The sequence below is a fragment of the Thalassophryne amazonica genome, chromosome 11 (genome assembly GCF_902500255.1).
Source record: "Thalassophryne amazonica chromosome 11, fThaAma1.1, whole genome shotgun sequence".
Taxonomy (NCBI): Eukaryota; Metazoa; Chordata; class Actinopteri; order Batrachoidiformes; family Batrachoididae; genus Thalassophryne; species Thalassophryne amazonica.
In genome coordinates this window covers 26,171,589-26,459,946 of record NC_047113.1, presented here as the reverse complement: position 1 = coordinate 26,459,946, position 288,358 = coordinate 26,171,589, and the positions used below count along the sequence as shown (strand labels likewise).

Genomic DNA, 288,358 nt, shown 5'->3' with positions numbered 1-288,358 from the left:
GTGATGAAAAGAAACCTGGGGTTGTTCTTATTTTCTTCAATTAGTGATGAGTAGAAAGATGTCCTAGCTTTACGGAGGGCTTTTTTATAGAGCAACAGACTCTTTTTCCAGGCTAAGTGAAGATCTTCTAAATTAGTGAGACGCCATTTCCTCTCCAACTTACGGGTTATCTGCTTTAAGCTACGAGTTTGTGAGTTATACCACGGAGTCAGGCACTTCTGATTTAAAGCTCTCTTTTTCAGAGGAGCTACAGCATCCAAAGTTGTCTTCAATGAGGATGTAAAACTATTGACGTGATACTCTATCTCACTTACAGAGTTTAGGTAGCTACTTTGCACTGTGTTGGTATATGGCATTAGAGAACATAAAGAAGGAATCATATCCTTAAACCTAGTTACAGCGCTTTCTGAAAGACTTCTAGTGTAATGAAACTTATTCCCCACTGCTGGGTAGTCCATCAGAGTAAATGTAAATGTTATTAAGAAATGATCAGACAGAAGGGAGTTTTCAGGGAATACTGTTAAGTCTTCTATTTCCATACCATACGTCAGAACAAGATCTAAGATATGATTAAAGTGGTGGGTGTGTTATATGGCTGGGGGGGCCTGGCTGCCTTTTTGTTTCTGTCCTTTGCTTCTCCTTCCAGGTGGTTTGCATTTGGAACTGAGTGGCTGTGTTGCTGAGTTTATCAGGACCTCACCCTGATCACCTGAGGCTGATCACCTGCGGCTCATCAGGACTCACAGCTGTGGTGCATCTGCATGGATTGGAACATGGTGGCATTTAAGACTGGAGTGCACAGTGTGTATTTGCCAGAGACTCGACCTTGTGACCAGACGGGTGAGATCGTCGTCTCGGGAGCCATCTCATCATCAATGGATGCAGAAAACGTCCAGGTTTGATGCACGGTCTGTGAAAGAGGAGGGGGTGAGGTCTCACGCTCGTCAGCACACTTCCTGAGGTACGTTAGATTTTGTGACTAACATTTATACAGTCAGTAAATGTGGTGTCCCTCACACCTTTATGATATTGAGCTGTATGTTAGTCATGTATCGACTTCCACTGCTGTGGAGTTTTGTGAACTGGATGTTCCATGCCTGCAGGTTGGGAAGTTGATTAGCAATCAAGCCAGGAAGTGTTTGCTGTTTGTACACCTTTAAGTGTTCTCTCTATGTGTAGAGTGTGGACTCACATAATGGTTCCTTCTTTCACAGACTCGGTTTGTTGCGGCCACCTGGGGGGTGTCGGTGGGGTCCCAGAGTCCGAACAGCTTCTGGCTCCGGACCGTTAGCGCTGCTGGGAGCGCACCACGCCAGACCGCACTTTGTTTTTTATGTATCACTGTTATGTATTAAATTCAGTTAGCCTTTGTACCGTGCTCTGCTTATTTCATACTGGGTCTTTCAAACGCTGGTCGGTTCTCCGAGCTGCGTCCGACACATAACAGGGTGGACTCATTTACATTTTGAGCAAAGCCAATAGAGTCTAATAATAGATTAAATGCAGTGTTGAGGCTGTCATTCTCAGCATCTGTGTGGATGTTAAAATCGCCCACTATAATTATCTTATCTGAGCTAAGCACTAAGTCAGACAAAAGGTCTGAAAATTCACAGAGAAACTCACAGTAACGACCAGGTGGACGATAGATAATAACAAATAAAACTGGTTTTTGGGACTTCCAATTTGGATGGACAAGACTAAGAGTCAAGCTTTCAAATGAATTAAAGCTCTGTCTGGGTTTTTGATTAATTAATAAGCTGGAATGGAAGATTGCTGCTAATCCTCCGCCTCGGCCCGTGTTACGAGCATTCTGACAGTTAATGTGACTCGGGGGTGTTGACTCATTTAAACTAACATATTCATCCTGCTTTAACCAGGTTTCTGTAAGGCAGAATAAATCAATATGTTGATCAATTATTATATCATTTACTAACAGGGACTTAGAAGAGAGAGACCTAATGTTTAATAGACCACATTTAACTGTTTTAGTCTGTGGTGCAGTTGAAGGTGCTATATTATTTTTTCTTTTTGAATTTTTATGCTTAAATAGATTTTTGCTGGTTATTGGTGGTCTGGGAGCAGACACCGTCTCTACGGGGATGGGGTAATGAGGGGATGGCAGGGGGAGAGAAGCTGCAGAGAGGTGTGTAAGACTACAACTCTGCTTCCTGGTCCCAACCCTGGATAGTCACGGTTTGGAGGATTTAAGAAAATTGGCCAGATTTCTAGAAATGAGAGCTGCTCCATCCAAAGTGGGATGGATGCCGTCTCTCCTAACAAGACCAGGTTTTCCCCAGAAGCTTTGCCAATTATCTATGAAGCATGTGCCAATTATCATATGTGCATGTGTATCGCATATGTGCATGTGATCATGTCTGTGCAGTGCACAGACATGATCACATGGGGGCTGGACAGGCGGGTCAGAGCACACACAGCACAGCGAGGTGCATGTCAGCTGCTGACCAAAGACTCACTGACAGCTCACATAACACAGACACAGAGTGAAATGTTGGTGTGTGCGCTGAAATGACAGGGGGTGTGGCCACTGACAGGAGCAACTGTGGAGATCTCTGGTTCTGGATGTCCCAGCTGGACAACATGTACCGTGTTTGGACAGACATGAACTAACAACTGTCCGCTGTGATGTGTGTGTGTCTGCTTGCTGTCCTCACATTGACATACATAAAAACATATATTGCTGTTGCAATGGGCTGCAGCGAGTGAGTGCACGGTGTGCACATTGACAGGCTGCACCAGGTGAAATGGACCATCAGATCATAACACGCAGTGGGCGATCTGAATGTCACGTCACCCACGTGAGCTCTGTTCCACATAATGTGGTGTCTGTCCTGCGGTGCACCGTCCACAAGACGTGTGCTGGGCCAGATGCGTGCGGGGCCGACTGGACATGCTGGGCCAGCAGATGTGGACATGATAAGAGCACCCTGCTTCATCATTCATGTCATTTCATGACTGTACATCTGTGACCATGGGTCATCTACAGAGGAACAGACGAATCATACTTGTATTGTCCACTTGATAAGAAGGATTCAATAAAATGCGATGTTTTTATATGGGGTGTAGGTTTATTTTTTTAAATACATACATGTCCTTCTTGATATCAGGCATTTTCCCGCACCTTTTACAGGACAGCGATGGTAGCTCACTGGCAAAGTTTCTGGCTGGCAATCAGAGCTTTAAGAAATTGCAGGTTTGAATCCTGTGGTGGCATGTATTTTTCTTTTTCTTTTTTTCACCACAGCTGCGCGATGTGGTTACACATACTCCAGCAGCTGGCAGTGTTTCCACTGTGATGGTGTTGTGGACGCCGTCGCCGCAGCATCGTTCACGCCTGCCCGTTGGCTCAATGTTTTTGTGGTTCGCTCATACGAGCTGTTCCGCCATGATTCGCCCTGATTTGTACTTATTTGTACTACGTCTGAAGGGGCCCTTAGATAAAAAACCTGACTGAAGCCCTTTCAAAGAATGTCTGCATTCATACACAGAAATCTTGTCTTATTGAAGTAGAAACCCAGGTATTGGAATGTATATCTGCACCCGGGCCTGCACCTACACCTACACCCAGCTTCTTTCCATCTGCAGCTAGACTAATAAATAATGCCAGAGATCCCCACTTACCTTGCACCCCTCCCCGACTACAGATTGGTTATCGCTACTCTGAAAGGTATTGTATACCTGTACTTCAATCTCCTGTTTTTGTACAGTCTTATTTCATTCCATTATATTTATTAAGCACTGAATATCGTTTTGCCTATTTGACTCTTTTACTTCTTGCAGAAGTGTTTTTCTTTTCTTATTGTTTATGTTCCAATAACACCAGATCAAATTCCTTGTATGTGCAAACATACTTTGCAATAACTTTGATTCTGAGTCTGAAAAAAAAGGCAAACTGTACAAGTTAAGAGACTGAGAATCAAAACATTATACATTAAACAACCATATAGCAAGACAAGTAGCACCAGGACCCTAAAGATTTGGACTGTCCTTCTCCTGGAAAGATATCAACATCACCAAATGCCTCTGTCCAGTGACCTCATGCGTCCATAATCTCTTTGCAAATGCCTCTTGATCTCAAAGACCGAGGACCCAGAGAAGTGTATGTCACTGCTGAGATAAGAAAATGTCTCTATAAATTGAACACTTTCACCATGTACAGATACACATCTGATAGCTAAGACCAGGAATTCGTTCAAAACCTGGATGTTCATCTTGATCCAGGACAATTTCAAATCAAGACAATTCGATTCCTTGCTCCGCTTCGAAAGTGCTGCAGAGTATCCATGTGTTCAACAAGGTCAACAGTGTCATCTGTGGCATCAAGGTCAGTAAACCTATCTTTGTGAAAAAAAAGTACCCAAGTCACTGGTTTCCACAACTCTACCAAACACCCAGTCCAGGCAAGCACTGAACAGTGTAGGAGCCAGAACACAACCCTGATGAATGCCAGTTTTCACTAGGAAAAACTCAAGAGTCTCACAGCGCTCACAATATCTGAGTATAGGCCAGCTATATGTCCATTAATGTCTTGGGGATTCTCAGAATTCTCAGGATGTCCCAGAAAGCAGTCTGATCAACTGAATCAAACGCTTTTCAAAAATCAACATCGGCTACAAAAAGCACTGCTAATATTCATGCTTACGTTCTGTGAATACTGGCAAGGCTAGAATACGGTTAATAGTTGACTCCTTCAGCGTGAAGCCAGACTGTTATGATCGCTGGGCAACAAGATGCTGGAACTGAATTCTAATAATAAAATGATTTACCCTTAAACTGTAGGAAAATGATGCTGTCAGAATTATCTGATTAGTTGGCTCAAAGAAGGTTAGTAGACTATTCGGGTACTAGTTACTCAGTCAGCTGTTGTAGCTAGTCGTCCCAGCCTTAGTATTTATTGATTTATTTTTTATTATTGCATGGTCATCAGCAACTGCCTTTGTGTAGGAGGGGTGGCTGGATTATAAAGAAATCAATTTTGTTTTTATTAAAAATGATTATTGGAACTAATTGTTTAGATGCTTTAATGAGATTTTAAAAATCCCACATATTTATTTTTTGTTGGAATGGGAATGTCTGGACATCAGAAGATTTGCTTTTCTGTTGACCCAACTAATGGACAAATGACTACACTTGATTCTGGAGTGCTGTCTACATACATATATTTGGGTATGTACATTTTTGGATTGCCATTGCACCTATTTAAAATGAACATGGCATTTTATAATGAAGGAGCACACAATGGGCCTCATGTTTCAAAGTTGCGCACTTGTGGCGTAAATTTACGGTGTAAACTTGAAATACACCAAAGTTGCCGTGACATGTATCAAGCAGTGCGCACCTGCCCATTTCTGGCGTACGCCTGACGTGACCTTGATAAATGCGGCGGGTGGAAACGATCGTAATTATAATAAACACGCCCATAAATATTCAGACTCCACTTCAGACACACCCTCATTTTACGACATGGAAGCCAGGAAAACGGCAAAGAAAAAGAACTCCACCAATCACGACGCGTGCCAATAGAGCATCAAAAGCAGCCGTCACATCAGTTGTTTTGTAGTATGATCAATAAAGTGTTACAGAGGTCCCTCGTTTATCGCGGGAGTTACATTCTAAAAAATAGCCCGTAATACGCGAAACCGTGACATAGTCAGCATCATTTTTTACAATTATTATAGACGTTTCAAAGCTGTAAAACCCCTGTAAACACACTTTATACACCTTCACAATCAGGCATGAACATTCTCTCACTTTTCTCTCGTGTGTAAACACTCTCAAAGTCCAAACCTTAGTAGGAAAAACTGTTTTCAGGCCCAAACATTTGTTTGAGAAACAAAAATAGAACGTATTCCTATAAATAATTATGATGGCATTTAGAACTAACGAATTCAATTTTAAACGATCAACGAACGAGGTCGGAAACATAAGAAATTATTAATAGTGACTCGCCAGTATGTCACAGATTGGGCTTCTTCGTCGTGCGGGCGCCGTTGCGCCTTTTTCCACCACACCTCACTGCAGCAGGTGTGTGTTTCCGAGTGACAAACAGTTATGAGTAGTTTCTCTTCTAGGCGAGAAGATTTTTATAAACAGATACGTAGAACACAGAACACTGTAAAAGAAAGGCATGCAAAATTGGACTAAATACCCAGTGACACTCCGAGGCCACAAAAAGTGAACGGCGTTATAGCGAGGGACCACTGTATTCTCTTTTCACATGTCAATAATTCTTGACATGTGGATATTTGCTCTCTCAGTTAATAACACACGCCTAATCTGTCAGATTTCTTTATTTTTAAAATGTACCTCTTTATTTATTGTATTGTGACAAACGAATGGAGGCGACAAAACCTGGTTGCAGCACGGGCGAATTAAGGGAATGACAAAACTACAGTTGTTTTTATCAGTTTCATTGTCTAAAACGATCACACCACATAAAGTTAAGCTCAGCGCTGCTCTGGCTCCAGGCTCGACATCTGGAGAAAAAGGCGAGCAGCGCTTTCTTTGCAGTCAGCGCTGTAGCCACGGATCATGCTCCATAACAATCCCGCAAAAGCGGGATTTGTATTAATTATTATGTAGTATAATCAGGAAAGTGTTATTTATGTAACATATGCATTGATTTGTATAATGGCACTGTTTATCATGTTGATCATCTTCATTTTTATGTGGATTCCAGCGCTGGTTCATTTTGGTGTATATTTACACCACCTCTCCACCTGGTGTATATTTTCAGCGCAGCGTACGCCAACAAAAACGTTGATAAATGCCAAGTAGTGCAGCCGTTTTGGCGTACACCCCATATACGCTCAAATATCGCTGTACGCAACTTTGATACATGAGGCCCAATATGAGGTTTGATTCTACCCCTGTTTTTATAGATGACTCTGTATTCAAATATAGTCCCACCTGTTGCCTATGTGGTGTGGTGTTCTCTGACCACAGGGTGTATAGTCTGTAGTGCTGTAGCATAGTGCAGTTAGTTGCTTGCTTGCTTTGCTTGCTTGCTTCTCGCTTCCAGCTGCAGTCACCATCTAGCTCTTTGGAGTGAAAAGGAGGTTGTGTGCGTAAGGCCTCCCTGGTGGTTTTATGGATCTATGCAGCAAGACTCTAACAGTCCCTCCACGTTGGTGCACCACGGGCAACTGGGTACCTTGCGGCCCCAGGCTGAACTGTGAGGATCTCGGAGCAGGTTGAAGCCGCAGAGGTACAGTGTGCAGGCCCACTGGTGTGTGGACACGCCCTGGCACTTATCATTCCTACCACCTGCTGGCTTGTATGTTGGGCCTCTTTAGGCAAAGGGTAAGAGAAGGTAACTCCAAAATCAAATCCAGCTACTGCCTTGTAGCTCATGGCCTTCTAGGTGAATGGTAAGGGAGTCAACGCCAAAAGAAAATCTGGAGCCCCATCAGGCGACCTGGTGCTATCATGCATCATCCCAGCAGCTCCTGCAGCTCACCTGGTGCCAGGAGTACCGGGCCTTTCCACTTGGATCACACCAGCAAAGCCGAGAGGGAAGACCTGCTGACTGGGCAACACAGGACTTCAAATCCATGCCCAGGCTTGTGCCCTGGAGAGGACACTCCACCTTCGTCCGTCATAAGATGAAGACACAACACAGGAAGCAGCAGTCGCAGTTATAAGCTCAAACCTGATTGGCGTAAAGTTGAGCGCGAGGGGCTGCTTTCAATGGTGGGGGGATCCTAGGAACCAACTGGACAGCTACCGCCTGTCTTAAGCTGAGCAGCCCTTGGCCAATAAGGTGCTGTCCTGCCATGATGTGCCTGCTCCATGGGGTGAGTGAAGCTTAGGAATGTACATTCCAACAAGCCAGTCATTAAACACATCACCAGACAATACAACTCTCAAAACAAAGATCTCACTGCTCCATTTTGCCAGCTGGAATGTAAGGACATTGCAACCCGGCCTTACACAGGACATCACCACTATCTCTGATGTCAGGAAAACTGCCATTATTGACAGAGAGCTGAACCAGCTGAACATCGATATAGCTGCACTTCAGGAAACTCGAACTGCAGACAGTGGATGCCTGAAAGAAGAAAACTACACGTTCTTTTGGCAAGGTAAACCTGAGTAAGATGTTCCTGAGCATGGGGTGGGATTCGCTGTCAAAAACTCCCTCATGCCTATGCTTGAGTCCCCATCTCAAGGAAAAGAGAGACTATTTCTCCTATGTATGAACACTTCCAAGGGTTTTGCAAACTTCCTCTTCATATATGCACCTATACTCACATCTACATCAGATGATAAAGACAAATTTTATGATTCCTTGGAAACTGCCATACAAAGTGTTCCACAGAGTGAGTCATTGTTTGTACTGGGGGACTTCAATGCAAGAGTTGGGAGCGTCCACAACTCTTGGCCAACCTGTATTGGGCACCATGGAACTGACAAGATGAATGAAAATGGTCAACGCCTTCTAGAGTTATGCTGCCACCAGGACCTGTGTGTCACCAACACCTTCTTTCAACAGAAACCACACCACCATGTGTCCTGGCGACATCCACGATCTGGCCATTAGCACCAACTAGACCTCATCTTGACTCGCAGGAAAGATCTGTACTAAGTAAAGCTCACCAGAACCTTTCACAGTGCAGACTGTGACACCGACCACTCCCTCATCTGTGCCAGAGTCAGAATCCACCCCAAGAAGCCCCACAGGTCAAGACCCAAGCCAGTACCCAAGCTGAACACCTTTAAGACCAAAGACCCAGAGAAAGTTGAAGAGTTCCAGATGGGGCTTAGCTGCATCCAGCAACAACCCACCAGCACCACCTCAGAGGGCCTATGGCACCATATCAAGACCACCACATACCAAACTGCACTGACAGTGTTTGGGAAGAGAGAAAGGTCCAACACAGACTGGTTTGACAACCACTGGAAAGGAAATGGAACCATCAGTGATATCCAAGAGAAGAGCACTTGCAGTCTACAAAAACTCTCCAACAGCCAAGAACCTAGAGAGGCTGAAAGAGGAAAAAAGGGTCACACAACACAAAGCCAAGCAGTATGCCAACATGGCTTCAAGTCTGTGAAGACATCCAGAGCACATCAGACATAGGCAATATCAGAAGAATGTTTGAAGGCATCAAGAAGGCACTCAGTCATGCTTCTGCCAAAACAGCGCCGCTGAAATCCAAGTCTGGGGAGATCATTACAGAACCCAAGAAGAAAATGGAACGCTGGGTAGGACACTACCTCAAAGTGTATGGTAAGACAAACCTAGTCACTGAGAGAGCCATGAACTCAATTCCACAACTGCCAACAATGGAGAACCTTGACAGAAAACCAAGTGAGGAGGAACGTCAGAGAGCAATCAGGCAACTAGCTAGCGGCAAAGCAACTGGCAGCGATGGTATACCACCTGAGATCAAGTGCGGATCTTCAGCCCTCTGAGGACCTCTGACAGATCTCCTAAAAACCTGCTGGAAAGAATGTTCAGTACCACAGGAAATGTGTGACTCCAACTGCATAAACCTGTATAAGAACAAGGGCGACTGTGGCTGCTGTGACCACTATCGCATTTGCGTGTTTGGCACTATCTCGCCTCCAGAAAGTAGCTTCAAGGAACTACCCAGAATCACAGTGTGGTTTCAGGGCAGGCCGCTCAACAGTAAAAATGATTTTCTCTCTAAAACAAGTGCAAGATAAGTGCCGTGAGCAGCACAGACCCCTATACACTGCCTTCATTGATCTCACAAAGGCATTTGACATGGTCAGCAGAGACGGCCTCTTCAAAATCCCACACAGGATAGGCTGTCCACCAACTCTCCTGAGCATCCTCACATCCTTTCATGAAAACCAGAAATGTACAATCATCACAGATGGCGATAAGTCAGAGCCCTTCACATCACAAGTGGAGTCAAACAAGGGTGTGTTCTAGCTCCAACACTCTTCAGTATCTTTTTCTCCTGTTGTCTTACACTATGCCTTCCACGATCACCCTGGGGGCATCTGTCTGCACACCAGGTCAGACGGTAAGCTATTCAACCTTGCTAGATTGAGAGCCAAGACCAAGGTACGCTGTGTGTTGATCCATGAGATGCTGTTTGCTGATGATGCAGCGACCCACAATGAACAGGATCTTCAGATTCTTATGGATCAGTTCTCAAAAGCCTGTAAAGAGCTTGGGCTGATCATCAATGTCAAAAAGACAAAAGTTCTCTGCCAAGGAGTAGAGACACCACCGTCTATCCTCATCAATGGATCACCCCTAGAAGCTGTCGACAGCTTCACCTACCTTGGTTCAACAGTCACAGCCACCATCTCCCTTGAACCTGGACTAAATACTTGCATTGCAAAAGCTACTGCCACCATGGCAAGGCTCACCAAAAGAGTGTGGACAAACAAAAAACTGACCATCAACACAAAAGTTTGCGTCTTTGAATCATGCGTGGTGAGCACACTCCTGTATGGGAGAGAGTCCTGGACAATCTATGCCAGTCAGGAACAACGCTTGAACAGCTTCCACCTCCGCTGTCTTAGACGCATTTTTGGCATCACATGGCAGGACAAGATTACCAACAATGAAGTGCTGAGACGGACCAAGCTGAACAGCATCCGGATGTTGCTCACCAAGCACAGATTACGATGGCTTGGGCATATGAACAGGATACAAGATGGCCGCATTCCAAAGGACCTTCTCTATGGCGAACTAGCCCGAGGTAACAGAAAGCTTGGGCAACCTTATGTTAGGTCCAAGGATGTCTGCAAAAAAGACATGAAGTCTACCAGCATCGATCCTGAAAACTGGGAAAAGCTTGCCCCCAATCGCACCATCTGGAGGCAAACTATCAATGATGGCGTCAAGTTGGCAGAGCAACAAAGGAGAGCTAACAATGAGGAGAGACGGAGGAGGCGAAAGGAGACTCCCATCACCTAGGCACACACCATCGTCTCACGAGACGGAAGGAGCCTACTGCCTATGTGGAGATTAAAAAAACATGCTGGTGACACGTAACAGGTTATTAAAAAATGTGGCTGTAAGAAATTATTCAATAGATCCAAAGATTTTACAGCTTAAAGGAGCTTAGACTGAAGCTTATTAAACCTTCAGCTATTATATTCTATTTAGAATCAAACATAACAATAAAACTGATAAATAAAATCCCTTCTGCAGTCAAAAGTTTGTTACATGTTTTTCATGTATTCCTTTGATTGTATTTATTTGGAGATGTGTTTGCAGATCCAAACTTTCTTTGATCTCGCACACAAACTCTCTGCACAGCCCATTTTCATGGAAAAGGATAAAGTTTTTGTGTGTGTGCGTGTGTTTAGCAAGTTGTATAACTTGTCTGTGCACTGCTGACCTTTTTCCACACTTAACCGTTAAGCGTATGTGAGGTCTGACCTTTCCTTTAATAAACGGAGTAGCCTCCTGTATAGTGACACAAAGACAAATGACTGCAAACAACACGGAGGGAGCAGCACAACCTCATCACAGACCCACAAAATGCACCAAACACATAAAACACTACAGAACTAGAGCAAACATCTAGTTTCCAATTCCACAAATCTTTACCTGGGAAAAAAGTTTCAAAGTCAAAGTCCTGTTAGAAGTGGCTTTTCATAAGCTAAAATATAATATAAAATATAATATATAATGTTGGCCACGTGTGCATGCACGTGTGTTTGTGTGCGTGCGTGTATGTTCGCTCCACTCAAAATAATGGCTCATTGGATGAACTCAATTCAATTATGTGCAGGATATCCATCTAATTTATATATGTAGCTCCAACTCAAATAAATCATATCTATGCAAGATAATTTAATTTAATTTAGTTGGGACTACATATATTTATTAGATGGAATACAATCCAATGAGTCAGTTTTTTGAGTGATATGCACAGCCACAGTAAATAAGCAATCAACACCAAACTTGGTATGGTGACTGGGGGCACCAAGGGGGAGGTCGCTGGGGCCCTTAGGTTAAAAGCATATGTGCGCAAATGCACATGCACGTGCGCGCGCACGCACACACACACACATACACACCCTGTGTGTGTGTGTGTGTGTGTGTTATCTGTGTCTGAGTTACCCGTTCTACGCACGGGTAGTAAAGAATAATTTTAGCCATGTCATTGTATATTTCATGTCACTTTAGTTAAGAAACAGAATAAGAAAGAACATTATTAATCCCGAAGGAAATTATTTAAGTTATTGTAAGTTGCACTGCAGTGTGTGTATGTTGTCTTCATTAATTTTCATGAAGCAATTTGTGACATTCATGAGACTCAAGTGAATGATGATAAAACGGTGATTGGCGTGGGCTGCCTTGGTCCCTGCCTTGTTTGTCCTTTGTGTGTTGTCAGTTTTCCCTCCAGGTGGCGCGCAAGTGGAGCTGAGGAACCTGAATCTGCTGTCTTTTGGTGTTTTCAGACCCCTTCCTGTGTGGGCTTCCACGCCTCAATGCGTGTTATTCTTGCATTCTACCATGCCAGTTTGGGGATGATCAGCTGTGCCTGCTGTCACCTGCAGCCTGACTTCAGAGCTCCTCAGTCTGCTTCTGCCAGCTAAGTTTGCTGCTCATCTGCACTCCTGAGATTCCGTTCTCAAGGAGCACCTCCCTAGAAGATTCATCTGCATATTCATCTGAGCAACTGCCAGCTAAAATGGAACTGATTCATTCTGTGCTGCTGCTGCATTCCTATCAGCACCTTTTTCCTCCTGCCTGGTTCTGACTGCGCTGCAATTCCCGGCTTCCACCACCTGGAGCGAGCCCTGTCTCCACTCTCCAGGCCTTCTGACTCCTTGAACAATTTCTGTTGCACATTTATTGTAAATAAATCTTCATTTGCTCATTCCAACTCTCTTCATTGGTCCTTGCATTTGGGTTCATTACCATTCTGGTTCAGTTCCCCTGACCCCCAACCATAACAGTGATAGCATGTCATGTCACTGCCATGCTCTGGAATGCCATACACAGCAGGTACATTTTAATTGAAAAAACTTGCACCTTAACTCACATGCAGCGCGTGCTACCCTGTTGGGATTGTAATTAACGTGCACCCTAGTCAGCTGAGACTCCATATTAAGTAAAGTGTGATGCTTGCTATCTGACCTTAGTACCACATGAACTGTGAAGAGCTCCAGTGAGCGGGTCGTGATAAAATATATAAGGCTGTCCATGTGTGTATGTGTGTGTGTGTGTGTGTATATGCTTTCAACCTAAGAGCCCCAGTGACACCCCCCCCCCCCCCCCCCCCCCTTTGGTGCCACCAGTCACCATAGCATGTTTGGTGTTGATTGCTTAATTATTGTGGCTGTGCATAGTGGAGCAGGTCGTGATCAGTGCTTAATTTGTAAAGTGGGAGGTCCCGGAGCGCAGTAGGTTGGGTGGCTTCGGTGCAAAAAAAAAGAAGGGCGGGGGAGGGGAGGGGGACTTGCAAACAATGCTGTGCGCCACACTTAAAATAAACTGCACACAATCCCGTCGCCAGATCTCAGTCTTAAGGGGGGCTTATGAAATCCACCAGGTGGGCACCACTATTAATACGAGGTCTATCAGAAAAGTATCCTACCTTTTTATTTTTTTAAAAAACTATATGGATTTGAATGACGTGCGATTACACCAATCATGCTTGAACCCTCGTGCGCATGCGTGAGTTTTTTCACGCGTGTCGGTGACGTCATTTCCCTGTGGGCAGGCCTTGAGTGAGATGTGGTCCCGCCCTCTCGGCTGAATTCCTTTGTTTCACACGCTGCTCGAGACGGCGCGCGTTGCTTTATCAAAATTTTTCTGGACCTGTGCACGCACACACACACACAAGTACAAATAACGTATTAGGTCACACGCAGCATCTCTAACTAAACAAACAAAAAAACACCACGGCGGGTGCATTTCAAAGCAACCAACAGAGGGGTCGCAGTCGCAATAGTACCAATTGCAACACACACACACTTGTGGTGTATGCTGGTCCTTCAAGGAGGGGAAGCTCAATTTTGGCCTACGTCATAAAATGTGTCGGTTTATTTATACGTAAATTCTACCCTCCGTTCCTTTTCAAGAAACAGTACGTTTTATTTGTACTTCCAGTCAGCCAGCTCTCCCCACCTTTTGCACCAAATTAATCTGAGGAGTTGATCGGCCCTGCTGTTTTTATTCGTAAGGAAGACTATCAAATGGCTTCGTCAAAATCCGGTCCACAACATTCAAATTGTCTGCCATTATGTGCAGCTTGCTACCTAGCTAGCTCGCTAGCTGGGACTGGCGCGAGGCTCGTGTGAAGTTTGTCCGCCTGTGAGTGCTTTGTGATGGTGGAGGAGCGCAGCAGCACCCGCTGCTCGGTAGGGACAGAAACTGCGAAAGAAGTCAGAGTGATAGAAGTCAATCTCCAAACACAAGCAGCTACAAAAAACACCAGAAATAGAAGCTCGATTTGTCGCTAGTCGTTTTTAACAAAGAAAATGCCGCTAAGAGGATTAGGAAAGTCTCCGGTTCAACTCAGAACAGAATGAAAATTAAAAAATGCTCCCACGGATGTTTACACCAAAAGATCGCTGATTCGCTCATTTCGCTGTCAATCAAAAAGGGATTCAGCCTCAGACAGATCATCCAATCATCATGCAAAAGCTGAGCGTCCGGGGCAGCCCACTGCCCCATAGACCCCCAGACACGCTGAGCGTCTGATGGGCGGGACAAAGCCCAGCATTTATCCAATGACTCGTCTTGTTTCGCTACACTCTTTGCTTCGCTAAAGCACTGTGAAGCTGCGGGTTTGAGTGAGAAGAAAGCCGCGTCGTTACCAGTGATAAGAAGCTGATTCTGAACAAAAGATGAGCGCGTTGTAGCGCATATTTAGTCAGTGACATGTACACACAACAGTATATATTTAATCACTTATTTTTTGACAATTTAGGAGACGCTGAGCTTCCCTTGCAGTCTTAGAGCAATCGCCTCTGACACACACACACACAATAAAAATTTGGACCTACTTTGAGTAGTGCCAGCGCTGTCCTCTCTTTCGTCCACCCTGTGTCAGTGCAGGCTCCACGGAGATAGAAATGGGTCCAGGGTTTTCTTTGCCAACGACATCATGTGTTGGTTCATCCGAAGTTACCGATGTTGGGGTTTTAAACCAGTTACGTATATCCACATTTAGGAAAGCACAAAAACTAGCTGCAGTCTGCTGGCAAAAACTCACACTTCGTTTCCCCCTATAAACGCGGTAACTGATTGTTGCTGGGCAACACTGACGTGATTACATACGTAGACAAACTTTCCAACAAACTCACACGGTTTTAATATATTTAATGTCTTAGTGATTATGCAAAACTGGCCGTTTTAACCCAAAGCAAGTACAATAAAATGAAATTAGGATTTTATTTATCTATTTATTTATTTGAGATCTGTGACTGTGATCTGGCTTGGGTGGGCGGGCCGGGGCGGGCCCAAGCATATCGGCATATCAGTGGGCGGGCACTGCCCCCTAGGGCCCGCCCATAGTGACGGGTGTGACTGCACACCCACATAAACACGCACACACACCTTCACAAATGACACTAACACCCTACCTTTTCCTCAAAAATTACTACATTTATGTTTGCTGTCTGTCTAACTCAGCCACATGGGGTGTGCAGCCAGTACATTCTGGGTGCCGGTCCCAAGCCCGGATAAATGAGGAGGGTTGCATCAGGAAGGGCATCCGGCGTAAAACAAGCCAACCGAACTATGCAGACTCAGAATCGAATTCCCATACCGGATCGGTCGCAGCCCGGGTTAACAACGTCCACCACCGGTGCTATTGCCCAATAGGGTGCCGGTGGAAATTGGGCTACTGCTGGGCAAAGACGACGAAGAAGAGGAGGAAAACGTTGCAACGAACAGCGGGAGAAGAAGAAGAAAACTAGAAGGGTGGAAATGAGAGTGGGGACTTTGAATGTTGGTAGTATGACTGGTAAAGGGAGAGAGCTGGCTGATATGATGGAGAGGAGAAAGGTAGACATATTGTGTGTGCAAGAGAACAAGTGGAAGGGAAGTAAGAGCAGGAGCATCGGCAGTGGGTACAAGTTGTTGTACCATGGTGAGGTTAGGAAGAGAAATGGTGGGGTCATTTTAAAGGAAGAGTATGTTAAAAGTGTGTTGGAGGTTAAGCGAGTGTCTGACAGGGTGATGAGTGTGAAGTTGGAAATTGAAGGGGTGATGATGAATATCATCAGTGCATATGCCCCACAGGTAGGTTGTGAGATGAAGGAGAAAGAAGATTTCTGGAGTGTGTTAGATGAGGTGGTGGAGAGTGTGCCCAAGCATGAAAGAGTGGTGATAGGAGCAGACTTCAATGGGCATGTTGGTGAAGGGAACAGAGGTGATGAGGAAGTAATGGGTAGATATGGTATCAAGGATAGGAATGGGGAAGGACAGATGGTAGTTGATTTTGCAAAAAGGATGGAAATGGCTGTGGTGAATACCTACTTTAAGAAAAGGGAGGAGCACAGGGTAACATATAAGAGTGGAGGAAGGTGCACACAGGTTGACTACATTCTTTATAGGAGATGCAAGCTAAAAGAAATCACAGACTGTAAGGTGGTGGCAGGAGAGAGTGTCACTAGACAGCATAGGATGGTTGTTTGTAGGATGACTTTAGAGGTAAAGAAGAAGAAGAGAGTGAGAGCTCAACAAAGGATCAGATGGTGGAAGCTGAAGGAGGAAGACTGTTGTGTGAAATTTAGCGAGCAGGTGAGAGAAGCAATTTTGGACAACTGGAAGAGTACTGCAGATGTGGTGAGGGAGACAGCTAGGGCAGTACTGGGTATGACATCTGGACAGTGGAAGGAAGACAAGGAGACTTGGTGGTGGAATGAAGAGGTCCAGGAAAGCATAAGGAGAAAGAGGTTGGCGAAAAAGTTTTGGGATAGTCGGAGAGATGAAGAAAGTAGACAGGAGTACAAGGAAATGCGGCGTAAGGCGAGAAGAGAAGTGCCAAAAGCAAAGGAAAAGGCATATTGCAAGCTGTACAAGAACGTGAATAGTAAGGAAGGAGAAAAGGATTTTGGACAACTGGAAAACTACTGCAGATATGGTGAGGGAGACAGCTAAGAAGGTACTGCATGTGACATCTTGACAGCAGAAGGAAGACAAGAAGACTTGGTGGTGGAACAATGGTGTCCAGGAAAGCATAAGGAGAAAGAGGTTGGCAAAAAATGATTGGGATAGAGATGAAGAAAGCAGAGGAGTACAAGAAGATGTGGTGTTAGGCAAAAAGAGAAGTGGAAAAAGCTAAGGAAAAGGCATCTTGTGAGCTGTACAAGAAGCTGAATAGTAAGGAAGGAGAAAAGGACTTGTACCGATTGGCCAGACAAAGGGACAGAGCTGGAAAGGATGTGCAGCAGGTTAGGGTGGTAAAAGATGCACATGGTAATGTGCTGACAAGTGAGGAGTGTGTGCTGAGAAGGTGGAGGGAATATTTCGAAGAGCTGATGAATAAAGAAAATGAGCGAGAGAAAAGGCTGGATGATGTGGTGAGAGTAAATCAGGAAGTAAAAGAGATTAGCAAGGAAGAAGTGAGGGCTGCTATGAAGAGGATGAAGAGTGGAAAGCAGTTGGTCCAGATGACATTCCAATGGAGGCATGGAAATGTCTAGGAGAGATGGCAGTAGAGTTTCTAACCAGATTGTTTAATAAAATCTTGGAAAGTGAGAGGATGCCTGAGGAGTGGAGACGAAGTGTGCTGGTTCCTATTTTCAAGAACAAGGGTGATGTGCAGAGCTGCAGTAACTACAGAGGCATAAAGCTGATCAACCACAGCATGAAGTTATGGGAAAGAGTAGTAGAAGCTAGGCTTAGAAAACAGGTGAAGATCTGTGAGCAGCAATATGGTTTCATGCCGAGAAATAGCACTACAGATGCAATGTTTGCTCTGAGAATACTGTTGGAAAAGTACAGAGAAGGACAGAAAGAGTTACATTGTGGGTTTGTGGACTTAGAAAAAGCTTATGATAGGGTGCCAAGAGAAGAGTTGTGGCATTGTATGAGGAAGTCTGGAGTGGCAGAGAAGTATGTTAGGGTAGTGCAGGACATGTACAAGAATAGTGTGACAGCGGTGAGATGCGCAGTCGGAATGACAGACTCATTCAAGGTGGAGGTGGGATTACACCAAGGATCAGCTCTGAGTCCTTTCTTGTTTGCAGTGGTGATGGACAGGTTGACAGATGAGATCAGACAGGAGTCCCCATGGACTATGATGTTTGCAGATGACATTGTGATCTGTAGTGAGAGTAGAGAGCAAGTTGAGTCTAGTCTGGAGAAGTGGAGATATGCTTTGGAGAGAAGGGGAATGAAAGTCAGCAAGACTGAGTACATGTGTGTGAATGAGAGGGAGCCCAGTGGAATAGTGCAGTTACAAGGAGTAGAAGTGGTGAAAGTAGATGAGTTTAAATATTTGGGGTCAACTGTTCAAAGTAATGGAGAGTGTGGTAGAGAGGTGAAGAAGAGAATGCAGGCAGGGTGGAGTGGGTGGAGAAAGGTGGCAGGAGTGATTTGTGACCGAAGAATATCAGCAAGAGTGAAGGGGAAAGTTTACAAAACAGTAGTGAGACCAGCTATGTTGTATGGTTTAGAGACAGTGGCACTAACAAAAAGACAGGAGGCAGAGCTGGAGGTAGCAGAGCTGAAGATGTTGAGATTCTCTTTGGGAGTGACAAGAATGGACAAGATTAGGAATGAACATATCAGAGGGACAGCTCAGGTGGGACGGTTTGGAGACAAAGTCAGAGAGGCCAGATTGAGATGGTTTGGACATGTGCAGAGGAGGGACCCAGGGTATATAGGGAGAAGGATGCTGAGGATGGAGCCACCAGGCAGGAGGAGAAGAGGGAGGCCAAAGAGGAGGTTCATGGATGTGCTGAGAGAGGACATGCAGGTGGTTGGTGTGACAGAGGAAGATACAGAGGACAGGGTGAGATGGAAACGATTGATCTGCTGTGGCGACCCCTAACGGGAACAGCCGAAAGACAAAGAAGAAGAAGATGTTTGCTGTCTGTCTCTGTACTTTTCTGTCACTTTTGCGCTCTTTTTCATACTTTTCCCTCGTTTCAAAAGTCACCGAACCGAACGCACTTTACCGTAATATATGCAACATATAGCATACTGTTGGAAACCACGGGTTCTTGGCTTGCTGTCAGTGTTGAAATTTTTCAGATTGAGGGCTTACATGAGAACTTACGGTAATGAGAGTCGGCGGCGCACTAGTGTGAAACTTCTGTGTTTTTCCTCTGCGTTATGACATCACAGGCTACGTTTACCATAATACACCATATATCATTGGAAAGCCCTTGGTGTTAGCTTTACAATGCACTTTGAATCATTCGGATTGGACAAACTATGGCGGAGTTACGGTAAACAAATATGCATATGGAAAATATGGCGTGGGCCCCATCGCCGTAGATAAAGGGATAAATAGCTGGCGGAGCCAACGTCCGAGGTTCCGGAGCGCGCTCCGGCTTGCTCCCCCTCAAATTAAGCCCTGGTCATGATGTATGTATATAAAAGGCAACCTATGTATGTATGTATGTACGTGGCACGGTTTGTGTTCATTTGTACATTAAATGTGGTTTTCAAAGGATACCATCCTACATAACATTGTTAAATATGAAGAAATCTGATTGTTTTTTTTTGTTTGTTTTTTTTTGACAGAGTTATGAATTTTTGAAAATTCATTCAATGTTAAAGATAGGGATTTTTCCAATTCTCCAAAATTTTTCCTGACTTTGCCCTTTGACCTATGACCTTGAAAACTGAATCAGTTCTTGCCTATCAGGATATGAAACTTCAGTAAAAATCTCATAAAGATATATGAAAAATTGTGGGCTCCAGGTTGTTCACAAACAAACAGACAGGCAGACAAACAAACCGGGGTGATAACATAACTTCCTCCAACTTTGTTGGTTGAGGTAAAAATACAGATTTCATTTTACTAATCACTTCCCATGTAGAAAAGCATGTTTGCAGGTATAATAGGTGCAACCATGGCTACACAATGTGTATTCATGCATGCAGACAAATGCAGATAAAGCTTCACGCACAAACGCACACACCTGTGGTGTCTGTCCACGCTCTGTCACGGCAAATGCTTTGCATCTCAACAATCAAAGTTAGCGGCTCAGACAAAAACTAAACACACCTGACCCCATTCTATCACACACACTTGCACACACATGCAGACACGTGCACTGTGCTGTGACAGGCAGAACAGTTCCCACATTTAACAGTAAGGAACGAGGCTGAGGAGGATGTTGACAGAGTTTGTCATTTTGAATAAATGCTGATCGAGACAAAAGACTGTTATTATTATTGCTCATTTCAGCATTTATTCCTATAGCTGGGATAAGTGCACATGTGGTTTTGTCTCCAGCTCCACATTTAAATCCATTAACACAGCACATCTCATTTATTAAAGATAAAGAATGAACAGCCCCTGATGCCCTACATGTACTTTTTTGTGCTTGTGCTTGACACTGTTTAGTAGATCAGTGTGTTCATGAATGGCAAAAAAAAAAAAAAAATGCAGATTAGAATGAACAAAATCACATCTTAGAGTGCACATAATAAGCAAAATCCAAATAATAAAAAAAATTCACTTGTCTTACGCAGGTCTCCCATTTTGCCCATTTCTGGCACCTGATTGTTTACTTTAGTGGCTCAAAACACAATCGGATATTCAATTGGGGTATTGTGTGTAATCTGTGTTAATAGTGGCATTGCAGATTGTTGTGGCCAATCGTGTTTTTGTTTTTTTTTTTTGGAAAATGACACATCATGATCCACATAAGTAAATAATTACATGGAATCTGTGAAGATGGGGATCATTATTTTACTTTAATGTTACAGATGCTTTAGTTTGTTCTGGGTCACCTCCCTGACTAAAGCTCTTCTCTCCCGATCACTCAGTTTAGACGGGCAGCCAGCTCTAGGAAAAGTCCTCGTGGATGTGAACTTCTTCCATTTATGGATGATGGAGGCCACTGTGCTCAGTGGGCCCTTCAAACCAGCAGAAATGTTTTGCCCTTCCCCAGATTTGTGCCTTGAGACAAGCCTGTCTCTGAGTTCCATAGACAATTCCTTTGACTTCATGCTTGTTTTGTGTTGACATGTTCTGTCAACTGTGGGACCTTATATGTAGACAGGTGTGTGCCTTTCCAAATCATGTCCAGTCAACTGAATTGACATCAGGTGCACTCCAATTAAGCTGCAGAAACATTTCAAGGATGATCAGTGGAGATCAGTGAATTATACTCAGGTAAAATGAAATTAGCACTTTGAAATTCATGTGAATGATATTCTTACACTCTTTATTAAACGCCTTAGTTATTATCTGAAGGGGACGTATTCATTCAGATCTGCAGATAGACTTCATGGCAAACCAGAGCCATGAGTATACAAAAGACTACAGGGAGTGTGCACTCACGCTCCATCTACATGGTCCAAAGGCGTACAACTACCTCAGAGAGACTAAACATTTTCCCCTCCCACATCCACATACATTACAAAGGTAGTCTTAATGTTGTCCAGTTGAAATTTTGGGTCTTTCTGATGCAAACACATTCAGTAGCTAGTTCTCTCTCTTTTTTATTTTACAGGTGGCTCCGTTCGGTGGATGACAAACCTTGACAATAAAAGCATTTATAAGTTTGACATTATGTTATTCAATAATATATGACTAACACGTTTTGTTTGACAAAATTCATGTAAGACATGCAACACATGCTTATTATAATGTCGTCTTTAGGTTGAGTTCCTTATTGTTTTGTTATTGAATACTTATTATTATTATTAACATCTACAGTTACAAAACTGCAAGGGTTGTAAAACTGAACCCTTTCACTTTTACTATATGTACAATGTTTTGGGCATGAAATGTTAAATCTTAATTCAATTTTAATTGTTGTTTGCCCTCTAATTTTTGCCATCTGACTTCTTAATCTTTTCATAAAAACTGAGTTGAACTTGAACATACTTACTGTTTTAGCTTTGTGCAAATAATACTCATTCATTAAGGATTATCAATACAAACTCAGAAAAAAAGACTAAAGTTAATATCCAATTTACACCACTTAATAGTAATACTAATGCAACACTTAACCGATATTAAATCATTAAAATTTAAAAATTTAAAAAGGAGACCTGTGGCCATAATTATGGAGGTCAGTGGGCTTATTGAAGCTTCCTGTCCAGAAAATAAGTATCCTCTGTTTTGGTGATTTTTAAAAGTGCATCGTGAAAAAATGCCTAATTTAGTCACAATTTACTCCAAGAAGGAAAGCGTCAGAAACAAATTCAAGGTGATTTTCTAAAACCTCAAATGACTCCCTTTCCCAGTGGGTGTCTTCAAAGTTGAGTTATTTTGCTTCCTTCAGGCTGAAAACTTGGGTTGAAGATGTGTAATTTTTGCAAAAAATGTTCCCATGCTTGATGACATTATAATGATATCATAAGGGGCTTGAGGACCTTTCTCAATCACCCTACTACACACAATAATCGATTATCTTTCAGATGCAAGGTTGAAAAGGTTGTATTGATGATGGTTCCTGAGTATTAATCATTACATTATAGGTCATTTTGCTATCATCCTCCCCTCTGTGTATGTATCCTGTATCTAACAGTGATTGGGGAAAATACAGCACCCTGGTAAAGTTTTTTGAATTGATTATCTTTCTTCATTGTTTAACTATGTAATTGTCTCAGAAAGGGGGTCAGGGGCCTTGCCAGGGCCCAAATTATTATTATTAATCATTTACACCATTCTAGCTGTTATATCCATCCCTCCACCCATCCATTTTCTATACCCACTTACTCCAGTTAAGGGTCACTGGGAGCTGTGGGGAGGTGTGTGTGTGGGGGGGGGGGGGGGGGGGAGCCTATCGCAGCAGTCATAGGGCGTGATGCAGGGTATACCCTGGAATGGGTGCCACATAGAGACAGACAAGCCTATTCACACATGCACGCACGCACCTGCGCTCAATTTAGAATCTCGCTTTCAATGTCTATGGAAGTGGGAAGAACCCACTCAAACACGGGGGAGAACATGCAAACGCCACACAGAAAGGACCAGGTGGGAAGTGATTCCACAACCTTCTTGCTGTGAGGCAACAGTGCTAACCACTAAGCCACTGCTTCTTCTTGACTTGTTCCTAGTTGTTTCAGAAAATGGGCAGTTCAATTTAACTTCAGTAAAGTCAACAGTAAAGTGTCTCGACCTCCCACAATTTATAGTATTCACAACTGGCCCCATATGCATGTTTCAAAAACTGGGTCTCAAGCAAAATGCGCTTAGTTTATTTCGTGTCACTGCTTTTTAGAGTTTTTTCTAGTGACAACGTGCACATGAATGAATGTGGGGTTGAGAGGCTTTATCGGGCTGGCTGTAGTGTCTGGGCACCTACAGTATAGAGAGAGCTGTGAAATCTGTACCAAATCACATGAAACAGAATAAATCTCCTCTGATGGAGCTCCATGAGATGCAGATATGCAGTGGGGTTATGAAAAATAGGACTGCTTCTCAGATGATATGCCAATGTTCCACAGAGAGGAAAAAAATGGGAGAAATGATGGAGAACATTTGAAGAAAAGCACAGTGTCACCTCTCACTGCCTGACAGATTCTATTTCTGACTGAAATTGTTTATGGACCAGAATAAATAGGTCATTTGTCAATCAGCTTGGTAACAAACCAGTGTCCAGAGAAAGGACCAAAACAGATGTATCACCCAGTGAGTGGCACTCATCTGTAGGCAAACGTGTTGGTGGTGGTAGAGGTCAGACAGGAACAGCCAGACTAGTTTGAGTTGATAGAAAGGTGCCAGTAATTCAAATAGCCACAGGCTACAACTTAAGTAAGAGATGAGTTAACCCACTAACCTATGTCCCTGGGCAAACGATATGTTTAACATTGACACTTTTCTGCAGAAGGCTTTTACAAAGTACAGTTCAGTGATTTTAACCTTTGACCTTTTCACCCCAAAATCAAGAGGCTTCTTGGAATCATTTTGCTTAACACACATACTAAGTTTGATGGCATTTGGCCCAGTATAACTGAAGTGAAATGTCATATGACTGACTGACTGATTCCCTGCACATAATTTAAGAAGGTCGTAGGATCTCTTCCCACCAGGTCTTTTGCGGGGGGTGGTTGTATGATCTTCCCGTGTTTGTGTGGGCTCCCTTTGGGTGCTCTGACTTCCTCCCACATCCAAAGACATGCAAACTAGGTAAAAAAGCAAGGGAGCAGCCGAAGAGACTTACTTGCTGTTTAACAGTGGAGCAGCACTGTAAACCTTGAATAAAGTGTTGTATGTTAAAATATAGGCAGATTGTAGAAACGGACAGCTTTAACTGTAATGACTGTTTTCATATTCAATTAATTTGTTGATTATTTTCTCGATTAATTGATTAGTTGCTTGGTCCATAAAATGTCAGAAAGTGGTGAAAAATGTCGATCAGTGTCTCTCAAACCCCAAGACACATCTTAAAATTTCTTGTTTATCCATGTTTGTTAGAGAGGAGAAAAGAAATTAGTAATGAAACCAGAAAACACTCACATGCTTTGTTCCACTGGCTGCCACGCCTTGTGCGCTGGACGCTGCGTATATAAAATAATTATTTTGTAGCAGATTAGTCATTTTCTGTCCAAATCAGCTGTTGAAAACACCTCTAATCGCTACCGGAATCACAGAGGAGCACTAAAGCTGCTGCTTTTCTCGCGCATGCGTTTAATGAGGTGGAGAATGCGCATTTGAGCCATCTAAAAAGGTCATTATTTGTCATGTTTACATTGTAACGGCTTGGTAAAACAGTTGCATGTTCTTTCCTTCTTGTGAGCAGCTGTAAAAGTATGTTTATGATAGATTTAACATCTTGTTATAATCATTCAGACGAGCTGCCCTCTGATGCAGTGCGCTGACACAATCACTCGCACTCGACTTGTTTGCGTAATGTTCACGTGAAGTTCATGTAATGAATGCGTAATGGAGATTTTGAACATTTAAAAATTTTCTTTGCACACTTGCTCAAAGCTGCACACAATTTAAACGAGTTTTCGAGTTTGAGATGACTTTGTTCTCCTGCATGGCGGAGTGTGCGCATGTGCACAGATCAAAGTCGTGCAAGTGTCAGGGGGCCTTTAGTCTTTCCCCAAAAGGATTACTCACAAACAAAGCAATCGGCAAAGGTGTGAGCAGTCGTATTGCAAATGAACTGCATTCAAAGCACTTTTCCATCAGAAGCTCTCTACATTGACACACACACACACACACACACACACACACACACACACACACACACACACACACACACACACACACACACACACACACACACACACACACACACACACAGAGAACCACATCGCGCAGCTGCTGTGAAGAAACAATAAATAAAAATTTTTAAAAAATACATGTGACGGTTTCGTGCATGCGGGAACACAGTTCGAGCAGCGCAACGTGTAACCACATTGTGCAGCTCAATTCAATTTTCAGTTTATAAAAACGCCAAATCACGACAACATCGCACCAACGTACTTCACGCAAAACACAAAACAATTCAAAAACAATTTAAAATGAATTAAAAACAACTAATTTAAAAACACAATTAAAAAGCAAAAATTAAAAGGATAAGATTTAAAAACAGTTTTAAAAAGTAGAATAACACACTATATTAACCAAAGCACTGATAGAAAAAATGTGTCTTCACTCTTGACTTGAAGGTCTCCATAGTATTGGACTGTCTTATCGACACTGGGAGACCATTCCACAATACTGGGGCACAATAAGAAAAGGCCCTTTGACCAACAGACTTTTCTTTACCCTCGGGACACAAAGTAGTCCTGCTTCAGATTAGCGCAAAGCCCAGGACGGCACATAGGGTTTAATCAGATCAGCCAAGTAGGTCAGTGCCAGTCCATGAACAACTAGGCTAATAACAGAACCTTAAAGTCTGATCTCACAGAGACAGGTAGCCATTGGAAGGATGCCAGAACAGATGTAATATGGTCCAACTTTCTGCTCAGTGTCAAAAGGCTGGCAGCAGCATTCTGAACTAATTGGAGACCCCTGATACTGGACTGCGGCAACTCTGAAAATAGGACATTACAGTAATCCAATCTGGAGGAAAGAAAGGCATGAATCAAGGTCTCAGCATCAGCCATGGACAAAATGGAATGAATCCTCACTATATTTTGCAAATGGAAGAAAGCACCTCTCGTAACATCCCTAATATGAATACCAAAGGACAACACAGGATAAAAAATCACCCCAAGGTTCCTCACCCTGTCTGTATGATGCACGACACAGGAAACTAAGCCAAGTGCTAGCTGATCAAATTGATGCCAATATCTTGCTGGAGCAATAAACATCATTTCAGTCTTATCAGAATTTACAAGTAGGAAGTTACTAGACATCCAGCCTCTCACTGATGCAAGGCAATCTTCTAGTGTTTTTATAGAATTGAGATTACCAGCACTTATCGGCATATACAATTAAGTATCATCAGCATATCAATGAAAGACAATCCCAAAACGCCACAGTATATGACCAAGGGGTGCTATATAAAGGGAGAAAAGCAGGGGGCCCAAGACAGATTCCTGTGGAACCCCAAATTTCATATCACTAAGTTTAGAAGTTGTGTTATCATATAAAACACAAAGAGAGCGACTGGATAGGTATGAAGTCAACCGTGCAAGGGCACTTCCAGTAATCCCAAAATAATGCTCCAGCCTATCAAGTAAAACATGATGATCCACGGTATTGAATGCAGCACTAAGATCTAACAGCACTAAAACCCAAGTGGTGCCTCTATCCTTTGCAAGCAGGAGAACGTTCACCACTTTAGTAAGAGCTGTCTTTGTGGAGTGGTATTTTCTAAAAGCAGACTGCAGTGTCTCAAAAAGATTATTCTCGGTAAGGTCATCCACAAGCTGCCGTGAGACCACTTTTAACAGAATTTTAGCGCAAAATGATAGATTTGATATCAACCCATAATTTTTCAGTTCACTAGGGTCAAGATTAGTTTTCTTAAGTAACGGTTTAATCACTGCAGTTTTAAAACATTTAGGAACAGATCCAGAAGTTAATGAAAGATTAGCAATTTCCAGCACTGTCGGCCCAAGAATAGGCCACAGGTCCATAAACAGTTTTGTTGGGATGGGGCCAAGTAAACAGGTTGTACTTTTTGTAGACATTACAAGTTTCGCCAGTACATCTAGCGAGATACCATAAAACTCTGCAAATCTTGGTGGCACCCCGGCAACGAGCTGTGAACTTGGGTGGCAGACCCCGGTGAGTCGTGGGTCCAACTGGCAGCCTCCGATGAGCCACAAGCCTGGATAGCAGACACAGAGGAGCCACGGGCCTTGTCCACATCTGCTGGCGGCGTGTCTTGTGGACGGCGCGCCACAGGACAGACACCACATCATGTGGAACAGAACTCACGTGGGTGATGTGACATTCAGATTGCCACAGCGTGTTATGATCTGATGATCTGTTTCACCTGGGGTAGCCTATCAATGTGCGCGGCGTGCGCACACTCACCGCAGCCCATTGCAACAGCGACATATGTTTTTATGTATGTCCACGTGAAGACAGCAAGCAGACACATGTGCGTCACAATGAGCAGTTGTTAGTTCATGTCCATCCAAACACGGTACGTGTTTCCCAGCCATGACGTCCAGAACGACAGATCTCCACGGCCGCTTATGTTGTCGGCTACACTCCCTGTCAGTTTAGCGCACACACCAGCGTGTCACTGTGTCTGTTTGCAAAGCCACACTCGTGGGCACAAATTTCACATCCAGCTCAACAGTGATCTTCTGCTGACTGCTTTTGTATTAACAGTGCAAATAGCCACACATTTTTAAGTGCCATGCGAGCGGTGTTACGAGGTCTGTGAGAAAAGTATCGGACCTTTTTATTTTTTTCAAAAACCATATGGATGGATGGAAGGGTTAATAAACACTGGTCTCAAGGTTATGACCAGAGGATCCTTGGTTAGATTCGCCATCACACTGGAAAATCACAAATCCCTTGGGCAAGATCCTTGATCCCCAAGTGACTTTTGGTATGCAGTTTGAACGCCATGCAAGTCAGGATTCTAAGGGCCCCTTCACACATAGGGCAAATTTGGTCGAATTGCGCATGAAGCAGGAATCATATGCAATAGGTGTAAAATCGTAGCTGCCTCTAACGCCTCATACACCTGTTGCTACAACTATTTGTGCACACCAGTGGCTAAAAGACAGTGTGCTCTGTGCAAGCCCATCGAACCCTCTCTCAGCAGGCGTCGGCCAAATTCCAGGTGACACGCACAAACATCTAGGAGGTCTGTGAGAAAAGTATCGGACCTTTTTATTTTTTTTAAAAACCATATGGATTTGAATCACGTGTGATTGCATCAGCCAAGCTTGAACCTTGGTGCGCATGCGTGAGTTTTTTCACACCTGTCAGTTGCGTCATTCGCCTGTGAGCAGGCTTTGTGTGAGTAGTGGTCCACCCCTCTCGTCGGATTTTTATTGCGAATAAATGTCTGAATGATTTGGAGCTTTACTGCATCAATTTTTTTCCAGAAACTGTGAGAGATCTCCAGGTGGACACCGTTCGGAAAATTAATATGGCTTTCAGGGACGATTTTATGGGGATTATACAGATTAAGGAGTATAACTGCCGCTTTAAGGACGGCCCACAACTGCTGAGAGCACGCCGCGCTCTGAGCACCGATTGACATGCTCAGACCCCACTGAAACAACCAGATCATTTCCAACGTGAAGGCTTTGTTGATCCGGGACCTCGTCTGGCTTTCACAAAAAGGCAGGAGACGTGGACATCAGCACTTTTTCGGCACATTCCACTGTTACAGGAGTTTTTTTCATGGAAAGAAAAGCGGAGGGACGCGCCACGGACCCGGTCATTACGCGGGACAAAACCACCTCGGTGTTGGTCTCACAGGACGGCTTTCAGGTGAATTTCAGACGGCTGTCGGTTGCTTTTCAGTCGTGTGATTATCCGATTGTGATTGTGCATGAGCTGGACATGCCCCAACATGTCCTGGAAGGCTTCATCACGGCGTTGCTTTGCGCCATGCGGCTCCACCGTGACGCGCGGAACTCCTCCGCACGTCTGTCTTAATGTGCTGAAAAAGTGCTGATGTCCACGTCTTTTCACAATTCCTGTGCTAGTCAGACGACATACCGGATCAAGACAGCGTCCAGTTTAGAAATGAACGGCACATTCCACTGTTACAGGAGTTTTTGTCATGGAAAGAGGAGCGCGGTGGAGCCACATGGCGCAAAGCCTGAAAGCCATCCTGTGAGACCAACACCGAGGTGGTTTTGTCCCGCGCAATGAACGGCTCCGTGGCGCATCCCTCCGCTTTTCTTTCCATGAAAAAAACTCCTGTAACAGTGGAATATGCCGAAAAAGTGCTGATGTCCACATCTCCTGCCTTTTTGTGAAAGTCAGACGAGGTCCCGGATCAACAAAGCCTTCACGTTGGAAATGATCTGGTTGTGTCAGCGGGGTCTGAGCATGTCGATCGGCGCTGGGAGCGCGCCGTGCTCTCAGCAGTTGTGGGCCATCCTTAAAGCGGCAGTAACACTCCTTAATCTGTATAATCCCCATAAAATCGTCCCTGAAAGCCATATTAATTTTCCGAACGGTGTCCACCTGGAGGTCTCTTACAGTTTCTGGAAAAAAATTGATGCAGCAAAGCTCCAAATCGTTCAGACATTTATTCGCAATAAAAATCCGACGAGAGGGGTGGACCACTACTCACACAAAGTCTGCTCACAGGCGAATGACGCAACCGACAGGCGTGAAAAAACTCACGCATGCGCACGAAGGTTCAAGCTTGGCTGATCAATCAATCAATCAATCAATTTTTTTTTTATATAGCGCCAAATCACAACAAACAGTTGCCCCAAGGCGCCTCACATTGTAAGGCAAGGCCATACAATAATTATGTAAAACCCCAACGGTCAAAACGACCCCCTGTGAGCAAGCACTTGGCTACAGTGGGAAGGAAAAACTCCCTTTTAACAGGAAGAAACCTCCAGCAGAACCAGGCTCAGGGAGGGGCAGTCTTCTGCTGGGACTGGTTGGGGCTGAGGGAGAGAACCAGGAAAAAGACATGCTGTGGAGGGGAGCAGAGATCGATCACTAATGATTAAATGCAGAGTGGTGCATACAGAGCAAAAAGAAAAAGAAACAGTGCAGAAAAAGAAACAGTGCAATGCAATCACACGTGATTCAAATCCATATGGTTTTTGAAAAAAATAAAAAGGTCCGATACTTTTCTCACAGACTTCGTAGATGTTTGTGCGTGTCACCTGGAATTTGGCCGACGTCTGCTGAGAGAGGGTTCGATGGGCTTGCACAGGGCACACTGTCTTTTAGCCACTGGTGTGCACAAATAGTTGTAGCAACAGGTTAGAGGCAGCTACGATTTTACACCTATTGCATATGATTCCTGCTTCATGCGCAATTCGACCAAAGTTGCCCTATGTGTGAAGGGGCCCTTAGAATCCTGACTTGCATGGCGTTCAAACTCAAAAGTCACTTGGGGATCAAGGATCTTGCCCAAGGGATTTGTGATTTTCCAGTGTGATGGCGAATCTAACCAAGGATCCTCTGGTCATAACCTTGAGACCAGTGTTTATTAACCCTTCCATACATATCCCCCCCCCCCCCCCAACACAACCTGAGAAATAAATCATAATGTATGGATATGTGATGTTGGTGAAATAAGCACTGGGTACAGAACCCCCCCCCCCCCGCCCAAACAAAACAAAACAAAACACAAAAGATCTTTTTCATCAATTTTGCCCCCACGTGCTCCACATCTTTTTTTTTCAGAGTTACCGCTATTTCAGTGTTTTATTTTATTTTAAATGTATAACAATATGAAGCACATGGTCCCATTTTCGATGGGAAGAAAAAGTCTGTCGCCTCGTGGCGCGCGCGCGCGCGTTCCCGTGTTGAGGACCGGAGACGCGCCGTCACCTGTCTGAACTCTGCACATTGATTCTGACCGCTCGGTTGGTTTATTTATTTATTTGTTTGTTTTCTGCCGGGGTGTCTCTTCAGTCTGATGTTCGGACGCCCTCCGCGCTGCTGAGCGGCGCCACGATGCGGTGCCACAAGTTCTGGGAACCGCGTTCGGTCGGATTTTACATTTGGACCGTCATCCTCATCAAAGGTACCGGACACAAAGTCGATCTGCACCTTCACACGCTTTGATTTCTTCTCTACGCGTGTGCGCGCGCATGTGCGAGCGACAGACGGGACTCCGCAGTGCCATTTCTGAGTCCTTTTCGACCCTTTGTTAAATGATTTGTGATTAACAACTTTCATTATTATTTTTTGTTTTTAATCATTCCATTTTATGAGGTCGTCTAAAAGAACAGTGTAACTCTAATGTTGATTTGCTCCTTAAAGTGCTCAAATATTATGTAGAATGATTATTTCTGTCGCAGTTTCACAATAAAACAAATGCTTCACAATACCAGTTTGAATATAAAAAAATGACTTGCATTCTTGCATCATCTAAATCCTGGAAAAATTAAGAATTCCTCAAAAAGTTTCATCAGCACTTTTACATCATATTAGATTTTTAATTTTAATAAATGTATTTCTTTTTTTAGTTTTTTTTTATTATTGTGGGCACTGACACTGTTAATGAGAGTTTGCTCATTCAAATGTTGGGCTGCAACTAATGATTATTTTCCTCACTGATTTATCAGTTATTCTGCTTGATTAACTGATTACTTCTTATGTCCATAGAATGTCAGAAAATGATAAAAAAAAAAAAAAAAAAAAATGTTGATCAGAGCCCAAGATGATGCTGAGTTTTGCCCAAAGCCCAGAGATATTCAGTTTACTGACATATAGGATTAAAGAAACAAGAAAAATAAACCAGAAAGTATTCACATTTAAGAAACTGAAATCATAGAATTAGATTTTTTTTTAAAATATTTCTAATTATCAAAATACTTGATTATTAATCAATTAATTGCTAAAGCTGTATTCAAATATGATGAGATTGGCATCCTTTAATTCTTTGCTCACCCCAAATCCCATCATCATCATCATTTTGGATGTTTGCCACATTGTGAGCAGCTGATTTTGTGTGTGTGTGTGTGTGTGTGTCCTCACACTGATCGTGTTGTGTCAGTAGATGGTGATTGGCGTACCTGAATTAGGATGATTGATGTGTTAAACCATGACAGGAGGTCTTGTCTGTCAAGGGCAGAGGAATGCACCAGACTGGCCCCGTGTGCGTTTGACATTACAGAACATTATCAGTGATTGGGCTGTTAATGTAGAAAACACAAATCCTCCTTTTTTACATCAGGTTTTCACTGTGGAATACCAGGTACAATGTTTTTTTTTTCCGGGAATGGATATCTGTTAATCTCTCCATTTTTTAGGATTGTGGCATATGTGACGTTTGATGTAAAGGTGAATGGGCTTTCCTGTGAGGAGATTTAAAGAAATGTCACCTCTGGTAGGCCTACATGCACATGCAGTTTATAAGCAGCTTTGTTCTTTTCGGTCAAAGGGAAACACAAAGCATCAGGGGACAGAAATATTTTCTGAAAAGTATTCGTAGACAGCTTTTAGAGGTCAGCGTCCTCATGCCTGGTTTCCACATACTGTTTGAAGAATGGAATGTTCAGCGTGTTGCCATCATGTGATCTCAGTGCCGAACAGAGCCACCCACCCAAAAAAAAAAAAAAATTCGGAATGCATGTGAGCCACGGATTAATTGCAAAAATTTACATAAGTGTGATTTTGTGTCATGATGGGAAAGAAAGAAAACAGTCAAATGAAGATAAAAATTTGTAATATACCGTGACTTTTATAAGAAAGCTGAAGTTGCAAGAAATGGTTTCCATTGGTAAGTGAAAAAGGTAAAATGCTCCACCAGGAGAGCCTACCCTCTCCTCCAGACCCCCCCCCAACACACACACACACACACACACACACACACACACACACACACACACACACACACACACACACACACACACACACACACACACACACTGTACTGCCACCTCTAGCACCATCATGCTCTAAATTTCTGGGGTGAGCCCCAGCACGCTGGCATAGTCTGTAATCCAGTTTGTCCTTGTCGCGTGATTAAGTGCACAAAGATGGACAATGTTGAAGACTGTCACCACACACCCCAGCAGTATATGCAGTTGCTGCTCTCCCAACCAGCAATAGAGGAATTTTCTGTCATCTGCTCAAAGAAAAGAAAAGGAAAATCCGGTTTACTGTCTGTCACATACACTAACATTTGAATGCAGTATCACATGTACTTTCTGGAATCATCTGTGTTGAATGGATAAAGAATATAACTGCTTGTATCAGTTATCAAGCCATAACAATGATGTTGTAGGGTGGAAGTGGAACCAGAAGTTAGGTTGACCAATTTTTTTTTAAATAACAATTGAACTCACTAGAGAAATCCCAAAAGATTTGAATTAGTGACTTTGCTCAAGGGTACGTTAGTAGTGATAATATAAGTAAGACATAGGCTCTTCTTCCAGCATCCCCACTTGTGCTTTCCCATCTGGTCAAAGGAGTGAACATTGGGTTCTCCAGTCACACGGCTGCTTTGCTTTAACGTCTTCCATATAGAATTGTTCATAAAAGTGTTCCACATACAGAGAAATATGTTGTATAGCAAATTAAACAAAAACATCCTGTAGACTGCTTACTACTCTTTCACTTTTGGGATACAAAGTTGACCTGCTTTTTTGCCTCCATTTGAACCCACCAGAGGAATTGCAGAAGAGCCTAATTACTCACCTTACTCAAGGGTGCCTTAGTGATGGTAATGCAAGTAAGACAAGTGCCCTACTTTCACCTTCCCCTAGCCTCGGTCCCACGGAATAATAAAGGCTGAAGAAGGAGCCACGCATGAGTGTGGGGTGATTATTTGAAGAACGACCCACGTTTTCATCTATCACGTATCCACTATGAAGGTGCCACTATGTGCCTCTCTGTACCCCGCATGTGCCGCGTAGCAGCTTCTAGTGAGCCACGACTGACCTGTCATTACAGCCTCAAATAGCTCGCATCAGCCACACTAAGCCATGTAGTGCCATGATAGCGCCATGATAGCGCCATGATAACGCAATGATAATGCCATGTTGGCGCACGTTTAGGCATGAGTTTGGTCCAAACCTCCAGCCCTCCCACACCTGGTCCCTTTAAAGTGTGGGTGTTGTGTGGGCCGCTGAAGAGGAGGTACTGCTGGCCCACCACCACCAGATGGCGCCCTGCTTGGAGTGCGGGCTTCAAGCACGAGAGGGCGCCGGAGCCACTGGGAGTGACAGCTGTCGCTCTTCATCAGCACCAGCTGTCACTCATTCAACCCATCACCATAAAGGCCGGACTGCAACTCCACCTCCTCGCCGAGAAATCATCTACCATACAGGTCATTTTCTCTGCTGACTTAAAACATTGAGTAATAATCTGAACTTCTTTGCAGCCGTTTTCCTGTGGTGATTGCCTTATCTGTGGGAATTGGCGTTTGGTGTGATCAGCGACGGCTTCGCTTCACACCCCAACCAGATAAGTGATTAGACAGGAGCTGCACGAGTGTGTGATTGGAGGTGGAGGTGCTCCCTCCTAACTGAACACAGACTGTGGGATTACTGAGTGTGCGTACTCACACTCATCAAACTGTTTCTGTTCTCTGCCAGCAGTACTGGGTCTGACTGCTGAAGACAGTGGCCACCTGGGGCGCAGGGCTTGGTGGCTCCGGTGTTCTTCAGATCCGTTGGTGGTGGAAGCTGTGTGGGTTCCGGCTCTTCTATCACCAGACGTCTTCTATCTTCGAGCCTGCCACACGCCACCTTGTGTATGATTGACATTCCGCACTATTGTTATTGTCTGTACTTTGTTGTGCACTTCACAACATTAAATTGTTACTTTTTGGCTTATCCATTGTCCGTTCATTAACGCCCCCTGTTGTGGGTCCGTGTCACGACACTTTCACAACAGTGGGTTTTCAATTCACAGATTCACAGCAGCATTAAAGATGTCCCTTCTTTTTTTTGTTTTAAACACAGTCCAAAAATAGACGCTCCATCACAGTTCCGCAGTTGTGAGCTGTGCGCCAGGCTACAGTCCACCTGTAATGCACCAGACCAGCTAGTCCTGAACCACGGGTTCCTGGAGAGCCGCTTCTGTGCTCCCCGCTGGCTCCGCGGCTCTGGCTTTTTTTTTTTCGGCTTTAAACACACAAAACTTTATGTTTGTCTGTTTATTTCTGCAAAATCGCTCTTTTGCGCATGCTCTGCTGTTGTCCTTTCATGGACAGCCGCCTCTATGCTCTTTCTGGCTTCTGTTCCATCCGTGACTTGCTGGCTTTATTTTTTCCCTGGCTTTAAGCACAATCATTTTTACAACGTGAATCCACTTTAACTTTGTGTTCGTCCGTTTATTTCTGCAAAAGCGCTCTTTTGCGCGCACGCTGCTGTTGTCCTTTCATGGACAGCCGCCTCTCTGCTCTTTCTGGCTTCCGTTCCATCTGTGGCTTGCTGGCTTTATTTTTTCCCTGGCTTTAAACACAATCATTTTTACAACGTGATTCCACTTTTGACTTTGTGTTCTTTTACATACTTTTACATACAACAGACATGAACATACAGACATACTTTTACAGCAAGGAACTGTTTTATCAAGCTATAAAAAACATTAAAAATAATTACCTTAAGCTGTTCAAAATACATCCCACATGGAGCAGGAAAGAGACGGAAAAAAAGCGTCCAGATGAAACAGTCCTCTATGATGCCAGATGTGATTAGAAGTGTTTTCAACATCCAAGGTTTGGCAGAAAATGATTAATCCACTACAAAATATATAGAGTCCAGCACACAGAGCAGATGCAATTGTGTGCGCAAGAGGAGGAGCAGCTCCAAAAATAGCCTCTCAGGTCCTGCGAAGGTGCCAGGCGCACGGATAATGGACTTTTTGCAGACTCGTAAGCACCACGCACATGCCTCTAAGCCGTCGCAGTAACTCGAACACAAACTGCGCCACGCTGTTGTTGCTAAATTTTGAACATCTTGAAATTAGTGCCACGCTCAGAGAGGAGCCTCGTTAATGGAAGATAATGCCTCTAAGAGCCACTCTGAGCCACTTTAATGCCACGATAGGTCACAAAACAAAAAAAACAGGGTGCGTGTCTCTTTCTTCACTCCTTCTTCACTCGGTGGGACAGAGGCTTTACATTTACATGGGTTGTCAATGAATTGGACATTTGGCTCTACAGTCACACTGCATTTGCATTTCTATCACCACTTCCACATGGAATTCTTCATAAAAGTGCAACAGATACAGAAAAATGTAACAGCATAAACAGAAATATATCATCAATGTGTTGAGAAGAGTTCGGTAGCCTGCTGACTTCTTTTTGTGAAGTACGAAACATTTCAAGAAGATATATATATATATATATATATATATATATATATATATATATATATATATATATATATATATATATATATATATATATATCAAAGAAACAAATTTTTATATACTTGCTTACTAGTAAATTAGTTTCCAATTAATCTACTACACATATTCCCATTAAAGCTTCAATTTGGATTGATTCTATCATTGGCATATTTTCTCTCTTCCAGTGTTGTTAATGTGCAGGTCCACAAGTTTGTGTTCTGCACATTTCAAAAGTGTGGTTGGATATGGATATGGCTGTCACACTCATTACTGCAACACGGTGATGTTTTAGCCTCTGGATTAGGATTAAAACGCAGGGCCATGAGCTCTCTACCCGAGATTATAAATTTCTCTTGTATGAATTCTTCCACCTGAAAGTCCATTAACACACAACGTCATGTGCTGTGATCCCTGCTTGAAACTGCAATCAGTCATATGATGCTGGGAGTGTTAATGGCTGCAGGGACCTCAGAACTAGGAAACTTCTTTACATACAGATATACACAGACTAACACACAGTTTAGCAACAAAATTGACAAACAGGACATGGTAGAAAACAGCTGCTGTTTTAAAATGTCCTCATGTAAATTTAATACTTTTTTCAGTATTAATCTCCTTTACTGTCCCTCATCTGTTCCTGTCACACACAAGGGTGCAATTTAGAACTAGAAATTGGGGGGGGGAAGAAAGTGCGAGGCCCGCAGGGCCGAAGCCCATAGGCCCAGGGTCTGCTTTAGGCCCCCAGAAGCTCAGATGAGCTCAGATGAATTCTGAGCATCCAGAACAGTAATTTTAATGTTTTGAGAAGACCATAGAGTGGACACTATTTGACTTACACAGTTTGAAACTGTGGATATAAGTACTTTATTCTGAGAATAGCCAGCATTGATTGGTGTAAATAAGGTATCACCACATGTGTAGAACTCAAAAAGAATGATAGGTTGAGTTTTCATTAAAAAAAATAACTGCAATGTGGTAAAATGTATTCATAAATATGAAAGAACAGGCTCTTAATAATTATTAACTATCGCATACTGTATTTTTTTTCTCAAGATTTGTTTTTGCATGAGTTTGAAAAAACAACAGATCATAAGTTTCGGATAAATTACTTATCATGAATTTAATTTTCAAAGTGGCACCAATGATAACACTCATACTGAATATACACTCAACAAAAATATAAATGCAACACTTTTGGTTTTGCTCCCATTTTGTATGAGATGAACTCAAAGATCTAAAACGTTTTCCACATACACAATATCACCATTTCCCTCAAATATTGTTCACAAACCAGTCTAAATTGTGATAGTGAGCACTTCTCCTTTGCTGAGATAATCCATCCCACCTCACAGGTGTGCCATATCAAGATGCTGATTAGACACCATGATTAGTGCACAGGTGTGCCTTAGACTGTCCACAATAAAAGGCCACTCTGAAAGGTGCAGTTCTGTTTTATTGGGGGGGGGGATAGCAGTCAGTATCTGGTGTGACCACCATTTGCCTCATGCAGTGCGACACATCTCCTTTGTATAGAGTTGATCAGGTTGTCAATTGTGGCCTGTGGAATGTTGGTCCACTCCTCTTCAATGGCTGTGCGAAGTTGCTGGATATTGGCAGGAACTGGTACACGCTGTCGTATACGCCGGTCCAGAGCATCCCAAACATGCTCAATGGGTGACATGTCCGGTGAATATGCCGGCCATGCAAGAACAGGGACATTTTCAGCTTCCAAGAACTGTGTACAGATCCTTGCAACATGGGGCCGTGCATTATCCTGCTGCAACATGAGGTGATGTTCTTGGATGTATGGCACAACAATGGGCCTCAGGATCTTGTCACGGTATGTTTGTGCATTCAAAATGCCATCAATAAAATGCACCTGTGTTCTTCGTCCATAACAGACGCCTGCCCATACCATAACCCCACCGCCACCATGGGCCACTCGATCCACAACATTGACATCAGAAAACTGCTCACCCACACGCCGCCACACACGCTGTCTGCCATCTGCCCTGGACAGTGTGAACCGGGATTCATCCGTGAAGAGAACACCTCTCCAACGTGCCAAACGCCAGCGAATGTGAGCATTTGCCCACTCAAGTCGGTTACGACGACGAACTGGAGTCAGGTCGAGACCCTGATGAGGATGACGAGCATGCAGATGAGCTTCTCTGAGACGGTTTCTGACAGTTTGTGCAGAAATTCTTTGGTTATGCAAACTGATTGTTTCAGCAGCTGTCTGAGTGGCTGGTCTCAGACAATCTTGGAGGTGAACATGCTGGATGTGGAGGTCCTGGGCTGGTGTGGTTACACGTGGTCTGCGGTTGTGAGGCTGGTTGGATGTACTGCCAAATTCTCTGAAACGCCTTTGGAGACGGCTTATGGTAGAGAAATGAACATTCAATACACGAGCAACAGCTCTGGTTGACATTCCTGCTGTCAGCATGCCAATTGCACGCTCCCTCAAATCTTGCGACATCTGTGGCATTGTGCTGTGTGATAGAACTGCACCTTTCAGAGTGGCCTTTTATTGTGGGCAGTCTAAGGCACACCTGTGCACTAATCATGGTGTCTAATCAGCATCTTGATATGGCACACCTGTGAGGTGGGATGGATTATCTCAGCAAAGGAGAAGTGCTCACAAGTTTTAGATCTTTGAGTTCATCTCATACAAAATGGGAGCAAAACCAAAAGTGTTGCGTTTATATTTTTGTTGAGTGTAATTTCGCTTGCATAGACTGATTTTGGAGATCAAGCAATAATTGCAGATGGGCTTTCTGAGGTCCCAGATAGCTTTTCTGATTTCCTTTTCTAACTTTCAGAATTTAGTAAATTAGCATATGGTCCATTGATACTTATGTGTAGACACTAGTCCCTAGAGGCAACTATTTTTGGTTTCAAATCTGGGCAAATGCAGTCCCAGAAATTCATGTAGTACTAATTTGTAAGGTTGTATGGACGCGCGATCGGATTGTTTGAGTTTTAGCACATATCTGCTGCAGTGTTTCCCTACAGTATTATAAGCCTGGCAGACCGCCAGGCTAACAAAAACTCCCACCAGGCCAGAAATAGTTTGTTAATAATGTTAAAGTAAAATACTGACAAATTAATTTGGATGTCAGTAGTCATTTATGTGCATCCACTGCACATATTACGCCACATTTACTGTGGAGTAAATGTTATTTTTATAGTGAATTGACAACACTTGTTTTTTTTATTATTATAGTTATTTTTATCTTACTGATGGTCAACTGGCTGCAGTCACAGACTACTAGTTTTCTATACAGACCTGGAATAGTCAATATCAAGCCTATATCTGGGCTTCCCCATGTTAACAGTGGCAGCAATGAGTTTGGCTACGTCACAATGAACCCATAAATGATCAAGAGGTAGAGCATGTGTGGCTCCATTGTCTGATGAAAGAAGCCTCAACATGCCCCCTATGTTCAGGTCCAAACCAGCTAAGCTAACAGGCTAAACTCAGTTTGAATTCTTATTAAATCATATTTTTGGGGACTGCATGGTAGTTGTCATAACTATTTGCTTTGGTGTGGGCATAAAGAAAAATTATGAGCCACTTATTTTCTCAGTAATTCTGCATTAAATTGACCTTACTGAACAGGCTACTGATAGCTACAGAAAGTGCTACAGCCATTAGTTTACAAGATTAAATAAGATGAGAGTTTCAATAGTGCCAGTATTGCAGCAGGTGCTTGCAATAAAATGTTCAAAAATGCACACAGCCCTAGTATTTTCTTTTGCACATTATTACCTTTTCTTTGTCTTTATCCTATCTGATGATTCTCAAATTGACATCACAACCTACATACTTGTTTGATAGTATTGCTAATCCCAAGAACCTTAACCATTTTCATATTGATGGCTTCAATGACTGGTCTGGTTTTAAAGCTGGAAACCCAAAGAGACCCAGTAGGGGACAGACAACAGAAACATTGACATTCCTTTGGGCTTTTCCATTTGCTGGGATCCTCAACACTGAGGCACCTCAATGCTGGATCGTCACACCACATAGCCAAAACATTGAAGGTGATGGTCCCACATTACACCAGTGATATGCCTCACCTGAGTCTCCCTGAGTAACTACTCATTTGACACAAAGTCATCCCAGTGGTACCCAAGGAGTCACCAAAGAGACCCTATACCAAAGACACCCAGTAATCACTTGAGGCCACTGCATAGTGCCCAAGTCTTGCAACCATACAGTAAGACAGAAACTACCAGGACATTGAAATCCCAAATCTTTGTCTGGTTCCAGGACAATTACAAACCCAGACAGACATGTCATTAAGGACACATTTTCTTCAAGCTGTTTGTGAGTTTTAATGACTTTATTAAATGTATTTATTTAATTTTTTGCATCCATAATTGGGCTTTCGTGACATCAGTGAGCCACCTACAGGTCGGAGAATCACATGAGGAAATAGACTGAGACAAAGCAGATTTTAAAACACTGATTTTGTGTTTAACATTCAATTATAGTTCAACTGGGAATCAGAATCTTTTTTTTTTTTTACCCACCATTACTCTTCATTACTGCATTTATACATTATTTGAAGTTGTGAGCAGGCCGAACATCTCATGCATTATTGTCTATTTTAGTGTTATCAGGCAACAACTTCAGAATTTTTATTTATTTATTTTTTTTACTTTTGTATTGGCAGTTGGAATAGAAGACATAGCACCAGAGCACAATGAACACTTAGAATGAGATGTCAAACTCTAAAGGGGTATTATTTGAAAATGAGGACAAAGTATTTAAGTATTTATGAACATAGTGTTCAACATGCAGCCTCACTGTGTATTAACAGGCAGAAGTACAAAATTTTAATGAACAAATTTATAACTGTCACCTCAGTATTATTGTTAATATTTAATGAGAAGGCCATTAATGTCACTGTGTGTATTTGTTTTCAACTTGGAAAAAATAATTAGAATTCTACCTAAGCAATTATAATTACCTAGAATTATAAACCTAGACAGTTTTTGTGCAAGAAAAGTGATCTTCTGCTTCAGGACACGCACAGATTTTTTTATCTGCCTCACTGTATTGCCGCCTCCCTCTCATTGAAAATAGTCTTTCTTTCTCCATCATTCTACAGTATGCCTCTAATCAACCATCACTGCACACTCAGTGTGTTGGAACAGTTACATAAAACCAGCCACTTGTGATAAATTAGAGGTTTAAAACTGCAGAACATCTGGATCCTTTAGTGCGGACCTTTCCCGACTGACTCATTCTCCTTTCAAGTGCATGAAAGTGATATGAGATTCTTGTACTTGCGACCCTAATTTAAGCCATTCCACATTCATAAATGGAGCTATTTGTAAAGCATACATTATCAAAACACTAAAGTTATAATCAGGTCCCAAAATAATTTTGTCTCTGTACACCACCTGAATGGAACTGAAGTGGAACAGCAAAGGTGTGCTTGTATTGTAGACTTTTAACTTTAATTCAAGGGGTTTAACAAAATTATTGCTTTAACCATTTAGGAATTATGGCCATTTGCATATGGAGCCCATAAGGAATTGGACAAACTATATGAGGATTATTTTTAACTCAGCCACATGGGGTGTGCAGCCAGTACATTCTGAGTGCCGGTCCCAAGCCCGGATAAATGAGGAGGGTTGCGTCAGGAAGGGCATCCGGCGTAAAACAAGCCAACCGAACTATGCAGACTCAGAATCGAATTCCCATACCGGATCGGTCGCGGCCCGGGTTAACAAGGTCCACCACCGGTGCTATTGCCCAACAGGGTGCCGGTGGAAACTGGGCTACTGCTGGGCGAAGACGACAAAGAAGAGGAGGAAAACGTTGCCACGAACAGCGGGAGAAGAAGAAAACTAGAAGGGTGGAAATGAGAGTGGGGACTTTGAATGTTGGTAGTATGACTGGTAAAGGGAGAGAGCTGGCTGATATGATGGAGAGGAGAAAGGTAGACATATTGTGTGTGCAAGAGACCAAGTGGAAGGGAAGTAAGAGCAGGAGCATCGGCGGTGGGTACGAGTTGTTGTACCATGGTGAGGACCGGAAGAGAAATGGTGTTGGGGTCATTTTAAAGGAAGAGTATGTTAAAAGTGTGTTGGAGGTTAAGCGAGTGTCTGACAGGGTGATGAGTGTGAAGTTGGAAATTGAAGGGGTGATGATGAATATCATCAGTGCATATGCCCCACAGGTTGGTTGTGAGATGAAGGAGAAAGAAGATTTCTGGAGTGTGTTAGATGAGGTGGTGGAGAGTGTGCCCAAGCATGAAAGAGTGGTGATAGGAGCAGACTTCAGTGGGCATGTTGGTGAAGGGAACAGAGGTGATGAGGAAGTAATGGGTAGATATGGTATCAAGGATAGGAATGGGGAAGGACAGATGATAGTTGATTTTGCAAAAAGGATGGAAATGGCTGTGGTGAATACCTACTTTAAGAAAAGGGAGGAGCACAGGGTAACATATAAGAGTGGAGGAAGGTGCACACAGGTGGACTACATTCTTTATAGGAGATGCAAGCTAAAAGAAATCACAGACTGTAAAGTGGTAGCAGGAGAGAGTGTCACTAGACAGCACAGGATGGTTGTTTGTAGGATGACTTTAGAGGTAAAGAAGAGAGTGAGAGCTCAACAAAGGATCAGATGGTGGAAGCTGAAGGAGGAAGACTGTTGTGTGAAATTTACCGAGCAGGTGAGAGAAGCACTGGTTGGAGGGGAAGCAATTTTGGACAACTGGAAAAGTACTGCAGATGTGGTGAGGGAGACAGCTAGGACAGTACTGGGTATGACATCTGGACAGTGGAAAGAAGACAAGGAGACTTGGTGGTGGAATGAAGAGGTCCAGGAAAGCATAAGGAGAAAGAGGTTGGTGAAAAAGTTTTGGGATAATTGGAGAGATGAAGAAAGTAGACAGGAGTACAAGGAGATGCAGCGTAAGGCAAAAAGAGAAGTGGCAAAAGCAAAGGAAAAGGCATATTGCGAGCTGTACAAGAAGTTGAATAGTAAGGAAGGAGAAAAGGACTTGTACCGATTGGCCAGACAAAGGGACAGAGCTGGAAAGGATGTGCAGCAGGTTAGGGTGGTAAAAGATGCACATGGTAATGTGCTGACAAGTGAGGAGTGTGTGCTGAGAAGGTGGAGGGAATATTTTGAAGAGTTGATGAATAAAGAAAATGAGCGAGAGAAAAGGCTGGATGATGTGGTGAGAGTAAATCAGGAAGTACAAGAGATTAGCAAGGAAGAAGTGAGGGCTGCTATGAAGAGGATGAAGAGTGGAAAGGCAGTTGGTCCAGATGACATTCCAGTGGAGGCATGGAAATGTCTAGGAGAGATGGCAGTAGAGTTTCTAACCAGATTGTTTAATAAAATCTTGGAAAGTGAGAGGATACCTGAGGAGTGGAGACGAAGTGTGCTGGTTCCTATTTTCAAGAACAAGGGTGATGTGCAGAGCTGCAGTAACTACAGAGGCATAAAGCTGATCAGCCACAGCATGAAGTTATGGGAAAGAGTAGTAGAAGCTAGGCTTAGAAAACAGGTGAAGATCTGTGAGCAGCAATATGGTTTCATGCCGAGAAAGAGCACTACAGATGCAATGTTTGCTCTGAGAATACTGTTGGAAAAGTACAGAGAAGGACAGAAAGAGTTACATTGTGGGTTTGTGGACTTAGAAAAAGCTTATGATAGGGTGCCAAGAGAAGAGTTGTGGCATTGTATGAGGAAGTCTGGAGTGGCAGAGAAGTATGTTAGGGTAGTGCAGGACATGTACAAGAATAGTGTGACAGCGGTGAGATGCGCAGTCGGAATGACAGACTCATTCAAGGTGGAGGTGGGATTACACCAAGGATCAGCTCTGAGTCCTTTCTTGTTTGCAGTGGTGATGGACAGGTTGACGGATGAGATCAGACAGGAGTCCCCATGGACTATGATGTTTGCAGATGACATTGTGATCTGTAGTGAGAGTAGAGAGCAAGTTGAGTCTAGTCTGGAGAAGTGGAGATATGCTTTGGAGAGAAAGGGAATGAAAGTCAGTAGAAGCAAGACTGAGTACATGTGTGTGAATGAGAGGGAGCCCAGTGGAATAGTGCAGTTACAAGGAGTAGAAGTGGTGAAAGTAGATGAGTTTAAATATTTGGGGTCAACTGTTCAAAGTAATGGAGAGTGTGGTAGAGAGGTGAAGAAGAGAGTGCAAGCAGGGTGGAGTGGGTGGAGAAAGGTGGCAGGAGTGATTTGTGACCGAAGAATATCAGCAAGAGTGAAGGGGAAAGTTTACAAAACAGTAGTGAGACCAGCTATGTTGTATGGTTTAGAGACAGTGGCACTAACAAAAAGACAGGAGGCAGAGCTGGAGGTGGCAGAGCTGAAGATGTTGAGATTCTCTTTGGGAGTGACAAGAATGGACAAGATTAGGAATGAACATATCAGAGGGACAGCTCAGGTGGGACGGTTTGGAGACAAAGTCAGAGAGGCGACATTGAGATGGTTTGGACATGTGCAGAGGAGGGACCCAGGGTATATAGGGAGAAGGATGCTGAGGATGGAGCCACCAGGCAGGAGGAGAAGAGGGAGACCAAGAGGAGGTTCATGGATGTGCTGAGAGAGGACATGCAGGTGGTTGGTGTGACAGAGGAAGATACAGAGGACAGGGTGAGATGGAAACGATTGATCTGCTGTGGCGACCCCTAACGAGAACAGCCGAAAGACAAAGAAGAAGAAGATATGAGGATTATTTTTAACACAATCACTCTGACAGCCAGTTACAACTCAGGGGATGGATACATGAACTTTTACAAACAACTGAATATGTCTTGGACTTCATTTATGGACATCACCATTGGCTGAACCAACCAGTAACATCTACTGCTTACATCACAAAGGTTTTGGGAGGGGTAGAGCAGATCATCTAGTCAACTGGCTACCTGCTTCAGAAACACAATCATAACTACACCACAGCCATAGCCTGGATGATAACAAAGGCACTTAAAGGTCTGAGGTGATAGTAGTGATAAATATTCAGTTTCAGTTAACAAGAACACAGTTATCAAAATCACTTTCCTAATGTGGCATTATTAAAGACAAGGCTACAGGAGTCCATTTTCAATAATCTATTTTCAACTAGAAACACCAAAGCAATCCTCATACAAGATGGCTGACAAAATAATATGAAAATGGACTTTTTTTTCTTTCCTCTCTATGATTTAAGGATGACTGTGTTGGTAAACTAACCAGTTAACTAACACTGTGCCGTCATCGCACATCAAAACAGCCTTAATTCAACACACCCACTTTAATAGAGTGTACAAGCTTCGCTACAGCTGATGGTTCCAAGTGATTGGTGTTAAAATGTGCAGAAAACACCTTAAGGTAAATTGTATGTGGGAAGGAATTGTAAACGGTAATGTAGCAGACATATAGTACGCCTGGAAAGTATTCACAGCGCTTCACTTTTTCCACATTTTGTTATGTCACAGCCTCATTCCAAAATGGATGAAATTCACTTTTTTTCTCAAAATTCGACACACAATACCCCATGACAATCTGAAAAAAGTTTTTTGTTTTAGATTTTTTTGGCCAAAACACACACACGCACACACACACAAAAAACCCCACTAGGAAATCACATGTATATAAGTATTGACAGCCTTTGCCATTAAGATCAAAATTGATCTCAGATGCATCCTGTTTGTTATGGTCGTGACCCAAAAACCGGATTGGACTCTAAAGCAGGAGGCTGAACAGATGAATGAAACCAGATTTATTGTACTAGAAAGAGTGCAAGGGAAAATGCCGGAGAATTGTGAATGATGAGGAGGAGTTCTGGAAAGGGGAGACCCAGCCCGCGCTGCGTTGGAAACAGGAAGCCGCAGCCTGACAAGACCAGGTGCGTAGGTGTGAGATCCAAACCAGGAGCGGAGATGAGGTGAAGATGAGTCCGGGACCAGGTGGCTCCCTGTGGAGCTGACGGAGGGAAGAGTCACTGTGGAGGAGGAGAGAGAGATTGAGTGCAGGTGTTGGAACACCCGAGCCGCAGAGCAGCGAACGGTTCTCGGTTCACTCAGTAACAAAATAGCAGAAGGTTGCAGGGCATCAAAACACAGCAAAAATGCAAGTTACAAACAGCGAGTCAAAAACACTGCAGTGGAACGCAGACAGAAAAGCTCTATACAGAAACAGAGTAGCCACGTTACCAGGCTGTGAACACTGAGCTTCTGGCACCAATGAGGTGTTGAACCAGGGTTTAAATACAGGGGGGTTCCATCCCTTAGTTATGCTGCTATAGACATAGACTGCTGGGGGGTTCCCATGATGCACTGTTTCTTTCTCTTTTTGCTCTGTATGCACCACTCTGCATTTAATCATTAGTGATCGATCTCTGCTCCCCTCCACAGCATGTCTTTTTCCTGGTTCTCTCCCTCAGCCCCAACCAGTCCCAGCAGAAGACTGCCCCTCCCTGAGCCTGGTTCTGCTGGAGGTTTCTTCCTGTTAAAAGGGAGTTTTTCCTTCCCACTGTAGCCAAGTGCTTGCTCACAGGGGGTCGTTTTGGCCGTTGGGGTTTTACATAATTATTGTATGGCCTTGCCTTACAATATAAAGCGCCTTGGGGCAACTGTTTGTTGTGATTTGGCGCTATATAAAAAATTGATTGATTGATTGATTGATTGATTACTGACAGGTGTGTTCATCAGCTGCACAAGGCATGCCACCTGGAAGACAGAGAAGGGAGAGAGAGAGGCCAGATGAACAGGAACCAAGGCAGCACACAACACTGTTTCCATTACCGCATGTGCATGAATAGATGTACAGTCATGAATACTTTGATGTTGTGTTGATAACCGGGACATTAAATAACATGTGACATGTAGAAACATCTCAAGGATAACACTGGTCAGCACGATTTTTCTTGCATGGAATTTTTCAATGGATTTTGGGTAATTTGAGGGTGTCAAATCCAAATCTGGTGTTAGTTTTTGCAAAACACACATTTTTGAGATATGAAAACATATTTTTCATATGTTTCAAGCATTGAAGCAAAAGCTGCAGTCTCTCACACCTCTAAGGCACCATAAACAATATTATGGCTCTTGTTCCCTTTTCACAAATCTGGTTTAAAACCTATGCTTTTGAAGCTGTTTTGTGTATGATTAGTCACGTCAAACTCGTGAGTGAATAAGCAACTTTTGTGTAATCCATCAATACAAAACATGCAGATTGCAAAAAATGTCATGCGATAGAGGAAATATGAGCTCAGATTTGGATTCAGCACCCCAAAATTACCCTAAATCAGTTCTCAAAGTCCATGCAAGAAAAAAAAATGTTGACCAGTGTAGTTAGCGGTTGCTGATTATATTGCTAATTATTCCTCTCACTTGACAAGTTAGCAGGTGCATTTCCAGAAAAGGTCTTACAGCTGACATACATTTTAGGAAAAGCAGAAAAATCCCGATGGCCGACAGACAATGAAACAGACGCTGCTACATCTGATAATGAAGCTTCTGAGCTTTTATTTGAAAGTGGTGATTCGGATTTACAGAAGGTGAACAGAGAGGAGATGACACACTTCACCGTGAAACTCTTAGTTTTTTCAGGGTTTTCGTTTTTTCAGAATTTGTCGGATTTTGGAACCTAACGTGGTGACACTGCTGTTTGTGTTGCAGGATGCTATTTTACCGCCACAAAGAACACGGAGTGTACATGCAGTGTCTCCACAATGCTGTTTTTACAGGCTGCCTGAACATTCAGATGTATTTCTTACATTGGAAAAAGTTGGACCATGTTATTTTCAGGAGATAATGGACTTTCTACCTAACATGCCAGAATCATGAGAGAACTTTGTGAGGAGATGACGGCAGACCTCCCATGGAACATTATTCTCCAGCCGGTGATTGCACGTGATCCTTGCTTGAGGACTTGGACCTGGACTTGAACATTGTTCTCTGGCTGGCGATCATGCATGATCCATGCGTGAGGACTTAGATCAGAGCTGGACATTATTCCCGGCTGACAATCGAGTGCAATCCGCGCCTGAGGACTTCTGTGGTGGAGTGCACTTGACATATTTAATCTTGGAAATGATTCTACAAGTGGGTGAGTGCCAAGATATCAAAGGAGTGGCTTTAGGACAACGCTGTGAATGTCCTTGAGTGGCCCAGCCAGAGCCCAGACCTGAATCCATTTAAACATCTCTGGGGAGATCTGAAAATGGCTGTGCACGATGTTCCCCATCCAACCTGATGGAGCTTAAGAGGTGCTGCAAAGAGGAATGGTCAAAACTGCCCAAAGATAGGTGCGCCAAGTTTGTGGCATCATATTCAAGAACACTGGAGGCTGTAATTGCTGCCAAAGGTGCATCAACAAAGTTTTGAACAAAGGGTCTGAATACTTATGTACATGTGATTTTTTTTATTTAGTTTTTTTTTTTTTTTTATAAATTTGCAAAATTAAAAAAAATAATCATTATGGTGTGTTGTGAGTAGAATTTGAGGGAAAAAATTAATTTGCTCCATTTTGGAATAAGGCCTAATAATAGTGCAACCGGAAAGTATTCACAGCGATTCACTTTTTCCAGATTTTGTTATGTTACAGCCTTATTCCAAAATGGAGTAAATTAGATGTCCTGGGGGAGCACAGGCCTGATTTCCTCTTCATGTATCTCTTCTTGCGGCAGCTCCCTCCTCAGGTGCGTGCACCTTTGGCCAACACAACCATTACTGACTGCTGCGCTCTGCTGGAGGAAGCGGATAGTTTTTTTGTTTTTTTTCTGGCTAGCCAACACCACCAACTGCCGCACTCACCTCTGCCCACACTGCCACTACAGCCCAAGCCCACACTTTTCATGCTGCTATCCCACTCCCAGGTGATGCAGCACTCATGGCAACTGCAACTGTTTCACCTTGGCAGCATTCTAAGCCCGGCCTATGTTTCTACCATGCTAAATTTGGATCCAGAACCAAGTGTTACCGATCACCTTGCACCTTCAGCTTCAGGGAAATGTGTAGGCCGGCGCTTAGTACTGGCCATGATCCAGGACATCCAGGACACCACCTCTGGGCATCATGTGACACCAGTGCTCAGAGGAGCATTCCTGCCCGCTTCGAAACTGGACATGTTAATGGATGGGCTTGCGCCCCCAGCTCCATATTCACTTATGGCACCGGACTTGTTGACTTGTGTTTTTGGTGGCTGGGATTTCATCACAGCTAAAATCGCTGTCCCCCTCCTGGGATTGGACTTTCTGTGTGCTTGGGGTGTAGACCACCACATCGCCACCTCGGGCCCGCCCATCTACTCCTAGGCAAGGCATCTCGACCCGGCCAAGCTCGTCATTACCAGAGCTGAGTTCGACAACATGGAATACCTTGGCATTATCTGTCGCTCCAACAGCCCATGGGCGTCACCCCTCCACATGGTTCCCAAGCCAGGTAGCGGGTGGTGCCCCTGTGGTGGTTATCACTGACTTAATGACATTACGATGCCAGACCACTATTCAGTGCCCCGCATCCCAGCATTTTTCAGTACACTTGGTGGGTAAGGTCATCATTTCCAAGATGGACCTTACTTGTGGATACTACCAAGTGCCTGTCCACCCGCGGGACATCTCCAAAACAGCAGTGATCACCCTTGTGGTCTGTTTGAGGTCCCGAGAATGCAGCCTTAAAAATGCCACCTCATGTACTCTGTACTATGTGACCTGTCTTTCATGTTTGTATACCTGGATGACAACCCGTGGCCAGTATCTCCCAAACGGGAACCCCTGTCCCACCTGTGGATACCTTTCTGATGCCTCAGCCTGCATGGGCTGATCATCAATCCAGCTAAGTACCAGTTTGGTTTGACCACCATTGACTTTCTGGGACACTGAGTCACCAAGGACGGGGCTGTGTCACTCCCGTCTAAGGTGGACACCAGTTATAGAAAGTAGTTGTGTATGTGCACATTGCCGCATGTGGGATTAGTAATGGAATATCTTAAACAATAATACCAGAAGTAACATTCATCAAGTTACTGTTATATCAGTTTTAACCCATTTTTTGAAGAAGGTCCAGGGTCACTTCCAACCTAGTCCTTCTGTGTGGATTTTAGATGTTTGATGAACTGGTGACACTAATTGAGCTTATGTGTGAATGAGATTGTGAATGAGCTTGTTTGTCTACATGTTGGCCCTGCAGTAGAGTGGTAGCCTGTCTAAGATGTACCCAACTTTTTGTCCAATGACCACTGGAATAGGCTCCAGGCCCCTGTGACCCTTAACTGGAATAAGTGTGTTTTAAAAAATGGATGGATGGATTTATTTTTTAATCAACAGCGATGATAAACTAAATTTAAAAATACTACATTAAAAAAGATAATCAAAAACCACAGTGGTGTTTAGAAGTCATCATTTGAGTTTACACGCTTGATGGGTTTTTATTTGTATGATTATTTACCTGTAGTGTATAATTTACATTCAAACATGATGCATGCATTTAATTTACAGTATACTGGTTATGTGCAAATACAACCCCTGGCAAAAATTATGGAATCACCGGCCTCGGAGGATGTTCATTCAGTTGTTTAATTTTGTAGAAAAAAAGATCACAGACATGACACAAAACTAAAGTCATTTCAAATGGCAACTTCTGGCTTTAAGAAACACTATAAGAAATCAGGAAAAAAATTGTGCCAGTCAGTAACGGTTACTTTTTAGACCAAGCAGAAGGAAAAAATATGGAATCACTCAATTCTGAGGAAAAAATTATGGAATCATGAAATAGAAAAGAACGCTCCAACCCTCACTAGTATTTTGTTGCACTACCTCTGGCTTTTATAACAGCTTGCAGTCTCTGAGGCATGGACTTAATGAGTGACAAACAGTACTCTTCATCAATCTGGCTCCAACTTTCTCTGATTGCTGTTGCCAGATCAGCTTGCAGGTTGGAGCCTTGTCATGGACCATTTTCTTCAACTTCCACCAAAGATTTTCAACTGGATTAAGATCCGGACTATTTGCAGGCCATGACATTGACCCTATGTGTCTTTTTACAAGGAATGTTTTCGCAGTTTTGCTCTATGGCAAGATGCATTATCATCTTGAAAAATGATTTCATCATCCCCAAACATCCTTTCAATGATGGGATAAGAAAAGTGTCCAAAATTTCAACGTAAACTTGTGCATTTATTGATGATGTAATGACAGCCATCTCCCCCAGTGCCTTTACCTGACATGCAGCCCCATATCATCAATGACTGTGGAAATTTACATGTTCTCTTCAGGCAGTCATCTTTATAAATCTCATTGGAACGCACCAAACAAAAGTTCCAGCATCATCACCTTGCCCAATGCAGATTCGAGATTCATCACTGAATATGACTTTCATCCAGTCATCCGCAGTCCACGATTGCTTTTCCTTACCCATTGTAACCTTGTTTTTTTCTGTCTAGGTGTTAATGATGGCTTTCATTTAGCTTTTCTGTATGTAAATCCCATTTCCTTTAGGCGGTTTATTACAGTTCGGTCACAGACGTTGACTCCAGTTTCCTCTCATTCGTTCCTCATTTGTTTTGTTGTGCATTTTCGATTTTTGAGACATATTGCTTTAAGTTTTCTGTCTTGACGCTTTGATGTCTTCCTTGGTCTACCAGTATGTTTGCCTTTAACAACCTTCCCATGTTGTTTGTATTTGGTCCAGAGTTTAGACACAGCTGACTGTGAACAACCAACATCTTTTGCAACATTGCGTGATGATTTACCCTCTTTTAAGAGTTTGATAATCCTCTCCTTTGTTTCAATTGACATCTCTCGTGTTGGAGCCATGTTCATGTCAGTTCCACTTGGTGCAACAGCTCTCCAAGTGTGATCACTCCTTTTTAGATGCAGACTAACGAGCAGATTCTGATTTGATGCAGGTGTTAGTTTTGGGGACGAAAATTTACAGGGTGATTCCATAATTTATTCCTCAGAATTGAGTGAGTCCATATTTTTTTCCCTCTGCTTGGTCTAAAAAGGTAACCGTTACTGACTGGCACAATTTTTTTTCCTGATTTCTTATAGTGTTTCTTAAAGCCAGAAAGTTGCCATTTGAAATGACTTTAGTTTTGTGTCATGTCTGTGATCTGCTTTTTTCTACAAAATTAAACAACTGAATGAACATCCTCCGAGGCCGGTGATTCCATAATTATTGCCAGGGGTTGTAGTACAACACATCATATGGATTTTTTTTTTTCAACAGCTTGAAAAGTAGTTGGCCAGTATATTAGCTGGCATCCTGTCCAGGGTGTACTCTGCCTTTTGACCTATAGGCTCCAGCACCCCCCCCCCCCCCCCGACTCTTGACTGAAGTAAGCAGGTATAATAAAATTAATGAATGAAAAGTACATAATTCATAATGCTGACAATGTATTTCAAGCAGATGTACTCACAATTTTGACTGATATTATAATGTAATTGGCTAATGTAATGTAATAAAATGGTTTAATTTAAAGATCTCCTTGGTTTAAGCTTCTCTTTTGGATTAATAAGACTGATTTATGTTTGCTTTGTGTATTCAGATGTGATTATCTGATGAAACAAGAGCTTTGGAATGTACTCATGCATAGTGCCCCTGCTGTTCTGTCATTAATATGTAAATTATAATTTAGCAAATGGGGAAGGGTCTTCGTTCAAATTCTTCGCAGTGAGGCGTGTTTCAGTCATATCTTTCTATCATTTTTTACCCTCATTGAGTATGTACAGTGCTGTATGTGCATGACAAAGGTCATTATAGGCCGTGTGGAGATGTGAGCTCCATGTGACATGACTCAAAACACTTTTGAGCTGTACCTATTGTACCACAAACTATGTTCGCAAAATATATGAATATATGATGCACCCATTCTGTCCACAGCTGTGTACTTTTCATACATATTTGTGTCCTTTTTCTGAAAGTAATACTGATACTATGCAAAAGGAGCAGTACTTATGGAAATTATAACAGCAGTGTCGCTGACGTTTTAGTGAGATTCAACCCTAAAGCACAATGGCACCAAGAAAATTGATAACCATGTTTGAAAATTTTGACAGCAGTTTTACATCTGTCATCCTGAGGTACTTAATGGCCACATGGTCCACCTCCATCTACACTGCTGCCTACACTTTTGTCTATTTTGCCGTTGTGAAATTATTACAACTTCAACAGCTGCACGTTTGATGTTGTCAGAAATGTTGAAGACTGTCTGCAGTACCATCTAGTGGATGTTTTGCTTAACATCTGTGCCATCATGAAATACGTATGGGAACTACAGTAGTGTTCAGAATAATAGTAGTGCTATATAACTAAAAAGATTATTCCAGGTTTTGAGTATATTTCTTATTGTTACATGGGAAACAAGGTACCAATAGATTCAGTAGATTCTCACAAATCCAACAAGACCAAGCATTCATGATATACACACTCTTAAGGCTATGAAATTGGGCTATTAGTAAAAAAAAGTAGAAAAGGGGGTGTTCACAATAATAGTAGCATCTGCTGTTGATGCTACAAACTCAAAACTATTATGTTCAAACTGCTTTTTTAGCAATTCTGTGAATCACTAAACTAGTATTTAGTTGTATAACCACAGTTTTTCATGATTTCTTCACATCTGCGAGGCATTAATGTTGGTTTGGGACCAAGATTTTGCTCATTTACTAGTGTGCTTGGGGTCAATGTCTTGTTGAAACACCCATTTCAAGGGCATGTCCTCTTCAGCGTAAGGCAACATGACCTCTTCAAGTATTTTGACATATCCAAACTGATCCATGATACCTGGTATGCGATATATAGGCCCAACACCATAGTAGGAGAAACATGCCCATATCATGAATGCTTGGTCTTGTTGGATTTGTGAGAATCTACTGAATCCATTGGTACCTTGTTTCCCATGTAACAATAAGAAATATACTCAAAACCTGGATTAATCTTTTTAGTCACATAGCACTACTATTATTCTGAACACTACTGTATGTGGGCAATGAGGTTACACCTCTTGGAATGCACACATAGATTTATAGACATAAATTGTACATTAAATGAGACTAAATGCTTACACAAACTGCTTTTCAGAAATTTGTCAGTTTTATCGTTAATATACAGTAATGTTGTTTTGTCATTTGTAAATACATTGAAGTTTTTATTACTGATATTATGTTTTCTCACCTTGTAGATTATTTGACACAGTGTTTCTCTCTACTGCCAGCTGATGTTTTAGATAACATCTATAAATGTATACATGTTGTCTGGTCTTTCTTGAAGTTTGTGCGCCCTGTGTGATGGCCTCCAGGTGAAAGCATTTCTGAGATTTAAGTTTGAGCATTTTTCTTCCCCGCATGTGTATTTGCATCACAATCGCTGTATTTTGAGCTGTTGACTGTGTGAAGTCCATCGGGGAGTTCTGGTCTGTTCGCTCTGTCTTTGTACAGCACTATTCACATCCAGGTTCATAGAGTAACTCTGATCTCAAGGTCTGAGAATGTTCTGAGATCAGAAACCTATTATATTCCAAAATGTGTAACAGAATTGATTTATCACAATCATTTTAAACCGTTTGGTACCATCATATGGATCTACGTTTGCCAGATTAAATGAATGAATAATGTGATTTTTATATGGTTACATTCATGGGGCATGGTGGCTGGGTGGTTAGAGTGTTGACCTATTCAGGATGGCTGCTCAATCTGATGTCCCCTCATACTCACCCAGCAGTAAAGGGGTACTTCACAGATTCTAGTGCGGTTGTAAGGTGGTGAGGAAATTAGTTTGTAACTCTGCTTCTTGGAGGTGAGTAAAAGTTCAACCAGATATTTGTTCCATTCACCCACTTAACCAGTTGATTTTGATTAGTTCAACTTTTCAAGTGTACAGGTAGAAACAATACATGGTAGGAATTTTACTCACTGAAGCTGGGTTTACCCACCTCTGTGTTTTGTCAAACTGTGGCCCAGAGTTTGTGCTATTCTACTGCTGTAATTATTGGTTGGATGTGTGTGGCAGATAGTAAACTGTATCTTTTAACATTTTCAATGAGGCGACAATGGAAAATCCCATGACTGCTGCCTGTGAGAGCAGCAGCCCACACCATACCATCAAGTCACATCAGATCAAGTCACTTCTGGGAGCATGTGCTGGTGTCATGCTTCACCACATCCAAAACAACTCAGAAGATTGCCTTTGCATGGGCATCCCCTTGGCCATCTAGAGCTACTGGGGTCCTCAACACACAATACATGAAGAAATGCGCCACATGTTTAAAATGCCGAAGCCTCACAATGCATGTGACGTACTGTCTAAAGTTAAATATTAAACCGTGTGCTAAATCAACATGTGAATCCATTCTAATTTTGCTGTGGTAACGCCGTGCAAACTGGAGGATCCAAAACAACAAAAAACAAAATGATTCATGAAAGGAAAGGTTCTTTGAAGTAACTGTCATTCTCTTTGTTTTACCACTGTAAACAATACTATATCAAAGTGATGTCAAGCCTGGGAGAATGTGCTGGTGCTACATTTTGCTGTATCCATAACACCACGGAACTGTCTTGGGTCCAAGAAGGCAAACCCCCAAGCAGACAATCTATCTGCCACAGCCAGGTGAAACATGGGCATACCAGTGGATTCCTCCAGCTACTGGGGTTCTTAACACAGAGGCACCTAAACGATGGCTCATGCACAGAGAAATGTGAAATGTGGCCAAAATATTAAAGCTGACTCTCCCTCACAATGCAAGTAATACTTCTCATCTGAGTCTCTCTCAATGACCACAGAACATTGGTACAAAGTCATTCCAGCGGTACCAAAGATCCTCTAAAGAGACCTAGTGCCAAAGACATCCAGTCGTCACCTTAGGTCCCTGGTTAGTATCTAAGTCTCACAACCACACTGTAAGACAGGAAGCACCAGGACCTGAAAGACATGGACCTTCATTCTCCTGCAAAGATATCAGCATCACCAAACACTTCCTTCCAGTGACCTCATGACTCCATAAGCTTTTCTTGGGCACTTTTCGATCTCCAAAGCTGAGGACCCAGAGACATGGATGTCGAGAGTTCAATACTTTCACCACATACAAATACAGTTCTGAAGACTGAGTCCAGTAAGATGTTAAAAGGCTGGACCATAGTCTTGATCCAGGACAATCGCAATAAACCTTTCCTCACCTGAAAACGTAAAATAATTTAATTTTGCTTCAGCCATTTTGTTCAGGGTCTACAGAAGGTCACCTGTAGTTGCAATCTCTGTTCTAGATGATGTTTGCCTCACAGCCTGGAGAAGATCGCATGGGTCTGCCTTTCCCTCTCTCTTTCTGCCTGCCACTTCAGCAGGCTCATTCAGAGTACTACATCACTCTGTTCTGGAGTCAGACCCATTCACACTGCTACTAAACACTCATAAATGCTTAAAAAAAAATACCCATCCCATCAGCCTGAAAGCTCTTTTTACTTTTTATGTGGTCAAACAGACAAAGCAGCATACCGTTATAAAAAAAAAACAAACATGGAAAGGCTATTATGTTTTTTCTAGGATCTACAAGCCCACCCCCCTTCCCCAATGGAGCAAATGGGCTTTTTTGTGAGAGATTTTCCACTTTTCATCCAATGACAGATATTTATGGACCTTTCTGCATAGAGTGATACCAGAAAACATCTAACTGGAAAGTTAATAGGTATTGGCAAGTTAAAAGACATTTTGGCATCATCACTGAATTAATAATCTAAGTGGGTGTATTTGTAAGTTTGACCTTCTACTGATTTTAAAAACCCAAAATATAAGCATCCTTGTGTTAGCATCCTTCTCCCCCCCCCCCCCCCCCCCCCCACACTGGCGCGCGCGCGCGCGCGTTCCCGTGTTGAGGACCGGAGACGCGCCGTCACCTGTCTGAACTCTGCACATTGATTCTGACCGCTCGGTTGGTTTATTTATTTATTTGTTTGTTTTCTGCCGGGGTGTCTCTTCAGTCTGATGTTCGGACGCCCTCCGCGCTGCTGAGCGGCGCCACGATGCGGTGCCACAAGTTCTGGGAACCGCGTTCGGTCGGATTTTACATTTGGACCGTCATCCTCATCAAAGGTACCGGACACAAAGTCGATCTGCACCTTCACACGCTTTGATTTCTTCTCTACGCGTGTGCGCGCGCATGTGCGAGCGACAGACGGGACTCCGCAGTGCCATTTCTGAGTCCTTTTCGACCCTTTGTTAAATGATTTGTGATTAACAACTTTCATTATTATTTTTGTTTTTAATCATTCCATTTTATGAGGTCGTCTAAAAGAACAGTGTAACTCTAATGTTGATTTGCTCCTTAAAGTGCTCAAATATTATGTAGAATGATTATTTCTGTCGCAGTTTCACAATAAAACAAATGCTTCACAATACCAGTTTGAATATAAAAAAATGACTTGCATTCTTGCATCATCTAAATCCTGGAAAAATTAAGAATTCCTCAAAAAGTTTCATCAGCACTTTTACATCATATTAGATTTTTAATTTTAATAAATGTATTTCTTTTTTTAGTTTTTTTTATTATTGTGGGCACTGACACTGTTAATGAGAGTTTGCTCATTCAAATGTTGGGCTGCAACTAATGATTATTTTCCTCACTGATTTATCAGTTATTCTGCTTGATTAACTGATTACTTCTTATGTCCATAGAATGTCAGAAAATGATAAAAAAAAAAAAAAAAAAAATGTTGATCAGAGCCCAAGATGATGCTGAGTTTTGCCCAAAGCCCAGAGATATTCAGTTTACTGACATATAGGATTAAAGAAAAAGAAAAATAAACCAGAAAGTATTCACATTTAAGAAACTGAAATCATAGAATTAGATTTTTTTTAAATATTTCTAATTATCAAAATACTTGATTATTAATCAATTAATTGCTAAAGCTGTATTCAAATATGATGAGATTGGCATCCTTTAATTCTTTGCTCACCCCAAATCCCATCATCATCATCATTTTGGGTGTTTGCCACATTGTGAGCAGCTGATTTGTGTGTGTGTGTGTGTGTGTGTCCTCACACTGATCATGTTGTGTCAGTAGATGGTGATTGGCGTACCTGAATTAGGATGATTGATGTGTTAAACCATGACAGGAGGTCTTGTCTGTCAAGGGCAGAGGAATGCACCAGACTGGCCCCGTGTGCGTTTGACATTACAGAACATTATCAGTGATTGGGCTGTTAATGTAGAAAACACAAATCCTCCTTTTTTACATCAGGTTTTCACTGTGGAATACCAGGTACAATGTTTTTTTTTCCGGGAATGGATATCTGTTAATCTCTCCATTTTTTAGGATTGTGGCATATGTGACGTTTGATGTAAAGGTGAATGGGCTTTCCTGTGAGGAGATTTAAAGAAATGTCACCTCTGGTAGGCCTACATGCACATGCAGTTTATAAGCAGCTTTGTTCTTTTCGGTCAAAGGGAAACACAAAGCATCAGGGGACAGAAATATTTCTGAAAAGTATTCGTAGACAGCTTTTAGAGGTCAGCGTCCTCATGCCTGGTTTCCACATACTGTTTGAAGAATGGAATGTCAGCGTGTTGCCATCATGTGATCTCAGTGCCGAACAGAGCCACCCACCCAAAAAAAAAAAAAAATTCGGAATGCATGTGAGCCACGGATTAATTGCAAAAATTTACATAAGTGTGATTTTGTGTCATGATGGGAAAGAAAGAAAACAGTCAAATGAAGATAAAAATTTGTAATATACCGTGACTTTTATAAGAAAGCTGAAGTTGCAAGAAATGGTTTCCATTGGTAAGTGAAAAAGGTAAAATGCTCCACCAGGAGAGCCTACCCTCTCCTCCAGACCCCCCCCACACACACACACACACACACACACACACACACACACACACACACACACACACACACACACACACACACACACACACACACACACACACACACACACTGTACTGCCACCTCTAGCACCATCATGCTCTAAATTTCTGGGGTGAGCCCCAGCACGCTGGCATAGTCTGTAATCCAGTTTGTCCTTGTCGCGTGATTAAGTGCACAAAGATGGACAATGTTGAAGACTGTCACCACACACCCCAGCAGTATATGCAGTTGCTGCTCTCCCAACCAGCAATAGAGGAATTTTCTGTCATCTGCTCAAAGAAAAGAAAAGGAAAATCCGGTTTACTGTCTGTCACATACACTAACATTTGAATGCAGTATCACATGTACTTTCTGGAATCATCTGTGTTGAATGGATAAAGAATATAACTGCTTGTATCAGTTATCAAGCCATAACAATGATGTTGTAGGGTGGAAGTGGAACCAGAAGTTAGGTTGACCAATTTTTTTTAAATAACAATTGAACTCACTAGAGAAATCCCAAAAGATTTGAATTAGTGACTTTGCTCAAGGGTACGTTAGTAGTGATAATAAGTAAGACATAGGCTCTTCTTCCAGCATCCCCACTTGTGCTTTCCCATCTGGTCAAAGGAGTGAACATTGGGTTCTCCAGTCACACGGCTGCTTTGCTTTAACGTCTTCCATATAGAATTGTTCATAAAAGTGTTCCACATACAGAGAAATATGTTGTATAGCAAATTAAACAAAAACATCCTGTAGACTGCTTACTACTCTTTCACTTTTGGGATACAAAGTTGACCTGCTTTTTTGCCTCCATTTGAACCCACCAGAGGAATTGCAGAAGAGCCTAATTACTCACCTTACTCAAGGGTGCCTTAGTGATGGTAATGCAAGTAAGACAAGTGCCCTACTTTCACCTTCCCCTAGCCTCGGTCCCACGGAATAATAAAGGCTGAAGAAGGAGCCACGCATGAGTGTGGGGTGATTATTTGAAGAACGACCCACGTTTTCATCTATCACGTATCCACTATGAAGGTGCCACTATGTGCCTCTCTGTACCCCGCATGTGCCGCGTAGCAGCTTCTAGTGAGCCACGACTGACCTGTCATTACAGCCTCAAATAGCTCGCATCAGCCACACTAAGCCATGTAGTGCCATGATAGCGCCATGATAGCGCCATGATAACGCAATGATAATGCCATGTTGGCGCACGTTTAGGCATGAGTTTGGTCCAAACCTCCAGCCCTCCCACACCTGGTCCCTTTAAAGTGGGGTGTTGTGTGGGCCGCTGAAGAGGAGGTACTGCTGGCCCACCACCACCAGATGGCGCCCTGCTTGGAGTGCGGGCTTCAAGCACGAGAGGGCGCCGGAGCCACTGGGAGTGACAGCTGTCGCTCTTCATCAGCACCAGCTGTCACTCATTCAACCCATCACCATAAAGGCCGGACTGCAACTCCACCTCCTCGCCGAGAAATCATCTACCATACAGGTCATTTTCTCTGCTGACTTAAAACATTGAGTAATAATCTGAACTTCTTTGCAGCCGTTTTCCTGTGGTGATTGCCTTATCTGTGGGAATTGGCGTTTGGTGTGATCAGCGACGGCTTCGCTTCACACCCCAACCAGATAAGTGATTAGACAGGAGCTGCACGAGTGTGTGATTGGAGGTGGAGGTGCTCCCTCCTAACTGAACACAGACTGTGGGATTACTGAGTGTGCGTACTCACACTCATCAAACTGTTTCTGTTCTCTGCCAGCAGTACTGGGTCTGACTGCTGAAGACAGTGGCCACCTGGGGCGCAGGGCTTGGTGGCTCCGGTGTTCTTCAGATCCGTTGGTGGTGGAAGCTGTGTGGGTTCCGGCTCTTCTATCACCAGACGTCTTCTATCTTCGAGCCTGCCACACGCCACCTTGTGTATGATTGACATTCCGCACTATTGTTATTGTCTGTACTTTGTTGTGCACTTCACAACATTAAATTGTTACTTTTTGGCTTATCCATTGTCCGTTCATTAACGCCCCCTGTTGTGGGTCCGTGTCACGACACTTTCACAACAGTGGGTTTTCAATTCACAGATTCACAGCAGCATTAAAGATGTCCCTTCTTTTTTTGTTTTAAACACAGTCCAAAAATAGACGCTCCATCACAGTTCCGCAGTTGTGAGCTGTGCGCCAGGCTACAGTCCACCTGTAATGCACCAGACCAGCTAGTCCTGAACCACGGGTTCCTGGAGAGCCGCTTCTGTGCTCCCCGCTGGCTCCGCGGCTCTGGCTTTTTTTTTTCGGCTTTAAACACACAAAACTTTATGTTTGTGTCTGTTTATTTCTGCAAAATCGCTCTTTTGCGCATGCTCTGCTGTTGTCCTTTCATGGACAGCCGCCTCTATGCTCTTTCTGGCTTCTGTTCCATCCGTGACTTGCTGGCTTTATTTTTTCCCTGGCTTTAAGCACAATCATTTTTACAACGTGAATCCACTTTAACTTTGTGTTCGTCCGTTTATTTCTGCAAAAGCGCTCTTTTGCGTCGCACGCTGCTGTTGTCCTTTCATGGACAGCCGCCTCTCTGCTCTTTCTGGCTTCCGTTCCATCTGTGGCTTGCTGGCTTTATTTTTTCCCTGGCTTTAAACACCATCATTTTTACAACGTGATTCCACTTTTGACTTTGTGTTCTTTTACATACTTTTACATACAACAGACATGAACATACAGACATACTTTTACAGCAAGGAAACTGTTTTATCAAGCTATAAAAAACATAAAAATAATTACCTTAAGCTGTTCAAAATACATCCCACATGGAGCAGGAAAGAGACGGAAAAAAAGCGTCCAGATGAACAGTCCTCTATGAATGCCAGATGTGATTAGAAGTGTTTTTCAACATCCAAGGTTTGGCAGAAAATGATTAATCCACTACAAAATATATAGAGTCCAGCACACAGAGCAGATGCAATTGTGTGCGCAAGAGGAGGAGCAGCTCCAAAAATAGCCTCTCAGGTCCTGCGAATGTGCCAGGCGCACGGATAATGGACTTTTTTGCAGACTCGTAAGCACCACGCACATGCCTCTAAGCCGTCGCAGTAACTCGAACACAAACTGCGCCACGCTGTTGTTGCTAAATTTTGAACATCTTGAAATTAGTGCCACGCTCAGAGAGGAGCCTCGTTAATGGAAGATAATGCCTCTAAGAGCCACTCTGAGCCACTTTAATGCCACGATAGGTCACAAAACAAAAAAACAGGGTGCGTGTCTCTTTCTTCACTCCTTTCTTCACTCGGTGGGACAGAGGCTTTGACATTTACATGGGTTGTCAATGAATTGGACATTTGGCTCTACAGTCACACTGCATTTGGCATTTCTATCACCACTTCCACATGGAATTCTTCATAAAAGTGCAACAGATACAGAAAAATGTAACAGCATAACAGAAATATATCATCAATGTGTTGAGAAGAGTTCGGTAGCCTGCTGACTTCTTTTTGTGAAGTACGAAACATTTCAAGAAGATATATATATATATATATATATATATATATATATATATATATATATATATCTATATATATATCTATTATATATATATCAAAGAAACAAATTTTTATATACTTGCTTACTAGTAAATTAGTTTCCAATTAATCTACTACACATATTCCCATTAAAGCTTCAATTTGGATTGATTCTATCATTGGCATATTTCTCTCTTCCAGTGTTGTTAATGTTGCAGGTCCACAAGTTTGTGTTCTGCACATTTTCAAAAGTGTGGTTGGATATGGATATGGCTGTCACACTCATTACTGCAACACGGTGATGTTTTAGCCTCTGGATTAGGATTAAACGCAGGGCCATGAGCTCTCTACCCGAGATTATAAATTTCTCTTGTATGAATTCTTCCACCTGAAAGTCCATTAACACACAACGTCATGTGCTGTGATCCCTGCTTGAAACTGCAATCAGTCATATGATGCTGGGAGTGTTAATGGCTGCAGGACCTCAGAACTAGGAAACTTCTTTACATACAGATATACACAGACTAACACACAGTTTAGCAAACAAAATTGACAAACAGGACATGGTAGAAAACAGCTGCTGTTTTAAAATGTCCTCATGTAAATTTAATACTTTTTTCAGTATTAATCTCTTTACTGTCCCTCATCTGTTCCTGTCACACACAAGGGTGCAAATTTAGAACTAGAAATTGGGGGGGGAAGAAAGTGCGAGGCCCGCAGGGCCGAAGCCCATAGGCCCAGGGTCTGCTTTAGGCCCCCAGAAGCTCAGATGAGCTCAGATGAATTCTGAGCATCCAGAACAGTAATTTTAATGTTTTGAGAAGACCATAGATGTGGACACTATTTGACTTACACAGTTTGAAACTGTGGATATAAGTACTTTATTCTGAGAATAGCCAGCATTGATTGGTGTAAATAAGGTATCACCACATGTGTAGAACTCAAAAAGAATGATAGGTTGAGTTTTCATTAAAAAAAATAACTGCAATGTGTAAAATGTATTCATAATATGAAAGAACAGGCTCTTTAATAATTATTAACTATCGCATACTGTATTTTTTTTCTCAAGATTTGTTTTTTGCATGAGTTTGAAAAAACAACAGATCATAAGTTTCGGATAAATTACTTATCATGAATTTAATTTTCAAAGTGGCACCAATGATAACACTCATACTAATATACACTCAACAAAAATATAAATGCAACACTTTTGGTTTTTGCTCCCATTTTGTATGAGATGAACTCAAAGATCTAATAACGTTTTCCACATACACATATCACCATTTCCTCAAATATGTTCACAAACCAGTCTAAATTGTGATAGTGAGCACTTCTCCTTTGCTGAGATAATCCATCCCACCTCACAGGTGTGCCATATCAAGATGCTGATTAGACACCATGATTAGTGCACAGGTGTGCCTTAGACTGTCCACAATAAAAGGCCACTCTGAAAGGTGCAGTTCTGTTTTATTGGGGGGGGGGATAGCAGTCAGTATCTGGTGTGACCACCATTTGCCTCATGCAGTGCGACACATCTCCTTTGTATAGAGTTGATCAGGTTGTCAATTGTGGCCTGTGGAATGTTGGTCCACTCCTCTTCAATGGCTGTGCGAAGTTGCTGGATATTGGCAGGACTGGTACACGCTGTCGTATACGCCGGTCCAGAGCATCCCAAACATGCTCAATGGGTGACATGTCCGGGTGAATATGCCGGCCATGCAAGAACAGGGACATTTCAGCTTCCAAGAACTGTGTACAGATCCTTGCAACATGGGGCCGTGCATTATCCTGCTGCAACATGAGGTGATGTTCTGGAGTATGGCACAACAATGGGCCTCAGGATCTTGTCACGGTATGTTTGTGCATTCAAAATGCCATCAATAAAATGCCCCTGTGTTCTTCGTCCATAACAGACGCCTGCCCATACCATAAACCCACCGCCACCATGGGCCACTCGATCCACAACATTGACATCAGAAAACTGCTCACCCACACGCCGCCACACACGCTGTCTGCCATCTGCCCTGGACAGTGTGAACCGGGATTCATCCGTGAAGAGAACACCTCTCCAACGTGCCAAACGCCAGCGAATGTGAGCATTTGCCCACTCAAGTCGGTTACGACGACGAACTGGAGTCAGGTCGAGACCCTGATGAGGATGACGAGCATGCAGATGAGCTTCTCTGAGACGGTTTCTGACAGTTTGTGCAGAAATTCTTTGGTTATGCAAACTGATTGTTTCAGCAGCTGTCTGAGTGGCTGGTCTCAGACAATCTTGGAGGTGAACATGCTGGATGTGGAGGTCCTGGGCTGGTGTGGTTACACGTGGTCTGCGGTTGTGAGGCTGGTTGGATGTACTGCCAAATTCTCTGAAACGCCTTTGGAGACGGCTATGGTAGAGAAATGAACATTCAATACACGAGCAACAGCTCTGGTTGACATTCCTGCTGTCAGCATGCCAATTGCACGCTCCCTCAAATCTTGCGACATCTGTGGCATTGTGCTGTGTGATAGAACTGCACCTTTCAGAGTGGCCTTTTATTGTGGGCAGTCTAAGGCACACCTGTGCACTAATCATGGTGTCTAATCAGCATCTTGATATGGCCACCTGTGAGGTGGGATGGATTATCTCAGCAAAGGAGAAGTGCTCACAAGTTTTAGATCTTTGAGTTCATCTCATACAAAATGGGAGCAAAACCAAAAGTGTTGCGTTTATATTTTGTTGAGTGTAATTTCGCTTGCATAGACTGATTTTGGAGATCAAGCAATAATTGCAGATGGGCTTTCTGAGGTCCCAGATAGCTTTTCTGATTTCCTTTTCTAACTTTCAGAATTTAGTAAATTAGCATATGGTCCATTGATACTTATGTGTAGACACTAGTCCCTAGAGGCAACTATTTTTGGTTTCAAATCTGGGCAAATGCAGTCCCCAGAAATTCATGTAGTACTAATTTGTAAGGTTGTATGGACGCGCGATCGGATTGTTTGAGTTTTAGCACATATCTGCTGCAGTGTTTCCCTACAGTATTATAAGCCTGGCAGACCGCCAGGCTAACAAAAACTCCCACCAGGCCAGAAATAGTTTGTTAATAATGTTAAAGTAAAATACTGACAAATTAATTTGGATGTCAGTAGTCATTTAGTGCATCCACTGCACATATTACGCCACATTTACTGTGGAGTAAATGTTATTTTTATAGTGAATTGACAACACTTGTTTTTTTTTTATTATTATAGTTATTTTTATCTTACTGATGGTCAACTGGCTGCAGTCACAGACTACTAGTTTTCTATACAGACCTGGAATAGTCAATATCAAGCCTATATCTGGGCTTCCCCATGTTAACAGTGGCAGCAATGAGTTTGGCTACGTCACAATGAACCCATAAATGATCAAGAGGTAGAGCATGTGTGGCTCCATTGTCTGATGAAAGAAGCCTCAACATGCCCCCTATGTTCAGGTCCAAACCAGCTAAGCTAACAGGCTAAACTCAGTTTGAATTCTTATTAAATCATATTTTTGGGGACTGCATGGTAGTTGTCATAACTATTTGCTTTGGTGTGGGCATAAAGAAAAATTATGAGCCACTTATTTTCTCAGTAATTCTGCATTAAATTGACCTTACTGAACAGGCTACTGATAGCTACAGAAAGTGCTACAGCCATTAGTTTACAAGATTAATAAGATGAGAGTTTCAATAGTGCCAGTATTGCAGCAGGTGCTTGCAATAAAATGTTCAAAAATGCACACAGCCCTAGTATTTTCTTTTGCACATTATTACCTTTTCTTTGTCTTTATCCTATCTGATGATTCTCAAATTGACATCACAACCTACATACTTGTTTGATAGTATTGCTAATCCCAAGAACCTTAACCATTTTCATATTGATGGCTTCAATGACTGGTCTGGTTTTAAAGCTGGAAACCCAAAGAGACCCAGTAGGGGACAGACAACAGAAACATTGACATTCCTTTGGGCTTTTCCATTTGCTGGGATCCTCAACACTGAGGCACCTCAATGCTGGATCGTCACACCACATAGCCAAAACATTGAAGGTGATGGTCCCACATTACACCAGTGATATGCCTCACCTGAGTCTCCCTGAGTAACTACTCATTTGACACAAAGTCATCCCAGTGGTACCCAAGGAGTCACCAAAGAGACCCTATACCAAGACACCCAGTAATCACTTGAGGCCACGCATAGTGCCCAAGTCTTGCAACCATCAGTAAGACAGAAACTACCAGGACATTGAAATCCCAAATCTTTGTCTGGTTCCAGGACAATTACAAACCCAGACAGACATGTCATTAAGGACACATTTTCTTCAAGCTGTTTGTGAGTTTTAATGACTTTATTAAATGTATTTATTTAATTTTTTGCATCCATAATTGGGCTTTCGTGACATCAGTGAGCCACCTACAGGTCGGAGAATCACATGAGGAAATAGACTGAGACAAAGCAGATTTTAAAACACTGATTTTGTGTTTAACATTCAATTATAGTTCAACTGGGAATCAGAATCTTTTTTTTTTTTTACCCACCATTACTCTTCATTACTGCATTTATACATTATTTGAAGTTGTGAGGCAGGCCGAACATCTCATGCATTATTGTCTATTTTAGTGTTATCAGGCAACAACTCAGAATTTTTATTTATTTATTTTTTTACTTTTGTATTGGCAGTTGGAATAGAAGACATAGCACCAGAGCACAATGAACACTTAGAATGAGATGTCAAACTCTAAAGGGGTATTATTTGAAAATGAGGACAAAGTATTTAAGTATTATGAACATAGTGTTCAACATGCAGCCTCACTGTGTATTAACAGGCAGAAGTACAAAATTTTAATGAACAAATTTATAAACTGTCACTCAGTATTATGTTAATATTTAATGAGAAGGCCATTAATGTCACTGTGTGTATTTGTTTTCAACTTGGAAAAAATAATTAGAATTCTACCTAAGCAATTATAATTACCTAGAATTATAAACCTAGACAGTTTTTGTGCAAGAAAAGTGATCTTCTGCTTCAGGACACGCACAGATTTTTTTATCTGCCTCACTGTATTGCCGCCTCCCTCTCATTGAAAATAGTCTTTCTTTCTCCATCATTCTACAGTATGCCTCTAATCAACCATCACTGCACACTCAGTGTGTTGGAACAGTTACATAAAACCAGCCACTTGTGATAAATTAGAGGTTTAAAACTGCAGAACATCTGGATCCTTTAGTGCGGACCTTTCCCGACTGACTCATTCTCCTTTCAAGTGCATGAAAGTGATATGAGATTCTTGTACTTGCGACCCTAATTTAAGCCATTCCACATTCATAAATGGAGCTATTTGTAAAGCATACATTATCAAAACACTAAAGTTATAATCAGGTCCCAAAATAATTTTGTCTCTGTACACCACCTGAATGGAACTGAAGTGGAACAGCAAAGGTGTGCTTGTATTGTAGACTTTTAACTTTAATTCAAGGGGTTTAACAAATTATTGCTTTAACCATTTAGGAATTATGGCCATTTGCATATGGAGCCCATAAGGAATTGGACAAACTATATGAGGATTATTTTTAACTCAGCCACATGGGGTGTGCAGCCAGTACATTCTGAGTGCCGGTCCCAAGCCCGGATAAATGAGGAGGGTTGCGTCAGGAAGGGCATCCGGCGTAAAACAAGCCAACCGAACTATGCAGACTCAGAATCGAATTCCCATACCGGATCGGTCGCGGCCCGGGTTAACAAGGTCCACCACCGGTGCTATTGCCCAACAGGGTGCCGGTGGAAACTGGGCTACTGCTGGGCGAAGACGACAAAGAAGAGGAGGAAAACGTTGCCTACGAACAGCGGGTAGAAGAAGAAAACTAGAAGGGTGGAAATGAGAGTGGGGACTTTGAATGTTGGTAGTATGACTGGTAAAGGGAGAGAGCTGGCTGATATGATGGAGAGGAGAAAGGTAGACATATTGTGTGTGGAAGAGACCAAGTGGAGGGAAGTAAGAGCAGGAGCATCGGCGGTGGGTACGAGTTGTTGTACCATGGTGAGGACCGGAAGAGAAATGGTGTTGGGGGTCATTTTAAAGGAAGAGTATGTTAAAAGTGTGTTGGAGGTTAAGCGAGTGTCTGACAGGGTGATGAGTGTGAAGTTGGAAATTGAAGGGGTGATGATGAATATCATCAGTGCATATGCCCCACAGTTGGTTGTGAGATGAAGGAGAAAGAAGATTTCTGGAGTGTGTTAGATGAGGTGGTGGAGAGTGGTGCCAAGCATGAAAGAGTGGTGATAGGAGCAGACTTCAGTGGGCATGTTGGTGAAGGGAACAGAGGTGATGAGGAAGTAATTGGTAGATATGGTATCAAGGATAGGAATGGGGAAGGACAGATGATAGTTGATTTTGCAAAAAGGATGGAAATGGCTGTGGTGACTACCTACTTTAAGAAAAGGGAGGAGCACAGGGTAACATATAAGAAGTGGAGGAAGGTGCACACAGGTGGACTACATTCTTTATAGGAGATGCAAGCTAAAAGAAATCACAGACTGTAAAGTGGTAGCAGGAGAGAGTGTCACTAGACAGCACAGGATGGTGTTTGTTAGGATGACTTTAGAGGTAAAGAAGAGAGTGAGAGCTCAACAAAGGATCAGATGTGGAAGCTGAAGGAGGAAGACTGTTGTGTGAAATTTACCGAGCAGGTGAGAGAAGCACTGGTTGGAGGGGAAGCAATTTTGGACAACTGGAAAAGTACTGCAGATGTGGTGAGGGGAGACAGCTAGGACAGTACTTGGGGTATGACATCTGGACAGTGGAAAGAAGACAAGGAGACTTGGTGGTGGAATGAAAGAGGTCCAGGAAAGCATAAGGAGAAAGAGGTTGGTGAAAAAGTTTGGGATAATTGGAGAGAGAAGAAAGTAGACAGGAGTACAAGGAGATGCAGCGTAAGGCAAAAAGAGAAGTGGCCAAAAGCAAAGGAAAAGGCATATTGCGAGCTTGTACAAGAAGTTGAATAGTAAGGAAGGAGAAAAGGACTTGTACCGATTGGGCCAGACAAGGGACAGAGCTGGAAAAGGATGTGCAGCCGGTTAGGGTGGTAAAAGATGCACATGGTAATGTGCTGACAAGTGAGGAGTGTGTGCTGAGAAGGTGGATGGAATATTTTGAAGAGTTGATGAATAAAGAAAATGAGCGAGAGAAAAGGCTGGATGATGTGGGTGAGAGTAAATCAGGAAGTACAAGAGATTAGCAAGGAAGAAGTGAGGGCTGCTATGAAGAGGATGAAGAGTGGAAAAGGCAGTTGGTCCAGATGACATTCCAGTGGAGGCATGGAAATGTCTAGGAGAGATGGCAGTAGAGTTTTCTAACCAGATTGTTTAATAAAATCTTGGAAAGTGAGAGGATACCTGAGGAGTGGAGACGAAGTGTGCTGGTTCCTATTTTCAAGAAACAAGGGTGATGTGCAGAGCTGCAGTAACTACAGAGGCATAAAGCTGATCAGCCACAGCATGAAGTTATGGGAAAGAGTAGTAGAAGCTAGCTTAGAAAACAGGTGAAGATCTGTGAGCAGCAATATGGTTCATGCCGAGAAAGAGCACTACAGATGCAATGTTTGCTCTGAGAATACTGTTGGAAAAGTACAGAGAAGGACAGAAAGAGTTACATTGTGGGTTTGTGGACTTAGAAAAGCTTATGATAGGGTGCCAAGAGAAGAGTTGTGGCATTGTATGAGGAAGTCTGGAGTGGCAGAGAAGTATGTTAGGGTAGTGCAGGACATGTACAAGAATAGTGTGACAGCGGTGAGATGCGCAGTCGGAATGACAGACTCATTCAAGGTGGAGGTGGGATTACACCAAGGATCAGCTCTGAGTCCTTTCTTGTTTGCAGTGGTGATGGACAGGTTGACGGATGAGATCAGACAGGAGTCCCCATGGACTATGATGTTTGCAGATGACATTGTGATCTGTAGTGAGAGTAGAGAGCAAGTTGAGTCTAGTCTGGAGAAGTGGAGATATGCTTTGGAGGAGAGGAAGGGAAGAAGTCAGTAGAAGCAAGACTGAGTACATGTGTGTGAATGAGAGGGAGCCCAGTGGAATAGTGCAGTTACAAGGAGTAGAAGTGGTGAAAGTAGATGAGTTTAAATATTTGGGGTCAACTGTTCAAAGTAATGGAGAGTGTGGTAGAGAGGTGAAGAAGAGAGTGCAAGCAGGGTGGAGTGGGTGGAGAAAGGTGGCAGGAGTGATTTGTGACCGAAGAATATCAGCAAGAGTGAAGGGAAAGTTTACAAAACAGTAGTGAGACCAGCTATGTTGTATGGTTTAGAGACAGTGGCACTAACAAAAAGACAGGAGGCAGAGCTGGAGGTGGCAGAGCTGAAGATGTTGAGATTCTCTTTGGGAGTGACAAGAATGGACAAGATTAGGAATGAACATATCAGAGGGACAGCTCAGGTGGGACGGTTTGGAGACAAAGTCAGAGAGGCGACATTGAGATGGTTTGGACATGTGCAGAGGAGGGACCCAGGGTATATAGGGAGAAGGATGCTGAGGATGGAGCCACCAGGCAGGAGGAGAAGAGGGAGACCAAAGAGGAGGTTCATGGATGTGCTGAGAGAGGACATGCAGGTGGTTGGTGTGACAGAGGAAGATACAGAGGACAGGGTGAGATGGAAACGATTGATCTGCTGTGGCGACCCCTAACGAGAACAGCCGAAAGACAAAGAAGAAGAAGATATGAGGATTATTTTTAACACAATCACTCTGACAGCCAGTTACAACTCAGGGGATGGATACATGAACTTTTACAAACAACTGAATATGTCTTGGACTTCATTTATGGACATCACCATTGGCTGAACCAACCAGTAACATCTACTGCTTACATCACAAAGGTTTTGGGAGGGGTAGAGCAGATCATCTAGTCAACTGGCTACCTGCTTCAGAAACACAATCATAACTACACCACAGCCATAGCCTGGATGATAACAAGGCACTTAAAGGTCTGAGGTGATAGTAGTGATAAATATTCAGTTTCAGTTAACAAGAACACAGTTATCAAAATCACTTTCCTAATGTGGCATTATTAAAGACAAGGCTACAGGAGTCCATTTTCAATAATCTATTTTCAACTAGAAACACCAAAGCAATCCTCATACAAGATGGCTGACAAAAATAATATGAAAATGGACTTTTTTTTCTTTCCTCTCTATGATTTAAGGATGACTGTGTTGGTAAACTAACCAGTTAACTAACACTGTGCCGTCATCGCACATCAAAACAGCCTTAATTCAACACACCCACTTTAATAGAGTGTACAAGCTTCGCTACAGCTGATGGTTCCAAGTGATTGGTGTTAAAATGTGCAGAAAACACCTTAAGGTAAATTGTATGTGGGAAGGAATTGTAAACGGTAATGTAGCAGACATATAGTACGCCTGGAAAGTATTCACAGCGCTTCACTTTTTCCACATTTTGTTATGTCACAGCCTCATTCCAAAATGGATGAAATTCACTTTGTTTCTCAAAATTCGACACACAATACCCCATGACAATCTGAAAAAAGTTTTTTGTTTTAGATTTTTTTGGCCAAAACACACACACGCACACACACACAAAAAACCCCACTAGGAAATCACATGTATATAAGTATTGACAGCCTTTTGCCATTAAGATCAAAATTGATCTCAGATGCATCCTGTTTGTTATGGTCGTGACCCAAAAACCGGATTGGACTCTAAAGCAGGAGGCTGAACAGATGAATGAAACCAGATTTATTGTACTAGAAAGAGTACAAGGGAAAATGCCGGAGAATTGTGAATGATGAGGAGGAGTTCTGGAAAGGGGAGACCCAGCCCGCGCTGCGTTGGAAACAGGAAGCCGCAGCCTGACAAGACCAGGTGCGTAGGTGTGAGATCCAAACCAGGAGCGGAGATGAGGTGAAGATGAGTCCGGGACCAGGTGGCTCCCTGTGGAGCTGACGGAGGGAAGAGTCACTGTGGAGGAGGAGAGAGAGATTGAGTGCAGGTGTTGGAACACCCGAGCCGCAGAGCAGCGAACGGTTCTCGGTTCACTCAGTAACAAAATAGCAGAAGGTTGCAGGGCATCAAAACACAGCAAAAATGCAAGTTACAAACAGCGAGTCAAAAACACTGCAGTGGAACGCAGACAGAAAAGCTCTATACAGAAACAGAGTAGCCACGTTACCAGGCTGTGAACACTGAGCTTCTGGCACCAATGAGGTGTTGAACCAGGATTTAAATACAGGGGGGTTCCATCCCTTAGTTATGCTGCTATAGACGTAGACTGCTGGGGGGTTCCCATGATGCACTGTTTCTTTCTCTTTTGCTCTGTATGCACCACTCTGCATTTAATCATTAGTGATCGATCTCTGCTCCCCTCCACAGCATGTCCTTTTCCTGGTTCTCTCCCTCAGCCCCAACCAGTCCCAGCAGAAGACTGCCCCTCCCTGAGCCTGGTTCTGCTGGAGGTTTCTTCCTGTTAAAAGGGAGTTTTTCCTTCCCACTGTAGCCAAGTGCTTGCTCACAGGGGGTCGTTTTGGCCGTTGGGGTTTTACATAATTATTGTATGGCCTTGCCTTACAATATAAAGCGCCTTGGGGCAACTGTTTGTTGTGATTTGGCGCTATATAAAAAATTGATTGATTGATTGATTGATTGATTACTGACAGGTGTGTTCATCAGCTGCACAAGGCATGCCACCTGGAAGACAGAGAAGGGAGAGAGAGAGGCCAGATGAACAGGAACCAAGGCAGCACACAACACTGTTTCCATTACCGCATGTGCATGAATAGATGTACAGTCATGAATACTTTGATGTTGTGTTGATAACCGGGACATTAAATAACATGTGACATGTAGAAACATCTCAAGGATAACACTGGTCAGCACGATTTTTCTTGCATGGAATTTTTCAATGGATTTTGGGTAATTTGAGGGTGTCAAATCCAAATCTGTGTTAGTTTTGCAAAACACACACATTTTGAGATATGAAAACATATTTTTCATATGTTTCAAGCATTGAAGCAAAAGCTGCAGTCTCTCACACCTCTAAGGCACCATAACAATATTATGGCTCTTGTTCCCTTTTCACAAATCTGGTTTAAAACCTATGCTTTTGAAGCTGTTTTGTGTATGATTAGTCACGTCAAACTCGTGAGTGAATAAGCAACTTTTGTGTAATCCATCAATACAAAACATGCAGATTGCAAAAAATGTCATGCGATAGAGGAAATATGAGCTCAGATTTGGATTCAGCACCCCAAAATTACCCTAAATCAGTTCTCAAAGTCCATGCAAGAAAAAAAAATGTTGACCAGTGTAGTTAGCGGTTGCTGATTATATTGCTAATTATTCCTCTCACTTGACAAGTTAGCAGGTGCATTTCCAGAAAAGGTCTTACAGCTGACATACATTTTAGGAAAAGCAGAAAAATCCCGATGGCCGACAGACAATGAAACAGACGCTGCTACATCTGATAATGAAGCTTCTGAGCTTTTATTTGAAAGTGGTGATTCGGATTTACAGAAGGTGAACAGAGAGGAGATGACACACTTCACCGTGAAACTCTTAGTTTTTTCAGGGTTTTCGTTTTTTCAGAATTTGTCGGATTTTGGAACCTAACGTGGTGACACTGCTGTTTGTGTTGCAGGATGCTATTTTACCGCCACAAAGAACACGGAGTGTACATGCAGTGTCTCCACAATGCTGTTTTTACAGGCTGCCTGAACATTCAGATGTATTTCTTACATTGGAAAAAGTTGGACCATGTTATTTTCAGGAGATAATGGACTTTCTACCTAACATGCCAGAATCATGAGAGAACTTTGTGAGGAGATGACGGCAGACCTCCCATGGAACATTATTCTCCAGCCGGTGATTGCACGTGATCCTTGCTTGAGGACTTGGACCTGGACTTGAACATTGTTCTCTGGCTGGCGATCATGCATGATCCGTGCGTGAGGACTTAGATCAGAGCTGGACATTATTCCCGGCTGACAATCGAGTGCAATCCGCGCCTGAGGACTTCTGTGGTGGAGTGCACTTGACATATTTAATCTTGGAAATCATTCTACAAGTGGGTGAGTGCCAAGATATCAAAGGAGTGGCTTTAGGACAACGCTGTGAATGTCCTTGAGTGGCCCAGCCAGAGCCCAGACCTGAATCCATTTAAACATCTCTGGGGAGATCTGAAAATGGCTGTGCACGATGTTCCCCATCCAACCTGATGGAGCTTAAGAGGTGCTGCAAAGAGGAATGGTCAAAACTGCCCAAAGATAGGTGCGCCAAGTTGTGGCATCATATTCAAGAACACTGGAGGCTGTAATTGCTGCCAAAGGTGCATCAACAAAGTTTTGAACAAAGGGTCTGAATACTTATGTACATGTGATTTTTTTTATTTAGTTTTTTTTTTTTTTTTATAAATTTGCAAAAATTAAAAAAAATAATCATTATGGTGTGTTGTGAGTAGAATTTTGAGGGAAAAAATTAATTTGCTCCATTTTGGAATAAGGCCTAATAATAGTGCAACCGGAAAGTATTCACAGCGATTCACTTTTTCCAGATTTTGTTATGTTACAGCCTTATTCCAAAATGGAGTAAATTAGATGTCCTGGGGGAGCACAGGCCTGATTTCCTCTTCATGTATCTCTTCTTGCGGCAGCTCCCTCCTCAGGTGCGTGCACCTTTGGCCAACACAACCATTACTGACTGCTGCGCTCTGGTGGAGGAAGCGGATAGTTTTTTTTGTTTTTTTTCTGGCTAGCCAACACCACCAACTGCCGCACTCACCTCTGCCCACACTGCCACTACAGCCCAAGCCCACACTTTTCATGCTGCTATCCCACTCCCAGGTGATGCAGCACTCATGGCAACTGCAACTGTTTCACCTTGGCAGCATTCTAAGCCCGGCCTATGTTTCTACCATGCTAAATTTGGATCCAGAACCAAGTGTTACCGATCACCTTGCACCTTCAGCTTCAGGGAAATGTGTAGGCCGGCGCTTAGTACTGGCCATGATCCAGGACATCCAGGACACCACCTCTGGGCATCATGTGACACCAGTGCTCAGAGGAGCATTCTGCCCGCTTCGAAACTGGACATGTTAATGGATGGGCTTGCGCCCCCAGCTCCATATTCACTTATGGCACCGGACTTGTTGACTTGTGTTTTGGTGGCTGGGATTTCATCACAGCTAAAATCGCTGTCCCCCTCCTGGGATTGGACTTTCTGTGTGCTTGGGGTGTAGACCACCACATCGCCACCTCGGGCCCGCCCATCTACTCCTAGGCAAGGCATCTCGACCCGGCCAAGCTCGTCATTACCAGAGCTGAGTTCGACAACATGGAATACCTTGGCATTATCTGTCGCTCCAACAGCCCATGGGCGTCACCCCTCCACATGGTTCCCAAGCCAGGTAGCGGGTGGTGCCCCTGTGGTGGTTATCACTGACTTAATGACATTACGATGCCAGACCACTATTCAGTGCCCCGCATCCAGCATTTTTCAGTACACTTGGTGGGTAAGGTCATCATTTCCAAGATGGACCTTACTTGTGGATACTACCAAGTGCCTGTCCACCCGCGGGACATCTCCAAAACAGCAGTGATCACCCCTTGTGGTCTGTTTGAGGTCCCGAGAATGCAGCCTTAAAAATGCCACCTCATGTACTCTGTACTATGTGACCTGTCTTTCATGTTTGTATACCTGGATGACAACCCCGTGGCCAGTATCTCCCAAACGGGAACCCCTGTCCCACCTGTGGATACCTTTCTGATGCCTCAGCCTGCATGGGCTGATCATCAATCCAGCTAAGTACCAGTTTGGTTTGACCACCATTGACTTTCTGGGACACTGAGTCACCAAGGACGGGGCTGTGTCACTCCCGTCTAAGGTGGACACCAGTTATAGAAAGTAGTTGTGTATGTGCACATTGCCGCATGTGGGATTAGTAATGGAATATCTTAAACAATAATACCAGAAGTAACATTCATCAAGTTACTGTTATATCAGTTTTAACCCATTTTTTGAAGAAGGTCCCAGGGTCACTTCCAACCTAGTCCTTCTGTGTGGATTTTAGATGTTTGATGAACTGGTGACACTAAATTGAGCTTATGTGTGAATGAGATTGTGAATGAGCTTGTTTGTCTACATGTTGGCCCTGCAGTAGAGTGGTAGCCTGTCTAAGATGTACCCAACTTTTTGTCCAATGACCACTGGAATAGGCTCCAGGCCCCTGTGACCCTTAACTGGAATAAGTGTGTTTAAAAAAATGGATGGATGGATTTATTTTTTAATCAACAGCGATGATAAACTAAATTTAAAAATACTACATTTAAAAAAGATAATCAAAAACCACAGTGGTGTTTAGAAGTCAATCATTTGAGTTTACACGCTTGATGGGTTTTTATTTGTATGATTATTTACCTGTAGTGTATAATTTACATTCAAACATGATGCATGCATTTAATTTACAGTATACTGGTTATGTGCAAATACAACCCCTGGCAAAAATTATGGAATCACCGGCCTCGGAGGATGTTCATTCAGTTGTTTAATTTTGTAGAAAAAAAGATCACAGACATGACACAAAACTAAAGTCATTTCAAATGGCAACTTTCTGGCTTTAAGAAACACTATAAGAAATCAGGAAAAAAAATTGTGCCAGTCAGTAACGGTTACTTTTTTAGACCAAGCAGAGGGAAAAAAATATGGAATCACTCAATTCTGAGGAAAAAATTATGGAATCATGAAATAGAAAAGAACGCTCCAACACATCACTAGTATTTTGTTGCACTACCTCTGGCTTTTATAACAGCTTGCAGTCTCTGAGGCATGGACTTAATGAGTGACAAACAGTACTCTTCATCAATCTGGCTCCAACTTTCTCTGATTGCTGTTGCCAGATCAGCTTTGCAGGTTGGAGCCTTGTCATGGACCATTTTCTTCAACTTCCACCAAAGATTTTCAACTGGATTAAGATCCGGACTATTTGCAGGCCATGACATTGACCCTATGTGTCTTTTTACAAGGAATGTTTTCGCAGTTTTTGCTCTATGGCAAGATGCATTATCATCTTGAAAAATGATTTCATCATCCCCAAACATCCTTTCAATTGATGGGATAAGAAAAGTGTCCAAAATTTCAACGTAAACTTGTGCATTTATTGATGATGTAATGACAGCCATCTCCCCAGTGCCTTTACCTGACATGCAGCCCCATATCATCAATGACTGTGGAAATTTACATGTTCTCTTCAGGCAGTCATCTTTATAAATCTCATTGGAACGGCACCAAACAAAAGTTCCAGCATCATCACCTTGCCCAATGCAGATTCGAGATTCATCACTGAATATGACTTTCATCCAGTCATCCGCAGTCCACGATTGCTTTTCCTTAGCCCATTGTAACCTTGTTTTTTTCTGTTTAGGTGTTAATGATGGCTTTCATTTAGCTTTTCTGTATGTAAATCCCATTTCCTTTAGGCGGTTTATTACAGTTCGGTCACAGACGTTGACTCCAGTTTCCTCTCATTCGTTCCTCATTTGTTTTGTTGTGCATTTTCGATTTTTGAGACATATTGCTTTAAGTTTTCTGTCTTGACGCTTTGATGTCTTCCTTGGTCTACCAGTATGTTTGCCTTTAACAACCTTCCCATGTTGTTTGTATTTGGTCCAGAGTTTAGACACAGCTGACTGTGAACAACCAACATCTTTTGCAACATTGCGTGATGATTTACCCTCTTTTAAGAGTTTGATAATCCTCTCCTTTGTTTCAATTGACATCTCTCGTGTTGGAGCCATGATTCATGTCAGTCCACTTGGTGCAACAGCTCTCCAAGGTGTGATCACTCCTTTTTAGATGCAGACTAACGAGCAGATCTGATTTGATGCAGGTGTTAGTTTTGGGGACGAAAATTTACAGGGTGATTCCATAATTTATTCCTCAGAATTGAGTGAGTCCATATTTTTTTCCCTCTGCTTGGTCTAAAAAGGTAACCGTTACTGACTGGCACAATTTTTTTTCCTGATTTCTTATAGTGTTTCTTAAAGCCAGAAAGTTGCCATTTGAAATGACTTTAGTTTTGTGTCATGTCTGTGATCTGCTTTTTTCTACAAAATTAAACAACTGAATGAACATCCTCCGAGGCCGGTGATTCCATAATTATTGCCAGGGGTTGTAGTACAACACATCATATGGATTTTTTTTTTTTCAACAGCTTGAAAAGTAGTTGGCCAGTATATTAGCTGGCATCCTGTCCAGGGTGTACTCTGCCTTTTGACCTATAGGCTCCAGCACCCCCCCCCCCCCCCCCCGACTCTTGACTGAAGTAAGCAGGTATAATAAAATTAATGAATGAAAAGTACATAATTCATAATGCTGACAATGTATTTCAAGCAGATGTACTCACAATTTTGACTGATATTATAATGTAATTGGCTAATGTAATGTAATAAAATGGTTTAATTTAAAGATCTCCTTGGTTTAAGCTTCTCTTTTGGATTAATAAGACTGATTTATGTTTGCTTTGTGTATTTCAGATGTGATTATCTGATGAAACAAGAGCTTTGGAATGTACCTCATGCATAGTGCACCTGCTGTTCTGTCATTAATATGTAAATTATAATTTAGCAAATGGGGAAGGGTCTTCGTTCAAATTCTTCGCAGTGAGGCGGTTTCAGTCATATCTTGTCTATCATTTTTACCCTCATTGAGTATGTACAGTGCTGTATGTGCATGACAAAGGTCATTATAGGCCGTGTGGAGATGTGAGCTCCATGTGACATGAACTCAAAACACTTTTGAGCTGTACCTATTGTACCACAAACTATGTTCGCAAAAATATATGAATATATGATGCACCCTTCTGTCCACATGCTGTGTACTTTTCATACATATTTGTGTCCTTTTTCTGAAAGTATACTGATACGAATGCAAAGGAGCAGTACTTATGGAAATTATAACAGCAGTGTCGCTGACGTTTTAGTGAGATTCAACCCTAAAGCACAATGGCACCAAGAAAATTGATAACCATGTTTGAAAATTTTGACAGCAGTTTTACATCTGTCATCCTGAGGTACTTAATGGCCACATGGTCCACCTCCATCTACACTGCTGCCTACACTTTTGTCTATTTTGCCGTTGTGAAATTATTACAACTTCAACAGCTGCACGTTTGATGTTGTCAGAAATGTTGAAGACTGTCTGCAGTACCATCTAGTGGATGTTTTGCTTAACATCTGTGCCATCATGAAATACGTATGGGAACTACAGTAGTGTTCAGAATAATAGTAGTGCTATATAACTAAAAAGATTATTCCAGGTTTTGAGTATATTTCTTATTGTTACATGGGAAACAAGGTACCAATAGATTCAGTAGATTCTCACAAATCCAACAAGACCAAGCATTCATGATATACACACTCTTAAGGCTATGAAATTGGGCTATTAGTAAAAAAAAAGTAGAAAAGGGGGGTGTTCACAATAATAGTAGCATCTGCTGTTGATGCTACAAACTCAAAACTATTATGTTCAAACTGCTTTTTTAGCAATTCTGTGAATCACTAAACTAGTATTTAGTTGTATAACCACAGTTTTTCATGATTTCTTCACATCTGCGAGGCATTAATGTTGGTTTGGGACCAAGATTTTGCTCATTTACTAGTGTGCTTGGGGTCAATGTCTTGTTGAAACACCCATTTCAAGGGCATGTCCTCTTCAGCGTAAGGCAACATGACCTCTTCAAGTATTTTGACATATCCAAACTGATCCATGATACCTGGTATGCGATATATAGGCCCAACACCATAGTAGGAGAAACATGCCCATATCATGAATGCTTGGTCTTGTTGGATTTGTGAGAATCTACTGAATCCATTGGTACCTTGTTTCCCATGTAACAATAAGAAATATACTCAAAACCTGGATTAATCTTTTTAGTCACATAGCACTACTATTATTCTGAACACTACTGTATGTGGGCAATGAGGTTACACCTCTTGGAATGCACACATAGATTTATAGACATAAATTGTACATTAAATGAGACTAAATGCTTACACAAACTGCTTTTCAGAAATTTGTCAGTTTTATCGTTAATATACAGTAATGTTGTTTTGTCATTTGTAAATACATTGAAGTTTTTATTACTGATATTATGTTTTCTCACCTTGTAGATCTTATTTGACACAGTGTTTTCTCTCTACTGCCAGCTGATGTTTTAGATAACATCTATAAATGTATACATGTTGTCTGGTCTTTCTTGAAGTTTGTGCGCCCTGTGTGATGGCCTCCAGGTGAAAGCATTTCTGAGATTTAAGTTTGAGCATTTTTCTTCCCCGCATGTGTATTTGCATCACAATCGCTGTATTTTTGAGCTGTTGACTGTGTGAAGTCCATCGGGGAGTTCTGGTCTGTTCGCTCTGTCTTTGTACAGCACTATTCACATCCAGGTTCATAGAGTAACTCTGATCTCAAGGTCTGAGAATGTTCTGAGATCAGAAACCTATTATATTCCAAAATGTGTAACAGAATTGATTTATCACAATCATTTTAAACCGTTTGGTACCATCATATGGATCTACGTTTGCCAGATTAAATGAATGAATAATGTGATTTTTATATGGTTACATTCATGGGGCATGGTGGCTGGGTGGTTAGAGTGTTGACCTATTCAGGATGGCTGCTCAATCTGATGTCCCCTCATACTCACCCAGCAGTAAAGGGGTACTTCACAGATTCTAGTGCGGTTGTAAGGTGGTGAGGAAATTAGTTTGTAACTCTGCTTCTTGGAGGTGAGTAAAAGTTCAACCAGATATTTGTTCCATTCACCCACTTAACCAGTTGATTTTGATTAGTTCAACTTTTCAAGTGTACAGGTAGAAACAATACATGGTAGGAATTTTACTCACTGAAGCTGGGTTTACCCACCTCTGTGTTTTGTCAAACTGTGGCCCAGAGTTTGTGCTATTCTACTGCTGTAATTATTGGTTGGATGTGTGTGGCAGATAGTAAACTGTATCTTTTAACATTTTCAATGAGGCGACAATGGAAAATCCCATGACTGCTGCCTGTGAGAGCAGCAGCCCACACCATACCATCAAGTCACATCAGATCAAGTCACTTCTGGGAGCATGTGCTGGTGTCATGCTTCACCACATCCAAAACAACTCAGAAGATTGCCTTTGCATGGGCATCCCCTTGGCCATCTAGAGCTACTGGGGTCCTCAACACACAATACATGAAGAAATGCGCCACATGTTTAAAATGCCGAAGCCTCACAATGCATGTGACGTACTGTCTAAAGTTAAATATTAAACCGTGTGCTAAATCAACATGTGAATCCATTCTAATTTTGCTGTGGTAATGCCGTGCAAACTGGAGGATCCAAAACAATCACAAAAACAAAATGATTCATGAAAGGAAAGGTTCTTTGAAGTATAACTGTCATTCTCTTTGTTTTACCACTGTAAACAATACTATATCAAAGTGATGTCAAGCCTGGGAGAATGTGCTGGTGCTACATTTTGCTGTATCCATAACACCACGGAACTGTCTTGGGTCCAAGAAGGCAAACCCCCAAGCAGACAATCTATCTGCCACAGCCAGGTGAAACATGGGCATACCAGTGGATTCCTCCAGCTACTGGGGTTCTTAACACAGAGGCACCTAAACGATGGCTCATGCACAGAGAAATGTGAAATGTGGCCAAAATATTAAAGCTGACTCTCCCTCACAATGCAAGTAATACTTCTCATCTGAGTCTCTCTCAATGACCACAGAACATTGGTACAAAGTCATTCCAGCGGTACCAAAGATCCTCTAAAGAGACCTAGTGCCAAAGACATCCAGTCGTCACCTTAGGTCCCTGGTTAGTATCTAAGTCTCACAACCACACTGTAAGACAGGAAGCACCAGGACCTGAAAGACGTGGACCTTCATTCTCCTGCAAAGATATCAGCATCACCAAACACTTCCTTCCAGTGACCTCATGACTCCATAAGCTTTTCTTGGGCACTTTTCTATCTCCAAAGCTGAGGACCCAGAGACATGGATGTCGAGAGTTCAATACTTTCACCACATACAAATACAGTTCTGAAGACTGAGTCCAGTAAGATGTTAAAAGGCTGGACCATAGTCTTGATCCAGGACAATCGCAATAAACCTTTCCTCACCTGAAAATGTAAAATAATTTAATTTTGCTTCAGCCATTTTGTTCAGGGTCTACAGAAGGTCACCTGTAGTTGCAATCTCTGTTCTAGATGATGTTTGCCTCACAGCCTGGAGAAGATCGCATGGGTCTGCCTTTCCCTCTCTCTTTCTGCCTGCCACTTCAGCAGGCTCATTCAGAGTACTACATCACTCTGTTCTGGAGTCAGACCCATTCACACTGCTACTAAACACTCATAAATGCTTAAAAAAAAAATACCCATCCCATCAGCCTGAAAGCTCTTTTTACTTTTTATGTGGTCAAACAGACAAAGCAGCATACCGTTATAAAAAAAAACAAACATGGAAAGGCTATTATGTTTTTTCTAGGATCTACAAGCCCACCCCCTTCCCCAATGGAGCAAATGGGCTTTTTTGTGAGAGATTTTCCACTTTTCATCCAATGACAGATATTTATGGACCTTTCTGCATAGAGTGATACCAGAAAACATCTAACTGGAAAGTTAATAGGTATTGGCAAGTTAAAAGACATTTTGGCATCATCACTGAATTAATAATCTAAGTGGGTGTATTTGTAAGTTTGACCTTCTACTGATTTTAAAAACCCAAAATAAGTTAAGCATCCTTGTGCTCCCCCCCCCCCCCCCCCCCCCACACACACACACACACACACAGTTATGGACAGTAACATAGCCTCATAAAAATAACAGCCTAAAGAAATCATTGCAAACCCAGTCTAACTTTTCTGTGCATGTTGCTGCCATGTCTTGTCCCCCGTGACTCAACGGCTGTGTCTCAGGCTGGATCATTGGGGGGTGTCGCACTGAACGTCCCAAACAACCCATTTTAGGCTCACATTTTGGTTATTGTAGAAGAATGTCTATATGCAGAATCATAAAAATGGGAATGCAAATTGTGAAAATATAGTTCAAAACATATTTTGTTCAATACGACCCCTTTTAGTAAAACTATGAATCCCCTGAATTATACAGATGACAGTGGACCGATGATAATGTGAATCACAGCCATGTCTTCAGTCTGATCTGCTCTCAGATTTGCTTTTTCATCACAATATCAGAACAAAAACGTTGAACTCAGAAAAACAAGCAACTGAGAAAATGAAGAGAAATGAAGGTATCGAAGAGATATGCATACAGCGAGAAAGATCAAAAAAGGAGCTTTACCATCTTTTGGAAAGACTTTTAAACGGCATGAACGCTAAGCTGGAAGGAAATAGATAGCGAGTTCAGCAGAACAAAAGAAGGTGCAGTAGAATAGCAAGGGGGAAAGGTTGCAGCGGCTTTTAAGCGTGTGCAGAAGATGGCAGAAATAACGCAAATGACAGATGGAGAGTTTGAGAGGAAGAAAAGCAGCAGCAATGACAAACTGCTTCAGAATCACCTGCAGAGTCATTTGCATGACACTTAACATTTTAGTGTGAATGATCTTCTCAGTGTGTTTTGTTTTTGTGGGTATATATAGATCTTCCCAACGCGTTTTGTTTGTTTGTGTGTGTGTATCTCTCTCTCTCTCTCTCTCTCTCTCTCTCTCTCTCTCTCTCTCTCTCTCTCTCTCTATATATATATATACATGACGAGGTGGTTAGAAAGCTCCTTGGTGGCAAGGCTCCTGGGGTGGATGAAGTCCGTCCTGAGTACCTTAAGTCTCTGGATGTTGTGGGGCTGTCTTGGCTGACACGCCTCTGCAACATCGCGTGGCGATCGGGGACAGTGCCTCTGGATTGGCAGACCAGGGTGGTGGTCCCTCTGTTTAAGAAGGGGGACCGGAGGGTGTGTTCCAACTATAGGGGGATCACACTCCTCAGCCTCCCCGGTAAGGTCTATTCCAGAGTACTGGAGAGGAGAATTCGACCAGTGGTCGAACCTCGGATTCAGGAGGAGCAGTGTGGTTTTCGTCCTGGTCGCGGCACACTGGATCAGCTCTGCACGCTCCATCAGGTGCTCGAGGGTTCATGGGAGTTTGCCCAACCAGTCCACATGTGTTTTGTGGATCTGGAGAAGGCATTCGACCGTGTCCCTCGGGGCACCCTGTGGGGAGTGCTCCGGGAGTATGGGGTCCGGGGTCCTTTGCTAAGGGCTATCTGGTCCCTGTACGACCGCAGCAGGAGCTTGGTTCGCATTGCCAGTAGTAAGTCAAACCTGTTTCCAGTGCACGTTGGCCTCCGCCAGGGCTGCCCTTTGTCACCGGTTCTGTTCATTATTTTTATGGACAGAATTTCTAGGTGCAGCCAGGGTGTAGAGGGGGTCTGGTTTGGGAACCACAGAATCTCGTCTCTGCTGTTTGCGGATGATGTGGTTCTGTTGGCTTCGTCAAATCAGGACCTTCAGCGTGCACTGGGGCGGTTTGCAGCCGAGTGTGAAGCGTCCGGGATGAAAATCAGCACCTCCAAATCCGAGGCCATGGTTCTCGACCGGAAAAAGGTGCTTTGCCCTCTTCAGGTCGGTGGAGTGTCCTTGCCTCAAGTGGAGGAGTTTAAGTATCTCGGGGTCTTGTTCACAAGTGAGGGACGGATGGAGCGTGAGATCGATAGACGGATCGGTGCAGCGTCTGCAGTGATGCAGTCGCTGTATCGGACCATCGTGGTGAAGAGAGAGCTGAGTAGGGGGGCAAGGGTCTCGATTTACCGATCGATCTACGTTCCAATCCTCACCTATGGTCATGAGATTTGGCTCATGACTGAAAGAACGAGATTGCGAGTACAAGCGGCCGAGATGAGTTTCTTCCGCAGGGTGGCTGGGCGCTCCCTTAGAGATAGGGTGAGGAGCTCGGTCACTCAGGAGGAGCTCGGAGTCGAGCCGCTGCTCCTCCACGTTGAAAGGAGTCAGTTGAGGTGGCTCGGGCATCTTTTCCAGATACCCCCTGGACGCCTCGCTGGAGAGGTGTTCCGGGCACGTCTCACTGGGAGGAGGCCCCGGGGAAGACCCAGGACACGCTGGAGGGACTACATCTCTCGGCTGGCTTGGGAACGCCTTGGGGTTCCCCCGGAGGAGCTGGAGGAGGTGTGTGTGGTTCGGGAGGTCTGGGCGGCTTTGCTTGAGCTGCTGCCTCCGCGACCCGACTCCGGATAAAGCGGAAGAAAATGGATGGATGGATGGATATATATATATATATATATATATATATATATATATATATATATATATATATATATATATATATATATATATATATATACACTGTATACACTCTATGTATGGGTGTACACTGCACCCTGAGAACGCAAAGCCCGGGCTGGTACGTAAGGTTTAAGTAGGTCAGCTAAGTAGGGAGGTGCCAGTCCGTGAACAATTTTATAGACTAGTAGCAGAACCAGAACCTTAAACTCTGATCTCACTGGGACAGGAAGCCAGTAAAAGGATGCCAAAATGGGTGTAATGTGGTCAAACTTTCTGCTTTGTGTCAAAAGTCCGGCTGCAGCATTTTGAACCAGTTGGAGAGCCCTAATGCTGGACTGTGGTAAACCAAAAAATAGAACATTGCAGTAGTCCAATCTAGAAGAGATAACACATGGATCACGGTCTCAGCATCAGCCATAGACAGGATGGGACGAATCTTCCCTATGTGGAGTCAAAGGAAAATGTAGGCCAAAAATTACCCCAAGGTTCCTCACTTTGTCAGTGTGATGTATGACACACAAGCCTAGGTTAACCGTTAACTGGTCAAATTGATGCCGATGTCTCACTGGACCAAGAACCATCATTTCAGTCTTATCAGAGTTTAAAAGTAGGAAGTTTCTAGACATCCAACTTCTCACTGATGCAAGGCAATCTTCTAAGGATTTTATGTGAACGAGATTACCAGCAGTTATCGGCATGTATAACTGAGTATCATCAGCATAGCAGTGAAAGGTAGTCCCAAAACACCGCAATATGTGCCCAAGGGGTGTTATATAAAGGGAAAAAAGCAGGGGGCCTAAGACGGACCCCCGTGGAAGCCCAAATTTCATGTCACTAAGATTAGAGGTACTGTTACTGTAGAAAACACAGTGAGAACGACTGTATGATGTATGTATGACGTCAGCCATGCAAGGGCATTCCCAGTAATCCCAAAATGATTTTCCAGCCTATTAAGTAGAATATGTTGATCCACAGTATCAAATGCAGCACTGAGATCTAACAGCACCAGAACCGTAGTGGTGTCCGAATCCATTATAAGCAGAAGATCATTCACCACGTTAGTGAGAGCTGTTTCTGTGGAATGATATTTTCTAAAAGCAGACTGCAGTGGCTCAAAGAGATTATTCTCAGTAAGATAGTCTACGAGCTGCAGTGACACCCCTTTTTCCAGAATTTTAGAGCAAAATGATAGATTTGATATCGGCGGATAGTTTTTCAATACAGTAGGGTCAAGATTAGGTTTCTTAAGTAATGGTTTAATCACTGCAGATTTGAAACATTTAGGAACAGATCCAGAAGTTAAAGAAAGATTAATAATTTCCAGCACAGTCGGCCCAAGAGTGGGCCACGGGTCCTTAAACAGTTTTGTTGGTATAAGATCAAATAAACAGGTTGTGGTTTTTGTTGACATTACGAGTTTCGTCAGCATGCCTAGTGAGATACTATCAAATTCTGTAAATCTAGGTAATACTTCAGCAATGATGCCCACCTCAACAGCAGGGTGTAACTACAGGTGGTTGTCCATGAATAAGTGTTGCCACCGTGTTCATCAAGAACTTTGAGTTATGCTTGTTTTTGTTGATCAAATCAGAGTAATCGATCCACTTTGTAGCCAATAATGCATACTTGTAGTCTAAGATAGCATCACACCACGCAAAGTGGAATACGTATAATTTTAATAATTTTTGTTAATTTTATAACAACGACATTTCCATTCTAGACCTCTTGCCTTATGCTTGAGGTCACTCAGGTAATCATTGAACCAAGGTGACTGTGATTTGGGGGAGCGCGGTTTTAACACGGGTGCAGTCATGTCGAGTGTAGTTTTGAGCACTGAGTTTAAACTATCCACAAGTCTGTCAACTGATTGGGTATTTGCTAAATGTGAAGCTAAGACATCAGGCAGTCTAGCTTCGAATTCAGTCTTAGTTAAGGAGCTGATGCATCGCCGTGATCATATATAAGGTTGTTGTACCACTAAACATGGCAGCGAAACTATAAAGTTAATAAGTGATTGATCAGAGACCACTGATGTAAGAGGCATGATGTCAGTATTCCTGACAGCAATACCACAGGTGAGAACCAGATCCAAGGTATTTCCACTAATCAAATCAAAATCAACTTTATTTATATAGCGCCAAATCACAACAAACAGTTGCCCCAAGGCGCTTTATATTGCAAGGCAAGGCCATACAATAATTACGTAAAAACCCCAACGGTCAAAACGACCCCCTGTGAGCAAGCACTTGGCGACAGTGGGAAGGAAAAACTCCCTTTTAACAGGAAGAAACCTCCAGCAGAACCAGGCTCAGGGAGGGGCAGTCTTCTGCTGGGACTGGTTGGGGCTGAGGGAGAGAACCAGGAAAAAGACATGCTGTGGAGGGGAGCAGAGTGATGAGTAGTAAGATGTCCTAGCTTTACGGAGGGCTTTTTTTATAGAGCAACAGACTCTTTTTCCAGGCTAAGTGAAGATCTTCTAAATTAGTGAGACGCCATTCCCTCTCCAACTTACGGGTTGTCTGCTTTAAGCTGCGAGTTTGTGAGTTATACCACAGAGTCAGGCAATTCTGATTTAAGGCTCTCTTTTTCAGAGGAGCTACAGCATCCAAAGTTGTCTTCAATGAGGATGTAAAACTATTGACGAGATACTCTATCTCACTCACAGAGTTTAGGTAGCTACTCTGCACTGTGTTGGTATATGGCATTATGGACATAAAGAAGGAATGATATCCTTAAACCTAGTTACAGCGCTTTCTGAAAGACTTCTAGTGTAATTAAACTTATTCCCCACTGCTGGGTAGTCCATCAGAGTAAATGTAAATGTTATTAAGAAATGATCAGACAGAAGGGAGTTTTCAGGGAATACTGTTAAGTCTTCAATTTCCATACCATAAGTCAGAACAAGATCTAAGATATGATTAAAGTGGTGGGTGGACTCATTTACATTTTGAGCAAAGCCAATTGAGTCTAATAATAGATTAAATGCAGTGGTGAGGCTGTCATTCTCAGCATCTGTGTGGATGTTAAAATCGCCCACTATAATTATCTTATCTGAGCTAAGCACTAAGTCAGACAAAAGGTCTGAAAATTCACAGAGAAACTCACAGTAACGACCAGGTGGACGATAGATAATAACAAATAAAACTGGTTTTTGGGACTTCCAATTTGGATGGACAAGACTAAGAGTCAAGCTTTCAAATGAATTAAAGCTCTGTCTGGGTTTTGGATTAATTAATAAGCTGGAATGGAAGATTGCTAAGCCTCGGCCCGTGCTACGAGCGTTCTGGCAGTTAGTGTGACTCGGGGGTGTTGACTCATTTAAACTAACATATTCATCCTGCTGTAACCAGGTTTCTGTAAGGCAGAATAAATCAATATGTTGATCAATTATTATATCATTTACTAACAGGGACTTAGAAGAGAGAGACCTAATGTTTAATAGACCACATTTAACTGTTTTAGTCTGTGGTGCAGTTGAAGGTGCTATATTATTTTTTCTTTTTGAATTTTATGCTTAAATAGATTTTTGCTGGTTATTGGTGGTCTGGGAGCAGGCACCGTCTCTACGGGGATGGGGTAATGAGGGGATGGCAGGGGGAGAGAAGCTGCAGAGAGGTGTGTAAGACTACAACTCTGCTTCCTGGTCCCAACCCTGGATAGTCACAGTTTGGAGGATTTAAGAAAATTGGCCAGATTTCTAGAAATGAGAGCTACTCCATCCAAAGTGGGATGGATGCCGTCTCTCCTAACAAAACCAGGTTTTCCCCAGAAGCTTTGCCAATTATCTATGAAGCCCACCTCATTTTTTGGACACCACTCAGACAGCCAGCAATTCAGGGAGAACATGCAGCTAAACATGTCACTCCCGGTCCGACTGGGGAGGGGCCCAGAGAAAACTACAGAGTCTTACATTGTTTTTGCAAAGTTACACACCGATTCAATGTTAATTTTAGTGACCTCCAATTGGTGTAACCGGGTGTCATTACTGCCGACGTGAATTACAATCTTACCAAATTTACGCTTAGCCATAGCCAGCAGTTTCAAATTTCCTTCAATGTCGCCTGCTCTGGCCCCCGGAAGACAATTGACTATGGTTGCTGGTGTCGCTAACTTCACATTTCTCAAAACAGAGTCGCCAATAACCAGAGTTTGATCCTCAGCGGGTGTGTCGCCGAGTGGGGAAAAATGGTTAGAAAAGTGAACGGGTTGGCGGTGTACACGGGGCTTCTGTTTAGGGCTACGCTTCCTCCTCACAGTCACCCAGTCGGCCTGCTTTCCCGGCTGCTCGGGATCTGCTGGAAGGGAACTAACGGCGGCTAAGCTACCTTGGTCCGCACCGACTACAGGGGCCTGGCTAGCTGTAGAATTTTCCACGGTGCGGAGCCGAGTCTCCAATTCGCCCAGCCTGGCCTCCAAAGCTACGAATAAACTACACTTATTACAAGTACCATTACTGCTAAAGGAGGCCGAGGAATAACTAAATATTTTACACCCAGATCAGAAAAGTGAGGGAGAGACAGGAGAAGCCGCCATGCTAAACCGACTAAGAGCTAGTAGCTGCGCTAAGCTAGGGGATTCCTAAAAACACACAAAGTGAATAAAGTGTAAATAATTTAGAGGTGATTCAGCAGACGGAGTGCTTTAGTTAAGGCATGTGAAGATTACACTGTGAAACAAATCGTTATCTAGATCAATCTAACTGCACAGATTAAACAGCTAACAGATACAGCAAAACACTGCTGTGCTCCGGAACAGGAAGTGATACAATACCGCAGTGAGAGCCAACCACCAGTAGAGGCAAACTAATGTGCATCGAGTCCCGAATGCATTGCCGAAATCCTAATGCATCCACAATTTACATAAATGATTTGCAGAGGGCATCAGAAGGCTGTCACCAATGATCAGAATGTTATCTGCACTAGTTGACAAGTTAGAGATGAACGCAACAAATTCATCTAAGAATTCAGAGTATGGGCCAGGGGGCCTATATACAGTGACAAAGTAATACGGCTGATTTTTATACTTCTGACCTTGGCAATGCGTAATATCCTGAGCAGAGTGGAGAATCAGATGCTCAAACGAGTTATATTTGTGACCCCCAACAGCTAATAGGCTAAACCTAGATTTATAAATAAGTAACTGCATAAAGCTGCTAATGAAGTAAGTAACTGTATAAATTAACTGTATAACTGTATCTTGTGATGACATTTTAGGTGTTCAGTGCACATTAAAAACTTGTGAAGAGCCGATCTGAATGGATGACAAGGAAAATGACTGCATGTGAATAATCAGTAGGTCATGTCTGGGAGAAGAACCAAAATCCATACCAAATTTCATGTAGTGTTTATACCATCCATCTCTACCGTGTTCACCACACTACAGTACAACGTTGAGTATCTCTCTGCCACAGTCTGGTGAAATGTGGGCGCCACCTTGGCCTTCTACGGCCGCTAGGGTCATCAACACTGATGCACATATGTGCTGGATCATGCACAGTGAAATACTCCACACAGCCACATTGTCACAGTGTTCAAACAATGCAAGTGATATGACACATTCTCGTCCCCATGAATAACTAATTAATTCGACACAAGCTCATTCCAGAGGGACATGAGGATCATCTGAAAAGAAAAAACCTAGAGAATTCCAGGTTTGTCATTAGGTAGCAGGGCTGTGCATTCTTACCATCTTCTCATATCAGCTTCATCAATTAAATTATTTAAAAAGACATTTGGATTGTTTCCCTTTTATTTTCAAATTAAATTCTGCACAGTGCTTTATTCCATTTGGTCATTTAATGCTTCCTGAACAGTGTTTTAAGTGACATACAGTCAGCAGTGCTTTTAATTATTTTGCACAGACTGAATTAATTTATGTTTTAACCTCAGTTTACATTTCACTGTAATAAAACCCACAAAAACACAGTTGGGAGTGAGGCGGGTAAAGAAAACAATGAGTATTTAAATGTTTGTGCCAGATTATTTTAATGTGCAAAGATTTACAATTGTAAGACTTTGTGGTGTATTGATTCTAACAGCTAATAGAGCCCAGGGTGGTGCCACTTTGATGTTCATTTAGAAAGAAAACCAATAGCTGATTAATTATGTGCAGAAACGTGCATGTGGAGCAGAGTGTTTAACTGAAACCAGTGAGGCGATCAATCTGACTTTCACTTGAGGAGGTGCAACTTGAACAGACAGATGCCGGATGAGAGGATAAAGATTGATGCTTTAACTGGGATTGGCACGCAGCCCCTTTAGGTGCTCTGAGAGCAGTTCTCATACTTCTCCCATCTCTAACTTGAAGCGCAGTCCTGCCACGACTCTGCTCATTGCAGCCTTAATGGGCCAGTCGGAGCTGTGTCGGCCCACTGGCAAACTCCTCTCCCCTTCACAGCTTCACGCTGCTTTAGACCTCCATCGTCTGCTTCGCTGTGTAACAGTCTCTTTATTTCTCAGCCAAACTGGAGGTCTCACTGTCTCTGATCTGCTTTCTCTTTTTTTCTGTTCTCAGTGTTTTCTGTCTTATGCCTCTTGTATTTTCATATGAAGCTGACATGGTGGATGGCCTGCTGAGTGCGTGCATGCACACACACACACACACGCACACACACACACACACACACACACACACACACACACACACACACACACACACACACACACACACACACACACATTGGTCGATTACCCGCCCCAGGGCAGGTTTGATTCAGAGACTGAAATGAAAACGTGATCTTCACCAACAAAGCCATCACCTCCCACCTATCCCGGATTCCACAGAACTGATAGGGTGCAACTAAAGCTGCCTCAAGAAGAGACGGCTCATTTACAGCACCTCGTGATCCACCATGTTTCTTGTCTGTCCATTTGGTGCAAGTGTGACGGAAGCCAGCAGGAGATGCTGTGCAATAGTAGTCAATGGGCCTCACTCCCCCGACAGCCAAAGGATAGTCTGGCCACTCAGGCCAGAGCCTGGGTTTTAGCTGACTGAACAGAGCATCCGCCTGCCGTGCCAAAGATCGTGACTTTGCGTCCGGAAGAGTCAAACAAACAACATAATGCAGAGCAAGCTGCTACACAAAGAGGAAGATGTTCTCAAGCATTCCACGTTATGAGGCTGCCACATAGACCATACATACATACTTCTTCAACTTAGATCAGGCCGCAGGGGCAACAGCTCCAGGAGGGAACCCCAAACTTTCCTTTTACCAAGGATACCAAGGCTTTCCCAGGCCAGTGTGGAGATATAATCTCTATATAGTCTTCCCCAGGGTCTCCTCCCAGCTGAACATGCCTGGAACACCTCTCTAGGGAAGTGGCCAGGAGGTATACTTACCAGATGCCTGAACCACCTCAGCTGTCTCCTTTCAAAGCAAAGGAGCTCAGTCATTCACTCCTCATGAATGACTGAGCTTCTCACCCTATCTCCAGAAGAGACACCAGCCACCCTCCTGAGGAAAGCCATTTTAGCCAATGGTACCTGTGATCTAGTACTTTCAGTCATGAGTCAACTCTCATGACCATTGGTGAGAGTCGGAACGAAGACTGACCAGTATAGACTGAGAGCTTCACCTTTTAGCTCAACTCCCTTTTTGTCACAATAGTACTGTAGAATGAATGCGATACTGTCTCTGCTGTGCCGATTCTCTGGCCATTCTGATGGTCCATTGTACCTTCACCCATGAACAAGACCCCAAGGTACTTTAACTCCATCACTACGCTACCAGGAGTAGGCAATCCATTGGTTTCCTGCTGAAAACCATGGCGTCAGATTTAGAGGTGCTGATCCTCATCCCAGCTGCTTCACACTTGGTTGGGAACCGACCCAGTGAGTGTTGGAGGTACCATGCCGATGAAGCCAACAGGACCACATCATCTGCAAAAAGCAACGTTGAGACCCTGAGCCCACCAAACTGGAACCCCTCCTCCGCCTGACTATACCTCGATATCCTATCCATGAATATCATAAACAGGATCTGTGACAAGGCGCTGCCTTGGCAGAGGCCAACCCCTACCAGAAACAAGTCCGGCTCACTGCCAAGGACCCAAACACAGCTCTCACTTTGTGAGTACAGAGATTGGATAGCCCTGAGGAGGAACCCCCTCACTATGTCAATGGCTTTAAGAGTGTGTCCCTGAGCATTGTTGATGATCATGGCAAAGCACGGTCTGACAGGAAACTGAAGCCTTCTGAATTGGAAAAGGTAGATTTGATGGAATCATGGTATCATCGGTATTTGAGGGAGGAGGACAACTTCACTGTTGAAATGGCTGCTTTGCTGTTTTTCTGGTGTACCTGGATGATGACACAAAGCCTATGTCACTCCCTGTATGTCAAAGTATATGTGCGTTAGGTGTGGCTCAATTTTAAGGTGCAGTTTGGACAGGAGAGGGGCATACACACACACACACACACACACACAAGCGTAAGCCTAGCAACAATGTGTCTTGTCATTAACTAAACCAACAGCACTTTATGCATTGATTTTACCTCACTGTCATTTTGAACCAATCAGGCACCGCAGTAGCTTGGATGAATGTTATTATTATTGTTATTAAACATCACATTGTGCTGTCAGACACTCAGAGACGTTTGTTGTCAAACCTGCTCAAATACATCACAACCAATTTCAGCTAAGCTAATATTAGCTTCAAGTCTGAAGATAACAGAAACCACAACAGGAAAATCTTACCAACAACTTACTCAAGTGGATTTTGGGCAAATAATGGAACCCTTGTGATTTTTGAAGTTATGTAGACTGTGGGGAAAAAAGTATGCCGATAATATTATCCAAAATAAACAGTTCCTCGTCCATTAAAGTCGCACCAGATGCTCTTCTGAAAACATAGGTCTCTTGAGCGCTGCCAGATTTTTGTAATAATTTTAAACATTTTTTAAGTGTTTGAGCACATGCAAGAAAATGAAGATAGTTTAAAGTGTGTTTTTAATTTGAGGAAGAGCACATTTAGATAGTTTCATCCACCCTTTTCACGTTTCAAATCCCGCAAAACCTCGGAGAGGTCGCCGCGCTGTGAGATCTCAGTTACATTGAGAACTGCACTGAGATGCTCTGATCAAGCTGCACTTTAACCGCTGCACATGGACAACACCATTAACATCGCAACATAAAACTATTTTTATATTGTGCCTAAAACTCTCATGAATATATTCTCTAGATGTTGTTATTACGTTTGTTTTATGTAAACATGCGAGAATCACAGGCTGTCTCTCCGTTATTTTCAGCTGGAGCTGCTGAGAGCTATGCTTGCTTCCTGATCATGTCGTTCTGGGGGAAAGTGAAATTTGCTATTTAACATCTTGATTATTGTTCTTTACAACACTGTCCTCTTTGTTCTAGACTAATAAATATAATATGTCTGAAATTCGGTTTCCGTTTATTAAATTCCATGCAGATTAAACATAGCAGACACGGATTATTCGTTATAATTGTTTTGGCAAGTTTTCAGGATATCATGCAGCAGTCTCTTATTAATGTGATGAAAAGCATAAAAAATACATTTTGTAGTATAATATTCATTTACAATTGTCATCATGTGGATTCTCTATGTTGTTTTGACTGCAGCGACTCTCTGGCGCGCAAGGGATTATGGGATACATGAAAACCCTGGATAAAAAAACTTATAGCCACTGACACTGGAAAACACTGACATCTAGTGGTGATTAAAAGGAATGACTTTACCTTTGTACGGGCCACGGGAAATGACTGCTTCAATGATGTTCTGGTGGCGGATGACAAAGCAAATCCCGCTGGGTCATCAGTAGCCTATGTCAGTCCCCATATGTGAAAGTATGTGTGTGCCAAGTGTGTTCAATTCCAAGGTGCTGTTTGGACAGGAGAGGCAGACATACAAACATCTCTTAGCATATAGCTATAGACCTTCCATCTCAGAGTTACTTATCAAGCTAAAACTGAGAGGCTAATCTTGTTTGGGTGGTTTATTAACTTGTATTTTTTACAGACTGGGTGATGGTTTTCACAATGGGTGATATGATTGCAGGTATTAAAAAGTATGACCAATATCTTGTCTTAGTGACTGTGGAGTAGCAGTACCAATAACCTCACCAAACTCTTGATACCGGCTAATCAGTGCTAGTGGTTTTCACTCAACATAAATACTGGAGAACCACCATCTTAGATAGTCCTTTGGTACAATTATTCACACAGCAAGCCATGCTAACTCAAATATTTCTGTTAAAATGCTCAGAAAAGACAAGCACGCCCTTACCAAAAAGTAGTATATGCAAGTATGTTTCAGTACTATTTTTTGGTAAGGGCGGTCAAGTCCACAGCAGCTAGCAGCCCCTGCTAGTAGAAGCCCATGCTAGCAGGGCTAAGAACTCACACATGTGCTGTCACTCAAAGCAGCCATGCACATGATTATTCATAACTCTATGGCTTTAAATATCTTAAACTGATGAGTTATATGAGTTGTTATAAGGACGGAAACTCACTATAGATGCCAAAACCATTTTATTTCTGCTGTAAAATTGGGCATTTTAACAAAGTCTTCTTTGGTGAGTGGCTCAGTTTTGGAGCCAGCCTCAAGCAGCCATTCAAAGAACTGCAAGATTTAGCACTTTCATGTTGTCTTAATTTTTCAGCACTGGAGGTTGGGGCTTGCTAAAATCTAGGATATATTTGAACAATTGTGAAGGAATGTCTGAGTGAACTGCTGAAACAGTTTTGGAGATCACTCGGTTGTATAAACACACCAGGGGGGAAATTAAAAAAAGAAGCATATTGGTTTTCTGCATTTTGCAAGTTGACCCAGTTTCGGTTTTGTGCTACAGACACGGCACTATTGCACTTTTGATTTGTGAATATGAAAAAAGTAAGAAGTGCAAAACTGTATTTTGCCTGTAAAGTTTTGTTATATCTTGACTTCAGGCCACAAACTCTATTCAAATTTTACTGCTGAGATTTTAGTGGATTCAGCAGCTTTGTCAACCAGGCTGTTTTTTTATTTTCTTCTATGATGCATGAACTGCTACATGGCAAGCCACCCCCAAGCATATTTTTTTTTAACAGTCTTAATGTTAGTCTCAAATTATTTTCAACATAAACTATTTTCCTTCTGTTTCATCATTGTAAGATTGAAGATCAAGTGGGATTCACTTACAGTAGTGTTCAGAATAATAGTAGTGCTATGTGACTAAAAAGATTAATCCAGGTTTTCAGTATATTCTTATTGTTACATGGGAAACAAGGTACCAGTAGATTCAGTAGATTCTCACAAATCCAACAAGACCAAGCATTCATGATATACACACGCTTAAGGCTATGAAATTGGGCTATTAGTAAAAAAAAAAAGTAGAAAAGGGGGTGTTCACAATAATAGTAGCATCTGCTGTTGAAGCTACAAACTCAAAACTATTATGTTCAAACTGCTTTTTTAGCAATCCTGTGAATCACTATTTAGTTGTATAACCACAGTTTTTCATGATTTCTTCACATCTGCGAGGCATTAATTTTGTTGGCTTGGAACCAAGATTTTGCTCGTTTACTAGTGTGCTTGGGGTCATTGTCTTGTTGAAACACCCATTTCAAGGGCATATCCTCTTCAGCATAAGGCAACATGACCTTTTCAAGTATTTTGACATATCCAAACTGATCCATGATACCTGGTATGTGATATATAGGCCCAACACCATAGTAGGAGAAACATGCCCATATCATGATGCTTGCACCACCATGCTTCACTATCTTCACTGTGAACTGTGTCTCGAATTCAGAGTTTGGGGGTCGTTTCACAAACTGTCTGCGGCCCTTGGACCCAAAAAGAACAATTTTACTCTCAACAGTCCACAAAATATTCCTCCATTTCTCTTTAGGCCAGTTGATGTGTTCTTTGGCAAATTGTAACCTCTTCTGCACATGTCTTTTATGTCCATTTTAAAGCATTGGAGATCATTGTAGATGAACAGCCTATAATTTTTTGCACCTGCGTATATTTTTTCCCCTCTCCAATCAAACCTGATTCACAGCTGTTTGTTCCACAAAATTGACAAACTCACTGACTGAATGCCACACTACTATTATTGTGAACACCCCCTTTTCTACTTTATTTTACTAATAGCCCAGTTTATAGCCTTAAGAGTGTGCATATCATGAATGCTTGGTCTTGTTGGATTTGTGAGAATCTACTGAATCTACTGGTACCTTGTTTCCCATGTAACAATAAGAAATATACTCAAAACCTGGATTAATCTTTTTAGTCACATAGCACTACTATTATTCTGAACACTACTGTATCTCGACAGTGACATTCTTGTCTCTGGGTTCTTGGCCGCTGAGGTCAAGAAACAGCTGGGAAGATTTTATGGAGTCCTTGTGTCAGGAGAACAAAAGTGCAAGTCTTTAGAGTCCTGGTGCTTCCTGTCTTCTTGTATGGTTGTGAGATGTGGACGCTAACGAACGACCTAAAGTGAAAGTATGTCTGTGATACCAGGTCTGCTGGAATGAATTTTACCAGTTACTGAGGGAAACAGAGTCTAGAAGTATCATTTGCATTGTGACATTTTGGACATGTGGCATGTTTTTCTGTGCATGATCCAGCACGTATTTCATTGTTGAGGACCCCGGTGGCTGCAGAAGGCCAAAGGGATGCCTGTGTTTCATCTAGCTGCAGCAGATTGATGGTTGAGAAGTGGACTGGTTGTGTGCCTGCTTGGTTGCCATCCAGGTCCTGGAGCTGTTCTGTTGTTTAGTAGATGCGGCAACGTGCGGCACCAGTGTATTCTCCCAGACTTGACTTGTTTCCACCTGTGATTCTTTGCATTCTGTTAAATTTGTCTCTTCAGTTTTTGTAGTTTGTTTGGCCACTTACTGAATGATCAAAGGTCAAAACAAGAATTTCTGGCCATATTCAGGGAAAAGTTTAAGCAGAGAAACAAGATCTCTTGAGTATTTACGTCCAACATCTGTTCTTGAGCCTAGGTGATTAATTACACACAGTGAGGAGTGACAGGCACATAGGTCTAAATTGACATTTCTGGTTGTTTTTAGAAAAAAATTCACTTGGCTTAAATAGAAACTTGAGGTTGTTGAGCAGTTTAAGCCCTAAATCTGCTGTCTCCCCTCAGTGGTTACTGAGAACTGATTATTGGGGGAATTGGTTTATTTTTGATCATTTCTGTAGTAACAGTTGTAGTGTTTCTGCAAGTTGTAGAAACTTGTACTTAGAAGATAATTTCACAGTTACTCAGATATGACATAATGTCAAAAGACGCATGTACAGATACAAATGGATTTGAGCATGATCAGTTTTCACAAACCCTCTAAGGACCGCCCACTTTGCTAAACAGAGTATTGTCTTGTGACCATGATAGAACAAGTAAGTCCTACATAGGACTCAAGGTCCATCAGGCCTGTCCTAATTCCTCACGACTGTACCTTGAAGCAGATTAACGTCTACAACTCCCCCTGGATGGGACACCAGTCCATTACAGAATGCTTCTCCATCTTGTTCCCATTTACATCTTGGTGGACTGGGACAATGTGGATGAACTGTCTTGTCCAGTTAAGGACACAGCCAGGTAATCTGAAGCACACACAAGTAACTGAACTTTGGTCTATGTATTTGTATGACAAGGTAGCTCAGTGGCATCGGAGTTGCTATTTGGTACCAATATCCAAACTCAAGTTTGATTTTCTTGCACCTCAGAGAGCCTATGTTTGTCTGCAATAATAACAAACAAAATGTATTGGATTTTCACCTAATTTGAACTGGACATCCCAAGTGAGTGTGTCTCAGATGAGTTTAAATTTGTTCATGATGAAATTTCACCAAGACCGTGAAATGACTGCCTACTGATTCTTCTTCAAATGAAGCGTGAACACAAGAGATCTGATTTTCACCAAGTTTGAAATGAATTGAGTGTATATCTCAGACCAATTTGAAATTGAACATAGGAAGGGACCCCCTAGTTCCTGTTAGGTTCTTTTATGTGGTGACTGAAAAAGAATTGGACAGGAGCACTGGGGTCTTCAAACAGACCACATGCAACGTCTGAACAAAGAGCCTATTCCCTAGGCTAACTTTTATTCTTGAGTCTAGGCCGGCCCCATGTGGGCGGTCCTTAACCTGTCGTGAATCAGTTGCTATGTGATTGGCTGCAAAGTGAAGAGAGGTAGAAGCAGGTGTCGCTCACGTTGCGTTCAAGGTGGTATGTAAAAAATTTATAGTGTATTGTATCTCTGTGCCAAACAACAAATCAGAGTGTTCCATCATGCCGTCCAAATAGATGCAAATACTTTGGTTTTAGCAATTAGACAGATATAAAGAGATCAGATGGTTTTATCAAATAGACAGCTATAAAAACATCAGATAGTCATGTCAAATACAAGGACATTTTGGATGTGCATCGGCCATTTTGAAAAGCACTTAGGTTAAGATCAGATAGTTATAAGGACATTTTGGATGTGCATCGGCCATTTTGTGATATGCATCATGGAAAATGGACAACTCCCCCTGTTGACGTGACTTCAGTGAAGTTGCGTCACTAAAGAAGAAAAAAGTAAAGTACAAAAACAACAAAACACCCAAAAATACATGTAACTTACGTGATTCCTAGCTAGTTCAATTTTAATTCAGTTTCATTTGTATAGCAAATCACAACAAAAAAGTAAGGTCTTAGCTTACCAACCCACAGAGCAAGCACACAGGCGACAGTGGTAAGAAAAACTCCCTCTGGTGATTTGAGGAAGAAACCTCAAGCAGACCAGACTCAAAGGGGTGGCCCTCTGCTTGAGCCATGCTACCGACAGAGTGTGAAAATTCTAACAATGTGTGGCTATACGGTGGAAATGAACAAACATTAAATTGTATGAAAGTATAAAGTATATCTAAACATTTCTAAGGAATCCCTGAGCATTAATTCATTCATTTTTTATACTCGCTTATTCCAATTAAGGGTCACGGGAGCTGGAGCCTATCCCAGTGGTTATTGGTCAAGAGGCAGAGTACATTCTGGACAGGCCGCTAGTCTCTCACAGGACTGAACAGAGCATTGCTTATTGTAATTATTATCCACCAGCTGCCGTATGATTTTTTTCTGACTGTATCAGTTGGCTTTTTTCATTACAACCAAACAGCCAAACATCAATATCTGATCTACACCATTTGTCTTTAAATTTTGAAAGTGGAACTTCCAATATTCTATTCTACAAATCCTCATGTGGCATGGTTAGGACAGTGGCACAGCTGGTTGATTTATTTCCAAATACTAGAATGCTAAACACGTTTGAGTGAATACGTTCCAATAAGTGACTAAGCCATAAGACAATTGAATGCCATAGTCCAAATTACTAAAGGGGGATGCTCAGCAGACGAGTGCGCCTTGTTTCTTTTCTGTAAATCAGTAGTATCCATAGGTGAAGGTCATTTGTAGAGCAGTCTGAGTGTGTTGGAGTGTCTTTGTACTAAATGTGTGTGTGCAGACTCGCTCTCAGTAATGATGATGATGAGAGTTGGTCCAAGAAGCATCGCTCTAATCACATTGGCCCATAACTCAACATCAGCTTGTCTGCCAGTGAAGGAAGGGCAAAGGATGTCAAGTGCTATTCAAGATACTCTCTGGATTATAGTTTAACACCAAGAATACTACAGTATATGTTCCAATATAAAAATAAATAAATCAGATACTGTACTTCTTGCAGTATTAGGATTCTCTGTTCAGCTCTACATTTCTGATTAAAAAAGACATCACAAAACATGTCACGTCTGCTTTTCACACTCAGCGAATTATCTTGTGTGAGTTGTGGAAATCAGGGACTTTTTTAGGTTCTGTGATTTCAATTTACAGTCAGAATACTTTCAAAAATATTACTTGTTTAAAAAGTCAGAAACAGAAACAAGGGGACTAACTAAACTTAATTATTATGTCTTCATACATAACAACTCATATGTTTGCCTTCAGTTGTGAACAGATGATCCTCAGTTTGATTACCTGTCAGACAGAAAACATCTCTACAATCTCACAGGCAAGGTCCTTAATCTCCAAGTTGCTCCCGGGGTGCAGTTGAGCATTTTGCATGACAGTGTGTGAGTGTGTGTGTCTGAATATCTGAATGTGAAGCATCCTTGTAAAGCACTTTCAGTATTTGGATCAGTATATTTAGTATTTGTTTGCAACTGAGGTCCTATCAAAGTCTGCAGATGTGTTCAAAACCCACCAATCCATTTTCCAGGTAGGAGAACTGCAGTGGTGAAAAGAGATAATGAAAGATGAACAGCAAGTCTCAATGACTGTATAACCTGCTTATGTTTGCAAGTAGGTGAAAGAATTTGATAAAAGTGTTAGGTTTTGTTTTGTTTTTTTTTCACGGTGAGACCTCCAAAAAGAATTGGACAGGAAACGGACTTCAAAGTTTAGATGTTGTATTGAAAAGAGTTGTTACACCGATACAGTTATTCCAGCAGTGGGATCTTGAACCGGTCGCATGCAAACAAACACCAGGAACAAAGAACCCCGACTTCCTTTGTTTTCTATCTTTTATAACCAGCCTAGGCTGGCCCCATGTGGGTGGGCGGTCCTTAGCCTGGGGTGAATCAGTGGCTATGTAATTGGCTGCAAAAGTGAAGTAGGTGTTGATGCTTGTTATGTAAAAATCTTATAGTGTGTGTTTATGTATGTAGTGTAGTTTCCCGCAATACAACCCCTGGCAATAATTATGGAATCACCGGCCTCGGAGGATGTTCATTCAGTTGTTTAATTTTGTAGAAAAAAAGCAGATCACAGACATGACACAAAACTAAAGTCATTTCAAATGGCAACTTTCAGGCTTTAAGAAACACTATAAGAAATCAGGAAAAAAAAAATTGTGGCAGTCAGTAACGGTTACTTTTTTAGACCAAGCAGAGGGAAAAAAATATGGACTCACTCAATTCTGAGGAATAAATTATGGAATCACCCTGTAAATTTTCATCCCCAAAACTAACACCTGCATCAAATCAGATCTGCTTGTTAGTCTGCATCTAAAAAGGAGTGATCACACCTTGGAGAGCTGTTGCACCAAGTGGACTGACATGAATCATGGCTCCAACATGAGAGATGTCAATTGAAACAAAGGAGAGGATTATCAAACTCTTAAAAGAGGGTAAATCATCACGCAATGTTGCAATGTTGGTTGTTCACAGTCAGCTGTGTCTAAACTCTGGACCAAATACAAACAACATAGGAAGGTTGTTAAAGGCAAACATACTGGTAGACCAAGGAAGACATCAAAGCATCAAGACAGAAAACTTAAAGCAGTATGTCTCAAAAATCGAAAATGCACAACAAAACAAATGAGGAACGAATGGGAGGAAACTGGAGTCAACGTCTGTGACCGAACTGTAAGAAACCGCCTAAAGGAAATGGGATTTACATACAGAAAAGCTAAACGAAAGCCATCATTAACACCTAAACAGAAAAAAACAAGGTTACAATGGGCTAAGGAAAAGCAATCGTGGACTGTGGATGACTGGATGAAAGTCATATTCAGTGATGAATCTCAAATCTGCATTGGGCAAGGTGATGATGCTGGAACTTTTGTTTGGTGCCGTTTCAATGGGATTTATAAAGATGACTGCTTGAAGAGAACATGTAAATTTCCACAGTCATTAATGATATGGGGCTGCATGTCAGGTAAAGGCACTGGGGAGATGGCTGTCATTACATCATCAATAAATGCACAAGTTTACGTTGATATTTTGGACACTTTTCTTATCCCATCAATTGAAAGGATGTTTGGGGATGATGAAATCATTTTTCAAGATGATAATGCATCTTGCCATAGAGCAAAAACTGTGAAAACATTCCTTGCAAAAAGACACATAGGGTCAATGTCATGGCCTGCAAATAGTCCGGATCTTAATCCAATTGAAAATCTTTGGTGGAAGTTGAAGAAAATGGTCCATGACAAGGCTCCAGCCTGCAAAGCTGATCTGGCAACAGCAATCAGAGAAAGTTGGAGCCAGATTGATGAAGAGTACCGTTTGTCACTCATTAAGTCCATGCCTCAGAGACTGCAAGCTGTTATAAAAGCCAGAGGTGGTAGAACAAAATACTAGTGATGTGTTGGAGCATTTTGTTTTTCATGATTCCATAATTTGTTTGCTCAGAATTGAGTGATTCCATATTTTTTTTCCTCTGCTTGGTCTAAAAAAGTAACCATTACTGACTGCCACAATTTTTTTCTTGATTTCTTTTAGTGTTTCTTAAAGCCAGAAAGTTGCCATTTTAAATGACTTTAGTTTTGTGTCATGTCTGTGATCTGCTTTTTTTCTACAAAATTAAACAACTGAATGAACATCCTCCGAGGCCGGTGATTCCATAATTTTTGCCAGGGGTTGTAGAAATAGTGTTCCATCATGCTCATTCTTTTTCCAAACAGACATCAATACTTTGGTTTTATCAATTAAAGATATATAAAGAGATCAGATGGTTTTATCAATTAAACAGCTGTAAAAGGATCTGATACTTTTACCAAATACAAGGACATTTTGTGCATCAGCCATTTTGTAAGGCAGTTAGGTTAGGATCAGATAGTTACAAGGACATTTTGGATGTGCATCAGCCATTTTGTGTTATGCATCATGGAACACTTTTACAAAAGCAAAGCACAGTAACTTTTGACAACATGCATTAGTGTTCCAATCAACAACTCATCCACCCTGTTTTCCTCCTTCAGCGTCTCTGCAAGGGGAGCACCAGAGGAGGCTGTACAAGGAGCTGCTGGCAAATTACAACCGCCTAGAGAGACCAGTCATCAACGATTCAGCCGCCATCCAGGTGGAACTGGGCCTCACCCTGCTGCAGATCATAGATGTGGTGAGGAGGAACCTCAGGCACTGTGTGGGTGGAGACATCAGAGGAGTAAAAGTGCCGCTCAAGGGAACATTTCTGGTTTAAACCCCACAAAAACAAAGCTTTACACAACCATTAAACAAAATAACCCAACTGCTTGAGATTAAGGTTCACTAGATTGAAACATGGCTTTGAACCAGAATTGTTTCCCAGCTGGTTCGTTCCAAACAGAAACAGCATTTTAACGTTTCTGGTCGTGGGTTCCAACCCAACAATTGATGTTCCAGAACCAGTTAGAACAAAAAAAATATATAATTCCCGAACCGGTTAATAACATTCCATGTCAACTGTGGGACACTGAAAACACTGCATATGCCAGACCTGTATGTGGCGCTGTAATGCTTGATCTGTATATAATGTAATGCCATGGAGAAGACAATGAAGCCTCGTGTAGCAGCAGCCTATGGTCTCATGTTTTTTTTTGTGCCCCCGCCACGAAAAGCACCCAGTTTTCGTGAAACTTTTTTTATTTTGCCATTTATAATCTTCCCCTCCTGCTAACTCTAACCGTAACCACAGCATTAGTGTCTAACCAACCCTAACCCCCCCCAGATGCCCCCGTCACCCCAGAATTTGTGCCAACATCACGAAATGAAATTGTCCCCCCGTCACGAAAGGCACCCCATTTTTGTGCCCCTTGTCACAAACCTATAGATTAATGTACTTTTCATAATGCCACCACAAACTGCCATGACACTGGGTTGGTAGCAGGCAGCAGAAATTAGAACTTTTCAAAGCGGGACACTGAGTCGAAAAAGAGAAAAAGGATCGGTGCTGATCACCTGAAATAGAGTTATTGTGTATTTAAAGCGAATTCTCCAAATATTATCTAATAATTCTGTGTATCAGCATGTCCACCAAGTGAAATTATCATGTGATTTAATTTTAGATGCTACTAGCGTGAGCATTTTTAGCAGCTATTGGTAGCTTGATGATATTAGTTGTAGTTAATGTACAATTACTGAAAAAAATATGCATGCCATAATTTTTAACGATCATACCAGTGACGCCGGTAACACGTTACTTATGACCCCTACACACATAACACGAAAGACACAGAAACCGGATGAAAATCCACAAGCCAAAAACGAAATGGGAAACCGCGAAATATTCCACCTGCTGTCGAGAGGGACGCATGGTCGGAGAGGTGTGCATGATACCGCGGCGATAGTTTTGTGCACACTCATGTTCGCGCACACAAACACAGTCCTCTCATGAAGACATCAGCCGGGCCCTCGTCCCATGAAGAGCTGGCTCTCGTATCATGAACACATCAGCTGGCATGGCGTGTCCAGCGCGCAGTGATCCGCTGCTGACCGAGTTTCAAATGTGATATGTGTTTTAACTACTACAATGTGGGGAAATCCTGCAGTGACACGTGCCTCACAGGGGTGCATGCTCCCCTTTGTCCGCGGACGTAGCTGCTGTGGGGAAAAAAGTAAAAACCACACACCATAAAAAACACCACAATTTAGTGAATCCCTCTTATCGAGCAGACAATACAAGTATGATCCTTCTGTTCCTCCGTATATGACCCATGGTTAAAGAGGTACTGTCATGAAATGACATGAATGAAGCAGTGCATGCGCACTTATCATGTCCACATCTCCTGGCCCGGCGTGTCCAACTGGCCCACCGCGTGTGTCCAGCAAGCAGCACGCCTGTCCAGCAAGCAGCGCGCCGAAGGAGAGACATCGCATCATGTGGACCATAGCTCACATTGGTGACATGATATTCAGATCGTTAGCTGAGTGTACACATGCTCAAACGGTCCTTTTGTCACATGGAGCAGCGTGCTGGTGTGCGCACTGAGTGGCCGCTCCAGCCAATAGCAAACACGATATTTTTTTTTATGTATTTCCACATGAGGGCAGCAGGCATACACACGCGCCTCACAGCATAGAGTTGTATTGTCACCTCCTTCAAAACACGGTACGTGTTCTCCAGCTGTGACTTGCAGGTCCAGAGATCTCAACTGCTGCTGGTGTTTGGGGCCGCACCCACCTGTTTGTTCAGCACACAGAACAAAGTGTCACTCTCTGTTTCTGTGTTTTGATCATTTGTTTTAGTTATTTGTTATGTAATTGTGTATGTAGTTATTGTAGTAATTATTTATATACCTGTCCTGGCTGTGGTTGCTGTGTTTATAATGTAACCGTTATTTCCAGTTGTCAGTGAGTCGCTGGCCAGCGATCAGCTGAGAGGAGCCTTGCTGTGCTGTGTTGAGGGGAAAGCCAACACTGTGGCACGCCACATGTGTTGCTAGGTTACACCACGATCGTGTGGCACTTAGACACTTTTCACAGACTGCTCGAATGTGGTCGCCTGCTGTCTACTATCGTACCGGGAGTGTGAATAGCCTTTTCTAAGTGCCCTGCAAGCGTTGTTAGATGTTTGTGTGTGGCACCTGGAATTCAGCCGACGACTCGCCGGCATTCACTGTCTTTCAGCTGCTTGTGTGTGCGAATGGTTGTGGCGACAGCAGAACGAGGCATTTGAGGCGGCTCCGATTTTTCACGAGTGGCATGCAATTCCTCCTTTGTGCACCAGTCAGCTTCAATCGTGTTATGTGTGAAGGAGCCCTAAGTAACACGTTACTCTAATGTGACTGCTTTTTTCAGAAACAAGTAATCTAACATGTTAATCTTTCTAAATCAGTAATCAGATTAAAGTTACTTCTCCAAGTCACTGTGCGTTACTATTATTTTTGCATTGCGGGTCAATCGCAGCATTAAACTTGGCCCGTGGGCAGGGGCTTGGGGTTCGACTGCCCACTTTGCCCTCTTTCAGTGAGCTGTGAGCTTTTCATCTGCAGTTTTCTACAGCAGCTCCGAGTTGAAAAAACAGGTTTGATTACCTGTCAGACAGAAAACATCTCTACAATCTCACAGGCAAGGTCCTTAATCTCCAAGTTGCTCCCGGGGTGCAGTTGAGCATTTTGCATGACAGTGTGTGAGTGTGTGTGTCTGAATATCTGAATGTGAAGCATCCTTGTAAAGCACTTTCAGTATTTGGATCAGTATATTTAGTATTTGTTTGCAACTGAGGTCCTATCAAAGTCTGCAGATGTGTTCAAAACCCACCAATCCATTTTCCAGGTAGGAGAACTGCAGTGGTGAAAAGAGATAATGAAAGATGAACAGCAAGTCTCAATGACTGTATAACCTGCTTATGTTTGCAAGTAGGTGAAAGAATTTGATAAAAGTGTTAGGTTTTGTTTTGTTTTTTTTTCACGGTGAGACCTCCAAAAAGAATTGGACAGGAAACGGACTTCAAAGTTTAGATGTTGTATTGAAAAGAGTTGTTACACCGATACAGTTATTCCAGCAGTGGGATCTTGAACCGGTCGCATGCAAACAAACACCAGGAACAAAGAACCCCGACTTCCTTTGTTTTCTATCTTTTATAACCAGCCTAGGCTGGCCCCATGTGGGTGGGCGGTCCTTAGCCTGGGGTGAATCAGTGGCTATGTAATTGGCTGCAAAAGTGAAGTAGGTGTTGATGCTTGTTATGTAAAAATCTTATAGTGTGTGTTTATGTATGTAGTGTAGTTTCCCGCAATACAACCCCTGGCAATAATTATGGAATCACCGGCCTCGGAGGATGTTCATTCAGTTGTTTAATTTTGTAGAAAAAAAGCAGATCACAGACATGACACAAAACTAAAGTCATTTCAAATGGCAACTTTCAGGCTTTAAGAAACACTATAAGAAATCAGGAAAAAAAAATTGTGGCAGTCAGTAACGGTTACTTTTTTAGACCAAGCAGAGGGAAAAAAATATGGACTCACTCAATTCTGAGGAATAAATTATGGAATCACCCTGTAAATTTTCATCCCCAAAACTAACACCTGCATCAAATCAGATCTGCTTGTTAGTCTGCATCTAAAAAGGAGTGATCACACCTTGGAGAGCTGTTGCACCAAGTGGACTGACATGAATCATGGCTCCAACATGAGAGATGTCAATTGAAACAAAGGAGAGGATTATCAAACTCTTAAAAGAGGGTAAATCATCACGCAATGTTGCAATGTTGGTTGTTCACAGTCAGCTGTGTCTAAACTCTGGACCAAATACAAACAACATAGGAAGGTTGTTAAAGGCAAACATACTGGTAGACCAAGGAAGACATCAAAGCATCAAGACAGAAAACTTAAAGCAGTATGTCTCAAAAATCGAAAATGCACAACAAAACAAATGAGGAACGAATGGGAGGAAACAGTGATGACAGTACAGCTGCACTGAGCTTTACAGACATTTTAAACTCTTATTTAAAACTCTGAACCACTCTGTGTGTTCTCCGTTAAATCAGCTGATCCACGACGTGTTAATAACTAACACTTTTTTCCACCCAAATGCACCTAAACTCTCTCAGGATGACATGATGTAAAAACGCTGATAAAACTTTCTTACCTGTGGAGCTGGGCGTATTTTCTGCATAAATAAACATTATCCATTCTTTGTGCTCAAATGCCAAAGCAGGGGCGAATCCAGAAAGAAAGTGGGCGTGGAGCGGGGCAGGGATCTGGCCACCCCACAACACCCATAGATTAAAGGTACACTTTTGAAGCTCTTTTTTAGTACGACTACTAATACTACTTGTAATAATAATAATTTCAACAACTAAAATGTTTAGAGAGAAATTAAATGTTAGTATCAGGCTGGTCTGGAATTGCAGGACACAAATGCACGGCTCAGACAAACAGCTCTGGTTTTTAGAAGGTTTTACTATTGAGGATAGTGGTGGTCGGTACACGAGTGAGCAGTCCAGAAAAAACAGCAATACAAAAAACATTGGGTAAGAGGCGTCGTTGAAGCAACAGGCTGGAGGTCAGGTACACACAAAGAGGCAGATAGGACTATGGAACGCAGGAACAGAGCTGGAATGAGGGCACAAGGCACAACAAACTGGCAGGGAACAAACACACCCAGTGAGCTTAAATAACTGCAGGTGGTAATCAGCAAATCAGGAACAGGTGTGCATGGAAAGCACCAGAACTAGGGTGTGGCCAGAGAGAGAGAGAAACCCAGGAACCTTTGGACTTCCTTACAGGTGGTAGGAACCGGCCAATCCCGCACGGCCGCAACCTTCTCAGGGTCCATTTTTATCTCTCCCTCTGCAATAACAAATCTGAGGAATGATACAGTGGGTTTGTGGAACTCACATTTTTCGGCTTTAACAAATAGATTGTTTTGCAGGAAAGTTTGCACAACGGTGCAGACATGGCGTGTGTGGGTTTCCAGATCGGTGGAAAAAAATCAGAATATCGTCTAGATAAATGAAAACAAACTTATTCAGGTACTCGCGCAGCACGTCATTAACCAGGTTCTGGCAGACCGCTGGGGCATTAGTAAGACCAAAAGGCATGACTAGGTATTCGTAGTGTCCTGAGGGCGTATTAAAAGCGGTCTTCCATTCACCGCCTTGCTTTATACGAACCAAATGATATGCATTGCGGAGGTCAAGTTTTGTGAATATTTTAGCTCCTTCTAAGAGCTCAAAAGCAGACACGATGAGTGGCAGCAGATATCGGTTCTTTACTGTAATGTCATTGAGCCTCCAGTAATCAATACACGGGTGGAGGGATTTGTCCTTTTCTGCAAAAAAAGAAACCTTGTGGCCGCATGGTGGCACCCCTGGCTTGACAATAAATTATCATGTGACCGGAATGCCCACAGTAAAAACAAAGTCCGCCTTCATGGTGTCACCGCCTCTCGGCAGAGGAGAGTCAAGTGCGACCCAATTGCATTGGCTTCTCAGTGCTGTGGAGTGGAAATTCCGTGCTGACATGACTGGATGAGGACGAGTGAGCAGGAGATCTTGCAGTGCGTCAAGCAGGAAGCTGGACGATACGGCAAGGAAGGTCCTGTAGACGTCAGTCGGTCCATATGGCGAGTGCGATGAGCTGGTCAAGGTCCTCAGGCAATTCGACAGCCACCAACTGGTCCTGAATGTTTTCGGCAAGCCCCTGAAGAAAAACACCATGGAGTGCAGCGGGGGTTTCCAATCGTTCTTGGCTGCCAGAATGCAGAAGTCCACGGCATAGTCGACGACTCTGCATCCACCCCGCCTCAGCCTCATGAGGGCACGGGCTGCTTCTCGCCCTGGAGAGGTGTGCTGGAAAACTGATCGCAGTGCAACTGTAAAGGCCAGAAGAGACGCACAGGTTGCAGATCGGCGACCCCACTCCGCTGTTGCCTACGCCAAAGCATGACCGGTCAGGTGAGTGATCACGTAAGCTATCTTCACCCTGTTGGATGGGAACTTACATGACATGAGCTCAAAGTTTAATTCATACTGAGTAATGAAAGGTGTGACGTCACCGGACCCGCCTGAAAAGCATTCAGGCAGTGACAGCAGATTGCAGCATTTGGGTTCAGGTACCGAAGCCGGTGAAGCTGTTGACGGTCCTGAAGGTGGCACACTGGTGCTGCCAGTGGCTGGAACAGAAGAAGCCTGATGATCTAACACAGACAGTAATTGTCCCATCAGGGTGCTCACTGACTCCATGAATGAGTTCTGGCATTTAGCAAGGTTGCTAAACTGAGAAGAGAGTTTGGTGAGATGATCCTGTTGCTATGCAAGCTGCTTACTGTGGTAATGTACCGCCAGCTAAAACGGGTTTGAGCCGGCTGTGTCTATCGTTGGCCAGTTTGTACTATCAGGCTGGATGGTCTGGAATTGCCGGACACAAATGCATGGCTCAGACAAACAGCTCTGGGTTTTATAAGGTTTTACTATTGAGGATAGCGGTGGTCGGTACATGAGTAAGCAGTCCAGAAAAAACAGCAGTACAAAAAAACATCAGGCAAACAGGCGTGGTCGAAGCAACAGGCTGGAGGTCAGGTGCACATAAAGAGGCAGGCAGGACTATGGAATGCAGAAACAGAGCTGGAATGAGGGCACAAGGCACGACAAACTGGCGGGGAACAAACACACCCAGTGATCTTAAATAACCGCAGGTGGTAATCAGCAAATCAGAAACAGGTGTGCATGGAAAGCACCAGAACTAGGGCGTGGCCAGAGAGAGAGAGAAACACCCATCACCAAGATCCAAGGGAGAGAGACAAGAGAAAGAAAGACAGGCAGACCCAAGCAGAAAAACCCCAGCAAGAGAAGAAACCAACCAAACCCAACAAAATGCAAAAATAACAAACAGAACAAAAGCACAAAATAAAACAGAACACCTAGCAAAACTCAAACCTTGACAGTTAGAAAGAATTTAATAGTTACATTTGTAAACAATGTAGGTTAGAAATGGCAAGTTTACAGTTACACTGCTGTCAACAGTTAAATATGAGGTCAAGAAAGATGTCTTTATTTTATTTTTTATAAAAAAAAGTATTTTTCTTCATTAAAGTCAAGAAAGGGAGACTATGAAGTGAGTATTGGCAAAACTGGATATTATTTTCGTGTTGAGGTGCCAGAGTGTTTTCAGGAGCTGATGGAAGTAACTCATAAGGTAACTAGTAATCTAACTTAGTTACTTTTAAAATTGAGTAATCAGTAACGTAACTCAGTTACTTTTTCAAGGAGTAATCAGTAATCAATAATTTGACTACTTTTTCAAAGTAACTGTGGTAACACTGGCCCACACCAAAGCAAACCGTTATGAAAGCCACGACTCAGTTGCCAAAAATAAGATTTATTAAACACCTGATCCAAAGTTAGCCTGTTAGCTTAAGACCTTTTAAGATGGGGCATGCTTCATTCGTGCCATCCAGGTCATGTGGCATGTAGCCCACACTCCATCTTGTTACCCAAATCTGGGTTGGTCATGACATAGTCAGAGTAAGAGCTGCCAACATGGCAGCACTCAGATCAACAATTTTGGGGCTTCAGAACAGCTCTTCAGGGTCTCTATAGAGGAAAACTAGTTACACAGCCCAAAATCCTTTTTTGTACCAGGTTGTAATTACATTTATTTCTGCTGTAAAGTTGGACATTTCAACATGGTCTTCTATGTATGGAAAATTACTCCCTTTAAGAGCTTGGATAAAACGTAACACTTCTAAGGATGCTGTAATAATTTGAAATTGGTCAACTTTCTTGTTAATCATCTGCATTTGAATTCATTGATGAGAACACTGAAGGGAACCTCACATTATGGCAACACAGTAATAAAGTTCAGTCCTGTGCTTGTGTCTGATTTCTGTCGATTTGAAACATTATTTCATTATTTTGTTTTTCCTCTGGTTTCATCTTTCTGTATAGAACACAACATCTATATATATATATTTTTTTATGTTTTAAGTCCGTGCTATGTCGGAATTATTGGAAAGGTACTACAAGCACAAAGTTACGCAAACTGTGTCTGGGTTTGTTTGTTTTTTTTCTTTTTGTGACTAAACCTCTTGTTTATCAAGTTGTTGGTGAGATGGACGCTGGCACAAATTAGGATTTTACAGAGCAGGAGAATTTATCATGATAGATTCATTTCATTCATTTATTCATCAGCACAAAGTAAACAGTCCCAGCTAATTGTTGCTCATATTTTTCTAGGTCAGGTCAGTTAAATTCATCCACAGAGACATTCACACACACAGACAACCAAGCACATGCTCACATGCGCACATTAATGACAGAAGAGAGAGAAGAATATTCACACAGAGAGAATCAGAAATGTAATATACATATGACAGAGATCAGTGTGATATAAGCTTTATTTTAGAGTGTTGTTTTATTGAAGACAGCACGTTTTTGGATGCATTGATGAGTTCTACCTTAGAATTGGAATGTATTAGAGAAGACGTACCTTACTGAATTTTCATGTGGTCAGATGAGACCAAAATAGAGCTTTTTGGTATCAACTCCACTCATCGTGTTTGGAGGATGAAGAAAACCCAAGAACACTGTCCCAATTGTGAAGCATGGGGGAGGAAACATCATTTTTGGGGGTCCTTTTTTACAAAGGGGACAGGATGACTGCACTGTATTGAAGGGAGGATGGATGGGATCATGTGTAGTGAGATTTTGGCAAACAACCTCCTTCTCTCATTTAGAGCACTGAAGATGTTTTGTGGCTGGGTCTTCTAGCATGACAATGACCCGAAAAACATGGCCAGGGCAACTAAGGAGTGGCTCCATAAGAAGCATTTCAAGGTCGTGGAGTGGCCTGGCCAGTCTCCAGACCTGAACTCAATAGAAAGTCTTTGGAGGGAGCTGAAACTCGAAACCTGAAAGATCTGGAGAAGATCTGTATGGAGAGGACCAAAATCCCTGTTGCAGTGTGCAAACCCGATCAAGAACTACAGGAAACATCTGACCTCTCTGTAATTGCAAACAAAGGTTTCTGTACCAAATATTAAGGTCTGTTTTTCTACTACAACCCCAATTCCAATGAATTTGGGTTGTTGTGAAAAATGTAAATAAAAACAGAATACAATAATTTGCAAATCCTCTTCATCTTATATTCAATTGCATACACCACAAAGACAAGATATTTAATGTTCAAGCTGATAGACTTTATTGTTTTGTGCAAATATTTGCTCATTTTGAAGTGGATGCCTGCAACACGTTTCAAAAAAGCTGGGACAGTGGTATGTTTACCACTGTGTTACATCACCTTTCCTTCTAACAACACTCAATAAGCGTTTGAGAACTGAGGACACTAATTGTTGAAGCTTTGTAGGTGGAATTCTTTCCCATTCTTGCTTGATGTATGACTTCAGTTCAACAGTCCGAGGTCTCCCTTGTCGTATTTTGCACTTCATAATGCACCACACATTTTCAATGAGTGACAGGTCTGGACTGCAGGCAAACCAGTCTAGGATCTGCACTCTTTTACTACGAAGCCACGCTGTTCTAACAGGTGCAGAATGTGGCTTGGCATTGTCTTGCTGAAATAAGCAGGAACGTCCCTGAAAAAGACGCTTGGACGGCAGCATGTGTTGCTCCAAAACCTGGATGTACCTTTCAGCATTGATGGTGCCATCACAGATGTGTAAGTTGCCCATGCTGTGGCCACTAACACACCCCCATACCATCACAGATGCTGGCTTTTGAACTTTGCGCTGGTAACAATCTGGATGGTCTCTTTCATCTTTTGTCTAGAGGACACGACATCCATGATTTCCAAAAACAATTTGAAATGTCGACTCATCAGACCACAGCACACGTTTCCACTTTGTGTCTGTCCATTTCAAATGCTCTCGGGCCCAGAGAAGGCAGCGGTGTTTCTGGATGTCGTTGATGTATGGCTTTTGCTTTGTATGGTAGAGTTTTAACTTGCAATCGTAGATGTAGCGACAAACTGTGTTAACTGACAGTGGTGTTCTGAAGTGTTCCTGAGCCAACGCGGTAAGATCCTTTACACAATGATGTGAGTTTTTAATGCAGTGCCGCCTGAGGTATCGAAGGTTACGGGCATTCATTGTTGGTTTTTGGCCTTGCTGCTTACATGTAGAAAGATCTCCAGATTCTCTGAATCTTCTGATTATATTATGGACTGTAAATCAAATCAATTTCATTTATATAGTGCCAAATCACAACAAACAGTTGCCCCAAGGCGCTTCATATTGCAAGGCAAAGCCATACAATAATTACAGAAAAACCCCAACTGTCAAAACGACCCCCTGTGAGCAAGCACTTGGCGACAGTGGGAAGGAAAAACTCCCTTTTAACAGGAAGAAACCTCCAGCAGAACCAGGCTCAGGGAGGGGCAGTTTTCTGCTGGGACTGGTTAGGGCTGAGGGAGAGAACCAGGAAAAAGACATGCTGTGGAGGGGAGCTATAGCTATAAGTCTATAGCAGCATAACTACGGGATGGTTCAGGGTCACCTGATCCAGCCCTAACTATAAGCTTTAGCAAAAAGGAAAGCTTTAAGCCTAATCTTAAAAGTAGAGAGGGTGTCTGTCTCCCTTATCCGAATTGGGAGCTGGTTCCAGAGGAGAGGAGCCTGAAAGCTGAAGGCTCTGCCTCCCATTCTACTCTTACAAACCCTAGGAACTACAAGTAAGCCTGCAGTCTGAGAGCGAAGCGCTCTATTGGGGTGATATGGTACTATGAGGTCCCTAAGATAAGATGGGACCTCATTATTCAAAACCTTATAAGTAAGAAGAAGAATTTTAAATTCTATTCTAGAATTAACAGGAAGCCAATGAAGAGAGGCCAATATGGGTGAGATATGCTCTCTCCTTCTAGTCCCTGTCAGTACTCTAGCTGCAGCATTTTGAATTAACTGAAGGCTTTTCAGGGAACTTTTAGGACAACCTGATAATAATGAATTACAATAGTCCAGCCTAGAGGAAATAAATGCATGAATTAGTTTTTCAGCATCACTCTGAGACAAGACCTTTCTAATTTTAGAGATATTGCGCAAATGCAAAAAAGCAGTCCTACATATTTGTTTAATATGCGCATTGAATGACATATCCTGATCAAAAATGACTCCAAGATTTCTCACACTATTACCAGAGGTCACAGTAAGGATCTGGTTAGACACCATGTTTCTAAGATTTGTGGGGCCAAGTACAATAACTTCAGTTTTATCTGAGTTTAAAAGCAGGAAATCCATGTCTTTATGTCTGTAAGACAATCCTGCAGTTTAACTAATTGGTGTGTGTCCTCTGTCTTCATGGATAGATAAAGCTGACTATCATCTGCGTAACAATGAAAATTTAAGCAATGCTGTCTAATAATACTGCCTAAGGGAAGCATGTATAAAGTGAATAAAATTGGTCCTAGCACAGAACCTTGTGGAACTCCATAATTAACCTTAGTCTGTGAAGAAGATTCCCCATTTACATGAACAAATTGTAATCTATTAGATAAATATGATTCAGACCACCGCAGCGCAGTGCCTTTAATACCTATGGCATGCTGTAATCTCTGTAATAAAATTTTATGGTCAACAGTATCAAAAGCAGCACTGAGGTCTAACAGAACAAGCACAGAGATGAGTCCACTGTCTGAGGCCATAAGAAGATCATTTGTAACCTTCACTAATGCTGTTTCTGTACTATGATGAATTCTAAACCCTGACTGAAACTCTTCAAATAGACCATTCCTCTGCAGATGATCAGTTAGCTGTTTTACAACTACCCTTTCAAGAATTTTTGAGAGAAAAGGAAGGTTGGAGATTGGCCTATAATTAGCTAAGATAGCTGGGTCAAGTGATGGCTTTTTAAGTAATGGTTTAATTACTGCCACCTTAAAAGCCTGTGGTACATAGCCAACTAATAAAGACAGATTAATCATAATCTATCTCACTCACAGAGTTTAGGTAGCTACTCTGCCCTGTGTTGGTATATGGCATTGGAGAACATAAAGAAGGAATCATATCCTTAAACCTAGTTACAGCGCTTTCTGAAAGACTTCTACTGTAATGAAACTTATTCCCCACTACTGGGTAGTCCATCAGAGTAAATTTAAATGTTATTAAGAAATGATCAGAGAGAAAGGGGTTTTCAGGGAATGCTGTTAAGTCTTCAATTTCCATACTATAAGTCAGAACAAGATCTAAGATATGATTAAAGTGGTGGGTGGACTCATTTACATTTTGAGCAAAGCCAATCGAGTCTAACAATAGATTAAATGCAGTGTTGAGGCTGTCATTCTCAGCATTTGTGTAGATGTTAAAATCGCCCACTATAATTATCTTATCTGAGCTAAGCACTAAGTCAGACAAAAGGTCCGAAAATTCACAGAGAAACTCACAGTAACGACCAGGTGGACAATAGATAACAACAAATAAAACTCTTTTTTGGGACTTCCAATTTGGATGGACAAGACTAAGAGACAAGCTTTCAAATGAATTAAAGCTCTGTCTGGGTTTTTGATTAATTAATAGGCTGGAGTGGAAGATTGCTGCTAATCCTCCGCCTCGGCCCGTGCTACGAGCATTCTGGCAGTTAGTGTGACTCGGGGGTGTTGACTCATTTAAACTAACATATTCATCCTGCTGTAACCAGGTTTCTGTAAGGCAGAATAAATCAATATGTTGATCCATTATTATATCATTTACTAACAGGGACTTAGAAGAGAGAGATGTAATGTTTAATAGACCACATTTAACTGTTTTAGTCTGTGGTGCAGTTGAAGGTGCTATATTATTTTTTCTTTTCGAATTTTTATGCTTAAATAGATTTTTACTGGTTGTTGGTGGTCTGGGAGCAGGCACCGTCTCTACAGGGATGGGGTAATGAGGGGATGGCAGGGGGAGAGAAGCTGCAGAGAGGTGTGTAAGACTACAACTCTGCTTCCTGGTCCCAACCCTGGATAGTCACGGTTTGGAGGATTTAAGAAAATTGGCCAGATTTCTAGAAATGAGAGCTGCTCCATCCAAAGTGGGATGGATGCCGTCTCTCCTAACAAGACCAGGTTTTCCCCAGAAGCTTTGCCAATTATCTACAAAGCCCACCTCATTTTTTGGACACCACTCAGACAGCCAGCAATTCAAGGAGAACATGCGGCTAAACATGTCACTCCTGGTCCGATTGGGGAGGGGCCCAGAGAAAACTACAGAGTCCGACATTGTTTTTGCAAAGTTACACACCGATTCAATATTAATTTTAGTGACCTCCGATTGGCGTAACCGGGTGTCATTACTGCCGACGTGAATTACAATCTTACCAAATTTACGCTTAGCCTTAGCCAGCAGTTTCAAATTTCCTTCAATGTCGCCTGCTCTGGCCCCCGGAAGACAATTGACTATGGTTGCTGGTGTCGCTAACTTCACATTTCTCAAAACAGAGTTGCCAATAACCAGAGTTTGATCCTCAGCTGGTGTGTCGCCGAGTGGGGAAAAACGGTTAGAGATGTGAACGGGTTGGCGGTGTACACGGGGCTTCTGTTTAGGACTACGCTTCCTCCTCACAGTCACCCAGTCGGCCTGCTTTCCCGGCTGCTCGGGATCTGCCGGGAAGGAACTAACAGCGGCTAAGCTACCTTGGTCCGCACCGACTACAGGGGCCTGGCTAGCTGTAGGATTTTCCAAGGTGCAGAGCCGAGTCTCCAATTCTCCCAGCCTGGCCTCCAAAGCTATGAATAAGCTACACTTATTACAAGTACCATTACTGCTAAAGGAGGCCGAGGAATAACTAAACATTTCACACCCAGAGCAGAAAAGTGCGGGAGAGACAGGAGAAGCCGCCATGCTAAACCGGCTAAGAGCTAGTAGCTGCGCTAAGCTAGCGGATTCCTAAAAACACGCAAAGTGAATAATGTGTAAATAATTTAGAGGTGATTCAGCAGAGGGAGTGCTTTAGTTAAGGCACGTGAAGATTACACTGGGAAACAAATCGTTATCTAGTTAAGTAGATCAATCTAACTGCGCAGATTAAACAGCTAACAGATACAGCAAAACACCGCTGTGCTCCGGAACAGGAAGTGATACAATACCGCAGTGAGAGCCAACCACCAGTAGAGGTTCCTGTAGATGATGGAATCCCTAAATTCCTTGCAATTGAACATTGAGAAAAATTGTTCTTAAACTGTTGGACTATTTTTTCATGTAGTTGTTCAAAAATCCAGAAAATCACATTGTATGATTTTTAAATAATTAATTTACATTTTATTGCATAAAATAAGTATTTGACCCCCTACCAACCAGCAAGAATTCTGGCTCTCACAGACCTGGGATGGCATGGGAGAAGGTCATGTGGTCAGATGAGACCAAATTAGAGCTTTTTGGAATCAACTCCATTTACCATGTTTAGAGGATGAGAACAACCCCAAGAAAACCATCCGAACTGTGAAGTATGGGGGTGGAAACATCATACTCTGGGGGTGATCTTCTGCAAAGGGGTCAGGACGACTGCACCGTAGTGAAGGGAGGATGGATGGGGTCATGTATTGCGAGATTTTTGCAAACAACCTCCTTCCCTCAGTAAGAGCATTGAAGATGGGTCATGGCTGGGTTTTCAGCATGACAATGACCCCAAACACACAGCCAGGGCAACTAAGGAGGGGCTCCGTAAGAAGTATTTCAAGGTCCTGGAGTGGCCTGGCCAGTCTCCAGACCTGAACTCAATAGAAAATCTTTGGAGGGAGTTGAAACTCCAAACCTGAAAGATTTGGAGAAGATGTCTATGGAGAAGTGGACCAAAATTCCTATTGCAGTGTGTGCAAACGTGGTCAAGAACTACAGGAAACGTTTGACCTCTGTAATGGCAGACAAATGTTTCTGTACCAGTTGTTAAGCTCTGTTTTTCTATTGGGTCAAATACTTATTTTATGCAATAAAATGCAAATTCATTATTTAAAAATCATACAATGTGATTTACTGGATTTTTTTTTTTTTAGATTATGTCTCTCACAGCTGAAGTGTACCTATGATAAAAAATTACAGACCTCTGCATTCTTTATAGGTGGGAAAACCTGCAATATTTGCTTGTCAATCACAGAATGCAGCAGGATCTGACACTGGAACCTAAACTGATATATGAAAAGTAAAAAACAAAACAGTGGGTCGCATAATATTGCAAGGACACATCATCTTTTATCAGCCGGGGAAATCTAAGTGGAAAGAGCCATCTGATTATCTTCACCTGTGACTTTTGGACAGTCACTTGAGTCGTCTGCTTTTAGAAAAGAGAAGTGCCTGAAAATGTACATTTATTTCCAGCTCCAACATTAGAAAAGAGAAACACAGAAACAAGATATGAGATGAGTGGATAAAAGATGTCGTATGTTGATGAGAGAGAGAGAGGGAGCGAGAGAGGACTTTGATCTCTCATTTGTCTTTCTTCAATCTCTTATATTCCAAAGAACCTACGGAGGCATCCATGTTCAAGCTTTTCAATTTTGCACTGGGAAATTAATTTTGATGCCTGCAGAAATGCAAATTTCACCTTGCAGCTTTTTGAATATATGCATCACAATGTTAAATTATTTACCAAGTACTAGTCTATTATTTCCATGTGTGTCTATGTGTGTGTGTGCGTGTGACTCGGAGAGGTGACCAGCTGCTTTGGCCATGCAACCAATAGCAACAACAACAAAAATCAAGTAAACAAAGCACAAAGTGACTTTAAACTACGCCAATCACAGTAATGATTTCCCTTTTAAGGTGCTTGTATATAGTGCAATGCCCATGTGTTGCATATCAAAAGTTTCTTATTCTTCTGTGAGACAAATATTTGCCTTGAATATTATGGAGAAAATTACACATAATTTGGCCCGAATGATGAAAAAAATTGAATATATACAGTGCATCCAGAAAGTATTCACAGCGCTGCATGTTTTCCACATTTCTTTATGTCACAGAATTATTACAAAATGGATGAAATTGTTTTTTTTCTCCTCAAAATTCTACACACAATACCCCATAATGACCATATGAAAAAAGGTTGTTTTTTAATAGAACAACTATTATTGTGGTGGAGGGTGGACTTTTTTCTGGTTCCGGAGCACAGCGGTGTTCTGCTGTATCTGTTAGCTGTTTGAACTGAGCTGTTTGAGTTCTTTGAATTAACAGTCTTTTTCAAGACTTTTTTACTTTTTTTTACTTTTTCACCGTGCTCCAACGCCTAAAGAAGACCTCTAACGGTCGAAGCATCGCGACGGAGCTCTTTTATCAGCTAACCTTCATCAGCGTTGGCAAGCTAACTAGCTTGCTAACGCTTTCGTTTTTATTTTTATTTTATTTTTTAGCACTGTTGTCGTGCTGCTCCACAGCCTGCCTAGTGGATTTTTATTTTATTTTAGCACTGTTGTCGTGCGTTACCTGTGCTGCTCCACAGCCTGTCCAGTGGATTTTTATTTTATTTTTTAGCACTGTTGTCGTGCGTTACCTGTGCTGCTCCACAGCCTGTTCAGTGGATTTTTATTTTATTTTTTGGCGCTGTTGTCGTGCGTTGCCTGTGCTGCTCCACAGCCTGTCCAGTGGATTTTTATTTTATTTTTTACCACTGTTGTCGTGTGTTACCTGTGCTGCTCCACAGCCTGTCCAGTGGATTTTTTATTTTATTTTTAGCACTGTTGTCGTGTGTTACCTGTGCTGCTCCACAGCCTGAACAGTGGATTTTTATTTTATTTTTTAGCACTGTTGTCGTGCGTTACCTGTGCTGTTCCACAGCCTGTCCAGTGGATTTTTATTTTATTTTTTACCACTGTTGTCGTGTGTTACCTGTGCTGCTCCACAGCCTGTTCAGTGGATTTTTGTTTTGTTTTTTGGCACTGTTGTCGTGTGTTACCTGTGCTGCTCCACAGCCTGTTCAGTGGATTTTTGTTTTGTTTTTTGGCACTGTTGTCGTGTGTTACCTGTGCTGCTCCACAGCCTGTCCAGTGGATTTTTATTTTATTTTTTACCACTGTTGTCGTGTGTTACCTGTGCTGCTCCGCAGCCTGTCCAGTGGATTTTTATTTTATTATTTTATTTTATTTTATTTTATTTTATTTTATTTTATTTTTTTTAGCACTGTTGTCGTGCGTTACCTGTGCTGCTCCACAGCCTGTCCAGTGGATTTTTATTTTATTTTTTAGCACTGTTGTCGTGCGTTACCTGTGCTGCTCCACAGCCTGTCCAGTGGATTTTTATTTTATTTTTTACCACTGTTGTCGTGCGTTACCTGTGCTGCTCCACAGCCTGTCCAGTGGATTTTGATTTTGATTTTATTTTTTTGGGCGCTGTTGTCGTGCGTTACCTGTGCTGCTCCACAGCCTGTCTAGTGGATTTTTATTTTGTTTTAGCACTGTTGTCGTGCGTTGCCTGTGCTGCTCCACAGCCTGTCCAGTGGATTTTTATTTTTATTTTATTTTATTTTTTAGCACTGTTGTTGTGCGTTACCTGTGCTGCTCCACAGCCTGTCCAGTGGATTTTTATTTGTATTTTATTATATTTTTTAGCACTGTTGTTGTGCGTTACCTGTGCTGCTCCACAGCCTGTCTAGTGGATTTTTATTTTATTTTAGCACTGTTGTCGTGCGTTACCTGTGCTGCTCCACAGCCTGTCTAGTGGATTTTTATTTTGTTTTAGCACTGTTGTCGTGCATTGCCTGTGCTGCTCCACAGCCTGTCCAGTGGATTTTGATTTTGATTTTATTTTTTTTGGCACTGTTGTCGTGTGTTACCTGTGCTGCTCCACAGCCTGTCTAGTGGATTTTTATTTTATTTTTTACCACTGTTGTCGTGTGTTACCTGTGCTGCTCCGCAGCCTGTCCAGTGGATTTTTATTTTATTATTTTATTTTATTTATTTATTTATTTATTTTTTTTTAGCACTGTTGTCGTGCGTTACCTGTGCTGCTCCACAGCCTGTCCAGTGGATTTTTATTTTATTTTTTAGCACTGTTGTCGTGCGTTACCTGTGCTGCTCCACAGCCTGTCCAGTGGATTTTTATTTTATTTTTTACCACTGTTGTCGTGCGTTACCTGTGCTGCTCCACAGCCTGTCCAGTGGATTTTGATTTTGATTTTATTTTTTTGGGCGCTGTTGTCGTGCGTTACCTGTGCTGCTCCACAGCCTGTCTAGTGGATTTTTATTTTGTTTTAGCACTGTTGTCGTGCGTTGCCTGTGCTGCTCCACAGCCTGTCCAGTGGATTTTTATTTTTATTTTATTTTATTTTTTAGCACTGTTGTTGTGCGTTACCTGTGCTGCTCCACAGCCTGTCTAGTGGATTTTTATTTTGTTTTAGCACTGTTGTCGTGCGTTACCTGTGCTGCTCCACAGCCTGTCTAGTGGATTTTTATTTTGTTTTAGCACTGTTGTTGTGCGTTACCTGTGCTGCTCCACAGCCTGTCTAGTGGATTTTTATTTTGTTTTAGCACTGTTGTTGTGCGTTACCTGTGCTGCTCCACAGCCTGTCTAGTGGATTTTTATTTTATTTTAGCACTGTTGTCGTGCGTTACCTGTGCTGCTCCACAGCCTGTCTAGTGGATTTTTATTTTGTTTTAGCACTGTTGTCGTGCGTTGCCTGTGCTGCTCCACAGCCTGTCCAGTGGATTTTTATTTTTATTTTATTTTATTTTTTAGCACTGTTGTTGTGCGTTACCTGTGCTGCTCCACAGCCTGTCTAGTGGATTTTTATTTTATTTTAGCACTGTTGTCGTGCGTTACCTGTGCTGCTCCACAGCCTGTCCAGTGGATTTTGATTTTGATTTTATTTTTTTGGGCGCTGTTGTCGTGCGTTACCTGTGCTGCTCCACAGCCTGTCCAGTGGATTTTTATTTAGCGCTGTTGTCGTGCGTTACCTGTGCTGCTCCACAGCCTGTCTAGTGGATTTTTATTTTGTTTTAGCACTGTTGTCGTGCGTTGCCTGTGCTGCTCCACAGCCTGTCCAGTGGATTTTTATTTTTATTTTATTTTATTTTTTAGCACTGTTGTTGTGCGTTACCTGTGCTGCTCCACAGCCTGTCCAGTGGATTTTTATTTTGTTTTAGCACTGTTGTTGTGCGTTACCTGTGCTGCTCCACAGCCTGTCCAGTGGATTTTTATTTTGTTTTAGCACTGTTGTTGTGCGTTACCTGTGCTGCTCCACAGCCTGTCTAGTGGATTTTTATTTTATTTTAGCACTGTTGTCGTGCGTTACCTGTGCTGCTCCACAGCCTGTCTAGTGGATTTTTATTTTGTTTTAGCACTGTTGTCGTGCGTTGCCTGTGCTGCTCCACAGCCTGTCCAGTGGATTTTTATTTTGATTTATTTTATTTTTTAGCACTGTTGTTGTGCGTTACCTGTGCTGCTCCACAGCCTGTCTAGTGGATTTTTATTTTATTTTAGCACTGTTGTCGTGCGTTACCTGTGCTGCTCCACAGCCTGTCTAGTGTCGGATTCCCTGTTTGGGAATCCGCTAGCTTAGCGTAGCTACTAGCTCTTAGCCGTTTTAGCATGGCGGCTTCTCCTGTCTCTCCCGTACTTTTCTGCTCTGGGTGTGAAATGTTTAGTTATTCCTCGGCCTCTTTTAGCAGTAACGGTACATGTAATAAGTGCAGCTTATTCGTAGCTTTGGAGGCCAGGCTGGGCGAATTGGAGGCTCGGCTCCGCACCGTGGAAAATTCTACAGCTAGCCAGGCCCCTGTAGTCGGTGCGGACCAAGGTAGCTTAGCCGCCGTTAGTTCCCCCCTGGCAGACCCCGTGCAGTCGGGAAGGCAGGCTGACTGGGTGACTGTGAGGAGGAAGCGTAGCCCTAAACAGAAGCCCCGTGTACACCGTCAACCCGTTCACATCTCTAACCGTTTTTCCCCACTCGACGATACACTCGCCGAGGATCAAACTCTGGTTATTGGCGACTCTGTTTTGAGAAATGTGAAGTTAGCGACACCAGCAACCATTGTCAATTGTCTTCCGGGGGCCAGAGCAGGCGACATCGAAGGACATTTGAAATTGCTGGCTAAGGCTAAGCGTAAATTTGGTAAGATTGTAATTCACGTCGGCAGTAATGACACTCGGTTACGCCAATCGGAGGTCACTAAAATTAACATTGAATCGGTGTGTAACTTTGCAAAAACAATGTCGGACTCTGTTGTTTTCTCTGGGCCCCTCCCCAATCAGACCGGGAGTGACATGTTTAGCCGCATGTTCTCCTTGAATTGCTGGCTGTCTGAGTGGTGTCCAAAAAATGAGGTGGGCTTCATTGATAATTGGCAAAGCTTCTGGGGAAAACCTGGTCTTGTTAGGAGAGACGGCATCCATCCCACTTTAGAGGGAGCAGCTCTCATTTCTAGAAATCTGGCCAATTTTTTGGGATCCTCCAAACTGTGACTGTCTAGCGTTGGGACCAGGAGGCAGAGCTGTGGTCTTATACACCTCTCTGCAGCTTCTCTCCCCCTGCCATCCCCCTATTACCCCATCCCCGTAGAGACGGTGCCTGCTCCCAGACCACCAATAACTAGCAAAAATCTATTTAAGCATAAAAATTCAAAAAGAAAAAATAATATAGCACCTTCAATTGCACCACAGACTAAAACAGTTAAATGTGGTCTATTAAACATTAGGTCTCTTTCTTGTAAGTCCCTGTTGGTAAATGATATAATAATTGATCAACGTATTGATTTATTCTGCCTAACAGAAACTTGGTTACAGCAGGATGAATATGTTAGTTTAAATGAGTCAACACCCCCGAGTCACACTAACTGTCAGAATGCTCGTAGCACGGGCCGGGGCGGAGGATTAGCAGCAATCTTCCATTCCAGCTTATTAATTAATCAAAAACCTAGACAGAGCTTTAATTCATTTGAAAGCTTGTCTCTTAGTCTTGTCCATCCAAATTGGAAGTCCCAAAAACCAGTTTTATTTGTTATTATCTATCGTCCACCTGGTCGTTACTGTGAGTTTCTCTGTGAATTTTCAGACCTTTTGTCTGACTTAGTGCTTAGCTCAGACAAGATAATTATAGTGGGCGATTTTAACATCCACACAGATGCTGAGAATGACAGCCTCAACACTGCATTTAATCTATTATTAGACTCTATCGGCTTTGCTCAAAAAGTAAATGAGTCCACCCACCACTTTAATCATATTTTAGATCTTGTTCTGACTTATGGTATGGAAATAGAAGACTTAACAGTATTCCCTGAAAACTCCCTTTTGTCTGATCATTTTTTAATAACATTTACATTTACCCTGATTGACTACCCTGCAGTGGGGAATAAGTTTCATTACACTAGAAGTCTTTCAGAAAGCGCTGTAACTAGGTTTAAGGATATGATTCCTTCTTTATGTTCTCTAATGTCATATACCAACACAGAGCAGAGTAGCTACCTAAACTCTGTAAGGGAGTTAGAGTATCTTGTCAATAGTTTTACATCCTCATTGAAGACAACTTTGGATGCTGTAGCTCCTCTGAAAAAGAGAGCTTTAAATCAGAAGTGTCTGACTCCGTGGTATAACTCACAAACTCGTAGCTTAAAGCAGATAACCCGTAAGTTGGAGAGGAAATGGCGTCTCACTAATTTAGAAGATCTTCACTTAGCCTGGAAAAAGAGTTTGTTGCTCTATAAGAAAGCCCTTCGTGAAGCTAGGACATCTTTCTACTCATCACTAATTGAAGAAAATAAGAACAACCCCAGGTTTCTTTTCAGCACTGTAGCCAGGCTGACAAAGAGTCAGAGCTCTATTGAGCTGAGTATTCCATTAACTTTAACTAGTAATGACTTCATGACTTTCTTTGCTAACAAAATTTTGACTATTAGAGAAAAAATTACTCATAACCATCCCAAAGATGTATCGTTATCTTTGGCTGCTTTCAGTGATGCCGGTATTTGGTTAGACTCTTTCTCTCCGATTGTTCTGTCTGAGTTATTTTCATTAGTTACTTCATCCAAACCATCAACATGCTTATTAGACCCCATTCCTGCCAGGCTGCTCAAGGAAGTCCTACCATTATTTAATGCTTCAATCTTAAATATGATCAATCTATCTTTGTTAGTTGGTTATGTACCACAGGCCTTTAAGGTGGCAGTAATTAAACCATTACTTAAAAAGCCATCACTTGACCCAGCTATCTTAGCTAATTATAGGCCAATCTCCAACCTTCCTTTTCTCTCAAAGATTCTTGAGAGGGTAGTTGTAAAACAGCTAACTGATCACCTGCAGAGGAATGGTCTATTTGAAGAGTTTCAGTCAGGTTTTAGAATTCATCATAGTACAGAAACAGCATTAGTGAAGGTTACAAATGATCTTCTTATGGCTTCGGACAGTGGACTTATCTCTGTGCTTGTTCTGTTGGACCTCAGTGCTGCTTTTGATACTGTTGACCATAAAATTTTATTACAGAGATTAGAGCATGTCATAGGTATTAAAGGCATTGCGCTGCGGTGGTTTGAATCATATTTGTCTAATAGATTACAGTTTGTTCATGTAAATGGGGAATCTTCTTCACAGACTAAAGTTAATTATGGAGTTCCACAAGGTTCTGTGCTAGGACCAATTTTATTCACTTTATACATGCTTCCCTTGGGCAGTATTATTAGACGGTATTGCTTAAATTTTCATTGTTACGCAGATGATACCCAGCTTTATCTATCCATGAAGCCAGAGGATACGCACCAATTAGCTAAACTGCAGGATTGTCTTACAGACATAAAGACATGGATGACCTCTAATTTCCTGCTTTTAAACTCAGATAAAACTGAAGTTATTGTACTTGGCCCCACAAATCTTAGAAGCATGGTGTCTAACCAGATCGTTACTCTGGATGGCATTTCCCTGATCTCTACTAATACTGTGAGAAATCTTGGAGTTATTTTTGATCAGGATATGTCATTCAAAGCGCATATTAAACAAATATGTAGGACTGCCTTTTTGCATTTACGCAATATCTCTAAAATCAGAAAGGTCTTGTCTCAGAGTGATGCTGAAAAACTAATTCATGCATTTGTTTCCTCTAGGCTGGACTATTGTAATTCATTATTATCAGGTTGTCCTAAAAGTTCCCTAAAAAGCCTTCAGTTGGTTCAGAATGCTGCAGCTAGAGTACTGACGGGGACTAGCAGGAGAGAGCATATCTCACCTGTGTTGGCCTCCCTTCATTGGCTTCCTGTTAATGCTAGAATAGAATTTAAAATTCTTCTTCTTACTTATAAGGTTTTGAATAATCAGGTCCCATCTTATCTTAGGGACCTCATAGTACCATATTACCCCATTAGAGCGCTTCGCTCTCAGACTGCGGGCTTACTTGTAGTTCCTAGGGTTTGTAAGAGTAGAATGGGAGGCAGAGCCTTCAGCTTTCAGGCTCCTCTCCTGTGGAACCAGCTCCCAATTCAGATCAGGGAGACAGATACCCTCTCTACTTTTAAGATTAGGCTTAAAACTTTCCTTTTCGCTAAGGCTTATAGTTAGGGCTGGATCGGGTGACCCTGGACCATCCCTTGGTTATGTTGCTTTAGACGTAGACTGTGTTTCATAATTATTGTATGGCCTTGCCTTGCAATGTGGAGCGCCTTGGGGCAACTGTTTGTTGTGATTTGGCGCTATACAAGAAAAAAGTTGATTGAAGTTGATTTTTTTTAGATTTCTGCAAATTTATTAAAAATCAAAAACTAAGAAACTAAGAAAACATAAGTATTCACAGTCTTTTCCATGAAACTCCATGAAAAATTAAGATGATTAATGCACTGATCATCCTTGAGATGTTTCTACAGCTTAACTGGAGTTCACCTGGGGTAAATTCAGTTGATTGGACATGATTTGGAAAGGTACACACACACACACAATTGTCTGTAGACCTCTGAGACAGGATTGTCTCAAGGCACAAATCTGGGGAAGGGTACAGAAACATTTCTGGTGCTTTGAAGGTCCCACTGAGCACGGTGGCCTCCATCATCCATAAATGGAAGAAGTTCAGATCCACCAAGACTCTTCCTAGAGCTGGCTGCCTGTCTAAACTGAGCGATCAGGGGAGAAGGGCCTTAGTCAGGGAGGTGACCAAGAACCCAATGGTCACTCTGTCAGAGCTCCAGCATTCCTCTGTGGAGAGAAGAGAACCTTCAAGAAAGACAACCATCTCCTCAGCAATCCATCAATCAGACCCGTATGGTAGAGTGGCCAGATGGAAGCCATTCCTTAGTAAAAGACACATGGCAGCCCACCTCGAGTTTGCCAAAAAGGCACCTGAAAGACTCTTAGACCACGAGAAGCAAAATTCTCTGGTCTCTTAAGACAAAGATTGAGCTCTTTGGCGTGAATACCAGGCATCATGTTTGGAGGAAACCAGACACCATCCCAACAGTGAAGCATGATGGTGGCAGCATCATCCTGTGGGGATGTTTTTCAGCGGCAGAAACTTGGAGACTAGTCAGGATTGAGGGAAAGATGAATGCCTCAATGTACAGAGACATCCTGGATGAAAACCTGCCCCAGAGTGCTCTTGGCCTCAGAGTGGGGCAACGGTTCATCTTTCAGCAGGACAATGACCCTAAGCACACAGCCAAGATATCAAATGAGTGGCTTCAGGACAACTCTGTGAATGTCCTCGAGTGGCCTAGTCAAAGCCCAGACCTGAATCTCTTTGAACATCTCTGAAGAGACCTGAAAATGGCTGTGCACCACCGCTCCCCATCCAACATGATGGAGCTTAAGAGGTGTTGCAAAGAAGAATGGACAAAAATGCACAAAGATAGGTGCACCAAGCTTGTGGTATCATATCCAGACTTGAGGCTTTAATTACTGCCAAAGGTCCATCAATGAAGTATTGAGCAAAGGGTGCAAATAATTATGACCATGTGATTTTCTTACAAACATAAAGACATGGATGACCTCTAATTTCCTGCTTTTAAACTCAGATAAAACTGAAGTTATTGTACTTGGCCCCACAAATCTTAGAAGCATGGTGTCTAACCAGATCGTTACTCTGGATGGCATTTCCCTGATCTCTAGTAATACTGTGAGAAATCTTGGAGTCATTTTTGATCAGGATATGTCATTCAAAGCGCATATTAAACAAATATGTAGGACTGCCTTTTTGCATTTACGCAATATCTCTAAAATCAGAAAGGTCTTGTCTCAGAGTGATGCTGAAAAACTAATTCATGCATTTATTTCCTCTAGGCTGGACTATTGTAATTCATTATTATCAGGTTGTCCTAAAAGTTCCCTAAAAAGCCTTCAGTTGGTTCAGAATGCTGCAGCTAGAGTACTGACGGGGACTAGCAGGAGAGAGCATATCTCACCCGTGTTGGCCTCTCTTCATTGGCTTCCTGTTAATTCTAGAATAGAATTTAAAATTCTTCTTCTTACTTATAAGGTTTTGAATAATCAGGTCCCATCTTATCTTAGGGACCTCGTAGTACCATATTACCCCATTAGAGCGCTTCGCTCTCAGACTGCGGGCTTACTTGTAGTTCCTAGGGTTTGTAAGAGTAGAATGGGAGGCAGAGCCTTCAGCTTTCAGGCTCCTCTCCTGTGGAACCAGCTCCCAATTCAGATCAGGGAGACAGATACCCTCTCTACTTTTAAGATTAGGCTTAAAACTTTCCTTTTCGCTAAGGCTTATAGTTAGGGCTGGATCGGGTGACCCTGGACCATCCCTTGGTTATGCTGCTTTAGACGTAGATTGTGGGGGGTTCCCATGATGCACTGTTTCTTTCTCTTTTTGCTCCGTATGCATCACTCTGCATTTAATCATTAGTGATCGATCTCTGCCCCCCTTCACGGCATGTCTTTTTCCTGGTTTTTTCCCTCAGCCCCAACCAGTCTCAGCAGAAGACTGCCCCTCCCTGAGCCTGGTTCTGCTGGAGGTTTCTTCCTGTTAAAAGGGAGTTTTTCCTTCCCACTGTTGCCAAGTGCTTGCTCATAGGGGGTCGTTTTGACCGTTGGGGTTTTTCATAATTATTGTATGGCCTTGCCTTACAATATGGAGCGCCTTGGGGCAACTGTTTGTTGTGATTTGGCGCTATAGAAGAAAAAAGTTGATTGATTGATTGATTGATTGATTTCTTAGATTTGTATTTTTAATACATTTGCAACAATTTCAAAAAATCTTTTTCATGTTGTCATTATGGGGTGTTGTGAGTAGAATTTTGAGGAGAAAATTAATTTACTCCATTTTGGAATAAGGTTGTAACATAACAAAATGTGGAAAAAGTGAAGCGCTGTGAATACTGTCTCGATGCACTGTGCGTGTGTGTATGAGTGAAAGAGAGAGAGAATAGTTTTGTGCTGTCCATTGCTGTATATTACCAAATATTTGAGTGATGTAGCTAAAATGACACTAAATAAAGACTGCGTACTATTAATACTGATCATTTTGAAATTGCAAGACTAATGTACAGTCACTTTTTTCAAACACAGAAACAAACAAACTAGTACTGATAAATCAGGGCTGAGGCTGGAAAACAAACGCACACAGCACTTCACTCAGCACTGACCATATGATCATCTCTGGTCTCTAGGATTGGCTGTGAGTGAGAAATCATCGAGAGGGAAGATGCAAAATCCAACAGCTTTGTACTGGTCAAACAAGTCTATGTGACATTCCATCACTGATCTACATGATCTACGCAGACCAAAAATGTATCTCATATTAATAGGAAGGTGGGGGCAGAAAGTTAAATATGGCCAATGTGCATTGATGTCATTACTCTAATCTCACCACTTTTGTCAGTAACGTGTAATCTAGCGCGTTAATCTTTCCAAATCAGTAATCAGATTAAAGTTGCTTCTCCAAGTCACTGTGTGTTACTATTATTTTTGTATTGTGGGTCAATCGCAGCTTTAAAACGGGTGTCCTGACGAGATGCAGGGGGATCTGAACTGCCCACTTTCAGCAAGCTCCGAGCACAGAGCCACATTCACTGTGCAGCTCAGTTCCAAGTTAAAGAACAGTTGTCTCTCAAAGCACAGTGATGCTCAGATTTATGGTTGTACAAAAACATTTTTACGCTTTTTTTTCTTCAAAACTCTGTGCCACTCTGTGCTTGTCTTCGTTAAAGACATCTGATCTGCAACGCTTTTTTTTCCACCCACACGCACGCAGGTCTCTTTCTGAGGACAAAATAATGTAAAAAATGCTGATTAAACCTTCTTACCTGTCAATCTGGTCATGTTTTCTGCATAAATAAATGTTATCCATTCTTCCTGCTCAAACAGCAAGCCAGGGGCGAATCCATGCGGGAAGGGAGCGTGGGTGTGGGCGTGGGGTGGAGGATGCGGCTCCCCACAACAGCCCTTGATTAAAGTACACACATTGAAATTGATTTTATCTGTTAGTAATATTACTGTTATACACATCCTGGTTTCAACATCCAAAAGTGAGCTGCAATGAATGCGAGATACAGCTCTGCATGCTCAGATCAGCGGCGAAATCAACAGCGGGCGACGTTCTTCCCCGACCCTTACGCCTTGCTCCCACTGCCTCCGATGCGCTTACCAAGTCTGCGGGCTCGGTAAACACCGCAGCGGGCCACTCACACCGCCCTCGTGTCTGCTGTGCAGAGCTGCGACCAACTCCGGCACCAAATCCCTGTCTACTGAATGGAGGTGCGGCCAACTTGGCAACAAGTACAGAGACTACGCTCACTGTTTTGATGCGGAGCGGCCAGCCAGTCACCCGCAAGGACAGACTTCTTGTGGAAAAATCCACAGCGCTGCACGGCCTCGGTAATCGCAGCTGCAGAGCTCCGTGGCCACTGAGAGAGGTTTGTATCTTTTTCATGACTTGGACTCTTTGCAGGTCCCGCATCCGTATCCCGCAACGGTAACACCGGAGGCTAAAGACAGTAGATTTTCAATGCGACACCACTCAATCAAATGGGCGTATGAAAAAGTCCCCAAAAATAATTTTCAAGCAAAAATAAAAGAAATGTATACTCACCAAATGTACCACAAGACAATATGAAGTTTTAAAAAAGTTGATCCTTCCATATAAGACAATAAAAAGGTGCTTTTGTAAGAGATGCAAACTGACGTAAATCCACAAATTACAGTTGGCGCGCGCAATGCATGCTGGGATAGGGTGCTTGCTCACAGGGGGTCGTTTTGACCGTTGTGGTTTTACATAATTATTGTATGGCCTTGCCTTGCAATATAAAGCGCCTTGGGGCAACTGTTTGTTGTGATTTGGCGCTATATAAAAAAATTGATTGATTGATTGATTGATGTCTCGGTAACGTCCCGGATGTGCTGACAGTTTTGCGGAGGGCTAAATTTTAGCTGTAAATTTGTCATTTTTAAATGAAGATTTCTCCGTTGAATGACAAATCTGGGCTTTCAGATTTACTTCACTACATTCAGAAGGATCTTATGTGTAAATATGTCATTTTTTGGTCCAAAGATCTGACTGCATTTATTTCAGTGCAGGTCTACTTTAAAGGTCCACTTTTGAAGACATATTTTCATACTATTGCTACAGTTCAATCAATCAATTTCAATCAATCAATTTTTTTATATAGCGCCAAATCACAACAAACAGTTGCCCCAAGGCGCTTTATATTGTAAGGCAAGGCCATACAATAATTATGTAAAACCCCAACGGTCAAAACAACCCCCTGTGAGCAAGCACTTGGCTACAGTGGGAAGGAAAAACTCCCTTTTAACAGGAAGAAACCTCCAGCAGAACCAGGCTCAGGGAGGGGCAGTCTTCTGCTGGGACTGGTTGGGGCTGAGGGAGATAACCAGGAAAAAGACATGCTGTGGAGGGGAGCAGAGATCGATCACTAATGATTAAATGCAGAGTGGTGCATACAGAGCATACAGTTGTATGCAAAAGTTTGGGTACTGCTGATAATTTTCACAATTTTCCTTTATAAATCATTGGTTGTCTGGATCAGAAATTTCAGTTAAATATATCATATAGCAGACGAACACACTGATATTTGAGAAGTGAAATGAAGTTTCTGGTATTTGCAGAAAGTGTGCAATAATTAATTAAACAATATAGACAGGTGCATAAATTTGGGCACCCTTGTCATTTTATTGATTTGAATACATTTAGCACTAATTATTGGAACACAAAATTGGTTTGGTAAGCTCATTAACCCTTGACCTCCTTACACAGGTGAATCCATTCATGATAAGGGTATTTAAGGTGGCCATTTGCAAACGTTTCCCCTGTTTGCATCTCTTCTAATGAATGGCAACATGGGAGCCTCTAAACAACTCTCAAATTACCTGAAAACAAAGACTCTTCAACATCATGGTTTAGGATAAGGATAAAAAAAAGCTATCTCAGAGATTTCAGCTGTCAGTTTCCACTGTGAGGAACATAGTGAGGAAATGGAAGACCGCAGGCACAGTACTAGTTAAGGCCTGGAGTGGCAAGCCAAGAAAAATCTCAGATAAGCTGAAGCAAAAGATGGTGAGAACAGTCATAGTCAACCCACAGACCTGCTCCAAAGACCTACAACATGATCTTGCTGCAGATAGTGTCTCTGTTCGTTGTTCAATACAGCGCACTTTGCACAAAGAGATGCTGTATGACCTACAGTAAAATTTGGAGGTAGATCCATGATGCCGTGTGGCTGTGTGGCCAGTGCAGGTACTGGGAATCTTGTTAAAGTTGAGGGTCACATGGATTCCAGTCAGTATCAGCAGATTCTTGAGAACAATGTTCATGAATCAATGACAAAGTTGAAGTTGCGCCGGGGATGGATCTTTCAACAAGACAGCGACCCTAAACACTGCTCAAAATCTACTAAGGCATTCATGCAGAGGAGCAAGTACAATGTTCTGGAATGGCCATTTCAGTCCCCAGACTTGAATATTATTGAAAATCTGTGGTGTGATTTTAAGAGGGCTGTCCATGCTCGGAAACCAACAAACCTGAGATGCTTTGTAAAGAAGAATGGTCCAAAATACATTCAACCAGAATCCAGACTCTATTGGAAGCTATAGGAAGCGTTTAGAGGCTGTTATTTCTGCAAAAGGAGCATCTACTAAATATTGATGTATTTTTGCTGTTGGGGTGCTCAAATTTATGCATCTGCCTAATTTTTGCACACTTTCTGTAAATCTTATGAACTTCATTTCACTTTTCAAATATCACTGTGTTTGTCTGCTATATGATATATTTAACTGAAATTGCTGATTCAAACAACCAATGATTTATAAAGGAAAATCATGGAAATTATCAGGGGTGCCCAAACTTTTACATACAAGTGTAATACTAATACTACTACTTAATAATAATAATAATAATAATTTCAACAACTAAAATGTTTAGAAAGAATTTAATAGTTACATTTATAAACAATGTAGGTTAGAAACGGTAAGTTTTACCTTTATAGTGCTGTCAACAGTTACATATGAGGTCAAGAAAGGTGTCCTTATTTTATTTTTTTATGAAACACATATTTATGTTCATTGAGGTCAAGAAAGGGTGACTGTAAAATGAGTATTGGCAAAATGAATTATAATTTTCATGTTGAGGTGGTGGGGGGGGGGGGGGTTGCTGTCGGCAGTTGCTGAAAGTAACTAAAAAAATAACTAGTAATCTAACTTAGTTACTTTTAAAATTGAGTAATCAATAAAGCGACTAAGTTACTGTTTGAAGGAGTAATCAGTAATTGGATTACTTTTTCAAAGTAACTGTGACAACACTGCCAATGTGTGCAACAACTGATTTTTCATTGTATGAATGAGGAGGCCGCAGCATTTTGGCTGTTGAAACAGTCGGTAAAGCACAATCAGTTAACACCAAGATTTCAAATGTGCAATATACCAACACAATCAGAACATTGCAAAATTTCCTTTTGCTCTTAATAACTGTCATTGCATGTGCAGATATTCCCTATATTCATGTTCAGCACTGACAGTTCTGTGCACTCAGGTGGACACACTCCAAATTACATATTTATGAAGGCAAACGTTAAATGGGCAATACACAATGATCGACAAAATCTCTAGTCTGTGCGAGCTGTTGTGTTTGTGTACGTTTTTACACACGCAAATGTTTAGTAAATCAGCCCCTTAGTGGCTTAATAGTGAGGAAGGCAGAGGAAACAACAACACTCCCTCTGTGCTCTGAGCTTTTCTGTCCCCTGTTTAAAACTCCCTGTCTGACTGCACATTTTGTGCATCAGATTTTTGTGTGTGCACATTTAGTAAATGTGAATCCCAGCCTATGAAACTGTTGCTCGTTTATAAAGAGACAGCAGTACTCACAGCTCACTGCATAGCTATGACATTTTTTTTCAAGATTGTACATGCCGATAACTGCGGGAAATCTCACTCCCATAAAATCCCTGGAGGACTATCTTCTATCAGTGAGAAGTTGGATGTCTAGTAACTTCCTACTTTTAAACTTTGATAAGACTGAAATGATGGTTCTTGGTCCAGCGAGACATCGGCATCAGTTTGACCAGCTGGCACTCAGCCTGGGTTCCTGTGTCATACATCATACAGACAAAATGAGGAACCTTGGGGTAATTTTTGATCCCACATTGTCTTTTGACCTCCACATCAGGGATGTTACTAGGACTGCTTTTTTCCATCTGAGAAATATAGCGAGGATTCGCCCCATCCTGTCCATGGCTGATGCTGAGACCCTGATTCATGCTTTTGTTTCTTCTAGACTAGATTATTGTAATGTTCTATTTTCAGGGTTACCACAGTCCAGCATTAGGGGTCTTCAGCTAGTTCAGAATGCTGCCACCATACGTCTGACACGTAGCAGAAGGTCTGAACATATCACACCCATTTTGGCATCTTTGCACTGGCTCCCTGTCTCTGTGAGAGCAGATTTTAAGGTTTTGTTATTGACTTATAAGGTTGTTCATGGACTGGCGCCATCTTATCTGGGTGATCTGGTGGAACTCTATGTCCTGGCCCGGGCTTTGTGGTCGCAGGATGCGGGACTTCTCTGTGTTCCCAGGGTGAAGAAGAAGTCAGCAGGTCAAAGAGCCTTTTCGTATCGTGCACCCACCCTGTGGAACAGTCTTCCTGCGACCGTGAGGTAGTCTGAGTCTGTGGACATTTTTAAGTCAAGACTCAAAACCTATTTTTATTCTCTTTCTTATGGATAGTTTTTTATTTTTATTTGTTTTATTCTTTTACTTCTGTTTTTATTTATGTATTTGAATTTTTATTCATTTTTAATTATTTATTCAATTTTATGTTGACTTGTTTTATGTAAGGCGCCTTGAGACGGCTTTTGCTGTGATTTGGCGCATTATAAGCTAATTAAATTAAATTAAATTAAGATTGTGGACAGCAGGGACTTTTCCACAAATTCCTTCAAAAACCATATTTAGACACTAAAAATGGCTCTGACCAAGAATGTGGTCGGGCTAGAATACACATACATCTGGCTTTCCCCTATCGAGAGCAGTTAGAGCTATTAAAGGGTCCGGCTGCCATTATTTCTGCTTGATGCACTGGATGGAGGGTTGGTGAAGAGTTGCAATTTCCACTGGCAGAAAATAAAGTACAGTACCTTCAATTAAAAAGAAATAAAACAAAACAAAACCAAATCTCCTTCACATTAGCTTTTTTCTAAATTAATCTTTACTGAATTGAAGATGAAAAAGATTTAAAAGTAGTAATTAAAAAACAGCTAACAGTTCCAGGTTCAGAATTTCTGACTTCAGTGCAGAACTGTGGCTTGTACAGCTAAAATGATTACCGGCTTTTACATCGCCTGGCTTGTTTGTTTTTTTAATCGTGCAAAAGAGTTGCACTGGTTTACGAATTGCACTCCCATTGCCGTAAATATAGATTGTGCTTGGTTATCTTGTTTTCTTTGTTTGTTTGTTTTTTTTTTTTTACAAATGACAAACTTTTTTCTAATTTCTTTTGACATCAGGATGAGAAGAACCAAGTGCTGATGACCAACGCCTGGCTGCAGCTGGTGAGTGACACATTTGAAGACGGTTTCAGAAGTCACCATTTTAAAAGGAAATATTTTTATTTCATACATGCAGTTTTGGGTGGTTCCCTTCCAAACATGATATACATAATAAGACACACTCTATTTCCAAAAAGTTTTTTTTTTACATTGTGCTCAGACTAGGTGCAGTGTTTATGGCATAAACTGGACATACATTTAGCATTCATCTGTGAGCAAATAAGTTACCTTGCAATCACGTAACTATGAGTCAGACGGAGAGATTCTTTGTGTGCGAGTGTTCAGTACCACCAACAGTATACTCAAGAAACCATCACATGTGCTGTTGAACACAGTTGGTAATGGATTTGTTGTTAACAGTTGAAGGTACATTTATTCATCGTGGTCACTAGTTACGTTTTGGTAAGGCGGGAAGTTCAGTTTCAGCATTTCAAGAAGCAGAGAGAAGAACTGTCCCACACTTGTGGGGTATTGTTTTTGTCCATCCATGTGAGTTTTGATCAAATTTGGATGAAACTTGGTGGAGTATTTCAGGTCCAACCAAAGACAAAGTTCTGTGATTTAGAAAAGAATCTGTTAAAAGTGAAGTTCACAGGCCAATATCCACATTTTGGCCCAATACTTGTTTCTAGTGAATATTTACAAGGTCTGTTAGAAAAGTATCTGACCTTATTATTTTTTTCAATAACCATATGGATTTGAATCACGTGTGATTGCATCAGCCAAGCTTGAACCCTCGAGTGCATGAGTGAGTTTTTTCATTGGTCTCACAGGACGGCTTTCAGGTGGATTTCAGACGGCTGTCGGTTGCTTTTCAGTGGTGTGAATATCCGATTGTGATTGTGCATGAGCTGGACATGCCAGAACATGTCCTGTGAGGCTTCATCACGGCGTTTCTTTTCGCCATGCAGCTCCGCCGCGACGCGCGGAATTCCTCCGCCTTTGTTCCTCTTTCAATGACAAAAACTCCTGTAACAGTGAAATGTGCCGTTCATTTCTAAAGTGGACACTGTCTTGATCCGGTATGTCCTCTGACTAGCACAGGAATTGTGAAAAGACGTGGACATCAGCACTTTTTCCGGCACATTAAGACAGACATGCGGAGGAGTTCGGCGCGTCGTGGTGCAGCCGCTCGGTGCAAAGAAACGCCGTGATGAAGCCTCACAGGACATGTTGGGGCTTGTCCAGCTCAAGCTCAATTTCTCGGATATTCCCACGACAGAAAAGCAACCGGAATCCATCTGAAAGCCGTCCTGAGAGACCAATACCGAGGTGGTTTTGTGCCGCGTCCCTCGGCTTCTTTTTCCATGAAAAAAAACCTCCTGTAACGGTGGAATGTGCCGGAAAAAGTGCTGATGTCCACATCTTTTCACAATTCCTGTGCTAGTCAGAGGACATACCGGATCAAGACAGCGTCCAGTTTAGAAATGAATGGCACATTTCACTGTTACAGGAGTTTTTGTCATGGAAAGAGGAACAAAGGCGGAGGAATTCCGCGCATCATGGCAGAGCTGCATGGCGAAAAGAAACGCCGTGATGAAGCCTCACAGGACATGTTCTGGCATGTCCAGCTCATGCACAATCACAATCGGATATTCACACGACTGGAAAGCAACCGGAATCCGTCTGAAATCCACCTTTAATCCGTCCTGTGAGACCAACATGGAGGTGGTTTTGTCCCGCGTAATGAATGGCTCTGTGGCGCGTCCCTCAGCTTCTTTTTCCATGAAACAAAAACTCCTGTAAGGGTGGAATGTGCCGGAAAAAGTGCTGATGTCCACATCTTCTGCCTTTTTGTGAAAGTCAGATGAGGTCCCGGATCAACAAAGCTTTCACGTTGGAAATGATCTGGTTGTTTGTGCGGGGTGTCAGCCTGTCCATCGGTGCTGGGAGCGCGCTGCGCTCTCAGCAGTTGTGGGCCGTCCTTAAAGGGGCAGTAACACTCCTTAATCTGTTTAATCCCCATAAAATCGTCCCTGAAAGCCATATTAATTTTCCGAATGGTGTCCACCTGGAGGTCTCTTACAGTTTCTGGAAAAAAATTGATGCAGCAAAGCTCCAAATCGTTCAGACATTTATTCGCAATAAAAAATAGACGAGAGGGGTGGACCACACCTCACTCAAAGCCTGCTCACAGGCGAATGACGCAACCGACAGGCATGAAAAAACACACGCATGCGTACGAGGGTTCAAGCTTGTCTGACGCAATCACACATGATTCAAATCCATATGGTTTTTGAAAAAAATAATAAGGTCGGATACTTTTCTAACAGACCTTGTAGGATGGCTATTTTGAGGAATTGGTTGAAGAAACACCTATGGTTAATATTAAAAAGTAATATGAAGACATAAAAGTTGCATGTGGTCACATGACCTTTGACCTTGGATGACCTTGAAAGGTCAAACTCAGTTTCATCAGTTTAACGCCATTAGTTTGGATCAATACAGATTAAACATGTTGGAAAAGTTGTGTGTCAGTCAAAAATAAAGTGGTTCAATTTTGGATATAAACGTCAAGGCCACATAGAACCAAATATGATGGGATTACTGAATCAAGGAGAATTAATGAGCAGGAATCTGTGTCCAACAGGTAAGGTACAGGTGTACTTTGTCAGTGGTCCTCTTATTTTCCTTTACCTTACTTGATTGCGTTTCTTTTCTTTCAGTACTGGACTGATGTCTACCTGAGCTGGAATCCAGAAAATTACCCTGGTGTGCAGAACCTACGGTTCCCTTCAGACCAGATTTGGACCCCTGACATCCTCCTGTACAACAGGTCAACGGTTGCTCCCACTCATCATCACCTACACATTTGTGGTTCCTTTTATTCACTAAACTACTATTTTGAGGGAATATGTTTTATTTTTACAACCTGACAAGTGTCAGTACGCTGCCTCCAATAAACAACTGACACTTCTGCAGAAAGTCTGCAGACATGAATTAAATATCAACCTAATCTAATCCTGAACCACTCTTGTTTATTAAATTCTCTCCATAATCTCAACAAAGCAGCATCACCTTAAACCATTGTGATGAGCATTTGCACAAACAGGAGAGGAGTTAGTGATGTAATAATGTAAAACAGCAAAGTCAACTACGTTCACACAGCAGAGACATCGCTTCTCTCATGGAAATTTACCACATAAATAGCAGGAGGTGGTAATGGTAGAAAATATATATTTTTTTTCAAATATGCTTACATCCACTTCAGAGATTGTGCATTGTGTAATTTGGGAGATATTTCATATAGGAAGTGGGTGTCTACCATGACAAAAAAACCCCACCCCATGCAAAAGAGAAAACTGCAATATATACTGTAATTTTAACATCTTTTGAAATATTAGAATGTAATTGTTTTGACTTCATGATTAGTTTTGATGAACCTTGCATTGAACACAACATTCAAGTTTATGATATATAATGCTCCTGACTTGGTAGTACTTGTTTTAGAGAAGTCACAAAAGCTACATAAGTACTGATATTATTAGTGATCGTGCAATTACACATGTAATTTCAAGTCACAGCATGACAAGTTGTAGTAAATCAAGTGTCATGGCCAAACCAAAAACAAGATCTAAAGAATTTGATAAAACCTTTGACAATGGTTTATGTTTTTAAAGTTTTTGAAGAGCATGGCCTCCTCCTAAGTTCTTTTATTCACACAGTGTTACTGAAAAAAACAGCTTGGGACTCCGACGAGGGCGGTCGCATCTCCTCCACTCTCCCTTATTTCTCTGCTTTTAACCTTCAAGTCCCTACTTCACCAGACTTGTGAATTCCTCAAAACTATATTGGATTCTGGATCTATTGGACTACTATTGGATTAACCATGGAATTGATCAGCTCGTCTCTGAACGCTATTGACACCATTGTTTCTACAAGAAGGTCAGGACCGGGGGATTCTGCCTGCCCAGATGGAATGTATCCTGTGGGCTATGTCCTCGACTCCTGGAGTTCCTGGCGTGTGGCATGCTTGGCGCCTTTCTCTGTGGAGGACGTCGAGGACCTATTCATTTTTGGTCTTATGGTAGCAGGGCTGGTACTTTTTGCCTTATGTGCTGCCCTGATCTACCGGAAAATTGGCAAGACGGCGGCATCAAGAACCATGGGCCCTCGCTTGTCCGTCATGATTAACGAGGTCGGCAAGGCAGTGCATTCTCAGACTGCGTTGACTCTTGAACTCAGTCGCAAATTGGATGACACCTTGGAGCTGATGCGTGCCTTGCAGTTGAAGCTGAAGGTTTCAGAGGCAGGTGAATATTCTTAATTCAAAATTAGGAATATTCTTAATTCATAATTGGGATTTGGCTGAGTGAGTGGAACTGTAAAAAGTGTTTTTCACTGCTCGGCTGCAAACCTACAGGCATCAAAGTCAATTGCCCACTGTTTTTCCTCCAGAGGAATTTATCCAGGCTCTGGTGAGATTATTTGGCTCCATTCTTATCTCAACTCACAAGGACAATAAACTGACAGACTTACACATGGACCGAAGCATGCCCCAGTCCTCTTATCACTCTTCCTACCCCTCCCTCACTGCGGCAGGCCTTGTCCTCTCAAGCTGGCCTGGCGGCGCGACTTGACAGTTGCAGCGGCTACAAACACACTCACATTGCCTCAATTGGGAAACAGACTGTTTCAAGTTTAGTGCACGTAAACAATGTCAAATGTATATGTGTTGTCCTAATTCTGATGTGTGCCATTATTACCTACTCATTATTACCGCCTCTACTGGTGGTTGGCTCTCACTGCGGTATTGTATCACTTCCTGTTCCGGAGCACAGCGGTGTTTTGCTGTATCTGTTAGCTGTTTAATCTGCGCAGTTAGATTGATCTAGTTACCTAGATAACGATTTGTTTCACAGTGTAATCTTCACGTGCCTTAACTAAAGCACTCCCTCTGCTGAATCACCTCTAAATTATTTACACATTATTCACTTTGTGTGTTTTTAGGAATCCGCTAGCTTAGCGCAGCTACTAGCTCTTAGCCGGTTTGGCATGGCGGCTTCTTGTGTCTCTCCCGCACTTTTCTGCTCTGGGTGTGAAATGTTTAGTTATTCCTCGGCCTCCTTTACCAGTAATGGTACTTGTAATAAGTGTAGCTTATTCGTAGCTTTGGAGGCCAGGCTGGGCGAATTGGAGACTCGGCTCCGCACCGTGGAAAATTCTACAGCTAGCCAGGCCCCTGTAGTCGGTGCGGACCAAGGTAGCTTAGCCGCCGTTAGTTTCCCTCTGGCAGATCCCGAGCAGCCGGGAAAGCAGGCCGACTGGGTGACTGTGAGGAGGAAGCGTAGCCCTAAACAGAAGCCCCGTGTACACCGCCAACCCGTTCACATTTCTAACCGTTTTTCCCCACTCAGCGACACACCCGCCGAGGATCAAACTCTGGTTACTGGCGACTCTGTTTTGAGAAATGTGAAGTTAGCGACACCAGCAACCATAGTCAATTGTCTTCCGGGGGCCAGAGCAGGCGACATTGAAGGAAATTTGAAACTGCTGGCTAAGGCTAAGCGTAAATTTGGTAAGATTGTAATTCACGTCGGCAGTAATGACACCCGGTTACGCCAATCGGAGGTCACTAAAATTAACATTGAATCGGTGTGTAACTTTGCAAAAACAATGTCGGACTCTGTAGTTTTCTCTGGGCCCCTCCCCAATCGGACCGGGAGTGACATGTTTAGCCGCATGTTCTCCTTGAATTGCTGGCTGTCTGAGTGGTGTCCAAAAAATGAGGTGGGCTTCATAGATAATTGGCAGAGCTTCTGGGGAAAACCTGGTCTTGTTAGGAGAGACGGCATCCATCCCACTTTGGATGGAGCAGCTCTCATTTCTAGAAATCTGGCCAATTTTCTTAAATCCTCCAAACCGTGACTATCCAGGGTTGGGACCAGGAAGCAGAGTTGTAGTCTTACACACCTCTCTGCAGCTTCTCTCCCCCTGCCATCCCCTCATTACCCCATCCCCGTAGAGACGGTGCCTGCTCCCAGACCACCAATAACCAGCAAAAATCTATTTAAGCATAAAAATTCAAAAAGAAAAAATAATATAGCACCTTCAACTGCACCACAGATTAAAACAGTTAAATGTGGTCTATTAAACATTAGGTCTCTCTCTTCTAAGTCCCTGTTAGTAAATGATATAATAATTGATCAACATATTGATTTATTCTGCCTTACAGAAACCTGGTTACAGCAGGATGAATATGTTAGTTTAAATGAGTCAACACCCCCGAGTCACACTAACTGCCAGAACGCTCGTAGCACGGGCCGAGGCAGAGGATTAACAGCAATCTTCCATTCCAGCTTATTAATTAATCAAAAACCCAGACAGAGCTTTAATTCATTTGAAAGCTTGACTCTTAGTCTTGTCCATCCAAATTGGAAGTCCCAAAAACCAGTTTTATTTGTTGTTATCTATCGTCCTCCTGGTCGTTACTGTGAGTTTCTCTGTGAATTTTCAGAAATTTTGTCTGACTTAGTGCTTAGCTCAGATAAGATAATTATAGTGGGCGATTTTAACATCCACACAGATGCTGAGAATGACAGCCTCAACATTGCATTTAATCTATTATTAGACTCAATTGGCTTTGCTCAAAATGTAAATGAGTCCACCCACCACTTTAATCATATCTTAGATCTTGTTCTGACTTATGGTATGGAAATTGAAGACTTAACAGTATTCCCTGAAAACTCCCTTCTGTCTGATCATTTCTTAATAACATTTACATTTACTCTGATTGACTACCCAGCAGTGGGGAATAAGTTTCATTACACTAGAAGTCTTTCAGAAAGCGCTGTAACTAGGTTTAAGGATATGATTCCTTCTTTATGTTCTCTAATGCTATATACCAACACAGTTCAGAGTAGCTACCTAAACTCTGTAAATGAGCTAGAGTATCTCGTCAATAGTTTTACATCCTCATTGAAGACAACTTTAGATGCTGTAGCTCCTCTGAAAAAGAGAGCTTTAAATCAGAAGTGCCTGACTCCGTGGTATAACTCACAAACTCGCAGCTTAAAGCAGATAACCCGTAAGTTGGAGAGGAAATGGCGTCTCACTAATTTAGAAGATCTTCACTTAGCCTGGAAAAAGAGTCTGTTGCTCTATAAAAAAGCCCTCCGTAAAGCTAGGACATCTTACTACTCATCACTAATTGAAGAAAATAAGAACAACCCCAGGTTTCTTTTCAGCACTGTAGCCAGGCTGACAAAGAGTCAGAGCTCTATTGAACCGAGTATTCCTTTAACTTTAACTAGTAATGACTTCATGACTTTCTTTGCTAATAAAATTTTAACTATTAGAGAAAAAATTATTCATAACCATCCCAAAGACGTATCGTTATCTTTGGCTGCTTTCAGTGATGCCAGTATTTGGTTAGACTCTTTCTCTCAGATTGTTCTGTCTGAGTTATTTTCATTAGTTACTTCATCCAAACCATCAACATCTCTATTAGTCCCCATTCCTACCAGGCTGCTCAAGGAAGCCCTACCATTATTTAATGCTTCAATCTTAAATATGATCAATCTATCTTTATTAGTTGGCTATGTACCACAAAAAGCCATCCATTGACCCAGCTATCTTAGCTAATTATAGGCCAATCTCCAACCTTCCTTTTCTCTCAAAAAGTCTTGAAAGGGTAGGTGTAAAACAGCTAACTGATCATCTGCAGAGGAATGGTCTATTTGAAGAGTTTCAGTCAGGTTTTAGAATTCATCATAGTACAGAAACAGCATTAGTGAAGGTTACAAATGATCTTCTTACGGCCTCAGACAGTGGACTCATCTCTGTGCTTGTTCTGTTAGACCTCAGTTCTGCTTTTGATACTGTTGACCATAAAATTTTATTACAGAGATTAGAGCATGCCATAGGTATTAAAGGCACTGCGCCTCGGTGGTTTGAATCATATTTATCTAATAGATTACAATTTGTTCATGTAAATGGGGAATCTTCTTCACAGACTAAGGTTAATTATGGAGTTCCACAAGGTTCTGTGCTAGGACCAATTTTATTCACTTTATACATGTTTCCCTTAGGCAGTATTATTAGACGGCATTGCTTAAATTTTCATTGTTACGCAGATGATACCCAGCTTTATATATCCATGAAGCCAGAGGACACACACCAATTAGCTAAACTGCAGGATTGTCTTACAGACATAAAGACATGGATGACCTCTAATTTCCTGCTTTTAAACTCAGATAAAACTGAAGTTATTGTAGTTGGCCCCACAAATCTTAGAAACATGGTGTCTAACCAGATCCTGACTCTGGATGGCATTACCTGACCTCCAGTAATACTGTGAGAAATCTTGGAGTCATTTTTGATCAGGATATGTCTTTCAATACGCATATTAAGCAAATATGTAGGACTGCTTTTTTGCATTTATGCAGTATCTCTAAAATTAGAAAGGTCTTGTCTCAGAGTGATGCTGAAAAGCTAATTCATGCATTTATTTCCTCTAGGCTGGACTATTGTAATTCATTATTATCAGGTTGTCCTAAAAGTTCCCTGAAAAGCCTTCAGTTAATTCAAAATGCTGCAGCTAGAGTACTAACGGGGACTAGAAGTAGAGAGCATATCTCACCCATATTGGCCTCTTTTCATTGGCTTCCTGTTAATTCTAGAATAGAATTTAAAATTTTTCTTCTTACTTATAAGGTTTTGAATAATCAGGTCCCATCTTATCTTAGGGACCTCATAGTACCATATCACCCCAATAGAGCTCTTCGCTCTCAGACTGCAGGCTTACTTGTAGTTCCTAGGGTTTGTAAGAGTAGAATGGGAGGCAGAGCCTTCAGCTTTCAGGCTCCTCTCCTCTGGAACCAGCTCCCAATTCGGATCAGGGAGACAGACACCCTCTCTACTTTTAAGATTAGGCTTAAAACTTTCCTTTTTGCTAAAGCTTATAGTTAGGGCTGGATCAGGTGACCCTGAACCATCCCTTAGTTATGCTGCTATAGACTTAGACTGCTGGGGGGTTCCCATGATGCACTGAGTGTTTCTTTCTCTTTTTGCTCTGTATGCACCACTCTGCATTTAATCATTAGTGATTGATCTCTGCTCCCCTCCACAGCATGTATTTTTCCTGGTTCTCTCCCTCAGCCCCAACCAGTCCCAGCAGAAGACTGCCCCTCCCTGAGCCTGGTTCTGCTGGAGGTTTCTTCCTGTTAAAAGGGAGTTTTTCCTTCCCACTGTCGCCAAGTGCTTGCTCACAGGGGGTCGTTTTGACCGTTGGGGTTTTTACGTAATTATTGTATGGCCTTGCCTTACAATATAAAGCGCCTTGGGGCAACTGTTTGTTGTGATTTGGCACTATATAAATAAAATTGATTGATTGATTGATTACGGTAAACAAGTTATAATTGTAGATCAATTGCTGTTGCATGTGGAATGTGAGTGCGGACATCTCGTTGTTGTAATGACAATGATAATAAAAGCTATCTATCTATCTATCTATCTATCTATCTATCTATCTATCTATCTATCTATCTATCTATCTATCTATCTATCTATCTATCTATCTATCTAAATAAAACCTTTGTGAAAGAATTGTGTTTATGAAATTTTTGAATAGCATGGACAAACTTTACACATAGCGGAATAGCCAGATAATTGAAAATAGACCATACTTTGTTACATTCAAGGGGTGGGGGTTATTTTCAAGATATAGGATTAATTTTGATGCCAAAATGCTGGTATTAATATTGTGAATCATTTTCCAAGTGGATGTACTGAAATTCTGACTTGTGATTTTACCACCTCCTGCTAACATAACAAATAAGGTTAAAAAGTAACTTTGTTAATTCTTGACTTTAGAAAAAAAACCAAACTCTGACCATTTTTGCCTCCTGAATATAATTAAATTAGTTAAATACATCCCTATTATAAACAAAGAGCAAGGGAGCAGATACAAGCGGCATAAATGGTATTCCTCTATCGGGTATCTGGGCTACACTCAGCGACAGGATGTGAAGCTCAAATATCTGGGAGGGACTCAGAATAGAGCCACTGCTCTATTGTGAGTCCTCACTGCTCTCATCTCCCTAGGGAGGTCTTCTAGGCACGTCCAACAGGGAGGAGGCACCAGGGAAGACCCAGGACATGTTGAAGGGATTGTATTTACCAGGTGGCTTTGGAATACCTCGTAATCTCCAGGGAGGAAGCTCGAGGACTTGGCCAAGGATAGGGAACTGTGGGATGAGCTTGTTGTTCTGCTGCCACTGTAACCCCCCAATAAGCAGTAGAAATTGAATGAACAAAAAGATTGCGCCACAAACAGCTACCGTGGTGTTTTGGTGCGCATTCTAAGAATCAGAATCAGAATTTCTTTATTGTCCCATGAAGGAAATTAGTGTTGCAGTAGGAGCACACAAAAGGCAAGGTACACAATGACAATATTAACAGTAAGAATAAGACCCAATTAAAAGTCTAAAGTCAGACATAATAAAAACAATGTAACATAAAAAAATCACTATCAAATGTCAAATGTTCAGTCCAGAATTCATACCAAAACTAAAAAAAAAAAAAAAAAAAAAAAAACACTACAAAGTATTGTAAAAAGTGCAATTGTTGGGAAAGTGTAAGTACACGGACCCACAACAGGGGGCGCAAATGAACGGACAATGGAATAGGTCAAATAACAACACTTTACTGTTGCGAACATGCACAACAAACACAACAGATTCCACAATTGATCAAAGGTAAAATTACAAGGTGTCGTGTGGGCAGGCTCGAAGATAGGAGACGCCTGTCCAAAGCAGAACCGGAACCACACGATTTCCTCCGCCACCAGACCCCGGGAATACTGGAGCCGCCAAGTCCCGAACTCCCAGGTGGCCACTGCCTCCGCGTGTCGGACCTGGTACTGCTGGCGAGGAACAAAAACACAATTAAACGTGGGTGCGTCTGCACCCAGCAATCTGCACGGCAGGGAAGCTACCTCCACCTCTCGTTGGAGAAAAAGTCTGTTATCACTCACAAAAATCACAACAAAAAGGCTTTCTATCAAGCAGTCAGGCTGAGGATATTACCTTTCAGGTAGAACGATATCTCGGCAAAGAGGTGGAGATGACGTCTTGCTGATATACCGATGCAGATCAGATGAGTGGTGACAGCTGTCACAGGTGATGAGTGTCAGCTGTCACCCCGGCTGCTCCTGTGAGGCGGCAGCGCCCTCTGGTGCCTGGAGCCCGCACTCCAGGCAGGGTGCCCTCTGGTGGTGGTGGGCCAGCAGTACCTCCTCTTCAGCAGCCCACACAACAGCAATATGTGGATATGCAAATAAGCAATAGTAGTGCAAGAAAAACAAGAGCACCTAATAATCTGATTCTGATTCTGAATGAATGCAGTCAAGATGTTAGAAGTCATTTTTAATCCCAACACTGATCATCTGTAACTTGCACTAACTCCTTTGAGATGTTACATTCACCTTTGCAGCAACCCAATATACATTGACTGGCCACTTTATTAGGTGCACCTGTTCAACTGTTTGCTAACACAAATAGCTAATCAGCCAATCACATGGCAGCAACTCAATGCATTTAGGCATGTAGACGTGGTGAAGGCGGCTTGCTGAAATTCAAACCGAGCATCAGAATGGGGCAGAAAGGGGATTTAAGTGACTTTGAACATGACGTGGTTGTTGGTGCCAGAAGGGCTGGTCTGAGTATTTCAGAAACTGCTGATCTACTGGAGTTCTCACGCACAACCATCTCTAGGGTTTACAGAGAATGGTCCAAAAAAGAAGATATACAGTGTTGATGTCAGGGGTCAGAGGAGAATGGGCAGACTGGTTGAATGGGCGACTGCGTGATGCTATCATGTCAATATGGACCAACATCTCTGAGGAATGTTTCCAACACCTTGTTGAATCCATTTCACAAAGAATTAAGGCAGTTCTGGAGGCAAAGGGGGTCTAGCAAGGTGTACTTAAAAGTCAGTATGTGTGTTCACGCCAGATAATTGGGTTTTTAGACACAGAGGTGGTGAATTCCTTGAATGCATCTTTTTGTCCTCACCAGAGTTGCATTGCTGTACATTAATATTAACCTTAATGTTACAAATCAAACAAATGAACACCCAGAAAATTGTCCTCCTCATGTTTCAGTGAGTCAGAGCACAAACTGTTCCCATTCTGCATTTGTCTAATGATGCATCTTCCCAGTGCAGCAGCTCCACAATCTGAGACATTTTCTTCTGCTCACCAAACAGCATCTGGTACGGACGAGATAATAACGGGTGCTCGCCATGCTCAATGCATTTTGAGATTTAGGTCAAGCTTTTGTCATGTGCTTATCCACTGTTCTTCAGGCTTCTGTGCGAGGTTTGCTCATGACAATTACGAATGTAGACCGGTTGTTTTTCTGCAAGATAACTGCATAATGTCTGAGCGAGAGTCAGATGTTCCCAGAAGACAGGTGGAGGTGGAGAGGTTTAGTCACAAAAAGAAAAAAACAAACAAACAAACCCAGACACAGTTTGTGTAACTTTATGCCTGTAGAACCTTTCAAATAAGTCAATGTGATTCCGATACAGCACAAACTTAAAACATAAAAATACGAGATGTTGCGTTTTACACAGAAAGAGAAAACTTGAGTAAAAACAAAATAACAGTTTTGAGGTATTATCCAGAAATTTAAAAGCTCATCTTTTTGACCTGCTGGGATTACCCGCCCTAATCTCCCTGCTCCCACCCATCTCTTTCTGCACTGCTCCCTTTTTACCCTCTGCACTCCTCCCCTCTCTCCCTCCATCATCCGTCCCGCCACACAGTCTCATCCTTCATCCCGTTCTATTTCTGTCTGTGTCCATCCCTCTTTCAGAACTCATTGTAACTCTGTTCAGTCGGCCGTTTCTCTCCGTTATTGCCGTCGCTTCGCGTAAATCAATATCAACATGTGTTCCTCCTCTTTTCCTCACTGGCTACTTCCTCGTGGTGTGCTGCTCTCCACACTTTGCAGTCTGCTCAGTTCTGCACTCACGTAAAGCAAAATTACACACATGAGCGACACAATAAAAGTGTGGGTGTTACTTTGGTGCCACATTGTTGCTTTTGTTGTTGACAGAAATGACCCATAATGCAATGCAAGAGGAGCTGACAATTAAGCCAGGTTCATGTCCTCAGGACAAAGCTGCAGATTTAGAGTTTTCGGTGAAACCTGTGGGAGGAGAAAGCCTCACATTAATTATGCAATGCACCTTTAAGGATACGTCTGCACCATCCTCACTATTAAACAGTAACTGTCTACACACATGCATGCAGACCAGTTGAGTGAATATACAGTAAAATCTTCACAACTGTTTGCAGGCGCACACATTGTGACACAATTACGGGCAGTAATAGCACCACACGCGCCATCAGTGTGCAGCCAATAACACGCAGGATTTTCATCGCTGGTGCATTTGGTCTTATTATGCCCTCAGACGATGGCTCATTATCAGTTCATTCATTCATTTTATGATCTCAACGTGAAGATAATGTTGTTTCAGAGCGTGAGCAGATGCCATTTCAACGTGGAATTCAATTAAGAGCGAGAGCAAAATAAGGACCGTTCAAGTTTTGCTTGTGATGAGTCATTCAGCTGTTTCACTCTGTGTCGCGAAGCTTTTCATATTTTATTGTAATTATGCTCAAACTGGCTCAGCCAAATGTTTCACGCATAGCTAATCGATACTGTGAGTGACACTAATCATCCAGACTGTATCTAGGCATGCTGCCCGAGTAAAGTATTTCCTGTTTTGGTATATTTACTGTGTACAGTGAGGAACAGCTGTTTAAATCAAACCATTTGCAGTGTTGTCGCTGTGTTGATGACCAGATATTGGGCACTGCAGTCTTGTTTGAGGGTGGGCACTAAAGGGGTAAAATATGATGCATATGAAGCAATTTTTCTACATTTGGGGACAGACCTTGTCTGTCTCATTAGAAACATGACACTTTCTCTGAGTTTTTGGGTAAATTACACAGCAAACAAAATGAAAATGCAAAGAAAAAGCAACGATGTGGTGAAAAGTGGACATGTGTTGCGGTTTTTTTATGACCCAGAGCTCAAACGTGTCGAGGCGATTGTGCAGGTGAGAGAACGCAGCTACTCTGTCTAGGTATGTAAGCTAACATTTACCGACACAACCTCTCCCATTTGCCTCGTCTTCCCTTCTCCACTGGTAACAGAAAAAAACTGCACTTTTCGCAACTGCTTCGGCTATTTCAGCTGAAAACAAAACAGTACACTATCTTTCCGTGTGAAGTGACGCTGTCTGTGTGTAGAGACTAATCCCCGGGTGGAGTGTGGGAGTGTGAGCACAAACCATTCGAAGGATGGGGGGTTTCAGCGGAAACCATTTTAAACTGGCACATCTTCAACCGGCACGTCCCGCTGTCATACACTGACCTATCACTGTTTTTTTTTTTTCTTTCAATTTTGGGCATATTCATAATGAGTTGGACATATACATAACATATTAATAACTTATATAGAATTTTTATATGCTTAGCGTGCTGCTGGCATTCATGACTTATGCCCAATGATATAGTCAAACTCATGCATAGTACATGGCAGTGTACTGCCAACAAACACATGTCTTAGCCTATATAAAGGCTGCCAATCCATGATTCAAATCCACACTAGACATCAGCATCAATATCATCATTACAGCCTTGCTGGATCCTCCATCTCTCAGATGACATGGACATGTGCTCACCATGGAGTCTTGAGAAGTAAATGGTAAAATGGTAAATGGACTGCATTTATATAGCGCTCTTCTATCTGCATCAGACGCTCAAAGGGCTTTACAGTAATGCCTCACATTCACCCCAATGTGAGGGTGCTGCCATACAAGGAACTCACTACACACCGGCAGCAACTAGGGGGATTAAGGACCTTGCCCAAAGGCCCTTAGTGATTTTCCAGTCAGGCTGGGATTTGAACCAAGGATCCTCTGGTCTCAAGCCCAACGCTTAACCACTTAGACCATCACCTCCCCTTAAGTACTGACGATTTCCTTCTGTGAACCCTATTTTTATATGCCAGTTCTCCCAAACACTGCCAATACAGCATTATACGGTAGCTGTGAGTAAGAAACACGTTGGAGATAAGTTTGATAAAAGTTACACATAGGTTCAAAGCACGTTACTCATATGTTGGAAATAAGTTTTGGACATTTAGACATTATCTCAACGTATTTCGACTCATGAGTAACTTACAAGTAACATGTGCGAACGTGCACCAATGATTGCATAACTTACCTACAACTTATGGGCCATGTATGCAGGACGTATGAGCCACATGCTGGCATACATCAAAATTTTTGTAAGTGCACAAAATGTTTTGACAACCTTGCCGCATACCAGTGTGCTTCATCATGCTCTTAACTTATACAAAACTTACCCATAACTTATTTGACGTACACCAGCATATTTATCAAATATTTATCAAATGTTTCATACATCGGCATACGCTGGCTAAATCGTCAAGGTGTGACAGGCCCATAAAGGTTTAACTTTCAGTTAAATGGTGTATTGTGACATTGTGAGTACTGTTATATTAAAATGATAAATCACATTTGTGATGAAGCTTTGTCACTTCAATAGGAACAAATTGTAAACTTGAATGAGTGTCACATATGAGTGTATGTGTGTGTGTGTGAGAGAGAGAGAGTTTGTGTTTGTATGCAGAATACACGTGAGAGCTGTTGACCTCGTCTCTCACTGGAGGGGAAGTCAAAGGTTTCACTTGACTGCAGATCGATGAGGCACAAGAAGGACATCCAACTCAGGTAAACCACAGGCAGAATCCTAATTCTGTGGTTGGAAATGTTGGTGGATGCACAGACTCACCACTGTGACAGGTCACAAATATAAATAGCAAATTTATCAAGTAAGGGGATTCACTTTTAGACAGATGGATAGTTGAGGGACAATTTTCTGAATGTTTAAACGAAAGAAGAAATAAAAGCAAATATGTATAATTCTGGAAGGCATAAACACAACAGGCAGCACAGTAGCTTAGTGGGTAGCACTGTTGCCTCACAGCAAGAAGGCCCCAAGTTCACGACTGACCTGGTCCTTTCTATGTGGAGCTGGCCTGGTTTCCCTCCATGTTCTCCAGCTTCCTCCCACATCCAACAACATGCAGGTTACATATTTTAGTGACCGAAATAGACTGTAGGCTGGTAGCCAGTTTGGTGACCTCAGGGATAGACCCCCCAAACACCCCCACCCCCACACCCCGTGACCCTTAAGTGGAATAAGGGAGTTTAGAAAATGGATGGATGGGTAAACACAACATGCTCCCAATCTTAAAAACAGATAAATGTACAGATGGGTCATTGCACATGTGTTCTAAATGAGCTTTACTGATTACAGTTCTGACAAAACAAATATTTTCTCATGGATTCGTGAATCAGATTTGATAATATTCCAGTATGACCTAAACAATAAATTTTTCACTGAGTACGCCCATATACAGTGAATCCAGAAAGTATTCACAGCACTTCACTTTTTCCACATTTTATGTTACAGCCTTATTCCAAAATGGAGTAAATCCATTTTTCCCCTCAAAATTCTACTCACAATACCCCATAATGACAACATGATTTTTTGCAAATGTATTAAAAAGAAAAAACTAAGGAATCACATGTGCATAAGTATTCACATCCTTTGTTCACTTCTTTGTTTACGTACCTTTGGCAGCAATTACAGCCTCAAGTCTTCTTGAATATGATGCCACAAGCTTGGTGCACCTATCTTTGGGCAGTTTTGCCCATTCCTCTTTGCAGCACCTCTCAAGCTCCATCATGTTGGATGGGGAACATCGGTGCACAGCCATTTTCAGATCTTTCCAGAGAGATCAATCAGATTCAGGTCTGGGCTCTGGCTGGGCCTCTCAAGGACATTCACAGAGTTGTCCTTAAGTCACTCATTTGATATCTTGGCTGTGTACTTAGGGTCATTGTCCTGCTGAAAGATGAACCGTTTCATCCAGGATGTGTCTGTACATTGATGCATTCATCTTTTCCTCAATTCTGACTAGTCTCTCAGTTTCTGCTGCTGAAAAAACATCCCCACAGCACGATGCTGCCACCATCATGCTTCACTGTAGGGATGGTGCCTGATTTCCTCCAAACATGATGCCTGGCATTCACACCAAAGAGTTCAGTCTTCATCTCATCGGACCAGAGAATTTTGTTTCTCATGTTCTGTGCTCATTGGAACCTTTAAAGCAGCAGAAATGTTTCTGTAACCTTCCCCAGATTTGTGCCTCGAGACAATCCTGTCTCGGAGGTCTACAGATAATTCCTTTGACTTCATGCTTGGTTTGTGCTCTGATGTGCACTGTCAACTGTGGGACCTTATATGTAGACAGGTGTGTGCCTTTCCAAATCATGTCCAGTCAAATGAATTTACCCCAGGTGGACTCCAATTAAGCTGTCGAAACATCTCAAGGATGATTAGTGGAAACAAGATGAACCTGAACTCAATTTTGAGCTTCATGGCAAAGGCTGTGAATACTTATGTACATGTGGTTTCTTAGTGTTGTTGTTTTTTTTAATAAAGTCCTTTTGGCTGCTCTCTTGTTTGCACTCGGGGTTGCCACAGCAAATCCGTGGTGGCATTGCATGTTGATTTGGCACAAGTTTTACACCAGATGTCCTTCCTGGCGCAACTTCACATTACATGGAGAAATGGAATGGGATGCACAGTGGGACATGGTCTGGAGTTTGAACTGGGAACCTTCCTCACTGAAACCAAGTGCACTAACGACTTGGCCACCACCGCTGCACTTTATCTTAAAAAAATAATTTGCAACCCCCCCCCCCCAAAAAAAAAAAAAAAAAACTTTTTTCACACTGTCATTGTAAGGTATTCTGTATAAAAGTTTTGAGGAAACAAATTAATTTAATCCATTTTGAAATAAGGCTGGAACATACTGTAACAAAATGTGGAGAAAATGCAGTGCTGTGAAAACTTTCCAGATGCACTGTAGGTTATTTGTTCATTCTCTCATATATGACTCAGGAGCATTTCCTAAATGTGTTTCAGAAACAGTGTTCCACATAAGAATGTATGGAACAGCTGTATAAACCAGACCTTTCTTTTTGCGTACTTGCTTCTTGCTTCAGGCGCACCACCAGTACATCACTATGATGTCAAGTATAATTAAGCTTAGTTGAAGGACACAAAGCAGACAACCGTCTGCAAAACTTAAGATGAATCCTTAGTGACACTACAAGTGTGTGCTCAGAGCTCAAAAACTGGGCCATTCTGTAGACTGTGTTGTTCTGCAGAAAGCTCCATTATCTTCCTGCGAGAACACAAGCAGTTTCCTTATTTACACCGCTTGTATTGGAGTACTATGTTCAGCTGTGGGATTCTGGACATTGGAACCAGTGTCCATCATGTTATAGCCCCCAAAGTTTTGGAAAATCAAAGTGCCCTGAACCATTTGCGCCACATTTGTCAGCTCAGTGGGAACCAATATAGGCCTCATAACCAGCCCTGGCAGTGTCTGTGATTGTGAACGAAATCACTACTATCCAAGGAGTGTCATCTAGGGCAGCTATCAGTCATGAAGCTACAAGTAAAAAGCCTCTGTCATTAAGCTGGCTGTATTTGGAGCATTCGCGGATATGCCCAAAGAATGCTATTGTGTGAGTGGCATAAAATGGCCATTGACAGGGATGATATCTGACACTATCAAAATAGAACTCATCCGCCACAGCAGCAGCCATTCCTGATGTGTGCTGACCATTGGAGTGTCCAGAAGAAAAGAAGATGTATCCATCCATCTCAAACTGGATGCTTCTAGGTGTGAGGGCCTTAGGGAGTGTTGTCATTGCAATTCAGAGTTTTCCAAGCTCCCTCAACAGCAGTGCAAGATTATCAAGAGTTGTATTTCTGGCCATAATTGATGTCAGTAAACCAATCTGGCAGTGTTCCATTACCTACCAGACAATGTCCAGGAAACCAACGTCTTTAGGTTTTGGGGGGAGTATGGTTGCAAAGGTGAAAGTTCCAGGTGTCCACCCGCATGAGCTCTCAGGTTTGGACTTGAGTGGTGTCCATGAAGTTGATGACACCTCAGCACAGTTGCCAACCTTCAGAAAGAAGACTCTTAGTGCATGGTGCATTTTTCTTTTCCGGAAAAGAGGATCCAAAATGACTTTCCCCCATTCCTTTGTAACACATGCAGTCCTCTGATAAGATGCAGAATGAGAATTGACACCACGATGAATGAAATGACAACATAAAAAAATACAACCCCAATTCCAGTGAAGTTGGGATGTTTTGTAAAATGTAATTAAAAACAGAATACAATGATTTGCAAATCCTCTTCAACTTATATTCAATTGAATACACCACAAAGACAAGATATTTAATGTTCAAACTGATAAACTTTGTTTTTGTGCAAATATTTGCTCATTTTGAAATGGATGCCTGCAACACGTTTCAAAAAAGGTGGGACAGTGGTATGTTTACCACTGTGTTACATCACCTTTCCTTCTAACAACACTCAATAAGCATTTGGGACCTGAGAACACTAATTGTTGAAGCTTTGTAGGTGGAATTCTTTCCCGTTCTTGCTTGATGTACGACTTCAGTTGTTCAACAGTTCGGGGTCTCCATTGTCGTATTTTGCGCTTCATAATACGCCACACATTTTCAATGGGCGACAGGTCTGGACTGCAGGCAGGCCAGTGTAGTACCTGCACTGTTTTACTACAAGCCACGCTGTTGTAACGTGCAGAATGTGGCTTGACATTGTCTTGCTGAAATAAGCAGGGACGTCCCTGAAAAAGACGTTGCTTGGATGGCAGCATGTGTTGCTCCAAAACCTGGATGTACCTTTCAGCATTGATGGTGCCATCACAGATGTGTAAGTTGTCTATGCCATGGGCACTAACACACCCCCATACCATCACAGATGCTGGCTTTTGAACTTTGCGATGGTAACAATCTGGATGGTCTTTTTTCTCTTTTGTCCAGAGGACACTATGACCATGATTTCCAAAAACAATTTGAAATGTGGACTCATCAGACCACAGCACACTTTTCCACTTTGTGTCTGTACATTTCAAATGAGCTCAAGCCCAGAGAAGTCGGCTGCATTTCTGGATGTTGTTGATGTATGGCTTTCGCTTTGCATGGTAGAGTTTTAACTTGCACTTGTAGATGTAGCAATGAACTGTATTAACTGACAATCGTTTTCTGAATATTCCTGAGCCCACGCAGTAAGATCCTTTACACAATGATGTCGGTTTTTAATGCAGGGCTGCCTGAGGGATAGATGGTCACGGGCATTCAATGTTGGTTTTCAGCCTTGCAGCTTACGTGTAGAAAGTTCTCCAGATTCTCTGAATCTTCTGATTATATTATGGACTGTAGATGATGGAATCCCTAAATTCGTTGCAATTGAACGTTGAGAAACATTGTTCTTAAACTGTTGGACTATTTTTTCATGCAGTTGTTCACGAAGTGGTGATCCTCACCCCATCTTTGCTTGTGAATGGCTGAGACTTTGGGGCTGCTCCTTTTTATACCCAATCATGACACTCACAATTAATGTCCTCAGTTCCCAAACGCTTATTGAGTGTTGTTAGAAGGAAAGGTGATGTAACACTGTGGTAAACATACCACTGTCATGTTGCAGGTATCCATTTCCAAATGAGCAAATATTTGGCACAAAACAATAAAGTTTATCAGTTTGAACATTAAATTCCTTATACTATTACCCCAGACACTACACTGTAAATACTTGTGCACTTTTCTGTCCTTATTGTCGAAATGTCTTGTTCTGTCATCACCGAGGGAAGGTGAGAAATGAAATTTCGATTCCTTGTATGTCTAGTACATGTGAAGAATTGACAATAAAGCCAACTTTGACTTTAAATATCTTGTCTTTTTTGGTGTATTCAATTGAATATAGGTTGAAGAGGATTTGCAAATCATTGTATTCTCTTTTTATTTACATTTTACACAACATCCCAACTTCATTGGAACTGGGGTTGTAGATTAGCCAATATTTGGGGGGCCTAAAACATTTGCACAGGACTGTATGTTTTGCACATTAGCACAGAGAGGAATGTGACTGCTGAGATACAGAGGTGGGACAAAGTCACCATCAAGTCACTCTCAAGTCATGAATCAGCAAGTCCTAAATCAAGTCTCAAGTCATAATGACCACCAACTGTTTGCAAGCTGACTTGAGACTTGACTTAGGACTTGCAGATTGATGACTTGAGAATGACTTGACAGTGACTTTGTCCCACCTCTGCTGAGATGTTTACAAATCTATTCAGTCTGGGGTGTGTGCATGCCCCAGATATATTTTATTTTAGAAACAACCTGATTAAAAATGTTTTGTTGTGCATGGGCATAAAGCCGTGTAATGCCATAAATGTGAAAGTACTGTGCATGGATGATGCTTTTGCTAATGCAATCAGCTCAAACTGTGTATCTCAGAGTACAGGAATAGTTTTTGCTTTCTCTTTCAAACCAATTAGAGTTTCCAGTTTGGGCCAGTCCCGGTTTTATTTCCTTCCATTGTGGACTTCATAAAGTATTTTAATGTCATTTTTAATGTCATTACATTCCCCTTGGTCAATGATCGAGCTTTAAAAATCATGTCCTTCTGGATACTTGGAAATGGTAATTCTTTCAGCTGCACGACTCTTTCTGCCTCAGGTGTAGCAGTCTTTGCTTTGTGTCTGTCATCTGTTTGTCATTATGTGTCTGTCTGTGTGTGTGTGTGTGTGTGTGTGTGTGTGTGTGTGTGTGTGTGTGTGTGTGTGTGTGTGTGTGTGTGTGTGTGTGTGTGTGTGTGTGTGTGTGCGTGAAGACAGCAGCAGGTGTTGAGAGAATGAGAAGAAAGCTCGATGACTCATGTCCCACAGTGCAGAAACCTGTCACTGCTGCCATTGTCACTGCCCATCAGACTCTCTACGTCCTGCTTTCACATGTCCACTCTGCTGTTTCTCAGTGTGTGTGTGTGTGTGTGTGTTGCACACCGAAACTTTCTTTTCTCCCAGGACTATCACTTAGTCAGAGGCGTGCATATTTGTTTCCATGAGCACATCATAAAACGTTAGTTAATGCTCTCTATAAAATAAAACAAAATTATGCAGTGGCATTTTTACTTAGTTTTTGTTTTATTCGAGAAAGTAAAATTACAATTCTAAAGAAACCTGTAGGCAACATTGGGTCCAGAGTACCCACCTCCAGGGCTATTTAATGATGGGGTGACAGAATTTGTTGTAATTTATTTTTGCAAATATGCAGTCACATGTTGCTGATTCACACAATACAAGAGATGTAACTAATAAAAGCATTTGTTAAATAAATTGTAACTATATACCTTTCTGATGAGATAGAAATTTGAACATTTTTGTAATATTACTTCCCAAAAGGGGGAAATCTTACAAACAGAGGAAGAGGAAAAACCATACAAGCTCGAAGCCCCTTTTTCCTTTAAGCCCCTTTCACACCAGGCTTGCCTAGAGTTGCATTGTGCTGTGTATCTAGTACACAGGAATGGCTCCATAGTTGCACGCAGGGAGAGAGAGAGAGAGAGAGAGAGAGAGAGAAAAACCTTGCACGCAGTTTAGAAGCTTGGCCCCATGATGCCACAGACTGCCTGGACACACAGATGGATTTGATACACTGGAAAAAGTCAGAATACATTATTTCTAGGAGTTAATGGACTTTATTAATGTGCCACAATCATCCGTGAGGACTTATACTGAATGTGGACATGTCCTCTCGCTGGCGATCGGTCCGTGAGCAGGAGTTCTGGACTTTATTTACAGTAACTTGCCACAATCTTGAGGTGAAATAAATCTGCGGATGATGTAGTGATGGCACACTGCATTCCGTCCGTGAGGAGTGGACGGTGTACGTGGACATGTCCTCTTGCTGGTGATCTGTCCATGAGGAGTGGATGTGGACATGCCCCTGAATGTGGAAGCTTGCCCAGCCTGCCTTTACTTCTTCCGTGGTTTTGAAGCTTCACTGCCAGCAAAGTCCGGTGGGATGGATAAAATCTATCAGTGCAGGAATGTACTGATAAAAAACCTAAAAGGATTTTTTTGCCCTGGAGTAGGGTTGTGTAGAATTGCAGAGGCTTGGTGCACAGTAGCACAGTGTTGTGAAGACTTGCTTAAACACTGCATACTTTCTGTGTCCAGTGCTCTACACCAAAAAAATTAATGTTTAATTTTTGGTGTTTAATTTTTTACATCCACCTCACATACCTCTCAGCATACTGTTTCGTAGGGGAGCAAAAACTTGGCATAGAGCTGCGTAACTCAACGTAGTCGGTACGTCGCATTACGCAACTCTACGTTGGCCTGGTGTAAAAGGGACTTTACGTGGATTCTGTTCCTCATTCCTGGTTGAATGAATGAGTGTTCTGTTTCACACTTTGTGAATGTTAAATTGTCATCCGCTTGTTTCTTAATTTCACCTGACTGTAATTCCTTGCTATAGTTGTTTGAGAATTAAACAATAGATTTTTCATCATGCTTGCACTCTGAAACAAATGGGATAATGAAAAAAAAATTTAATATACCTTGCATTGAGTGGGTGCAGTAACTTCCTCAGTTAGTTAGTTGGTGCTGTTTAGTTAGTTTATACCAGAGCAGTGTATAAACAATATAGAAAGGGTGCTTGGGAAAATGTGCATGTCAGGTTTTGCCTTGGCCCGGGTCGGCCTTATGTTTTTGTTCCCTGTCGGTATCTGTCTCTCCTCCTTTGTTGTTTGGACTGATTTGTGTCATGTTTTTCTCTGGTTTTGTTTCTCATTTATCTTTTGTGTTTTATTTTCCGGTTATCTTTCTTTATTAGTCATGTGTTTAGTTGCTCCCCAGTTGTTTTTTCCATGGTGTATGTTTTTGTGGCTGGTTTTATTTTCTGCTTATCTTTGTGTTGTCATTAGTTGCATTGTTCCTTTTTCGGTGCATTATACGGGTTTTGGTTTCTATTCTTTAGTTTTGCTGTGTAGCCTATTGTTTGTTTTGCTATTTTATTATCATTGTTTGTTGTTACTTGTACATCTCAGCCATGTTCCGTTCTGGTCTTGTTTTAGTTATTGTCTTTTATTTTTCTTGTTCTCTTTTTAGGTTTGTCACATTTTATTTCTTAGCTGCCTCTTTTGTTTTGTTCACGTTACTCATTTTCTTGCCTCTTTTCCCTCTTCTGTGATTAACCAAACCACACCTTCTTCCCGAACCTTCCCTTTGCCCCAGTCTTTGCCACGTTCTGTTTTTTGACCTCTGCTCATTTACTGGGCCACGAGTCTGCCACTTATCTGTTTGTACCTCTGCCTCCTTGCCTGCCATTCTGTGTACTGCACCTCTGCAACGTTTTAAGATAAATCCTTTTATTGCTACCACGTCTGTGTCCCGGTGTCCTGCATTTGTGTCCAGCCACATTGTGCCTGTACCCTCGACGGTACATGCTATAGGACTTGATTAGTCAGAGAATGGCGGTGGTGAGACATTCACTGTGTTTCTATGAAACTTAATAATCTGTTAATAACTAGAATGCTTGATAAATATCTGAAAAAACTTAATCTGAATAGAACTGCAGTCAGAAGGATAAGGATGGTGCAATCCTTCCATAATCCATGAGAAACAAAGTATTACCGTCTATTAGCCATGTAAAGGCTTAGTGAGACTGTCCTCTGTTGGCCTAACTTGCTGCACATGCTCATCGCTTGCGTAATGATGTAAACTTGGTGATGAAGAAATGATTATGCAGATGGGCAGGAGAATCTTCCAGGATTGTCTTGTTCCTGTAACAGAATGAGGTTAGAGACTTAAGGTGCCTTGACACTTGCATGAATGTGATCCGCACACTGGTACACAATCTGCCGTGCCAGAGAGTAAACTCGTTGTAAACTCATTGTAAACCATTGTAAAGTGTGCGTGGTTTTGTACAAGTGCGCAAAGAAAAATTTGAAATGTTCAAGATATCTGTCAGGCATTAATAATTATGTGAACTTGACATGAACATTGCGCAAACAATTAAAAAACAGTGTCAGTGCAAGTCACTGCGTCAACGCAGCGCATCACAGAGCAGCTCATCTGAACGATTATGACAAGATGTTCAGTCTATCATAAACATAATTTTACACATACTTATCAGAAGGAATGCAAATGCAACAGTTTTACCAAGCTATTACAATATAATAATAAATATTACAAATAATTACCATTTAGACAATTCCAAATGCATTCTCCACATCATGAAGCGCAAAAGAGAGAGAGAGGAAAAAAGGTGCAGCTGTAGAAAATTCCTCTGTGATTCCGGAAGCAATATGAGATGGTTTCATCAGTAAAACTCTGATTAATCCACTTCAAAATAAGAATAAGAAGAACTATATTAATCCTGAAGGAAAATGTTTTATATAATTATTTTAAACGCAGGTTCCAGCAGCACAAAGCATGGCATCCAGTGGGGAACGCAGCGGGTGGCATTGGCACGACGAATTTCACGGCAGTGTGGGGGTTAAATGGATGTCAAGGCACCTTAACTCTATTGTTAGTGATTTGAAAAGAATTAAGATTGTTGAGTGTTTCAATGGTGAGGAAAGAAAAGCAGAACAAGCAGGTCTCTGAGATCCTTGGAGTAGAACCTGTTAGTGGTACCTCGGTCAAGGCTGAAGACCAAAGGAGACTGTGCTTTTGAGGTTGTGGTTGCCAAACTGTGGAATGCACTGCCACTACATCTGAGATCTGTGGGCTCCATTGAAACTTTTAAAGAGAAGCTCAAAACCCACTTGTACAGACTTGACTTTACGTAACTAGTTTTATGTCACTGTTTTAATTTCTGTATTTCTATTTTATTTTATTATCATTGTAATAAAGCACTGTGATTTTATCTTGAAAGGTGCTATATACAGTAGTGTTGAGAATAATAGTAGTGCTATGTGACTAAAAAGATTAATCCAGGTTTTGAGTATAATTCTTATTGTTACATAGGAAACAAGGTACCAGTAGATTCAGTAGATTCTCACAAATCCAGCAAGACCAAGCATTCATGATATGCACACTCTTAAGGCTATGAAATTGGGCTATTAGTAAAAAACGTAGAAAAGGGGGTGTTCACAATAATAGTAGCATCTGCTGTTGACGCTACAAACTCAAAACTGTTATGTTTTTTAGCAATCCTGAATCACTAAACTAGTATTTAGTTGTATAACCACAGTTTTTCATCATTTCTTCACATCTGCGAGGCAAGGCAAGGCAACATGACCTCTTCAAGTATTTTGACACATCCAAACTGATCCATGATACTTGGTATTCGATATATAGGCCCAACACCATAGTAGGAGAAATATGCCCATATCATGATGCTTGCACCACCATGCTTCACTGTCTTCACTGTGAACTGTGGCTTAAATTCAGAGTTTGGGGGTCGTCTCACAAACTGTCTGCGGCCCTTGGACCCAAAAAGAACACTTTTACTCTCATCAGTCCACAAAATATTCCTCCATTTCTCTTTAGGCCAGTTGATGTGTTCTTTTCCAAATTGTAACCTCTTCTGCACGTGTCTTTTATTTAACAGAGGGACTTTGCAGTGGATTCTTGCAAATAAATTAGCTTCACACAGGCGTCTTCTAACTGTCACAGCACTTACAGGTAACTCCAGACTGTCTTTGATCATCCTGGAGCTGATCAATGGGTGAGCCTTTGCCATTCTGGTTATTCTTCTATCCACTTTAATGGTTGTTTTCCATTTTCGTCCACACGTCTCTGTTTTTTTTGTCCATTTTAAAGCATTGGAGATCATTGTAGATGAACAGCCTATAATTTTTTGCACCTGTGTATAAGTTTTCCCCTCTCCAATCAACTTTTTAATCAAACTATGCTGTTCTTCTGAACAATGTCTTGAACGTCCTATTTTCCTCAGGCTTTCAAAGAGAAAAGCATGTTCAACAGGTGCTGGCTTCATCCTTAAATAAGGGACACCTGATTTACACCTGTTTGTTCCACAAAATTGACGAACTCACTGACTTGAATGCCACACTACTATTATTGTGAACACCCCCTTTTCTACTTTTTTTTAATAATAGCCCAATTTCATAGCCTTAAGAGTGTGCATATCATGAATGCTTGGTCTTGTTGGATTTGTGAGAATCTACTGAATCTACTGGTACCTTGTTTCCCATGTAACAATAATATACTCAAAACCTGGATTAATCTTTTTAGTCACATAGTACTACTATTATTCTGAACACTACTGTAAATAAACTGTACTTACTATACTATATACTCATCATCTTCTATATGTATCTCTGCATGCATGCATAGTATGCATATGTGTATTTATGCATGCATGTATGTATGTATGGAACAAGAGAAAGGCACATCTTAAATAATTCATTCTTGGCCAACCCACACATCCATCACCCAGCATACAGAAGGACAATTGAGAGAAGGGCACAGAAAAGAAATAAATTACAACACTTAACCTCCTGAAAAGGGCAATCTCTCCATCTGTATACGTAAGTCATTGACAAATAAAACATGTCCACTGGGAGATCCTCTTAGGATGCAGGTCAGGTTCCTTTGTCAAGCATGAATATAGCTTCAGAGTGTGTGAAACACACTGACATGATCGCTCCTGGAAGGGCTTCTGTTGTGTTGGTGTCTGTTTGCATATGCAGGTAACATTTGATTATGTGGACAGCAAAAGTGAGGACGAAATTGCCATAGCCAGAAACTTATTTTTTGAAGGAGTGGGGGGGGCACTGTGTATTAGATATCACTATCTTAGTGTTTTGAGCGCTGCAGGAAACTAAATGCTTCTGAAACAGTTGGCTCATTCCATGTGTTACTTGTTTCTAAGTGATTCATTTAAAAAGCATTAAAAAATTCATTATTTTACTTTGGGCTGTCAGTACCAAATCCATACCATCTGCCACATCCTTTCTGCAGAAGCACAAATCAGTTTTGTGCATCTGTGTAGATCTGTGCATGTGAAGACAGATTGTTTTGGACTGGTACTCATACTAAAAGTAAGACCATTCGGCTGGTCTCTTGTTTTCACTCAGGGTTGCCACAGCAAATCCAAGGTGGATCTACATATTGATTTTGCACAAGTTTTACACCGGCTGCTTTTCCTGATGCATCTCCACATTACATGAAGAAATGTGGCAGTGGGGGGGAACCAGGAACCCTCCGCACTAACCACTTGGCCACCAACCCTGCTATTTACAGTAACTCATACTAAGTTGTCTTAATTAATATTTCCTAATAACACAGACTTGTTGCAAATTGCATAATCATAAAACACTCTGTGGTTATGGTTGGCCATCAAATGTTTCATGCATGTAATTGCGCACATGAAAGGCTGTGGATATGACAGGCTTCACAGAACTGGTTTCTCCAAAGGTTCCGAGTGCTTTGAAACTTAGAACAATTTTTGTTATAGGTTTTGTTTGAGGCTTTCCAGCACTTTGAAACAGGGGATCAAAGCACTATTTACTTTTGATCCATGTCTGAGAGAATCTTTTGTTACTCATAATCTTTGTTCATCTTTTTTGTTACTCATAAAAAAATGGTATAAAACTATGGGAAGATATTTTTTCCCATGGGTTTTTTTCCTTGGCTTTTCAGAACTTTATATGTGGTTTTCTAGTAAGAAAGGAGTCAGAATTGCTGGGAGTCAGTTATTCAGAAGCACTATCTCATGTCCTATGTGAAAAAAGTGAGGATGGAAACAGATCAAGAGAACTAGTTATGAAACTGTTAATGGGGCAAAATCTGGATAATTATTCAAAAATCCATGCAAACACAGGAAGAACATACAAACTCCACACAGAAAGGCCACAGGTGGGAATCGATTTCATGACCTTTTTGCTGTGAGGCAGCAGTGCTAACCACTAAGCCACCGTGTTGCTTTAAAGCTTCACACAAAGGTACCACTCCACAGCGGACTTAAGCCCTGTTTACACATAGACGGTAAGAGCTCCCGGAAGAGTTTTTGGCCATCTTAAGGATCAAACGCCGTTGTCAACGCCGGCACTAGGGGGGGTGGCTTAGTTATGGCTTTACCGGGAATCGTCGAAAAAATTATTCAACATGTCGAATAATTCCTGGAGCGCTCCCGGAGAATTTGCGTGATGACGGAGACAACGCGAACAACGGCGTTTGATACTTTTTAATCGCCGTGTCTAATAATTTAATCGCTGTCCCTTCCTGTAGTGCTGCAGTTTACACCGCCGTAATTGGTGGCCGGCGTTGTATCTCTAACCAACGGCGTGTAAAACAGCGATAGTGTTGTGATGGTGTCGTGACACGGACCCACAACAGGGGGCGTAAATGAACGGACAATGGATAAGCCAAAAAGGTAACAATTTAATGTTGTGAATCGCACAACGACGTACAGACAATAACAATATGGTGGAATGTCAAATATACACAAGGTGACGTGTGGGCAGGCTCGAAGATAGAAGACACCTGGCGAGAGAAGAGCCGGATCCCACACAGCTTCCACCACCAACGGATCTGAAGAACACCGGAGCTGCCAAGCCCTGCGCCCCAGGTGGCCACTGTCTTCAGCAGTCAGACCCGGTACTGCTGGCAGAGAACAGAAACAGTATTGATGAGTGTGAGTTCGCACACTCAGTAATCCCACAGTCAGTGTTCAGTGAGGAGGGAGAACCTCCACCTCCAGTAACAATTTCACCCGTGCAGCTCCTGTTGGTCTCTTTCCTGGATGGAGTGAGAGGCGAAGAACGTCGCCCTCTCACTGTCCGCCAATCCAGCCTCCGACAGAGTCCACAGGAAAACGGCTGCACACAGAACAATGTTTAGATACAACAAAATCACTGCAGAGAAGGTTACCTGAATGGTAGCTGATTTCTCGGCGGGGAGGTAGAGTTGCAGTCCGGCCTTTATGGTGGTGGTGATGTGGATGAGTGACAGCTGGTGCTGATGACGAGTGACAGCTGTCACTCCCGGTTGCTATGACGCTCTCTCGTGCTTGAAGCCCGCACTTCAAGCAGGTCGCCATCTGGTGGTGGTGGGCCAGCAGTACCTCCTCTTCAGTGGCCCACACAACAGATAGAGCCCACATCGGCGTCTTCAAAGGCATTTTAACCGGTGACAGAGGCAGACAAAATGGCGGTGCTAGCGGACAGTACGTCGTTCTAAACGCCTCCTCCTGGTTAACGGCGTTCCAAACGGCCGATAGGCGGCGGCCAATATAAAAACGCTAGTGCGCTGCATGCAGGCCTCTCACTCGCGGCCAGCTCCAGATATTTTTGCAGAGAAGCTCCAGTATGCCTCCTAAAAGAAAATTGGCAGCGACAAGGACTTACCAAGAGGTCTGGTTCAGAAGCAGAGGAGAGCCCTGTAGTGGAGACGAGCAACACGTTGAGGAGGGGAAAAGGAAAGGAGAATAAAAGGCTGAGAGATGAGCTCCCTCCCCCTGCAGTGACAGCTGCTTCAGCCTATTATAGTCTGGGGGCGGTGCCTATTTGCAAAAGTTCCTGGAGTAACGCAGGATTTGCCTGGATAAATCCAGCAGTACACAGGGCATTATCGGCGGCAGCAGAACACCGCCGTTCTCACACGCGTCTTAACCTGCGATTGTAAAGGATAGAACTGGGCATTAACCCCCGTTGCCTGACGTGTGCCGGATGCTATGGCGTCAAAACGCCACTTTATTCGGCGGATTTAGCGGCGTTTTATCCGTGCATTTGCGGCTAGTATGCGCGCTCAAAATGCCGGCGAAATGCTCCGCCCCTTTCCACCGCAAAAACAGCCGGAACTACCGCGAATTTCGGTCTACGTACTGCCCGCCGACAAAACCGTCTATGTGTAACCTGGGCTTTAGGAAAACGAGTGACTCATCCAAATGTAATCCTTGTAAAATGCACATAATGCTCGGCACTTATTTAAGGCAGGTGTGGCTTTTTTCAGATGAACTTTAACCTGGCCATTCAATGAGGCAGACCTTTATTCAAGACCTGGCGTTTAATCAAGGAAATACGGTATATATACATACACTCTCACCAGCCACGTTATTAGGTACACCTTGTTAGTACGGGATTGGACCACCCCTTTTGCCTTCAGAACTGCCTTAACTCTTTCGTGTCATAGATTCAACAAGGTGTTGGAAATATTCCTCAGAGATGTTGGTCAATATTGACATGACAGCATCACGCAGTCAACAAGTCTGCCCATTCTCCTCTGACATCAACAACACATTTTTACTGAATATCTTCTTTCTTTCGGACCATTCTCTATAAACCCTAGACATGGTTGTGCGTGAAAATTCCAGTTGATCAGCAGTTTTTGAAATACTCAGACCATAGCACAACAACCATGCCACGTTCAAAGTCACTTAAATCCCCTTTCTTCCAAATTGTGATGCTCTGTTTGAACTTCAGCAGCTCGTCTTCACCACGTCTAGATGTCTAAATATTAATAAATATAAGAAATATTACACTAACATTTGGGCAACATCTGTCCATTTGTTCCCCTACTCCTTCCAGCTCCTTTGGACGATTTCCACCAAACCTGATATGTGAATCACAGTCAACCCCAGAATTGCCTGTAAAGATTATATATAATATAATATATTATAAATAATATATTGTTTTGGCAGTAGACCCACTCCATCAGGCAATTTCACTGATTAACATCACTTTGAGCAGATGGAATCAGTTAATCAGTGAAATCACCTGGTGGAGTGGGTGGTTGCAAAGAAAAGCTGCACCCTCTTGGCCCTTTCTGGAATGAGTTTGAGACCTCTGATCTAGGCCAACGGGGCCCCAGGTAAAAATTTAGATGTTCTTTTTCCTCCCTCCTCCTGCATCTCCAGGGTCCACCAGACTTCATATACATATTTAGGTGTATCCTGGAATTGCACAGGAAGATCAAACTTTCCAAAGGTCGATCACTGGGATCATCATCATTAAGATCAAAGATCAAACTTGAAGTTTTTGACTTTGATTTGCACTAAATATGGCATACATGGAGCTGGATTCTGGAATAGACCCCATTTCCATTTGTCTTTTTTACCCATGATGCATCATGCAACACCATTATGTGGTGCAACCTGCTACGGACAAAAGCCAAAGGAGGAATGTTCAAAATGTCTTTCTAAAATGTGTGAAACGACTACAACAACTGTTTCTATCACACGTGGAAAAAATATAAAGTCTGACCTGTTCATTTCAGTCAAAGTCACCATCATAGACAGACATGAATCCACATAAAGCTCCTGATTTTTGAAAATGACCTCAGAAAATCCTTTAATTCTTGGCTGAAAATGTAGCATTTTTTAAAGCAAGTCCCACTGTGCATTTTTCATGTGGGTGCTGCGCTCCAACATGAGCATGATTTAAACTTTTAAAGTGTCATCGCTGTGGTGTGATCATCAGATGGCCTGATCAGTCGATCAGGGTGATCAGTTAAATTGCCGTGGCTGTCGGTGATCATCACACCGACAGATCACACAGCACTTCACTCAGATCACACCTGATCGTGGTCGACTGGCGCTTTAAAAGTTTAAATCATCACAGCGTTTCATTATTCAGGTCTGTGATGATCTGATCAGACCTGATCAGGTCCACTGATCAGAAAGAAGCCGGGGCTTTCAACATTTAAAGAGACAGCCCTCCATTCATTCACCGCAGTGCTTCCCACAGCCAGTCCACTCATCAGCATTCTGTACACAATGAAAATGGTCCACCATGATAAAAAATGAAAATAAAAAAATAAAATGATGTTAAATTGTACACCACACGGTACAGTACCAAACCGAAATTGCAGCCTCAAGTCTTCTTGATTATCATGCCACAAGCTTGGTGCAACTATCTTTGGACAGTTTTGCCCATTCATCTTTGCATCACCTCTCAAGCTCCATTAGGTTGGATGGGGAACATCAGTGCACAGCCATTTTCAGATCTCTCCAGAGATGCTCAATCTGATTCAGGTCTAGGCTCTGGCTGGGCCACTCAAGGACATTCACAGAGTTGTCCTGAAGCCACTCCTTTGATATCTTGGCTGTGTGCTTAGGGTCATTGTCCTGCTGAAAGATGAACCATTGCCCCAGTCTGAGGTCAAGAGTGCTCTGGAGCAGGTTTTCATCCAGGATGTCTCTGCACATTGCTGCATTCATCTTTCCCTCAATCCTGACTAGTCTCCCAGTTCCTGAAGCTGAAAAACATCCCCACAGCATGATGCTGCCACCACCATGCTTCACTGTAGGGATGGTGCCTGGATCCTCCAAACATGACGCCTGGTGTTCATGCCAAAAGTGTTCAAACTTTGTCTCATCAGACCACAGAATTTTGTTTCTCATAGTCTGAGAGTCCTTCAGGTGCTCTTTGGCAAACTCCAGGTGGGCTGCCATATGCTTTTACTGAGGAGTGGATTTCATCTGGCCACTCAGCCAAACAGGCCTGATTGGTGGATTGCTGCAGAAATGGTTGTCCTTCTGAAAGGTTCTCCTCTCTCCACAGAGGAGTGCTGGAGCTCTGACAGAGTAACCATCAGGTTCTTGGTCATTTCCCTGACTAAGGCCCTTTTCCCCCAATTGCTCAGTTCAGATAGGCAACCAGGTGAAGGAAGAGTCCTGGTGGATCTGAACTTGTTCCCTTTACAAATGATGGAGGCCACTGTGCTCATTGGGACTTTCAAAGCAGCAGAAATGTTTCTCTACCCTTCCACAGATTTGTGCCTTGAGACAATTCTGTCTCGGAGGTCTATAGACAGTTCCATTGACTTTATGCTTGGTTTGTGTTCTGACATGCACTGTCAACTGTGGGACCTAATATGTAGACAGGTGTGTGCCTTTCGAAATCATGACCAATCGACTGAATTTACCCCAGGTGGACTCCAGTTAAGCTGTAGAAACATCTCAAGGATGATCAGTGGATACAGGATGCACCTGAGCTCAGTTTTGAGCTTCATGGCAAAGGCTGTGAATACTTATGTACATGTGAATTCTTAGTTTTTTATTTTTAATACATTTGCAAAAATTTCAAAAAATCTTTTTCATGTTGTCATTATGGGATGTTGTGAGTAGAATTTTGAGGGAAAAAAAATGTATTTCATCCATTTTAAATAAGGCTGTAATATAAAATGTTAAACAAGTGAAGCGCTGTGAATACGTTCAGGATTTAATCCTTATTTGGACCATCTTTAAATTAAATTCAACTAAATTTCACAATATCTCTATAGCTATTAGAATGCACTAAATTGTTTGTGCCAATGTTTCTGATAATCACACATGGTGACGAAAAAAATCAGTGCGCTCAAAATTCAGTGGTACTGTAAACGGAGGGATGAATGGCCTTTTTTTTTTCTTTTTGTTTGAGCTCGCAATCACTGTGTTATTGCATTTTACATTACTTTACTCATTTCAGAATTGTGCATCAAAAACACATACCTGACATTAAATGTTCTGGGTACTGATGCAGTTTGTGCACCCAAACACCACCATGAATTAACTATCCGGTTGTTAAGTGCTGACGTAACGCATCACGTGATAAATCTGTTTCCGGGTCCAAAGACCTCCAAGTTTACAATTAAAGTTATGTCTGTTTGATGCTTTTAAGGATTTACAGTTTAAGTTTAGTTTGTGTTTACATTGTGCGCAAACCTCCATCCCTCCCTTCTCCGCCTCCACCTCCGTTAAACGCATTCGTCTGCTTCTATGGTCAGAACACTTAATAATTTTTTTTTCTTTTACTTTACATATTTTATTATGCACAAGTAAAATATACATGTCTGTTTGTTAATAAAAAAATATTTATTACAATAAACAGGATGTTAAAGTGCAAACTTCATTTTCTCCCTGAATTGTTGTGTGGGCCGCCAGAAGAGGTACTGCTGGCCCACCACCAGAGGGTGCCCTGCCTGAAGTGCGGGCTTCAGGCACGAGAGGGCGCTGCCACCATGGACTCAGCCGGGAGTGACAGCTGTTACTCATTACTTCCTGACAGCTGTCACTCATTCTTCATCATCTCACTCCATAAAACCCAGACGTCATCTCCACCTCATCGCCGAGATATCGTACTTCATTGGAGGTAATATCCTCAGCCTTTGTGGTATTTTCTGAATCTGTCTATTGTGAGTGTTTGCAGGAGTACCGGTCCTTCGTTTGTGGAGGCTGTGCAGGACGGCACTCTTTTTTCTCTGAGGGACCGCTGCAACACATATTGAGTGAGAGGTGGAGGTGGCATTCCCACCGTTGTTGTTACTGGGTGTGCACACACCTACACTTGACTGTCTTTGTTCTCGCCAGCAGTACCAGATCCGACAGTCGGGGACGGTGATCACCTGGGAATTCGGGACTTGGCGGCTCCAGTATTCACCAGGTTCAGTGGCGGCGGAAATCGTGTGGTTCCGGCTCTTCTCAGGACAGACGTCTTCTATCCTCGAGCCTGCCCACACGTCACCTTTGTGAATTGACTGTAATTATATTCTGAGATTGTCTGTATTTCGTTGTGCACATTTCACAACATTAAATTGTTACTTTTTGGCTCATCTATTGGCCGTTCATTTGCGCCCCCTGTTGTGGGTCCGTGTCACTACACTTTCCCAACAGGATATCTCGGCCAGCGTCATGGACTCCGAGGGGCGTCACCCGGCTGTTGAACGACCAATGGGAGAGCAGGGAGCGCAGGCGTCTGCAGGAGGCGTGATTGGTGAGCTGCAGCACATTCTCACCGCCTTTACGGCTCGGTTAGATCAGATGACCGAGCAAAACATCCTCCTGAACCGCAGGGTGGAGGCTCTCTCCGCACAGATGGCGGCGAGCGCTCAGGGCGCTGCTGCAGCTCGTCCTCCTGCCGACCCTGTGCAGGATATGAACGTTCCAGTGGTGGTTCAACAACCCCTCCCACCATCCCCTGAAGCATACATAAGCCCTCCTGAGCCGTACGGAGGTTGTGTGGAGACGTGCGCGGACTTTCTCATGCAGTGTTCGCTCATCTTCGCACAACGTCGCGTCAGATGCTAGTAAAATAGCTTATGTGATTGCTCTGCTTCGGGGTAAAGCACGCGCCTGGGCTACGGCGCTCTGGGAACAGAATTCACGGTTGTTATCAGCATACACTGGGTTTGTGGGGGAGTTCAGAACAGTGTTTGATCACCCTAACAGAGGAGAGACCGCTTCAACTGTGCTGCTGTCAATGAGACAGGGACGCGAGAGCGCAGCCGCTTATGCAGTCAACTTCCGCATCGCGGCTGCGAGGTCCGGCTGGAATAACGTTGCGCTCCGCGCCGCCTTCATAAACGGACAGTCGTTAGTCCTGAAGGAGCAGCTGGTAGCTAAGGAGGAACCGCGGGATTTAGATGGGCTTATCGATCTCGTTATACGGTTAGACAATCGGTTGGAGGAACGCCGTCGGGAGCGAGGCGAAGGACGTGACCGGATACGCGCCGCCCCTCTCCCTTCCGGGTTCGAAAAGGGGCCGCCCTCCCCACGCTCCACAGCCGCAGCGCTCTGTGGGGCAACAGCTCCCCCTGCTGACGTTGTTAGGGAAATGCACAGGGCCAAAATGAGGAGGCTGATCCGCGGGGAGTGTTTTCTCTGCAGCTCAAAGGAGCACATACAGAAAAACTGCCCCAAACGGCCAAAACGACAACACTCGCCCTTAGAGACTGGGCTAAGGGGGGGTCAAAACATTCAAGTGAGACACACACAGATTGCCACACGACTCCCAGTCACAATCCTGAGCGGGGATTTAACCCTTCAAGCCCCAGCACTGGTGGACACGGGGTCAGAAGGGAATCTGCTAGACAGCAGATGGGCAAGGGAGGTAGGGCTCCCTCTGGTGGCACTTCCTTCGCCATTGCAGGTTCGGGCACTAGATGGCACCCTCCTCCCTTTAATCACACACAAGACACAACCAGTAACTCTGGTGGTGTCTGGAAACCATCGGGAGGAGATTGAGTTTTTTGTGACTCCTTCTACCTCCCGCGTGATTTTGGGCTTCCCATGGATGTTGAAGCACAATCCCCAGATTGATTGGCCGTCTGGGGTGGTGGTTCAGTGGAGCGAAACCTGCCATCGGGTGTGTTTAGGATCCTCGGTTCCTCCCGGTTTACAGGCTAAGGAGGAGGTCAAAGTCCCTCCCAATCTGACGGCAGTGCCGGTTGAGTACCACGATCTTGCTGACGTCTTCAGCAAGGATCTGGCACTCACCCTTCCCCCGCACCGTCCATACGATTCTGCCATTGATTTGGTTCCAGGCGCTGAGTTCCCGTCCAGCAGGCTGTACAACTTCTCACGACCTGAGCGCGAATCAATGGAGACCTACATCCGGGACTCATTAGCTGCCGGGCTGATCCGGAACTCCTCCTCCCCGATGGGGGCAGGTTTCTTTTTTGTGGGCAAGAAAGATGGCGGACTCCGTCCATGCATTGATTACAGGGGGCTGAATGAGATTACGGTTCGCAATCGATACCCGTTGCCATTGTTGGATTCCGTGTTCACCCCCCTGCATGGAGCCAAAATCTTTACTAAGCTGGATCTTAGAAATGCGTATCACCTGGTTCGGATCCGGAAGGGAGACGAATGGAAGACGGCATTTAACACCCCGTTAGGTCACTTTGAGTACCTGGTCATGCCGTTCGGCCTCACCAACGCCCCTGCGACATTCCAAGCCTTGGTTAACGATGTCTTGCGGGACTTCCTGCACCGATTCGTCTTCGTATATCTGGACGATATTCTCATCTCATCTTTTCTCCGGATCCTGAGACCCATGTCCAGCACGTACGTCAGGTCCTGCAGCGGTTATTAGAGAACCGACTGTTTGTGAAGGGCGAGAAGTGCGAGTTTCACCGCACGTCTTTGTCCTTCCTGGGGTTTATCATCTCCTCTAACTCCGTCGCCCCTGATCCGGCCAAGGTTGCGGCGGTGAGAGATTGGCCCCAACCAACAAGCCGTAGGAAGATGCAACAGTTCCTCGGTTTCGCTAATTTCTATAGGAGGTTCATTAAGGGCTACAGTCAGGTAGTTAGCCCCCTGATAGCCCTGACCTCTCCAAAAGTCCCCTTCACCTGGTCGGATCGGTGCAAAGCCGCGTTCAAGGAGTTGAAACGACGGTTCTCTACTGCGCCAGTTTTGGTGCAGCCCGACCCTAGCCGCCAGTTCGTGGTTGAAGTGGACGCCTCTGACTCAGGGATAGGAGCCGTGCTGTCCCAGAGCGGAGAGACCGGTAAGGTTCTTCACCCGTGTGCCTACTTTTCACACAGGTTGACCCCGGCTGAATGGAACTATGACGTTGGCAATCGAGAACTCCTTGCGGTGAAAGAGGCTCTTGAGGAGTGGAGACACCTGTTGGAGGGAGCGTCTGTGCCGTTCACGGTTTTCACTGACCATCGGAACCTGGAGTATATCAGGACCGCCAAGCGGCTGAACCCCAGGCAAGCCCGCTGGTCACTGTTCTTCGGGCGTTTTGACTTCCGGATCACCTATCGCCCCGGGACCAAGAACCAGAAGTCGGATGCCTTGTCCCGGGTACACGAAGAGGAGGTCAAAACTGCACTGTCGGATCCACCGGAGCCCATCCTGCCGGAGTCCACTATCGTGGCCACCCTCACCTGGGACGTGGAGAAGATCGTCCGGGAGGCCCTGGCACGGAGCCCGGACCCAGGTACAGGTCCAAAGAACCGTTCATACGTCCCACCAGAGGCCAGAGCTGCAGTCTTGGACTTCTGTCACGGTTCCAAGCTCTCCTGTCATCCAGGGGTGCGAAGGACCGTGGCAGTTGTCCGGCAGCGCTTCTGGTGGGCGTCTATGGAGGCCGACGTCCGGGAGTATATCCAGGCCTACACCACCTGTGCCAGGTGCAAGGCAGACCATAAAAGGTCCCAAGGACTTCTTCAGCCGTTACCGGTGCCTCATCGCCCCTGGTCCCACATCGGCCTGGATTTCGTCACGGGCCTCCCGCCGTCCCAGGGCAACACCACCATCTTCACGATAGTGGACCGATTCTCCAAGGCGGCCCACTTCGTGGCCCTCCCGAAGCTCCCAACAGCCCAGGAGACAGCAGACCTCCTGGTCCATCACGTCGTCCGTCTGCATGGGATACCCACCGACATCGTCTCAGATCGTGGTCCCCAGTTCTCCTCACACGTCTGGAGGAGCTTCTGCAGGGAACTGGGGGCCACCGTGAGCCTCTCTTCCGGGTACCATCCACAGACGAACGGACAGGCAGAGCGGGCCAACCAGGAACTGGAACAGACCCTCCGCTGCGTAACATCCACGCACCCGACGGCCTGGAGTAACCATCTGGCCTGGATCGAGTATGCGCATAACAGCCAGGTGTCTTCTGCCACCGGCCTCTCCCCATTTGAGGTGTGTTTGGGGTACCAGCCCCCATTATTTCCCGTGGTGGAGGGAGAGGTCGGTGTGCCCTCGGTCCGGGCCCATCTTCGGAGGTGCCGTCGGGTGTGGCGCACCGCCCGTTCTGCCTTGTTGAAAGCCCGGACGAGGGCCAAGACCCATGCAGACCGCCGGCGGTCCACCTCATCGCCGAGATATCGTACTTCATTGGAGGTAATATCCTCAGCCTTTGTGGTATTTTCTGAATCTGTCTATTTTGAGTGTTTGCAGGAGTACCGGTCCTTCGTTTGTGGAGGCTGTGCAGGACGGCACTCTTTTTCCTCTGAGGGACCGCTGCAACACATATTGAGTGAGAGGTGGAGGTGGCATTCCCACCATTGTTGTTACTGGGTGTGCACATACCTACACTTGACTGTCTTTGTTCTCGCCAGCAGTACCAGATCCGACAGTGGGGGACGGTGATCACCTGGGAATTATTTACTCCAGTTTCTTTCGCTCATATCTACCAAGCCTTGTATGCCAGTGAAGGTTGACCCCTGAAAATTGCCTTTAAAAAATTCATATTGGTATATTTGCAAAGTTGAAAGTAAATAGATTTTTGACATTTCATATGGACCACATGTGGCACACACTTAGGTGGAGTCCAAAATTGCCCTAGCAGGGTCAGCCAGAGGTCAATCATTTGAGTAAATATCAACGTCACTGAGGTCAAATGTCAGATTGCCATCACCTTTGCTCTCTTCATTCCACAGGTACTATTCTTCCTAAGCTTTATCGAAATTGATTTGTGAAAATAAAGTGGTAACTATCAGATTGTAATACGTCAGTGCTTAAAAAGGCAATAATCATGTCCACTGTCTCCAGTGCTGATGAGCGCTTTGATGCCACCTTCCACACCAACGTGCTGGTGAATGCTTCAGGTCACTGCCAATACATCCCACCTGGCATCTTGAAGAGCACCTGCTACATCGATGTGCGCTGGTTTCCTTTTGATGTGCAGAAGTGTAACCTGAAGTTTGGCTCGTGGACACATAACGGGTGGCTGCTGGACCTCCAGATGCTGGATGTGGACACATCCACATATATACCCAACGGGGAGTGGGACCTTGTAGGTAAGACAGCCTCAGCTTTTTGTCGACACAACCATCTGGAGAGGTACAATACTTTAAAAGAATGTTGGCTGAGTTCCGACAGAACTGTATTAGTTCATTTGTGAAGTCGGAGATTATTACATTTATTTGATATTCTCAGTATGATTAATTTTTGACAATATATGAACAACTGGTAGCAATAATAAATCCATTTGCTGTGGGGATCAGGTGGTTTTCCTCATACGTGCTTTAATGTTTGTGTGACATTTCTGAATGAGCTTCTAAGAGAATTACTTTTTGAAAATCACCCACATGGCTGTATGTCGACTGGGAAGGAGCTGCAGCTCACAGTATGAGCCCCAAGAGCATTGTTTATCTGAAAGTGGGTGCCAGACAACACCAGATGGCGTGCAACAGGAACACTTGTTGTATACGCGCTACGCAGGCATGTATCCGAGCCACATGTGGGTGTAGCACCGAACACCCCTGGAGACATTTGGATCAGTGTAAGACAAACCAAATAGCTTTAAAAAAAAGAAAAAAAAAACACTGGTTGCATGTCGTGCAACTTTCAGTGGTTATTGCAGTTATTCTCGTGGGACATCCACCAGAGTACATAGGTTTGTCAACGTGCAAGACGATCTTCAACATGAAAAACCTCAATCCATATTCACAACCTTGATCATTATAGGAAAATGATGAACTTGACCTTATTATTTTGACCGAAACATGGATTAATATTGACGTAAGGAATATTAGGAATATGTTTGATAAAACAAAGTGCATTTATGCATTTATTTATTTGTGCAGAAATGTACTCGTACACAATATTGAAATTGAACTTGTAAATTAACCTAAATTTGTTGGGGTTTTTATTGACACTAAATCAAGTTGGAAAACACATATAAATGATGTTAAATCTAAAATGTCAAAAGCCATTGCCATTTTGTATAAAGCACAAGACTTCCTCTCCCAACACTCATTACTTACCTTATATCATTCAGAACCACCTACTAAACAAATACAAATACAATATTTTTACTACAAAAGAAAGCTATAAGAATTATTTGTAATAAACCATATCATGAGTCAACAAATCCATTGTTTGTCTGTTTACATGTTTTAAAATTTTGGGACTTGATTGATGATGTCATAATACAAATTATGTTTCAAGTAAAAAAAATAAACTTTTGCCACATGTCCAGGACCTGTTTAAAATGAGGGACTCCGCTTATGATTGCGAGGAACGTTGTTATTTCAGAAATCAAAGATTTGGATCACTGTAAAAAGTCATTGTGTTTCTGTTAAAGGAAGTGCCCAGATAACATAAAATCATTCTGTAACATGGTTGGCTTTAAAATGCTCTACAAAAATGATTTAATTACTTGCTGAATTAGGTTTGTCGATTTTGTTTTGTTTTTGGTGCACTGCTGTGTGCATGTTTGTGTTTTGAAATTTTAGTTCAGTGACAAATTTATATTTTGTATTATCATGAGTATATGTATATTTTTATATACATATGTATACATTTTTATTGTTTGGTTAAAGGGGTGGGCGTTTATGTTTTGCTTCTGTCTACACCCTTTAGGGCACATGGACACGTTCTTGGATTCTTTTCTTTGTGAGTTTTCTTTGTTATTTTGGTTGTGTGTGCCAAATAAATTAATTAATTCATTAATTCATAGATATAACTTGCCGCAGGTCAACAGTGCACTTAATACAAATATGTACTGTTAGTGGATAGCTTTACCTTGATGTTACCGTAAGGACCATAACAGCACTGACGGTGACAGCACTGACAAAATCTTGGAACAACACATCATACATGAACCATGTGCTTTAGTGTGCATATTTTTGCTTACAACTCGACAGTATCCATACCTCTATGCGTTGATGTCAAAGAATTTTTCATACCTATGTCAATAAAGGCACAGTAACATCACTGATTCATATTAAACATACTGACCAAAATATCAGACTCAGATCAGACTCTACTGGCTGCCATTTTCAACTTCCCTCCAATATCAAAGACAGTAAGAAGAACCTGTTGGCCAAGTGAGGAACTGAGGGAGGTGTTAGTGTAACGGACCAGCTGGGCCCGCATAGTGGGGTGAATAATTACATTACTCTGGATGGCCGAGAATGCAGATGGGTCTCAGCCCCTGTCCCCGACTCAATTAGCTTCCCCAAATACCCTGTGTCAACCTAACAGGTGGCATGACTTGGGCCCAGGATTTAATGTGAATCACAGTGGCTACCTGGGGGTGTAACGTGTATGGGTGAGGTTCTGCGACCTACCTTGCTACCTTATCTCCCCCGACTAATGCAGCCCTACAGTGGTAAAAGGGAAGCCTCCCCACTCCAGAGTAGAAACCTGATTGAACCAACAAAGAAGTCAATAATGTCTCTGAAACAAATCCTTTGAAACAATTAGCAGTATAATTTATTTACAAGAATAAAGAAAAATAATAAATGAAATAACTGGCTTGTTGCAAAATGAAACTTTAGACACCTCAAAAATAAAATAAAATAAAATTTCTTGGGAGGCAAATCTAACTTGGAAGAATAATAAATGAGTCACTTCTCAACACACCATGCCAGGACTTCCCAACCAACGGGTTTTCTTTCAGAATTTTAACAATTTCCTTAGGAAACTATAGCCTACTCCTTAAACATGGATAGCAAACCAAAACCGCAGTGACTGGGAACACTGCACAAGAAAAATGTCCTCAATGTCCTCAATCTACACACAAGGGTATTTCAAATATAAGGAAACAGAAATGGGTACCATAAATCCATGGATGTTGCATCGATCAGGGGCCCGGTGAAGAAAAGGAGTCACTGGTTGGCAGGGATAATGGCTTTACTCCATACCGATAAACGATGAACCACGTGTCGGACTTCCACGCATGTTCACAGTCTCCACGACGCAGTTTCCCGTCTGGACCAGTCTCCAAATATCAAGCCACAATGTGGATGCAATTTTACCTTCCTCCGATGCTCCGGTGAAGGACAATGTAGCACCAACGTGGGTCTCACTTCTCCTCTCCGGACTGGCACAGCAACACCATGGACCTCGATCTCTCTCCCTCTTTGCAGACGAATCAGGCCCTCTCATCCTTACACGCTTCCGTCCTTTCCCTCTTTGGCTGGCGTGGTGTAACTGCAGACCCCGCTCTCTCTCCCTCTTGACAGGTGAAGCGGGTCCCTCACGTCCTCACTCACCCAGCATGGGCAGGCAGTGGTACTCTTCCCAACTCGACTTATTAGATATACTTTATTGATCTCACAGTGGAGAAATTACGTTTACATTCCAGTTACCTCAGACAGCAATTAGCCCACGCAACAACCCTGAGATGCGCCGCTATCAGCTTGGGGGGGAGTGACGGGGGCTGCAGCTAAAACTGCACCGCCCCCGCCGAAGGGGGAAGGAGTGACATTTAGCAGGCGCCGGAAAGGGGGGTGTTGATGGGGGAAGGAGGGGGTGGGGGGAGGGAATGGAGCATGCTTCAGTCCTGTGAAAAGCAGTTTATTGTCCTTGTGAGATGAGATAAGAAACAGCCAATGTTCCCCAGGCCGAAAAAAATCCCTCTGGAGGAAAAACAGTTGGGCAATTTGACCTTCAGGCTTGATAAGCCTGTAATGTTATGGTTTGAGCAGTGAAAAACACTTAACAGTTCCATTTGCACAACCAAATCCCAATTATGAATTAAGAATATTCACCGGCCTCTGAAATCTTCAGCTTCAACTGCAAGGCACGCATCTGCTCCAAGATGTCATCCAGTTTTCGTCTGAGTTCACAAGTCATCGCAGTCTGAGAATGCACTGCCTTGCCAACCTCGTGAATCATGATGGACAAGGGAGGGGCCATGGTTCTTGATGCCGCCGTCTTGCCAATTTTCTGGTAGATCAGGGCAGCACATAAGCCAAAAAGTACCAGCTCTGCTACCATGAGACCAAAAATGAATAAATCCTCCACGTCCTCAACGGAGAAAGGCGCCAAGCATGCCACATGCCAGGAACTCCAGGAGTCGAGAACATAGCCCGCAGGATACGTTCCATCTGGGCAGGTATGATCCCCCGGTCCTGACCTTGTAGAAAAAATGGTGTCAGTAGCGTTCAGAGACCAGCTGATCAATTCCATGGTTAATCCAATAGTAGTCCAATAGATCCAGCATCCAATATATTTTGAGGAATTCACAGTCTGGTGAAGTAGGGACTTGAAGGTTAAAGGCAGAGAACAGAGATAAGGGAGAGTGGAGGAGATGCGACCGCCCTCGTCGGAGTCCCAAGCTGATTATAGGCCCCTTCCTTCAGCTTGCTGCAGATGAGCCGCAAACACGTGAATGGCAGAACAACAAAGCTAGCGCTAATGTTAGCACAACGCTTAGCACAACACAGCAGCGGCTTCACGGTAGTCTATCAGCACTAATGAGCCCAAAGTGTCCGTAAACGGCGGCTGCCGGCAGGAAAATCCTCTCTTAATCGGCGACGAGCCCTGCAACTCTTGCATCTGCTCTGGGACATTTTTCTCTGCACGCCCCGTCTCACCACACCTGTCACTCACACTGTCCGTGAGAGACTAACCTGAACCAAAAACTGCACCCTTTTTGTTCTACCAAAATAAAAGCTCCAATAAAAAAGAAACGCTTTTATTCAAATTGAGTCTTTTTTGGCTCTCCGCCACATTAGTTTTTCAGCAATGAAAAACCTATTGTTTGGTAACAGCACTGACATGATAACAATGGAGAAAATACTTTATGGGGAGAATTGCATACTTAATGCTGTGGAGTGTGAATTAATATCATTATTCAACTCAAAAATGGGAATTTTGTTTACAACCCCAATCCCAGTGAAGTTGGGACGTTGTGTAAAATGTAAATTAAAAACAGAATACAATGATTTGAAAATCCTCTTCAACCTATATTCAATTGAATACACCACAAAAACAAGATATTTAATGTTCAAACTGATAAACTTTTTTTTGTGCAAATATTTTCTCATTTTGAAATGGATGCCTGCAGCACATTTCAAAAAAGCTGGGACAGTGGTATGTTTACCACTGTGTTACATCACCTTTCCTTCTAACAACACTCAATAAGCATTTGGGAACTGGGGACAGTAATTGTTGGTAGGAGGAATTCTTTCCCATTCTTGCTTGATGTACGACTTCAGTTGTTCAACAGTCCGGGGTCTCCATGTCGTATTTTTGCTTCATATTGCGTCACACATTTTCAATGGGCGACAGGTCTGGACTGCAGGCAGGCCAGTCTAGTACCCGCATGTTTTTACTATAAAGCCATGCTGTTGTAACACGTGCAGAATGTGGCTTGGCATTGTCTTGCTGAAATAAGCAGGGACGTCCCTGAAAAAGACATTGGTTGGATGGCAGCATATGTTGCTCCAAAACCTGGATATACCTTTCAGCATTGATGGTACCATCACAGATGTGTAAGTTGCCCATGCCATGGGCAATAACACACCCTTTCGCTTTGCATGGTAGAGTTTTAACTTGCACTTGTAGATGTAGCGATGAACTGTGTTAACTGACAATGGTTTTCTGAAGTGTTCCTGAGCCCACACGGTAAGATTCTTTACAAAATAATGTCATTTTTTAATGCATTGCCACCTGAGGGATCAAAGTTCACGGGCACTCAATGTTGGTTTTCGGCCTTGCCCCTTACACATAGAAAGGTCTCCAGATTCTCTGAATCTTCTGATTATATTATGGACTGTAGATGATGGAATCCCCAAATTCCTTGCAATTGAACATTGAGAAACACTGTTCTTAAACTGTTGGACTATTTTTTCACGCAGTGCTTCACAAAGTGGTGATCCTCACCCCATCTTTCCTTGTGAATGGCTGAGCCTTTTGGGGATGCTCCTTTTATACCCAATCATGACACTCACCTGTTTCTTATTAACCTGTTTACCTCCTACTCCACAGCACCACCTGCTTTTTTGAGAAGTCACACATCATTACTTCCATTAAGCGGGTATGTTTCATGATGCCAAGAGAGGTGTAGTATGTATGCACTTGAGATCACCTTGGTCCCTATGTAACTATGACTATAAGAATTTTAGCTAAATATCTTAAGAACTCCAAGTTTGATTTTGATCACTCTTGAATGGAAAGTGAGTTGATTGTAGTTTGGATCAGTCAACAATCAAGGGCAAAGGTTAAGTTTCTAGGTCTATGGTTAAAAAGGAAAATGGCTAATTTCATGAAAAAAAATTTTAGATATTCTGTCATGAGTGAGCTTGATTGTTTATGTGATAGTTTTGTGACTCGCCTGATGCTGTGTAATGTGGATATGACGCTGCTGTGCACTCTGACAACATTCGTTCTTGTTTAACATGTTGTCAACAGGATTGGTAAAACAAATCTTCATACAATGTGGTGGAAATGGTAAGGGCTCCTTCACAGATAACATGATTGAGGCAGAATGGCGCATGAAAGAGGAGTCGAATGGCACTCATGGAAAATCTGGAATGCCTTGCACAGCAGTCGCCACATCCATTCAGGCATGACACATGCACTCCATATTCGCGTGCCCCTCGCACCGGAAGCCCATTCGAATGGTGGGCAAGATGAGTTGCACTGCCATCTGATCGTGTTTGCAGCATTCACACAGCATGTCGTATGCAAGTTGAACATATCCACGTTGAACTGTGGCCGAATGACATGTTCGAGGCAGCCTTCAAACCAGCGCCCGAAAGTCAGCGAATGCCATTCATGTGGCCATTTGACCCCCTCTCGGCTGGAATTGGCCAGAGTCCAGGTGCCACCCACGAACATCCAACACCACTCATGGGGCACTTAGAAAAGGCAGGGCCATTCGTGCTGCCAGCATGTAAATACAGAGCAGGCAACCCACTTTCCAGCTGGATGTGAGAATGTTCCCACAGCCCCACAACTGTGCTGTGCACCCCCCCAGAGCAACACAAATGGCATGCCAGTGTGTCATGTGTCTCTCCCCCAAACCACAATCCAACATTATGTAGATGCGGCTGAGTTGGAAAATTCTCCAACGGTGACCGGAGTGCAGTGCGATCACTGCTCATTGCAGTGTGCACATCTGGACGGCCTGTCATGTCCATGATGGATGTCATAAAACACACAATTACACAATATGGGACATTATGATCACTTCAGCTGTAGTACCACATGTGCAGGTGCGTCCAGTTGCGTGCCCACACGAGTTGATGCATGTGACAGGTTCATGTGCACAGCTGACTGGCATGTCGGAGCTGTGGACCACCCATTATCTCATATTCTGCATGTCCCTCTGGAGGTGGGATCACCACACAGCAATGTACGCATGCTGGGACTACAGTTTAAAAAAAAACGCTTGGTCTGCAGCCAGCACGGCCATCAAGCGGAAGCCATGTGACATGCGATCGCAATGTGGGGCTTTGAGTGACATCCCGCTATGAGCCCAAGGGGGTGTGTCGCTCAGATCATGTTAGCGCAGGCTCACTGATGCTGTCAGATGATAACATGCACATTGTCAGTCGAGAGTGCGAGTGTCAGTGAGATGTGATCATTCATGTGTGATGGCTTTACTTCGCTCTGCAGATACAGGGACGTGTCCAGCTCAGACTCACTCTGTCAGCTGACACTGACAGGGTGAACACAATGTGTTAAATTAAAAGAACAATAAATAATACTAATAACAATGATCAGCATGTCATGAGAGCCTGGCCACACATGTGCATTGCTGTGGCATGTTATGAGTTGATGGCAGATATATGCAGCGGTGATTTGCACCAGACAGGTGGGTGTGTCGTCGATGAGCTGCAGCAGTTCAGCCATGTGTCATCACTGCTCACAGCTGGTGAACACATATCATTCCATGTAGAACACCACCTTGCAACACCCCACTGCGATGCACAAGTATCGGCATGCGTTCCTGAAGTGGTAAGAAATAAAAACACATAACGCCTTGCGCACTGTAGACACCATCAGCCAGGCTGCTCCATGTAAATATATCCGTCTCATCACATTACCACTCAGTTGACCATCCAAATGTCATGTCCACCACGTGAGTGATAGTCCACATGATGTGGTGTCCTTCGGCACACCGCACGCTGGACAGCTGGACACAGAGGGACATTAATTCTTGTATTGTCTGCTCGTTATACCAGGAATTAAATATTTTACCAGACAAAATGCAATCCATTTGATGCGTCATTTCCAACACATCATAAGAATAATAAGGGTAACTTTTTTAATCCTGAGGAAATTGTTTTGCCAGAGTGCCAATACAGTCACAGTCAATATTTTTTTCTTTTTTGTTATTTTTTATTTATTTAATTACAGTGACAACAGAATCATTACCAGTAACATGACTGTCTTACATTTAAACAGTACATTAATTGTTCTTATAATGGTCTGTGCTCTCTCACTAATTTGTCCTTAGATAGTTTCATTGACATATGTACATTTACACATCTAATTCCTTGCTGTGTGAGCACGATGTGGTCTCACACCTCTAACGTGCTTGCAGTGTGTTCGTGCGCCTGCACACAAGAGTGCACGGAACTGTCACTGAAGGGTCGTTCACGCCTATCCGACCGTGTGTCCCTTCCAACAGTGGCTGGAATTTTTTGTGACTCGCAATTTATTTTTTACACCACTTTTCAGCCGGTTTCTGCTTCTTTTGCCCAACTTCGTGTTATGTGTGAAGGGGCCCTAATGCAGGGCCAAATAAGAACCCCATTATATTTTGGCACACTCAATGCAGCATATGATATCTTTAAGCATTTTTGTCAGTATATCAGTATGTGAGCATAAGACATATAATTTAAAAAAGATAGGGTCACAATATGTGACAATATGTGGGGATTAATACAGTTGAACGGTTGTGTGAACAGGTTCACTATTAAGTGAAAGACAGCACACAAAGATTAAAGCTACAGTGTATAAACTGTAGGAGCATTCATAATCACCCGTAACAAGGAATCAATGTTTTATCAAAATTTTAGAATGAGCTCTTCATATGTACATAGTAGCTGGCTCCCTCTTGGATGCTGCCACGTTGCACCACCAAGTTGATATAGTAGCACAAAAGGGACGTACTCTACCTTTTGAAGCGCAGGTAGAAAACTGAAGAAAACAAAAAGAGGAATCATTGATTGCTCCATTGCACACTCTCTATTGGTTGCTAGTGCAAAACAACAAACCCTCATTTTTGTGAAATGAAGGATCATGTAGATTGCTTACCATAAGAGAGGGTAAGAGAAGATACATAAATCCCCATCATCAAAGAAACAAAAACAGCTAATGCTGCCTTTACACATAACAACAAGTCACGAATGCCACGAAGTATACGAGGTCTATTAGAAAAGAAACCAACAGTTTTATTTTTTTTAAAAACTATATGGATTTGAATCACGTGTGATTACATCAGCCATGCTTGAACCCTCGTGCGCATGCGTGAGTTTTTTCACGCCTGTCGGTGACGTCATTCGCCTGTGAGCACGCCTTGTGGAAGGAGTGGTCCAGCCCCCTCGTCGGATTTTCATTGTCTGAGAAGTTGCTGAGAGACTGGCACTGTGCTTGTTCAAAATTATTTCAAGAACTGTGAGGCACATCCGACTGGACACCATTCGAGAAATTCAGCTGGTTTTCGGCCCGCCACAGGAAAAACACCTCCGTGTTGATAACCATTTGTAAAATCCAGGCGGCTTTTGGTGGCTTTCAGTTGAGTGAGTATCTGAGAAATTGTTTAACAGCAGGGCATGTTCCAACTTGTCCTTAAGGCTTCCAACGGAGGTGTTTCTCCTGTGGCGGGTGCGCGGCGTCGGCTGCAAGCCAACGCGCCAATCCGTCCGCACGTCTTTCATTAAAAAAATCCTCAGGAACTGCTGCAACCTGTTACCATGCGTTACGATTAATGGCACGTGTTGCTGGAGAATTATCAGGAACCATTACGCAAAGTCAAGAATATGTTCTGCGCTATTGCGCGTAACAGCGCATTGCTATGTTCTGTCACATTGTGAATGAGGCAAATTGTCTCCACACACACCCATATTCATCCATTAGCTGCTGAACAATTCAGTTCCCTCCAGTTTGCTCCTCAAAATCCACAGCAGAAGAACTTTGTGATTGCATGCTTAGTTGGGCCCTGTGCCATGGAATGACACAGAAAGGAGGAGGAGACGGAGAGAGCCGGATGTGTGGCTCCACGTGACTCTCGTGTCGTGTGTTTTCCCAGACATCAGGCGCAGCAGGTGAAACACCTGCAGGAGCACGCTGATGAGCACTGGAACAAGACTTGTAGCCGACTTGGTTCACTGTCCTTCTTCAGCATACTGCAGCAAGGAAACTGAATGCAGTGCAGCAGGGTTTAATTGTGCACACGTCAGAGAAGAACGCTGTCATGCTCTATTAAGGATCACCACTAATCAAGACGGATCAACACAGTCAGTTGTGACCTCCAAGACATGAGGCGAAATGAGGGTGGTGCGTGACATTTGTGGAAGATTTTTTGACAGCCAAACATGCTCCACGAAAATCACGCACCAACACGCACTATTAAGAAACCTATTCAGATGTGTTAAATCATGTTAAGAATGTCAGGAATGTGCCAAGAATGATGCAAATATGACATTTGTAACGCATGCTGCCTATGTGTAAATGCAGCATAACAAAATTGTAACCAGCGATGGTATAATGTAGTCTGCAAGGTCACCACCAGATGTAATTGAATCCTAGTTTTAATAAGTAAATCAGAATGTCTTTCTGGTTGTTGAGCATCACCATCTCTCTTTAGTTATTTTTCATCTGTCTGAATGAGGCTCTTTTCCAGGTCCTAGCTTGTCAGATAAACCTCAGCCTGTCATAAAGCTACAATTATAACAGGAATAATTGACCATACAAGCAGCTGCCACCGTGCCACAGCTGCACATTGTCTGCCACCTCTCCACACACAGGGCAAAGCCATGCCACTTCCTCAGGGGGCAGCTATAGCTGAGTCAATGCAGCTGGGTCTCCACAAACTGAAGGGTCATTGGGGTTGATTGCATTTGAGTAACTCTGGTGAACAACAAGCTTTTGAATCTGAAAAAGTATTAGTGTGAAGTAGCAAAATCAAACTTCTCCAAATAAAGTTGTAGCCACACTGTGATGGATTAACTAAACTGATTAGAATGGATTTAAATAATTTATCTATGGTGAAAATTGCCTAATCTGTCAGTCTATGATCTTGTGGCTCTGGTGAAATGAGTGGACAACCACTAGATGTGAACAGAAGATGAAAAGAATGGGATAGTAAAACCACAAGAAAACAATGCACAACATCTGGATGAAACTGAAACTTTTTGTGATTACTGCAAATTACACTTGTCTACAAATTTTAAGAAGTTGTCTGCTTCAGAAATATAATGTATTATTTACGATGGATTTTGGCATGTTGAATTCAAATATGACAATAAAAATGACTGGATGGCTACTGTTTCTAAGATATTTAAATCAAATCAAATCAAAATCAAATCAATTTTATTTATATAGCGCCAAATCACAACAAACAGTCACCCCAAGGCACTTTATATTGTAAGGCAAAAGCCATACAATAATTACAGAAAAACCCCAACAGTCAAAACGACCCCCTATGAGCAAGCACTTGGCAACAGTGGGAAGGAAAGCTCCCTTTTAACAGGAAGAAACCTCCAGCAGAACCAGGCTCAGGGAGGGGCAGTCTTCTGCTGGGACTGGTTGGGGCTGAGGGGAGAGAATCAGGAAAAAGACATGCTGTGGAAGAGAGCAGAGATCAATCACCAATGATTAAAAGCAGAGTGGTGCATACAGAGCAAAAAGAGGTGAATAAAAAGATACATTGGGTGCATCATGGGAAACCCCCCAGCAGTCTAAGTCTATAGCAGCATAACTAAGGGATGGTTCAGGGTCACCTGATCCAGCCCTAACTATAAGCTTTTTCAAAAAGGAAAGTTTTAAGCTTAATCTTAAAAGTAGAGAGGGTGTCTATCTCCCTAATCTGAATTGGGAGCTGGTTCCACAGGAGAGGAGCCTGAAAGCTGAAGGCTCTGGCTCCCATTCTTCTCTTACAAACCCTAGGAACTACAAGTAAGCCTGCAGTCTGAGAGCGAAGCGCTCTATTGGGGTGATATGGTACTATGAGCTCCCTAAAATAAGATGGGACCTGATTACTCAAAACCTTATAAGTAAGAAGAAGAATTTAAATTCTATTCTGGAATTAACAGGGAGCCAATGAAGAGAGGCCAATATGGGTGAGATATGCTCTCTCCTTGTAGTCCCTGTCAGTACTCTAGCTGCAGCATTTTGAATTAACTGAAGGCTTTTCAGGGAACTTTTAGGACAACCTGATAATAATGAATTACAATAGTCCAGCCTAGAAGAAATAAATGCATGAATTAGCTTTTCAGCATCACTCTGAGACAAGACCTTTCTAATTTTAGAGATATTGCGCAAATGCAAAAAAGCAATCCTACATATTTGCTTAATATGCGCATTGAAGGACATATCCTGATAAAAAATGACTCCAAGATTTCTCACAGTATTACTGGAGGTCAGGGTAATGCCATCCAGAGTAAGGATCTGGTTAGACACCAAGTTTCTAAGATTTGTGAGGCCAAGTACAATAACTTCAGTTTTATCTGAATTTAAAAGCAGGAAATTAGAGGTCATCCATGTCTTTATGTCTGAAAGACATTCCTGCAGTTTAACTAATTGGTGTGTGTCCTCTGGCTTCATGGATAGATAAAGCTGGGTGTCATCTGCGTAACAATGAAAATTTAAGCAATGCTTTCTAATAATACTGCCTAAGGGAAGCATGTATAAAGTGAATAAAATCGGTCCTAGCACAGAACCTTGTGGAACTCCATAATTAACCTTAGTCCGTGAAGATGACTCCCCATGGATTCAGTTCATGTTCTTCACGCAGAGTACACTCTCCTTCCTTCTGGGAGAAGGTACAGAGTTCCTCGGAGTAGACTGAATAGATTTAAAAATTCATTCGTCCCCATGTCTATTAAATTGTTAAACAATAATGTTTAAAATTGGAATTATGCAATATTTATGGTGTTTCTCCTGACTCCTGTCATGTTAATTTGTTATGGATGTGGTTGTGTTTTTATCTGTATTGTTTGTTTTCTCTTTTCTTGTAAGGCACCTAGCATGAGTCCAAGACAAATTTCCCTGAGGGGACAATAAAGTGTATCGTATCGTATCGTATCGTATTTACATGAACAAATTGTAATCTATTAGATAAATATGATTCAAACCACTGCAGTGCAGTGCCTTTAATACCTATGGCATGCTCTAATCTCTGTAATAAAATTTTATGGTCAGCAGTATCAAAAGCTGCACTGAGGTCTAACAGGACGAGCACAGAGATGAGTCCACTGTCTGAGGCCATAAGAAGATCATTTGTAACCTTCACTAATGCTGTTTCTGTACTATGATGAATTCTGAAACCTGACTGAAACTCTGCAAATAGACCATTCCTCTGCAGATGATCAGTTAGCTGTTTTACAACTACCCTTTCAAGAATTTTTGAGAGAAAAGGAAGGTTGGAGATTGGCCTATAATTAGCTGGGTCAAGTGATGGCTTTTTAACTGATGGTTTAATTACTGCCACCTTAAAAGCCTGTGGTACATAGCCAACTAATACAGATAGATTGATCATATTTAAGATTGAAGCATTAATTAACGGTAGGGCTTCCTTGAGCAGCCTGGTAGGAATGGGGTCTAATAGACATGTTGATGGTTTGGAGGAAGTGAATAATGAAAGTAACTCAGACAGAACAATTGGAGAGAAAGAGTCTAAACAAATACCAGCATTACTGAAAGCAGTTGAACATAAAGATATGTCTTTGGGATGGTTATGAATAATTTTTTCTCTAATAGCTAAAATTTTATTTGCAAAGAAAGTCATGAAGTCATTACTAGTTAAAGTTAAAGGAATGCTCGGCTCAATAGCGCTCTGACTCTTTGTCAGCCTGGCTACAGTGCTGAAAAGAAACCTGGGGTTGTTCTTATTTTCTTCAATTAGTGATGAATAGTAAGATGTCCTAGCTTTACGGAGGGCTTTTTTATAGAGCAACAGACTCTTTTTCCAGGCTAAATAAAGATCTTCTAAATTAGTGAGATGCCATTTCCTCTCCAGCTTATGGGTTATCTGCTTTAAGCTGCGAGTTTGTGGGTTAAACCACAGAGTCAGGCACTTCTGATTTAAGGCTCTCTTTTTCAGAGGAGCTACAGCATCCAAAGTTTTGCTCAGTGAGGATGTAAAGCTATTGACAAGATAATCTATCTCACTCACAGAGTTTAGGTAGCTACTCTGCACTGTGTTGGTATATGGCATTGAAGAACATAACAAAGAAGGAATCATATCCATAAACCTAGTTACAGCGCTTTCCGAAAGACTTCTACTGTAATGAAACTTATTCCCCACTGCTGGGTAGTCCATTAAAGTAAATGTAAATGTTATTAAGAAATGATCAGACAAAAAGGGGTTTTCAGGGAATACTGTTAAGTCTACAATTTGTATGCCATATGTCAGAACAAGATCTAAAGTGTGGCTAAGGTGGTGGTTGGGCTCATTTACATTTTGAGCGAAGCCAACTGAGTCTAATAATAGATTAAATGCAGTGTTGAGGCTGTCATTCTCAGCATCTTTGTAGATGCCAGAGGGCGCCCTGCCTGAAGTGCGGGCTTCAGGTACGAGAGGGCGCTGCCGCCTCCAGGAACAAGCCGTGGTGACAGCTGTCACTCATCATCCATGACAGCTGTCACTAATCATCTACTCACATCTGGAATAAAAGCAGGAAGACACCTCCACCACATTGCCAAGATATCATCTTCTACAAGAGGTAATATCCTCAGCCGTTTTTTGTTACAATATTATTTGTATATTGTGAGTGTTTGCAGGAGTACCGGTACCTCTATCGGTGGAAGCTGAGAGAGCGCTAGAAGGCACTCTTTTCTCCTGAGGAATCACTACAGTACTCTGCAAGTTATAGAGTGAGAGGTGGAGGTGGAATTCCCACCAGGATTGTTACTGGGTGTTCACACACCCACCCTTGACTGTCTTTGCTTTCTGCCAGCAGTACCAGATCCGACACGCCGTGACGGGGGCCACCTGGGGACTTCGGGACTTGGCGGCTCCAGTATCCCTCGGGTTCGGTGGCAGTGGAAATCGTGTGGTTCCGGTTCGTCTCCAGACGGGCGTCTCCTATCGTCGAGCCTGCCCACACGACACCTTTATTAATTGACTTGTGTACATTCTGTAATCTGCTGTGTTTGGTTGTGACATTCACAACAGTAAAGTGTTCTAATTTAACTCCTTCCATTGTCCATTCATTTACGCCCCCTGTTGTGGGTCCGTGTCACTACACTTTCCCAACAGGATATCTCGGCCAGCGTCATGGACTCCGAGGGGCGTCACCCGGCTGTTGAACGACCAATGGGAGAGCAGGGAGCGCAGGCGTCTGCAGGAGGCGTGATTGGTGAGCTACAGCACATTCTCACCGCCTTTACGGCTCAGATGGATCAAATAGCTGAGCAAAACATCCTCCTGAACCACAGGGTGGAGGCTCTCTCCGCGCAAGTGGCGGCGAACGCTCAGGGCGCTGCTGCCGCTCGTCCTCCTGTGCAGGATATGAACGTTCCAGTGGTGGTTCAACAACCCCTCCCACCATCCCCTGAAGCATACATAAGCCCTCCTGAGCCGTACGGAGGTTGTGTGGAGACGTGCGCGGACTTTCTCATGCAGTGTTCGCTCGTCTTCGCACAACGTCCCGTCATGTACGCGTCAGACGCTTGCAAAATAGCTTATGTGATCACTCTGCTTCGGGGAGAGGCACGCGCTTGGGCTACGGCACTTTGGGAGCAAAATTCATGGCTCCTTCACACGTACACTGGGTTTGTGAGGGAGTTCAGAACTATGTTTGATCACCCTAACAGGGGAGAGACCGCTTCAACTGTGCTGCTGTCAATGAGACAGGGACGCCGGAGCGCAGCCGCTTATGCAGTCGACTTCCACATCGCGGCTGCGAGGTCCGGCTGGAATAACGCTGCGCTCCGTGCCGCCTTCGTAAACGGACTGTCGTCAGTCCTGAAGGAGCACCTGGTGGCCAAGGAGGAACCGCGGGAATTAGATGGGCTTATTGATCTTGTTATACAGTTAGACAATCGGTTGGAGGAACGCCGTCGGGAACGAGACGAAGGGCATGGCCGGGCGCGCGCCGTCCCTCTTCCTTCCGGGTCCGAGAAAGGTCCGCCCTTCCCACGCTCCCTGGCCTCTACGTCCCGTGGGGCGACGGCTCCCCCTGCTGACGAAGCTATGGACACGAGCAGGGCCACATTTAGACCACCAAATAGACAGAGGAGGCTTCCCCGCGGGGCGTGTTTTATTTGTGGCTCAATGGAGCATCAATTGAGCAATTGCCCCGAACGGTTAAACACCAACGCCCGCCCCTAGAAACTGGGCTTAGGGTGGGCCAAGAAATTCACGTGGGACACACACACATTTCCACACGGCTCCCAGTTACAATCCTTAGTGGGGATTTAACCCTTCAGGCCCCAGCACTGGTAGACACAGGGTCAGAAGGGAATCTGCTAGACAGCAGATGGGCCAGGGAGGTAGGGCTCCCTCTGGTGGCGCTACCTTCACCATTGCAGGTGCGAGCACTAGATGGCACCCTACTCCCTTTAATCACACACAGGACACTACCAGTAACTCTGGTAGTGTCAGGGAATCATAGGGAGGAGATTGAGTTTTTTGTGACTCCTTCTACCTCCCGTGTGATTCTGGGGTTCCCCTGGATGTTGAAACACAATCCCTGGATTGATTGGCCATCTGGGGTGGTGGTACAGTGGAGCGAGACCTGCCATCGGGTGTGTTTGGGATCCTCGGTTCCTCCCGGTTCCCAGGCTAAGGAGCAGGTCAAAGTTCCCCCCAATCTGTCGGCGGTGCCGGTTGAGTACCACGATCTTGCTGACGTTTTCAGCAAGGATCGGGCACTCACTCTTCCCCCGCACCGTCCGTACGATTGTGCCATCGATTTGTTGCCAGGCGTGGAGTTCCCGTCCAGCAGGCTGTACAACCTCTCCCGACCTGAGCGCGAATCGATGGAGACCTACATCCGGGACTCCTTAGCTGCCGGGCTGATCCGTAACTCCACCTCTCCGATGGGAGCAGGTTTCTTTTTTGTGGGCAAAAAAGATGGCGGTCTTCGTCCATGCATTGATTACCGGGGGCTGAACGAGATCACGGTTCGCAACCGATACCCGTTGCCTTTGTTGGATTCGGTGTTGACCCCCCTGCATGGAGCCAAAATCTTCACAAAGTTGGAGCTTAGGAACACATACCACCTAGTTCGGATCCGGAAGGGAGACGAATGGAAGACGGCATTCAACACCCTGTTAGGTCATTTTGAGTACCTGGTCATGCCGTTCGGCCTCACTAACGCCCCCGCGACATTCCAAGCTTTGGTTAATGATGTCTTGCGGGACTTCCTGCACCGATTCGTCTTCGTATACCTGGATGATATACTCATCTTTTCTCCGGACCCTGAGACCCATGTACGGCATGTACGTCAGGTCCTGCAGCGGTTGTTGGAGAACCGGCTGTTTGTGAAGGGCGAGAAGTGTGAGTTTCACCGCACCTCTTTGTCCTTCTTGGGGTTATCATCTCCTCCAACTCCGTCGCCCCGGATCCGGCCAAGGTCGCAGCGGTGAGAGACTGGCCCCAACCTATGAGCCGTAGGAAGCTGCAACAGTTCCTCGGCTTCGCAAATTTTTACAGGAGGTTCATTAAGGGGTATAGTCAGGTAGTTAGCCCCCTGACAGCCCTGGCCTCACCAAAAGTTCCCTTCACCTGGTCGGATCGGTGCGATGCCGCGTTCAGGGAGTTGAAACAGCGCTTCTCGACTGCACCTGTCTTGGTGCAGCCCGATCCTAGTCGCCAGTTTGTGGTTGAAGTGGACGCCTCTGACTCAGGGATAGGAGCCGTGCTATCCCAGAGCGGGGAGACCGATAAGGTTCTTCACCCATGTGCCTATTTTTCCCGCAGGTTGACCCCAGCAGAGCGGAACTATGACGTGGGCAATCGAGAGCTCCTTGCGGTGAAAGAGGCTCTTGAGGAGTGGAGACACCTGCTGGAGGGAGCGTCAGTGCCTTTCACGGTTTTTACTGACCACCGGAACCTGGAGTATATCAGGACCGCCAAGCGACTGAACCCCAGGCAAGCCCGCTGGTCACTGTTTTTCGGCCGTTTTGACTTCCGGATCACCTACCGCCCCGGGACCAAGAACCAGAGATCGGATGCCCTGTCCCGGGTGCACGAACGGGAAGTCAAGACCGAGCTGTCGGATACACCGGAACCCATCTTACCGGAGTCCACTATCGTGGCTACCCTAACCTGGGATGTGGAGAAGACCGTCCGGGAGGCCCTGGCACGGAGCCCGGATCCCGGAACAGGACCGAAGAACAGACTATACGTCCCACCAGAGGCCAGGGCTGCCGTCCTGGACTTCTGTCACGGATCCAAGCTCTCTTGCCACCCAGGGGTGCGTATGACCATGGCAGTGGTCCGGCAGCGCTTCTGGTGGGCGTCCCTGGAGACTGATGTCCGGGCTTACATCCAGGCCTGCACCACCTGCGCCAGGGGCAAGGCGGACCACCAGAAGGCACAGGGACTCCTACAGCCACTTCCTGTGCCTCATCGCCCCTGGTCCCACATCGGTCTGGATTTTGTCATGGGCCTCCCGCCGTCCCGGGGACACACCACCATTCTCACGATAGTGGACCGATTCTCCAAGGCGGCCCACTTCGTGGCCCTCCCGAAGCTCCCGTCGGCCCAGGAGACGGCGGATCTCCTGGTCCACCATGTCGTCCGGCTGCATGGGATACCTACAGACATCGTTTCGGATCGCGGTCCCCAGTTCTCCTCGCAGGTATGGAGAAGTTTCTGCCGGGAACTGGGGGCCACCGTAAGCCTCTCGTCTGGGTATCACCCACAGACTAATGGACAGGCCGAACGGGCCAAACAAGAGTTGGAGCAAGCCCTTAGGGTTACTACCTCCGCACACCCGACGGCTTGGAGTGAACATCTGGCCTGGATCGAGTACGCTCATAACAGCCAAGTGTCCTCTGCCACCGGCCTCTCCCCGTTCGAGGTGTGTCTGGGGTACCAACCCCCTTTGTTTCCTTTGGTGGAGGGAGAGGTCGGTGTGCCCTCGGTCCAGGCCCACCTGCGGAGATGCCGTCGGGTGTGGCGCACCGCCCGTTCGGCCTTGTTGAGGGCCCAGACGAGGGCGAAAGCCCATGCAGACCGTCGACGGTCCCCGGCCCCCGCATACCAGCCCGGGCAGGAGGTATGGCTTTCCACCAAGGACATTCCACTTCAGGTTGAGTCCCCCAAGCTGAAAGACCGCTTCATTGGACCCTTCACCATCCTTAAGGTCCTCAGACCTACCGCAGTGAGGCTCCAACTCCCGGCCTCACTGCGGATCCATCCGGTGTTCCATGTCTCCAGGATTAAACCGCATCACACATCACCCCTCTGTGCACCCGGTCCGGCGCCGCCTCCTGCCCGTATTATCGACGGGGAGCCAGTTTGGACAGTACGCCGGCTCTTGGACGTCCGTCGAATGGGCCGGGGCTTTCAGTATTTGGTGGACTGGGAGGGGTATGGACCCGAAGAACGCTCCTGGGTGAAGAGGAGCTTCATCCTGGACCCGGCCCTCCTGGCCGATTTCTACCGTCACCACCCGAACAAGCCTGGTCGTCCTGTTGTGTGGGCCGCCAGAAGAGGAGGTACTGCTGGCCCACCACCAGAGGGCGCCCTGCCTGAAGTGCGGGCTTCAGGTACGAGAGGGCGCTGCCGCCTCCAGGAACAAGCCGTGGTGACAGCTGTCACTCATCATCCATGACAGCTGTCACTAATCATCTACTCACATCTGGAATAAAAGCAGGAAGACACCTCCACCACATTGCCGAGATATCATCTTCTACAAGAGGTAATATCCTCAGCCGTTTTTTGTTACAATATTATTTGTATATTGTGAGTGTTTGCAGGAGTACCGGTACCTCTGTCGGTGGAAGCTGAGAGAGCGCTAGAAGGCACTCTTTTCCCCTGAGGAATCACTACAGTACTCTGTAAGTTATAGAGTGAGAGGTGGAGGTGGAATTCCCACCAGGATTGTTACTGGGTGTTCACACACCCACCCTTGACTGTCTTTGCTTTCTGCCAGCAGTAACCAGATCCAACACGCCGTGACGGTGGCCACCTGGGGACTTCGGGACTTGGCGGCTCCAGTATCCCTCGGGTTCGGTGGCAGTGGAAATCGTGTGGTTCCGGTTCGTCTCCAGACGGGCATCTCCTATCGTCGAGCCTGCCCACACGACACCTTTATTAATTGACTTGTGTACATTCTGTAATCTGCTGTGTTTGGTTGTGACATTCACAACAGTAAAGTGTTCTAATTTAACTCCTTCCATTGTCCGTTCATTTACGCCCCCTGTTGTGGGTCCGTGTCACTACACTTTCCCAACACAAAAGGTCTGAAAAATCACAAAGAAACTCACAGTAACGACCAGGTGGACGATAGATAATAACAAATAAAACTGGTTTTTGAGACTTTCCAATTTGGATGGACAAGACTAAGAGTCAAGCTTTCAAATGAATTAAAGCTCTGTCTGGGTCTTTGATTAATTAATAAGCTGGAGTGGAAGATTGCTGCTACTCCTCCTCCTCGACCCGTGCTTCAAGCATTCTGACAGTTAGTGTGACTCGGGGGTGTTGACTCATTTAAACAAACATATTCATCCTGCTGTAACCAGGTTTCTGTAAGGCAGAATATGGCATAAATACGTTGATCAATTATTATATATTTACTAACAGGGACTTAGAAGAGAGAGACCTAATGTTTAATAGACCACATTTAACTGTTTTAGTCTGTGGTGCAGTTGAAGGTGCTATATTATTTTTTTCTTTTTGAATTTTTATGCTTACATAGATTTTTGCTGGTTATTGGTGGTCTAGGAGCAGGCACCGTCTCTACGGGGATGGGGTATTGGGGGGATGGCAGGGGGAGAGAAGCTGCAGAGAGGTGTGTAAGACTACAACTCTGCTTCCTGGTCCCAACCCTGGATAGTCACGATTTGGAGGGTTTAATAAAATTGGCCAGATTTCTAGAGATGAGAGCTGCTCCATCCAAAGTGGGATGGATGCCGTCTCTCCTAACAAGACCAGGTTTTCCCCAGAAGCTTTGCCAATTATCTATGAAGCCCACCTCATTTTTTGGACACCACTCAGACAGCCAGCAATTCAAGGAGAACTGCGGCTAAACATGTCACTCCCGGTCCGATTGGGGAGGGGCCCAGAGAAACGACAGAGTCCGACATTGTTTTGCAAAGTTACACACACCGATTCAATTAATTTTAGTGACCTCCGATTGGCGTAACCGGGTGTCATTACTGCCGACGTGGAATTACGATCTTACCAATTTACGCTTAGCCATAGCCAGCAGTTTCAAATTTCCTTCAATGTCCGCCTGCTGGCAGGGGGAGAGAAGCTGCAGAGAGGTGTGGTAAGACTACAACTCTGCTTCCTGGCCCCAACCCTGGATAGTCATGATTTGGAGGGTTTAATAAATTGGCCAGATTTCTAGAGATGAGAGAGATGAGATGAGATGAGAGATTTAAGCTTTTACATTTTAAGTCTACATATTTATATTGTGGTGATAGTGGAGTTTCATGATAAATCATACACATAGGTCTTTTCATGTTTCTCTGACTGTTCATATAATAATATTTCACCGTATTTTTGTAACACTTTAAAAATCATCAAAAGGTAACCCTTAGTAGCATAGTAGTAACATATCTTAAAACTAGAGCCAATCAACCATTTCAAACTTCATTTTCATTCTCAGTGGCCAAAATTAGTAAAGTTTGACTACATTTATTTCAGAAGCATTTTGGACTGTAGACCAGTGTTATGGCCCCTTCACATATAGTGCAAAGTTTGGACGGCGCTTTGACGAAAACGGCAAACAGCGCAAAATAGTTTGAAATTAGCACATGCAGTATTGCGCCAACGGGCAGGGCGTGCACGAACCCAATACGAGAGTTTGTGCGCGCGCCGGTGTCTGTCGAGCAGGAACAGTACCAGGTGCACCACATGGCACCACTTATGTGGAAGAAATAAAAACCAGCTGGTACATGTAAAACCACATTGCGTCGCTTACGTGGAATAATTAAAAAAAAAAAGAAAAAAAAAACAACACCACCCCGGACGCAAACTCGCGCCTTTCAAAAACGCCTTTCCAGTCAGAGACTTTATCACTGAGCTACAGAGCTGTTCTTTGAAAGCTGCGGGAAGCTGCATCGTATCAGGAAGGACATGGAAGTATTACAAAAAAAAAAAATTAAAATCCCACACCATATAAAAACACACATTTAACAAGCATTTAACATTTAACACAAATATCATCTGTCTGTGCCTCTGGTGATGACCCATGGTCACAGACATACAGTCATGAAATGACATGAATGAGAAGCAGTGTGCTCTAATCGTGTCCACATCTAATGGTCAGGTGCATCCTGTCGGCCGCACATATGTTCTGCCCGACGCACATGTCTTGTGGACAGCGCCACAGCACAGACACCGTGTCGTGTGGAGCAGAGCTCACATGGGTGATGTGACAGTCAGATCGCCCACTGTGTGTTCTGATCTGACAGTCCGTTTCAACCTGGGGGGCTGTCAGTGTCCGCTCTGTGCGCGTGCTTGTTTGCTGCAGCTTGTCGCCACCCCGACGATATGTTTTTATTTATATCCACATAAATACAGAAATCAGACAGTTGCCTCACAGTGGACAGTTGTTAGTCCATGACTGTCCAAACACAGCAGGTGTTGTCTAGCTGGAATGTTCAGAATGACAGATCACCACAGCTGCTTCTGTCGAAACCACGCCTCCCATGAGTGGAGCGCACACACCCACGTGTCATGTGTGTCTGTTTGCAAAGTCACACTCGTGGGGATCTTAGACAAATTTCACAGCAGTACGACAGTGGTCATCTGCAGTCTGTTGTCATGTGAGGAGTGCGACTGGCCACACATTTTCTAGGTGCCATGCAAGCGGTGTTAGATGTTCATGCGTGTCACCTGGAATTTGGCTGGCACCTGCCGCAAGAGGGTCCGATGGGTTCGCAGAGCACACACTTTGTCTTTTCATGGTGTGTGCAAATAGTTATAGCAACAGATGTACGAAGCATTTGAGGTAGGGACAACATTACATGGTTTGCACATCACTACTCTTAGCTTCATAGTGGAGTAGAGCAAGAAGGATTTTCTTTCACCAAAACAGATCAAATCCAGGCTTGCATCTCAGATGTACCTCCTGGCAATTTGTAGCTAAACTTTCAGGTCTTCTTTTTAAGAAAATCCTCCTCTATATACCAATTCATCATGAAGATGGATAACTGGTGATACAAAATGCAAAGTTTGCACTGTGCACAATTTGTCCAATCACAGCCACGTAAGTCTATAACTTCTTCTGGGTTGTCTGGGTGTCTTGGTGGCTTTCCTCACTCTTCTACTTCTTGCACAGTCACTCAGGTTTTGAGAACATGCAGATTTACCATAGAGTTCCATATTGTTTGTATTTCTTTGTCATTGATGTAAATAAAGTCCGAAACATTCAGTGGCAGCTTTACCATCAGAGAGCCTCGTCCACAACCACCACAAAAGACTCCAAGCTGTCATTGATGTTAAAGGGGCAATACATGTTATTAAGAACAGAGGTACAGTAGTGTTCAGAATAAACGTAGTGCTAGGTGACTAAAAAGATTAATCCAGGTTTTGAGTATATTTCTTATTGTTACATGGGAAACAAGGTACCAGTAGATTCAGTAGATTCTCACAAATTCAACAAGACCAAACATTCATGACATGCACACTCTTAAGGCTATGAAATTGGGCTATTAGTAAAAAAAAAAAAGTAGAAAAGGGGTGTTCACAATAATCTGCTGTTGACGCTACAAACTCAAAACTATTATGTTCAAACTGCTTTTTTAGCAATCCTGTGAATCACTAAACTAGTATTTAGTTGTATGGTGGGTGGACTTTGCTGACTTGGTCTTCGGAGTGAGATTGCATCAGAATTTTGGCTCTCTGTTGGGACTGTTTACACAGAGACTGCTACCTGCTGCTTTGGACTTGAACTAACAGTCTTTTTCAAGACTTTTTTACTTTTTTACCTTTTTACTTTTTTTTTCTTTTTTTTTTTTTTACTTTTTTACTGTGCTCCAACGCCTAAGGAAGACCTCTAACGGTCGAAACATCGCGACGGAGCACGTTTATCAGCTAACTTTCATCAGCGTTGGCAAGCTAACTAGCTTGCTAACGCTTTCGTTTTTATTTTTTTTTATTTTATTTTATTTTTTTAGCACTGTTGTCGTGCGTTATCTGTGCTGCTCCACAGCGTGTTTAGTCGATTTTTATTTTATTTTAGCACCGTTGTCGTGCGTTCGCTGTTGTCGTGCGTTGCCTGTGCTGCTTCATGGCCTGTTTGGTGCCTTGATTGGGGCACTCCTTCTGCTGAATCACCTCTAAATTATTTACACATTATTCACTTTGTGTGTTTTTAGGAATCCGCTAGGTTGCGTAGCTACTAGCTCTTAGCCGATTTAGCATGGCGGCTTCTCCTGTCTCTCCCGTACTTTTCTGCTCTGGGTGTGAAATGTTTAGTTATTCCTCGGCCTCCTTTAGCAGTAACGGTACTTGTAAGTGCAGCTTATTCGTAGCTTTGGAGGCCAGGCTGGGCAAATTGGAGACTCGGCTCCGCACCGTGGAAAATTCTACAGCTAGCCAGGCCCCTGTAGTCGGTGCGGACCAAGGTAGCTTAGCCGCCGTTAGTTCCCCCCTGGCAGATCCCGGCAGTCGGGAAAGCAGGCTGACTGGGTGACTGTGAGGAGGAAGCATAGCCCTAAACAGAAGCCCCGTGTACACCGTCAACCCATTCACATCTCTAACCGTTTTTCCCCACTCGACGATACACTCGCCGAGGATCAAACTCTGGTTATTGGCGACTCTGTTTTGAGAAATGTGAAGTTAGCGACACCAGCAACCATTGTCAATTGTCTTCCGGGGGCCAGAGCAGGCGACATCGAAGGACATTTGAAATTGCTGGCTAAGGCTAAGCGTAAATTTGGTTCTGAATGCAGTGCAGCAGGGTTTAATTGTGCACACGTCAGAGAAGAACGCTGTCATGCTCTATTAAGGATCACCACTAATCAAGACGGATCAACACAGTCAGTTGTGACCTCCAAGACATGAGGCGAAATGAGGGTGGTGCGTGACATTTGTGGAAGATTTTTTGACAGCCAAACATGCTCCACGAAAATCACGCACCAACACGCACTATTAAGAAACCTATTCAGATGTGTTAAATCATGTTAAGAATGTCAGGAATGTGCCAAGAATGATGCAAATATGACATTTGTAACGCATGCTGCCTATGTGTAAATGCAGCATAACAAAATTGTAACCAGCGATGGTATAATGTAGTCTGCAAGGTCACCACCAGATGTAATTGAATCCTAGTTTTAATAAGTAAATCAGAATGTCTTTCTGGTTGTTGAGCATCACCATCTCTCTTTAGTTTTTTTTCATCTGTCTGAATGAGGCTCTTTTCCAGGTCCTAGCTTGTCAGATAAACCTCAGCCTGTCATAAAGCTACAATTATAACAGGAATAATTGACCATACAAGCAGCTGCCACCGTGCCACAGCTGCACATTGTCTGCCACCTCTCCACACACAGGGCAAAGCCATGCCACTTCCTCGGGGCAGCTATAGACTGAGTCAATGCAGCTGGGTCCTCCACAACTGAAGTGTCTTGGGGTTGATTGCATTTGAGGTAACTCTGTGAACAACAAGCTGTTGAATCTGAAAAAAGTATTAGTGTGAAGTAGCAAAAATCAACTTCTCCAAATAAAGTTGTAGCCACACTGTGATGGTTACTAAACTGATTAGAATGGATTAAATAAGTTATCTATGGTGAAATTGCCTAATCTGTCAGTCTATGATCTTGTGGCTCTGGTGGAAATGAGTGGGACAACCACTAGATTTGAACAGAAGATGAAAAGAATGGGATAGTAAAACCACAAGAAAACAATGCACAACATCTGGATAAACTGAAACTTTTGTTGATTACTGCAAATTACACTTGTCTACAATTTTAAGAAGTTTGTCTGCTTCAGAAATATAATGTATTATTAAGATGGATTTTGGCATGTTGAATTCAAATATGACAATAAAATGACTGGATGGCTACTGTTTCTAAGATATTTAAATCAAATCAAATCAAAATCAATCAATTTTATTTATATAGCGCCAAATCACAACAAACAGTCACCCCAAGGCACTTTATATTGTAAGGCAAAAGCCATACAATAATTACAGAAAACCCCCAACAGTCAAAACGACCCCCTATGAGCAAGCACTTGGCGACAGTGGGAAGGAAAGCTCCCTTTAACAGGAAGAAACCTCCAGCAGAACCATGCTCAGGGAGGGGCAGTCTTCTGCTGGGACTGGTTGGGGCTGAGGGGAGAGAATCAGGAAAAAGACATGCTGTGGAAGAGAGCAGAGATCAATCACCAATGATTAAAAGCAGAGTGGTGCATACAGAGCAAAAAGAGGTGAATAAAAAGATACATTGGGTGCATCATGGGAAACCCCCCAGCAGTCTAAGTCTATAGCAGCATAACTAAGGGATGGTTCAGGGTCACCTGATCCAGCCCTAACTATAAGCTTTTTCAAAAAGGAAAGTTTTAAGCTTAATCTTAAAAGTAGAGAGGGTGTCTATCTCCCTAATCTGAATTGGGAGCTGGTTCCACAGGAGAGGAGCCTGAAAGCTGAAGGCTCTGGCTCCCATTCTTCTCTTACAAACCCTAGGAACTACAAGTAAGCCTGCAGTCTGAGAGCGAAGCGCTCTATTGGGGTGATATGGTACTATGAGCTCCCTAAATAAGATGGGACCTGATTACTCAAAAACCTTATAAGTAAGAAGAAGAATTTAAATTCTATTCTGGAATTAACAGGGAGCCAATGAAGAGAGGCCAATATGGGTGAGATATGCTCTCTCCTTGTAGTCCCTGTCAGTACTCGAGCTGCAGCATTTTGAATTAGCTGAAGGCTTTTCAGGGAACTTTTAGGACAACCTGATAATAATGAATTACAATAGTCCAGCCTAGAAGAAATAAATGCATGAATTAGCTTTTCAGCATCACTCTGAGACAAGACCTTTCTAATTTTAGAGATATTGCGCAAATGCAAAAAAGCAATCCTACATATTTGCTTAATATGCGCATTGAAGGACATATCCTGATAAAAAATGACTCCAAGATTTCTCACAGTATTACTGGAGGTCAGGGTAATGCCATCCAGAGTAGGATCTGGTTAGACACCAAGTTTCTAAGATTTGTGAGGCCAAGTACAATAACTTCAGTTTTATCTGAATTTAAAAGCAGGAAATTAGAGGTCATCCATGTCTTTATGTCTGAAAGGACATTCCTGCAGTTTAACTAATTGGTGTGTGTCCTCTGGCTTCATGGATAGATAAAGCTGGGTGTCATCTGCGTAACAATGAAAATTTAAGCAATGCTTTCTAATAATACTGCCTAAGGGAAGCATGTATAAAGTGAATAAAATCGGTCCTAGCACAGAACCTTGTGGAACTCCATAATTAACCTTAGTCCGTGAAGATGACTCCCCATGGATTCAGTTCATGTTCTTCACGCAGAGTACACTCTCCTTCCTTCTGGGAGAAGGTACAGAGTTCCTCGGAGTAGACTGAATAGATTTAAAAATTCATTCGTCCCCATGTCTATTAAATGTTAAACAATAATGTTTAAAATTGGAATTATGCAATATTTATGGTGTTTCTCCTGACTCCTGTCATGTTAATTTGTTATGGATGTGGTTGTGTTTTTATCTGTATTGTTTGTTTTCTCTTTTCTTGTAAGGCACCTAGCATGAGTCCAAGACAAATTTCCCTGAGGGGACAATAAAGTGTATCGTATCGTATCGTATCGTATTTACATGAACAAATTGTAATCTATTAGATAAATATGATTCAAACCACTGCAGTGCAGTGCCTTTAATACCTATGGCATGCTCTAATCTCTGTAATAAAATTTTATGGTCAGCAGTATCAAAAGCTGCACTGAGGTCTAACAGGACGAGCACAGAGATGAGTCCACTGTCTGAGGCCATAAGAAGATCATTTGTAACCTTCACTAATGCTGTTTCTGTACTATGATGAATTCTGAAACCTGACTGAAACTCTGCAAATAGACCATTCCTCTGCAGATGATCAGTTAGCTGTTTTACAACTACCCTTTCAAGAATTTTTGAGAGAAAAGGAAGGTTGGAGATTGGCCTATAATTAGCTGGGTCAAGTGATGGCTTTTTAACTGATGGTTTAATTACTGCCACCTTAAAAGCCTGTGGTACATAGCCAACTAATACAGATAGATTGATCATATTTAAGATTGAAGCATTAATTAACGGTAGGGCTTCCTTGAGCAGCCTGGTAGGAATGGGGTCTAATAGACATGTTGATGGTTTGGAGGAAGTGAATAATGAAAGTAACTCAGACAGAACAATTGGAGAGAAAGAGTCTAAACAAATACCAGCATTACTGAAAGCAGTTGAACATAAAGATATGTCTTTGGGATGGTTATGAATAATTTTTTCTCTAATAGTTAAAATTTTATTTGCAAAGAAAGTCATGAAGTCATTACTAGTTAAAGTTAAAGGAATGCTCGGCTCAATAGCGCTCTGACTCTTTGTCAGCCTGGCTACAGTGCTGAAAAGAAACCTGGGGTTGTTCTTATTTTCTTCAATTAGTGATGAATAGTAAGATGTCCTAGCTTTACGGAGGGCTTTTTTATAGAGCAACAGACTCTTTTTCCAGGCTAAATAAAGATCTTCTAAATTAGTGAGATGCCATTTCCTCTCCAGCTTATGGGTTATCTGCTTTAAGCTGCGAGTTTGTGGGTTAAACCACAGAGTCAGGCACTTCTGATTTAAGGCTCTCTTTTTCAGAGGAGCTACAGCATCCAAAGTTTTGCTCAGTGAGGATGTAAAGCTATTGACAAGATAATCTATCTCACTCACAGAGTTTAGGTAGCTACTCTGCACTGTGTTGGTATATGGCATTGAAGAACATAACAAAGAAGGAATCATATCCATAAACCTAGTTACAGCGCTTTCCGAAAGACTTCTACTGTAATGAAACTTATTCCCCACTGCTGGGTAGTCCATTAAAGTAAATGTAAATGTTATTAAGAAATGATCAGACAAAAAGGGGTTTTCAGGGAATACTGTTAAGTCTACAATTTGTATGCCATATGTCAGAACAAGATCTAAAGTGTGGCTAAGGTGGTGGTTGGGCTCATTTACATTTTGAGCGAAGCCAACTGAGTCTAATAATAGATTAAATGCAGTGTTGAGGCTGTCATTCTCAGCATCTTTGTAGATGCCAGAGGGCGCCCTGCCTGAAGTGCGGGCTTCAGGTACGAGAGGGCGCTGCCGCCTCCAGGAACAAGCCGTGGTGACAGCTGTCACTCATCATCCATGACAGCTGTCACTAATCATCTACTCACATCTGGAATAAAAGCAGGAAGACACCTCCACCACATTGCCAAGATATCATCTTCTACAAGAGGTAATATCCTCAGCCGTTTTTTGTTACAATATTATTTGTATATTGTGAGTGTTTGCAGGAGTACCGGTACCTCTATCGGTGGAAGCTGAGAGAGCGCTAGAAGGCACTCTTTTCTCCTGAGGAATCACTACAGTACTCTGCAAGTTATAGAGTGAGAGGTGGAGGTGGAATTCCCACCAGGATTGTTACTGGGTGTTCACACACCCACCCTTGACTGTCTTTGCTTTCTGCCAGCAGTACCAGATCCGACACGCCGTGACGGGGGCCACCTGGGGACTTCGGGACTTGGCGGCTCCAGTATCCCTCGGGTTCGGTGGCAGTGGAAATCGTGTGGTTCCGGTTCGTCTCCAGACGGGCGTCTCCTATCGTCGAGCCTGCCCACACGACACCTTTATTAATTGACTTGTGTACATTCTGTAATCTGCTGTGTTTGGTTGTGACATTCACAACAGTAAAGTGTTCTAATTTAACTCCTTCCATTGTCCATTCATTTACGCCCCCTGTTGTGGGTCCGTGTCACTACACTTTCCCAACAGGATATCTCGGCCAGCGTCATGGACTCCGAGGGGCGTCACCCGGCTGTTGAACGACCAATGGGAGAGCAGGGAGCGCAGGCGTCTGCAGGAGGCGTGATTGGTGAGCTACAGCACATTCTCACCGCCTTTACGGCTCAGATGGATCAAATAGCTGAGCAAAACATCCTCCTGAACCACAGGGTGGAGGCTCTCTCCGCGCAAGTGGCGGCGAACGCTCAGGGCGCTGCTGCCGCTCGTCCTCCTGTGCAGGATATGAACGTTCCAGTGGTGGTTCAACAACCCCTCCCACCATCCCCTGAAGCATACATAAGCCCTCCTGAGCCGTACGGAGGTTGTGTGGAGACGTGCGCGGACTTTCTCATGCAGTGTTCGCTCGTCTTCGCACAACGTCCCGTCATGTACGCGTCAGACGCTTGCAAAATAGCTTATGTGATCACTCTGCTTCGGGGAGAGGCACGCGCTTGGGCTACGGCACTTTGGGAGCAAAATTCATGGCTCCTTCACACGTACACTGGGTTTGTGAGGGAGTTCAGAACTATGTTTGATCACCCTAACAGGGGAGAGACCGCTTCAACTGTGCTGCTGTCAATGAGACAGGGACGCCGGAGCGCAGCCGCTTATGCAGTCGACTTCCACATCGCGGCTGCGAGGTCCGGCTGGAATAACGCTGCGCTCCGTGCCGCCTTCGTAAACGGACTGTCGTCAGTCCTGAAGGAGCACCTGGTGGCCAAGGAGGAACCGCGGGAATTAGATGGGCTTATTGATCTTGTTATACAGTTAGACAATCGGTTGGAGGAACGCCGTCGGGAACGAGACGAAGGGCATGGCCGGGCGCGCGCCGTCCCTCTTCCTTCCGGGTCCGAGAAAGGTCCGCCCTTCCCACGCTCCCTGGCCTCTACGTCCCGTGGGGCGACGGCTCCCCCTGCTGACGAAGCTATGGACACGAGCAGGGCCACATTTAGACCACCAAATAGACAGAGGAGGCTTCCCCGCGGGGCGTGTTTTATTTGTGGCTCAATGGAGCATCAATTGAGCAATTGCCCCGAACGGTTAAACACCAACGCCCGCCCCTAGAAACTGGGCTTAGGGTGGGCCAAGAAATTCACGTGGGACACACACACATTTCCACACGGCTCCCAGTTACAATCCTTAGTGGGGATTTAACCCTTCAGGCCCCAGCACTGGTAGACACAGGGTCAGAAGGGAATCTGCTAGACAGCAGATGGGCCAGGGAGGTAGGGCTCCCTCTGGTGGCGCTACCTTCACCATTGCAGGTGCGAGCACTAGATGGCACCCTACTCCCTTTAATCACACACAGGACACTACCAGTAACTCTGGTAGTGTCAGGGAATCATAGGGAGGAGATTGAGTTTTTGTGACTCCTTCTACCTCCCGTGTGATTCTGGGGTTCCCCTGGATGTTGAAACACAATCCCTGGATTGATTGGCCATCTGGGGTGGTGGTACAGTGGAGCGAGACCTGCCATCGGGTGTGTTTGGGATCCTCGGTTCCTCCCGGTTCCCAGGCTAAGGAGCAGGTCAAAGTTCCCCCCAATCTGTCGGCGGTGCCGGTTGAGTACCACGATCTTGCTGACGTTTTCAGCAAGGATCGGGCACTCACTCTTCCCCCGCACCGTCCGTACGATTGTGCCATCGATTTGTTGCCAGGCGTGGAGTTCCCGTCCAGCAGGCTGTACAACCTCTCCCGACCTGAGCGCGAATCGATGGAGACCTACATCCGGGACTCCTTAGCTGCCGGGCTGATCCGTAACTCCACCTCTCCGATGGGAGCAGGTTTCTTTTTTGTGGGCAAAAAAGATGGCGGTCTTCGTCCATGCATTGATTACCGGGGGCTGAACGAGATCACGGTTCGCAACCGATACCCGTTGCCTTTGTTGGATTCGGTGTTGACCCCCCTGCATGGAGCCAAAATCTTCACAAAGTTGGAGCTTAGGAACACATACCACCTAGTTCGGATCCGGAAGGGAGACGAATGGAAGACGGCATTCAACACCCTGTTAGGTCATTTTGAGTACCTGGTCATGCCGTTCGGCCTCACTAACGCCCCCGCGACATTCCAAGCTTGGTTAATGATGTCTTGCGGGACTTCCTGCACCGATTCGTCTTCGTATACCTGGATGATATACTCATCTTTTCTCCGGACCCTGAGACCCATGTACGGCATGTACGTCAGGTCCTGCAGCGGTTGTTGGAGAACCGGCTGTTTGTGAAGGGCGAGAAGTGTGAGTTTCACCGCACCTCTTTGTCCTTCTTGGGGTTTATCATCTCCTCCAACTCCGTCGCCCCGGATCCGGCCAAGGTCGCAGCGGTGAGAGACTGGCCCCAACCTATGAGCCGTAGGAAGCTGCAACAGTTCCTCGGCTTCGCAAATTTTTACAGGAGGTTCATTAAGGGGTATAGTCAGGTAGTTAGCCCCCTGACAGCCCTGGCCTCACCAAAGTTCCCTTCACCTGGTCGGATCGGTGCGATGCCGCGTTCAGGGAGTTGAAACAGCGCTTCTCGACTGCACCTGTCTTGGTGCAGCCCGATCCTAGTCGCCAGTTTGTGGTTGAAGTGGACGCCTCTGACTCAGGGATAGGAGCCGTGCTATCCCAGAGCGGGGAGACCGATAAGGTTCTTCACCCATGTGCCTATTTTTCCCGCAGGTTGACCCCAGCAGAGCGGAACTATGACGTGGGCAATCGAGAGCTCCTTGCGGTGAAAGAGGCTCTTGAGGAGTGGAGACACCTGCTGGAGGGAGCGTCAGTGCCTTTCACGGTTTTTACTGACCACCGGAACCTGGAGTATATCAGGACCGCCAAGCGACTGAACCCCAGGCAAGCCCGCTGGTCACTGTTTTTCGGCCGTTTTGACTTCCGGATCACCTACCGCCCCGGGACCAAGAACCAGAGATCGGATGCCCTGTCCCGGGTGCACGAACGGGAAGTCAAGACCGAGCTGTCGGATACACCGGAACCCATCTTACCGGAGTCCACTATCGTGGCTACCCTAACCTGGGATGTGGAGAAGACCGTCCGGGAGGCCCTGGCACGGAGCCCGGATCCCGGAACAGGACCGAAGAACAGACTATACGTCCCACCAGAGGCCAGGGCTGCCGTCCTGGACTTCTGTCACGGATCCAAGCTCTCTTGCCACCCAGGGGTGCGTATGACCATGGCAGTGGTCCGGCAGCGCTTCTGGTGGGCGTCCCTGGAGACTGATGTCCGGGCTTACATCCAGGCCTGCACCACCTGCGCCAGGGGCAAGGCGGACCACCAGAAGGCACAGGGACTCCTACAGCCACTTCCTGTGCCTCATCGCCCCTGGTCCCACATCGGTCTGGATTTTGTCACTGGGCCTCCCGCCGTCCCGGGGACACACCACCATTCTCACGATAGTGGACCGATTCTCCAAGGCGGCCCACTTCGTGGCCCTCCCGAAGCTCCCGTCGGCCCAGGAGACGGCGGATCTCCTGGTCCACCATGTCGTCCGGCTGCATGGGATACCTACAGACATCGTTTCGGATCGCGGTCCCCAGTTCTCCTCGCAGGTATGGAGAAGTTTCTGCCGGGAACTGGGGGCCACCGTAAGCCTCTCGTCTGGGTATCACCCACAGACTAATGGACAGGCCGAACGGGCCAAACAAGAGTTGGAGCAAGCCCTTAGGGTTACTACCTCCGCACACCCGACGGCTTGGAGTGAACATCTGGCCTGGATCGAGTACGCTCATAACAGCCAAGTGTCCTCTGCCACCGGCCTCTCCCCGTTCGAGGTGTGTCTGGGGTACCAACCCCCTTTGTTTCCTTTGGTGGAGGGAGAGGTCGGTGTGCCCTCGGTCCAGGCCCACCTGCGGAGATGCCGTCGGGTGTGGCGCACCGCCCGTTCGGCCTTGTTGAGGGCCCAGACGAGGGCGAAAGCCCATGCAGACCGTCGACGGTCCCCGGCCCCCGCATACCAGCCCGGGCAGGAGGTATGGCTTTCCACCAAGGACATTCCACTTCAGGTTGAGTCCCCCAAGCTGAAAGACCGCTTCATTGGACCCTTCACCATCCTTAAGGTCCTCAGACCTACCGCAGTGAGGCTCCAACTCCCGGCCTCACTGCGGATCCATCCGGTGTTCCATGTCTCCAGGATTAAACCGCATCACACATCACCCCTCTGTGCACCCGGTCCGGCGCCGCCTCCTGCCCGTATTATCGACGGGGAGCCAGTTTGGACAGTACGCCGGCTCTTGGACGTCCGTCGAATGGGCCGGGGCTTTCAGTATTTGGTGGACTGGGAGGGGTATGGACCCGAAGAACGCTCCTGGGTGAAGAGGAGCTTCATCCTGGACCCGGCCCTCCTGGCCGATTTCTACCGTCACCACCCGAACAAGCCTGGTCGTCCTGTTGTGTGGGCCGCCAGAAGAGGAGGTACTGCTGGCCCACCACCAGAGGGCGCCCTGCCTGAAGTGCGGGCTTCAGGTACGAGAGGGCGCTGCCGCCTCCAGGAACAAGCCGTGGTGACAGCTGTCACTCATCATCCATGACAGCTGTCACTAATCATCTACTCACATCTGGAATAAAAGCAGGAAGACACCTCCACCACATTGCCGAGATATCATCTTCTACAAGAGGTAATATCCTCAGCCGTTTTTTGTTACAATATTATTTGTATATTGTGAGTGTTTGCAGGAGTACCGGTACCTCTGTCGGTGGAAGCTGAGAGAGCGCTAGAAGGCACTCTTTTCCCCTGAGGAATCACTACAGTACTCTGTAAGTTATAGAGTGAGAGGTGGAGGTGGAATTCCCACCAGGATTGTTACTGGGTGTTCACACACCCACCCTTGACTGTCTTTGCTTTCTGCCAGCAGTACCAGATCCAACACGCCGTGACGGTGGCCACCTGGGGACTTCGGGACTTGGCGGCTCCAGTATCCCTCGGGTTCGGTGGCAGTGGAAATCGTGTGGTTCCGGTTCGTCTCCAGACGGGCATCTCCTATCGTCGAGCCTGCCCACACGACACCTTTATTAATTGACTTGTGTACATTCTGTAATCTGCTGTGTTTGGTTGTGACATTCACAACAGTAAAGTGTTCTAATTTAACTCCTTCCATTGTCCGTTCATTTACGCCCCCTGTTGTGGGTCCGTGTCACTACACTTTCCCAACACAAAAGGTCTGAAAAATCACAAAGAAACTCACAGTAACGACCAGGTGGACGATAGATAATAACAAATAAAACTGGTTTTTGAGACTTCCAATTTGGATGGACAAGACTAAGAGTCAAGCTTTCAAATGAATTAAAGCTCTGTCTGGGTCTTTGATTAATTAATAAGCTGGAGTGGAAGATTGCTGCTACTCCTCCTCCTCGACCCGTGCTTCAAGCATTCTGACAGTTAGTGTGACTCGGGGGTGTTGACTCATTTAAACAAACATATTCATCCTGCTGTAACCAGGTTTCTGTAAGGCAGAATATGGCATAAATACGTTGATCAATTATTATATAATTTACTAACAGGGACTTAGAAGAGAGAGACCTAATGTTTAATAGACCACATTTAACTGTTTTAGTCTGTGGTGCAGTTGAAGGTGCTATATTATTTTTTTCTTTTTGAATTTTTATGCTTACATAGATTTTTGCTGGTTATTGGTGGTCTAGGAGCAGGCACCGTCTCTACGGGGATGGGGTATTGGGGGGATGGCAGGGGGAGAGAAGCTGCAGAGAGGTGTGTAAGACTACAACTCTGCTTCCTGGTCCCAACCCTGGATAGTCACGATTTGGAGGGTTTAATAAAATTGGCCAGATTTCTAGAGATGAGAGCTGCTCCATCCAAAGTGGGATGGATGCCGTCTCTCCTAACAAGACCAGGTTTTCCCCAGAAGCTTTGCCAATTATCTATGAAGCCCACCTCATTTTTTGGACACCACTCAGACAGCCAGCAATTCAAGGAGAACATGCGGCTAAACATGTCACTCCCGGTCCGATTGGGGAGGGGCCCAGAGAAAACGACAGAGTCCGACATTGTTTTTGCAAAGTTACACACCGATTCAATTAATTTTAGTGACCTCCGATTGGCGTAACCGGGTGTCATTACTGCCGACGTGAATTACAATCTTACCAAATTTACGCTTAGCCATAGCCAGCAGTTTCAAATTTCCTTCAATGTCGCCTGCTGGCAGGGGGAGAGAAGCTGCAGAGAGGTGTGTAAGACTACAACTCTGCTTCCTGGCCCCAACCCTGGATAGTCATGATTTGGAGGGTTTAATAAAATTGGCCAGATTTCTAGAGATGAGAGAGATGAGATGAGATGAGAGATTTAAGCTTTTACATTTTAAGTCTACATATTTATATTGTGTTGATAGTGGAGTTTTCATGATAAATCATACACATAGGTCTTTTCATGTTTCTCTGACTGTTCATATAATAATATTTCACCTGTATTTTTGTAACACTTTAAAAATCATCAAAAGGTAACCCTTAGTAGCATAGTAGTAACATATCTTAAAACTAGAGCCAATCAACCATTTCAAACTTCATTTTCATTCTCAGTGGCCAAAATTAGTAAAGTTTGACTACATTTATTTCAGAAGCATTTTGACTGTAGACCAGTGTTATGGCCCCTTCACATATAGTGCAAAGTTTGGACGGCGCTTTGACGAAAACGGCAAAACAGCGCAAAATAGTTTGAAATTAGCACATGCAGTATTGCGCCAACGGGCAGGCGTGCACGAACCCAATACGAGAGTTTGTGCGCGCGCCGGTGTCTGTCGAGCAGGAACAGTACCAGGTGCACCACATGGCACCACTTATGTGGAAGAAATAAAAACCAGCTGGTACATGTAAAACCACATTGCGTCGCTTACGTGGAATAATTAAAAAAAAAAGAAAAAAAAAAACACACCACCCCGGACGCAAACTCGCGCCTTTCAAAAACGCCTTTCCAGTCAGAGACTTTATCACTGAGCTACAGAGCTGTTCTTTGAAAGCTGCGGGAAGCTGCATCGTATCAGGAAGGACATGGAAGTATTACAAAAAAAAAAAAATTAAAATCCCACACCATATAAAAACACCACATTTAACAAGCATTTAACATTTAACACAAATATCATCTGTCTGTGCCTCTGGTGATGACCCATGGTCACAGACATACAGTCATGAAATGACATGAATGAGAAGCAGTGTGCTCTAATCGTGTCCACATCTAATGGTCAGGTGCATCCTGTCGGCCGCACATATGTTCTGCCCGACGCACATGTCTTGTGGACAGCGCCACAGCACAGACACCGTGTCGTGTGGAGCAGAGCTCACATGGGTGATGTGACAGTCAGATCGCCCACTGTGTGTTCTGATCTGACAGTCCGTTTCAACCTGGGGGGCTGTCAGTGTCCGCTCTGTGCGCGTGCTTGTTTGCTGCAGCTTGTCGCCACCCCGACGATATGTTTTTATTTATATCCACATAAATACAGAAATCAGACAGTTGCCTCACAGTGGACAGTTGTTAGTCCATGACTGTCCAAACACAGCAGGTGTTGTCTAGCTGGAATGTTCAGAATGACAGATCACCACAGCTGCTTCTGTCGAAACCACGCCTCCCATGAGTGGAGCGCACACACCCACGTGTCAGTGTGTGTCTGTTTGCAAAGTCACACTCGTGGGGATCTTAGACAAATTTCACAGCAGTACGACAGTGGTCATCTGCAGTCTGTTGTCATGTGAGGAGTGCGACTGGCCACACATTTTCTAGGTGCCATGCAAGCGGTGTTAGATGTTCATGCGTGTCACCTGGAATTTGGCTGGCACCTGCCGCAAGAGGGTCCGATGGGTTCGCAGAGCACACACTTTGTCTTTTCATGGTGTGTGCAAATAGTTATAGCAACAGATGTACGAAGCATTTGAGGTAGGGACAACATTACATGGTTTGCACATCACTACTCTTAGCTTCATAGTGGAGTAGAGCAGAGAAGGATTTTCTTTCACCAAAACAGATCAAATCCAGGCTTGCATCTCAGATGTACCTCCTGGCAATTTGTAGCTAAACTTTCAGGTCTTCTTTTTAAGAAAATCCTCCTCTATATACCAATTCATCATGAAGATGGATAACTGGTGATACAAAATGCAAAGTTTGCACTGTGCACAATTTGTCCAATCACAGCCACGTAAGTCTATAACTTCTTCTGGGTTGTCTGGGTGTCTTGGTGGCTTTCCTCACTCTTCTACTTCTTGCACAGTCACTCAGGTTTTGAGAACATGCAGATTTACCATAGAGTTCCATATTGTTTGTATTTCTTTGTCATTGATGTAAATAAAGTCCGAAACATTCAGTGGCAGCTTTACCATCAGAGAGCCTCGTCCACAACCACCACAAAAGACTCCAAGCTGTCATTGATGTTAAAGGGGGCAATACATGTTATTAAGAACAGAGGTACAGTAGTGTTCAGAATAAACGTAGTGCTAGGTGACTAAAAAGATTAATCCAGGTTTTGAGTATATTTCTTATTGTTACATGGGAAACAAGGTACCAGTAGATTCAGTAGATTCTCACAAATTCAACAAGACCAAACATTCATGACATGCACACTCTTAAGGCTATGAAATTGGGCTATTAGTAAAAAAAAAAAAAGTAGAAAAGGGGGTGTTCACAATAATCTGCTGTTGACGCTACAAACTCAAAACTATTATGTTCAAACTGCTTTTTTAGCAATCCTGTGAATCACTAAACTAGTATTTAGTTGTATGGTGGGTGGACTTTGCTGACTTGGTCTTCGGAGTGAGATTGCATCAGAATTTTGGCTCTCTGTTGGGACTGTTTACACAGAGACTGCTACCTGCTGCTTTGGACTTGAACTAACAGTCTTTTTCAAGACTTTTTTACTTTTTTACCTTTTTACTTTTTTTTTCTTTTTTTTTTTTTTTACTTTTTTACTGTGCTCCAACGCCTAAGGAAGACCTCTAACGGTCGAAACATCGCGACGGAGCACGTTTATCAGCTAACTTTCATCAGCGTTGGCAAGCTAACTAGCTTGCTAACGCTTTCGTTTTTATTTTTTTTTATTTTATTTTATTTTTTTAGCACTGTTGTCGTGCGTTATCTGTGCTGCTCCACAGCGTGTTTAGTCGATTTTTATTTTATTTTAGCACCGTTGTCGTGCGTTCGCTGTTGTCGTGCGTTGCCTGTGCTGCTTCATGGCCTGTTTGGTGCCTTGATTGGGGCACTCCTTCTGCTGAATCACCTCTAAATTATTTACACATTATTCACTTTGTGTGTTTTTAGGAATCCGCTAGGTTGCGTAGCTACTAGCTCTTAGCCGATTTAGCATGGCGGCTTCTCCTGTCTCTCCCGTACTTTTCTGCTCTGGGTGTGAAATGTTTAGTTATTCCTCGGCCTCCTTTAGCAGTAACGGTACTTGTAATAAGTGCAGCTTATTCGTAGCTTTGGAGGCCAGGCTGGGCAAATTGGAGACTCGGCTCCGCACCGTGGAAAATTCTACAGCTAGCCAGGCCCCTGTAGTCGGTGCGGACCAAGGTAGCTTAGCCGCCGTTAGTTCCCCCCTGGCAGATCCCGGGCAGTCGGGAAAGCAGGCTGACTGGGTGACTGTGAGGAGGAAGCATAGCCCTAAACAGAAGCCCCGTGTACACCGTCAACCCATTCACATCTCTAACCGTTTTTCCCCACTCGACGATACACTCGCCGAGGATCAAACTCTGGTTATTGGCGACTCTGTTTTGAGAAATGTGAAGTTAGCGACACCAGCAACCATTGTCAATTGTCTTCCGGGGGCCAGAGCAGGCGACATCGAAGGACATTTGAAATTGCTGGCTAAGGCTAAGCGTAAATTTGGTAAGATTGTAATTCACGTCGGCAGTAATGACACTCGGTTACGCCAATCGGAGGTCACTAAAATTAACATTAAATCGGTGTGTAACTTTGCAAAAACAATGTCGGACTCTGTTGTTTTCTCTGGGCCCCTCCCCAATCAGACCGGGAGTGACATGTTTAGCCGCATGTTCTCCTTGAATTGCTGTCTGTCTGAGTGGTGTCCAAAAAATGAGGTGGGCTTTATTGATAATTGGCAAAGCTTCTGGGGAAAACCTGGTCTTGTTAGGAGAGACGGCATCCATCCCACTTTAGATGGAGCAGCTCTCATTTCTAGAAATCTGGCCAATTTTCTTGGATCCTCCAAACTGTGACTGTCCAGCGTTGGGACCAGGAGGCAGAGCTGTGGTCTTATACACCTCTCTGCAGCTTCTCTCCCCTTGCCATCCCCTCATTACCCCATCCCCGTAGAGACGGTGCCTGCTCCCAGACCACCAATAACCAGCAAAAATCTATTTAAGCATAAAAATTCAAAAAGAAAAAATAATATAGCACCTTCAATTGCACCACAGACTAAAACAGTTAAATGTGGTCTATTAAACATTAGGTCTCTCTCTTCTAAGTCCCTGTTGGTAAATGATATAATAATTGATCAACGTATTGATTTATTCTGCCTAACAGAAACCTGGTTACAGCAGGATGAATATGTTAGTTTAAATGAGTCAACACCCCCGAGTCACACTAACTGCCAGAATGCTCGTAGCACGGGCCATGGCGGAGGATTAGCAGCAATCTTCCATTCCAGCTTATTAATTAATCAATCACCTAGACAGAGCTTTAATTCATTTGAAAGCTTGTCTCTTAGTCTTGTCCATCCAAATTGGAAGTCCCAAAAACCAGTTTTATTTGTTATTATCTATCGTCCACCTGGTCGTTACTGTGAGTTTCTCTGTGAATTTTCAGACCTTTTGTCTGACTTAGTGCTTAGCTCAGATAAGATAATTATAGTGGGCGATTTTAACATCCACACAGATGCTGAGAATGACAGCCTCAACACTGCATTTAATCTATTATTAGACTCTATCGGCTTTGCTCAAAAAGTAAATGAATCCACCCACCACTTTAATCATATCTTAGATCTTGTTCTGACTTATGGTATAGAAATAGAAGACTTAACAGTATTCCCTGAAAACTCCCTTCTGTCTGATCATTTTTTAATAACATTTACATTTACCCTGATGGACTACCCTGCAGTGGGGAATAAGTTTCATTACACTAGAAGTCTTTCAGAAAGCGCTGTAACTAGGTTTAAGGATATGATTCCTTCTTTATGTTCTCTAATGTCATATACCAACACAGAGCAGAATAGCTACCTAAACTCTGTAAGGGAGTTAGAGTATCTCGTCAATAGTTTTACATCCTCTTTGAAGACAACTTTGGATGCTGTAGCTCCTCTGAAAAAGAGAGCTTTAAATCAGAAGTGTCTGACTCCGTGGTATAACTCACAAACTCGTAGCTTAAAGCAGATAACCCGTAAGTTGGAGAGGAAATGGCGTCTCACTAATTTAGAAGATCTTCACTTAGCCTGGAAAAAGAGTTTGTTGCTCTATAAAAAAGCCCTCTGTAAAGCTAGGACATCTTTCTACTCATCACTAATTGAAGAAAATAAGAATAACCCCAGGTTTCTTTTCAGCACTGTAGCCAGGCTGACAAAGAGTCAGAGCTCTATTGAGCTGAGTATTCCATTATCTTTAACTAGTAATGACTTAATGACTTTCTTTGCTAACAAAATTTTGACTATTAGAGAAAAAATTACTCATAACCATCCCAAAGATGTATCGTTATCTTTGGCTGCTTTCAGTGATGCCGGTATTTGGTTAGACTCTTTCTCTCCGATTGTTCTGTCTGAGTTATTTTCATTAGTTACTTCATCCAAACCATCAACATGTTTATTAGACCCCATTCCTGCCAGGCTGCTCAAGGAAGTCCTACCATTATTTAATGCTTCAATCTTAAATATGATCAATCTATCTTTGTTAGTTGGTTATGTACCACAGGCCTTTAAGGTGGCAGTAATTAAACCATTACTTAAAAAGCCATCACTTGACCCAGCTATCTTAGCTAATTATAGGCCAATCTCCAACCTTCCTTTTCTCTCAAAGATTCTTGAGAGGGTAGTTGTAAAACAGCTAACTGATCACCTGCAGAGGAATGGTCTATTTGAAGAGTTTCAGTCAGGTTTTAGAATTCATCATAGTACAGAAACAGCATTAGTGAAGGTTACAAATGATCTTCTTATGGCTTCGGACAGTGGACTAATCTCTGTGCTTGTTCTGTTGGACCTCAGTGCTGCTTTTGATACTGTTGACCATAAAATTTTATTACAGAGATTAGAGCATGTCATAGGTATTAAAGGCACTGCGCTGCGGTGGTTTGAATCATATTTGTCTAATAGATTACAGTTTGTTCATGTAAATGGGGAATCTTCTTCACAGACTAAAGTTAATTATGGAGTTCCACAAGGTTCTGTGCTAGGACCAATTTTATTCACTTTATACATGCTTCCCTTAGGCAGTATTATTAGACGGTATTGCTTAAATTTTCATTGTTATGCAGATGATACCCAGCTTTATCTATCCATGAAGCCAGAGGATACACACCAATTAGCTAAACTGCAGGATTGTCTTACAGACATAAAGACATGGATGACCTCTAATTTCCTGCTTTTAAACTCAGATAAAACTGAAGTTATTGTACTTGGCCCCACAAATCTTAGAAGCATGGTGTCTAACCAGATCGTTACTCTGGATGGCATTTCCCTGATCTCTAGTAATACTGTGAGAAATCTTGGAGTCATTTTTGATCAGGATATGTCATTCAAAGCGCATATTAAACAAATATGTAGGACTGCCTTTTTGCATTTACGCAATATCTCTAAAATCAGAAAGGTCTTGTCTCAGAGTGATGCTGAAAAACTAATTCATGCATTTATTTCCTCTAGGCTGGACTATTGTAATTCATTATTATCAGGTTGTCCTAAAAGTTCCCTAAAAAGCCTTCAGTTGGTTCAGAATGCTGCAGCTAGAGTACTGACGGGGACTAGCAGGAGAGAGCATATCTCACCCATGTTGGCCTCTCTTCATTGGCTTCCTGTTAATTCTAGAATAGAATTTAAAATTCTTCTTCTTACTTATAAGGTTTTGAATAATCAGGTCCCATCTTATCTTAGGGACCTCGTAGTACCATATTACCCCATTAGAGCGCTTCGCTCTCAGACTGCGGGCTTACTTGTAGTTCCTAGGGTTTGTAAGAGTAGAATGGGAGGCAGAGCCTTCAGCTTTCAGGCTCCTCTCCTGTGGAACCAGCTCCCAATTCAGATCAGGGAGACAGATACCCTCTCTACTTTTAAGATTAGGCTTAAAACTTTCCTTTTCGCTAAGGCTTATAGTTAGGGCTGGATCGGGTGACCCTGGACCATCCCTTGGTTATGCTGCTTTAGACGTAGATTGTGGGGGGGTTCCCATGATGCACTGTTTCTTTCTCTTTTTGCTCCGTATGCATCACTCTGCATTTAATCATTAGTGATCGATCTCTGCCCCCCTTCACGGCATGTCTTTTTCCTGGTTTTTTCCCTCAGCCCCAACCAGTCTCAGCAGAAGACTGCCCCTCCCTGAGCCTGGTTCTGCTGGAGGTTTCTTCCTGTTAAAAGGGAGTTTTTCCTTCCCACTGTGGCCAAGTGCTTGCTTATAGGGGGTCGTTTTGACCGTTGGGGTTTTTCATAATTATTGTATGGCCTTGCCTTACAATATGGAGCGCCTTGGGGCAACTGTTTGTTGTGATTTGGCGCTATATAAGAAAAAAGTTGATTGATTGATTGTATAACCACAGTTTTTCATGATTTCTTCACATCTATGAGGTATTAATTTTGTTGGTTTGGAACCAAGATTTTGCTCGTTTACTAGTGTGCTTGGGGTCATTGTCTTGTTGAAACACCCATTTCAAGGGCATGTCCTCTTCAGCATAAGGCAACATGACCTCTTCAAGTATTTTGAAATATCCAAACTGATCCATGATACCTGGTATGCGGTATGCTATATATAGGCCCAACACCATAGTAGGAGAAACGTGCCCATATCATGATGCTTGTACCACCATGCTTCACTGTCTTCACTGTGAACTGTGGCTTGAATTCAGAGTTTGGGGGTCATCTCACAAACTGTCTGTGGTCCTTGGACCCAAAAAGAACAATTTTACTCTCATCAGCCCACAAAATATTCCTCCATTTCTCTTTAGGCCAGTTGATGTGTTCTTTGGCAAATTGTAACCTCTTCTTCACATCTTTTATTTAACAGAGGGACTTTGCGGGGGATTCTTGCAAATAAATTAGCTTCACACAGGCGTCTTCTAACTGTTACAGCACTTACAGGTAACTCTGGACTGTCTTTGATCATCCTGGAGCTGATCAATGGGTGAGCCTTTGCCATTCTGGTTATTCTTCTATCCATTTTGATGGTTGTTTTCCATTTTCTTCCACGCGTCTCTGGTTTTTTGTCCATTTTAAAGCATTGGAGATCATTGTAGATGAACAGCCTATAATTTTTTGCACCTGCGTATAAGTTTTCCCCTCTCCAATCAACTTTTTAATCAAACTACGCTGTTCTTCTGAACAATTTCTTGAACGACCCATTTTCCTCAGGCTTTCAAAGAGAAAAGCATGTTCAACAGGTGCTGGCTTCATCCTTAAATAGGGGACACCTGATTCACACCTGTTTGTTCCACAAAATTGATGAACTCACTGACTGAATGCCACACTAATATTATTGTGAACACCCCCTTTTCTAATTTTTTTTTACTAATAGCCCAATTTCATAGCCTTAAGAGTGTGCATATCATGAATGCTTTGTCTTGTTGGATTTGTGAGAATCTACTGAATCTACTGGTACCTTGTTTCCCATGTAACAATAAGAAATATATTCAAAACCTGGATTAATCTTTTTAGTCACATAGCACTACTATTATTCTGAACACTACTGTATGTAAACCTTTGATCAGGGTCATTTGGGTAGTTTGTGTTGTCATTATGATTTAAAAAGAGTAAACCTGGTTGTTTGACAATAAATGGCTTCACCCAACCACTAACCGTGAGTGAAAAAAAAGGTTTTGTGTTATCATTCATATTCTCTGAAAAATGGCCAAAAAAACAAAAATTCCGCCAGGGTATGTAAACATTTGAGCTCAACTGTACATTGCTTTGTTGATAAGAACCAGAAAAGCAGTGGTGAGCACAGCTAACTGAAAAGTTAGCTTTGATAACCATTAATCCACTAACTAATAAGTTAACTTTTATAATGCTAAACCGCTAAAAAAAACTTGCAGAAGTTACCGCTAAGCACTAACCTTTATTATTGACTCGGTCACGGCCATATCTGTTGGACACTGATAAGCCAGTTTCGGGTTTAAGCGCCGTAGGGGCTGCTGGGTAAAGTCACGATCACAACCATAAAACGAATGCATGAAAAATAAATAGATAAAAATAAAACCCCAAACACGGTCATCATCTTTATCAAAAGCAGTAAATCATAGTATTAGGAGACACAGTTTATCTCGATATTATATATTTATAAACCGTTAACGGAGCTGTGTTCACAAACACAAAGCAAATGCACAAAAAATAAATAAATAAATAAATGAAATCGCAAACACGGTCATCGTCTTTGTAAAAAGAAGTAAATAGCAATATTAATAGTAACAGTTCATCTCTGTATTATATTTCTAAACACAGGAACGGCTCACTTGTGTTGCGTTCAACGCTACTGGTAAAATCTACACCTCATCCGTTGCGTTGAGCTTCCCCGCTAAAGAAAACCCACGTAAGTTTTGGCTTTACATAAAAATACAGCAATAAGTGTCTTTTATCTTTAAGAAAGTAAATATTTGCATGTACACGCTGTCTTTAAAGCAGACACACTGTTGATTTATGCTACGGGAGCTCATCTTGACAGAACTGACTGTTGCAGATACACAACAGACAGGAACTCACATGTATGATTTTAGGGTTTACAAACGTTTTTGACCATTAAACTTTACTCACTTTTCCAGCAAAAAAACAAAACAAAACAAAAATTAACGGACTGAAAGTTAGGGTAACTAAATTTAGCAGAAGCTAATTGGTCCGCTGATGGTTTTCAAAGTTAGCTGAAAAGCTAATCCGCTAATGAAAAAGTTAGCTTCACTAATTAGCGGTTAGCAGAACTGTGCTCACCGCTGCAGAAAAGTATTGGAAAGGTTTTGAGTCATCAGTCCACAAGAGCTTACCGGTGTGTGTGCGTGTGTGTGTCCGTTCCTCAGGTGTGCCGGCGAAACGTAACGAGCTGTACTACGAGTGCTGTAAGGAGCCCTATCCTGATGTAACGTTCACAGTCACCATGCGGCGTAGAACTTTATATTATGGACTCAATCTGCTCATCCCCTGTGTGCTGATCTCCGGCTTGGCTCTGCTGGTCTTCTTGCTTCCTGCAGACTCCGGGGAAAAGATCTCTCTGGGTGAGACAATCTCATAACTTCATACACACACAGCTTCAAATGAAAAGCGACTACTAAGGAAGTAAAGGAGAAAAAAGAAAGCAGTCGGGTTTGGCGGGTTTTAAGGTTAAAGCTAGAGTGCCACCCACATTTGGGGTGATGGTCTTGTGGTTAAGGCTCAAATCCCAGCCTGACTGGAAAAATCACTAAGGGCCCTTTGGCAAGGTCTTTAATCCGCTATTGCTCCTGGTGTGCAGTGAGCGCCTTGTATGGCAGCACCCTCACATCGGGGTGAATGTGAGGCATTATTTGTAAAGCCATTTGAGCGTCTTATGCAGATGAAAAAGCACTATATAAATGTAGTCCATTTACCATTTACAGTTTACATTTCATGAAATGGACAAAAATTTAGTTTCTCATGCAGGGTTCGATTTTAGCAGTTACCCGGGAACCCGTGGCACCCTACTTTGGGGGCGGGCACACAACTCTTTAGACTTGCATTCCCGACTGGAATCCACCTTTTTTTATTTCATAACTGTACAGAAATCTATCAAATTTGGACAAAATTTGCGCAGAATTTGACTTTCTGAGACCGACACATACACAAAACGTCATCAAAAAATGTTCTTCTCCTCTGTTTGTAATGCCGCGTTTTATTATACACAGATCAAATGGAGCGTTTTTGAGGGAAGAGCAAACAGCAGCCAGCGGAGAGTTTTTTATATTTCTCTACGTGGGCGCGCGAGCAAATCATCCGTGAAGATTATTTTATTTATTAACTACACAGATGTATAATAAAAGCAAATGGTGACTGGTTTATAAACACAATTATGACAGAGTTTTTGAGGGAAGAGCTGCCTTAAATTCTGAGCTTAATTCTGATTCTGAGGAAGAACACCTTGAAGTGCTGCAGAGAATGGCAGATGACCATGATGACTGCTAATAGATTTTCTGTAATCACAAGTGTAATCAACACTCATGGCAGCCATGATTGTTAATGGGCTGGATCTTTAATATAACATCGGCAGCTGAGATGACCCCATGCCAATCTGCCTGTGCATATTGGCACGGGGTCATCTCAGCTTCTGACAAGGTTAGAAAATTTCGAAATTTCAGAAAATATTACTCCAAAAACACAAAAATTCCCTTCCATAATTTCATCCTGTCTGATGAAGGGCGAGGCCCGAAACTTCACCTTTGGTGTGTTATTAAAGGCTTGTTTGGGAGCTAACTGGCTGTGCGGATCTCTTTCGTTTTTTGTTCTTACATAATTTCTCCCCAAATCTGCCCCAGATATCACCAGAATGCACAATTTGCATCCCCCCTAGTTGCTTTGCCGCTATGCTGCGTAGCGGTAGGTTTGGTACCGAACTTTTCTGAGGGGCACCAAACTTTTCAGATTTTGGTGCCCTTAAGGCACACAACTATTTATTCTAAAAGGCAAACCCTGTTCTCATGAAATCCCAGCATTATAATGTAGGTTTATTTTAGAAACGTCTTGTAAAATTGCAGCTCATTTTAATGAAGAGACCATATTTATCTGGGGGGAATTCCATAACAAATATTTTCTTTTCTTTTTAATGCCATCTGCAGGAGGGCATGTGTGTGTGCGTGCATGAGCTTTTGAAGGAACAAACAGGAAGTTACCGTGATGCGAAGCGGAACTCTGATGTCTGTCAAATGTCAATCAATCAATCAATCAATTTTATTTATATAGCGCCAAATCACAACAAACAGTTGCCCCAAGGTGCTTTATATTGTAAGGCAAAGCCATACAATAATTACGTAAAAACCCCAATGGTCAAAACGACCCCCTGTGAGCAAGCACTTGGCGACAGTGGGAAGGAAAAACTCCCTTTTAACAGGAAGAAACCTCCAGCAGAACCAGGCTCAGGGAGGGGCAGTCTTCTGCTGGGACTGGTTGGGGCTGAGGGAGAGAACCAGGAAAAAGACATGCTGTGGAGGGGAGCAGAGATCAATCACTAATGATTAAATGCAGAGTGGTGCATACAGAGCAAAAAGAGAAAGAAACACAAAGTAGAGAGGGTGTCTGTCTCCCTGATCCGAATTGGGAGCTGGTTCCACAGGACAGGAGCCTCCCATTCTACTCTTACAAACCCTAGGAACTACAAGTAAGCCTGCAGTCTGAGAGCGAAGCGCTCTATTGGGGTGATATGGTACTATGAGGTCCCTAAGATAAGATGGGACCTGATTATTCAAAACCTTATAAGTAAGAAGAAGAATTTTATGTCTTGTAAATCACTCCAGATGTGTTGTCAGGTTACAAAAACAGCATTTTTCATTTTAGTATTGTGTAGTGGTGTCAGTTAAAATTCTTTTCATGCCAGGTTAAGGCAACATTTGAAAATACAACTATAGCACCGCGCTCATAGAGCGCAAACCTCCGCCAACACTAGTTTCCAATTCGACAAATTTTTACCTTGGAAAAACCTTACAAACTCACGTCCTGTTAGAAGTGTCTTTTCATAAGCTAAATGATCAAATGTCAGGAGTATTATTGTGCAAAGGTTCTGAAAATGATTTGGACTGTCGTGTGAGTCCAGAATGTAATTATCAATGTCCATTGTTCACTGTTGTTACCTACAGTGGAGGAAGTATTTGATCCACTGTCAATTTTGCAGGTTTCTCCACCTACAAAGAATGGAGAGCTCTGTATTTTTTATGGCAGGTTACTTCAGCTGTGAGAGACAGAATAAAAAATAAAAAAAAAAAATCCAGAAAATCACATTGTATGATTTTTAAATAATTAATTTGCATTTTATTGCATGAAATAAGTATTTGATCCCCTAGAAAAACAGACCTTAATATTTGGTACAGAAACATTTGTCTGCCATTACAGAGGTCAGACGTTTCCTGTAGTTCTTGACCAAGTTTTCACACACTGCAACAGGAATTTTGGTCCACTCCTCCATACAGATCTTCTCTTGATCTTTCAGGTTTGGAGTTTCAGCTCCTCCCAAAGATTTTCTATTGAGTTTAGGTCTGGAGACTGGCCAGGCCACTCCAGGACCTTGATATGCTTCTTACGGAGCCCCTCCTTAGTTGCCCTGGCTGTGTGTTTGGGGTCATTGTCATGCTGGAAGACCCAGCCATGACCCATCTTCAATGCTCTTACTGAGGGAAGGAGGTTGTTTGCCAAAATTTCACAATACATGACCCCATCATCCTCCCTTCAATACGGTGCAGTCATCCTGTCCCCGTTGCAGAAGAGCACCCCTAGAGTATGATGTTTCCACCCCCATGCTTCACGGTTGGGATGGTTTTCTTGGGGTTGTTCTCATCCTCTAAACATGGTAAGTGGAGTTGATTCCAAAAAGCTCTATTTTGGTCTCTTCTGACCACATGACCTTCTCCCATGCCTCCTCTGGATCATCCAGATGGTCACTGGTGAACTTCAAATGGGCCTGGACATATGCTGGCTTGAGCAGGGGGACCTTGCTGCCCTGCAGTATTTTAAACCATGACAACATCATGTGTTACTAATGCAATCTTTGTGACTGTTGTCCCAGCTCTCTTCAGGTCATTGACCAGGAACTCCTGTGGAGTTCTGAGCTTTCTCAGAATCATCCTTACCCCACGAAGTGAGATCTTGCATGGAATCCCAGACCGAGGGAGATTGACAGTCATCTTGTGTTTCTTCCACTTTCTAATAAATAATCATAACAGTTGTTGTCTTCTACCAAGCTGCTTGCCTGTTGTCCTGTAGTCCATCCCAGCCTTGTGCAGGTCTACAGTTTTGCCCCTGGTGTCCTTAGACAGCTCTTTGGTCTTGGCTATGGTGGACAGGTGTGATTGATTGTGTGCACAGGTGTCTTTTCTACAGATAACAAGTTCAAACAGGTGCAATTAATACAGGTAAAGAGTGCAGAATAAGAGGGCTTCTTAAAGAAAATTAACAGGTCTGTGAGAGACAGAATTCTTGCTGGTTGGTAGGGGATCAAATACTTATTTCATGCAAAAACATGCAAATTAATTATTTAAAAATCATACAATGTGATTTTCTGGATTTTTTTTTAGATTTTGTCTATCACAGTTAAAGTGTACCTACAATAAAAAAAATACAGGCCTCTCCATTCTTTGTAGGTGGGAAAACCTGCAAAATTGGCAGTGGATCAAATACTCCCCCCCACTGTAATATCCATAATTTCTCCAAAAATATTAGTCCTATCAACTTTCCGTTTTTGTCTTGTTCATCCTTGACCCAAAATACATAAGCATACCAAGCAGCAAATGTCGGCTCTCTCCAGTTTCTCCGTGATCAAAACCATATACACACACGCATACACGTACACAAAGGCCACTTGGCTTTTAATATATAGATTCTTTTTTTAAAAGAATGAGGCTGTGTGTGTGTGTGTGTGTGTGTGTGTGTGTGTGTGTGTGTGTGTGTGTGTGTGTGTGTGTGTGTGTGTGTGTGTGTGTGTGTGTGTGTGTGTGTGTGTGTGTGTAAATTTATTAAAAAATAAACTAAGGAATCACATATACATAAGTATTCACATCCTGTGCTCAATACTTTGTTGAAGCACCTTTGACAGCAATTGCAGCCTCAGGTCTTCTTGAATATCAATCAATTCAATCAATTTTATTTATATAAGGTGGCAGTAATTAAACCATTACTTAAAAAGCCATCACTTGACCCAGCTATCTTAGCTAATTATAGGCCAATCTCCAACCTTCCTTTTCTCTCAAAAATTCTTGAAAGGGTAGTTGTAAAACAGCTAACTGATCATCTGCAGAGGAATGGTCTATTTGAAGAGTTTCAGTCAGGTTTTAGAATTCATCATAGTACAGAAACAGCATTAGTGAAGGTTACAAATGATCTTCTTATGGCCTCGGACAGTGGACTCATCTCTGTGCTTGTTCTGTTAGACCTCAGTGCTGCTTTTGATACTGTTGACCATAAAATTTTATTACAGAGATTAGAGCATGCCATAGGTATTAAAGGCACTGCGCTGCGGTGGTTTGAATCATATTTGTCTAATAGATTACAATTTGTTCATGTAAATGGGGAATCTTCTTCACAGACTAAAGTTAATTATGGAGTTCCACAAGGTTCTGTGCTAGGACCAATTTTATTCACTTTATACATGCTTCCCTTAGGCAGTATTATTAGACGGTATTGCTTAAATTTTCATTGTTACGCAGATGATACCCAGCTTTATCTATCCATGAAGCCAGAGGACACACACCAATTAGCTAAACTACAGGATTGTCTTACAGACATAAAGACATGGATGACCTCTAATTTCCTGCTTTTAAACTCAGATAAAACTGAAGTTATTGTACTTGGCCCCACAAATCTTAGAAACATGGTGTCTAACCAGATCCTTACTCTGGATGGCATTACCCTGACCTCTAGTAATACTGTGAGAAATCTTGGAGTCATTTTTGGTCAGGATATGTCATTCAAAGCGCATATTAAACAAATATGTAGGACTGCTTTTTTGCATTTACGCAATATCTCTAAAATCAGAAAGGTCTTGTCTCAGTGATGCTGAAAAACTAATTCATGCATTTATTTCCTCTAGGCTGGACTATTGTAATTCATTATTATCAGGTTGTCCTAAAAGTTCCCTAAAAAGCCTTCAGTTAATTCAAAATGCTGCAGCTAGAGTACTGACGGGGACTAGAAGGAGAGAGCATATCTCACCCATATTGGCCTCTCTTCATTGGCTTCCTGTTAATTCTAGAATAGAATTTAAAATTCTTCTTCTTACTTATAAGGTTTTGAATAATCAGGTCCCATCTTATCTTAGGGACCTCGTAGTACCATATCACCCCAATAGAGCGCTTCGCTCTCAGACTGCAGGCTTACTTGTAGTTCCTAGGGTTTGTAAGAGTAGAATGGGAGGCAGAGCCTTCAGCTTTCAGGCTCCTCTCCTGTGGAACCAGCTCCCAATTCAGATCAGGGAGACAGACACCCTCTCTACTTTTAAGATTAGGCTTAAAACTTTCCTTTTTGCTAAAGCTTATAGTTAGGGCTGGATCAGGTGACCCTGAACCATCCCTTAGTTATGCTGCTATAGACGTAGACTGCTGGGGGGTTCCCATGATGCACTGTTTCTTTCTCTTTTTGCTCTGTATGCACCACTCTGCATTTAATCATTAGTGATCGATCTCTGCTCCCCTCCACAGCATGTCTTATTCCTGGTTCTCTCCCTCAGCCCCAACCAGTCCCAGCAGAAGACTGCCCCTCCCTGAGCCTGGTTCTGCTGGAGGTTTCTTCCTGTTAAAAGGGAGTTTTTCCTTCCCACTGTAGCCAAGTGCTTGCTCACAGGGGGTCGTTTTGACCGTTGGGGTTTTACATAATTATTGTATGGCCTTGCCTTACAATATAAAGCGCCTTGGGGCAACTGTTTGTTGTGATTTGGCGCTATATAAAAAAATTGATTGAATTGAATTGAATATAGCGCCAAATCACAACAAACAGTTGCCCCAAGACGCTTTATATTGTAAGGCAAGGCCATACAATAATTACGTAAAAACCCCAATGGTCCAAACGACTCCCTGTGAGCAAGCACTTGGCGACAGTGGGAAGGAAAAACTCCCTTTTAACAGGAAGAAACCTCCAGCAGAACCAGGCTCAGGGAGGGGCAGTCTTCTGCTGGGACTGGTTGGGGCTGAGGGAGAGAACCAGGAAAAAGACATGCTGTGGAGGGGAGCAGAATATGATGCCACAACCTTGGCGCACGTATCTTTGGGCAGTTTTGCCCATTCTGCTTTACAGCACCTCTCAAGCTCCATCAGGTTGGATGGGGCGCGTCAGTGCCCAGCCATTTTCAGATCTCTCCAGAGATGTTCAATAGGATTCAGGTCTGGGCTCTGGCTGGGCCACTCAAGAACATTCACAGAGTTGTCCTGAAGCCCGGCTGTGTGCTTAGGGTCATTGTCCTGCTGAAAGATGAACCGTCACCCCAGTCTGAGGTCAAGAGCGCTCTGGAGCAGGTTTTCATCCAGGATGTCTCTGTACATTGCTACATTCATCTTTCCCTCAATCCTGACTAGTCTGTCAGTTCCTGTTGCTGAAAAACATCCCCATAGCATGATGCTGCCACCACCATGCTTCACTGTAGGGATGGTGCCTGCTTTCCTCCAAACATGACACCTGTGCATGCCAAAGAGTTCAATTTTGTTTCATGAGGCCAGAGAATTTTGTTTCTCATGGTCTGAGAGTTCTTCAGGTGCCTTTTGGAAGTCTCCAGGTGGGCTGCCTTGTGCTTTTATGGAGTGTCTTCAGTCTGGCCACTCTACCATACATGCCTGATCGGTGGATTGCTGCAGAGATGGTTGTCCTTCTGGAAGTTTGTCTTCTCTCCACAGATGACCATCACATGACAGAGTGACCATCAGGTTCTTGGTCACCTCCCTGACTAATGCTGTGTTTAAACATAGGCAAGATGGGTTATGAATGTCATATTTGAGTCATTCTTGGCACATTCCTGACATTCTTAACGTGACTTAACGCGTCTGAATAAGGAGAGAAGCTTGACTCTTCGACGAAGATTCTCAACGAAGATTCAAGCTTCTCTACTATGGAAACCACCTGGACAACTGAGAGCCTTCACAGAAGCATCTGAATAAGTTTCTTAATAGTGCGTGTTGGTGCATGATATTCGTGATTTTCGTGGAGCATGTTTTTGGCTGTCAAAAAATCTTCCGTGAATGTCACGCATCACCCACATTTCGCCTCATGCGTGGAGGTCACAACTGAGCGTGTTGATCCATCTTGATTAGTGGTGATCCTTAATAGAGCGTGACAGCTATCTCCTCTGACGTGCGAACAATTAAACCCTGCTACACCGCATTCAGTTTCCTTGCTGCAGTATGCTGAAGAAGGACAGTGACACCAAGTCGGCTAAAAGTCTCGTTCCAGTGCTCCTCAGCACCGTCGTTATGTGGAAACACAGCATAAGGACCTTCTCCCCGATCACTCAGTTTAGACAGGTGGCCAGCTCTAGGAATAGTCCTGGTGGGTCTGAACTTCTTTCATATACAAATGATGGCTGCTACTTTGCTCATTGAGACCTTCAGTGCAGCAGAATTTTTTCTGTAACCTTCCCCAGATTTGTGCCTCAAGACAATCCTGTCTCTGTGGTCTACATCAGTTCCTTTTACTTTGTGCTTGGTTTCTGCTCTGACATGCACTGTCAACTGTGGGACCTTATATGTAGATGGGTCTGTGTCTTTCCAAATCAAGTCCAATCAGTTGAATTTACCACAGGTGGACTCCAATTAAGCTGCAGAAACAACAGCCAATCATGGATGAACAGTTACTAGTTACAGTGTTAGAGTACTTCATGGATTTCTGGAGCTGTATCCTACATTGGAACACATCTGTGATGTTGCCAGCCGATATGACTGATTGCATACATAACTGCAAGAATAATTTCATACAAGAGTGGATGTGACTGCATCATTTTGAAAATGTTTATGCTCTCTTTCTGTCTGACTCAAGGAATCACTGTGCTCCTGTCACTAACTGTCTTCATGCTGCTGGTAGCGGAGATCATGCCTGCTACTTCTGATTCCGTTCCTCTCATTGGTGGGTTATATTTACACGTTTGTTGGTCTGTTTGTTTATTTGTTTATTTATTTTATAGCAGTATGAGCATGTCACATGGAGCAGTGGTTCCAAATTCTGGCCCTCAGGGGCCTGTTAACCCCCAAAACCTGAAACGGCTGCAAATTGAATTATCCACAAACCATTAATTGCAAAATGTGAATACTGTGAAAAATATCTCATAATTCATTATTTGCAACTGATTCAGGTTTTGGAGGTTAACACACCTCACCATAAAACCTAACCATTAAACTATTGCACTATAAAACTATGATGGATCCTTAACTGTTCTTGTTAGGTATGGATCCCACCAAAGCTTTACCAAAAACAGCGTTATTCCGAAACAGTATTGACTCATTACGAAAGACTTCCTGACAACTACAATGTAACATTTGATTCATTCCCTCAAGATGCAAATGCTGCTCTTTATTTCACAGCTGCATGTCCCTGTGACTGATGAGAGGTACATACACTAATGAGGCACATTATGTTTTTTCACTTCAACCCGACTTAAATTAAAAATAGAAGTCTGTGTTGTCATTGTACATACATGCATTCAGTGAAATTTATCTGCATTGAATCATGCTAATTATATTTAGATACAATCCAACCCCTAGAAGCAATGAACAGCAGTGAACAAGCGCCTGGGGATCAAGTCACACTACCATGGTCAAGGCCAGAGAAAGAAGCATAACCTTGATGTGCATTTTTTTTTTTTTGGTGTTGTGAGGAAACTATTGCAAACTCCACACTGGCCATGAGTCGAATTAAACACAGTCTTTTTTATTGCAAAGCAAAAGTGCAAGCCATTGAGCCACCATGCAGCCCCAAGTACATAAGATAAGACGAGATGAGACGAGATGAGATGAGATGAGATAAGATAAGATAATCCTTAATTAATCCTACCGTGTGGAAATTTGCGATGTTACAGCAGCAATGGGATAGTCACAGAACAAATGTGCAAAGTATGGTAAATAATGGGTAAACGACCTCCCCCCCCCCCCCCCCCCCCCCCACCCCCCAAAAAAATAAATAAATAAATAAAAAACAACACATCAGTTGCAACAACATATGACACTCTCCCTCCTTGGTCAGTTCCAAATGAAGAAACCCAACGCAAACACAACATAAAGGTTTAAATAACAGAGCAAAGACTTATTGGAAAAGACCAACTCAGTGTCCAGGTGTCATCCAGGGATGCAGATCACACATCTTGCTTCTATAAAGTTTTACAGTTTTTCAAATCTGTGCTTAAAAAGATGCCTTTGGAAATATTTGATTTTAAATACCTGAAGGTGCTTTTGTACATCAATCATAATATTCCAAGAATGGTCCATCGTATAAATAGTGAACACAGACGTAAAGCTGTCAGCAGCTTTTAACTGATGGTGAAATATCAAATTCAGAAATGACAGATGAAGGGAGGATGAGGCAGAGTGGGAGGGAGGCCTGAGTAAGCTTAGGGTCATGTCAGAGAGTGACTTCAAATGTGTTCTGGAGCAAAGTTATGAGGCAAAAGCATGTTCACAGAGCTGAGGCACATTACTTCATCACTGTGCACTTGCAAGGTCACAATTGTGTCTTTATGACTACATGAACGTTTAGATGATGCAAATTATAACTGTATTCCTTTACGATATGCAATATCTCTGTTTTATTGTGATGAAACTCATACTTCATCATGTTTATTGATATTACAACCCCAATTCCAATGAAGGTGGGATGTTGTGTGATACAGAATACAATGATTTGTAAATCCTCTTCAACCTACAGTATATTCAATTGAATATACCACAAAGACAAGATATTTAATGTTCAAACTGATAGACTTTTTTGGTTTTTATGCAGATATCTGTGTTGGGAAAGTGTAGGGACATGGACCCACAACAGGGGGCGTAAATGAACCGGACAATGGATGAGCCAAAGAATAACAATTTACTGTTGTAAATGTGCAAAACGGAATACAAACAGAAACAGAATTTAGATTACAGTCAATTACATGAAGGTGGCGTGTGGGCAGGCTCGAGGATAGGAGAGCACCGTCCAGAGAAGAGCCGGGCCCCACACGATTTCCACTGCCACCGGATCTGGAAACACACAGGAGACGCCAAGTCCTGATCTCCCCAGGTGGCCACCGTCTCCAGCTGTCGGATCTGGCTGCCCGGCTTTTGTGGTGATGGCTGATGAGTGACAGCTGGCAGGGGTCATGAGTGATAGCTGTCACTCCCGGTTGGTTCTGCAATGCGGCAGCGCCCTCTCGTGCCCGAAGCCTGCACTTCGGGCAGGACGCCCTCTGGTGGTGGTGGGCCAGCAGTACCTCCTCTTCAGCGGCCCACACAACAGGATCCCCCCCTCAACGGGCGCCTCCTGGCTCCTGACCAGACTTGTCGAGGTGTCGGGTGTAGAAATCGGCCAGGAGGGTCCAGGATGAAGCTCCTCTTCACCCAGGAGCGTTCTTCGGGTCCGTACCCCTCCCAGTCCACCAAGTACTGGAACCCCCGGCCCTTCCGATGGACGTCCAGGAGCCAGCGCACCGTCCAAGCCGGCTCCCCGTCAATGATCTGGGCAGGAGGCGGCGCCGGTCCGGGAGCACAGAGGGGTGAGGTGTGGTGTGGTTTCAGTCTGGACACATGGAAAACAGGGTGGATCCGCAGTGAAGCTGGATTGATGATCTTGAGGATCTTGAAGGGACCAATGAAGCGTTCCTTCAGTTTCGGGGAGTCCACTTGCAGGGGTATGTCCTTTGTTGATAGCCACACTTCCTGCCCGGGCTGGTATGCAGGGGCCGGGGAACGCCGGCGGTCTGCATGGGCCTTAGCCCTCATCCGGGCCTTCAACAGGGCAGAACGGGTGGTGCGCCACACCCGACGGCATCTCCGCAGGTGGGCCTGGACTGAGGGCACACCGACCTCTCCCTCCACAACAGGAAACAATGGGGGCTGGTACCCCAGACACACCTCAAACGGGGAGAGGCCGGTGGCAGAGGACACCTGGCTGTTATGCGCGTACTCGATCCAGGACAGATGTTCACTCCAGGCCGTCGGGTGTGTGGATGTCACACAGCGTAAGGTATGTTCCAGTTCTTGGTTGGCCTGTTCTGCCTGTCCGTTATTTTGCGGGTGATACCCAGACGAGAGGCTCACAGTGGCCCCCAGTTCTCTGCAGAAACTCCTCCAGACTTGAGAGGAGAACTGGGGACCACGATCGGAGACAATGTCTGTAGGTATCTCATGCAGACGCACGACGTGGTGGACCAGAAGGTCTGCTGTCTCCTGGGCCGTAGGGAGCTTCGGGAGGGCCACGAAGTGGGCCGCCTTGGAGAACCGGTCCACTATCGTGATGATGGTTGTCATGCCCTGGGACGGCGGGAGGCCCATGATGAAGTCCAGGCTGATGTTGGACCAGGGGCGATGGGGCACAGGTAACGGCTGGAGCAGTCCCTGTGCCCGTTGATGGTCAGCTTTGCCCCTGGCACAGTTGGTACAAGCCTGGACATAGTCCCGGATGTCGGCTTCCATGGACGCCCACCAGAAGCGCTGCTGGACTACTGCCACGGTCCTTCGCACCCCTGGATGACAGGAGAGCTTGGAACCATGGCAGAAGTCCAGGACTGCAGCTCTGGCTTCTGGTGGGACGTAGAGGCAGTTCTTCGATCCATTTCCTGGGTCCGGGTTCCGTGCCAGGGCCTCCCAGACGGTCTTCTCCACATCCCAGGTGAGGGTGGCCACGATAGTGGACTCAGGAATGATGGATTCCGGCGGATCCGACAGCTCTGTTTTGACTCTTCATGGACCTGGGACAGGGCATCTGATCTTTGGTTCTTGGTCCCGGGGTGATAGGTGATCTGGAAGTCAAAATGCCTGAAGAACAGTGACCAGCGGGCTTGCCTGGGGTTCAGCCGCTTGGTGGTCCTGATGTACTCCAGGTTCCGGTGGTCCGTGAAAACTGTAAATGGCACCGCAGCTCCCTCCAACAATTGTCTCCACTCCTCAAGAACCTCTTTCACCGTGAGGAGTTCCTGATTGCCCACGTCATAGTTCCGCTCTGCCGGGGTCAACCTGCGTGAAAAATAGGCACATGGGTGGAGAACCTTGTCGGACTCTCTGCTCTGGGACAGCATGGCTCCTATCCCTGAGTCAGAGGCGTCCACTTCAACCATGAACTGGCGGTTAAGATCGGGCTGCACCAGAACTGGTGCAGTCGAGAACCGGCGTTTCAACTCCCTGAATGCAGCCTCGCACCGATCCGACCAGGTGAAGGGGACTTTGGAGGAGGTCAGGGCTGTCAAGGGGCTAACCACCTGACTGTACCCCTTGTTGAACCTCCTATAGACGTTCGCAAAGCAGAGGAACTGTTGCAGCTTCCTACGGCTTGTTGGTTGGGGCCAATCTCTCACCGCTGCAACCTTGGCCAGATCAGGGGCGACAGAGTTGGAGGAGATTATGAACCCCAGGAAGGACGGTGAAACTCGCACTTCTTGCCCTTCACAAAGAGCCGGTTCTCCAACAACCGCTGCAGGACCTGACGTACATGCTGGACATGAGTGTCAGTATCCGGGGAAAAGATGAGTATATCGTCTAGATATACGAAGATGAATCGGTGCAGGAAGTCCCGCAAGACGTCATTTACCAAAGCTTGGAACGTCGCGGGGGCATTAGTGAGGCCGAACGGCATGACCAGGTACTCAAAATGACCTAATGGGGTGTTGAATGCCGTCTTCCATTCGTCTCCCTTCCGGATCCGAACCAGGTGGTACGCATTCCTAAGATCCAACTTTGAGAAGATTTTGGCTCCATGCAGGGGCGTGAACACTGAATCTAACAGGGGCAATGGGTATCGATTGCGAACCGTAATCTCGTTCAGCCCTCTGTAATCAATGCATGGACGGAGTCCGCCGTCTTTCTTGCCCACAAAAAAGAAACCTGCACCCATCGGGGAGGTGGAGTTCCGGATCAATCCGGCAGTTAAAGAGTCCCGGATGTAGGTCTCCATTGATTTGCGCTCAGGACGTGAGAGATTGTACAGCCTGCTGGACGGGTACTCAACGCCCGGGATCAAATCAGTGGCGCAATCGTACGGCCGGTGCGGGGGAAGAGTGTGTGCCAGATCTTTGCTGAAGACATCAGATCGTGGTACTCCTCAGGCACCGACGTCAGATTGGGGGGAACTTTGACCTCCTCATTAGATGTCACACCGGGTGGAACCGAGGATCCTAAACATTCCCGGTGGCAGGTTTCGATCCACTGCGTCACAACCCCAGACGGCCAATCTATCTGGGGATTGTGCTTCACCATCCATGGAAACCCCAAATTCACTCGGGAGGTAGAAGGTGTTACGAAAAACACGATCTCCTCCCTATGATTCCCAGACACAACCAATGTCACGGGCCGTGTCTGGTGTGTGATTAATGGGAGAAGGGTGCGATCTAGTGCCCTTACTTTCAGTGGAGAAGGGAGAGCCACTAGAGGGAGCCCAACCTCCCTTGCCCATCTGCTATCCAGCAGATTCCCCTCCGACCCCGTGTCCACCAGTGCTGGGGCGTGAAGGGTTAGATCCCCACTCAGGATCGTTACTGGGATGCATGCAGATTCACTGGATTTTTCATCGTGAATGTTATGACCCACCCTTAGCCCAGTTTCTAAGCGTGGGTGTTGTAGTTTAACCGTTTGGGGCAGTTTTTCTGTATATGCTCACATGAGCCACAGTAAAAACATTCCCTGTTGTCTGTCATTGGATTTAACTTTGGCCCTGCTCATGTCCATAGCTTCATCAGCAGGGGGAGCTTTTGCCACACGGAGCTCTCCGGCTGTGGAGCGTGGGGACGGCGGCACCCTTTCAGACCCGGAAGGGAGAGGGACGGCTCGCGCCCGGCCATGTCCTTCGCCTCGCTCCCGACGATGTTCTTCCAACCGGTTGTCTAACTGTATGACCAGATCGACAAGCCCGTCAAAATCCCGCGGCTCATCCTTAGCCAGCAAGTGCTCCTTCAGGACTGGAGACAGTCCGTGTACGAAGGCGGCAAGGAGTGCAACGTTATTCCAGCCAGACCTTGCAGCCGCGATGCGGAAGTCGACTGCATAAGCGTCTGCACTCCGACACCACTGTCTCATTGATAGCAGCACGCTTGAAGCAGTCTCGTGTCGTGGTCCTTCTTTTGGTCGTCTCAGGATGTCTTCTTTTAGATAACACAAACTAATTGCAAGTGATTTGCTAGAAAAGGACACAACACTTTGGAATAATTCAGCCTTAAGCAAGATAAAATGCACAGAGTTTTTTAAGTTTATTTAAGCCTTCGACACAGAGCTTATACAAACTGAGTCCTCTAGAGAGACTGAATATGTGACGACCGCGCTCATCTATTTATTGGAAACCCGCGGGCATCGCTCCTCCTTCGACTTTTTTATTTATTTTATTCCCAAGACATGGTTTTCTATTGGAAGTGTCCTCTAGTGAACCCTAAGCAGGTGTTAGGCCATTATTTCAATGTGACAAACGCTCCCATTAAAACTTGAAGGATTTACAACTGATTTTTTTAAAAGACCTTCGGCCACAGGTGCAGCTGGCCTGAGGCCCCCTGCACCTGGCCTGCGGGAAAGCACCTAAGAGGCCTTGGAAAGCCCCTGACAGACCGAATGACTAATAGAGCCCTTTTTTGGGTTGAACACCTGCTAGTTCAGTCAGAGGACATACAGTTCAGATCAGGACACTTGATAGTTCATCATAGTTCAAATAAGGACCTAAAAATCTTCTACAGTCCCTCCTCTGGGACTCGAAAGAGTCCAATTACATCAACTATACTCTTGGGCTGTTTACTGACAAGACATCCTCATTTGTGTATTGCAATAAAAAAGAAAAACACATCACTCGAATTACTGATAACTCTGGTGCGGATATGAATATAAGTGATACTTCACACGGTAAATATATTTAAGTGCAGGTGAACCTACATACTAAGGCACAAGGTGATCAATTAGCTGGATTATATCAACGCAAGGTGACATTCAAACATTGAGTTTTGGTGTAATTCAAGGCACTTAAAATGGCCACATAAAACAAGTTACATCAACCTCTTAATCATGGCAAAGTAAAGGCATTACATTGACATTAGTGCAACCAATCATCTTCTGACATCTATTGTCTCACTCAACCAGAGGCTCCAACCCATTATACTTGGTTCTACATATTATTTTGTTAAAGCGTCACACATTTATTACTTAAATGCATCAAATAACCCCTACGGTACCACTATTTAGTCAACCAATCAAGAAACTATTCTAAGGTTAGCGCAGCTATATCTAGTTAAATGATAAACACAATAAATGGTTTCCCTTCATGTCCGTCCTTAAGTCATTTGCCTTAGTCAATCATATAATGGTTTTCATTATAGGCCATTTCTCAACATTTTCCACTTTGTTTTTCTTCTTTTTCAGCTTGTTTTCTAATGCCCTTTTTGGCCAGACGCCAAATTTAGGCGATGCATGTCTCTTGAGGCATGCTATAATTTAAGAAAAAGGGGTCCCTATGGTGCATCTTTACTACTAAATCTCCAAACACGCCGTGTAAGGGTCCCCTTTTTATAACTTTGCAATGTGATATCTATGTGTATGCATTTAGCTTTATCTGTGTTACGCAGATGATGGTAAGGACAGACATTTACCCGACCTTCGTTACTAATATATATCCTTCTTTGTTTTTTTTATTTACACTCAGATTTCTGAAATCAGTCCGCAATTCAAACTCAAGAATCAAGATCATCGTCCGTTTTCAGTGCCATTATGTCAGTCCGCACTCCTCAGCATTTACTCAGCATCTGAAGTTTTGGGAGAAGTTGGGGAATATGGGGAGGTTGGCCTTTCAGGGGTAGTGGGGGAAGGATCAGGAATTCTGGCTTTCAGACAGTCGCGCAGTTCTCTGATGGATCTTTCCAGCTCCTTGTGCTGCTTGGCCAGGTTGTACAGGGCCCCCAGAGAATTCTTGCCCACATTCAGGGTGGTGGTGGCCAGCCCTAGGTGTTCCCTCTCCATATGCTCCATCATGCTGGCTAGCATGTCCATACTAGACTGAAGACCACACAGTTGAGTATGGAGGCCCTCCTGAGCACAAGAGATGTTGGCATTGTCACGGTGTATCCTTACACAGGTATGCAGCTGTCTGACTCAGTTGTGGCATGATTTCCTCAAATAGTCCATGGGGAATGTGATTTGTGAGGTGCAGGAGCTGCTCCAAGGTTTTTGGAGCAGACTCTTGTGGAAGACGAAGCTCTCTAGCCAAGATTGCCATGTCCAGTGGGGTGACCATGACCAGATTAAGGTTGTGCAGTCCAGGGGACAGGAAGTACAAGGGGGAAGGCATTTCGTGTGTGGGGGGAGTATTGTTGATGTCGCACGGGCAAGTGGTTGGGACACTCTGGGCATTTAGCAGCCTGTACAAAGCTCCCCTCTGTCCTGGTGGGTGAGTTCGGCTAAGGTCCACCCCTGCTGATCCTCCTCCAGAGGCACTGGGCTGATCAGAATATCTCTCCTGCCTTGGGGGTGAAAAGCTGGGGACAGGTCCTAGCAGTGAATTGGGTCTAGGATGCACTCGGGCAGTTGCTGCATATGGCCGACCTTGGCTGCCTCCCCTGGAGGGTATCGTTGCCACTGGCACATGTGACTGTCTCCATGGCATCTGCGGAAGGAGTGTGTTCCTGAGTCCAAAGGGTCCTTCAGGTGATGGTGGAGTCCTCGGGCCGACTCTTGCTGCAGGCAGATTCTGTGAAGCCGTCATCGCCAGGTGCTGGAACGATGAAGATCCTTCTGTTGCCAACTGGTTTAGCTGCTGGATGGATGGCGGCTGTGGCGACCAATCATGGCTCGACCGTCCCTCCTGTATATCCTCTTCTCCAAACAGTTCTGAGAGTCCAATCAGACTTGATAGAGGCAGATCAGGCATAGGTCCCTGATCAGGGGAGTCTGGTCTCTCAGCCATACTCCTGTGTCCTATTAATATACATATACGTTCATTATTACAGCTCCATGTCATTCTTTCAGATACTGTCTATCCTATTGTTGTGGGTGCATGTGTGTGAATGTAAATGTGCGTGCATGTCTTCTTCCTTGTCTACAATATCACCAAGCATGGTCCATCCCAGTCCTCCCTATCTGGGGTATACGCCACAATATTAGGTAGCTGGTGGCTGTCAGGGAGGATAATTGGTATTTCATCCATTTCCATATATTCTGGTTCTCTGTCTATTTCGTTTGTGCTTTCTTCTAGGGCTCGGACGGCTAACAGTGGGAGCTGTCCTACTGTGGATGAAATCAATTTATTGACCAGAAATTTTATCAAGGGAATACCACAACATATTACCAGCAAGACCGCCACCCCTGTTAGTGCCAAGACTACACCTATCTGATATAACCAGTCTTTCCATGATATCCACCCTCTCCTTAGAGCCCCAAACAGTGAAAATAGTGGGCCAATATTCATTCCATTCCCTACAATGTATCCAGAATCGTCAGTTTCATTTCTCCCTCCTATGGAGTTACTTAATAGTTCCTGTTGCATCTCTTCAAGTGTGATTAAGAGCTCTGTCAAATTTCCGTCTTCCCCTGTACGCATGGGAATAGCTGTGCAACATTCGGTGGCTTTGATCATAATACAAACTCCTTGTTCATCAGCCATCATCATCTCGATAGCTAATCTATTTTGCATTGTCATTAGCGAGGTGGCGTGCAGTTGTTCGGTTAAGGCTCCTACAGCTGCCAATGTCCAATTCAAATATCTTTGTTGATTATACCACAAGTAATTAATCCACTGCACCTCCTGGAACCTAGAACAGACTTTTGGAGTAACAGAACCAATGCCCATCCCCATTTATCCCCGTCTTCATCTGCTTTAACTCTGCTACTGTCTATGGCTTCTAATTGTCGGGGTATCCCTTCTGGTATCCCGTTTCTTACTGTGACGTTGTAGTCTGTTTTAAGTGTCATTATTCCTCTTTTCTTACGAAGTTTCTGTGGCATGGGTTGTATTGAATTTGGCATTTCAATTACTGTTATTGCTCCTGTGAGCATCGCAGGAGCACAAAGGCCTTTCCAATTAGGGGACAGCGATGACAGGAGTTTCCTTTTTTGTCCGCATATCCAAAAGATGTCAGCCAAGGGTACCGTTCCCTTAGCTAAATTTGGAGTGGATACCCATGAAGCATGGGTGAGATTCAGTCCAATTACAGACCCCCCTGTGGCCGGTACTATTTGTTCACACTGTATGCCTGCTGCTGGCAGGGTGTGACAGACGGTAATGTTCCATGCTGTTTTGGCCGGTTTGTATTCTTGCTGCTTTTGCATACACTGTATGTGGTGTTTTGACTGGGTCATCCCTACCTGCCAATCGCTTATGTATTGTGCTACTAAGCCTTTAGCTATACAGAATGGGTGTATCATCCCTTTCTCTATTTTAATCATAGGTGGAACGGTTCCTTCTGTACTTAGAGGCACTGGACAAAGTTTACTGTCGGCAGCATATTTTTCATCACCTACTGCCATTTTCATAACACATTGTGTATAGCATTCTGCTTGGTCTGAGTTATGTTGGGGGCTCCTATAACAGTTGTTGATATCAGGTAGGGGTTTAGCCTGAGGTATCACACCCTTCCGGTGACAGGCTATGCAAGGCTTTTCACTGATCTGCCTAGCCGAAAATTTCAACCATTGGTAAAATAAATTGGTCTTCAACCCTTGTGTGCGGGCTAGGTCTGTACTGGGATCCCATCTCCCTAAGTGACTGCTTGTTTCTAGGCTTCTAATTGTCCTCTTTTTCCTTGGTTTGATTTTTACCCATTTTGTGGCTTCATGTACTGTAACAGTTATGTCTTGCTTGGTTTCCCTGCATCCTCTTTTATCACAAATTACCTCTATGTTGAGTGTTCCCTCCTCTTCACATTTGATGCTAATGGCTTCGCCTAATATGTAATCCCCCAGCTTTCCCTGTATTCCTATGTTCTTGTAGGCTTTTGATTTAATGTATACCAAATTATATGTTTTTCCTGTGTTTAGAATGCCTTGTTTAGTTGCTATTGCGGCCATGGCCACGGCACAGTCCGTTGTATGTTTTGGACGTCTATTTTCTCCCATACTAACCACCAGTAGTATTGTCAATCCCTTGAATAATTCCTTAATCATTGTTCTGGTGACTGTTGAGATGTGCTACTAGATGTGCTACTGAGTGAGCCGTCGCTAGATGAGCTGTCACTAGGGATGTGTGGTGTATCTGTGCAAATCTACTGAGTTGCTGTCCGAGTCTGATGTCTCCTGTGGCCTGTCTATCTGTCGGTCTGTATCTCTGTCTGTCTGTCGGCCTGCGTCTCCAGTTGTTTCTGAGTCTGCCTCTGAGTCTGTCGCTGCTCTATCTGGCAGGGATCCACTACTCTCTGAAGCTGTACGTCATCATTGTTCAATCAGTCTCTGTGAGCGCCTTGGCCGGTGTTCGCCTGGCTGCAGGGAGGCATGGCCTTCCCTCGGTGCTGCTTCTGGCTGCAGGGAGGCGTGGCCGTCCCTCGGTGCTGCTGTAGGGTCTCTGGCTTCTCTTGCTTCCCCCGTTGGCCCGACGGCTCTGCCAAGACGAGCTTGCCGAGGCCGCAGGGGCGCTGGGCCACCAACCCTACAGCAGTGGTTTAAATGAAACCAAGTGTCCTTACCGTCTACTTTGACTGCTGTACGTGAGGCAAGAATAACTTTAAAAGGACCTTCTCGGCGGGGCCTGTCCCACTTCTTTTTGAACACTTTGACGTAAACCAGATCACCAGGCTGGATGGTCTGATTTTCAAGTGGAATCTCTGCTTCTCTGTCTTCTGTAGCACCTTTGACCTGCAAAAAGATAGTTTTGTGTATTTGGGTTAACTGTCTCAGATAATTATGCCATTCGTCTTGTAGCTGCTCCAGCGATGGTCCTTCATAGGGTCCTCTCAGGTATGGAATAGGCATCGGCCGACCTGTAAGAGCTTCAAATGGTGTCAAATGGGTTAGTCGGTTAGTTTGTGAGCGCATTGACAATAAAGCAAGCGGCAACGCATCCAGCCAGGTTAGTTTGCCATTGCTGTCTGCTATGATTTTTGCTAGTTTGTTCTTTAAAATGCCATTAGCTCGTTCCACCGCCCCATTTGATTGGGGGTGATAAACACACCCAAATTTCTGTTTGATACCCAATTGTTTGAATGTTTCTTGTGTAACCTTGGCTACAAAAGCCCTACCGTTGTCAGATGAGATAGTATCTGGAATGCCAAATCTTGGAAAGACATCTCGGCACAGGAATTTGGCTACCGTTTTATGGTCTTGATTTGCAGAGGCTACTGCCTCAATCCATCGGCTGAATCTGCATATCACTACCAAAACATATCTCATTCGTTTAACTCGGTTTTCAGCTCCCATGTCTATGAAATCCATCATAAGATGTCTGAATGGCCCATCAGGGACCGGAATGTGGGCTAAAGGGGCTGTGAACGATTTCCGGACATTGTACTGTGCACATACCTCACACTCATTCAACAAACGGTCCACTGTAGCTGCCATATATGGTGACCACCAGACAGCTTTTAGTTTGTTCATAATTTGGACTCGCGAACAATGATCGGGTCCGTGGGCCCAAATGATTGCATGTCGTAATAAATTGGTGGGTAACACAAAATGTCCATGACTACTGCGCTACAGCTTGTCCGCTGGCCCCTGACTACGTGTCTCAATAGCGCCTCGTTTAACCCACATTCGTTTTTCTTCTCCACTGGCCCTACTTTGAGCCACTATCAGTGCATCAAGTGAAACCAGTGGGGCACAATCTTGGATGGTTAACAGGGGAAACATATTTTCCCCTTGTGCTCCTTTGCGAGCTGTGTCATCTGCTAGGTTGTTACCTTGAGCTATGATGTTATTATTCTTTTGATGACCTGCACATTTAATGATGGCTACCTCAGACGGTAATTGGAGAGCTTGTAACAGTTGGGAAATTGCTTCTCCATGAGTGACAGGGGTGCCATCTGCTCTCAGGAATCCCCTTTGTTTCCAAATGTTTGCATGTACATGAGATACGCCATAAGCGTAGGCTGAGTCTGTGTAGATATTAACACGTTGATCTTTAGCTATCTGGCAAGCCATAGTTAAGGCTTTGATTTCTGCCAGTTGGGCTGAACAAGGCTGATCAATTCCTTGGGACTCCAGTAATTCAAAGGTCTCGCCATCCGTGTTTAGTTTAACAATCCCCATACCCGCATGCAATCCCGTGGCATCCCAAAAGCATGAGCCGTCCACGAACAGGGTTAGATCTGCATCTATGGCGTGATTATACAAATGTTCTCTGGCTCTCAAAAATTTCTCTGTCTCTGCCACACAGTTATGTGGAGTACCATCTAACGGTGTGGTCAATTTGGTGGCGGGATTCACCGTGTGACAACGTTGTATTGTTATTTCTGGAGCGGACAACACAACTTCATATCCAGTGCGTCTAGCTTGTGTTAAGACAAAACGTTGACTGGTTAGCAGGGCATGTAACTGATGCGACGTGTACAACGTTACTGCATGTCCCATGATTATGGATGATGCTTTTTGAAATGCAAAGGCAGCTGCTGCTAGACCCTGATAGCATGGTGGCAATCCTGTTTCAATGTTGTCAAGCTTTGTACTATAATAGGCCAATGGTTGTTTTCCTTCATTTGTTTCCTGCATTAGTACAGCACAAGCATAACCAGCTTTTTCAGTAACATACAAATGGAAAGGTTTCCCATAATCTGGGTTACCTAACGCGGGAGCAGATTGCATGTCTGTATTTAGGGCCTCAAAAGCTCCCGTTGCCTCATCTGTCCAGACGAGGAGAGCTGCATTGCTTGTTTGCCCCACTGCTCTAATCATGGCACGCAAAGGTGCAGTTTTTATAGCATAATCACAAATCCACGGCCGACTGTACCCTGCCATCCCAAGGAATGAAAGCATCTGTCCCACTGTTTGGGGTTTGGGAGCCTTGATTATAGCCTCCACTTGGCTTGGGGCTATACATCGCGTGGTCCCACACAACTGTCTTCCCAAGTATTCTACTTGTTGTTTGCAGAACTGCAATTTGTCCTTACTTACTTTATGACCTCCATCTGCCAATGCATGCAATACAATTAATGAATCTTTTTCACACTGTTCTTGAGTCTCTGATGCAATAAGGAGATCATCCATATATTGCACCAATGTACTGGGTATGTCAAGGTGTTGTAAATCTTCAGCCAGGACTTTGTTAAAGATGGCTGGGGACAGATTCAGTCCCTGAGGTAGCCGTGTATACGTTAGCTGTTGTCCCAGAAATGTGAATGCAAACAAATGTTGTGAATCTGGGTGCACAGGCACACTGAAATAGGCTGAACACAGATCGATTACTGTGTACCATTTTGCTCCAGCAGGGATGCTTGATAGTATAGTATGCGGATCAGGTACTATAGGTGCATCCATTTCTATTATTGCATTGATAGGACGCAGATCATGTACCAGCCGATACTCTTTGGTATTGTTTTTAGGGATAGGATAGATAGGAGTATTGCATGGGCTTGCAGTTTTTATTAAAACTCCAGCTGCCATTAGTCCCTTAATTACTGGTTTTATGCCTTCAATAGCCTGAGGTTTTAATGGATACTGCCTTTGGTGAGGCAGTTTTTCTCCCGGTTTTACTTTTATTTTTACTGGTAAGGCTGTTTTTACTAGTCCTACATCTGTTTTGCTTTTGGACCACACCACGGGTGGTATTTGCACTAACAATTTCTCTTGTTGGGCCGATAACACCATCTGTCCCTCTGGTCTAGGATTGAGCTCCACTTTTTGAGCTATAGCCTCATCATTTACTTTTAAGTTAATTCATATAAACTGCTGGTCTTTTGACAGATGTACTTGTGGACTTTCCATGTTTTGCCATTCTTCAACTTCTGAGGCTGTCTTTACCATTGGACCTAGGTCATGGGATTCATACTTTTCTGAGACTAAAAGGGTCACATGAGGCGTGACATTCGGCACTTGATACCATTGTTGTTCAGCTGAAGCTAGCTTGACAGAAGCTGCGGCCCCTTGGGGGCCTAAATAAATTTCTGTGGTGGTTATGTGAAACAGCCGTTGATTCCTCAATGCATCCCAGCAGCATGCATAGTCAGTCTGTTCTTGTTTGGCATTGAACATCAGGGTGACATGTAAAGGTAAACTAGGTGTATATACTGCTGCATAGTGTTGTTCTGCCCAGGGCTTCCATTTTTCCCATTCCAGTTGGAGATTTGAATTTTCTGGTTGTAACTTCAGCCAGTATACCATGGGTTGCACAGGTCGGACCTTGTTTTCCATGTCCATAAGCACCATAATGTTGTTGAGTGCTTCGTCAGGAAAGGGTATTTGCAGTCCTTGATGGGTACACACTATCTGGGTTTGTAGCTTACATAAAATGTCTCTTCCCAGCAAATTCACAGGTGTATTTTGTGAGTATAACAGGGGTGCTTCAATTGTTTTTCCTGCAATCGTTACAGGAAGTGGGCGTGTAAAAGGTATTATTTGAGTTTTCCCAGAGAAGCCGATGGTCTTAATTACAGACCCAGAGAGGGGGAGATGAGCGCCCATTTTCCCTATGCAAGAGTATGTTGCCCCTGTATCCACCATAAAAGGGAAATCTCTGTTTTGTATATTAACGGTGACGGTTGGCTCTTCCCTAGGTATCATAGAAATAGCCAATGCCACTGTTTCCCCCTCTGTCTTCTCTAGGCCCCCCTATTGCCAATAGGCAGAGGGTCCAACCCAAGGTCGGCTGGACAATTTCTCATTCGATGTCCAGATTGTCCACAGCTCCAACACTCATTAGAGTGTTGATCCCCTATTGGGGGTGTTGGTCCCATAGGCGGTCCCGCTTGACTGTTCCTGGGAGCTGAGTTTTGGAATCTGCTTACAAATGAAGGTTGGCGAGATCCTCTTCGCCACCCTCCTCTTTGACCTTGAAAGTTCCGTGACTCTCCTCTCCACCCATGACTGTAGGTGGGTCCATTTCCGGGTGTGCCAGTGCTATGGTAGTGATAGTGATGCTCCACTGGTGCTGAGACTTCTGTAGGAGTGCTTCCTGCTGCTCCTTGTGGGCTCTGTGTGGCTGTTACCACAGGTGCCTGTATGGTGGCAGCAGTGTTTGCCGTAAGGCCCGTACTTGCCGGCTCAGAAGGAACAGGGGTCATCATTGGTGCCTGGGTCTTTGTTTTTTCTTTCTTGCCTTTGGTTAGCTCTCCCAACTGCATCTGCACCAATTTTTTCGTCAGGGATTTTGCTGCATCTTCTTCTTTTTGTTTTTCTTTCTTGTAGATTTCAAGATGGTGACAAATATGCTCAGAGTATAAAGCCCAATTCATTTTCGATAGTCCCACGACTCCATCTAGGGCTTTCTGAACCTCATCTGGTAGAGCCTTTTTTACAGTTATTTTAAACAGGATTTCAGTTGCTGGAGAATGGTTCCATGCATTTCCTGTTTCCTCCGCCCATCTCTTCTGGAATCGGTGCAGGAACTTCTTTGGGCACTCTTCAGGTGTCCACTCCTCATCATCCAATTTAGAGGGATCCAAGACCTCAGGGTACTTTCTTCTCAGTCCTTCCCACATGGAGTTTCTATAGCGATTAAAGGGGACTTCATCATGTTGATTAGTGCCCATCATCTGTGTTAGTCCAACCTTTCCTGCTAATTCTTCAGTGTCATGTTTTCCCATTACATGCATTAGCAAGGCTTTTATGTCACCTAAAGACAAGGTTACCCCTGCAGTGCCTTCTTCTAAGGCAGTTATCCATCTCCCAGCTCCTTGGGTGATGTCTGGCAGCCTGTTGGCCAGCCCCACCATGTCTGTCCAGCTCCATGGGGTATACACATGATGACCATTTCTGACCACCAATGGGCATATGAGGTCTTCGTCCTCCTCTTCTTCTGTGGGGGCTCCACACTGTCTTCCAGATCAAGTGCGACTGACTGGTTCCAGGCGGTCCATCCAGTTGGTTATATCCTGTTCTAAAACCATTATGTTTTTTGCTACACATTGTTGTCTTTGCCTGAGTCGGGCTTCTTTTGCACTCTCAATGACGACCTCACCAGAAATCTTCCGGGTGGGTGGCTCTATAATGTGATTCCCTCGATTGGGCGTTGATTGTTGTAATGTTCTTCTTTCCTCGGCGTCCCTATGTCTTTGTATTCTTTCCTCCGCTAGCCGAAGTTGCTCAGCTAGTTCTTCATTACCTTTTCTGGCTAGATCCAGTGTGTCACAGAAGCTCTTGTGCCACTCTTTGGAGCCTCTATAGCCTGAGAAGGTCCAGTCGGCTGACTTATGGTGGGAGGGGACGGTTTTCAGTGGACCTCGGGGCGCAGGTGGAGACTTCAGGTCTTTCTCTCTATCTTCGTCTACCTCAGTGTTACTGTTATATGTGGCTCCCCCTACAGGTCATGATGGGAAACCACTTACTTTTGGACTTGGAGACCTTGTATGATCCATTTGACAGATCGAGGACCTGTCTCCTTGTGGCTCTCGAGCTTTTAGTGTCAGTGTGAATTTGCCCTCCACATCCATGCCTTGGTCCGCTTCATGAGTGCCTAATACAAACTGTCCAGCTGTCTTTCCCATATCACGACGTTTATATGGGGGTGGCTCTGCTTCCCAGCTCGGTGCACTGGCTTTAATCTCTTTGGATCTTTCCTCCGTCATTTTTTCTCTTTTCTGCTGTAGCCTCTGTGCTTCCTGCTTGAACAAGGCCAAAACGTCTTTTTCTTCAGTGCGTTTTTTGTTGTTATTCACGTTCTTCTGCTGATCTTTAATTTCTTTTTTCTGTATTTCTACCGCAACTGCTTCACACATCACCGGATCAAATGATCCCTCCAAAGGCCATTGCCTGCCCCCATGTGACCTTTTGTGCCACTTTCTCATACATTGGTTGGCCTTAGTGCGTTTTCCTGGATATTTTCTTAGTACTAAGTCTAGCGGGGTACTTTCCCGACCTTGACCTTGAGAGTTACCCATGTAACCCTGACAAACGCTATGTGAGATGTTTCTATGGTGCTCTGGTAGTCCCTCAGGGGCTGTCCTGATCCAGACCAATAACTTGCCGGCTGTAACACCTGTTTTGTATTTTAAACCCTTAAAAGTATTAAATTTCCAACTGTTATGCCTGTCTTCTTTTTCTTTAACTAAATATGAACATTTACCTGTTTCCCACCGAACCTTCCTTGGGACCACAGTCAGAGTCAACCTAGGAAACAGTTCTTCACCTGGATCAGTTGGCAGTGTTATTAAATGATTTAATGGTATGCTAATTTCTTTATTAGGATCAGCACAAAGCAGCTCCAGCCACGGGGTTAAACCCTGATGCCACAGACGTCTTATCAGCAGCTCCCAATTAATTAGAGGGAATTGTTCTTTCTTTTGCTTCAGATTGATTACCTTAGTAATCTGCCATAATTTCTGATTGATCTCTTGTTCGTCCTGCCAATGTTCTGCTCCTACACTGTCAAAATAGGTCCTTTCCAGCCAAAAATGTGTCCTGATTCCCTGGGTTTCGATGTCTCCGTCAGTCAAGTAATGTTCTGGGAGTATTATTTCATCATCACTTAAGTCTCCCATCAATGACTGTCCCAAGCATTGATCAGTCTGTCAGCTTTTTCACTATAATCTAAGCTTTAACTCTTTTGATTTATAACCAACTTTATTTATTTAATCCTCTTACAACCCTAACACTTCCTAATGTTTTTGCTCCCGACTTTCTGTTTTCCTTCTAATTTCTCACTTTCTGCTTCTCCTGTCTTTTTCTGCTGTGTTTGTTTATTAGTTTTCTTTCTTTGAAATAATATCTACCTTCTCTGTATTTACATAGCAGTCTCTTCTCCTGTCTTTTTTCCCCACTGTCTCTGTTTCTCACTTTTCCTCTTTGCCTGTCATGCACCTCCCAAGTCCTTCTATTGGGTCTAAACGTCTCCTCCAGCCCCCTACTCTTCACATTAATCTTGTATGTCAGCCAGCCTGCAAGCCCTCACAGCTTTGCCTGTAACTCCCCGTTTACTCTCCGCTCTCCCACACACCAACCTTCAAAAGCTTTATACACAAAAATTATTAAAAACAAATTTCTATATATCTCTATCTAGACTTCTGTCACTTCACTCCGTGGCTTTAAACAACCTTTTTAATCACTTAACACCAATGTGTTCTGTTTGAGTATGTATCTCTTCTTCACTTTAGACAGCTTCTCCGGCGCTGCCAGCAACTCATATATTATTTTTTAACAAGCTCCTCTTTGAGCGTACAATATTTCATTTACTTCTACGCCTTACCGCACCTCGCGTGCGTATCCTGTGCTTAATATATTATTTTTAACAAGCTCCTCTCTGAGCATACAATATTTCATTTACTTCTACGCCTTACCGCGCCTCGCGTGCGTATCCTTTGCCTTACTGCACTATTTTCTGCTTCATTAATTCTCCTGTATTCTGCACTAACTCTCTATTTATTTTATTATTATTATTTTTTTTTATAGTTTTTCTCTTTTCTTAAAAATTGACGTCCTTTATTGAACTCTGTTTACTTACTGTCAGCTGTGCTACTTTGCACTTTTCTCTTTAAATCTCTTCATCACGTACGGTATTTCTACTGCGACCCCTCAGGCGCTTATCTTGTGCTTCCTCTGCACGTATTCTCTGTTAAACTCTTTTTCTCACTTATTTCACTTCAGTCTCCTTTTTCTTTAAATAACCTTGTATTACCTTGTACCTATTTGTCAGTATACTCCCCTAAATTAACCCCTACAGCGCATGTTATCAGCCGGCGCGTTAGTAACGAATTTCAACACCAATTATTCCCCAAGCATCCAGGTTAGTTCTCCACGCACTCTTTTCCGCACCAGAGTTCATGAACATTCCTGACCTTTCACTCACACAGACATTCTTTTTCCCGGGAACACACACACCTTCTGAGCATTTTATCTACAAGGCCTGATAATTTTCAATCTTATCTTTTTTAGTCTCTTATCAATTTTCTTAGTCCAGGTTCTTTTGCGTAAGAGGCAATTAAAAATATCACCTGTCAACTTGGGCGGAAATCCCGACTCACTCCTCCAGATCTTGCAGAAGTTATAAAAGGTTTCTGCTTACCTTTTAGTCGTGATCACTGTTATTTACGGTCTGGAGGGATGAGCTGGACCGTCCCAGGCTGCCAGAATGCCCCTGGACCCTCCTGAAGCTGGCTCGCCAAGTTCTGTCGTGGTCCTTCTTTTGGTCGTCTCAGGATGTCTTCTTTTAGATAACACAAACTAATTGCAAGTGATTTGCTAGAAAAGGACACAACACTTTGGAATAATTCAGCCTTAAGCAAGATAAAATGCACAGAGTTTTTTAAGTTTATTTAAGCCTTTGACACAGAGCTTATACAAACTGAGTCCTCTAGAGAGACTGAATATGTGACGACCGCGCTCATCTATTTATTGGAAACCCGCGGGCATCGCTCCTCCTTCGACTTTTTTATTTATTTTATTCCCAAGACATGGTTTTCTATTGGAAGCGTCCTCTAGTGAACCCTAAGCAGGTGTTAGGCCATTATTTCAATGTGACAAATGCTCCCATTAAAACTTGAAGGATTTACAACTGATTTTTTTAAAAGACCTTCGGCCACAGGTGCAGCTGGCCTGAGGCCCCCTGCACCTGGCCTGCGGGAAAGCACCTAAGAGGCCTTGGAAAGCCCCTGACAGACCGAATGACTAATAGAGCCCTTTTTTGGGTTGAACACCTGCTAGTTCAGCCAGAGGACATACAGTTCAGATCAGGACACTTGATAGTTCATCATAGTTCAAATAAGGACCTAAAAATTCTTCTACACTCGCCTCTATTGGGATGATCAAACACCTGTTTAAACTCCCTTACAAACCCAGTGTATGTGGTTAAGAGCCGTGAGTTTTGCTCCCAGAGCGCCGTAGCCCAGGCGCGTGCCTCTCCTCGAAGCAGATTAATGACATAAGCTACCTGGCTAGCATTGGACGCGTACATCACGGGACGCTGTGCAAAGACGAGCGAACACTGCATTAAGAAGTCCGCGCACGTTTCACCACAGCCTCCGTACGGTCCGGGGGGCTTATGTATGCTTCAGGGGATGGGGGGGGTTAGTTGAACCACCAATGGAATGTCTGTATCCAGTGCTCGGTCAGCAGGAGGAGGAGCTGCAGCAGCGCCCTGCTGGCGCGCTTCCACCTGGGCGGTGAGAGCCTCCATCCTCCGATTGAGAATCACATTCTGCTCGGTCACCAAGTCCAACCGAGCAGTGAAGGCGGTTAAGATTTGCTGTAGCTCACCTAACACGCCTCCTGCCGACGCCTGTGCACCCTGCGTTCCCATTGGTGGTTCATCCGATGGTTGACGCCCCTCAGGATCCATGACGCTGGCCGAGATATCCTGTTGGGAAAGTGTAGGGACACGGACCCACAACAGGGGGCATAAATGAACCGGACAATGGATGAGCCAAAGAATAACAATTTACTATTGTAAATGTGCACAACGGAATACAGACAGAAACAGAATTTAGATTACAGTCAATTACACGAAGGTGGCGTGTGGGCAGGCTCGAGGATAGGAGAGCACCATCCAGAGTAGAGCCGGGCCCCACACAATTTCCACTGCCACCGGCTCTGGAAACACACAGGACATGCCAAGTCCTGATCTCCCCAGGTGGCCACTGTCTCCAGCTGTCGGATCTGGTACTGCTGGTAGGAAACAAAACAGAAAAAAAGGTGAGTGGAAACACTCAGTAACTCCTCAGAATAGTCCAGTTCATGCAGGTGGGAAACAACACCTCCACCTCCGCAATAATGAACACAGTCTGTCCACTAAACCCAACCAGTTACTTGTCTTACGAGTCTTGAAGGGTGAAATCCGTCACCCTGCCGTCAACGACTGGTTCAGCCTCCAGCTGACACAAGTAATTAGGTCCTTCTGTAATGGATAAACAAACTGTTAAGTGCAATATGGCACAGTATATAGCTGAGGAATATTACCTCGATTTACAGGTGATATCTTGGCAGTGAAGTGGAAATGCTGCCCGGCTTTTGTGGTGATGGCTGGTGAGTGACAGCTGGCAGGGGTGATGAGTGACAGCTGTCACTCCCGGTTGGTTCTGCAATGCGGCAGCGCCCTCTCGTGCCCGAAGCCCGCACTTCGGTCAGGACGCCCTCTGGTGGTGGTGGGCCAGCAGTACCTCCTCTTCAGCGGCCCACACAACAATCTGCTCATTTTGAAATGGATGCCTGCAACATGTTTCAAAAAAGCTGGGACAGTGGCAACTATTTTGAACCGTGTTGCAGGCATCCAATTCAAAATGAGCAAATTTTTGCACAAAACAAATCAAGTTTATCAGTTTGAACATTAAATATCTTGTCTTTGTGGTGTATTCAATTGAATATAGGTTGAAGAGGATTTGCAACATCCCAACTTCATTGGAATTGGGGTTGTATGTACTGTAACCATATTGTATATTAAGAGTGTATTCATCAACTGTCATTTGAGATTCATCACAATAAGACACCCACTAAGTGTGAATGTTTAGGTGAATGTTTATGTGCTTGGCTGAACACTAATGAGTGTTCAGCCAAGCACCCTGGGAATTACATTTTCAAATATTCAGACGACGCAGCACTTCTGTGCTTACTTCAACAGAATGATGATTTGAATATCTATCATTCAGAAGTATGAATGTATATCACATTTATATCGCATTTATATATATTATTTATATATATATTTATGTATATCACATTTACAGACTAGATCATACATTTTATTATTTGCTGTATATATTTTCTTTCTGCTCTCTATGAATTAACACATAATGACATATACCAACATCCACTAAGATTACAAAAACAAAATATGATCAGTCTGCAATACGTGCTGAAACTCAGGTGGAAAATGTGCACATTTCAACTCAAAGCAACAGAAAGAAAGTTCAAAGTGTTACAAACCAAAGGAAAGGGGAAAAGAAGCCAAAGGCTAGGAAAGTGAAGGAAAAGAGATTAGTGTTGGTTTTGTACAAACGAGTTCTGTTTTTCCCCACTGGATGAAACACACAGAGTGTAACACTAAGATACAAACCCAGGCAGAGACAGGCATTAACCTTCTTGCTGGCACGGAGAGTTTTGGGTAAATCTGGACACCCCTGCAGTTGCCCCAAGGCGCTTCACAAGGGTAAAGTTTAACCTTACCAAACTTCAGGGAATTAATCAAGCAACCACACTTTCTTGATGACAGCAGTGTTTGGATCCAGATAAAGACAGACAGACAGACAGACAGACAGGCAGGCAGGCAGGCAGGCAGGCAGGCAGGTGTCCCCGTGGGGAAATTGGTCTTGGACGTTTCCGAAATCATGACCCATACAGAGATACAGAACAAGACATAAACACTTAGTAACAGTGAATAAAAAATAAAAAGAATAAAAATAAATAAATAAATAGATAAAAAACATACTAATACTAAGACCTCCTACTGAACCTGATTGTTAGCGGTGTTTGTTGTGATATTTGTTAAGGACTGTGATTGATATAGGAACAAAGGAGTTTCACGAGTATGTACTCGTATATATCTATACCTTATCACATGATACACGGCGTGATACATAAACAGACATAATAAGATATTTATCACATATTACAACAAAAATATAGAACAAGAACCATATAATTATCGTCAACTCCATTTAATAACAACTCATTTACTCACTACACCAACAACGTTCATTCAACACTTGTGCTAATAATAAGTAGCATAACACAGAAGGTCTGATTTATATAATTATCAAAATCATTAAAGAATAATCATACACATGAATCATTACTCATTCACTCACTCATCTTAAACCGCTTTTCCGGGTTTGGGTCGCAGGGGCAACAGCTCCAAGAGCGGGCCTCAGACTTCCCTTCCCCGTGCCACATTGACCACCTCTGACTGGGGGATCCCGAGGCGTTCCCAGGCCAGTGTGGAGATATAATCTCTCCACCTAGTCCCGGGTCTTCCCCAGGGTCTCCTCCCAGATGTACATGCCTGGAACACCTCCCTTGGGAGGTGCCCAGTAGGCATCCTTACCAGATGCCCGAACCACCTCAGCTGGCTCCTTTCAATGCGAAGGAGCAGTGACTCTACTCCTTGCCTCCCACGGATGTCCGAACTTCTCACCCTATCTCTAAGGGAGACACCATCCACCCTCCTGAGGAAGCCCATTTCCCGCGATCTAGTTCTTTCGGTCATAACGCAACACTCATGACCATAGGTGAGAGTAGGAACAAAGATTGACCAGTAGATCGAGAGCTTCGCCTTTTGGGTCAGCTCCCTTTTCGTCACAACAGTATGGTAGAGTGAATGCAATACCGCTCCTGCTGCGCTGATTCTCTGGCCAATCTCACGCTCCATCGTCCCCTCACTCGTGAACAAGACCCTGAGGTACTTGAACTCCTTCACTTGGGGCAAGGCCGTATTCCCTACCCGGAGTAGGCAATCCATCTGTTTCCTGCTGAGAACCATGGCCTCCGATTTAGAGGTGCTAATTCTCATCCCAGCCGCTTCACACTCGGCTACAAACCGATCCAGTGAGTCTTGGAGGTCACCAGTCGATGAAGCCAACAGGACCACATCATCTGCAAAAAGCAGTGATGAGACCCTGAGCCCACCAAACTGGAAAACTTCCTCCCCCCAACTACGCCTCGATATCCTGTCCATGAATATCACAAACTGGATTGGTGACAAGGTGCAGCCCTGGCAGAGGCCAACCTCCACTGGAAACGAGTCTGACTTACTGCCGAGCAGTAAATGTAAATGTAGCGTATTGAAAAGGAATTTACATGGACTTCTGGCTGAATTTGAACAATATATAAGCAGTATTAAGCTTATAGACTTTCCCAAATGTCATAAAACTGCCACACTCTATAAGGAATTTTTTGAAGAGAATTAATGTTAAAAAATGCCTTTACTTTTGTTATTGTACAATTAATTTTTTTCTATCTCTTTCTATTTAGAATAATACTGTGTGTTTTTGTGGCCTTGTCCTTTGTTTGTTTGTTGTTCGTTTTACTATTAATGTATTTGTTGAGAAAAAAAAAACACTGTGACAAGCAAAAAAGTGAGTAAAAACACGTTAATAATATTGAACTACAAATAAACTTGATTATTGGCTTGTTTGTTTATTTTGCCATTGAAATTGGCTATCACTTCTAAAAATAACATAACTTCTCAAGGCCAGGAATCCTCAAAGCCTGGAGACTAATTAGCCACAGTGTAGCAAACGAGGTAAAAGACTGAGTCCGAGCTAGGTTTGTCATTCAATGCGGAAACAGCCACGGAGGCATCGCTCCTGCATGTTTGAATGCGGAGGATTGTAGATATCCCTCCGCTCAGTGCTTTGCTATAGGGCTCTGTGGCTTTGCGGCAGCAGTGGAGGTGGGGACACCCGCTGCCGCTCGGTGAGAACAGAGACTAGATCTGATTCACCAAACACCAGAAAAGTCTCCAGTGACAACAGGAAAAGTAGGTAGATTTGTCACTAGTCGCTTTTGAGAAAATAAGTAGTCAAGAGGTTTTGGAAAGTCGCCAGATTTAGCGAGAAAGTCCCCAAGTTGGCAACACTGTCTGGATCCTGTATCAGGATCCTCCACTTGTCACCAGGGTAACACAAAATGGGGGTGTGTCATTGGTGGGACTGAGAAATGGGGGATCCTGATTGGATGAAATGCAAGGCGATACAAAATCTGGTATTTTCAATCTTTTGTTTTTTGTATCGCCCTGTTTTAAGATTTGTATCACCCTGATTTTATTGCCACAGTTTCCAGGGCAGTAAAATTGATAGGACAAGTATATGATTTATCAGCTCTGTGTTTCTTGTATCTCATGATGGCTGGTTTATGAGTATAGGGCAGATTTTTGTTTTAATATGTGATAAATACATCTCAGATTTACATGGAAGGTTGATGATGTTTTATTTACACTCAACAAAAATATAAACGCAACACTTTTGGTTTTGCTCCCATTTTGTATGAGATGAACTCAAAGATCTAAAACTTTTTCCACATACACAATATCACCATTTCCCTCAAATATTGTTCACAAACCAGTCTAAATTGTGATAGTGAGCACTTCTCCTTTGCTGAGATAATCCATCCCACCTCACAGGTGTGCCATATCAAGATGCTGATTAGACACCGTGATTAGTGCACAGGTGTGCCTTAGACTGCCCACAATAAAAGGCCACTCTGAAAGGTGCAGTTTTGTTTTATTGGGGGGGGGGGATACCAGTCAGTATCTGGTGTGACCACCATTTGCCTCATGCAGTGCAACACATCTCCTTCGCATAGAGTTGATCAGGTTGTCAATTGTGGCCTGTGGAATGTTGGTCCACTCCTCTTGAATGGCTGTGCGAAGTTGCTGGATATTGGCAGGAACTGGTACACGCTGTCGTATAGGCCGGTCCAGAGCATCCCAAACATGATCAATGGGTGACATGTCCGGTGAGTATGCCGGCCATGCAAGAACTGGGACATTTTCAGCTTCCAAGAATTGTGTACAGATCCTTGCAACATGGGGCCGTGCATTATCCTGCTGCAACATGAAGTGATGTTCTTGGATGTATGGCACAACAATGGGCCTCAGGATCTCGTCACAGTGTCTCTGTGCATTCAAAATGCCATCAATAAAATGCACCTGTGTTCTTCGTCCATAACAGACGCCTGCCCATACCATAACCCCACCGCCACCATGGGCCACTCGATCCACAACATCGACATCAGAAAACCGCTCACCCACAGGACGACACACACGCTGCCTGCCATCTGCCCTGGACAGTGTGAACCGGGATTCATCCATGAAGAGAACACCTCTCCAACATGCCAAACGCCAGCGAATGTGAGCATTTGCCCACTCAAGTCGGTTATGACGACGAACTGGAGTCAGGTCGAGACCCCGATGAGGACGACGAGCATGCAGATGAGGTTTCTGACAGTTTGTGCAGAAATTCTTTGGTTATGCAAACCAATTGTTTCAGCAGCTGTCTGAGTGGCTGGTCTCAGACGATCTTGGAGGTGAACATGCTGGATGTGGAGGTCCTGGGCTGGTGTGGTTACACGTGGTCTGCGGTTGTGAGGCTGGTTGGATGTACTGCCAAATTCTCTGAAACGCCTTTGGAGACGGCTTATGGTAGAGAAAAGAACATTCAATACACGAGCAACAGCTCTGGTTGACATTCCTGCTGTCAGCATGCCAATTGCACGCTCCCTCAAATCTTGCGACATCTGTGGCATTGTGCTGTGTGATAAAACTGCACCTTTCAGAGTGGCCTTTTATTGTGGGCAGTCTAAGGCACACCTGTGCACTAATCATGGTGTCTAATCAGCATCTTGATATGGCACACCTGTGAGGTGGGATGGATTATCTCATCAAAGGAGAAGTGCTCACTATCACAGATTTAGACTGGTTTGTGAACAATATTTGAGGGAAATGGTGATATTGTGTATGTGGAAAAAGTTCTAGATCTTTGAGTTCATCTCATACAAAATGGGAGCAAAACCAAAAGTGTTGCATTTATATTTTTGTTGAGTATATTTATATATATCATGAATACATTATGATTTCTATGTACTTGCAGCCCAGTACTTTGCCAGTACCATGATGATCGTGGGGATGTCTGTGGTGGTGACTGTTATAGTTCTGCAATTTCACCATCATGACCCCCATGGAGGCAAGATGCCCAAGTGGGTGAGTGACTACAAGTGATTAATTAATTTGATTAATTTGAGTATCACCAGGATTATCATCATTGTGACAATAAAGGGGTGATGTCATGTTTGTTTGTTTGTTTGCTTCCATAAGCATGGTCCCAAATCAGAATATCTTGGTGGTTGTTTACAATCAATACAACACATTCTTCACTTTGACCATTGTAAAATACAAAGTTAACAACCCCAATTCCAATGAAGTTGGGACGTTGTGCAAAATTTAAATAAAAACAGAATACAATGATTTGCAAATCCTCTTCAACCTACAGTATATTCAACTGAATACACCACAGAGACAAGATATTTAATGTTCAAACTGATAAACCTTATTGTTTTTGTGCAAATATTTGCTCATTTTGAAATGGATGCCTGAAACACCTCATTTTACACCCAATCATGACACTCACAATTAGTGTCCTCAGTTTCCAAATGCTTATTGAGTGTTGTTAGAAGGAAAGGTGATGTAACACAGTGGTAAACATACCACTGTCCCAACTTTTTTGAAAGGTGTTGCAGGCATCCATTTCAAAATGAGCAAATATTTGCAAAAAACAATCCAGTCTAAATATCTTGTCTATTCAAATGTCTATTCAATTGAATATAGGTTGAAGAGGATTTGCAAATTATTGTATTCTGTTTTTGTTTACATTTTACACAACGTCCCAACTTCATTGGAATTGGGGTTGTAATACAAAACATCCAGCTAAAAAAGGAACAAAGGAAATTTAGGAATCTGACAGATATGCAGTAGGTGCCTTTTTTATTTGGTTTCACTTGACATTGTAACACTTTTTGAGGTGTTCTACAGAGATATCAGGGTCTTTACTTTTTCATATACAGGTACATCTCAAAAAAGTAGAATATCATGAAATGGGAATATTTTACGTATTTTAGTTTCAGTACATAGAAACTAAAATGTTTCAAACATTTTTTTATTTTAATTTTGACAATTACAGCCTTCTGCTTCAAAAAAGAAAAGAAATAATAAATGATAAGAAATAATAAATATTGCAACATTTTATTTCAAGCCATACCATGAATCTCTCAAAGCTGGTTAGTACACACAACCACGATCATGGAGAAGGCTGCTGACTTGACAGTTGTCCAGAAGACACTCACAGACACCGTCCACGGGAATATTAAACCGCAGAAGGTTTGGCTGTTCACAGAGTTCTACATTCTACAACTTTCCATGCCTATGCATGGAAAGTTGACCGGCAGGGCAATATATATATATATATATATATTGCCCTGCCGGTCAACTTTCCATGCCTATGCTTTAATGTAGAACTCTGTGAACAGCCAAACCTTCTGCGGTTTAATCTTCCCGTGGACGGTGTCTGTGAGTGTCTTCTGGACAGCTGTCAAGTCAGCAGCCTTCTCCATGATCGTGGTTGTGTGTACTAACCAGCTTTGAGAGATTCATGGTATGGCTTGAAATAAAATGTTGCAATATATATATATATATATATATATATATATATATATATATATATATATATATATATATATATATATATATATATATAATGCATCCGGAAAGTATTCACAGTCAAAATTCTATTGACATTCACACCTTTTACTTAATACTTTGTTGGCGCACCTTTGGCAGCAATTACAGTCTCACGTCTTCTTGAACATGATGCCACAAGCATGGTGAACCTATCTTAGGGCAGTTTTGCCCATTCCTCATTGCAGCACCTTTCAAGCTGCATCAAGTTGAATGGGGAGTGTCGGTGCACAGCCATTTTCAGATCGCTCCAGATATGTTCAGTCAGCTTCATGTCTGGGCTCTGGCTGGGCCACTCAAGGAAATTCACAGAGCAGTGGTGGGCACATCTAACCAAAACGTTAGATTTGATAACTGGTAATCAGCTAACTGAAAAGTTATCTTTATAATACTAAACCGATAAAGTACCTAAAAACTTATCGGAAGCTACAGCTTACCAATAACTTTCAATTTTATCTCCCATACCCTCTCAGCTACTAACAAGCTGATTTTGAGTTCAAATACCGCCAAGTCTTCTAATAGAATCAAAGGCGATCACAAACCCAAACACAGCCAATGCAATGTTCTTGCTCAATTCCTTACAGTTTTTAAAAACTGAGGGTAATTGAGTAATTGAATTGAATAATTCGAACATTCTACAAATGTTCATTTAATGTTCTGAACATTTGTGAACGTTTGTATAATGTTCATTGAATGTTCACATACAAACATTACCTGTCCTCATTCTTTGTTCATATGATGTCCATGCAAACGTTTAATGAACAGTCAAAGAATGTTCAGTTTTTGGGTGGGTGGCGATAGGAATAGCCTTTTGAATGCTTGAATAATGAAGTCAGTCACACAAAGAAATCAATAGTGAAAACATGTTCATTGTGCCCAGAATGTTGGTATTTTGGACATTGAACATTGCAGTGGTCTCAGTGTCGAGAGATCGTCCCTCCGACCAATCACCACCTGGTGGTAAGTTGGATCCACTGGGAGGGGAGAAAGCCGGTCAGACCTGGCAGACCCAAATGTATTGTGACGGTCTGCTGGGAACGACTGGCGGAACCCTGTGTCAGCGAGGTCTTCAACTCCCACCTCCGGGATCGCTTCTCCCAGATCCCGGGGGAGGTTGGAGACATGGAGTCCGAGTGGATCATGTTCTCCATCTCCATTGTCAATGCGGTCGATTGTAGCTGTGGTCGCAAGGTCTCTGGTTCCTTTCGCGGCGGCAATCCCCAAACCCGGTGGTGGAAGCCGGAAGTAAGGGATGCCGTCAAGCTGAAGAAGGAGTCCTACTTGTCTTTGTTGGTAAGTGGGACCCTGGAGGCAGCAGACAGGTACCGGCAGGCAAAGCGTGCTGCAGCCCGTGCGGTCGCAGAGGCAAAAACTCGGGTCTGGGAAGAGTTCGGGGAGGCCATGGAGAAGGACTCTCGGTCGGCCTCGAAGAAATTCTGGCACACCGTCCGACGCCTCAGGAGGTGGAAGCAGCTCTCCACCATCATTGTCTACGGTGTGGGTGGGGAGCTCTTGACCCTGACTGGGGATATTGTTGGGCGGTGGAAGGAATAGTTCGAGGATCTCCTCAGTCCCATCATCAAGTCTTCTGAAGAGGAAGCAGAGACGGGGGAATCAGAGGCGGACTCATTAATCACTCAGGCCAAAGTCACTGAGGTGGTCAGAAAGCTCCTCTGTGGTGGCTCCTGGGGTGCATGAAATCCACCCTGAGTACCTTACGTCTCTGGATGTTGTGGGACTGTCTTGGTTGACACACCTCTGCAACATCGCGTGGCGGTCGGGGACAGTGCCTCTGGATTGGCAGGCCGGGGTAGTTGTCCCTCTGTTTAAGAAAGGGGACCGGAGGGTGTGTTCCAACTATAGGGGGCTCACACTCCTCAGCCTCCCCGGTAAGGTTTATTCCAGAGTACTGGAGAGGACAATTCGACCGATAGTCAGTCCTGGTCGCGGCACACTGGACCAGCTCTACACCCTCCATCAGGTGCTCGAGGATTCATGGGAGTTCACCCAACGAGTCACACGTGCTTTGTGGATCTGGAGAAGGCGTTCAACCGTGTCCCTCGGGGCACCCTGTAGGAGCTGCTCCGGGAGTATGGGGTCCGGGGTTCTTTGTCCTGTTTGGTTGTTGACAGATCTGGCAACTTGCTTCTGACGGATTGTTTGTTACTGTGATGCTACTTTGAACTTCACACAGTTGTATACGCTTCTTTTATTTCTGTTTAGCACTCTTCTGGTTATTAATTGTATCTACTCTGAACGTTATTTAACAAAAGTCCTGTTGTGAATCGCTAGTCGTTAGCATTCGCTAGCGGTTAGCTTTTGCTAGCTAGGTCGACTCCTCCCCTCCCCGTCGTTACTTTTTATAGCTGTTCTTTTTGCCCGTTTAATACTTGTGTTCGTTTTTCAGTCGAACTGCTGTGAATTTTAAGTAATTATTTTACTCCTGTGTAAAATCTTAGGAGCGGCTAGCATTTTCACTGGCGGTTAGCTTGCGTTAGCTATTTCGGACCTCTGTCATCATTTTTTCAGTTAGTTAATTAACTGTTTAGTGTATTTTATAGCTGCTGGTTTTTACCTGTTTAGTTTTTCAGTGTAACTGCTGTGAATTTTAATTCATTTATTTGTGTCTGTGTGAGCCTTAGGAGTGGTTAGCTTATCCATTATTGGTTAGCTCGTGTTTGCTTGGCTATATTCTTGAATTTCTTAGTGCACAAAGTACACTACAAATCCTACTTTACACCCTCTGTAAATCATGCATGATGTTGGAAGATAGGGTGGCTCTCTTAGAGAGCCGTGTCCGTAAGTTAGAGCAGCTTCTTAGCTCAGTGGAGTTAGATGTTACGGGCACTCCAGATGAGGTTAGTGTTGGGCCGGCTAGCAAGCCCATTAGCATCACCTTAGAAACGCCGGCTGTGGAGGACAGCTTTCGGACTGTGGCTAGGCGGAGGAAGCCCCGTAGTGCTTGGTGACCGGTTGTGGTACCCTGATCACAATCGCCAGTGCGAACTGTGAATCGGTTCTCACCCTTGGATTTGCCTGATGTGAATTCTGTGAGTCCACAAGTGACTTCCACTCCTGTCTCCAGGCTGAAACACCGGACTTTAGTGATAGGGGATTCTATCACCCGCAAAGTCAGGTTACAGATGCCGGCTGATGTTAAATGTATTCCTGGGGCCAGAGCTCCCAACATTGCCTCTCATCTTAGGGTGCTGACGCTGCAGAAGGGAAGACAGGCGAAGGAACATGACATGAGATATAGTCACATAGTTATTCACGTTGGCACCAATGATATCAGGATGAAGCACTCAGAGGTCACAAAAATGGACATAGAGAGGACTTGTGACCTTGCCAGAAAGATGTGTCGGCATCTATTAATAGTCTCTGGTCCCCTCCCCTCCCGGGGTACTGATGAGGTGTTTAGCAGGCTGACATCGTTAAATAGGTGGCTGGCGCAGTTTTGTAGACAGCAAGGCTTTAGCTTTATTAATAACTGGCCTTCGTTCTGGGGCCACCGTGGCTTGCTGATGCCGGATGGCCTCCACCCTACTGGGGAAGGCGCCGCCATCTTGTCTGCGAACATAGATAGAGCTCTACAGGGAGGGTAACATTAGGAATCTACAGCAGGCCACGGAGCAGGTGATTAGAGACCCTGCAAGGCTTATGACAAATGTGGGTGTGGAATCCATTAGCTTAGCGGGAAATTTAGTGCAGAAAATCCACTATGGTGATAGTGCAGTTTATTTGCCAGGGAGGGAATTTCAACAAGTTGAGATTGTGGTCTGCTTCTGTAGTCCTGTCCATAAAAATCATAGAGGGATATGCTTTCCAAACTTAATACCCATTGCTATATTGGATGATGTTGAAATTGAGGATGACCCAGTGGTTGTTCCAGCAATAGCAAAGATTTCGTGTCTGCTGCTTACAACGTGCATGGAATGTCTCAAACCTAAACCTACTTCTAGGCATCTTATATATGTTACTCTGGAACCACCCCTAAGCCCAAACAGTTCAGCTGTCAACCCCACTGAGGTCCTTGGACTGGGTCTCATTAACATAAGATCACTGTCCTCAAAATCATTGTTGATCAGTGATTTAATTATTGATCATCACTTAGATATGATTGGGCTATGTGAAACCTGGCTTAAACCTACATCTGTCGTCCCCTTAAATGAGGCCTGCCCACCAGCATATACATTTAGCCACATCCCTCGTGATGCGAAGCAAGGCGGGGGTGTTGCTCTTATTTATAAATCTAGGTTTAGCTTATTAGCTGTTGGGGGTTACAAATATAACTCGTTTGAGCATCTGATTCTCTGCTCTGCTCAGGATATTACACATTGCCAAAGTCAGAAGAATAAAAATCAGTCATATTACTTTGTCACTGTATATAGGCCTCCTGGCCCATATTCTGAATTCTTAGATGAATTTGGTGTGTTCATCTCTAACTTGTCAACTAGTGTAGATAACGTTCTGATCATTGGTGACTTTAACATTCATATAAATAAGCCTTCTGATCCCTTCTGGAAATTGTGGATGCATTAGGATTTCGACAATGCATTTGGGATTCGACGCATATTAGTGGAAATACCCTGGATCTGGTTCTCGCACGTGGTATTGCTGTCCCGAATATTGACATGATGCCTCTTACATCAGTGGTGTCTGATCACTCACTTATGAAGTTTACAGTTTCGCTGCCGTGTTTAGTGGAACAACAACTTTATATATCATTACGGCGATGCATCAACTCCTCAGCTATGACTGAACTCGAAGCTAGACTGCCTGATGGCTTAGCTTCATGTTTGACAAATACCCAGTCAGTAGACAGACTTGTGGATAGTTTAAACTCAGTGCTCAAAACTACACTCGACATGATTGTACCACCTGTGTTAAAATCGCACTCCCCCAAATCACAATCACCTTGGTTCAATGATTATCTGCGTGACCTCAAGCATAAAGCAAGAGGTCTGGAACAGAAATGGCGTCGTTCAAAATTAGAAGTATTTCACCTTGCGTGGCATGATGCTATCTTAGACTATAAGCATGCATTATTGGCTATAAAGCAGACCTACTACTCTGATTTGATCAACAAAAACAAGCATAACTCAAAGTTCTTGTTCGACACAGTGGCAACACTTATGCATGGAAAACCACCTGTAGTTTGCTCTCCTGTTACAGCACAAGATTTCCTGGATTACTTTGGGAAGAAAATAGAAGACATCAGGTTAAACATATCCCGGCATGCCTTAACCCAGCCACTACACCCTGCTATTGAGGTGGGCGCCACTACTGAGGTATTACCTCGATTTACAGAATTTGATAGTATCTCACTAGGCATGCTGAAAAAACTCGTAATGTCAACAAAAAGCACAACCTGTTTATTTGATCCTATACCAACAAAACTGTTTAAGGACCTGTGGTCCACTCTTGGGCCGACTGTGCTGGAAATTATTAATCTTTCTTTAACTTCTGGATCTGTTCCTAAATGTTTCAAATCTGCAGTGATTAAACCATTACTTAAGAAACCTAATCTTGACCCTAGTGTATTGAAAAACTATCGGTCAATATCAGATCTATCATTTTTCTCTAAAATTCTGGAAAAAGTGGTGTCATGGCAGCTCGTAGACTGTCTTACTGAGAATAGTCTCTTTGAGCTACTGCAGTCTTCTTTTAGAAAATATCATTCCACGGAAAGGGCTCTCACTAAAGTGGTGAATGTTCTGCTTACAGTGGATTCGGACACCACTACGGTTCTGTTGCTGTTAGATCTCAGTGCTGCATTTGATACAGTGGATCGTCATATTCTACTTGATAGGCTGGAAAATCATTTTGGGATTACTGGGAGTGCCCTTGCATGGCTGACGTCATACTTGACCAGTCGTTCTCACTGTGTTTTGTACAGTAACACTACCTCTAACCTTAGTGACATGAAATTTGGGGTTCCACAGGGGTCTGTCTTAGGCCCCTGCTTTTCTCCCTTTATATAGCACCCCTTGGGCACATATTGCGGTGTTTTGGGATTACCTTTCACTGCTATGCAAATGATACTCAGTTATACATGCCGATAACTGCTGATAATCTCGTTCACATACAATCCTTAGAAGATTGCCTTGCAGCAGTGAGAAGTTGGATGTCTAGAAACTTCCTACTTTTAAACTCTGATAAGACTGAAATGATGGTTCTTGGTCCAGTGAGACATCGGCATCAATTTGACCAGTTAACGCTCAGCCCCGGCTCTTGTGTCATACATCACACTGACAATGTGAGGAACCTTGGGGTAACTTTTGATCCTTTGTTGTCCTTTGGCCTCCACATTAGAAATATTACTAGGACTGCTTTCTTCCACCTGCGAAATATAGCGAAGATTCATCCCATCCTGTCTATGACTGATGCTGAGACCCTGATCCATGCATTTATCTCTTCTAGATTGGACTACTGCAGTAGTAGAGAAGCTTGAATCTTCGACTGGACTGGGTTGCTTGACATGAGGACATTTCGCTTCAAATCACAGAAGCTTCCTCAGCTAAAATTCTTGCTCTGGTAGTCTGACTTCTGTCTTGACTCTTGTAGAGAAGAATAAACCAGAAGCCAACAAAAGCTGGAGTTTTTAACCTAACCAGACCCCTCCTACCGAGAGGCCGACTGCTATAGGCTATTGACTAAACAATAGCTCTAATTAGCACCTATTATGCACTCTCCTAATGATGGCTCCCTTGACGACTCTCCTGATGACATGAATAACTCATTAACATGAACAAAAGACTGAAACTGCTTTGACCTGAGTACCCTATTGTAAACAGGGGACAAAGCGTGTCTGAGACCCGCCCCCCGGTTAAGGCTGGGTTTCAACTGTTTTACAAAGAGTGCTTCCTTGACACCTCTCTCAAACCATTTCTTCTCTCTGGCTAAGATTTTAACTTCCTTGTCCTCAAATGTGTGGTTAGTGTCTTTCAGGTGGAGATGAACTGCAGACTGAGGTCCACTGGCGACCTCTCTGTGGTGCTGGTATAGCCTCTTGTTTAAAGGTTGCTTAGTCTCACCTATGTAGTGTTCATTACAGTTTTCCTGACATCTGATATAATACACTACATTGCTCTGTTTGTAACTAGGGATCCTGTCCTTAGGGTGAACTAATTTCTGTCTCAAGGTGTTAACCAGTTTAAAGTAAACTGGGATTTTGTGCTGTCTGAAGATCCTCTGTAGTTTTTCCCCTACTCCTGCTAAATAATGGAGAGACACCCCTCTTCTTCTTGTCTCCGTCTCCTGTCTATGTGGTCTCTTTGTTTTCTGGGACTTCTGCACTTTGTCCAGGGACCATCGTGGGTACCCACATACTGTGAGGGCTTTCCGCACAAGTTTTCACTCACAAATTCTGTCTTTATAGACAGAATTTCTAGGAGCAGCCAGGGTGTAGAGGGTGTCCGGTTTGGGAACCACAGAATCTCATCCCTGCTGTTTGCGGATGATGTGGTTCTGTTGGTTTCGTCAAATCAGGACCTTCAGCGTGCACTGGGGTGGTTTGCAGCCAAGTGTGAAGCGTCCGGGATGAAAATCAGCACCTCCAAATCCGAGGCCACGGTTCTCGACTGGAAAAAGGTGCCTTGCCCTCTTCAGGTGAGTGGAGTGTCCTTGTCTCAAGTGGAGGAGTTTAAGTTACTCGGGGTCTTGTTCACGAGCACGGGATGGATGGAGCATGAGATCGATAGATGGATCAGTGCAGCATCTGCAGTGATGCGGTCACTGAGAGCTGAGCAGGGCGGCAAAGCTCTCGATTTACTGATTGATCTACGTTCCGACCCTCACCTACATGGTCATGAGATTTGGCTCACGACCGAAAGAACGAGATCACAAACACAAGCGGATGAGATGAGTTTCCTCCACAGGGTGGCTGGGCGCTCCCTTAGAGATAACGTGAGGAGGTCGGTCACTCGGGAGGAGCTCGGAGTCGAGCCGCTGCTCCTCCACGTCGAAAGAAGCCAGCTGAGGTGGCTCGGGCATCTTTTCCGGATGCCCCCTGGACGCCTCGCTGGAGAGGTGTTGGGAGGAGGCCCCGGGGAAGACCCAGGACACACTGGAGGGACTACGTCTCTTGGCTGGCTTGGGAACACCTCAAGGTTCCCCTGGAGGAGCTGGGGGAGGTGTGTGTGTGGATCGGGAGGTCTGGGCAGCTTTGCTTGAGCTGCTGCCCCCGCGGCCCGACTCCAGATAAAGTGGAAGAAAATGGATGGATGGATGGATGGATGGATGGATGGATGGAACTTTGCGGTGCGGTGTCATAATAACGCAGCAATCAGTCAGTCCATGAGGCATCTTAACATCCGATCGGTTAGTCGCTCCATGGTGTCATAACAATGAATCAATCAGTTGCTCCGTGAGGCGTCATAACAGCGAATCAGTCAGTCGCTCCATGCGGTGTCATAACAATGAATCAATCAGTCACTCCGTGCAGTGTCATAACATCCAATCGGTTAGTGGCTCCATGCAGTGTCATAACAATGAATTGATCAGTTGCTCTGTGTGAGCTCAATTTTGAGCTTCATGGCAAGGCTGGGAATTCTCATTTGTGTTTTCTTTGGGGTTTTTTTTTAATACATTTGCAGAAATATCAAAAAAATCTTTTTCATGTTGTCATTATGGGGTGTTGTGTTTAGAATTTTGAGGGAAAAATTAATCCATTTTGGAATAAGGCTGTAACATAACAATATGTGGAAAAAAGTGTAGCACTATGAATACTTTCCGGAAGCACCGTACACATGTTGGATGCCTTCAGTTGTTTGTGATTGCTCATGGTTGTGTTAGAATTTTCATGCTGCTAATTCTTCTTGTCTACTGTCAGGTTCGAGTGTTTCTGCTGAATTGGTGTGCCTGGTTTCTTCGCATGAAGCAACCTGGTGATGAGCGGAAGCGAGCCGGGCACAAGTACCGCCACGCAACCCAACACCACACCAGCACTAGCTCCATTGAGATGGGTGTTGTACCGAGCCTCAGTGTGCCCCTTTCACAAACCTCCTGCCCCACTGGCACCTCAAATGGCTCCATGAACCTCTACTATGGCAGCTACCACCTCATAGAGAGCTCACACTGCCCGCCTTCGAGTGAATCTGGTGTAGTGCTCGGGGGACGTGCCCACAGTTCCCCCAGTGATGAAGCTGATGCATCTGGAGAAGGATTTGGCAGTGGAGTTGGAGGTCTTGGAATCGGAGTTGGGAGTATGATGGGAGTCACCATCCCTCCCCCAGAGATCCAGCGCATTTTGGAGGAGGTCTCCTATATAGCTCAGAGGTTTCGAGACCAGGATGAAGCTGAGGCCATCTGCAGTGAGTGGAAGTTTGCAGCAGCTGTAGTGGACCGGCTCTGTTTGGTGGCCTTTTCTCTCTTCTCTATTATTTGTACCTTCACTATTCTCATGTCAGCACCCAACTTCATAGAAGCTGTTTCCAAAGACTTCACATAGCTGGTTGTAGATAAGTGAGTAACAGAGGGGTGAAAGACAAAGTTGTTCCCCATCTACATTTACCCTATTTCCTGAAAAAGTGATCTTACCTTCTTTTTTAATTAGGTGAACTCAGCTTTCTGAGTTAAAGCCTCAAGGCCTTCACTTTTGAGTAATTCTATCTACCAAAAATCTTTGTCCATTCTGCGTTTCCTCCCTTAGGGTCCCTTCACACATAGCACGAATGAGGCCGAATGGCGCACGTGGGGGAGAAATCGCATGCCATTCAGGAAAAATCTGGACCACCCTTAACGCCTCGTACACCTGTCGCCACAACCATTCGTGCAAACCAGTGGCTGAAAGACATAGAGTGTCCTGTGAGTGCCCATTCATTCCCTCTCTCGGCAGGTGTCGGTCAAATTCCAGGTGCCACACACGAACATCCAATACCACTCGCAGAGCACTTATGAAATGTGGGGCCATTCACGCAACCAGTATGAAAATAGACAAAAACGTGACTACTTTTGGGCTGGCTGTGAAATTTTCCTGAGTGCACCACAAGTGTGGCATTGCCAAGCAATACACATGTGGCATGCCAGAGTGTCGGCGCCCCCTCAACATATGTGGCGTGTGTGTGTTTCACACTGTGTCTGTCCTGCGGCGTGCTTCAGGATAGACACTGCATCATGTGGAACATAGCTCACCTGGCTGACGTGACATTCAGATCACTGGCTGCGTGTTCACATGATCTGATTGTCCGTTTCACCTGGGACAGCCTGTCAACGTGTGCGCTGGGTGCTCGCTCCAGCCTGTTGCAAAAGCGATATATTTTTTTCTGTTTTTCTACGTGAGGACAGCAAGCACACACACGCACATTACGATGGACAGTTGTAAGGTCTTGTCCTTCAAAACACGGTACGTGTTCTCCAGCTGTGATGTCCAGGTAACAGCTGCTGCTGTTGGCAGACACGCCCCCCTGTCCGTTCACACAGATCCAAAGTGTGACATCCTGTTTCTGTGTTATGTGATCATTCATTTTAGTTATTTAGCATGTAATTGTGTATGTTGTTATTTTAGTAATTATTTATCTACCCAGATGGCATAATAAAAGCGCATTGTTTCAATCATGTCATTCCATGACTGTACGTCTATGACCATGGGTCATATACACAGAAACAGAGGGATCATATTTCTATTGTCCACTCAATAAGAGGGATTAAATATTGGAAATTCCGGTGTTTCATATGGTGTGTGGTTTTCATTTTTTTTCTCCACAGCAGCAGTGCGATGTGGTGCAACACATTCCAGCTGCTCGCAGTGTGTTCATGCACAAGCATGCACAAAACCATCGCAGCGGGATCGATCACGCCTGTCCGACCGTGTGTCCCTCCCGATGTTGGCTCGATGTTTTCATGGTTCGCTCATTCGGGCTGTTTCACTCTGATTCACTCTGATAAGTACTTATTTGTGCTATGTTGTCAAGGGGCCCTTAGACATGCAAATGTATCTGGAATAGCTATCAGGTGCCAACTCGGTGCCAGTCCATTTTTTTTGGATTAATAAAATGCTTTGGTGTCGCAAAAGGTACCCAGCTTGTAAAATCTTTACCACAACGATGAGCGCAAATAGACAGAAAAGATAGAGATTTTGCAAAGTAAATGATTGACAAATTTACATATATTAGCAGTACACTGAAAAATAATATTTAGATTTTTGGTAAAATACACAAATTAGTTGAAGATTGCTTACTTTAATTAAAATAAATTTGAATAACAATTGAATTGCGGTGCGTGCTATTGCGTACAGAGAATTTTGAAATGTTCAAAAAATCTTTCACGCACAAATGTCATGTTATGTGGCGTGATCTAATCTTCAACACTAGTGCAGCTCATCAAGTGGAGTAAAGAAGAAGTGAACAGAGCAAGTGGTGACATCAGCAGAATGCATCGGAGCGCAGCTCGTCTGAAGGATTATAACAAGAAGTTAAATCTGTTATAAACATACTTTAACAGCTGCACACAAGAAGGAAAGAACACACAACTGTTTTATCAAGCCATGATAATGTAAACATGGCAAATAATTACCTTTTTAGACAGCTCAAAATACTTTCTGAAGGTAGTTAGGTGCACACGTGCGCGCACGTGAATGTCTCCGGCTGCAGCCTCCTCTGTGATTCAGGATGCGATTATAGCCGTTTTCTAAGGACAATTTGCAGAAAAAAATGATTAATCCACCACAAAATAATTATTTTATATATGCAGCCTCCAGTGCAGAGCATGTGGCAGCCAGTAGAACAAAGAACGGTGTCCAGCTGTGAACACAGCGAGTGGGATCGTCACGACGATGTTTGTGCTATTACATGAGTCACAGGCATGCTCCTGTCAGTGCAGACTGAACAACATGTGTGTTAAGACATTAGGCATCAGAGGCTGTAAATGGAAGACACATTATGGGTTTTCTTTGTCATGCTGACAGAAAGGTGAGGTCAGAGCAGTGCTCTTTGTCTTTATGTAGTTTAAAAATAATCTGTTTTTACAGGGAAAAAAGACAGCTGTTGTTGCCAGAATATTTCTGTAAAAAAAACCTTCACAGAACAACCTGTAAATTTTAATTATATAAAATTGTTGCACTTAAAAAACATATATAAAAATTTTAAACCAGTAAATCCAACAACATTTTTTTAAACGACTTATTTCCACATTCAGTACGATGTTGTGCTACTCCCATTTTGCTCAGGGCCACCACAGGAGGTTTGGCATGGGATCCACAGGTTGATCTGGTTTTTCTGACTTCAGCTGTATTAGGTGAATATGCCTCAGGCAGCCTAGAGTGTGGGATATTTCACTTGGGAGACAAGCACACTTGCTGTTTGCTCAACTATGTTATATGTTAGGAACAAACCTAAAAATCTAATGAATTGTATATCATATTTCTGCATTAGCATAATTTTACTGTATTTGTACAAAATATGTTAATATGAGGCGTTCCGAAAAAATTATGTCTGTTTTGAATTGTATAGGCTACAGTTGTATGTGCATGTTTAGGCACCCCTGATAATTTCCATGATTTTCCTTTATAAATCATTGGTTGTCTGGATCAGAAATTACAGTTAAATATATCATATAGCAGACGAACACACTGGTATTTGAGAAGTGAAATGAAGTTTATACGATTTACAGAAAGTGTGCAATAATTATTTAAACAAAATTGAGCAGATGCATAAATTTGGGCACCCTTGTCATTTTATTGATTTCAATACATTTAGCATGAATTATTGGAACACAAAAATGTTTGGTAAGCTCATTGACCCTTGACCTCCTTACAAAGGTGAAACCAATCATGAGAAAGGGTATTTAAGGTGGCCATTTGCAAATGTTTCCCCTCTTTGCATCTCTTCTAATGAGTGGCAACATGGGAGCCTCTAAACAACTTTCAAATGACCTGAAAACAAAGATTGTTCAACATCATGGTTTATTTTTGTTTCTGTTGGGATGCCCAAATTTATGCACCTATCTAATTTTGTTTAAAGAATTATTGCACACTTTCTGTAAATGCTATAAACTTCATTTAACTTCTCAAATATCACTGTGTTTGTCTGCTATATGATATATTTAACTGAAATTGCTGATCCAAACAACCAATGATTTATAAATGAAAATCATGGAAATCATCAGGGGTGCCAAAAATTTTGCATACAACTGTATATACTAATGGGATAAATGGATTCTACAGTTCACTACATTTTCAGACTAATTCACACCATGTCACAGAATGGTGGTGCAAACAGTTGGTGTGCTTCTACAGAATATCTTTCATTCACAGCTGCCTTTACCTTATTCTCCTTTTTAATTAATTAATTTGTTTATTTTAGAAAATTGCAGTAGTTTTATACTGTAAATTTTACAGTATTATTGGAAACGTGTACATACATACACATACGTGTGTGTGTGTGTGTGTGTGTCTATAAACATATACAAATAATGAATATTTATGAGTTCAATGGTGCGAATATTTTATGAGGTGAAAGCTGGAACATACTGTTCAACGAGGCGAAGCTGAGTTGAATGGTATGTTCCAGCTTTCACCGAATTAAATATTCGTTCCATTGAAAGAATATGAAAATATTCATTATTTGTTTTATATAATGCTAAAACAGATCCTTGTCCTCTGATGTTTTATTAATTTAGTAACAAGAAAAAAGGGACTTACATTTTGGTGTTCCACTGCTGCTAAAGTCCAGATTGTGACGTGTCATCCGGTGATGCTGTGCACTGACATCGGACTTCCATTAAAAAAAAACTTTGTATAGTTCCTCAGTCCAGCCAAAAATCACATCAGCTTTTCATCTGAACACCTCTTCATGCATACAGAGGGCTTACAGCGGAGTGGATTTTGTGTGTGTGTGTGTGTGTGTATATATATATATATATATATATATATATATATATATATATATATATATATATGTGTGTGTGTGTGTGTGTGTGTTACAAGAATTAGCGCCATCAGTTAGCTCAATCAAATCATCATCTCAGTTGTGTTATTGTCCCACGCGTGTGCACATGCTCACACAATCAGATTGGCGCTTGTGTGCATACAGACGGCTTACAGCGGAGTGGATTTTGTGTGTGTGTGTGTGTGTGTGTGTATATATATATATATATATATATATATATATATATATATATATATATATGTGTGTGTGTGTGTGTGTGTGTGCGTGTGTGTGTGTGTTACAAGAATTAGCGCCATCAGTTAGCTCAATCAAATCATCTCAGTTGTGTTATTGTCCCGCGCGTGTGCACGTGTTCACACAATCATATTGGCACTTGTGCACGCGTGTACTACAAAAAAAGACTGTGTACATCTTCAGTGCAGCAGAAAAAAAATCACGTTAGAAATGAGTCCAGCTTTTCATTCTAACGTCCTGCTAACAGCCTCCAGACAGCCCAGTGGATTTGTCTTGTGTGTGCGTGTAAGCAATGCAACACAAATGAGACAAATAATCCGTGTCCTGTGACATACAAACCAACACTCAAATGATAAGGATCCACTGAGCTGTTATATAAATACATAAATACATATATATGAGTGTGTGTGTGTGTGTGTGTGTTTACTGTTGTTTTGTTTGTTCATTTGTTTGGTTGTTTTATTATTATTATTCTGGCATCCACAGCTGTGGGGAAGGGGTGGGGGTTGGGAAATCCATACAAACAGCAGTAGTGAAGCTTTGTATTAAAAGAATAGAAATGTTTTATATGCACTACCTGTTTAAACACCATCTTACATGCAGCACAAACATCCACCTCACTTATCGGTGTTCTTAACCCACACATGCAAAATCACATTTGCACATATTGCTGATGTCTAAGCTCACACGTCATCAGTTCATTCAAAGAATTCAGAATTTGGACGTCACAGATTTGCTCTGAAAAAAATATTCCTGGGATGATGTCATGAATATATAATGAGATATTTCACTGTGAACCTTTTAAAAATTGCATGTTAACAAACAGTGTTTTTGGTTTAAATTGCTTTGACGGGTGTTTTGAGCCATTTTCTGTGTTTGTTAGTAGAAATGGGTGTTTAGGATGATTATTCACTTCTATTAGATTTTGAAAACTTCCACCCTATGATGTACATATTGTATTTTCAAAAACTGTATGACACATTTTTAACCACACTGTCTGACGCCACAGTTGCAAATTAGGAATTACTTTCTCTGTACAAACCAGGTAACGTAGTTGCGACAATATAAAAATGTTAGCTGGTGTGTTGTGTCTAAGAAGAGGAGTGTTGGAATTAGCTGGAAAAAAGTGGACAATGAAGATTAACATTAATGTCCTGTGAGCAAAGACGTTGCCAAGTGTACCACTCTAGAACATACTGTTGGTTTCTAAACAGCTCCATCACGTCACTAACAGTTTGCTGGCACATATACAGTACGTACACATACATAATAGTGATGTTAATATGTTTATCACATCCTGGTCACCTGTGTAGTTTAGTTGAAGTCAGTGCTCTTGATCATTCTCAGTGTGAGGTTTTGGCTCTGTGTTAATAAAAATGTATTTATTCTGTGTATAATAGGCTCTGTGTGCTTCTGTGGGGACTGAAATGAAAGGCAGCAGAATGTCGGTAATAGTTTAATTAAAGCGAAATGAAAATGGAAAAAGTAGGATGAAAATTGCAATGAAAGGCAGATGGCTGTGAATAACTCAGAGAAAGTCAAAACTGCACTGGTCAAAAAATGCCACCATTTACGCAATGATGACTGGCTTGAGGGTAGAGCAATTAACCCACTGAAAAGAATGGTTTCTCAGGCTGGGGGTTGACAAGGACCTTATGACATGATATACATCCTGAAATATGGGCCATGCAGTGATTATTTTGTGATACATTGCAATATATATATATTGTAATACGTTTAAATATTCACTGTAAAAAAATGTTTTTACAGGAAAACGCTGGCAGCTGTGGTCTGCAAAATCTACAATAAATCTACAAAAAAAGAGCATAGGCTCTCTTTTTTTTTTTTTGTAGATTTAACAGTTATTTAATGAGTCAGCCATGGTTCATTCACTGTAAATCCATTTACGTATTATATCTGTAAAGTTATCTACTGTGCTGCTGTATTTTTGACCGGAATTCCCTGGTAACCTCAGCTGCCAGCGTTTTCCTGTAAAAACAATAGTTTTTTTTACAATGTTCTACATACGTGTACTATACATTTAAAAATAGAGCCATGAATACATCTTGCATATCGTGAAACACTATATAAGATAGCAAACGGGACATGGAGCGTGTCGCAGCCTCAACTTTACCTAAAATCTGGGTCTTTTAGTGAAGCTTTGGGCTAGTGGCCGGCGATCACCTTAGTATTTCCTGCTTTTCATGTTGTTTAATGCTGACAAATTGTGTATTTCTTGTCTTTCTGATGCTTGATTCTGTTTTTTTTTTTTCTCTCTGTTTAAGGTGCAGCTCCATCCAGAGATGAGTGTGGTATTTGTGGTGGAGACCCTCCTGTCCTGTGCCCAACAGCTTTTCCTGGATGTTCGTTTTGTGAATTCTTCTGTAATTTATGTCTGTAGCATGGCCCAAGAAGAGGGTCACCCCTTTGAGTCTGGTCTGCTTGAGGTTTCTTCCTCAGAGAGAGTTTTTCCTTACCACTGTTGCTCTGGGGTTTAGTAAGTTTAGACCTTACTTGTGTGAAGCGCCTTGAGGCAACTCTGTTGTGATTTGGCACTATATAAAGGTGTCAGGAACTCAAGGTGATGTGGCACCAAAGGTTGTGGGACCCAAATGCAAAAACTCACAGACAATGGAATTGAAATTGAAAGGCTTTATCAAAAAAAAAAAAAGAGCTTGGATTCGGTACACAGGCAGTCATGGATGCAGAGGTACAGATAGTCAGCAGGCCAGGGCGTCGTCAAAAAGGCAGGCTAAGGTCTTTAACACAAGCAGACAAAGTACGTGGGCAGCAGCAAGACAAGGTCACAAAACAGAGCTGGGTCAGTACACGGCAAAACAAGGCAGAGCTATGAAAAGGCTGGTACGAGGACTGTGAAAATCAACGAACTGGCGGGGCTTGAGTGAAGACAGAGAGTTTAAATAACCAAGGTGGAAATGAGGAAAGTGAGAACAGGTGTGTTGGAAGAACCAGGAAGAGGCCGTGGCAAACAGAAGAAACAGAAAAGTTCAGGTGGGCGTGACTTAGTGCAAAAATACTGAACAGCAAAAACCAAAAGGTAATTCTGATGAAGAAAAAACAGAAATAACAAAATGCAGAGACAAGTGCAATGAGACAGAGATGAAAGAAAACAGAAAAAAAACAACTAAACATGCAAACGGAAAGAAATGACACCAAAAACTAGTACATGTTAAAGTGGACAGACCAGCCAGAATATAAAAGACTAAGACAAAACTAGAACGGAACTGACCATGGCTAGAGTATAAAAACTAACAAGAACAAAATGGCAAACAAACCCACAGACTACAGAATAACAGATAATGCCTAAAACGACTAAACAGAAAACTAAGTGATAAACTGAAAACAAAAGCAGAGACAAAAGTAAACTTCACAGAAAAGGCCAGACTAAAGCATAATACAAGAAATTAAATAAACAGAACAAAACCAAGACTGAAGTGAAAACTAAGGTAACAATTAATGAAAACAATGTGGCAAAACAGCTGCAACAGTTCCTCGGCTTTGCGAATTTCTACAGGAGGTTCAATAAGGGCTACAGTCAGTTGGTTAGCCCCTTGACAGCCCTGATCTCTTCCAAAGTCCCCTTCACCTGGTCGCATCGGTGCGAAGCCACGTTTAGGGAGTTGAAACGTCGGTTTTCGACTGCACCAGTTCTGGTGCAGCCCGATCCTAGCCGCCAGTTCGTGGTTGAAGTGGATGTCTCTGACTCAGGGATAGGAGCCGTGCTGTCCCAGAGCGGGGAGTCCGATAAGGTCCTCCACCCTTGTGCCTATTTTTCCCGCAGGTTGACCCCGGCAGAGCGGAACTATGACGGGGGCAATCGGGAACTCCTTGCGGTGAAAGAGGCTCTTGAGGAGTGGATACACCTGTTGGAGGGAGCTGCAGTGCCATTCACGGTTTTCACGGACCATCGGAACCTGGAGTACATCCGGACCGCCAAGCTTCTGAACCCCAGGCAAGCCCGCTGGTCACTGTTCTTCGGGCGTTTTGACTTCCAGATCACCTACCGCCCCGGGAACAAGAACCAGAGATCTGACGCCTTGTCCCGGGTACATGAAGAAGAAGTCAAAACCGAGCTGTCAGATCCTCCAGAACCAATCATCCCCGAGTCCACTATTGTGGCCACCCTCACCTGGGACGTGGAGAAGACCGTCCGGGAGGCCCTGGCACAGAGCCCGGACCCGGGGACCGGCCCGAAGAACCGACTATACGTCCCACCAGAGGCCAAAGCTGCAGTCCTGGACTTCTGTCACGGTTCCAAGCTCTCCTGTCACCCAGGGGTGCAAAGAACCATGGCAGTGGTCCGGCAGCACTTCTGGTGGGTGTCCATGGAGGCCGACGTCCGGGAATACGTCCAGGCCTGTACCACCTGTGCCAGGGGCAAGGCGGACCAGAAGAAGACTCAAGGACTCCTCCAGCCGCTTCCGGTGCCTCATCGCCCCTGGTCCCACATCGGCCTGGACTTTGTCACGGGCCTCCCGCCGTCCCAGGGCATGATGACCATCCTCACGGTAGTGGGCCAGTTCTACAAGGCGGCCCACTTCGTGGCCCTCCCGAAGCTCCCAACAGCCCAGGAGACCACAGACCTCCTGGTCCACCACGTTGTACGTCTGCATGGGATACCAACTGACATTGTCTCGGATCGTGGTCCTCAGTTCTCCTCTCAAGTCTGGAGGAGTTTCTGCAGGGAACTGGGGGCAACCGTGAGCCTCTCGTCCGGGTATCATCCACAGACGAATGGACAGGCAGAGCGGGCGAACCAGGAACTTGAACAGGCCCTCCGCTGCGTGACCTCTGTGCACCCGGCGGCCTGGAGTGACCATCTGGCCTGGATCGAGTACGCTCATAACAGCCACGTGTCCTCTGCCACCGGCCTCTCCCCATTTGAGGTGTGTTTGGGGTACCAGCCCCCATTGTTCCCAGTGGTGGAGGGAGAGGTCGGTGCCCCCTTGGTCCAGGCCCACCTTTGCAGATGCCGTCGGGTGTGGTGCACCGCCCGCTCTGCCCTGCTGAAGGCCTGGACGAGGGCTAAGACCCATGCAGACCGCCAGCGTTCCCCCGGCCCCTGCATACCAGCCTGGGCAGGAGGTATGGCTTTCCACCAAGGACATCCCCTTACAGGTGGAATCACCAAAACTGAAAGACCGCTACATCGGACCGTTCAGAATCCTCAAGATCCTCAGTCCTGCTGCAGTGAAGCTACAACTCCCAGCTTCACTGCGGATCCACCCAGTTTTCCATGTGTCACGCATCAAGCCTCACCACGTTTCACCCCTCTGTGCCCCCGGACCGGCGCCGCCTCCTGCCCGGATCATCGATGGGGAGCCTCCCTGGACTGTTCGCAGGCTCCTGGACGTCCGTCGTAAGGGCCGGGGGTTCCAGTATTTGGTGGACTGGGAGAGGTATGGACCCGAAGAACGCTCCTAGGTGAAGAGGAGCTTCATCCTGGACCCGGCCCTCCTGGCCGACTTCTACAACCATCAGCCCAACAAGCCGGGTCAGGCACCAGGAGGCGCCCATTGAGGGGGGAGTCCTGTTGTGTGGGCCGCTGAAGAGGAGGTACTGCTGGCCCACCACCAGAGGGCGCCCTGCCTGAAGTGCGGGCTTCAGGCACAAGGGGGTGCAACCGCCTTGCAGGAGCAACCGGGAGTGACAGCTGTCACTCATCATCAAAACCAGCTGCCACTCATCACCACCATCACCATAAAAGCCGGGCAGCAACTCCACCTTGCTGCCGAGATATCGTCTTACCTTCAGGTAAAATTCTCAGCCGTTGTTGTGCCAGACGCACGTAATCTCTCTTGAACTGTTTGCAGGTGGCCGTATTCACGCTACTTGCAGCTGGAGGCTGGGTTCGCGGATGGTGGAGGAGTGACGCACTTCACTCCTCACTCCGAACTTCAGTAAGTAGGAATATAGACTCTGCATAAACTGTGTACTTGTTTCGGAGGTGGAGGTGTTTTTTCCCACCCGATAACGGAGAGACTGTTGCTGACTGTTTTACTGGGTGTGTACACACACATCCACCATTAACTGTTTCTGCCTCCTGCCAGCAGTACCAGGTCTGACAGCTGGAGACGATGGCCAACTGGGGATTCGGGACTTGGCGGCTCCAGTGTGCTCCAGATCCGTTGGCAGTGGAAATCGTGTGGGACCAGGCTCTTCTCTGGACAGACGTCTTCTATCCTCGAGCCTGCCCACACGTCACCTTTATATATTGACTGAATTCAAAATCTGTGATTATCTGTATTTCGTTGTGCACATTTACAACAATAAATTGTTATCTTTTTGGCTCATCCATTGTCCGTTCATTTACGCCCCCTGTTGTGGGTCCGTGTCACTACACTTTCCCAACATGAACTTTGCCAAGCAGGGGTGGTGGCCAAGTGGTTAGTGCGCTTGGTTTCAGTGCAGAAGGTTCCTGGTTCGAATCCCACCCCTGCCACATTTCTCCATGTAATGTGGGGTTCCGTCATACTTGGAAAATATGAATGCTGGCGAGATATTGAATGAAAATAATGATGGGTGGGGTGGGGGGGGAAAATAACTGGCCACGAAACAAATCCCAAATGCAAATCAAAGCTTTCCTGACACTGCCAAGATATGGTCAAGGTCAAGTGACAACAGTTATTCTTCCTCTTCAACTGCAGCAGAATACATTATTCATAATCATTGTTCATGATTGTTTCATAAAGTTGAAAATACATAATATATCCTATATTTGTATTACATGATTCAGCTGAAAAGCTCTGCTTCTAAAGTGATTATTTCAGTAACAAACAAGGTATTAAAGTCAAACTGCTACAACAATAACCCTTTACTTATTGACGATGACCAAACGGTTTCCACCTGCAATTTCAGGCATCATTTCAGGCAGAATCACTTTCATCGTTGCACATGTGCATAGTAGAAAAATGGTGACGTACTTGGCAGTGCATTTGAAACAACGTGCTGTAATTCAACTTTTCATGGTGGAGGGTTGTGCATCCGTGGACATTCATCGACAAATGAGTGTTGAGTGGTGATGCCTGTATGGGTGCCAATACACTCAGGAGGCGGACAAGGAGTCTGAAGGGTGAAAATCCAGCAATAAGTCTGCCCCATATAGCCACAGAGCTGATGCAATGCAAGTGCAATGGCATAGTCCTCACAGAATTTTTGATACACAGCAACATTGTCATCTCTGACCAATATGTGGACACATTGCAACATCGCACACTTGAAAAGGTGCAAAAAAAGATACAATTCTCCATGACAATGCTAATCCACACGAGTCGTTGATGAACAGGATGCATTGCAGTGGTTCAAATTTTACAAGATCTTACCACACCCAATGTATAGTCAGAATCTCGCTCCCTCTGACTTTTTCCTTTTTCCCCAAGCTGAAAGAACACCTGAAGGGACACGTTACAATAAGGATGAAGCGGTGCAAGCAGATGTGTGCCGCTGGTGCCAAGAGAAGAAGACACCCGATTTCTTCACTGGCAGGATGCAAAAATCTTGTACAGTGTTGTTGTACTTCAAGCTTTAAGCAGATATGCAATTCATGTAAGTATCTTGCTTGTTATTGAAATAATCGAGTAGGAGGCCAAACGGTTCAGCCGAAATTTGTAATTTCCAAGTCAGATAAATGACACTGGGTTAAGGTCCATAAAATAATTAGAATTCTGCAGGCACATGTAGAAAGAAAGCTACACCAGAAATTTTGTTGAGTAAAATTTACACTGCCGGGATAACATTTGGTCCCAGTCTAAATAGAGTTAAATATACTCTACCACAGGGTTAAATCAACTCAACACATTGTAAAATCAACTCTTATTGGAGTAAAACCACTTGCATTGACTAGACTGTGTTGGCAACTGAACGGTCCGCCCTAAAACTAGGCCCGCCCTGCCTTCACTGCGCATGCGTCATCAGCCGCGGTTCACTGATTAACACATCGTTTCTGCTTCAAACTGCACTCCAGTCATCATCTATCTCAGCGACAGATACAGTATCTGAAGTGTTTGTACAATCATTTCCACATAAATTTAGCATTATTTCATTAGAATAGGCGGAGGAAGCGATCACAGCTCCGCAGCGACACGAGCTGCTAGCTGTTGCGTTCACTGACCATCCATCATTTCAAAGCGTCACGGATTAACGCCTCATTCCTGCTTAAAACGGCCTCCGTTCTGCTTAAAACTGACTTTAGAATGATTAAGAGGTTTTACCTTGTCATCTGATTGTTTATAATCTTATTAATCCGTTTTGATCGCTTTGAGTTCATCCACAGATCGTCTGAGCTCTGAAATCACGCAAGCGCAGTGGAGGCAGGGTGGGGGGAACCGATCGGTCGGCAACACCGGTAGAGCTGATTTCATTCTACAATAGAGTGTTTTTACTCTATTTAGACTGGAATCAAATCAGAGTAAATTTTACTCAGCAAAACTGACTGTGTATAAATATTGTTTTATATGTGCGTGTGTGTTGTACATCAGTTGTTGAGTGACCATAAACATATGCATAGCTTTGTTTGAGCTGATCCAAATATGTTATCACAGTTCAGTTGAAATTTGCAATATCTTGTTGATGATGCCCTCCATGCTAAAAGATTGTGCATTAAATGGTTTAAAATGTTCACATTTGGCCTCAAGCATCATCTCCTACTGCACTAAGTTGTCACCGTCACCCCCCATCATCATGGGAACAAAGTACAGTGTGAGCACATCGGCATAGTTTTCGTGTACATAACAATCATCCCTGGAGGCAGGAAAAGTCAAAGATGCCCATGTTACACCACCTCAACCACAAACAGAAAAGAAAAAAAAACATCCACACACAAATTCAGTTGCTGAATAAATAATTTATTGTGATTCTGATGAGAGAACAACAGTGAAAAGCTAATTAACAATAAATCTTTCACAATGTTCCTGTTAAGGGTCATCAAACTGGATCGTCCATCTCCATTAATTCCAATTCTTAAGCCTGATTTTATGATGCACATATTTAATTTGGCCCAGATTTACTGCTGGATGTCCTTCTTCAAGCAACACCAGATCTACAAAGAAGCATCAACCTAATGGGGATGTTTTGAAAAAAGAGAAACCGGAGTGCTCGAAGGAAACCACGCAAACATGAGGAGAACATGCAAACCCCCCTAAGAAATACTAGTGCATTTAAATCCAGTGAATCAACAGTTTTAGGCACTCATTAAATTAACAATAAATTAATAATAACTAATTAATAATACATAGTAGCTAATAAAGTTTCATAAGACATTTTTACCATAGGCCTAAGGTTTGAAAAAGTGAAACATAAAAATTACCATAATTTGGGACACCTAAATGTATTAGTTTCTCCCAAATTAAGTTTAGGATTTAAGGTTTCAAATCTAATAAATATAGCTGCAGCAAATTACAGTAATTTTAGTTTATCCAAGATTTCAGTGAATGTTTACTTATTTATTCTTCTGTATCTTGGCGTGTTGGTGCAACTCAAATGTCCCTTTTGGCAGCAATTAATATTTGTTTCAGTTTTATCAAATAAATGCCGGCTACACAGTACATTTAGGATCTGTCCTTGAAAAACAAATGTTAAATTTCAATTGCATAACAAAACCTGCAGTGTTAAAATTTAAATATTTCAGTTACTTCTAATTCTCAAAGCACTGTTTTCACACTCTCAGTGTTGTATCTGCAGTGTCGGGTTTGTTTCTCATAACAGAACAAACGAATGTCCACAAGTTTAATTTAACTCTCTGAAGATGCAATATTAACTCTGCCAATTAGCTTAGTGAGAAATGAGAATAAGGAGTTACTAAGACATTGCCTGTGGGGATCCACGGGCTCTAGATTGGGTAGTGTTTACAAAATAAGTTGATCAAACAGTCTGGGGTTTCCGTTGTTGTATTTTGCACTTCATAATGCTCCACACATTTTCAATGGGGGACAGGTCTGGACTGCAGGCAGGCCAGTCTAGTACAGTGGTGGGCACAGATAACCAAAAAATTAACTTCGATAACAGATAATCAGATAACTGAAAAGTTACCTTCAATAAAGATAAAACAATAAACCACCCAAAAACGTATCGGAAGTTACAGATTAGTGTTGTGACGTTCGCGAACGAGCCGATTCTTTTGAACGGCTCTTTAATATGAATGAAGGGAGCCGAGTCGCAGCTGCGCGGGAGCCGTTCTTTTTGTCGTTCTTTTTTTTTCATGCGTGTTTGTTTCACACAGCTCCCAGGAACATCCAGTTGCGGTTGCGGCTGTGCCCCCCACACACACATACACACACATAGAAAGAGAGCAGCTACGGGGGGAGGGGCACATGAGTACTCCTGCAGGGGGGGAGGGGGGTTCTTGTGGCGCCATGCCGACACGCACACACGATTAATTATCAATTTATGTAACAAATGGCGCTAGGAATTTCTAACCAGAATGCATTGTAATGGCAAAGTGCGCATGCACGCTGCAGCATGCACCACCACGAATGTGCACATGACGGAAATTGATAATTAAGCCTAAAATACTTTAAAAAAAAAAAGAGCCATATGAGCCAGTTTTTGAACGGCTCTTTGAAAGGAACGAGCCATAAAGATCCGGATCCCCCAAAGAGCCATAAATCCCATCTCTGTTACAGATAACTGATAAATTCCAATATTGTCTCTGGTACATTTACAACTACTAATAAAACAAATTTAAGTTTTAATGCCACAATAGCTTCTAGCAATATTAAAAGTAACAACAGACCCAAACAATGAGACCACACTTTTGTCTTTGAACATTCTGCCCCTGCTGGAAGCGCTTGTTTACTACAGTGCTCCCAGCACAGAGGCACTCTGAGAGCAGCCATAAAGCCAACTCTCTATCAATCACAACACTCCGGTCAGGCGGAGGTCTTGAAAAATAAAGTCATGCTGACTTATGGTTTTGATTGATAAATAACATTAATACCGATAGAATAACTCCATTAATGTCAATTCTGTCATTTGTACAAAGTTAAAATAGAGCATATATCTTTTAATGTTGAATAATGCACTAATTCTGAGGTTTTGTAACAAACACAGACAGATTGCAAAGGATTCTGGGTAAAAGTGCCTCTGCTAAACACTGATTGGTTCAGTCATTCATTATGCAAACCAACACGTTAATGTGACATCTGTCGTGTGTTGGTGTTTACAGATAAATGTGTTTTTGTAAAATATTCCATATTTTTTAATTTGTAAAAACAGGCATTTTTACGGA

The 288,358-nt window shown here is 43.5% G+C and overlaps 1 protein-coding gene and 1 long non-coding RNA gene across 2 annotated transcripts; both read left to right on the top strand.

The window, feature by feature from the left end:
- The first annotated feature begins 57,410 nt into the window (after nucleotides 1-57,410).
- On the top strand, nucleotides 57,411-272,473 carry LOC117520137 (neuronal acetylcholine receptor subunit alpha-7-like). Its single transcript, XM_034181440.1, has 9 exons — nucleotides 57,411-57,548; nucleotides 104,820-104,959; nucleotides 138,110-138,154; nucleotides 140,818-140,927; nucleotides 178,326-178,573; nucleotides 224,950-225,144; nucleotides 233,600-233,686; nucleotides 261,354-261,463; nucleotides 271,827-272,473. Exons 1-9 carry the CDS (start codon nucleotides 57,479-57,481, stop codon nucleotides 272,442-272,444), a joined length of 1,623 nt encoding a protein of 540 aa, XP_034037331.1. The 5' UTR covers nucleotides 57,411-57,478; the 3' UTR covers nucleotides 272,445-272,473.
- LOC117520139 lies at nucleotides 84,894-93,131 on the top strand. The gene is made up of 3 exons (XR_004563544.1): nucleotides 84,894-84,905; nucleotides 86,265-86,268; nucleotides 93,002-93,131. It is a non-coding gene; the product is annotated as an uncharacterized LOC117520139 (long non-coding RNA).
- Nucleotides 272,474-288,358: the final 15,885 nt, after the last annotated feature.

Coding starts and splice junctions, on each gene's coding strand:
- LOC117520137 (XM_034181440.1), top strand. CDS start 57,479: ATGCGGTGCCACAAGTTCTGGGAACCGCGTTCGGTCGGATTTTACATT. Junction 138,155..140,817: donor CCAACGCCTGGCTGCAGCTG/GTGAGTGACACA, acceptor CTTTTCTTTCAG/TACTGGACTGATGTCTACCT. Junction 233,687..261,353: donor TGATTCCGTTCCTCTCATTG/GTGGGTTATATT, acceptor ATGTACTTGCAG/CCCAGTACTTTGCCAGTACC.